Source organism: Delphinapterus leucas, chromosome 19 (genome assembly GCF_059928025.1).
Source record: "Delphinapterus leucas isolate spDelLeu-1000000601 "Yukka" chromosome 19, BTC_Dleu_Yukka2, whole genome shotgun sequence".
In the NCBI taxonomy this organism is placed as follows: Eukaryota; Metazoa; Chordata; class Mammalia; order Artiodactyla; family Monodontidae; genus Delphinapterus; species Delphinapterus leucas.
Window position 1 is genome coordinate 68,473,643 of NC_143147.1, and position 286,445 is coordinate 68,760,087.

The 286,445-nt window shown below is 48.0% G+C and overlaps 5 protein-coding genes, 2 long non-coding RNA genes, 1 other non-coding gene and 2 pseudogenes across 23 annotated transcripts; 5 read left to right on the plus strand and 5 right to left on the minus strand.

Moving 5' to 3' along the window:
- The first annotated feature begins 7,462 nt into the window (after positions 1 to 7,462).
- On the plus strand, positions 7,463 to 8,900 carry LOC111182948 (AMSH-like protease pseudogene; annotated as a pseudogene).
- Positions 8,901 to 17,312: 8,412 nt separating this feature from the next.
- Positions 17,313 to 55,082, plus strand: WIPI1 (WD repeat domain, phosphoinositide interacting 1). 5 transcript variants are annotated; one of them, XM_089901729.1, is made up of 14 exons: positions 17,313 to 17,488; positions 21,858 to 21,940; positions 23,305 to 23,474; positions 26,936 to 27,032; positions 33,360 to 33,457; positions 34,079 to 34,171; positions 34,851 to 34,921; positions 36,047 to 36,154; positions 41,972 to 42,136; positions 42,938 to 43,045; positions 43,633 to 43,751; positions 44,175 to 44,275; positions 45,921 to 46,102; positions 46,979 to 47,090. In XM_089901729.1, the coding sequence occupies exons 1-14, from the start codon at positions 17,409 to 17,411 to the stop codon at positions 46,980 to 46,982; spliced, it is 1,479 nt and encodes a 492-aa protein (XP_089757855.1). In that variant the 5' UTR covers positions 17,313 to 17,408; the 3' UTR covers positions 46,983 to 47,090. The 5 variants fall into 5 exon arrangements, with proteins under 5 accessions (XP_089757855.1, XP_089757853.1, XP_022445516.2 ...); XM_089901727.1 differs by having other exon boundaries at positions 45,921 to 47,069; XM_022589808.3 differs by lacking the exons at positions 45,921 to 46,102; positions 46,979 to 47,090 and adding an exon at positions 54,496 to 55,082 and having other exon boundaries at positions 17,314 to 17,488.
- ARSG (arylsulfatase G) lies at positions 45,063 to 168,433 on the minus strand. Of its 3 annotated transcripts, none has more exons than XM_089901725.1 (12): positions 165,801 to 168,433; positions 117,792 to 118,466; positions 94,715 to 94,902; positions 92,573 to 92,620; positions 91,418 to 91,529; positions 88,409 to 88,546; positions 79,372 to 79,568; positions 77,862 to 77,942; positions 68,724 to 68,832; positions 61,906 to 62,026; positions 56,358 to 56,448; positions 45,063 to 48,468 (listed from the first exon to the last, which is right to left on the minus strand). In XM_089901725.1, exons 2-12 carry the CDS (start codon positions 118,007 to 118,009, stop codon positions 48,194 to 48,196), a joined length of 1,578 nt encoding a protein of 525 aa, XP_089757851.1. In that variant the 5' UTR covers positions 118,010 to 118,466; positions 165,801 to 168,433; the 3' UTR covers positions 45,063 to 48,193. The 3 variants fall into 3 exon arrangements, with proteins under 3 accessions (XP_089757851.1, XP_089757850.1, XP_089757852.1); XM_089901724.1 differs by lacking the exon at positions 165,801 to 168,433 and adding an exon at positions 135,826 to 136,423; XM_089901726.1 differs by lacking the exons at positions 77,862 to 77,942; positions 165,801 to 168,433 and adding an exon at positions 135,826 to 136,423.
- On the minus strand, positions 118,997 to 119,069 carry TRNAQ-CUG (transfer RNA glutamine (anticodon CUG)). The gene has a single exon. It is a non-coding gene; the product is annotated as a tRNA-Gln (tRNA).
- Positions 134,491 to 152,111, plus strand: SLC16A6 (solute carrier family 16 member 6). Of its 8 annotated transcripts, XM_089901721.1 has the most exons (7): positions 135,114 to 135,303; positions 140,762 to 140,829; positions 141,963 to 142,201; positions 144,562 to 144,705; positions 145,538 to 145,666; positions 147,921 to 148,736; positions 149,887 to 152,111. In XM_089901721.1, the coding sequence occupies exons 3-7, from the start codon at positions 141,970 to 141,972 to the stop codon at positions 150,135 to 150,137; spliced, it is 1,572 nt and encodes a 523-aa protein (XP_089757847.1). In that variant the 5' UTR covers positions 135,114 to 135,303; positions 140,762 to 140,829; positions 141,963 to 141,969; the 3' UTR covers positions 150,138 to 152,111. The 8 variants fall into 8 exon arrangements, with proteins under 8 accessions (XP_089757845.1, XP_089757846.1, XP_089757844.1 ...); XM_089901719.1 differs by lacking the exons at positions 135,114 to 135,303; positions 140,762 to 140,829; positions 149,887 to 152,111 and adding exons at positions 134,491 to 134,970; positions 149,597 to 149,728; XM_089901720.1 differs by lacking the exons at positions 135,114 to 135,303; positions 140,762 to 140,829; positions 149,887 to 152,111 and adding exons at positions 134,496 to 134,970; positions 149,738 to 149,838.
- A 116-nt stretch (positions 168,434 to 168,549) lies between the features above and the next one.
- AMZ2 (archaelysin family metallopeptidase 2) lies at positions 168,550 to 176,703 on the minus strand. The gene is made up of 9 exons (XM_022589810.2): positions 176,679 to 176,703; positions 176,138 to 176,226; positions 175,758 to 175,847; positions 174,934 to 175,216; positions 174,446 to 174,619; positions 174,213 to 174,341; positions 171,544 to 171,707; positions 170,050 to 170,226; positions 168,550 to 168,799 (listed from the first exon to the last, which is right to left on the minus strand). Exons 4-9 carry the CDS (start codon positions 175,214 to 175,216, stop codon positions 168,644 to 168,646), a joined length of 1,083 nt encoding a protein of 360 aa, XP_022445518.1. The 5' UTR covers positions 175,758 to 175,847; positions 176,138 to 176,226; positions 176,679 to 176,703; the 3' UTR covers positions 168,550 to 168,643.
- A 19,969-nt stretch (positions 176,704 to 196,672) lies between these two features.
- Positions 196,673 to 237,879, minus strand: GNA13 (G protein subunit alpha 13). Of its 3 annotated transcripts, none has more exons than XM_022589811.3 (4): positions 237,435 to 237,878; positions 234,829 to 235,055; positions 207,318 to 207,368; positions 196,673 to 202,233 (listed from the first exon to the last, which is right to left on the minus strand). In XM_022589811.3, the coding sequence occupies exons 1-4, from the start codon at positions 237,715 to 237,717 to the stop codon at positions 201,661 to 201,663; spliced, it is 1,134 nt and encodes a 377-aa protein (XP_022445519.1). In that variant the 5' UTR covers positions 237,718 to 237,878; the 3' UTR covers positions 196,673 to 201,660. The 3 variants fall into 3 exon arrangements, with proteins under 3 accessions (XP_022445519.1, XP_089757858.1, XP_089757857.1); XM_089901732.1 differs by lacking the exon at positions 237,435 to 237,878 and adding an exon at positions 235,722 to 235,903; XM_089901731.1 differs by lacking the exon at positions 207,318 to 207,368 and having other exon boundaries at positions 237,435 to 237,879.
- Positions 237,880 to 254,322: 16,443 nt separating this feature from the next.
- Positions 254,323 to 259,444, plus strand: LOC111182910 (uncharacterized). Its single transcript, XR_016389079.1, has 3 exons — positions 254,323 to 256,542; positions 256,948 to 257,049; positions 257,948 to 259,444. It is a non-coding gene; the product is annotated as an uncharacterized LOC111182910 (long non-coding RNA).
- A 4,674-nt stretch (positions 259,445 to 264,118) lies between these two features.
- LOC149746805 (uncharacterized) lies at positions 264,119 to 284,461 on the plus strand. The gene is made up of 3 exons (XR_016389080.1): positions 264,119 to 264,303; positions 264,728 to 264,985; positions 281,389 to 284,461. It is a non-coding gene; the product is annotated as an uncharacterized LOC149746805 (long non-coding RNA).
- On the minus strand, positions 283,361 to 283,442 carry LOC115803063 (small nucleolar RNA U3; annotated as a pseudogene).
- Positions 284,462 to 286,445: the final 1,984 nt, after the last annotated feature.

Consider the following 286,445-nt stretch of genomic DNA (forward strand, 5'->3'; position numbering starts at 1 on the left):
GTGTAACTGAGTCACTTTGCTGTACAGCAGAAATTAACACAACATTGTAAATCAACTATACGTTGATAAAAAAATAAAATAAATAAAAATATATAATGTTATATCTCAATTACATCTCAATAAAAAAAAGAGGTATACCTAAAAATAACACTAAAAAGTTGAAAGCCAAAAATGGGAAAAAGACATATTAGGTAAATCTAGTCAAAAAAAACTAATACAGCTCTATTAATATTGGAGAAAAATACAGTAGTTAAGACAAAAAGATAGTATTAGAAATAGAGATATATTACATAATGATAAAAGAGCAAAAAAAAAGAGAAGAGGTAATAATTCTGTACTGGTACATCCTTAACCACATGGCCTGAAAACGTATGAAGCTGCGTGACAAAGACATGAAGGACCTGCAGATCAATTTAACAAGAAGCATGACAGATCCACATGGAGAAAACTAGAAACACCCCTGAAGGACCCCACAGCAGCTTTGAACAAATGGAAAGCATCTTATTGTTCTCCAACATCACAGCAGTGTTGATGACCCCTAAATAAATTTCTAAATTTAACTAATAAGACCCACAAAGTTTTATAGTTTTGTTTTATGTTTTGATTTTGTTTTGCAAAAGTAAACAAACTAATTCTAAGGCTCATTTGGAAAAATTAACAATAGTCTAGCAAATAATGAGGGGAGACTGCCACTCCAGATATTAATTTATTACCAAGCACGGCCCATCGATACCCACACACAAACACACACAAACACACATATCAGGGGCTCAGAATAGAAAAATATCAAAATAGACTCAAACATATAGAAATTTCACTTACAATAAAGACAGCATTTCAAATAGATGAGGGGAAAATGAACTACCCAATAAATGATGTTGAGACAATTGGCCAGTCGTCCAGAAAACCTTAAGATGATATGCTCATATCATAGAAATGCTTTCTCCAGGTACACACAGGAATGACATAGGTGCAAGAATATTCATTAGAAACACTACAAAGAGCCGTTAATGGGAGATAGTTAAATAATACATATAAGGGGCTTCCCTGGTGGTGCAGTGGTTGAGAGTCCGCCTGCTGATGCAGGGGACATGGGTTCGTGCCCCGGTCTGGGAAGATCCCACATGCCGCGGAGCGGCTGGGCCCGTGAGCCATGGCCGCTGAGTCTGCGCGTCCGGAGCCTGTGCTCCGCAACCGGAGAGGCCACAACAGTGAGAGGCCTGCGTACCGCAAAAAAAAAAAAAAAAAAAAAAAGATACAAGACATATAATAACGTATATAATATATAAAAATATATTTTTTTCTCACAATGGAAAAAGCAGCCATTCAAAAGATGAGGCAAATATGGTGAGATTTTTTTCACTGAACATCTCTAAAGGATTAAAAACAAGGTAGAGGGACTTCCCTGGTGGTGCAGTGGTTAAGATTCCACACTCTCAATGCAGGGGGCCCAGGTTCGATCCCTGGTCAGGGAACTAGGTCCCACATACTGCAACTAAGAGTTCGCATGTCACAACTAAGGAGCCTGCGAGCCTCAACTAAGACCCGGTGCAACCAAATAAATAAATAAAATAGAATAAAATTAATATAAAAAAATAAAAATTTTTTAAAGTAATAAAAAATATAAACAAGGTAGAGAAGAGAGAACCATCTATATTGTAAGTGGTAATGACTATGTTAGACATGGAGAAAGGCAGACAGACAGGCAATCTCTGGAAGGATTCACAAGAAATGAGTAAGACTAGATGCCCCCAGGGAGAGAGACTGGGGTTCTACATGTCTTTCTGTACTTTTAAATTCGGAACCATGTGCATATATTATCTATTCTCCCCCCAAAATCTCTCTTATAATCAAGAAGGGAGAAAACAGAGACTTCTACTTTCCCCAATGTGACAGACTAGATGTCCACAAGTCCTTTGGGCGACAGATACCTGGTAATGCTAAATGGAATGTGATGACAATTTATAGCCATAGCAAGTGATTTTTTCACATCCTGTCTCCTAGTATTTGTCGGATCAAGCAACCCAAAATATTAGCAAGAAAATACAAGGTTTGAGCAATTTCAAAGATTGATCTGATGAACATACGGAGAGATCTCTGGACCCAAAAATTAGTGCACTCAGATTATTTTTAAATGCTATAAAACATTTACCAGAATTGACCAGGTCACACACACACACACACACACATACACAGATGCATTAAGCTAGAAGAAAACCAAGCGACTCCCAAATAAACATGACATTATCATATTCTCTGTAAAATTTGAAATCCACTTTAAAGATAGCAACAACAACAAATAAAAACTTGACATGCTTAGAAATTTTTCAGTATTCCTAAAATATATATACATATACATATATAAATACTAAAAAAGTAAAATTTTTAGCATTCCTTTAAATACTTATGTACATATATACACACACACGCATATATATGACCATAATGGAAATTAGAACATGTTTTGACATGAGCAGGATGACAAGAATACGTATCAAAATGGCTGGGCTGAAGCTAAAGCAGAATTTAGAGGAAATGTTTCATGCTATGCCCAGGGCATGCAGGCCTGACTCCTAGGAAATTCTTGCCATGTTTATACCATAAGTATGCTATTTGTTGGAAGTTTTTGGTAGATACTTTCTATTAGGTTAAGGAAATTCCCTTCTATTCCTAGCTAGCTGAGAATTCGTATCCTGAATGAATTGGAAATTATCAATCGAGCAGAAGATCTATCGAGAGGATTATGCTCCCCTACTCTGTCCGTTAATATGTTAAAATTGCATTAAGTGTATTCACTGATCTTTGAATGTGAAACCATCCTTTCATTATAGAAATAAATCCAACCTACAAAAACAAATCCCAATCAATCAACCCATGGCACCAAGAACATACATATCGATAATTACGTTAAATGTAAATGGATTAAATGCTCCAACCAAAAGACACAGATAGACTGGCTGAATGGATACAAAAACAAGACCCGTATATGGCCCACCTCCGATCTAGGGTCACATACAGACTGATAGCGAGGGCAAGGAAAAAGATATTCCATGAAAATGGAAATCCACAGAAATAAATCTGACTTGGATTTTGTAACTTTTTAAAAAAGACACTTTAAATGTTTTATTTATTTATTTAAGCAAATAGGAAAACTCAGGGGTTTTGAGGCAAAGAAAAGTATTCCTCTCCATTAATATTGTTCATTTGTTCTCAAAATGTGCTTCAAGGATCCCTGGGGCCACTCAGGAATCTCTTGAGGCACCTGTGAACTCAAAACTATTTTCAGAATAATACCAAGGAATGACTCACCTTTTTCACTCTTGTTCTCTCATAAGTGCACAGTGGGGTTTGCTGAAGGCTACACGATATGAGATGTCACTACACGCTGAATGCAGAAGCAGCTATGATAATCCAGCTGTCTTCTATTAAGCCAGATATTAAAGAGATTTGTAAAAATGTAGAACAAAGCCCCTCTTCCCCATTTTTTGTTTGTTTTGGAAACAGAAAAAAATATGGTACTAATGTCAATATATGATGGGTTTATTATTTTGTAATGAATGAATTAATAAATATTTTGAACTCTTCTCAGTTTTCATTTCTATTGCACCAAATAATGATAGATATAACCCACACAAACAATAGCCCTCTGGAGCCCTCAGTAATTGTTGAGTGTCAAGGGAATCCAAAAATTTGAGAGCCAATAATATAGTTAATTGGCATTTGGTCATAATACCAATTAAATTTGGACAATATCATTGTTTAAGAGAGACAAGAAAAGATACTGATGATGAGTTAATGGAAAGTTTAACTTTTATAAATTTATAAATTTAATTAATAAGTTTTATATGATTTTAAAATTATTGATTCTGTAAGTCAGTCATTCAACAAATATTTCATGAGCTCCTACTATGTGGTCAAGCATTGCTCTAGATGCTGGGAGAAGACCCTGTTCTCATGGAGCTTACCTTCTAGATGGAGCAGATAGACAGTAAACATGTAAACAAATAAACAAACAAGATAATTTCAGGTTGTGATAACTGCTTTGAAGGAAATACACAGGCTAATGTGATAAGAATCCCTGGGGGGTGTAAGGCATTGGGCTATGTGTTCATGAGAAATTTCAGACCTGGGTCAAGAAGACCTCAGAATCTATACTATGTTCATGGATTGGGAGAATAGGAGAATGGAAATGAACAGCCTACCATGCAAATAGTCCATGCATAAAAGGGTGCAAAGTAAATGACTGCTGTCCTTGGTGTGTGACAAATCTCTTTTTAAAAAACACCTCTCCCACCATTCCCTGGGAGTCGCTGAAGCAGGATTCTTTCAAGAGCTCGGGAGAAAGAGATCCCCCGTCAGGAATGCCATCGTCAGGAATGCCATCGGAGTGCATGTTGACATGCCGTGAAAATCAGAGGCAGGCAGAGCATTCCAGAGAGTGAGGTCAGACCACGGTCAACTGTAGATAGAGGCTGACTTAAACCGCCAAGTGTGGGAGCAGATCCCTGGGGAGAGACCAGAAAGGGAAGAACTGAGGACCTAGGAAATTGCCACTTTTAATATTTTAAGATACATCTTATCCACTTGATGTCTTTCCTTTAGGCTCTTAAATAGCTTCTGGAACCAAACTTCCATAAGAAATTAGAACCCCACCAAAGGATGTTTCTGGTGTCAGAGAAATCATGAAACGTCTAAATCACACCCACTTCAGTTTTTAAAAAAACTCTCAGTCGTGTTTTTGGAAAACACACCAGCTTTTTATTCCCTGCGTCTATTTGCACTCCATAAGGAAAATAGGCGATCCTGTGCGGCACGTAGTTTCAGCCAAGGAGCGCCTGACAGTTCACATTTCCATTTATAACAGAGGTTCTCACTCATCAGCAATGTGTGGCTTAGAGCTGCCCTGACCAGCTCAGCACGCAAGCCAGCCTCCCTCCTGATAGCGTAACCAAAATTAAAGGAATACCCCAAACATCAAACCAGGACATTTCATTCCAGTTCTTCACCAACTGACACATGTTCCATTACACGTTACCTGATCTCATGGCTTCAGCCGCTACCCCTTCACCAATGATCTGGTTCTCTCTCTCTCTCTCCATCCCATATTTCTACCCTATGCCTGGGATACAGGTAGTAGCTACCTCTAAGACGTTCCTTCTTTGATGTCACGCAGCATCTTTACAGTCAAAGGAACCAAAGGCTCTGGTTCCCAAAGCGATTTGTCCCCCTGTATCAGCTGTGATTGGCACTACTTTCCACCCTAACAAGAAACCTACAGAGCAGAGATCCCCGGGCTGAACCAAAGCCGGGGTGCAACCATACCCCAGCTTATCTGAGGAGTGCGTCCCAGCATATCTGGAGAATCAGTGGTGCATCAAGAGGATTTACCTGGAGAATAAAAGATCAGAATGGAAAGAACAGGCCAGAGGTAGCAGCGCAGGATCTGCTTCAGATATTGGTCCCTTGACTTGGCCCCGTGGATTCACATTTGAATTTATGTGTTGAGGCTGAACGACTTTCTGTGTGACACAAAGCTTGGTTGCCCAGAGTGTGACCCAGAATAGATGTGGGAAACTTGAGAATATAGCACAGCTTTGGCTCAGCTGGGGGATCCAGCACTACTTGGACGTCCCAGGTGTTTGCAATTGTGCAGACGTGGCACAAAACTTCAGTGTTTTTCACATCCACGGGGCCTGCTACAGTAATAAAAAAAAACAAAAAACGGAGAATAACAAGTGTTGGCAAGGACGTGGAGAAATTGGAGCCCTCGTACATTGCTATGGACTGTCAAATGGTTCCACATCTGTGGAAAATAGTTTGGCAGTTCCTCAAAATTTTAAACATAGAATTATCATATAACCCAGCAACTCCACTCCTAGGTCTATACCCAAGAGAATTCAAAACAGGTACTCAATTAATTACAGGTACACACATATTCAGAGTAGCACTATTCACAATAGCCAAGAGGTGGAAACCACTCAAGTGTCCATCAGCTGACGAATGGATGAACAAATTATGGTACATACACTCGATGGACTATCATTCAGCCATTAAAAGAAATGAAATACTGTACATGCTCCAACATGGATGAGCCTTGAAAGTATTATGCTCAGTGAAAGAGGTCAGACACAGAAGGTCACATATGGTAGGACCCCCATTTATGTGAAATATTCAGAAATGGTAATTCCATAGAAACAGAAAACAGGCTGGCAATGGCCAGGAGATGGGGGCAGGGAGGATAGGAAGTAACTGCCTAATGGGCCCAGAGTTCTCTTTTGGAGCAGGTGGAATGTTCCAGAACTGGATACAGGGGATGTTGCACAGTAATGTGAATGTACTAAATGCCACTGAAATGTTCACTTTAAAAAGGTTAACTTTGGAGCTTCCAGGTTGGTGAACACGTTGAGGTGCTGGGAGCGTAGCGTGTGGAAAGGGTAGGGGAGCTCTGAGCCCCTTCCCACATCCCTCGCCTGAAGCATCTCTTCCATCTGCCTGTTCCTGAGTTACATCCTTTTCTAATAAATGGGTGACCTAACTCTTATGGCCCACTATATCTCTGATTAGATTGAAGTAATATGATGATGTAATTGAGAAGAAACAGTGAACACCTTCATTTTTTAGACAGGACAACATGGATCAGAAATTTTCTGTGAATTCTGGGGAAAAAGTAGCTGCTATCTATGCCTCACAGTAAGATGTTTCCCTCAGCCCAGAAGAGTGAGTCCATGCTCTGAGCAACCTCGGTTGTAATGTTACCATCAAAGAAAATATCACTCCAGGCCACTACTTTTTTTTGGTAATTATTTTTTTTTATTGGAGTATAGTTGATTTACAATATTGTATTAGTCTCAGGTGTACAGCAAAGTGATTCAGTAATACATACATACATATATATAGATCCTGTTTCAGATTCTTTTCCATTATAGGTTATTACAAAATGTTGAGTATAGTTCCCTGTGCTCTACAGTAGGTCCTTATTAGTTACCTGTTTTATATATGGTGTGTACACGTCAATCCCAATCTCCTAATTTATCCCCTCCCTTCCTTCCCCTTTGGTAACGTTAAGTTTGTTTTCCATGTCTGTTGGGAGGGGGCACTACTTGATATCTGGAATAGAGATGGAGAGGATGGCATTTGTGTATTTGAAGGAAGGAAACTTGGCAAATGCCTTTGTTCTTTATAATCAATTTATTATCTTGTTTGTAGGAAGGTTTCCCAGGTATTAAGATTACCAGCAACTGTGGAGTACCTGAAAAGCAGGATATTATGAAGAAACTGAAGGAGATTGCATTCCCAAGGACAGATGAATTGAAAAGGGACCTTTTAAAGAACTATAACATGCAATATCAAGAATATTTGCAAAGCAAAACAAATAGCTGAAATTTTCAAAAAAGCTGACACCTCTGAGATTGACAGAGACAGAAAGGAAGCAAACTGCTCAGATGCGCCAGCAGGAGCGCGAATGGGAGCAGTTTGTGGTTTTTGAAGATCAACTCAAGAAGCAAGAATTAGCCCAGGGTTACAAGGGGAGCCGGGAACCGCACACCCAAGCCCCCCACCCCCCGACCCCGCTCTCTGAGAGCAGATTCACGAGCAGATTCATGGGACTGCTTTGTCCTGCTTTCGCCCACACCAGAACAACTCCTTGCTGAATGTATCTGCAGATCAGCGCAATAAAAGGGATGCGATCAATTCCACTACTCAGTCTCCTCCCCTAAACAGGGCCTTAAAGTAGCTGCTTGACTGAGTGCTGCACAGCAGCCAGCGTTGAAGGGCTGTGATGTGCAGTTTTATCACGAGATCTTGGCCACACATGCTGCAGCTGGCAGATCTAATGCAGCAAGAGGAACGGAAACCTGTGGAAACGGACACAAGGTGAATTTACTGCTATCCATGTGGTCATGCCGGAGCAGTCTGGGGGACCAGACTATTGCAACATGGAGAAAATGGAAGAATTATTCCATGTTTAGGGTCAACAGGATGGATCCAGACACATTCGACCCAAACTGCAGTCTTGTCCCGCCCTGGTCGCCAGAGGCTATTGACATTTGATTGTTCACCAAAGCATAAAGACAGTGACACCTTCAGGCTCACCAGAGCAGCCAGCTGCTTGGGGTTTCTGCTTGTAAAAAGAACGGCTTTCATTCCCCGGGGACCCCAGGCTGTCCCATCCCTGCAAACATGTTTGGTAAATGACATAAAAATAACTGGGGCCAACGCATATGACATGTTCCAACAATTAGCACTGCCAACACCAGACACCTAGCCGTGAACATGTGGTCGCTGGATGATTCCAGAAAATGGCTGGCATTTTATATGCACACATTTGTAGATCAGAAAGTTTGGTATTTATCGCTGTTGCACATTTTGAACTTTTCTTTTGGGGTTGCTCTGTCTCAAGAGAAGTCACAACGGTGTTAAATCCATGTCTAGTAACATATACCCAAACACTACGACCAGATAATAAATTGTGCTGCAAACAAACAAAAGGGTTAACCGAATGTGACTTTCACCTCAATTAAAAAAAATTAATCAATGTAGTTCACCCCATTAACCTAAGATCAGAGAAAACATAAATGACCATTTTACTAAAAGCAGAAAAAGTATGGGAAAAGAACAACGAAACTTTGGTGCTGTCACAATGGCCACCAGCATCTGGTCTAATAGGCCAGTGAGTCCTGAAACTTCTACACCCCCCCCCCCCACCCTGAGCTGTCACCTGAGTTCAGGTCTCATCACCTCAAGCTGGGATTGATGGACCAGCCTCCAGCCTGATCTCTGCCTCTGCTCCATCCTCGACTTCTGCAATGAGCTTTCTAAGGTGCAAGCCCGATTTTGCGAATCACCTTTGTGTACACTCTCCCTGTGACTCAGGTGTGGACGTGGACATGTTTGCCTAGAACCACTCTGCTCTTTCTCTGGACATCCGAGTGTTGTCTGAAAAAAGCCCCGGGTAGGAGGGGTGGGTATAGAGCCCCCAGTCAAGCCAAGAGGGTCTGTAGCACAAATATTCAGCCAAAAATGTTAGCAGCAGGAGGGACCGGACAGACAAGAGACAACTAATGAAAAGAATACCCACTCACTATTTCTAAAGTATTTGACAAAATTTTAAAATATTTGACAGTCCTCAACCCTTTCATTGACCGCGCACTGTTTTGCAACGAGTACACAGGACATTTCAGGTGGGATGCGACGCTTCAGCTTTAGATTCAAGGAACTTCACTGTAGGAAGTAATCGTTCTGTCCAGCTCTTCTCCAACTTTACTCTACGAAACACTGGGGTCTGCTAACCGTTCGAGGTAAAGACCTCCAGGTTCGCCCAGTCAGTGTTGGTTTTATTCACTTACTGCAGCAAGGGCGGGTGTACACCAGATGGGGTGTCTCAGTAAGAGGCTGCGTGGGAAGGGGCTTCTGTAGGACCTGGGTTTGTGCTGAGTGATTCTAAGGTGGGAAGCGCAGGGGAAACAGGAGTCAGGTCAGGGCTGGAGGTGGTCCTGAAGCGCGTGCTTTAACCATTGGGTATCTCCAAAATCTCTGTCCCGGGGGTGAGAAGAACAAAGCACCTCTGGGGAAGGCGGTGATAAGAACACAGGAGCCACTCACAGGCACTTTGCAGCTGCGCTGTGGCCTCGCACTGGACGTGTTTATGACTATCGGGAACATCTGGGCCGGCTTATTGGGGCTGATTTTTACTTTCTCAAGCCCCACAAGTTAGTGAGTGTTCCTGGAAAACGAGAGATCTAGCTAAGCCTGTGAAACAATGGTAAATAAACACAATACTGGGCTTTCGGGAGCTTTGAACACACTGAGGTGACTTGCGAATCTCCCAAGATACCGGCCATTTATCTCAACACAGCTGCTTGATTCTGTTCAGATGTACGTCAGAGCGTCCAGTGGTTTTTCGCACTTCTCCCACACCCCGAGCACTTCCACTCTGACCTCTTGGCCTACGGATTCTGCCCCCTCCTCTCTCTGTTCCAACCACCCTGGCCTCCACCGTGTTTCGTGAGCACTTCCCTTCCCTCTGCCCGGAATGCTTTTCCCCACGGGCCTGTGGAAACCGTTCCCACCTCTCCTTCAGGCCTTCGTTCAAAGGGAATCTTCCAGGGAGGCCTTCCCTGCTTTCTCTCCGTGAAATCAACCCCCTCCTCAACTCTTCCAGACGCCCTTTCACTGCTTTATTTTTCTTCTCAGCACTCATGCCATCTCAGGTATTCTCCACTTTATTTTTTTCTTTGTGGTCTTTCTGCCTATGTGGGCTGAACTTTTTTAATTTTTAAAAAAAATCTTTAAAATTTTATTATTTTTTAAAATTTAATTTTTATTTTATATTGGAGTAGAGTTGATTGACAATGTTGTGTTAGTTTCAGGTGTGCAGCAAAGTGATTCAGTTACACATATACATATATCCATTCTTTTTCAGATTCTCTTCCCATATAACTTATCACAGAATATTGAGTGGAGTTCCCTGGGCTGTACAGTAGGTCCTTGTTATCTATTTTATATCTAGTAGTGTGTATGTATGTTAATCCCAAACTCCTGATTTATTCCTCCAGCCCACCTTTCCCCTTTGGTGACCATAAGCTTGTTTTCAAAGTCTGTGAGTCTGTTCCTGTTTTGTAAATAAGTTCATTTGTATCATTCTTTTCAGATTCCACCTATAAGTGATGTCATATGGTATTTGTCTTTCTCTGTCTGGCTTACTTCATTTAGTGTGATCATCTCTAGGTCCATCCATGTTGCTGCAAATGGCATTATTTCATCCTTTTTTAATGGCTGAGTAATATGCCATTGTATCAATACATATGTACCACACCTTTATCCATTCCTCTGTTGATGGACATTTAGGTTGCTTCCATGTCTTGGCTATTGTAAATAGTGTTGCAATGAACATTGGGGTGCATGTAACCTTTCAAATTATAGTTTTTCAGGATATATGCCCACGAGTGGGATTGCTGGATCATATGGTAGTTCTATTTTTAGTTTCTTAAGGACCCTCCATACTGTTCTCCATAGTGGCTCTACCACTTTACAGTCCCACCAGCAGTGTGGGAGGGTTCCCTTTTCTCCACACCCGCTCCAGCATCTATTATTTGTAGATGGCCATTCTGACGGGTGTGAGGTGATACCTCATTGTAGTTTTGATTTGCATTTCTCTGATAATTAGTGATGTGGAGCACATTTGCATGTGCTTGTTGGCCATCTGTATGTCTTCTCTGGAGAGATGTCTATTTAGATCTTTGGGCAGGATTTTTTTTTTTTTTTTTTTTTGTGGCACGCGGGCCTCTCACCGCTGTGGCCTCTCCCGTTGCGGAGCACACGCTCCGGACCCGCTGGCTCAGTGGCTCACGGGCCCAGCCGCTCCGCGGCATGTGGGATCTTCCCGGACCGGGGCACGAACCCGCGTCCCCTGCATCGGCAGGCGGACTCTCAACCACTGCGCCACCAGGGAAGCCCTGGGCAGGATTTTTAAGGATCTTGTCCCGTGGTGCGTCCCCAGGGCCTGGAACCGTGGCAAGCCCATAATAGCCACCTGATAAACATTTTTCAAATGAGGGAATATGCAAACGCCTTCCAAACGTCTCCTCCAGCACAGGAAGTGGGGAGTGAGGCCTCTGTGTTTTCGATGTACAGACAGTAAAGAGGCTTTGGAAGAACACATGGGGAGCCTCGGGGACTCTTCTTCCAAAGCTTTAGAATCAAATCCCGAGATCTTTCCCCTGAAGTCAGTCTTTGCTTCAAAATCCACCCACCAGCCTGGAACCGAATACTGTGGACCGCTAGATGGCGCTGTTCACCACGCATCGTTGGATTCTTAGCCGTCGCCCTGCCGTCCTAAGACCTCGCAAATCACATTTTTCCTAGAGACAAGTATTCCAGGGAATGGTTACCACTCCCTACGCCATCTCTCTAGACCAGGAAGAAACCCAGAGTCCTACAGCATCATTTATTAACTAGCCACTCCCACCCAGGAGCACAGGTTAACACTTTGCTTGAGAGCAAAAGATGTTTTTAGTGCAGTCGACCCTGGGTACCCACAGGGATTGGTTCCAGGACCCCTGCCCCATATCAAAATCAAATCCCTTACGTAAAACGGCATAGTATTTGCACATAACCTAGGCACACCCTCCTAAATACTTCAAATCATCTCTACCTTGCTTATAATACCTAATACAAAGTAAGTGCTATGTAAATAGTTACTGACGTGGCAAATTCTAATTTTGCCTTTTGGAACCGGAATTTATTTCCTTATTTATTTAAATTTGGGGGGATATTTTCGATCAAAGTTTGGTTGAATTCACGGGTGCGGAATCCACTGATACAGAGGGCCAACTCTACTTGGAGTAGCACCCTGGCAAACGTTAAGCAAAGCTTTGGACCTTTTTGAAAAGTTGCAGGACTCCATGCCTCCCCTTTGAGCTTGACCAATGGCCTTCTTGGCACAATCCTGCCTTTTCCTCTCTGCCCTGCCTCTCTAGCCAATGAGGTAGAGCTTAAGATTCCAGCTCTGTTTCCAACCTTGAGCTACAGCAATGCGAGAGGCAGCATGAAATGGTGACCCGAGAATCTAGCGGAGGGAACTGAGTGAAGACAGCATCTCCTGGGACCCTGAGAAACTTATCCAACGTCTCTCAAGATGGGTTTACGCGGCTGCATGATGGGGATAAAATGTCCTGGACAGAACAGAGGTAGTGAGCATTAAATGAAGCTGTATGAGGTTTCAAGCCAAGTTTTCCATAAAGCTTTGTTTTCCATTTCCAGATACTCTAACACTTAAGCCAGGGTGATTGGCTGATCTGATGAACCCATGTCTGTAATCTCGGCTGGTCTTCACATGTCCCAGGGAACAGAAACTCGATGGTTGAACCTCCCCACATTGTGTTGAATAATAGACCATTTGCTCAAGGTACGTCTGCAAATGCAGGCATAGGAAGCTACTGTCTTTGTAAATGTCAGTTGACCAGCAACTATCTATGGAGAACTTGTGATTTGCTTTGGTGTTTCAGGAAGATTATTCTGGAAGCCAAAATATGACAGATCGGGGAGGGGGTGAAGACAAAGACACCAGTTCTTCAGTGAAATATCATTGTTTCTTACCCTTGAGAGGAAATACGTAAGTCAAGGAATATTAGAAAGGCTGTTAGTTTTTGCTCCCTGCCCTCCCTTTTTTCAAGCAAAAAACCCAGAAATAACGGTTCCGTTTGGGGAACAAAGGCACATCCCAGGGGCTGTTCACTTACTGCAGCCGTGCTCTCCCACACAGACGGTGCCCACGGTGAGTAACAAGAAAGCCCAGTTGTGCCTTTGCTCAGCCAGGCCCTTGGCTGGGGACTTCCTGATTGCCAATCCCATGGGACCATCTCCTTTCCCAGAAATCACCCTACAGCCCGTTCCCTCCTCTCCTACTTAGAACTGTGGGGCTAACTTCTTGAGCTCCCTTCACATCATAACCCATCGCCGTTCCCTCTCCGCAGCCCCAAAGGCTTACCTATTTTCTATTGCCTCTCCCCCTCTCCTCTGTCCTGCAAGGACCACCATACACCCTTCTCCGTTGTGGTTCTACTCTTCCTCAGCTCACACTCAGAGTGTTGAAACACATCAACAAGAAGAGAAAGGAGATGATTTCCTGTGACTTGATTTTATAAAAATAGAATGGATTTTATAAAAAGAAGCAGCAGCCAGGAGCGGTATTCACTCACCTAGTAGTTACTCTAATTATAGATGGTTGGGTGTCACAGGCAAGCATATTGAGAGACCGGAAGGTTGCATCAGACAGGATTTCTCACTTCGAACTTCCCCTGTGTATGCCCTGTGTATGCCCTGGTCAGCATCTTTAAATTACAACCTGATTGTTACACAAATAGGAAGTCTTCCCATTAGCTGAATTGTGGCCTGCAATTTTATCTTACAAAGGATGTTTGATTCCCAGACCCTGGCTTGATTCTCCCAAGATTTTGCTGACTTACTGTTTCCCTAGAATGGACATTTTGCCTGGGAAAAGATGGACATGTAGGAATTCCAATTGGGAAAAAGAGAAAGAGTCAAAATCCTGTTCCCATTTCAGTAAACTGTGTGTTCTCTGCCCCTCCCCCAATATTCCTTTGCTTCTGATATTCAGCCTTGAAATCTCTGTTCCAAGGATGTGGAAGGATTAAGATGCCATAAGCCTGATATTCAAATCAGGAGTTTCCACTCCTATAGAACCTAGACACGAGCTAGGACTTAAAAAAAGACAAACCAGCCTGGCATTAAATGAATTCAGCACCTCTGAATTTATTTATAACCTTTTCCTTGGCCTTTTATCCAAACGGATTTCTGGGATTTTTTTTTTTTTTTTTTTTTTGAGGGTGGAACCTCTCAAAGTGGCTCCTTCTGCCTCTAACAGAAGTCACACACTGGCCCTCCACAAACCACATCCAGCCAGCTGATGTATTTAGTTTGGCTCACATAGTGTTTTTTTAAAAAGAAGAATTAGTTGTCAGCGTTTAACATTTGTACGTAAAAATATAGGCTTCTATGAAATAAATATTTCTATAAATACACATTTACGTAAAACACAGATTTCTGTATTGTCTTGGGAAAAATAAAACCAGATGAGGCAGCCCTGGGATGTTATTTCCACATGGGTCCTTGGGGGATGTGAACCATTAACCCAGCAGGAAACATACAAGGGAGATCATTCATAGGAAAAAGTGGGGCTGGGAAGGTGACCTGTTTCCCTCCAGATCTACATCTCTAGGTCTGAACCTTAACTCCAATGAGCATTCAGTTCTACCACCTCAATGTGTCTGAAACTAAATGCAGCTTCCTAAATACCTGCCAGACATCTGGTTTCTGAAAGCAGCACAATGCGCCTTCTGACCTTGGAATCGGCTTTCAGTCTTCCGGTCTTCTTCCCTGCCACCCCTCCTTCCCCATCAGCCGCCATGCCCTGAGGCTCGTGCTCTCAGAAATCCACTGGGCAATAAGATAGCTACCAACCACGGGAGCACCTAAAATGTGGCTAGTGCGAATTGAGATATACCGTAAGTGAAAAAGACACACGGGATTTTAAATATTTATGCTAAAAAATAATGATAATCCAAACTGGCTGATGGATAATTTTACGTGGATTACCGACTAAAATGATATTTTTGACGTACTGGGTTATGTTAAATAGTATTTAAATAGTTAAATATTATTAAAATTAACTTGCCCATTTCTCTTTACCCTTTTTAACATGGGGCCTAGAAAATTCTAAATGACACGCCTTGAAAAGTTTTAATCACATTTGGGGTTCACATTATCCTTCTAGTGGACAGCGCCCTTCAAAACATCTCTTCGCATGACATGATGAGGTGCTAATTATCGCTACAATGGCAGTCATGTTACAACACATAAATGTATGAAATCAACACGTTGTGCACCTTAAATTGACACAAAGTTATATGTCAAATACATTTCAAGAAAAAAGAATCTCTCTTGGGTTTGTCCTAACCTTTCTGACCTTGCTGCCAACCTATAGCCTAGTTTCTCACATGCTTTTTGCTCCTAAAATTTCACATTAGTCTAGGCTTTTCTCCCTTCTAATCTGCTCTGCACACCCTGGCCGAGTTTATCTGCCTAAAACACTACTTTTATCACAAAACTCTCCTGCTCAAAAACTAACACCAGCTCCCATCTCTACCCCATAAAGCCCAAATTCTTGGTAATAACAGCTTCCACTTTAAAAACCTATTGTGCACATTATGTAATTCTCCCAACAACCTAACACCTAGAATGTCAGACTTTTTGCTTTCTAAATAGAACAAAAAGGACTGCAGCATTTGCCTGAGCTGGGAGGAGAGAGAGAAAGCACCTCTGAGCTGAGACGTTACAAGGATAACACAGTTAAAGCATCCAGGCGGCGGCTCCTTCCCTTACGATGATTTTTACAACACCTCACAATCAACTAAAGAGCAATCGACATCTGTAGATGTGTTAGCTGAACTATTTTTACATCAGTTGAGAGGAAGAATAATAGCACTGAAAAAAGAAACTGTTATATTTGCATTTCAGAAAACCAAAACCAGGAGTCAACCAGAAAAGCTTAAGAGAAACAGTTCTCTTCACTCACCCACTGTAGGTCCAAGTTTCCTATATACATATATACAGTTTTGTCATAAAATAGAAAATTTGAATTATACCAGTCTGAAATGCAGTGGTACAACAACAACAATAAAATATCATTTCGTCTCAAAATTTGAAAAGCAGGAATTAAAAATTCATCAGTAATTATATACATCCAAAACTAGCAGAGCTACTGATTCATTAGTTGTGTTGATAATTCTACATGGCAACATGTATTCAACTTGGGAAGAGAGACCGTTTGAATTCACCTCGAATTACATGAGGTTTTTACTGTGCTGTCTTCAAGACTTCATCCTTTTCATAAAATACAACATCCTATACCCATTTTCTTTCATTTTTTCAGCTACAGATCAGATAGGTTTTGCCAAAAACTGTCTAGCCGCCGAGTCGTTGGTGCACGGGTTTTGAAATCAGACAAAACCACATTTTACCGTTTATTGTGTTACTTCAGGCAGAATTGTCTAGAAGTTCTGTGCTTCAGTTACGGCTTCTTTAAATTGGGCATAATTACGCTTTCCTCCCAAAGTTTTGTAAGAATTCAACGAGATAATACACATTGTTAACACGGTGCTTGACCTGTGATAAGAGTTCTCAACGGACAATGGATAAGACGACGTCCTACCTATCTGGCCTCAGCATCCTCCTGTTAGAAACAGTCTTCTAAGCAGCTTGAAGACTCTACGAGAGGGTGGAGCTTTGGCGTCCAACGCTCTCTACTAAACTGTACGTTTAGTAGACGGAGTGTTACCCAGAACACGGGGCTGGGTGGGGTCGGAACGAGCGCGCCCGCCTGTCTGCTTTGCCGCGGCCGCGACGCAGACGCCGGACCGGAGCCTGCACGCCGGGCCCAGCTGCCTGGCCCTTCCCTCCTCCCGCTCTGCCCCGCCGCACTGGCAGTGAAAACACCGCCACGTGGCCTGCAGCCTTCGCGTCACGCGCCTTCTCCCAATGGCAAGCCGTGTCTCGGAGTTGGGGGCGGGTCGCCAGCAGGGCGGTACCGCCCACAGCCGTCGCCAATTGGCCAAGGGTGAGCCGGGGCGTGGGCTCACGACCAATGGAGGCCGGCAGTGGGAACCCCACCCTGTCGACGGCGGGGTCCGCGGGACCCGCAGGAGGGGGCGGGGCGGGGCGGAGCTGAGCGAGGAGGGGCGGGGCGACGCGGGGCCCGGGCGGGGCCCGGGCGGGGGCGGGGCCGGGGGCGGAGGGGGCGGGCAACCCGGCCCGCGGGGTCGGCGCCAGCGGGCTGCTGAGGTGGCTGTCGCTCGCTCGGAGCGGCGGTTTCCCGGGTCGAGCCCCCGATGGAGGCCGGGGCCGCGGATGGTCCCTCGGGCGGGGTCGAGGAGGCGCTCAGCTGCTTCTCTTTCAACCAGGACTGCACGTAAGCCGAGGCGCCTGCCCTGCCGGGAGGTGGGGGTGAAAAGTCGCGATCGGGGGTGTCGTCCAGTTGGCAACTTGTGCAGGAGGCGCGGGCCTACGTCCCAGAGGCCTCGGCGGACGGCCGGTGCTGCCCGGACTGGTGAGGGTCCCCGGGCCGCCCCGTCGGCCTCCCCGTCCTCCAGGAGGGGGCTGAGCACCCCCGTCGCCCGCTGCCGGCCGAGAGCCAGGAGGGCCCGGCCGGGAGGAGAAGGACGGAGTTAGCCGGGGGATTGGGGCTGAAGGAGGCCAAGGAACGTGGGGGGTCGGGGGGGCGGGGTAGTGACCAAAGTGGGGGTCTGGGGAAGGAGGGGCAGAGGCCAAAGCAAAGGAGATGGGAGAGGACGGGGAAGTTGCAAGCTGACCCAAGGCGAGGTAGTTGGGGCCCAGGAAGATGGGAGTACAGGAAAAACTTTCCCATTTGTCCTTGAGCATCTCAACGTGGCATCTGGGCAGGGCCAATGACTCAGAGGCAGCCTATCCCTGCGGCCAGGCCAGCCCCGGTCCCAGCCCCAGCGCAGGGCACCTCGCCCGCCGGATCTGGGTGTCAGGAGCCTCTCCATTGCTCTCACTGTGTCTTCCCGTAGCCCACTGGAGAGGCCGAGCCTCCTCCTGGGAGTCCAGGAGCCCTTTCCCCGCCCAGGCTGCCTTCCGGGAGAAGCATGAACTCCACTCTGTTGCCTTTTGACTGGATTTTTAACGTTTCACCTTGATGTTCCCATTGGGACTTTGACCAGAGAGCCGGGAGTTGCTGAACTGCGTTTCAGACAGCTGGAGGGTGTCCCTTAGAAGCAAACTGCTGCTCCCTTACCTCTTCTCATGGGATTGTTAGACACCAGCTCTGGGCACCATATGGAATAATCTCTTTGGAATGTGCACCCAGAGCATTAGGCAGTGATGACCTCTTCCCAGTTCCCCATTTCCTGCTGTACCAATCTCTGTTGTGCTCCTTGTTTGGAGTCGGCTTCAGGTGTGTGTTGGCCGTCTGTGCCTGGGCTGTGCTAATATTGAACATTCAGTGGTGTAATTAAGGCCATCGTGTACCATAAGCAACCCTGGCTTCCATTCCCTTTGTGCTTCTGTTTAAAAACACCCTCTGCCAAACAATATACCTTTGTTCGAAAAAGCTGTATGTGTAATCGTGTAATACAGTAGCTGGACAACTGGGTTAGAAGCGGGACTTTCAAGCTTCCCTTGACCACAGCCCACAATAAGAAATACATGTTACAACATTACCCAGTATCCAGATATAGATGTGTGTCTATACACACACACACACGTATAATATCACTGAAAAGCAATTCACAACATGCTCTTAATGTGTGCAATACCCTCTGGTATTTTGTGTTTCTTTTTTTTTAAAAGCCATTCGTGACTTACTAAATTATTTTCTCATGGGTTGACAGCCACAGTTTACAAAAATGATGGTCTAGATTCACTTCTGATGTTTTGTAAGAAACATTTTGCAAGAGAGGATGGCTGTTGAAATGCCTGGGTGTTTGCCTTCCCAGCTGAGAGCAGGTTAACGAGGGGAACTAGGGCTAGTTTGCTTCTTAGTAGGAAATGTTCTCAATTCTGCTTTGTAGCATTGTTTATTACATTTTTTAAAAGGGATGTTAATTTTTACTCTAGGTAAGTCCCAGCTTTCGATAGCGGTTGGATAAGAATGTTATTTTCAAAACCGTAGGGTGCTCGGGAAGATACTGTCCTTAGTCCCTACTGTCAGTTCTGTCTTCCTGGCTCTGCTGGGCAGCTCTGTCGCACCTATAAATAAAAGTTTTTGTCACAGTCAGTTGCTTTGAGCCTCAGAGGGTATGGCATTGGATTTTAAAATAAGTCAAGCCCCTTGCCGAATACATTTCGGAGTGTCAGCGTGTCTTTTTCTATAAGTATAGGCCAAATTTAGGGTCCAGGCTTCCCTGGTGGCGCAGTGGTTGAGAGTCCGCCTGCCGATGCAGGGGATGCGGGTTCGCGCCCCGGTCCGGGAGGATCCCACATACCGCGGAGCGGCCGGGCCCGTGAGCCATGGCCGCTGAGCCTGCGCGTCCGGAGCCTGTGCTCCGCAACGGGAGAGGCCACAACAGTGAGAAGCCCGCGTACCGGTAAAAAAAAAAAAAATTAGGGTCCAGTTTTTCTGGAGAAGGTTAGTTAGAAGACAACTAACCTTTAGCAGTCTTCACTCATCCTTCATGCTTGGCCCTGTGCCAGACAATTTGGGTGTGTTTTTTTCACTTGATTCGTGGTATGTATTTGTCCCAAATCCCATTTTCATGAGAGGTGATGAGAATTTTTTTTCTTCCTACAGAAAGGCCTTATGAATGAAATAAGGTTTTAGTCTGAATTCCTTGATTCAGAGTTTTTTGTGGTCATTGATCAACCATTTAAAACACAACAATGATCGCACTGCCATTTCCCATAGTTAAAATTCTTGTGGAGAAGGGCATATGTTTGAAAGTTATTTTAAGTTGCCAGATCTTTTGGTTAATATTATAAGACTCTAATTACAACATTTTTTCCCTTACTTGCAAGCTTTACAAACCTTGGTTTGCAACTAACTGCACACATATTTATGTGAAAAAAGTTTATGGGAAGAAGGTTTAGAAACAGTGATCACTATGGAGTATGTATATTTTGAAGTTTTAAGATGCGGCTGGCTGGCCTTTCGAGTTCGTTGTTATCAGAAGCCAAGCCCCAGTTCTGAGCGCACTGTTGCCTGATGCAAACGTCTAATCCCCCAGGTTAGCTGCTCAGCAGGCCGGTTGGGGGCGGGGGCGGGGGGGTGGGGAGTAAAGAAGCAGAAGCAGCCACCTTGCTGATTAAAAGTCAACTGCCATTCCAGGGAAGAACAAATGTTAGGGTAGTAAAAAAACAAAATTCCAGGGAGAATCATCTGACCTTCTCTCTTTTAGGCTAGTGAAACAAGAGCCTTGGCCATCCAGGCTTGTAGCAGTAAGCTGCTTATTTTAGTCTATGTCTCCCTGTGAAGAGCCGAAGCTCACCTTTTCATATGTTTATTTTGAATGAGGGAGTTGGACTAATTGTTAGGCCTACGTAGGACCATTTTAAGGTCCATTTCAGCCCTGACATCCCATTTCCCAGGGGTCAGGGTCTGATGGCTTATTCTGAGGGTGCTCTGGGTAAGATTTTGGTCATCACTGAGGTGTTGAGGGCAAAGCAGGAGAGAGCTGGATAGGAATTCTCAGCTGCCGAACAAAACTGACTCTTTTGCTTTCATCCTGGGGCCAAGGAAACATGGGTGCACACTCTGTATCTATCGGTTGAAGAGTGAAAAATTAAGAAGACAAGATTCTGGACTTCCCTGGCGGTCCAGTGGTTAAAGCTCTGCACTTCCGATGCAGAGGACGTGGGTTTGATCCCTGATCAGGAAACTAAGATCCCACAGGCTGCACTGCGCGGCCAAAAAATTAAAAAAAAAAAAGAAGAAGACAAAATTCTTTTAGCCCCCGTTGTCCCAGATAAGGTTTCGATTTTGCTCTGTTGGTAGGGTGCAGTGCTGGCTTTGTGAAGCAGGGGATAAAGCAGAGTTCTCAACCATGGCTGCCCATGAATGGCTGCCTGTGAAAGTACTTGAACTGAAAAAAACAAAAAAAAGAAAGAAATCCAATTAAATAAAAAGCACAGGGCGGGCGGAGCAGGGTAGACAGTCATCAGTATTCTTAAAGCTTCCCAGGTGAGTTTAATGTGCAGCAGGGATGAGAACAACTGGTATAAAGTATCTGAGATGCTTTCATGGAAAGTGATGGAAGGAAGCATCTATTAAATTTTGCCTGCTAATGACCCACTGTGTCTTCTAAGATCACGTATGTCTTTTTTAAGCAAGAAAGAAAGAAAGAAAGGAGGAAGGAAGGAGGGAGGGAGGGAAGGAAGAAAGTGAAGGAAGGAGAGAAGGAGGGGAGGGAGGGAGGGAGGGAGGAGGGAGGGAGGGGGGAAGGAAGGAAAGAAAAAAAAAATAATTTACCTCTTGGTAGCACTGTGATGAATATTGTCAAACATGCCATTTTTCCCATTTCTGCCCAGCTGGGAAAGCATGGTCTCTGGTGGGTCTGACACTTCATTTGACGATAGAGCCCATTCAGTTTCAGGTCTCTTCGCCATTTCACGTTTGTATGTAGCTGTCTTTGACTTCCTTTCGACTGGACCTGCCCGCCTGACAAGGCATGCTTGCTTCTCCGTCTAGAAAGTGATCAAATGTCTTGGCTCCTGAGGCTGTATGTTTATCTGAGGCTAGAGGGACGGAGGGTGTCTCTCTTCAGACACACCTGTGGTTGGACCCAGTACCTGTTGTCATTCCCAGGCTGTCCTTGCCTTCACAGATCCCTCGCGATTGGAACCAAATCTGGTTATAAGCTGTTTTCTTTGAGCTCCGTGGAGCAGCTGGACCCCGTCCACGGAAGCAGTAAGTGTGTGCGTGTGAGGACCTCAGGGCACCAAATCCTCCCTCTAGACTCGAAGCCGGGGCACTGCTCAACTGTCTGCATTTCCCTCCATTAACCGCAAACTTACAGAGTCAGTGTTTTTTCAGATTTAAATATAAATCATCGTTTCCACTTGCTTTAAAAAAAAACCCCACCATGAAACACTAGTAAGATTTGGCAATAGCTGAAGTAACATTCTCTTTTTACATTAAGAAATCCTTTGAAACTGTATTGTTGACACTTTTTCGTATACTCATATGCACGGTCATCAGTTCTGATAATTGTCAAACTGAAAGTTCACTTACGATTTTTTTTTTTTTTGCCCTTTTATTGGCACTGTAGAATATTGGTAACATTCATTCAGTCATGGAAGTATTTTCCTTGTTTTAATAAAGCAGTAGTCTCCCATTCACAGAATCCATATCGAAGACATTGAAGTACTTCTAGTGAATATTAAAAACAAGTCCAGCTTAGAAATGTGCCTCTCTCATTGTCTCAGGGAAGGTTGTTGCTTATGCCACCATTATATTGACGAAAACACACTCTTCGGATTTCCTGGGAAGAAAGTGGCTTGGCAAATAATATCTTAGGCTCCCAATTCACTTGTAAGATGTTATTTTTATTATAACATTTTTGTGAAGATTCTGCTCTGTATCTGTCCTGCGTTGTTCCCTATGGGACTTGCTGGAGCCCAAGAAAGGCAGACATGTGAAAAGAATGTTCCCAGAAAGACACGGAGGCCTTCTGTCTACAGGCGCTCAAGAGGCCTCCTGATTTACCTTCTTCCTGGGTACAGAAGGACTCCCCTGGTCATAAAACAGATGTCCGGGGTATTATCAACAGGAAAGGGATTCCGGAGAGAGTCAGGGAGCACAGCAAGACGGGCAGGAGGCACAGAATTCACTGTTCCTGCCCCCTCCCCTCCCCCATCATGGTGGCACCTGTACCTTTTAGCAACAGGGACCAGAAGAATTCCGAAAGCAGAGCCTCCCGACAGAGTAGTTACCCCTTTGCAACCTCCCATGGAGGAAGAGTGGATTGATCCAAACCTCCCAGATATGTTCTGCAGAGAGGACAGCGGCCCCGGGGGCGGGGCTGTGATTCCAGCCGCAGAGGGCATCAGGGGATGCTCTGGAAAGCCCGGCTTGAGGTTCTGATCGCCGGGGTCTGCCTGACTGTCCATCGTGGAAAGGGCTTGGGAACTTGGGAAACGGGTAAAAGTTCACTGTCGAGGGAAGGGGCGGGGAATCTCTGCAAGCGGGCGGCAAGGGAGGGAGGACCCCCGAGGAGGCCGGTGGGCTGACGTCTGCCTGCCCTCGGCCGCCTCCCCACCCCCTGCCCGCAGATGACATCCCCGACGTCTGCATCGTGGAGCGCCTCTTCTCCAGCAGCCTGGTGGTGGTGGTGAGCCACACGAAGCCTCGCCAGATGAACGTCTACCACTTCAAGAAGGGCACGGAGATCTGCAGCTACAGCTACTCCAGTAACGTCTTGTCCATCAGGCTGAACCGGCAGGTAAGGGGCTGGCGCATCCCTCCGGGTCACAAGGCTCCCGCCGCTGGGGACCAAGGAAAAAGAGGAGCATCTCTCGGGATGGTCATCTCTCTCCAGCATCCAGCTCTGTCGGGGGTTTTAAAACTCAGGCCGAGGATTATGGGGATATGGTTTGAGTCTACGCCGCACACTTGTCTCGGTGGTGAGACCGCCCGCATCGCCCCCGGGCCCCGGTCCTTCCGCCTGCCGTGATTTCTCAAACATCCGCCACCGGCTAGGCGAACGCTGTCCCCCTGGAGCCAAGCTGGGTGGAACCCTGGCTCAGAATCTGTCCCATGAGCCACCGCAGGGGCACCTTAAACCAGAGGGGCGCCCTTCTGCTTTGGGCCGTAGATGGTGGCATTCCTTGCCGGCTGGTGGTCACGCCTGTCAGAATAAGCTCCTGGAGAGAAAGTGTGGTACTCCTGGGTTAGTGCTGAAGCCAGCCGGTGAAACTGCCCCTCCTCTTGCTGGGACCGAGTCCCAGGCCGCTTTTCTTTCTTCCGGCTAACCCGTGAAGATGTTTCTGGTGATGTTTTCTTTGTTGGAGGAAGGGTTAGTCTTATCTCAAACATGCAATATACATTCTTTTGAAAACTATAAGTTCCTGTTAAATAAGCATTTGGGGGTACTAGCCGAGTTTCCCTTGAATTATTAGATTTAAAATCCTATGAGGGCAGCGACTGTATCCATTTTACTCGCTCCCGTAAGGCCTGGTAGAAAAGACGGTGCCCGGTAGAAAAATGCTCAGTGAATATCTGTTTCCCGGCTGCCTATTAAATACAAAAACAAATAAATCGGTTCTTTCTGTGACCGAGCAGATCTGTGTATTCAATTAAATATTCCCAGGGTGCTGGAGGTCCTTGCCTTCACCGAGGACATCGTTTTCTTTGTACCTAAACTATTAAGTGCTTACTTTTTTTTTAAACAAATGAGACGAAGTGCTGTCTTAAGTTTATGAGAAGGAAGAGATTGTTTCTTTGGGTTGATCCACTATGTTGACTGCCTACCATTCAAGTCTGTATAAAGCAGGGTGGTAGAAAATGGCCTGAGAAATAGAATACGGCATATTCTAGAAGCAAGGAGTAGCAGGGGATAAAGAAGATAAGCCCAGTTCTTGGCAAGAGAGGGAAAGGCAGTTTGAGGGTTTTCAACTTGAAGGCTTTTAAGCACAATTCTTGGCTCCAGTGCTGTCTCTGAAATGTCTTGGTTGCACATTAAATTTCTTTGCAGGACGTTTTATCTTTGCATACGTTGATAGCCAGGGTATAAAAATTAAGACTGTTTAGGCAAATGTCCCGTAAAGGTCAGAACCCTCAAATGGTATCCACGGTATTTATTTGTATAATGTCCCTCGCTTGCTCTCTGATATTTTCATCAGCAAATGGGACTGTTAACCTTTAGGTGCCACCCTCTCCTCAATAAAACACCATATTCACTTCAAAGTTCCCTGGCCGCATTTCCTAAAGAACATCACGGCACCTAGAACTTCTCCGCTGTTCACGGCCAAGCCAGCTGGACCCCAGGCCGAACAGGGCTCTCTTCCTTTAGCATGTCTTCTGCTAAGAAGATGATTTGAAACAGGTCTGGGAAGTCTTCGGGGTTTGCTTCTCTTAAAAACATTCAGATTTGGGACTCTTCACTTTTGGTTTACGGGGCTGCTCGTGTGCCCTCCCTGCCAGGCCAGGGTCCTGCCGCTCCCCACCCCCCCACCCCCCACCCCACCCCACCCCCACCCCACCCCCCCCCACCCCCCGCCCCCGAGGATGTGAGAATAGAGGCTGCTCTATTTCATCAGGTCCTCAGGCTGTGCAGTTCCTTTCTGAAAAACAGGAAAAAAGTCCAAGATTTGTGTGGGGAATTAAGAAGAAAGAAAACCCCTATTATCCTCTGAATCTGTAGAAAGGAAGAATATTCAGTAATTGGGATCTGTTTCATTTTTAGTTGCTGTTAATCCCCTTCTACTAATAGAGGAAAGGTATTCTGTGGAATAAAGACAATAAACCAGATGTATTTGGATTTGTAAATGTCCACAGTTCTTTGACCATCTGTTCCGAGGGGCCCTCGTTACCCAGATGGAGATTGATTGGATGGAAGCCTCCAAGGGCAGACGCTGTAAAGAATTTTCTAGTTGACAAAAGGAGTTTTTACTTCTAGGACCTAGACAAGTAGATGAGAACCAGGGCGACAGGGAATGAGCTGAGCTGGAGGCCAGCCCAGGGTTCCGCTGAGACTGCAGACTGATTAGCAAAGGGAGCCATTGCCAGGGTTGCGCTCATCCCAGGAACGAGCCCTCACGTGAAACACAGACGAAGTGCCTCCTCTTTGCCCCTCACTGCTCTCTCTGTGTTTCCCTTGGGCTGGGGGGGTGACCTGAAATCCGGCCGAGTGGACCACAGAGCAGGTGGCGCTCTAAGAGCTGGTGGGGAAAGATGCGGGTGAGGCCAGAGGAGCTAGGAGTGGAGGCTGCCCCTGCAGGAAGGGGCATGGTGAAGACCCCGTATTCTGGGGTCGCACGCGGGGCTGGGGGTGGGGACACAGGAGCGAACCCGAACCCACAAACGTCAACAAGCATAGAGCGCTCTAGTCCAAACCGTAGTAAGTGCAGGCGAAAGGCAAAGCGGTGCGGTGAATCAGGGACTTGACTTTACGGAGAAGCACTGATACATGCCATCAATTTGGAGGCCCTGTTAGAATCTTTTTTGTCAGCCCTCTGCACCCAGCGCTGTGGCCACAGAGCCTTAAATAAACCTGAGAAAAGTGTTTCAGTGTTATCTTTCCGCTTGGTTCAAGTGACAGTCTCCCGAAAAATTCTGAGCTGGGAAAACAGCATTGCAGGCTTTTCCCAGAAGGGGAACCCACCGCTTCTTAGTGGTATTTTTAGGTTCCTTCCTTTCCAAGAGTTGTTCCCTGGGATGAAAGGATCTGGCCTGGGAGCAGTGGTCCTCACGTCTGGGGTCCGTGTTGAAACCCCCCTGAACGAGGGTCTCCAGGCAGAGCCCAGGCCTTGCCCAGGGATGCCAGGCGCTCATCAGAGTCTGAGAAGCGCCAGCCTGAAGGAAGCCGAGGCGGCGTCTGACGGGAAGGGGAACCGAGAAGTTTACCCGGAAGTGTCTTCACTGGCAAAGGGAGTCTGATCAGGAAGTGTCCAGGACTCCCTGGACTGAGGAGAGGGAAAAGTACAAAAACAAAAACAAGAAGGAAATCTCAATTTCTAAATGGAATTTCCGAAGATCCTGTATTTAGTGCTTCTGTCCAGGTGGATGGTGATGTATACGCGGCTGTGCGCACATAACGTAGGCTTCAAATCGATCATGAAAATTCCTCCCCCTTTTGGCTTAGAATAGACTTAGGATTCCCAGGAAAGAGGCGTGATCTCGGGATGGTCGGGCCCCTTTCCGAGGAATCAGCCCCGATAGGTTGATGGGTCTGTGTGATTTCAGAGGCTGCTCGTTTGCCTGGAGGAGTCCATTTACATTCACAACATTAAAGACATGAAGCTTCTGAAGACCATCCTGGATATTCCTCCAAACCCAACAGGTGAGCCCCAGCCCGGACCAGGTGCCCCCACATCTCGTGTCTGGGTGCTCCTTTTGCACCAGCTGTGTTTCCACCCAAATTGAAAACCCGAAGCAGCGTTTGTCCTTCATTGCTTTATAAATCTTCGTGGTGTTTGCCTTGAAGCTTTGTCTTAACAGCCGCAGATTCAGGTTATCTTAGGCCATGTGTCCTGCAGGAGGGCCGTGTGACCTTCCCTGCAGCCTGGGAGAAACTCCTTTCCCCTGGGACCCATTCTCAGCAACCATGTCAAAGCATTTAGGCAGACACATAGGAGATGTCCTGCATCTGACGTTGCAAGGTGCTCACCCCTAGTTATCTTTGCTGGTTGTTCAGTATAGAGCAGACGTCATAATCAGAAGTGGGTTCTACCTGACTGGGAGACAGACAATCCAAACCGAAAAGAAACGTGTTTTCTTTCGTTGCAGACAATGCTCTCTACGTGGGTGATATGCTAGGAGGTTGGACTGTATTCAATTCTCAGATGTAACACTGTTTAATACATTTTCCTGATTTAAGAATGGGAGCAGCTGGGATTGGTCAGGTTGAAAAGGCAGACGATGACATTCTGTGAATCCCTGGCGGCAGAAGTAAACAAGAAGGAAGTTGTGTGGTGGGACAGGAGCCACCAAACCAGAACAGTGTGCGGATCTAATGATTCAGGGCAGTATTTGTAAATCGCACTCCAGCTTAGTATCGTTAAATGATTGCTTCAGTTCACTGCGGTTTTCTAATTCGTTGACTTTCACCGAATTTCAATATCCCTGTGGCCCGACCTCAGTCACCTAGACTCTTTGAGCCTCAGTTTCCTCACCTGTAAAATGGAATAGTAACCCCCGTCTCACAGGGGTGGCGTCTGTGGCGGTGACCTGCTCACGGCCTGCTGGGCAGTAATTCCTCCTCTGGCCTCATTTCCTTCTCTCCATCTGAGTTATACAGATGGCCCTTGATGTTGACTTCAGTGCTTTAAAATTTCAGCCCTGACAAAACGGTACTGTATTTGAAAAGATCACAGCCATTGAGGCCGTTAGAAAGCTCTGTGGGAGAACGACTTTAAAGCCTGTTTTGCAAGTGGAGGGTGGTAAGTGGGGACAGCGGACGGGGGATTAGTTTCATTTTGTGCTGTGGGGACGGCGGTGGGGGATTAGTTTCGTTTTGTGCTGTTTTTCAGGAATGACAGGTTGAACTAACCTGGAAAAGTGTTTATTGCAGACATGCTACGTGCCCGGGACCATAGTAGGCACTGTAGGTACAGACCACACGCCAGGAACCCCAAACCTTTGGGACATGGCGCACAAGGGCCCTGGCGTCTTTGGAAGGTTTGGGACCCAGGGGGTGACAGCTGAAAGGAAGATGTGCTCTTCTGACAGGGCGAGGGAGGTGAGTGGGGTCTGAGCAGAGCCCACTGGAGCCGTGGGCCTGGGCTGGACCCTGGCGTCTTTGGACAGAGGACATCTCAGGGGGGCAGGGGACATGCCAGGTGAGCAGGGGACATCCCAGGTGGGCAGTGGACATGCCAGGTGGGCAGAAAGTTCACAAGCTGCCTGTGACTCTCCGTTTCTTTGAAAGGCGGGGAGCCGGGCACCGTCAGCGGCCTTTCGAGCAGGCGTCCCACGGGTCAGGGCAGCCGGCAGCCCCCTCACTCCTGCGGCCACACCTCAGCCGTTCAGCCCAGGGGACGGTGCTTCCCGCCTTCAGGGCCAAACCTGTTCCTCCTGGGAAAAGCCCGTCTCCTCTTTGAGCAAATGCAGCCATTTGTCTTAGCTCAGGAAACGCACGGATGGCCTCAGTTTTGCACTTTAAACAGGGAGGAAGGAGGTTTGCAGGTGTAGGGCCATCTGTGCTCCCTGTTAGGATGTGTGCGCCTCACAAAGGGAATGATTTTATCTCAAGACAACTTAGAAATGATGGGAGGAGTCCTCAGGTAAACACTACCAGTGGGCTGGGGGAGAGATTTAGCCTTTCCTTCTGAAAGACCAGGGATGGGTTGAAAGTCCAAAACGTGTGTCTTATTACAGCTTTGACATTCTTTGGAGAGAGAGGCCAAGACAGCCTCAAATGCTGACATTTATAATCATCCTCTCAGCTTCCCCTGAGCTCTTCCTACTTCAGTAAAATGGGGATGAGCCTTTTTACCCCACAGAGTTCTTATGGGGAGGACTCCCCGAGGGCGGGGAGGGGGTGAGAGCGAAGTCCCATCTGCTGGGCACACGAGGCTCGGCCAGGCTCGCCCGCAGGCCGGTTGCATGCATCATGTCCATCTCCAGCCAGGAGGGCAGGCTCGGGACAGGTCAGGGTTTCCCTGCAGTGACATGACCCGCCCCTCGCTCAAGGACCCCCAGCAGACTCTGAACGTCCAAAACCACGTAGATGAGATCCTCAGAGGCCAGGAGTCTCCTTCATTTGTTCCCACCCTCTCATGTATTTTCTGAACAACAAACTGTAAGATGGAAACTCTGGCCCTGATGTGATGCATCTTCATGGGTCACAGGGAGACGGGGCCTCTTGGCCGACAGGCTCAGCCACACAAATTCTGAATGTCTTTTGACTTTGTGAACTACGAACACATGATATACACAGAGTCCTGTCATTGCTTCACGCTCAGTACCGGCCGTGGCTGGAAATTTCCTTCCTTCTGTCTGTTTGTGTCATGCCCGTTCCTGTTGTGTCAAAGACTGCAGGCTGCTTCCTTTAAAGGGTTTGGCCAGACGGGGCTCGAAGTTAATTTCCTGCTAGCACAGCAGTCTGTACCCTGAGCAGCTGAAGGTGGAAATCTCCATGAAAAGATCTGCCAACCGCAGAACTTGGGGATGCTGTCAGTCTTACAGGCTTTCACGGAACATTGGGGGAGCAGTCTACACCACACAGCAATGTGTATAATGGGACAGAGTAGCCGTTTATTCCCCAGCGAGCGCTCTTTCTGAAAATGTAATGCAGGTGGGGTAAATGGTAGCATAGAGCATCTGTAAGTACAGAGACGATTTCTCTCCTTTCTATTTTTAAAATCTGGAAAGCATATTCCATTAATCAACCCAGAGGGAACTGCATTTTATAAATCACTGTTAACTTGCTTTAATTTTGACACATAATACTATAAATACCGAGGTAAGAATGATTTAGAATCACAGGACTTCCTTCTAATTCCAGCCGATGGTGCCATTGGTTCTTGAATGGAAATCAGGCATTTTTCTTCTCCAGCTGCAGAAGGATTACAGCCAAACCATTTCAGTGGAATTATAGCTGACCATGATTTATGAAAATGTGTGTCCAGTCTGAAGTCCAAAAGCCACATCAAAACCTAACTCCTTATATTTTAAAAAAAGAAAAAGGCCAGAAGAAAATATTCTCAAATATTGAGCACAGTGAAAAGCCTCTGGGTTTTAGAATTCTGCGTGCTTTTTTTTTTTCTGTTTCTTTATATTTTCTGGGCTCTACAAATTTTTTATACTATCACTTTTATATTATAAAATAATATCAAAGAAAAGGCTGGGACTTCCCCGGTAGCACAGTGGTTAAGAATCCACCTGCCAATGCAGAGGACACGGGTTCGAGCCCTGGTCCAGGAAGATCCCACATGCCGCGGAGCAACTAAGCCCGTGTGCCACAGCTACTGAGCCTGTGCTCTAGAGCCGGCGTGCCACAACTACTGAAGCCTGCACACCTAGAGCCCGTGCTCCGCAACAAGAGAAGCCACTGCAATGAGAAGCCCGTGCACCGCAACGAAGAGGAGCCCCCGCTCACTGCAACTAGAGAAAGCCCGCACGCAGCAATGAAGACCCAACGCAGCCAAAAATAAATAAATAAATAAATTTATTTATTTATTTAAAAAAAGAAAAGGCTCATTTCCCTTCCTATAAAGGGTTTCAGGGGACACTTGTGACAGAAACAGAAGGCGAGTAGAACGGGAATATCTAAGCCTATAGCAAAGTCTTCCTACTTTCCTTGGGGGCTTCGCAAGAAGTAAAGTGCATTCTTAGAGCTGGGTGGACTTGTCTGAGAATTGGACCGCAGGAAGCTAAAGGAGCTCACGCTCAGCATTTCTGGGGACCGTCATTAAGCTGCAAAGGTTCGTACGCACGGCCCCTTGGCTACATTCAGGTGGGCTGGCCGAGGTGCGAGCCAGAGGCAGAGCTGTCAGGTACGTGGTTACGTGGCAGGGTGTACCTGCCCTCGCCACCATCCTTGGTCCCTTCTTGTCAGACTCTCGTGTCAACTCACTCTCCATTGCGTGTTACAGGAAGTTCCATGTTAGCTGAAGAAGTTTAAGCTTCCTTCCTTTCTGGAAATATTTACATTTTAATATACAACTCTGAAGGTCACCTCACACCTATTAGAATGGCTATTATCAAAAAGACAAGAGACAAGTGTTGGCGAGGGTGTGGAGAAAAGGGAGCCTGCGTACACTGTCGGTGGGGATGTAAATTGGTGCTGCCACTGTGGAGAACAGTGTGGAGGACCCTCAAAGCACTAAAAACTGAGCTACCTTATGATTAAGCAATCCCACTTCTGGGTATTTATCCAAAGAAAATGGAGACACTAACTCAAAAAGATATCTGCAGCCCAATGTTCATTGCAGCAATATTTACAACAGGCAAGACATGGGAACAACCTAAGTGTCCATCGATGGATTAGTGGATAAAGAAGGTGTGGCATATAGATATAATGAAATACTACTCAGCCATAAAAAAGGATGAAATCTTGCCACTGTAATGACGTGGATGGACCTTGAGGGCATCACACTACGTGAATTCAGTCAGGCAGAGAAAGACAAGTACCATATGATCTCACCTATATGTGGAATCTTCAAACAAAACAAGCTCACAGATGCAGAGGATAGACTGGTGGTTACCAGAGGCTGGGGGTCAGGGGGAAGACAGGTGTGAAATGGTTGAATGGGGTCAAAAGGTACAAACTTCCAGTTAAACAATAAGTCATGGGGGGGGCTTCCCTGGTGGCGCAGTGGTTGAGAGTCCGCCTGCCGATGCAGGGGACGCAGGTTCGTGCCCCGGTCCGGGAAGATCCCACGTGCCGCGGAGCGGCTGGGCCCGTGAGGCGTGGCCGCCAAGCCTGCGCGTCCGGAGCCTGTGCTCCGCAACGGGAGAGGCCACGGCAGTGAGAGGCCCGCGTACCACAAAAACAAACAAACAAAGTCATGGGGGTGTAACATTCAGCAGAACTGAGAAGGCGTGAGTGGCCTCTTCTGAGGCTGGGTGAGCCTGTACAGGCGAGAGGGCTGCAGGGAGCCTGCAGGACAGGGCGCTGGGCTGCCACCCTCCTCCCACAGCTGCCTGGCAGGTGATAAGGGCACAGCCTGGTGGGTCCTCGGCAAAGCCCGAGCAGGAGGTCGGACCTTGGTTCCCATCCTCGACGTTTGCTTTTGTTTTAACCTCTGCTCTGCCCCCAGCAGATGAGGGTCAGGTCCATTTTAGCCTGATCTGAAGTTTCTCTTATGCTTTTACAAGAAACCCATTTAACACACTAACTTGTAACAAAGCTACCTTTTCTATTTAAAAAGGGCCTCTCTTGCCTGATCTCCAAGTTCTTATTCTGGTAATGCTTCTGGTTCGGGTAATTCCCTGAATTCACTTCTATCACGTACACCCCTATGAATGGAAGCCATTGTTGTGAAAATCCTTTTCTTAAATGCTATTAGGATCCTCCCCCGCCCCTCCAATCCCCGTGTAAATAAAAATGGCTTTTAGGTTTGGTTCAGTGGTTTGACTTGGTGTTTACTCTTCCAGAATATTGTTGAAGCCTCTTAAATCCAACACGTCCTGTTTCTTTAGTTTGTCCCGACGGCAGACACACCGTCTTCACTGCCCTCAAGTGAATTACCCCTCTGGAGGCGCCCATTTCCCTTATCAAGGCAGGACGTTTGGCTCTGGAACAATTTCTAAATAGGTCCTCCCGTCAAGCCACCCAGCCTCCCCACCCTCCAATTTGAAATGACATTTAATCCCCTGCAGAAAGGCCACCACAAGCTGCCCTTTATTTCAGTTAGGAGCTTGTAGCCCAGAGGGTAACGGAATTGGAAGAGAAGTAGATGTTACTTCAGGGCCCTGGGGCACAGTGCGAAGAAGAACGTTTAAAATAGTCTAACTTCTGACCTCTCAGCTGTGGTCAGTGTCCAATCACTAGGTCGTCCCTGGAATTTACTTGATCAGGGTCCTTGGATTAGAAGAATCAAGAGCCGAGGTCTGCAGGGCCGCTCCTCCCCTCGCCAGCAGGTGGCGCTGTGGTCGTGCCGTGTCCAGATGCCCTTCCCGGGCGTGGACGCCGGCTTTTCACGTGCTGTTTGCTCTCCCCCAGGTCTGTGTGCCCTGTCCATCAACCATTCCAATTCCTACGTGGCCTATCCTGGGAGCCGGACGACAGGCGAGATCGTGCTCTACGACGGACACGCCCTGGTAAGGTGGCGGTGACCCCGCCGGCCCAGGCCCCTGCCTGGCCGCGTGGTCAGTTTCAGGTGAGGGGCGGGCTCGGTGGCCAGGGGGCGAGGTGCAGAGGCGCAAGCAGCTCCGGCCACAGCTGTGGGGTGTGGACGGGAAGGTCATGCCCTTTGCCCTCATCGCCATCCGTCCACGTAGCCACAAGGCAGCCTGCCAGGCCCGGACAGACACCGTGGCAGCTGGGGGCCATCGCGGGGTTGAGTGCGCCCTGCCGGGCCGTGGCGCAGCCTGCGACAGCGTGCAGCCGAGTCCCATGTCCTGCCCTCTGCTCTCCGAGCTTCACAGAGCGGGCAGGGTTGCTGCAGGAAGCCGGGCCCTAGAGCCGCATCACGGAGAACACAGTCACATCACCGCACTGGCCACACGGGTGGTCGCCCATCTCCCCGAGGGCAGGAAAAGGGACAGAAACACAGCAGCCCTTGCAGCAGCGTCTAGATACACCGGGAAGCGACGTGCAGCTTCTATGCATACGGCCTGGTGGAAAGAGGGAAACAGGGAACCCAGCAGAGGAGGGAGAGGAGACGAAACGCGTCCTCCCTCTGCCCCAGCATCAACCTCCGTTTTCCCTTTCTCCAACAGAAGACAGTCTGCACCATTGCTGCCCACGAGGGGGCGCTGGCCGCCATTGCCTTCAACGCCTCGGGCTCCAGACTGGCCAGCGCCTCCGAGAAAGTGAGTTCCTCAGGGGCTCGCCTCCTGCCGGGGTGGTGGTGGGGGGTTCCGGGGGCCGTGGGCCCCAAAGAGCTGGCGGAAGGGGCCCGGTGACCCCAGCGCTCAGACCTCACTCCGAAGGGAGGCCTTCCGGCCCCTGCGTGAGGCGCTGCATTTATTAACTCGGCCGACCAAGGGCCTCTGCTGTGCAGGACACAAGCCGCTTTGCCCAGAACCTTGCGGTCTGATTAAGAAACGTGCGTGCCCATCATCACAGATACAGAGAGATGCCACGTTCCATAAACACAGTAGAAACAAAATGCTTGGCTGTTCAGCAGGAGAGACTGACATCTCCTGTCTGGAATAACCAGGGAAGGTGACCGAGTTGAATTTCAGATGCCACGAGAAACAGGTGTATCTTTGACGGGCAGAGATTGAACGTCTGAGGGGGCCACAGCAGACTGACGAGCGCGCCAGCGCCTTGGGCTGGGGGGGGAGGGGCCGGGAGACGGAGGCTGTTCAACTCACCTTCCAAGAATGGTTTATACAGCACACATAAAGAAAAGCCTCTGTGCACAGCCCTCTGTGCTTCCTCTCCTGAGACAGATGCTCAAAACCAATCAAACAAGCTCGTCTCTAAAGGGACGTGTCTGCATGAAGCTGTTCACGGTACGAAATGCCTACCTGCTTTCTCTTCCAGGGCACTGTCATCCGGGTGTTCTCGGTTCCCGATGGGCAAAAGCTCTATGAGTTTCGGAGAGGCATGAAAAGGTCTGTGCTCATCGTAAAAACACACTGTAGAGTACGCACAGGGGTCCTGCAGTGGACGGCTGGCAGCCGTCCGGGGAGAGGACAGAGGGGCTGTGTGCGCCCCTCGCCCTGCCCGGGAGGAGGGATGATGGTCCTTTCTCAGGTGACTGACTAGAGGCCCCGCTGAGCACTCAGAACACCCGAGAGCTGAGAGGGCTTTGTGACCTGGGCCTCCAGCCTGAGGAGCCCTTTCTTGACGCGCCCAAGGGAGGCCCGTCGCGGAGAAATGAGACAGGCGAGGGAGTCGCGGCCCGAAAGTAACTGCTGACCCTCTCCCGCGGAATAGAAAAGTGTGATGGTCTGGGTCCTATCCGCTGTAGGGCTCACAGACGGAAGACTTCCAGCGTGACGGGAAGGGGCGATGCCTGGTTTCTTCTCACCTGAGAAGCGACCCAGTGTGACTCTTTCCGATGTTAATTTCAAAGTATGAATGATACAGTGTTGAAGGGATTTTAGAAAACACAGGCAGACCTCGGAGATAGTGTGGGTTCCATCCCAGACCACCACAGTAAAGCCAGTATCACAATAAAGTGCGTCACGCACATTTCCTGATTTTCTCGTACCTGTGAAAGTGACGTTTACACTATCCTGCAGTCTGTTAAGTGTGCAATGATGGCATGAGTCTAAAAAAAAATGCCCATGCCTTAATTTAAAAATGCTTCATTGCTAAACAATGCTGACCATCACCCGAGCCTTCAGCGAGTCGTAACTGTTTGCAGTCATCACACCAAAGGTCACTGATCACAGGTCACCACGACAAATAGAATCATCATGAAAAAGCTTGAAAAACGTTGAGGATGATCAAAACGTGACCCAGGGGCGCGAAGCGAGCAAAGGCTCTGGGGAAAACGGCACCAACGGACTTGCTCGAGGCAGGGCTGCCACAAACCTTCAGCTTATAAAAAACATCGCAGTATCCGCGAAGCATCATGAAGCGAAGCCCAATGAAACGAGGTCTGCCTGTGCTCAGACGCCTCGGGGTACATTTAGGTGTTCTTACATATATATGTGAAGCTGGTTTTTGTACTCTCAGGCTGTTACCCTCATTCCCCGGGCTCACCCGTCCCTGTGTGGCTGTGTTTGCAGGTACGTGACGATCAGCTCTCTGGCTTTCAGTATGGACTCGCAACTCCTCTGTGCTTCGAGCAACACGGAGACCGTGCACATCTTCAAGCTGGAGCACCTCGCCAACAGGTAGGACACGAAATGCTCGTTACACTAAAAGAGTCAGATCCTGGTTGTCTGGCCGGCGCACATGACTTCTCTCTGTCAACGCCACGGACTTGGCTTTACTTGTTCTGTCCCCACCAAGTGGGGAGTGAGTGTCAGCAAAGACTAGGTGATGTGAGCTGGGGTCGCCCTCCTGAGTTTGCAGCCCGGCTCTGCCCCGTGTGAGCGGCGAGACCTCGGGCAGGTGATCTAATCTGTCTGAACTTCTGTTTCCTCGTCCGCCAAACCTAAAATATTAATGATCATATATGCATCTTGGGCCTGTGGTGAGTGCCTGGACTGAAAGCACGCAGTGTAGTGCCGGGCACGGGGTAAACCCTCCAGAGCGTTTGCTAGCTCGCTACAGATACCGTGATGCACAGGCCAACCTCGTGTTGTTGCTTCGAGCTTGGTTGTGCTTCGCGGATACTGCGATTTTACAAACTGAAGCTTTGTGGCAGCCCTGCCTCGAGCAAGTCTGTCGGTGCCGTTTTCCCCAGAGCCTTTGCTCGCTTCGCGCCCCTGGGTCACGTTTTGATCATCCTCAACGTTTTTCAAGCTTTTTCATGATGATTCTATTTGTCGTGGTGACCTGTGATCAGTGATCTTTGATGTTACCATTGCAAAAAGATTACGACTCACTGAAGGCTCACATGATGTTCAGAATTAAGGTATGCACGTTTTTTTTAAATCAAATTGAGTTTATTTGAGACGGGACTCAGATATGAATCTCTGTAACCTGGCTCCAAGTACTGTACTTTGTTTTCTGGCCGTGCTGTGAGGCATGCAGGAGCCCATGCCCCCTGCGATGGAAGCACGGAGTCCTAACCACCGGACCACCAGGGAAGTCCCGCACGTTGTTTTTTAGCCATCATGCCACCGCGTGCTTACTAGACTGCAGGGTAGTGTAAACATCGCTTTCATATGCGCGTGCGCGACATGCTTTATCGCTGCGATCTGGAGCTGACCCCGCAGCGTCTCCGGGGTCCGCGTGTATTCGTCACCCCCAGCACTGAGGGCCTGGCAGATCCTTCCAGGGCCGCTGCTGTGCCTGTGAGAGGAGCGGAGCGGGGTCGACAGCGTAAAGCGTGTGCTGGGCTGCAGCCAGGGGTGTGCGCATGTTTCCTGTTGCTGCTGCAATAGATCATCATAAACTTCATGGCGTAAAGCAGCACACGTTCACGGCCCCATGGCGCTGCCAGTCAGGGTGGGCCGCCCCGGGGTGGCAGGGCTCGGTCTGCACTCAGGGTCGCGAGGCTGCACTGCAGGCGTTGCCCGCTGTCTGCCTGAGCTCAGAGCTGTCCCCGTCCTGGTCACTGGCAGGAATGCAGGCCCTCGCGCTGCAGCCGTGAAGCCCCTGCCCCTGCGATGGCCCCCAGATCCCCGTCCCTCCTCACGCGGCCTTCAAACCAGCAAGGTCGCGCCGATTCCTTCTCAAGCTCCTGATTTCTCTGAATCTCCCTCCTGCCTCTGGCTGGGCAAAGCCCCCTGCTCTTAAGGCCCGTGTGATTGGCTAAAGCCGTCTGGATCATACCCCCTTGACAGCCACCTGGGCCGTACGACATGACACAGTCACGGGGCTGTGGTCTCCTCCCTGGCACAGCCTCCGGGGACCAGGCCGTGGCACCCTGGGGCCCCTCCTAGGGACTCCGCCCACTGTCGTGTGGGCACCAGTGCAGGTGCACAGGTGTGCAGCCCCTGTTTCTCCCGGAAAAGCAGTGAAGGGTCTCCTCCACGCAGGCCTCGGCCGTGGCAGTGTCATGTCACCCAGCCTGCCCCTGGGGCCCAGACCCTGCCCCGCGCAGCCCAGGACACGGCTCACACCTTCCTAGGGGGCCTTCAGACACCGCGTGTCTCCTGACACCTCCCCCTGGGGTCGCTATAGGAAATGGAAACATGAAGTGTTAGCGATTAGCTCAGGGACACCCAGAAAGCGGCGGTGGCCTCGGCAGCACGGCCGCTTGTCCGGGTCCCGTGCTTCTCGGTCCGTGGAGCCTCCCGACACTCTCCGGCCCCTGGCTGCCCACGCGCTTCCAGAAGGCCGGCGGGCTGGGAGCCTCACGACTGAGGGAACGGGTTCAGAGGAGTTCAGCGTCTCGCCTGGAGCCGGCCTCCGTCTCCAAAGCCAGGGTCCACGTGAAAGCGCCGCGTCTCACACCCGCCAGGCGGCACCTCCAGCGACAGCTCAAATCCGTGTCCCAAGCGTGGCGTCCTCTGCTGGGCCTTGCCTGGCACCAGGAGGGACAGGCTCCTCCCCCAGAGCGGGGCTTCCACGGGAGACCCCTTTTACCCGCTCAGGGAGGTACAGAACCCGGCCTCCGTTGTGTGTGCCAGTGTGCGTGTCTGTGTGTCTGTGCCTGTGTGTGTCTGTGTGTGCTTGTGTGTCTGTGCCTGTGTGTGTCTGTGTCTGTGTGTGTCTCTGTGTGTGTGTGTGTGTCTGTGTGTGTGTGTCTCTGTGTCTGTCTCTGTGTGTCTGTGTGTCTCTGTGTATGTGTGTCTGTGTGTGTGTCTGTCTCTGTGTGTGTGTGTCTCTCTGTGTGTGTGTCTGTGCCTGTGTGACTCTGTGTCTGTGTGTGTCTTTGTATCTGTGTGTGTGTGTGTGTCTGTGCCTGTGTGTGTGTGTGTCTCTGTGTCTGTGTGTGTGTGTATGTCTCTGTGTGTCTGTGTGTGTGTCTCTGAGTCTGTGTGTGTGTGCCTGTGTGTCTCTGTGTGTCTCTGTGTCTGTGTGTGTGTGTGTCTCTGTGTCTCTGTGTGTGTGTCTCTGTGTGTCTGTGTGTGTGTGTCTCTGTGTATGTGTGTCTGTGTGTGTGTGACACGGTGCCGGCCTCTGTCCCACACCGTCTGGAGCTCCCTCCCTCCTGGGGCACCCAGTGACTGTGGGGCCCTGGCTCCGGCCGCTGGCCAGGGGCTGCTCTCACGCCCTCTGAACCTTGGCCCCGCAGGGCTGTGAAACACTAGACGCTGCCCTTCCACGCTGCTCACATGCCTGGAACCCTTCCAGCACCTGCCCCCGTGTGTGCGTGCCCCAAAGCACGCTGCTTGCCCTCTAAGCTTTTAAATAGATGTCATCTGTCTTCTGGACGTTTCTGTCCCTTCTTGGACAGCCTCTACACCGTAGGACCCGCCCTCTGCCGGAGCTTTAATCCGTCGTCAGTCGTGCTGGGTTCGGGCCCCCGTGGGCAGCAGAACCATCAGGGCACCCTGCCACCCCCAGGTCCCGGGATCCGGGGACCCCACGCCGCTGCCTTGGTGCTTAAGGTGGGAAGTGGCCACTTGGGCTCAGTTCCACCTCCAGGCTCACCTGCTTCTGTCCGTCTCAGGTCACCAGGAACACACCTTCCCGTCACTCTCCACATCCCCCCAGCCCACCCCGTCCGTGAAGCGGTAACTCGTACAGCACGAGATGACTCTGCCTCTGCCTCCGTCCCACCTCTCTGGCCACCGCCCTGAACCGGGCCTCCCTTCCTTGGTCTCACTCCTTGTAGCCTCTTCTGACCATCATACATCTTCTTGCTGGACTAACCCTTGGAACATGCCCCTCCGTCCTCAGACACCTTTATTCCCCTTTGCCCTCAGGAGTAAAGTCCCAGGTCCTCCAGCCTGGCGTTCGAGGCCTTCCTTCCTTCCTTCCTTCCCTCCCTCCCTCCCTTTTCCCAAACAACTAGAGGAATATTCCTTTGTCTTTGGCATTCACAACGTAATGGCTACAGATACAACACACTTAAAGATTTAACCTGCATTATTGTTTTCCCAGTCACTATAGAGATATCAAGTACATGTTGAAGTAAAGTGTTTTTTCGTTTGTTTCTTTGATTTTTGGCTGCATCGGTCTTAGTTGCGGCACGCAGGATCTTTGGTTGCGGTGTGCGGGCTCCAGAACACACGGGCTCTGTAATTTGCGGCACGTGGGCTTCGTTGCCCCGCGGCATGTGGGATCTTAGTTGCCCGACCCGGGATCGAACCCGCGTCCGCTGCACTGGAAGGCAGATTCTTTACCACTGGACCACCGGGGAAGTCCCGAAGTAGAGTTGATTTACCATGCTGTGTTAATGTCTGCTGTACGGCACAGTGATTCAGTTACACACACACACTTTCTCATATTCTTTTCCCTTCTGGTTTATCCCAGGATGTGGAATGCAGTTCCCTGTGCTCTACAGTCGGCCTTGCTGTTTCTCCATCCCGTATACAGAGTTTGCATCTGCTCACCCCCACTCCCACTCCATCCCTCGCCCTCCCCTGCCCTTGGCAACCGCCAGTCTCTTCTCTGTGTCTGTGAGTCTGTTTCTGTGTTGTAGATGAGTTCATCTGTGTCGCAGTTTCGATTCCTACAGATTGTCAGACTAAGCGAAGTGAGTCAGAAAGAGAACGAGTGCCGTACGATGTCGAGGCTTTTCTCGCCGCAACTTGCCTGAGCTGAGGCCTCCCTGCCTCTGCCCCCTGGGCCGGCCCAGCGTGGCCCTGACTCTCAGATGCTTGTCCAGAGCATCTGATGGGCCCCCCTCCTGCCCCCCCACCCCGCTCGGAGACAGACCTGCCTCGGGGCCTAGCCCGGCGACCAAGCCTCTTCAGTCCCGCCAGCCCCGGAGACGCTCTCTTATGAGACAGCACTCGCCGGGCGCCAGCCCCTGCGCCGTGCCGCCGCTTTAGTTCTCACGGGCAGGGGACCGTGATTGTCCCCGTGGCCCCCGGTGAGGACGGTGGGATATGAGGGGTGGAGGAACGCCCTCCGCCCCTCCCTCCTCTGTGGTCTTGGAGTCGCCCCGACCTGGGCCCTGTCCCGGGCACCCTGTCTGGAGCGCTCACGCGTCCTCCCTTTTACATCTGTGCTGCGCCCCACCTCGGATGCAGGACCTAGGTGTGGTTGGTACCTCTCGGTGACGCCCCACCCTTAGTGCAGCGCGCCAGGGCGAGCCGCGCAGGTGTGTCCCACGATGCTCAGGATGTTAGGGGGACGGCGGGAGCCTGGAAGCGCCCGTCGCCTCCAGACGAGAACCTCGAGACCCAGGGAGGTTTGTCCAGGTGGTGACAGGGAGGAATAAACCCCAGGGCTTCGGAGCCGCGGGCCGTGTCCCTCACCAGGATGCATCCCCCGGACGAGCGGCCTCTCGGCCAGGGTGCCTGGGGCGCATGCGGCCACCCTGGTCCTCGCCGGGCTGCTCGGCGCAGAGGCGAGTGTCCACCCTGCCCACCCGCGTCTCACCACACAGCCGCCCCCCCTTGTCTGCCAGAGACCCCAGGATGCGGCGCGGGGACTGCAGGGGGCACACCAGGTCCTTTTGAATTCCCCCGACCTTTGTGCGTTGCCAGCACCCACCCGGGTGGCTCGAGGGCTGTAACCAAACACCTGTCCAAGCATCTTGCCCGGAGGTTTGCTTCCCACGCAGTCTGGCTGGGAGGCCTTGGCGCTGAGATCGGCCTGTTCTTTTCGTCGGTGAGCCCAGAACAGGCCTGGGCTTAGGTTACAGAGCCCAGGGACTGATTCCAACTCACTCCCTGCCCAGCCCCCTTCCAGGAACCTAGAAATCAGGCTGATAGACTCAGCTTGCTTAATGCAGGAGGGCCGTCGCGCTGGGAGCCTCTTAATGGCCGTGCAATGGCTCTTCCGAAGGACACACAAGCCCTTGACGCCCTCAGGGTACGGCCGGAATGGCACGTCCCGAGCGTTCGGGTGGGCGGAACGTCATGCCCGGGCACAGTCCCTTCCCACTGCCGTGAGCACAGCTCCCAGCGTCGGCCGGGGATGTTGGACGGCTGCCAGGGGGCGGCTTGGCCTCACCCTCGCCTGTGCCTTTTGCTCCCCAGCCAGCCAGAGGAGCCCTCGACCTGGACCAGCTACGTGGGAAAGATGCTCATGGCTGCGACCAACTACCTCCCCACCCAGGTGTCCGACATGATGAACCAGGACAGGGCCTTTGCCACCGGGCGCCTGGGCTTCTCTGGGCACAGGAACATCTGCACCCTCTCTACGTACGTGCAGCGCCACCCCTCACCAGGCACAAACCATTACAGATTTGCTTCCCCAAAGCACAGGTTTACTTGCCCCAGACACACACGCACAGGTTTAAAAGAAAGGCAAGAGAAGGGAGCCAAGAAGGGCACGTAGGGTCAGGACCCACGGCACCCCGTGGCCGGCCAGCCGCTTTCCCGTCCGTCCGGCGGGACCCTTTCTCTGGGGGCTGAGAAGCTGAGCTGGAAGCTGGCATGGGAATTTTAACCTTCTCATTCCAGTGACACTGTCTTGAAGACAGTTCCCATTTTTACGGAATTATGTAAAAAGGCTCTAGTCCCAAAGTCTCGGTCCAGATACCTATGGGGTCGACGGGTGTTTTATCTAAGACATTAAAAAGTGTTTATTAAAGCCGAACATTTGAAAAATTTTGTAAAACTAGCCAGCAAAGATGGGGGCCAGTTTTGCACCTGCCTCCTTCCTTCCGCTGTTAAAGGCAGAGACACACATAAGGCAGGTAGGCGGACGCTTTTGTTGGCAGGGGAACCTCACAGAGCAGCAGGGTGTATGCATATCCTTTTGTCTCACCCACACAATATGGTCAAAGACAAGGAGTCATCTTCAAGGTAGATCACTAGGACACATGCAAGGAAATCACCAGAAACCCAGACTCTGGGGTCAGCGGGCTGCGGGTTCATGGATGTCGGGACAAGACGCTGGTGATGTCCCCGGTGGCGGGGGGGGGGGGGCGCTTCGTCCCTGGAAGCGGATCTGCCGCCCACGTACGTTGTCATCCCAGCACACGTCTTCTTGGCCCGTAGGATCCAGAAGCTGCCGAGGCTCCTGGTGGCATCATCCAGTGGACACCTTTACATCTACAACTTGGACCCTCAGGATGGAGGAGACTGCGTCTTAATCAAGACCCACAGGTGAGGAGACCGGTGTTCAGAAAGCCGGCCTTTCAGGAGCCGCCTGTGTCGTGTGCCCCTCAGCCCAGACGGCGACCAGCCTCAGCGCTCTTGCTTCCCTTCCTCCTTCAGGGGCGGGCCCAGGGGCAGAGCCAGAGGGGCCCTGCTTGGCGCTGGGCTCACGTAGGGCTCAATGACATGCAAAATGGCGTCTCCCTGCTGGGCGCTCCTCTTCCCGGGGTCCCTCAGACATAACAGGCGCTCCGAGCCGTGTACCGAACTGAATTGAGACGTTCTCCTGACCTCTGCGGCCAAGGGCAGGGCAACCTCCTGCTGCGGACAGGATGCCCCGAGCTGCCACTGCCCCGTCACCTGGGGCTCCCGGGTGCCCTTGCCTGCGCGTGCCAGGAGGAGCGCAGGACCGATCTCGGTTTACTAAACGCCAGAGATGAGAAATCCAGTGATCGGCAGGTGAAGGTCACGCTGGTCCACGCTGACCTGGCAGGCCTTGAACCCCAGGGGCCCAGCACGGGCTTCCGGTGCTTTGCCTTTTGCAAGTGCCCTGGGCGTGAGGTGACCTTTTTGGCTCTTCCTTCCCCCCACGTTAGCTTGCTTGGCTCAGGAACTGCCGATGAGAATAAAGAAAATGACCTCAGAGCTTCATTACCTCAGTCTTACGCAGCAACTGTGGCCAGACCAAGCCCTTCTGCAGCCTCCACGGTGCCAGGTGAGCGGGCACGGGGGACCTGTGTGACAGCGACCCTCTTCTCCCGTCACCACTGCCTGTGGACAGAGCACTCCTCCGAGCCACGTGTCTCCTCCAGACGCGGCCCTGGGCGTAGCCTTAAACGCGGGTCCCAGAGCAGGGCCGGCGGAGCCCCCAGTGGCCGCCTCCCTAACAAGTAGTGGGAACGCTTTGCCTCCTGGACGGTTTGTAATCAGGTGGAAAGCTGGAGGAGCTGGCGGCGGGCGGGTGGAGGAGACCAGCCGCCCAGGGGCTTCGGGCCGTAAACGCTGAGGATTTGCACTCGTGGGGAGCACAGTCCGTCCCGTGGGTCCCCGGACGCTCGCTTTGCTGAGGCCCGGCCCCGGGGTCGCGGCCTAGGAACAGACCCCATGGCTTCTCTCATGTCTCACTGTTGGTTTCCAGGTTATTCTGAGGATGGCGGGGCGCTCCGAGGAGAGGTCATCCCCGAACACGAGTTTGCGACGGGACCAGTGTGTCTTGATGATGAGAATGAGTTTCCCCCTGTGAGCACTGGGCACCCTTAAGAGCATCCAATCCGTGTGCTTAGACAGAACCCTCACCTGTGCACGAGGCGGAGTCCTTTCCCTGTTGTCTCATCTGTCACAACTAATCCTCCCCTAACACCCGGGAAGCCTCAGACCCCACAGACTAGCCCACCTGACAGTGTCAGGATAACCGCGTACTTGCCCAGGGAGCCGTGGCGGCCTCCCCGCGTTCGGAGGCCCGGGCCCCTTGACTCTGCTTCCTTAGCACCCTCTGTGCTGCTCACAGGGAGAAACTGGTCCGTCTAAGCTCTTATTTTCCTGAGGTTCCTGAGATGCTCTGAGCAGAATGTTGCCGCCCTTGTGATGCTAAAGGTGATGCTCGGACAGGGCTGGGCCCTCGCCCTCCTCCGGCTCTGACAGGACTGACCCCTGTTCGTTAACAGCCACTCGGAGAGCGGAGCGGCGGTGGGAAGCCCCCCGGGCACCTCTAGCCGGGCACCTCCCCAGCATCCTGCTTCAGCTGTCCTGGCAGCAAGGGCCCAGGCTTAGCTGGGCGCTGGGCATGGCTCCTCTCAGCATCCTGGAGTGAAGAGAAGCTTGTCCCCCTGGTTCTGGTTCTTCAAGCTTCCGTTCAGAGCAACATAGAGACCCCCTCTTATGAGCTTCAGTCAGAAAACAGCCCAGACGGTCCACTTGAAGTCGTTTCAAGATGGAAGCGGTGTTTAGGCCAAGGCTTGGAGAGTCAGCTGACTGTCCCTCCTGGAAGCAGAGAGAAGTAGCCATTGGGCATAGATCTTGGGCTGCATTGTTTTCTCTTGGTCATGATTTTGGGTCAGTTGGATTTCATTTGCCAAAGGATGGAGTGCGGGTCTGGCGTCCCTCTTGCAGAGATCCATAGGACAATCTAGTAAGTCTAGTAAAACAAAAACAAGAGCTGCTGTAGGGCCCTTCGTGCAGGACTGCAGGGCCGTGTTCCTGACTTCCCAAAAGGCTCTGTGGGTTGCAGCTTGGGATCGGCCTTTCTGGCTTTTAATAGACAGATTGTCAAATACAGTGCCAACCAGTAAAGTTTACATCTTAGGGGTGGAAAGCAGTCATTCTTAAAAATACTAATTACACGTTTAAAAACGTCTCCCAGTAGACCCCTCCCAAGGGACCAGTTGTTTTGCTCTTGGGTTCTCCTGCCCCTACTCGCTATAGCGGGAGCTTTTCTGTGCCCCCCAAAAGTTGGTGGTCATTTATCTGAAGTCGTATCTTCCGGGAACCAGAGCAGGTCAGATGCAGTGGGCATACATGTGGAATCTAATGGAATCAGCAATTTTGGTAAAAGTCTGTGACTGCTATAAAAGATTAGATTGTTAGATACTTAACTGAAATCAGAGTAGACCTCGAAACCTCTTATATTTACAGAATTTGGATATCGGCATTCAGAAGGTGATCCCTTGCTAAAGAAAACCTGTATCAAATAATACGTACACCATGCAGATCATTTGGAGTTAAAAAAAAAAAAATTGGAGACGCTTAAGAACTATAGCACTGAAATGAAAGGCCTGTTTGCTTATTCGGTGCCAGGAAGCCTGGTACAAGCCATTCGTCTTGTCTCCCTCGTAAGGACCAAACGAGTGGAAGTTGGTTTAAACTGCGCCGATTTTTATTTATGTAGAAGGAGGGCTTCCTGCCCGTGAGCGTGAGAGTGCCGATCACTGAACGAGCTTCCCCAGAACGGTCGCTAGGCCCTAGCAATTTCGGAGCAGCCCCCGTGTGCGGAGCCGGTGGTAGGGGTCTCGGAGACCATCAGACCCCAGCCCTGCCCTCATGCCTGCAGGCAGAGCGATGGGGTAGCAGGTGGGCTTCTGCATCTCAGTGCACAAGGATCGGGGCCTGAGTGCCCCTGGGATGTTCTTGCAAGAGGGACCATATTAGTCATGTCCTCATTGGCAGTGATGGTCCACTGGAGATGCTAAACAGCTTCCTCTCTCTGTCTCTGTTCTGAACGGTCATGCCTGTTGCAAACATCTGTCCAGAATCCTCCTCTCTACCCACATGCCTTAACACCTTCCAGGATCCTGACGGATCTTGGGGTCTCAGCTTCTCCCGGACACGAGCCTAGGTTTGCTCGGATAATCTCCTGAGGGGCTCGCTGGGTCATCGCTGCTGGTCTTCTTTTTTAAATATACTGACACTAACCTGGGTATGAGCCCTCTCATCTCCTTGGGATTGACTTTGCTCCAAGCACAATGAGGGAAAAGAGAATTGATCATTTCTGGTCCCTTAGAAAGATGCTGTATTCAGGAAGAGAGTAGCTTTGGTTTCGGTAACAAGCCAGCCTTGACAAGTTTGCATATATTCTGACATTCGTCTTACTCTTGGGACCAAGGGTGTTTACTGACTTTTTCATGGTGATTTAGCAGTCTGTGTTTACAAGTAAGATGAGCCTTAAAAAAAAAAAAAAAAAAAAGCAACCCATATACATATCAATACACACATATATTTTTACAAAAAGTATTTTCTGAAACTGCCACCTCGTCTACACCTAAAGAAGACGGGTGACTCTTCCGTGACCACACGCGAGGGTCGGCCTGTGGACAGGCAGGCGGGAAAGCTCTGCCGGGCCCAGCCTGCCCCCGCCGACCCCGCGTGCGCACGGGTCTGCTGACCGTGCAGCCGGCCCGTCAGCCCCTTCCCGGAAGGAGTAAGGCCGTTCTGTTTTGATTTCGGTAGATAATCTCGTGCCGCGGCGATCAGAAGGGCAGAACGAAGCAGTCATGGTGAACAGCAGGACCGCCCCTCTGTCAGGCGGTTTTGGAGACGACCAGGAAGGTGGATGCAAGGCATGCGGTAGTGTGAGCAGAATGGGGGGTCAGGAACCCGGGACGCGGTTTGCTGCCCAGCAGGCTCGTCTCAGCCCCGGTGGCCGGTGGGTGCGGGAGCTGCTGCGAAGCCACATCCTGCCGTTGTTGAAAGTGCGTCCCAGCCAGAGCGTCCACATGGACGAACCATCTTGGTCTATATAACGCTAATTTTATATTACAAAGAGCATCCTTTCGAAAGCGTATGCTGCGTAAAAATGTACTTACAGGAGAATCTCTCTGAACTGTATTTCTTGTATATGCGACATAGAGAGAGAGGCTATTTTAGCCAGGCAAAAGGTTTGTGCAGTGATTGGAATAAATCATTTATGACCTTTCAGTCCCATTTAGGACACTGATAATAAAACCATGGCAATGCACTTTTGAGGCTTTAAAGCTTTACTTCTTTGTGGTTTCTGAAAGCAGGAAGCATCCCTAAAATCTTTAAAATACAGCCGTTTGACCTGTCGCACGGGGTGGTGGCAGGTGGGCAGGGCTGTGGGCTTCTGCGGCCTGGAAGCAGCTCTCACCTTGGCAGGTCTGCAGCCCCCTGGGGAGCTTCCCAGACACGGAGCGCCTCAGGCCCCCCCCAGCCCACCTGGTCAGAGTCCGCATGGTCACAAGCTCCCAGGTGATCTGTGCGCCTGTGAAAGACGGAGGTGCTGCTCTAGATGCCAGCCGGGATGAGCCTCTGTTCAAATGACGGGCAAAACTGGGTGCATAAAAAAAAAGGCAACTAGAACATATCGAGTGCCTGCTTGGTGTCACGTCGCGTGCCAGACAGGCACTTGCACGTATCACCTGTTTCCTCCTCAAGATCAGCTTGCGAGTTACGTTAAACAACTGCCCAAGTTCAAAGCTGGGGCTGGGACCTGGTCTGACTCCTGACTCCACAGCCCAGGTGCCTTTTCTTACAGCTCGGGCTCGGCATGCCCTCAAGCCGGCACGTGGAAGGGACAGCGGGGGACGCGGAGTGGTGGCTTCAAAACAAACTTCTGAGCCTTATTTTTAAAGCACACGTCACTGCGAAGTGGGCAAAACCGCAGTCGGGATGTGAACCCGCCCGTCTCGCTTCCCGGTGTTTCCGTCACGCGGCCTGGCAGCGGCAGGCAGTTTGGTGGGGATTACAGCAGGGGGTCACGGAAGGGTCCTGACTGTAATCCGCTCGGGAGGTGTTGTCGCCGGCAATGTCTTCAAGGACCTCCGAGAGAGCCGCTCTGACCTCGGGCAGCACCCTCTGGTACTCGGCACTACCCCGGTCCAGAGGCACAGCTTCTGCGACATCGTCATCCAGGTTGAAGATGAGGGGAGGCTCGTGGTGCCACTCGGGGCCGACGCTGCCATCGCAGGCTCTGGCCCCACCTGGAGCGGGTGACAACAGAGACCCCGTCAAGCCCAGCACCGGATTACAAGTGAGTGCAAACATATCAGGACTCCAATGTTCCAGTGACCGCTCTCCCTGCCACTGAGACACTGACTCAAGTATCTTTCCCCTCCACCCTCTGGGAGTAAATGTGATGTGTCTTTTGAAAATTGATTTCTTGAGTCCACAGGACACTCAATTTGGCAAATTAGGCAGGGAGGCCAGGGAAGTCGTTTCACTTCGGGCTGCAGTTCAGTTTCTTGTCTGAGTCAGAATCTGCCTGAAGACGGGTGACGAAAACGTTTGGAGCGATGGCAGCCTCCTTGGCTGTTAACGATTCAGATGAGTTTTTTTTTTTTGCCCCCTTTTCCGTACAAAAAGTAGTTAGGGCTTCTGACAGGAATGAACACAATATAATTATATCAACAAAAGGAATTCAGGCAGAGGACAGCCCTGGGACACACAGGCAATCCTGAACACTTCCTTTGCCTCTGGTCTCCTTAGCAGGGAAACATGAACAAGGTAGACATTTACCAGCCACTCGGGGAAGCAGAGCCCTGAGGTGTGAGAGAATTTTTTCCACCGGCTCCTCCTACAGGATGGAACACTCGACAGCATCCTTATGAAAAGCACAGCTGTGTGATGAGGCCGGTCCAGCTGACAACTTTCTATCCCACCCTCCGCTACGAGCTGAGAGCCTGAAGCCCAAGTGCAACTCAGTAAAAGCAAATCTCCACGAAGGAGCCACAGTCACACCACGGGAGGACGCAGCTTTCATTCTGGGCCAATCTGAACAGAAACGTAAAACGTGAACCACTGAGAGGGAAGAATGGGTAGATCGCACAGCCTTTAGGAAGCCCCCTGTTGATGCTGCTCCTCCTGGGATGGATTTCAGTTTGTCCAACGAAAAGGAAGAGTCGTTGCCTAGTGTTTGGAGTTGAAGTTGGCTCTTCTTTGCCAATAAACAGAGGTGACGTGAGCTTTGGCAATCAGTCAAGCGAAGGTGGGGACTGACTCCTCTTATAAAAATTAAAGGCTTCCGCTTAAGGGAATAATGGAGTAGCTCACATAAAACTCATCCTCCCATAGATGACAATTTTAAGTTCTAGGCAACATACAGAAAAAAAAACAACCAATTGAAGGCACCAGAAAATCATCCATGCAGGCAGAAAGGAATTTGATTTTTGAGAGCGGGAGGCCGCACGGGGTGGGGTCTGTGTTTAAGTGTTTTCCCCTGGGGACACCCCCCTACCCACCCACTCAGAGCAGCGTGGAGCAGCTAAAGCCCCAGGAGGGGGCTGTGGTCTCTTTGGCTTGAGGTGTCAGGGAACAGAGTTCAGAGCTGCCACCACAGATGCAAACTGGTGGGCAAAGTCCTGGGAAGGAGAGAGCTGGAGAGGGGAAGGCTTAAAGTCTGCAAATAAACTCCCTTCAGAACCTTGGCTGACCCCTGAACTGGGCATGCACAGATTCTAGCAACAGCTACAAGTCTGAAGAGCTCAGCACGCATTTCTGTGCTACCCAGTGCAGGGAAGGTAGAATTTAGAGTGTGAATTCTGTTAAGTTAGAAAGGCTTGATAAACACTTCATATTTTCCATTGAAGTCCCAAAAGGTTCATGCTAGGAGTAAAGGCTGTATCCCGGAATGAAGGCGTTTACCTAAGATTAAGGATAAAATCCAACAGAGCCCAGTTCTGACAAAGCATAAAATCAAGACTCCTCAAGTCTAAGGGGATTAGGCAGTAATTAACTGCCCGTGAGAACTGAAGTCAACACTCCTCAGACTGAAAGTCAGAATCTCTACAGTGCATCACACACAATGTCCAGTTTTTTAAAACTACTCAATAGGAAACTTCTAGTCTCTGGTCCAGCATTTGGAGCTCTGGAAGTCAGCCCTCCATCCTAACAAGTAAAAAGCTGAACAAACTACAAAGTCAATGACTTCTGAGATCCATCAGAGAAGTGAGGTCACAGGGCAAACCTCTGCTCCCCGAACTGGAGACAGACAGGTGAGAATACAGAGAAGCACAACATACCAGAGCAGAAACCCACAAGCGGACACCTCTGGGAACCAGTGCCCTGGTAGGAAAACCCGAACTGTGATGAACAAACGGCGGGAGGCTCAGTGTAGATGAGTTTAAGAGTTAAAAACCCCATGGGGGTGGGAGTCCTCTTTCAGATGAAAATCCTAAGAAAAAAGAAAAAAATAAACGCCAGTGATCAAAAGCACTGTGACAGAAATAAGAATAAGAATGCCTTTGATGGGCTCGTTCGTAGATTCCACGGCTGAGGACAGAATCTCTGAGCTTGAGGATATCTCAAAAGAAGCTTCCAAAGTTGAAAAGCAAAGAGGGAAAAAAATCTGCAAAACGCAGAGCAGAATATCCAAGAACTGTGAGGAAACTACAAAAAGTGTAACGGGAACACTAGAAAGAGAAGAATGAGTGAAAGGAATAGAAGAAATCTATGCAACTATAAGGACTGAGATTTCCTCCAAATTCATGTCAGACACCAAACCGCAGATCAAGCAAGCTCAGAGACCCCGAGAAAGACCCTGTCGAGAGAACAAGAAGTCAAGCCACGACTCGAAGAAAATATTCTCACAAGGCACATCTGATAAAGGGCTGTTATCCGAAATGCACAAAGAACTCTTAAATCTCAACAATCAGGATGATGAGAATGAGAACCTGAACAGACACCTCAGCAAAGAAGATACACAGTTAGCAGACAAGCATACGAAAGGGTGCTCAATGCTGTACGTCATCAGTAGTTGCAAATTAAATAACAAGACCCCACGACACACCTAGCAGAGTGGCCAAAATGGAAAACAGTGGCAACACCGAATGCCGGTGAGGGTGTGCAGCAGGGACTGTCATCACTGCTGGCGGGGACACTGGACAGTGCAGCTACTTTGGAAGACACCTTGGTGTTTTCTTACAAAATTAAATACACTCTAACCGTACGATCCAGCAGTCACACTTCTTGTTATTTATTCAAATGAGTGTATGTCCACAAAAAGACCTCCATGTGGATGTTTATAGCATAACTGTCAAAACATTTACTCCTAATTGTGAAGACTTGGAAGCAAGCAAGATTTTCTTCAGTGGGTGAATGGATAAATAAACTGTGGTACGTCCAGGCAATAGAATATTATTCAGCTTTGAAAACAAATAAGCTCAAGCCATGAAAAGACATGGAGAAGAGCCTTAAAGTGGTATTTTAGTCACAGCCTAGGCTGCCATAGCAAAGTACCATAGACCGGGTGGCTTAAATCATAGAAATTTATCTTCTCACAGCTCTGGAGGCTAGAAGTCCAAGATCCAAGGTTCTTGAAAATGTGGTTTCTGGCGAGGGTTCTCTTCCTTGGCTTGCAGACAATAGAGATACAAAAAACCCTCGATACATACTAGCAAACTGATTTCAGCAGCTTATAAAAAGGATTATACGCCATGTCCAAGTGGAATTTATCCCATGGATGCAAGGGTGGTTCAACATATGAGAATCAGTCAGTGTAAAGCAATGTATATTCATAGAACAAAAGACAAAAAAATGATCATCTCAGTAGATGCAGAAGAAGCATTTGACAAAATCCCACACTCTGTCATGATATAAGCACTCAAGAAACTAGGAATAAAAAGGAACTTCCTCAACCTGATAAAAATTATCTGTGAGAAACCCAGAGCTAACATCACACTTAGTGAGGAAAGACTGAAAGCTTTCCCCCTAAGATTAAGAACAAGACATGAATGTCCACTGTCACCACTTCTATTCAACATTGTACTGGAGGTTCCAGCCACAGAAATTAGGCAAGAACCAGAAACAGGAGGCATCCAGACTGGGGAGGAAAAAGTAAAACCACCTCTATTTGTTGATGAAATGATCTCATGTAGAGAAAAGCAAATAGTCAAAACTCGCCAGTTAAAAAGCAGAGCCTTATCAAACTGGATGAAAAAGCAAGATTCCTTTCTTTCCTGCCTACAGAGACGCATTTTAAATATAAAAGCAGTTGAGTTGAAAGGAACAAAATAGATATATCACACAAACAGTAAAAGCACAGGAGACCGGAGTGGCTATGTAACATTAGACAAAGCACACCTCACGATACGGAGTACCAGGATAACCAGGGATATTTCACAAGGATCCAGAGTCCGATTTTAAGGAAGACAAAACTAAAGGGAAAGATAGACAATCTACATCCTAAATGGAGATTTTTAAGACGCTTCTCTCAATAATTGATAGAACAACTAGACAAAAAGCCGGGAGGGATATAGGTGATCTAGACAGCTATCAACACCTCCACCTGATTGAAATTTATGGAACATTATACACAAGAACTGCAGAATACACATTTGCTTCACTTCCACATGGTGTGTTCACCAAGACAGATCACCTGCAAGGCCATAAAATAAGTCTCAATACGTTTCAAAAGATTGAAAACTTCCAGAGTATGTTTTCCGATCACAATAAAATTAAATTAGAAATGACAGAGATGAGAGAGCTAAAAAAAGGCCCCCAAAATTTGGAAATTAAGCAACAGCTTTCTAAATGACCTATGAGTCAAGGAAGAAATTAGACAAGGTACTAGAAAATATTTCCAACTAGATAATGAAAGTAAAACATAGAATTTGGGAGATACAGATAAAGCAATGCTTAAAGGGAAAACTGTAGCTATAAACGCTTATATTTGAACATGAGAAAGGTTTAAAATTAATTATATAAATGTCCTCTTTAGTAAACTAGAATAAGGAGAGTAAAGTAAGTAAAGAAGGAATGGAAATAAAAGCAGGAATCATGACATAGAAAACGATAAAGGAAATTAACAGAGCTAAAAGTTGCTTCATTAAAGATTAATTAAAAGGATAATGAGGAAATATTATGAACAATTTTAGGCCAGTAAATTTGACAACTCAGATGAAACGGACAAATTATTTTAACAACTTACCAAAGCTGATACAAGAGGAAATAAAAAATCTGAATAGCCCTATACCTATTAAAGAAATTAAATTGATAACCAAGAACTTTTCCATCAAGAAACCTCCAGATCCAAAGAGTTTCACAGATGAATTCAATCGACGTGAAAGAAATAATACCAATCTCCCATAGCCCCTTCCAGAAAACAGAGAAAGGAACACTTTCCGACTCATTTCCCAAGGTTAGCGAAACCCTGATACCTAACCCCGACACAGACATTGCAGGAAAGGAAAATTATAGACGAAATCTTGGCAGATCAAATCCATCAATATATAAAAAGAAGAATACATCACAATTGAGTTTATCCAGGAATGTAAAGTTGACCTAACATTTGAAAACCAACCGATGTAATTCACAGCATTAAGAGGGTCCTTATGCAAGTATATACATTTATAGGAACTCATCAAATCGTGCCGTTTAGGTCTGTGGCTTTCACTGTGTGTAAAGTTTCCCTCAATTACTCTTTTGAAAAAGGAAAAAGCAATAAGATCACTTCATTCTACGCTACACAGCGAAACAGACTCGCTGCCTCTTAAAGCTCCTCCTAGGACACGACCTCAGAAATCACAGCCTCATCATAGAGGGACACACACCTCTTTCTCTAATCTAATGCAGTAGATGTCAGTTCACCTCACTTATCCCAAAGCAGTTTTATGTAATTAGCATGCAGATTTTCAGGGACGGGGGTGGGGAAAAGGAGGAATCAGAGCACATCCAGGCTTCATCCTGTTTCATCCTACTTCATCCCATCTGTTGAGATTTCCATTCTTCCCTTGCTAACTTTCCTGGGAGTTTGGTGATGCCTCAGAAGAACAGACCTCCCCTGGGTGTCATAATTCCTGTCTGACTGTGATCCCTTCAAACAGTCCTATCACTTCATAGTAGCGTTTATGATCCCAGCGTCACGATGACAAGGGCTTTCTGGCTGGGTTATGACTTCTGAAATTAACTCAGCCTGGAGAAACCATACCTCTGAGATAGGGTAATGTAAGGGCTGGCATCTGGACACTTTCCATCTGAAAGAATAACAAACATCTCACTGGTTTGCATTTTAGGTCTTGGAAAGTCGAAGATTCTTGTGGCGTTTTTAATATCTTTCAAGTGATGAACTCAAAGAACTTGTTTTGGTTTTATGCCACATTTTCTTTGGGGGGTCACTTATTCACCCTCAGGTCAAATAAATTTTTGTTCTTTATTATATAATTCTTTGGAAAGCTCTAACTTTAAATAACTGAATCAGGACTTCCCTGGTGGCGCAGTGGTTAAGAATCCGCCTGCCAACGCAGGGGACACAGGTTCGAGCCCTGGTCCGGGAAGACCCCACATGCCGCGGAGCAACCAAGCCCGTGCACCGCAACTACTGAGCCTGAGCTCTAGAGACCGAGAGCCACAACTACTGAAGCCCATGCGATTAGAGCCCCTGCTCCGCAACAAGAGAAGCCACCCCTATGAGAAGCCTGCGCACCGCAACGAAGAGTAACGCCTGCTTGCCGCAACTAGAGAAAGCCCGCGCATAGCAATGAAGACCCAACGCAGCCAAAAATAAATAAATTAAATAAATAAATAAATAAATAAATAAATAAATTCATTTTTAAAAAAAGAAATTGAGTTAAAAAAAAATAACTGAATCAAATTGGAATCCACACCAGATCCCAGATTTGGGTGAGGGTTTTTTTGGGGGGGGGGGCGCGTGGGGGGGAGCTTGTCTTTCATTCATTAAAAAAAAGTTAGGGTTCCTACCAGATGCAAGATTCTGTGCCGACAGGGATATTAGCTCGGTGCTTTGTGACAGCCTGGAGGGGTGGGATAGGGAGAGTGGGAGGGAGGGAGACGCAAGAGGGAAGACATATGGGAACATATGTATATGTATAACTGATTCACTTTGTTATAAAGCAGAAACTAACACACCACTGTAAAGCAATTATACCCCAATAAAGATGTTTAAAAAAAAAAACAAAAAACATTATGCATGATACCGGAGAAGAATAGTTAATTACGTACAAAGTTACTTAGTATATGCAGTTAAGAAAAAAATTGTTATGAAACTATAATATACTATGATAACATTTATATAAAATAAAATGTATATATTTGGATAAAAAAAAAAAAAAAAAAAAGATTCTGTGCCGAGCATGTCAAGACAACAACGATTAAAGAGCTTACAGAGGCTGAGCTTAGAGAGCTTAAAGCTACTAGAAGAAAGAAAAGATGCACTTAAATAACTGGTGTGTATGGCAGAATGTGGTAAGTACCGGAGTTCTCCAGGTCCTACCAGCTGGGAGGACGAGAAGCAGTTCTCAATCCAGGTGGCCTTAAGAGCCGAGAGGGAGTTTAACCTGGAGGCCAAGGAGAAGGACCGTCGCTCTTGGAGAACTAAGACTAGGAAAGTACAGGGACCCAGGGTGGAGGGAGTCCGAATTCACTTGGAAGCAAAAAGCCACTGCAAGACTTTGAGAACCATGCTATCACCCTTCTAAAATATACGTTTAAGATGGTCACAGGGTGAGCCAAGTAGGAGAGGGGCTTGGTTTTGCTAAATAGACCTCTAACATCTATTTTCCGAAACAGTCTCTTGCTTCAAAATATCTCTAAGCTCCCACTGAATGTTCAGCCAGACTGGCATTGAAAGCATAACCGTGGGATGAAATGTTTTTCACGTGAAAAAGTGGACAGTGTGGATGTGCTGGACCAGCTCTGAGCTGGCTGGAGATCTAGGCGAACGGCAGAAAGGCCTTATTAGCGTACCTGTAGGTGCAGAGGGCCTGGGCAGGGCCCTTGCGTGTTGAGCCCTCCTCCTGGGCCCGGGTTCAGGGCGGCACCATCAGAGATGCTGAGAGTACCCTGAAAGGGGGCAGCCCACATCGTCCTGGAAGCTTGAGCGAGAGTCCGGGTGGGACAGGGCCCCTCAGTAACTCACCGGTGACGAAGAAGGCCTTGTACCGCTCCACGCGGACAGTCTGAAGGGCTCCGTCCTCTCCGGCCGCCCCACTGTTGGGGTGAAACAGCACCTGGGAAAGGGGGGCAGGGCTTACAAACAAGAAAACCATGCTAGAGGCTCCCTGGAAAGCATTACTTCCTTTTTTCTTTTTTTTTGGCTGTGCTGTGTGGCATGCGGGATCTTAGTTCCATTGGAAGCGCAGAGTCTTAACCACTGGACCGCCAGGGAAGTCTCAGCATTACTTTCTTTGTCGTGGTCCCTGTTCCCCGTCACCCGCCAAACCCACCCTCTGACACCCAGCCCAGCCCCAAACATAGACACAGGCCTGTGGTCTACACCATCCAACTCCCGGGAGCCTGTGTGAAAGAGCTCTTTTGCTAGTCAATTAATCGGAGTGGGTTACAGCTCTGCTTGGATTCCTAGGCCCAGTACTAGCCATGTCATCTGCAGGGTCCAGTGCAAGATGAGAATGAGAGAAACCTTGTCCAAAAATTAAGAATTTCAACTGTAGAGCACAAGGAATTATAATAAATATCCTGTGATAAACCGGAATGGAAAAGAACATGAAAAAGAACGTATATGTGTGTAACCGAATCACCGTGCTGTGCAGAAGTTAACCCAACATTGTACATCAACTGTCCTTCAGCAAAATAAATTTCCTTTTCTAAAAAAATTTTTCTTCATTTATTTTTGGCTGCATTGGGTCTTCGTTGCTGCACGCGGGCTTTCTCTAGTTGCGGTGAGCGGGGGCTACTCTTCATTGCGGTGTGCGGGCTTCTCATGGCGGTGGCTTCTCTTGTTGTGGAGCACAGGCTCTAGGTGCATGGGTTTCAGTAGTTGTGGCACATGGGCTCAGTAGTCATAGCTCGCGGGCTCAGTAGTTGCGGCTCGCAGCCTCTAGAGCGCAGGCTCAGTAGTTGCAGCGCACGGGCTTGGTTGCTTTGCGGCATGTGAGATCTTCCCGGACCAGGGCTCGAACCCACGTCCCCTGCCTTGGCAGGAGGATTCTTAACCACTGTGCCACTGGGGAAGTCCCAAAATAAATTTCTTAAAAAGCTATTTTCTTTTAATTACTACCCCCCCCCCCCACACACACACAAAAAATTAAGAATTTCAAGGTGGCCACAGCACGTGTGCTTTAAAGCAAGCACAGGGTCGTTCTAAGTGCGGGTCCCTCTGTGACAGCAGGGGTCACCCACCCAGGAGGCTGGCCCCTGCCTGAGCCCCACCCCTCAGGGTCAAGACGGGGCCTGGGATCTGCATGTTTTAGAAATATTCCCAGGGAGCCTGACACAGATCGGTGGTGATCCTTGGATCTCTTAGAAAAACAGCTTCTTCAGCATCCAGTCGACTCTCCAACTCTCACGTGAGGGCGTCTCTGTGTGACTTCTCCAGAACCGTGCACGGCCTTCCCTCCAAACACAGATCACCTTTGACTCCGTCCTACCACACTCAGACCGAGCAAGTCATCAATGAATGGAATCACCCTCCAACTCCGCGCTTCCACTGCAGGGGGCACGAGTTCGATCCCTGGTCGGGGAACTAAGGTCCTGCAAGCCAAGTGGCGTGGCCCCCCCAAAACATAAAAAGAATCACCCTTCAGAATGGAAACACCTAGTTCAGGGTTCCCAAGGACAAGGTTTGATAGAAAATAAATGACCAGCATCCTTGGCAAGTTGGTGGCTTTGGGCTGGAAACGTGAGACCGCCTTGGTATGAATCATGACCGATATATATCACTGGAAAGGCGCTTACGTGATTCAAAGTTTCCATGGAGCTAAAAAAAAAAAAAAAAATGAGAAACATCTGTTGGAGCGGTAAACAGCTGTCCCCCCAAGTTTCCCGGCTCTGTAAAGGATGCCAGCGAGGGTGGGGCTCCTCCCACACCTGCTGCTTCCGTGCTCTCGTGACAGGGCCTGCCAGGTCCCCAGCCGGCGTGATGACAGCAGGCTCCTTCCAAACAGGAAGAGAAGTCGTAACTCAAAACCCTCACTTCTTCCAACCCTGAAGGAAGCCAAGCCTCTCACCACAGGAGGCTGTTTTGTTTCCTTCTGGAGAGGGCAGGAAGTGGGGGACTTGGGAAATCTATTGTCAACAGATCTAGGATGTACTCAGACATCCAGGAGATGGGAGCCCAGGCCCGCGGGTTCGAGCCATTGACATTATGGCTCAGTAACAGAAACAGAAATTCCGTAAGCGGCGGCTGCCGTGTGCAGGACATTCATTTGGTGTCACCAGGCGCCACTTCCAGGATCCAAGAGCAAGCAAAATGGCTCGCTCTCGGGAGGGCGGATGGATCTTGGAGAACTCGTATGTGCCCTGCCTTTCCCCTCTGAGCAGACTGATGGTGGCGTTCTTGTTTATATCAACATAGGAAGGAGGTTGGCAAATTTACACATGAATCACAGCTGAAGACATTTCCTCTCCAGAGGACACCCGGTCCGAATCGCAAAGATAACTTTATCTTCTGCAAACACGTTGCATCTTCTTGGTTGCCTTTCTTACCTGTTTGCTTTGTTTTCTTTTGTTTTGCTTTTTCAACCAGGGAGCGTCTCCTTACCTCTCTGGAGGCTGGTGCCTGGGTAGCCTCCCCAGAAGGAGGGGTCTCCCACCCCTTCAGGTCTGGGTGCACAGACCCAGGTCTCCAAAAGCCGTCAGCCTCGCGCCAGCCGCTCCAGACAGCATCTTTTGCCACTAGGGGGCCTCCCTTATCCCTAAGAGAAGTGATCAGCGGTGCAGAGACCAAGACCCGACTTCCGTTTCTACAATGTATGGTCTCCAGGGATGGACCAAGCATTGTATGACTACTACACAGCCCCAGACTGGTCGTGACAGGACAGATGCAGAGCCATTAAGAAGCCTTCCCTCGGCTGACAGCTTCTGGACTTGGTCATGGCAACCTGGGGCTGAGGTAGGATTTGACCAGCAGTGATGCTGCAACCTCCAAATTCCATCCGGGAAGCAGGCGAGCCTAGAGTGGGATGCCTGCCCCCAGGCTGTGCACCCTCTCCTGCCCGCTCCCCTCTCCCCCTTTGTGGTTGCCCTCGTTGCCTGGACACAGACCCCTCTAGATCAGAAGCAGAAGGGTCTGCAAGTGCAGGAATACACGGCATGGCATCAGCGACCCTAGCTGTCCATGAAGTGGGTGGCGAGACCGCTCACAGCAGGAAGACCTATAGCCCAGCATTTGCCTGTAAATCTCTCAACGCGGGACCTGGGGAGGGTGCCAGGGCTTACGTGGCCCTAGGTTGCTTCAGCTCTTCGACTTTCCGTTACTCGTTTGCAAAATAGGGAAGAACCCAACCGCTGAGACTTTTTGCATATTGTTTTGAGATGACGGTCTAGGAGCTACTTTGAGCTTCTTGAAACTGGAATGGTTTTCTAAACCAACCCCATACTCGAATCTTGTAAGCCCAGCATATACCTAAGGGTGAACACAGCTGCGTTTATTAACATATACATGTGTATGCTGTGGGAACTAATCAATATATTCTAATTTGAGTATTAAGGAATGTTCCAAACAGGTGGCAACGTTTAAATCTAACCTTTAAGGCTGTTATACACAGTTGGATGCCCCAGAATGATACGGTGCCTTGCACGTGATCGTTACTCAATAAATGATTACTGAATACCAAAACCAAAACAAGGGACTTCCCTGGCGGTCCAGTGGTTAAGACTCCACACTTCAACTCTGGGGGCGCCAGGCTTGATCCCTGGTCGGGGAACTAAGATCCTGTACACTGCACCAAAACCCAAAGGCAAAAAGCACGCGAATACGTGCACGTGTGTGTGTACCCACGTGTATATGTGTGCATAGGTATGTATATTTCTACAGTCACTCATACATTTTTCCCTCCTGGACCTCCATCAGCAGACTCGAGACAATGTACTCCGGTCTCCGCAGTGGCTGAATCTGGGGCCAGCGGCGGCCTACGTTGAGCTCTAAGGTGTCTGGACTAACGCTGCAGGAGCCCAGCCCTCTGGGGCGCTGGGCCGGGCCCACAGGTGCCAGCGCCCACGTGCCTCTACCCTGGAAGGTGCCACCAGAGCTCTGGGCGAGCGGCGAGTGGCAGCTGTCCCCTCCCGGGACACGGGGCAGCCCACACACATCACACGTCCCCACGAAAACCCCAGCCGGTGTTGCGGCTCGTATCTGTCTCTCCTGCCTGTCCCTGGGCCCAGCCCCCTGGGGGCCCAGACCAGCAACCGCGAAGCCCTGAAGCGGGGCCTCCGTGGGTGCGCGGAGAGCGGCAGCTTGAGAAAGGCGGCGAGCCCTCCGCCGTCTGGAAAAGGAAGTTCCGCACCCGGGAGCTGGCCTCCCCCTGTGGACGGACAGCGTCAAGGCGCCCCCAGTCCTTGAAGCGCTTCCTGGTGACCCCGATCATTCTGTGCGCGGCCGTGGTCATAAACACGCGGGAGCATCTCTCCGCTGACGTCGTCGATAACCCCCCAGGGTCACATACTGCGAACTCCCAGCCAGAGGCGGAAGCCACCTTCCTGCTTGGCTGTCCTGCGGGAGCAGGGCTCGGCCTGGAAGGGTCTGCAGCTCCAGGGGGTCGGATAGGCCGGGAGCAGCCGTCCTGCTCTAGAGGCCACTCCGAGCATCGTCAAGAAGCCCTGGTGCCCGCTCAGGACCAGTGTGCCGGCCGTGGGGAAGGGCAGCTTCAGGAACTGCCCCAGGACATTTGACTCACTTCCATGTGACCCGCAGTAAAGCCAGAAATAAACCCTTTGATGTGTGGGTCCCTAACTGAGGAGCCGGGCTCATGGGGCCTTCCAGAAAGAGCTCCGGGTTCCGCCGGCCTCCTTCCTCCTCCCCCTTCCTCTTCCTTTTGGCAAAAGTAAAACACACAGAAAGGCAGAGAAAGGCCATCCGGCCTGACATTTCCTGGCTGTCGCTGCCACCGAGTGCTTCAGAGCACCCCGAAGAGGGGACCCTGGGGGCTGGAGAGCCGTGTGTGTGCTGAGCCCTCGAGGACCGGCCCTGCCACCCAGGGCATCTTTCCTTCATTTGTTTATTCATCCAGTCCTCGTTTATTGCACGCTGGCCGGACGCCAGACCCTGTGTTAGGTGTTCTGAGAATTCCATGGTGAGCTCCCTGACCTTGGGAAGCTTCCGTTCTGGCCGGGGAACCCCACGATACACAACTCACAGACACAGGTCATGCACCCCATCCCACAAAAGTGTGCCGCGTGCCTAGGGCATGTCAGAAAATTAAATGATGGTGAGGGGAAAAGTCATTCGGTACAGGGAATAAGCCCCAATGCACGCCCACCCTACACCAAAACTGCTGCACAGAAGTCTGGACTGAGGAACTGGACTGACTCAGGAAGAAGAGGGGGAGAGGAAGGACAGGTTCATCTCAGAGGAATCACCCCTCGGCGGCTGACAGACTGGATCTCCAGGGGCCACTTGCAGGCGCCTTCTGACGATGGTTCTGTTCGTGTAGAGGCAGCCAGGCCCCGATAAGGGGCAGGGGTCCCACCTCTGGAGAAGCCCAGGTGGGACACGTACCACCTCCACTTACCCTGTGCCCAGCCTGCGCCCTGCCGAACAGCACCTCCGAGGCATCCAGACCGTCAAAGTGTCGGCCTTGGGGCAGGCTGGCCCCAGCCAGGGCCACCACGGTGGGGAAGATGTCCAGCACGCTGCAGGAAGATCAAGACAGTGTTGGCCCCAGCTGTCCCCAGGCTCTCTCCCTGGCCGTGCTGGGGTCAAGAGCCGCCCAGCCCAGCCCAGACCGAGCCCCGGCAGCCTCCCATACAGCCCGCCCCCTCTGCCTCCTGTCCTGCCTTCAAGCCCCACCTGGATTTCCTACAGGAGCAGCACCCAGGCTCTGCAGCCAGGTGTTGCCTGGGCTCAAATCTCAGCTCGGCCATCTATCTCTCTAGCCCTCAGTTTTCTGTTCTCTAAAATGGGCATGATAGGGGACTTCCCCGGCGGTCCAGTTGTTAGGACTCCGCACTTCCACTGCAGGGGGCACGGGTTCAATCGCTGGTCGGGGAGCTAAGATCCAGCAAGCCTCGCAGTGTGGCCAAAAAAATAAAATGGGCATGATAATAACAGTACCTGCCTCACTGGGTGGCAGTGTGGATGAAAGACACAGGTCATGCACGTAGAGGGCCTGGCACTCAGAGTGCTCACTGGATGTCTGTTATAGTCACTCACAGGGACACCCCTGCAGACCTACCTAAGAACTAGGGGGCTCTAATAAAAAGGAATGAAATAGTGCCATTTGCAGAGACATGGATGGACCTAGAGACTGTCATACAGAGTGAAGTAAGTCAGAAAGAGAAAAACAAATATCGTATAATATTGCTTACATGTGGAATCTAGAAAAATGGTACAGATGAACTTATCGGCAAAGCAGAAATAAAGTCACAGATGTAGAGAACAAACTTATGGTTACCGAGGGGGGAAAGGGGGGTGGTGGGATGAAATGGGAGAGTGGGACTGACATATACACGCTACTACGTATAAAACAGATGACTAATGAGAACCTGCCGTAGAGCACAGGGGACTCTACTCCATGCTCTGTGGTGACCTGAATGCGAAAAAAATCTAAAAAGGAGTGGATATATGTATATGTATAATTGATTCACTTTGCTGTACACCTGAAACTAACACAACATTGTAAATCAACTCTACTCCAATATAAAATTAATTTAAAAATAAAAGTTAAAAAAAAAGAAGAACCAAGGAGCTCTACCTGTCACCACCTAGGCCACCGCCACCCGCTGAGAGGGAACAGTGTGTTACAGGTGTCTGCAAGAGAACATTTACTTCATTTTTCCCACCCTGGGTCTCCGTGTCGCAAATAGCTAGTCTTTGTCTAGAATGCCGTCATGTGTGACACAGTCCACCCGCTTTCATTTAGCTCTGTTATTCCTGTTACAAAATAGTCAGTGTTCAGGGTGGGCAAATTGGATGACATCCAGAAATACGAAGAAGCAGCACACACACAGCCCCCCGCCCGAAGGCAGCCACTGTGAACACGTTGGTGGATTTTGTGAATTTGATTTTCTTTGAAGTCACGTGGTACCATTTCCCTCTGCTCTAGGGCACATCTCCCTCCAGCCTGCTGTGCTCAGGTCAGACAAAAACTCTTCGGCAAGAACAGAGCTGTTTATCTGAGGGCCAGGCTAACGGAGAGTCGGTGGGACTCGACAGAGCCGGAGGGCCAGGCCCGCACGAGGCTGGACATCTCGGGAAAGAGGGTCCACCTGAGGCTGGGCTCATGGGGAGGCCTCCAGGCCCCACCTGCTGCTTCCCCAGCCCAGAGTCCCGGGAGCGGAGGCTCGCCCCCCAAGATGGGCCGCGGAAGGGAACTGCCACGTGCCCGCCTCCCCTTCTCCTCTGCTCCAGGGCTCTGTCTACAGCCCCAAGCAGGATCTCTCCCTCGACTACGGTACAGAGCGTCTCTGGTCTGCCTCTGGCTTCCACAGTTCACAGAGCCAGTGGCTTATCTCTCGCAATGCACGCTCCAGGAGCTGGCACCCCACGCGCATGCAAGTGCAAGAAGTGCACAGTAAGCCCTTGTGGAGTACAGAACGGTCCAGAAACCTGTCCAGAGTCCAAGGTCCCTGCCAGAAATCAGGCAGCCCGGAGGACCGCAGTGCAGGCTGAAGAGGCCGGGGTGGCCGGCACTGCTGTTTGGAGTTTTCTCTCCGTTGCACCCGTAAGAGAGGCGTGCCTCCCAGAGGAGTCAGGTCAGTGGCAGAAGAACAGGCTCTGCCTTAGATTTGGGGGTGTGCGGTACATTTTCTTTTCCCGTCTTATTCCCCCCTCCGTCATCGTGAGGCTTAGCATCCTCATTATACAGCACAGAGTCTAATGTTCATGGAGTCCTAGTGTCTCAGAATCGGGCAGGAACCTCCAGAGCACAGAGGAAAGCTCGGGTCCGCAACAAAAGCTTCTGCATCTCCAGGACTTGCCAGTCCAAGCTCAGGCTACCAAAGAGTCCTTCCTTACGTAAAGGAGGAAAACAAGCCCCCGAGGGGAGCCCTGGAGGAGGGAGATCCTCCTGGGACACAGAGCCCCAGACCCTGGGCCCCTGCGTGAACTTGGAGAAAGCATCAGTCCTGCAAAGGCTACCAAAGGGACCCCGCTACTCCAATGCCTCCCTAAGGAATTGGTCCCGGGAGTCTTGGAAACCTTGGGGAAAGAGACCAAAAAACCCCAAACCTAATTTTCAAATTTCCACAGTTCATTCTAATACCTGGGAAGGCGCATTCCGACTTTCATGGAACCTCAGTCCGTTTGCCTTTGTGGTTCCTTATTCCATTATAAAATACTCAAAATTATATTTTACAATTCTGTTGACATAAAGATTATATAAATAGATAAAGAGGAGATATTAAGCCATTTTTCTTCAACCTAAAAGTTTTTGTTTTTTCTTCTGGTTTCAAAGAAAATGCAAAGGTCGTGTGCCCCCAGCACTGCGCCTCCAGCCCCGATGGGCAAATCGGCCTTGGGCTCTGGAGCCCTTGGTTACGAGACGGGCTGTCGAGAGCCTGCTCGCGGACGGACAGGCACGGCAACCCAGAAGAGAGCCACCTGAGTGGGTCGGCTCCAGGGGGCACACACTGCAGGTTCTGTTGCCCATGTGAGAAGATTTTCTTCATGCGGCTTCAGCCAGCCCAAGGCGCTGAAGACTGTTCAGAGAAAGTGTGCATATTTGTGTTTTTATCCGAGGAATTGCCAACAGAACCTGCGTGTGACAGGGACTGGGCAATTGCGAGGAGGATACGGGGAGCTGCAGGGCTGCGGGGGGCTGGCCTGGATCTCAGGGCACGTGTCGATGGCACTGGGGCGCTTGCTGGGCTGCCGGGGGCGGAAGGGAGGCTGTTTCCTAGAAGCGTGGACATTACATCTGGGAAGTGGCCGGTGTGATCTGAAGACGGGAAGTGAGAAGGGCCAGGGCTGCTGGAGTGTAGGCTGGGGTGCGTGGGCCTGGACTCCGGGCCTAGAGTGAGCGAGAGGAGAGCAGAACCCCTCCAGACCGTGGAAGAGTGGGAACGCTCCTGGATGTGGCGAGCGAGCTCTCTGGCCTCTGGCTGTAAGTTCCTTCCTGCGGGAAACTCGGGAAACTCGCTCGCATTACCTCTGGGGAAAGCTAGGTGCCCACCCCTTCCTGGCCTAAGTCCCTCGGTGGAGACTGCAGAGGCTGCAGGTCCCCTTGGAGACCAGCAGGGGCCGGCAGCAACTCTGCAGGGAGCATGGGGGGCCCACAGCACCAGAAGACCCGACACCGCAGCGCGCACGTCCGTTACACAGCAGAGCGCCGCAGCAGTGCGGGTGAGGGAGGGTCCGCTGCCCATCCCCCCCCCATAACCCACTGCCAGATACGGGAAAGCAGTGGGGGGCGGGCCTTGAAAGGAGACGTGTGGCTGGGCCTTGCCCGGGGGGCGGTGACACCCAACCCACAGGACACCGACGTGAGCATCACCTCTTTGCAGATCCTACTTCCGGGACTCAGTTCTGTGCCTCAAGACAGTCCAGAACCAGCCGAATCCCCCTGCACATAACTGCCTGCCTTTGGGATATGGGAAGACAGCCTCGGGGTCCCCCAGCGGGTCATCCGCTCTCCGGGCGAAACAGACCTTTAGCTGTTTTTCAGATGAGATTATTTCAAGTCCTCCCCTCCCCTTCTAGTCGCTGTAGGCTTGCCCCAAGAATCTCCAAGAGAGCGTTCCTCCGTTCTGAACAGAGATGGGGGCCTCCCAGCTCAGATGCAGAGCAGACCCCCCTCCCCCCCGCCCCCCGCTTTTTGTACATGACCAAGAGAAATCACTTGAGAGCTGTGATTCTCAACCAACATGCGTCTGTCCTCCCCAGGGGACACTTGGAGCCGCCCGGGGACATTCTGGTTGTCACAACTGGGGCTGGGGAAGCCATGGGCATCCAGTGGGTGGAGGCCAGGGGTGCTAGCAAACATCCTTAAACGCCCAGGACACCCTCCACCCCAAACAACGGTCCAGCCCCAAATGTCAGCAGTGCCAAGGTTGAGATACCCCGCTTTAGGGTTTTAGGATCAAATCACCAGGCCCTTTTCAGACGTGCTGCCCTCCCGAAGGGAGGTCAGCTCCTCAACCACAGAAGCCTTCTGTCTGATGTGCCCGTTCTTACAGTCCCTGGAGCCATGCTTGACCCATAACTGGACCCAACAACTCATCTCCGCTGAATAAATGAATTTTCCCCATTCTGCAGTTGGGTCACTGGGCTTTGGGGCCAGGGCATCGGTAAGACTTTTCCTTTGATCTTATCACGTCACCCCGGCGCACACCTGATGATTAACATACCAGGTACGTCTAAAGGCAACCAAGAGGCTTAGCGTGGACCCTTCTCCCTGAGCCCCAACACACCTTTTTCTACTTTTTCCGTATTCACGTGAGTGTATCAACTTGTCTACTCTCTGGTGTCCGTAATTCCTTAGGCACTGGGCCTTGGTTTAAGGGATCCTGGCCTCAGCTCAGAGTGGCTGAAGGGAGTTATCTCTGATCTGGAAGGAGATGTATATCCTCTGGGGAAGAAAGTAGGAGACTAAGTGATAGGAGAGGTGATTAAGTACCTAATACGTGGGAGTGTCTGGCTGGGCTTCCAAGAACATGAAGCATAAGAGCCTCAGTTTCTTGAATACGTGTCGTACCACCCTTCTCCTCAGTTTCTTGAATACGCGTCGTACCACCCTTCTCCCGAGGGCCAACCCGGAGGGAGTCCTGGCAGTCAGGGCGCTCCACCCAAGTTTGCTCTCCACGGATTCACGTGAGAAAATGGCAAGAGGATGAACCGTATGGAGACAGACTGTCCTGCTGCAATCAGGACTAATTTAACACCAAAAACATCCTAAGAGGGGCTGACCTGGTGCATCGGTAGAGCGTCCTGGTAAAATTCCCAGCAAATGTTACCTCGTACCAAGGCTGGCTTCCTTTGGACACTCACCAAAATAGCCCCTAAGTCAGCTGTCACCTCTGAAGCCAGGAATTATCAACAAAATGATGCAATTTTATCGCGGAGCCGTAGTTGAGTGAAGGCGAGAATGCCATTCTCAACTGAGAAGCACGAGCTTGGTTTCCGGTGATGTCACTTGAGAGACGGCACGTCCAGCCCAGCCCGTGAACCCTTGGCCTGACTGCAGCAAGTCGGGCCCATAAAAAGCAGCCCGCCTGGCCCTCTTCCCGGCCAGCCTGACATCACAGGCTCCAGCCGGAGCTGTTGTTGTCACGCCTGCCGGCAGCACCCCGCCCCCATCCCCACCCCCGATTGTACGGGGCTGACCGGGAGTTCCCGGGGGCCCAGAGGCTGCCAGGGACAGTGCCTACTCACCCCCGACTTCGGCTGTCACCGCTGTTCACCCTTCCTTTCCCCCCGGGGTTCAGTCTCCCCGCCTCCTCTCCATCACCTCCCCTCTGGGATGCTAGAGGAAACCAGTGAAGCCTGCTTTCCTCTACTGGGCTGTGTTCTCTAGGCCAGAACCCACTTGGTTAACGGTGAAGGACCTTTGGAAACAGGAAGTTAGTCTTTAACCAGAATAAGACCTCTGAGCCTGTGAGCAAGCACCTGTGTCTACGGAGGGGCCCCCTCGTCCATGGATTCAGGGCAGAACCATGCAGAGGACGGGCCCTCCGGGTGAGTGAGACGCCCTCGTTATAAGTCACGGCTGCAGAGCTGCGTGGTGTTGCTTTCGGGATGGCACACCACAGCCAAGTTCTGTGCCAAGGAGATGGCCTCCTGGGCCTGCCTTCATAAGGAGATCAGAGTGATCGTGAGATGTGCTCACGTTTACAATCGTCCTTCCTTGTAGAAGCTTCTTTGCCAGAGGTAGGAAGAAGACTCTCACCCAAGGATTCATCCTTTCCTTCCCAGCCCGGTGGGTCCAGCTTCCTTCTCCCTCCCCTCGGGGGCACGTCAACATCTAGACCCCTTTCTTGCGCCATCTGATGACCAGTGACGTGCTTGACGGAGCCATCCTCAGGACACCTGCCCTACCCCCAGAGAAGGGATCCTTCGGGCCCAATAGACCCGCTCCCGCACCCCCATCAGCTTGGCCCAGGCCACAAGTGGTGAGGACGCCCCTGGCCTTTTTGCAGCCACTGTCTCCTCAGTGCACAGCAGCACGACCCAGCACTGACGGCCACCCAGTGCCCTCTTCCCAGAGACAGCCCCCCAGAGGACGGCTTGAAAAGTGTCCCACTGCACTGTTGCTCCAGGCAGCTCCACGCTGCTACAATCTGAGTTCGGGAAGTATCTGGGGACACCTGGCCAGGGCAGGTGATGTGTGAGGTCTCTAGCCACGCAAGCATCCATGACTTTTTCCTACATCTCAAGGTAATTTGGGTCTCGTACCTTAGCAAAGCAGTGCTGGTGACGTTGACGGGGACCCTGCTGGGCCAGTAAGCCAGAGCTGGGACACGGTGTCCTCCTTCCCAGGTGGTCTGCTTGGCTGGACTTCCCCCTGTGAGAAGAGGGGAGACAGTTGGTTCTCTGGGAAAACAGTCCTTCTCCACGGGGACTCTCTAAGAGCTTCTGATAATTCCAACAGAGGAATGACTTCCTTTAGCAACGAGCTATTCTGATTCATGTAGCGAATCTCTTTCAATACGTTCTTTTATTTTACCGGATTCAACACGCGTCACTAGCTGTGTCCGTCCCTCTCTAGGGAATCACGTCACTTAATTTCTTCATGCCACTTTGGCCACTTCAGACCGTCCGGCTTGTTTACGGACTGGCATCAGTCCTGTGCACCCGAGACATAGTAGGCACTCAACAACTACCTGTTGAATAAATGAGTGAATGTGTCTCCTGCAGATCGCGTTTAGGATGGAAACATAAAACTAATTGAAATGAGATAAAGGCGGAAATTCCCACAGTTATTTGATCTGCCCAACAACCGATCACTCCGCTTTCCTTTTTTTTTTTTTTTTTTGAATGAATGAGCTCTTCCGATGTTGTGGTAGCTCCGACCTCTTGCCTCTCAGGGGGCAGTAAGAACAATCTACGAATTTCCACTGGGTAATTAAAGGAATTATTTTTGTAACCACCAAGTCAGAAGTGACCACCAGTGTAACGATGACCAGCAGGCTGGAAGGGATGAGGTCATGCTTTATGGAAACATCCTGAGTACGTGTTGCGTTGAATTAACCATGACCGTGCCCATCCCTCCCACACACACCCCGACCTCATCCCAGCTGAGCCAGGAATTCCGCATGGTTAGCGTGTAGAGAGCCTTTCCAAGGCAAACGCTGTGTGTGTCTCACACATACCATGGTCATGCAACATCCTTATGTTTGGCTGGCGGAAACAACGATGGGGAGGGAGGGGGTGAGAAGACCGAGGCTGCCGTCACTTTGCACTCACCCCGCAGCAAACGGAAACTTTGATGTCCCTGGCCCAGCACGTGACACCAGAAATGCTCGGCATTCTTGGAATTTTCTCATAACCAGCTTTGGAGTCCCCCCAAGGGTTGAAGTCAGAAACGATACACAAAACAACTCGTGTCTATGGACCGTTTATGTTTAGGGGTGGGGCTCTCGGAACCAAGTGGAGTTGTGTGGGGGGCCGAACGGGAAACTCTCTGACTTGGCCCAAGATGTCTCACATACCTTCTTCCGGTCCAGAGCCACGCCGGCCATAAATACCTAGAGCCCACTCCCAATTATTCACGCATATGGAACAGAGACTCCAGAGCTACAGCGAGCATAAATCGCACTCCCCCGTGGCCTTGGAATGCATGACTTACGCTTCAGCTGAAAGCGGGGAGGGAACATCTAACACTGCATGTGCGGGAGCTCTGCAGATAATCCCCACCACCACCCACGAGGGGCGTTTCTATGGAAGCTTGGGGAATAGGCGGGTGAAAATATGGAGTCCATTTATTTGCAAGTCCACGGAGCACAAAATTCAGACGAACTTGCTTAGCCTTTGAGGCCAGATGCTAAGGAAAAGCGAAGGGTTCAATTCGAAGAAACAAGCCAATGGTTCTGAGGGTCGACCAGAAGGCCCAAGCTGGGGGCTTGCACTGTGTCAGGGCTACAGGTGCCAGAGTACAGAGTCGGCACCAGGATTGCGTTTCCGCCTCCAGGGTGTTTCCAGTAAGGGTACACTGGCCCCTAATTAATAAATCTGCTAATTGGTCTTCACCACTAGGGGTTCTGCTCATTTGCCATAATCTTTTTGTACCGTTCTTTTTCAGACGATTAACTTTCCTAATTCGTTTTCAGAGAAAAATATGTCAGTGCGTTTGCCTTATTTCAGCAGAGAGTTGAAAGCTGGAGAGGTTAGACGGAATTCGGCCAGTTATAAAACATGTATACGTCAGCAGAGTGGACAGTGCCCTGCAGAGAATCAGGAACTGGGACAAAGAGAGGAAAATGCTGGCTGAGAGAAGCGGCTCGGTGTGGACACTTGGGGTGCGGAGAGCAACCCCTCCTCTGTGTTGCCAACACTGGTCAGCTGGCACCTGGCTGTACCTTGGGCTCTGGCTTTACCAGAAAGACACAATTATATATTCCAGCCATGCCCACAAGGCTTGTACTCAAAAGAGTCCAGAGTGTGGGTAAGCAATTATAAAAAATACATCCCCCAGAGCGTGGACACCTTCTCACTCCAAATTCCAGTATCTCATTGGCACTGCTAGGGGTGGGCCAGCTTTAGAAGGTCCGACCAGCGTTCTCTGTGGGTCCCCAGGGTCGATGCCTGATAACCAAGCATCTGATTGTCAGAAACATCTAACAGCGTTTGCTGTGGCTCATCTGCACCAGCAAACACTGAAACCCACAGCAGCTGGCCCTGGTCCCCTGATGTTCTCCAGTGATACCTGCTCCTACTGACGGAAACTCATCCTCCGTTAACCACAATAGTAACAGTAACAATAATCTCTCCTACTGATTGAGCCCTTCCTAAGCACCAAGCTAAGTGCACCTACCTATAATGCTAAGTGCTTCCCGGCATCATCTCCCTTAATCCTCAGGACAACTTTGTGAGCTAAGCCCTGTAATCCTCATTCTTCAGGTGAGGAGGTTGAAGCTCAGAGAGGTTAAGTGATTTGCCCAAGGTCACACAGCAAAGAAACACTAGAGTCAGGATTTGAATCCAAGTCTAACCACACAGCCAGTACCCTCAGCCATTAAACCTCCTAGGACTTTTTAGGACAGTGGTTCCCATCCCCGAATGCATATTCGAATCACTAGCTTTTAAGAAATACCCACTGCCAAGGTCCCTTTCCCAGAGAATTGTGATTTAAATTGGCCGGGGCTGGGGCCTGGATACCAGTATCTTGTAAAGTTCTTCTGGTGAGTTAATGTAGAGCGCGCCCGTTCCAGGCCGAGGGTGAAGAGAGCAAGGAACAGAGTCAGAAAGTGGACACGATGCATTTTGAAACTAATTGTAGCTTCTGTGCTTTTGAATGACAGGCTTTATGCGGCCCACAGCTTTGTAACTTTACACCACCGGAGCGTGAATGTGACCCTACGTGTTATAGTGAGCGAGAACAATAGCTAAGCCCACAAAGTCAGACAGGCACTTTTTAATTTCAAAAGCTATTCGTTAGTTGAGAGCAACCTTCATACTTTGATCAGAGGCCCTGGCACATCAAAAGGGTCCATTGCGTTTGGCTTTCTGTTGAGAAACGCAAGTCTGATGGTCATGAAAACGCATTTCAGCGCACTTGCGGTTAGTTATGACTCTAATTAAGGCAGAACCTCTTACTTAAAGCAATAAATATTTAGCCTCAGCAACCAAAATATAAACAGAACGATGATTCATGGAACTGCTTTTGCTCGTTCTCCCCTGGCTACGGAAGAAAACGCCACTGCACGATGCAGGGAGAAAAGGGCAGCCGAGGAAGGCTCACCACGACCTATGCTTGGAACAGGGTCCTTCCCAGAAAGGACCCAAATGCGATGCCTGCCTGAGTCAGAAAGGCAGTGTGGCTAATACAGAGGTTGGCAAACTTCTCAGTACATGGAGCCGCCAGAAGGACACCCAGAGATGCTGATTTAGGAAGTCTGGGGTGGGGTCTGATTCCAAGTCATCCTGACACCAGTCTCTGAGGACCAGAAGTTGAGAAGTGTTAGTAAGGTAAATGGGAGGACGCCTTCCCAATTCTCAATGTCACTGCACGTCCACCTCCTCAGCCGTGAAGGGGGAAATGACTGTACTGATCTCATGGGATGGTGGAAAAGTTACGCAAGATAATGTATATAAAGTTCCAAGCCAGGTCCTCTGGCGTAGTGCCTGCCACGGAAGCGCCCACTAAATGCCACCCAAAGAAACCCCTAGCAAAACAGAAACAAAACAAAATCACCTACAGATAGAAGAGAGCAGAAGCTGCAACCTGGCAAAGCACACACTGAATTCAGCCCCCTGACAGTTTGGTTTGGCACAAATCGTATTTCTTTTTAAACTAAATTTGAATGTCGTTAGTCAGAGCCCTCGATCTGATTTACCGAGTCCCTAATGCTGGCCACAATGGACACAAACAAACAGTTGTTCGTTTATACTACCTGCCTGGCCCCTCAAGGCATTTATATTTGTGACTCGGATGGAACACGCGTGTTCTGAGGAGCACACGTTCTATAACCTTCTAAAGAAGCAGGCTTCATTTCTAAATATAAATACATGCCCCTGCCAAGGCTCCCGGAACGCACACACTAGTTTTCTAGAAACACAGGGCAGCCAGGCCTCTGTTGGGGCGAAGGACCCTGGCTGCCCTGGGGCGGCCGTGAGTGTGGGCATGGGGACTTCCAAGCCCGGCAGGGGACATCATTTGACTTCCACTGGGTCCCCGGTAGCTGGCCCTGCCCCCAGCCGGGGCCAAGAGCCCCTCCCTTGCCCCTCACTCCCTCCCCTAGTCCCCCCCAACCCCGACCCCTCTCCGTCCCACCCCCTGCCCCAAATGGACAGAAGGCCCAGGATGTAGAGCACGCTTCCCAGTGGGAAAGGTTATGTAACCACCTGATAGCATCAAGTTACAACCAAGGTCTCCTAGAAGCCAAGGATGCCAAATTCAACAGCATGTTTCCTCATCACCGGCGGGGGGGTGGGAGGAAGGAACAGTTCTGCTCTTCAAATAAAACAAGAAAAGATTTTCCAGACAGAGGAGCCGTCAGTTAGGGCACAAACAAGGTGTTGGTTCTGTCCCGGAGAGGAAATAGGTCTGGAGCAGGGAAGGGAGGCCGGCGGCTGGGAACCAGGGGGGCCGCGGGCTAGGGGTCGGCAGCGGCCCTGCTGTGCCCCTTGGCCCCTGGTTCGGTCTCTCCTCACCCCTACAGGACGCAGGCCAAGCCCGGTGGAGCACCCTCACTCCAGCACGGGATGAAGGGATGACTGCAGGAGACGCTGCCTCATCCCATCAGCTGAGCAGAGCGGCTCAGCCAGGAGGGGGGGCGGGGGGCGGCCCGGGGGCCCTGGGAACAGGGGAGGCAGCGTGTGGCCTGATGCGCTGGGCCGGCTGCGGGGAGAAAGCAGCAGGGCTCTGGGCACTGTTTGTCCTGCTCCATCGCGAAAACACTGACTGTCTTCTCTCTTTCACCAGCTCCCGAGACTGGCCCCGTTTACAGCAGGATACACAGGCCTCCCGCTGACAAGGAACCTGCTCGAAGAAGAGCAGGCGGTCCAGAGGGACCCCCAGCCCCTCCCCCGTGACCCGGGTCCCCTGGCCATGGCCCTTCCACCCAGGGCTCTGCCCGCCTTCCCAGAGCCCCCCACAGTGGCCTGGGCAGTGAGGAGAGGTTGACGGGAAGCCAGTTTGGAGACTGAGGAAGGGGAAGTGTTTACCCCCCGCAAAGTGCGTCTTCAGGATCTCCTGGGAAAAGAACAAGGTAACCAGGTCCAGTCCCACCACGGATTCAGGTGCTGTGTCCCACAGATATCACATCCAGACCAACGTTTGTGCAAGGCCCTGCCCCCCACAGAGGGTGTTGTCTCGACATGAAGGAAGTCCAGCCTCAGAGCAGTTTTCCAAGCCACAGGCCCAGAACTCCTGGGAAGTGCTCCTCATGTCGCTTAAGGTGCCTGTGTGCTTCAGCAGGAAAATCCTTCTCGGGTTATTTCTTCCAATTATTCTCTTTGTGGGAACCCTCCCCCCACCCCGAGTTTGTTTCGGCTGGGAGTGAAGAGATGGAGTTGTATGGGGGTAGTAAAGGCCAGGCACCTCCCGGCCAGCGTCCCAGTTGGCCCTGCACCGTCCCGCGAGGCGGGTCTCCACTGCCCTTACTGAGGAGGACGCAGGGCTGGAAGGGGCCGCCGGGCACCAGGTCCTGAGCTGAGTCGAGAATCACGCCTCCAAAGCCCTCTCTCCATCTCTCCACTCTGCCTCCCATAGATTTAGAAAGACTCAGACTGTCACAGGGGCTAATGAGGTTCTCTCTGACAACCATGGAGGGGGCAGAGAAGTAAGACAGGATGTTGCAGACAGCTGGGCAGTCAGTCGGGTATAACAGGGCGTGAGGATAGTGAAAACGTGGGTTGAGGAATGAGCCGGGTGGTGGTCAGAGCGTGTGGCCCCTCAGTCGATGGCTGGCCCCAGGGAAGCCCTCTGCCCCGCTCAGCCTCAGATCCCTCTTTGGCCAACAAGGTAGTTGGAGTAGAGCTCGCTGAGGCCTCCCTGGCACTGTTTGAATGCGGGGAGATTCCTGTCACTCGCTCCCCTTTATTTATCGTCTTTGACTCAATAGAAATGTCTATATATACATGTACCACGTGTTCTTTATCCATTCATCTATAGATGGACACTTAGGTCACTTCCATATTTTGGCTGTTGTGAATAATGCTGCAATGAACATAGGGGTGCATATATCTTTTGGAATTCCTATTTTCATTTTCTTCAGATAAACAGTGGGATTGCTGGATCGCGTGGTAGCGCTACTTTTAATTTTTGGAGGACCGTGCATACCGTTTCCCACAGTGGCTGCACCAACTTGCACTCCTTTTTGTCCACACCTTCCCCAACTTTGCTTTGGATTCAGTAGGTCTGGGGTGAGGCCCTAGAATCTGCATTGCTAACAAGTTCTCAGGTGGTACTGATGCCGCTGGTCCTGGGACCTCACCTGATAACCCACTGGTCTAGATCTGACAGTTCTAGACTCGAAGGGCGCTAGATGTGGATATCCCAAATTGCTGGCTCTCAGAGTGGTCCCTGGACCAGCTGCAACAGCATCACCTAGGAGCTGGTTAGAAATGCAACATCTCCATCACCAACCCAGACCGACTGGGTGCAGGATCCCCAGGGGACCATCTACACGTTAAAGTCTGAGAAACACTGCTCTAGACCGTCATTCTTTAAAGCCGGGGCTTTGTTGATCTTTGTGTCCCCAGCACTGAGCACAGCTCCTGGCACATAGTAGGTGCTCAACAAGTAGAAGGAAAGGAGGATACGCCCTGCTGATACATGTGTTTCTCATAAAGTTCTTCCCTCAAAGAATGGGCTACAGTCCACACCCGTAAACTGGTTCACTATTTTAAAACTGCCTCCTAAGGGGGAGAAGAGAAAAGATAAGGCAGGTCCTCAGATAGGAGATCAGAGGTCGTCTTCTTAGGAAACAGAAAGATCCCCACAGAGGGGCCACTTACGGACAGATTTTTATCCCCTCAACCTTGGTCTCTGTGCCTTTAGGGCTTTTACCCTTGAGAGTAAAAATGATTCCAGGCTCTTCTAACTGAGCATTGAAGACGGCAGCCTGGCCCAAGGGTACCCCAGGTACAGAGAGGAGGAATTACCATCAGCGAATGCAGAAAAACCACCCCCAGTTGGCACCATATTTCTCTAGGCTGTGGCTGCAGCTACCGGACACATTTCCACCACTTTTGGTCCTAGCATCTTTTCCTGGTCCAGCTCTCCAGGAACCAGAACTAAATCACAGTGCTCTTGAACGAACTGGATGGGCCAAAGAGATCCATGCACAGAGAAACGCCACCACCCAGAGGGATGAAGTGGTCTCGTCACTGGGCAGCACCCAGTTTCCCTGACTTCCACCACATATGTCCACACACGAGATGCGGTCACAGCTCAGCAGCCACTCACCTGTAAAGTTCTCAAGGGATCTGATCCAAGGGACGCCAGGGTAAAGCACTTCCTTCTCACAGCTAGCCGTGGGACACACGAAAATTCTAGCTTCTAGGTAACTACGACTATCCTGCCAGACTCATCTGAAAGGGAATTCGTGTCTCTCCGACTTGGACACAGCTGGGGCCGCAGGTCAGAAGCCAGCCCCAGGGCGTAATCTTGCCAAGTCCACCTCTGCACCCCTCGGATACAAGCACCTTCTGAAATTTTTATTTTAATTTTTTCATTAAAAAAATTAATTAAAAAAAATTTTTTAATTGGTTAAAAAAAAAAAAAAGTGAGAATAACTACACTTAAACCCTTCCTCCCCTACCCAGGGGTAATCACTGCTAATCTTTTGTTATCAATACCTTTTGTTGCCTCTCTCAAGATTTTTCCGAGAATACATGCACTTAGTTTTATACAATAAAATCGTACTTTACATATGGTTTTGTGACCTGCTTTACTCACTGAAAAGTATTTAATGTAACTGTTTCCAGGTCAGTCATATGCGCCATTTTCAGTGGTTCCTTAGTGTTTCTTTAAATGCATGTATCATAATTTCTTTGCGCACTCCTCTCTTGCCGGACACCTGGGTTACGTCTAACTATTTTTCTCAAGAAAAACCTACTGCAACGAGCATTCTTTTACACACAACATTGTGCACTTGGCTTATTATTTCCTGAAGACAGATTCTTTAAAAGAGGAATTAATGCATCGCCCAGCATGCACATTTTTCAAGACTTTGGTCCATACTGCCGAATTGTCCCCAGCAGGACTGCTCTTTCAGAGAGTGAGGTCCTTTTGGGGAAACCTTCCCAGCAGATGGGCGCTGAGCTGGGGGCTGAAGGGTGTTTACATAAAGAGAGGCAGTACGGTGTAGTGGGAAGATCCCCAGCTTTAACTTGGTAGCACGCCTGGCCCCGTCCTCCCAAACTGTGTGACTCTAGGCAAGTTACTTAGCCTCTCTCATTCTTCAGCTGTAAGTGGAGTGATTACTACCTGCCTTTCACTAAGGTTTAGAGCTAATGCATATAGAAACCTTGCATAGTTGTGCACGAAATATTTCTTGAATGAACGAAATGAATTAGTGTTTGGATGGATGGAGGGATGACTTTTAAAAAAGGAAAGAAAAGAAAGCAAGGAGGAAGATTGAGGACATGAGGGTGAGGGTAGAGGCAAAGCATACTTGCTGGGCTGCCTGTCAGCGGGCCGACGCCCTGGGAGGGAAGGAAAGGGAACCCCCCGGGGTGAACACGCACTTTCTCCACTCCAAATTGTTTCTCTTCTGGGAGCTAGTGGCTGTGAGTAATCTGTCCCTATTTCACAATGATGTCCCAAGACCCAGCTATAAACTGGTCCTCCCAGAGGCCGGATCTCATGCCCCAGCCCGGACTCAGCACCCGCGGGGAGATGCCCCAACCCCAGCTGTGAGCCTCTACCTTGACGAGTTTGCCACGATCCAGTGAAGGGCCCCACGCTCCCTGCCAGCTCACACTTCTGAGCCCACGGGCCATTGTCTCCTAGAAACCAAAAAAAAGCAACACGCAGCAGTCAACAGGCTGGAGGATGCTTCTGCCCGGTTCTCTCTCTCTTGGGTCCCACATCCCTGTGCACAGCAGGGGACTGGAAAGAAAAAGGACCTGTGAAAACAAATGCAACCCTACCCTTGAAGGACCTTTTAGAGGGGGCTGCCTCCGATGGGCTTTCCGGAGAGGCGGGCTGTCCTGCCCCGAGCACGCCCCACGCTGAGGCTTCTGCCTTTGGATCTGGGCTCAGCAATTCCATTGCCACTATCTTTGGCCCAGCAACTCTTTCTTTTCTTTCCTTTTGTTTTTTGTGGGTTTCTTTTGGCCGCACGGCATGTGGAATCTTAGTTCCCCAACAGGCATAGAACCCGTGCCCCCTGCAGTGGAAGCACGGAGGCCTAACCTCTGAACCCCCAGGGAAGTGCCCAGCAACTCTTTCCTGAGCCCCTATGATGCACACATACGTTATCTCCTGATCCCCCAATGGGCTATGGAATAGATTTCACTGTTAGCTTGACTCCGCCGATGAGGAAGGAGAGGCTTACAGAGGTTAAAGTAACTTTCCCGGCACTCCCCAGGTGGCGCAGTGGTTAAGAATCCGCCTGCCAATGCAGGGGACACGGGTTCGAGTCTTGATCCGGGAAGATCCCACATGCCGCGGAGCAACTAGGCCCGTGCGCCACAACTCCTGAGCCTGCGCTCTAAAGCCCGCGAGCCACAACTACTGAAGCCCGCGTGCCTAGAGCCCGTGCTCTGCAACAAAAGAAGCCACCGCGATGAGAAGCCCATGCAACGAAGAGTAGCCCCCGCTCGCCGCAACTAGAGAAAGTCTGCGGGTAGCAACGAAGACCCAACGCAGCCAAAAAAAAATAAATAAATTTATAAAAAATAAAAAATAAATAAAGTAACTTTCCCAAGAGTAGAGATTCAAACCCAAGTGTCCACCACTCTCGCTCCAGACAGGGACCCGAGACCAGTGACGCCTGTGTGGGCCCTTTAAACAGCCCACTAGTCCAGCACCGCTCAGCCAGAAGATGTGACCTGCTGACCGGTGGCAACCTTTGGGATGGGGGAAGACAGTAAAGAAGCACTCTTGGAATTGCCCGAGGATTACAGAGGTCCACAATGTCAAAGTCACTCATTAACGATTAACAGCAATACCCAGATGGCCCTGATCAACACCCAAGGGGCCGGCAGGGTACCCGCTCTCTCTGTGCAAAGCCTTTCCAGGGGCACAGTCCTGGAGGTCCCAATGGACAGGTGCTCGGCACGCAGGCCGACGGACGCGAGCAGGGCCCCCAGTTCAAGGCGAGCCCCCTGCCCAGCTGAAGAGGGTCACTCGCCCAGACTCTGCTCTTGTGTGGGACGTGTGCGGGGTTATCCATTAGATCCCAGTGAGGCTGGCTGGGTTTTACTACTTCACCTGTAAACCAAAGGAATGTGTTGTTTTTAGTCGTGAGGTCAACTTTGTCCTTGATCTGGCCCACGAGGCTGTCCATCTCCCGGAGAGCCGCGCTGTACGGCCTTCGACCCCCGGGTTCTGCTGACAGCAGGGTCCTGGACAGGGGCACGTGCATGTGGGCCAGGCCCACGTAGAGCAGGAAGGGTCTTCCGCTGGCACTGAAACGAGAGAGCCTGGGGTGATGCTCCAGAAGGGTCCCGTGGCCTCAGAGAAGGGCCCAGAACCCCTTCCAGCCGGTGTGCTCAGGAAGTATACATCCGTCTACAGCCTGCAAAGGCAATGGGGGGATAAAGCTAGTTAAAGACTGAGAGTAGCTGTAATACTCGCTTCTGCCCTTTTAACATTTACCGGGAGCTTATTGAACGTGACTCACGTTGCCTGAATTCAGCCTCATAAAACCCCCCAAGTTCCCTTTTCCGGATGAAGCGTCAGAGGCTCAGGGAAACTGAGACTTACCCAAGGTTAGGAAGCGACCAAGTCTGGGTTTAAACTAAGGTCTGGCTGAGAGCAGAGCCCTGGCTCTTAGCAGCTTCATTCTAACGTCCAGTGCAAACGTATTTTTAAGTTCCAGCTGCTCTCTCGCAGCATCCAGGCCATCGTTTCCATTCCCAGCCTTGGCTCTTTCTAGGAGATGAACGGATGACTGAAACGGACCACGGGGAATTCCAAGGCCATAGCTGGGAACGTCTAGATCAAGGTCCTGGTAGAGGCCAGGCTCCCGGCTGCCCCTCCTCTGATCCTGCAGGTTCCCCTGGGAGGCCTCTGCTTCCTGCATGCCCCCCACCTGCATCCCCAGGCCAGGGGCAGGGTCAAGGGCAGCGGCAGGGACCCTCGGGGAGACCCTTCCCACAGCCCACCCCTGTGGGGGGTCTTTCAGAGGACACAGGGAGGGCAAGGGGGGAACTTCAGGCGAGTCCATAGGCTGGCGACAGAAGTGCGGCTCTTTCACACCAGGCCACCTGGACACTCGACTTTCAAACCGGCCTGAGCGTTCTTGGCTGCCCCCGATTCACACCACCCCACATCAAGCTCTCTGAGTCCCCCAGCCTCAGCTCTGCACCAAACCTCGCCCTGGAGACGCCCCTGCATCCCAACTCCCAAAGTCCCCTGATTGGGACTCTACTGCACTCAGCTCTCTTTGAAGGACAGAAGATGCACGTCCCAGACGGGGGCCTCTCCTTCCCCATTCTAGTCCACAACTTCTCTGCAACATTTCACGAGCTGTATCGCCCATGTCCACAAGTCATGAGTGGCTATTCTGATTTCAATTCACGAACATGAAATAAAGCTAAGAATTCAGCGTCTCACATGCTATACCATGGATGAGGCTTGAAGACACGATGCTCAGTGAAATAAGCCAGTCACCAAAGGACAAATATGGCACGATTCCCCTTATAGGACGTACTTGGAGTGTCTGCTTCATACAGACAGAAAGCAGCGCTGTGGAGGCCCGGGGCTGCAGGGAAGGGAAAACGGGGAACTGGTGTTTAACAGGTACAGAGCTTCATTTGGGAAGATGAAAAAGTTCTAGAGATGGATAGTGGGGATGGTTGCAGAACAGTATGAATGTACTTAAAACCACAGAACTGTACACTTACAAAGGTAAATTAAAAAAATAGGGAGGGTGGGAAGGGAGGGAGACGCAAGAGGGAAGAGATACGGGGACATAGGTACGTGTATAACTGAGTCACTTTGTTATACAGCAGAAACTAACACACCATTGTAAAGCAATTATACTCCAGTAAAGATGTTAGAAAAAAGTTTTTTTTAAATTGAAGTAGAGTTGATTTACAAAGCTGTGTTAGTTTCAGGTGTACAGGAAAATGATTCAGTTATACATATATATATTGAAAAGGAAAATTTTATGCTATGTATAGTTTACATCTATCTATCATCTATCTATTCTCTATCTGTCTATCTATCTATCTCTCTATGTCTATCTCTTTCTCTATCCGTCCATCTGGTGTCTCAGTTGCCTGAGCCACATTTCCAATGCTCAGGCCAGTGGCTACCATCCCGGACAGCACAGAGAGAACATGTTCTTCCTTGCAGAGAACGCTATTGCATGGTGCTGATGTAGGGCGTCTGTTGCCTGATCTCACAAAGATGATCATGTACAGTTGCGTAGGTTGTGCACAATTCCGGCATGCGGACATCCTGCTGAGAGAGCGAATGGGAGTTTAATGCCAGCCCACAATCCACTGGCCGAGCTGGGCGCTCTGGCACCGGTCAGCATACACTCAGCGGGGACGCCTTGTCGTAATCTGCAGGTGGATACCACGTGGCAGCAGCATGCTGGATGGAGCTGGCTCAGATTTCAGGAATTTTGCAAGCCAGTTGTTAAACATGGCTGCCATTAAAAATTGAATGAAATCAACTTACCATTAAATAAATGATATTAAAAACAAAGGTGGGGGGGATAAATTGGGAGACCGGGGCTGACATATACACACTACTATAAATAAAATAGATAACTAATAAGGACCTACTGTACAGCACAGGGAACTCTGCCCAATACTCTGTAAAAGAATCTATATGGGAAAAGGATCTAAAAAAGAGTGGATATATGTATGTGTATAACTGATTCACTTTACTGTACAACAGAAACTAACACAACATTGTAAATCAACTGAAAAAAAAAACCAAAGGTAAGAAACTTGCACGATTTATCACATCCTAATTATTCTACCACAGTTTACTAGTACCTGTGCCCTGCACTTCGTTTCGCGGCCGCTGAATCTGTGCGGTGGGAACACCGTATGATGAGGTGCTACGCTGCGCATCTCTCCAACCCTACGGTCAGCGACATCTCATTGGTATCTTGAATTCAGCCACAGTGAGAGTATTTACGCCACAGAAATGGGCAAATCAGAGCTTTTTTTCTTATTTACACCACAGAAATGGGCAAATCAGAGCTCTTTCTCTGAGTGCTGGTTGTTAAACATTTATCAGCTCATAGCTACCTATGGGCTGGGGGCGTGGTCCCATCACCCACCCTCATCCCACCCCCATCATTATCTTGCAAACTCCCACCCATTATCAAAATCCTGTTAGCACCCTGGGCTGTGAAGATGAGGGAAGATGGGCATTGGAGACCCGCATCCGAATCCCTGGAATTTTATTTCATGGTCGTGTGACCCTGGGCAATTCACTTAACCTCTGTCGTGTCCACAATGGGGACAGCTATGCCTCCCTGATAAAGCTGTGAGTATTTAATGCCATAGTAAGGTTTTCATAAGTGGTACCCTTTTATTAGTAAGTATGAATAATACGAGCCTGCAGTAGTAAGCATCCATGGTACCCAGGGGAGCACCTCTCTCCCTGCATCCTGACACCATGCTAGAACTCGTAAAGATGGCATGTTGCAGGAACCGCACAAACTAGCTCCCTGGGGGCATCTATCCCCTGAACCACCCCTGTGCTGAATGGCAAATACAGAGTGGAGGATGGGCAGTTCTCTGGTGGCCTGGTGGTTAGGGTTCTGGGCTTTCACTTCCGTGGCCCGGGTTCAATCCCTGGTTGGGGAACTGAGATCCCACAAGCCACGCGGCCCAGCCAGAAAAAAAAAAAAAAAAAAAAAAGTGGAGGAGACTTGGTGCTTTAAAAAAAAAAAGGCTTCCCTGGTGGCACAGTGGTTGAGAGTCCGCCTGCCGGGTTCGTGCCCCGGTCCGGGAAGATCCCACGTGCTGCAGAGCGGCTGGGCCCGTGAGCCATGGCCGCTGAGCCTGCACGTCCGGAGCCTGTGCTCCGCAACGGGAGAGGCCACAGCAGTGAGAGGCCCGCGAACCCTAAAAAAAAAAAAAAGGCCAGTTATAAGGCAGTATGATTTCATCTTTATTTAAATATAGATACATGCATGTGTGTGTGTGTGTGTGTGTGTGTGTGTTTATTCACCAGCACAGGCTAGAAGAACATGTTCAGATTTAACAAAAGGGGTTAAGATATCAAAGGAATTAAGACGCTGGAGGGGACATTCCAGCAGAGGGAGGGTGGGGCGTGGTGTGGAGATGCACAAAGATTGAGACATGGGGAAGCCAAGTCTGGAGAAAATCTCCTGATCTGAAATAGAAAATGGCAAGTGAGGGATGCCCATCTCTCAGGAAATGTCCCCAGTGGGCTCCTGGCAGGAGAGCCAGGCCTGAAGGTGGCGGCAGGGCTGCCCTCGAGCCGGGCTCCCTCGGCTGCCCCTGCAGCGGCCCCCGGGGCTGACCGGTCCAGGAGGCATAGCTGCAATAGCCACTCGCCCCCGCCCCGTCCCAAATCTCACAGTCACCCTCTGGGCCTCAGCGTTACAGAGAACCTTCTGGAATCCAGACTGGACCTGACAGTTGTCAGTTCAGAAGCCCACCGGGGCTCCATGAGCCTGCGGGCAGTGCAAAGGCCTAGCCCGGCATCCGCGGCCTTCCCAGCCTTGCCGTCCTTCCGACGCCGGGGCCACCTCACGTCCTCCTGCGCCTGTTCACTCCTCTCCCGGCAGGACCCTGCCTGGTACCTTGCCTGCAAACACTTAATCCATTAATCCATTAAGATCCCACTCCAAAGCCATCAAGATCCCTCTCTGCTCCCAACTCATAGGTGGCTTCCTCTTCCCTGGCCCCTTTTGCCCCTCCCTTAGAGACCTGATCAGTATTGACAATGCACCCTATGCGAAAGCCAGCTTTTGAACACTATCTGTTTCCCCACTAGCCTGGGAGACGCTCGAAAGCCGAAACAGATCTAATCCGCGTGTGTATTCCCAGCACAACACTGGCACACGTTTGGGGCCAGATCAAGCAACTCACTCTTTATTCACTCATTCAATGAATACTTATTAAGGGCTAACCAAGCCCCAGGCACTGCAGAGACAGCTACAAACACAGAAGCAGGACTTCCACCTTCTTGGAGCTTCACATCCAATTGGAAACAGCAGAGGGAAAGATGCAACTAAGAAATGAATCAGGGCTTCCCTGGTGGCACAGTGGTTGGGAGTCCGCCTGCCGATGCAGGGGACACGGGTTCGTGCCCCGGTCCGGGAAGATCCCACGTGCCGCAGAGCGGCTGGGCCCGTGAGCCATAGCCGCTGAGCCTGCGCGTCCGGCGCCTGTGCTCCGCAACGGGAGAGGCCACAGCAGTGAGAGGCCCGCGTACCGCAAAAAAAGAAAAAAGAAATGAATCAGATCATTATTACAAATATATAGTAGTAGGGATGATGGAGGAGAAATACAGGGTGCTGTGGAAGAGCATAACAGGGGACCCAAGCTGGGCGGGGGGGAGGGGGAGAGGGGAGACATCTCTGAGACAGTGCGGCCCGAAGGACGGGGGGGGGGGCTCCAGGGAGACAGTGCATGGTCGCCCTTCAAGGCAGACAGAACAGCAGAGGGAGAGGCTGCAGGAGGAGGACGGCCGTCCCACTGCCCAGCGGTGCGTGCAATCACTCATGTCCTCACCCGTTATTCATCAGAACACCCAAACAGGAGAAAGAAGAGAGGAGGGGTCAGGAGGACAGAATGATCTTCAGGCTGAACCCGGAGCCCTGATGTGGGTGGCAGGTGGTGCGCTTTAGGTGGGAGACGGGTGAGGACGGAGATGAGAAGGGGAAGGAGGCTTAGACCAGCAGGGGGAGAACGATGCAGGCGGAGGGGTTGAGTCAAGGAGAAGAAGGAATCAAGCCCTTGATGTGGGTCCCAGGCTCCAGCTCAGGAAGGCTGGGGCTTCTTTGTCCTCTGTGCCTCTCTAGGACCTAGTTCTAAGTGCGCAATTCCCTGGAATATGGACCATACACTCTGATTTCAAACATCCTCACACCTACCCCAATACGCTCAGCCCATCAAGCCCTGTATTCCCAACTCAGGTTCAATGCGCCGTCCTAGACCCTGTAGGGAGCAGAGGACCAGCCAGCTCCATGACCTAGAAGCCCAGATGCCCAGGCCATCCGCTACCTCCTTTCTTTTTCTTTTTTTTTTTTTGCCAATTCGGAGCTTTGCCTGCTGTTTAAAAAACTCGAATCAGGAACTAGCTTTCAGGAGAAAGACAAATAACACATGATACCACTTGTATATGGAATCTAAAATATGGCACAAGTGAACCTGTCTATGAAACAGAAACAGACTCACAGACATAGAGAACAGACTTGTGGTTGCCAAGGGGGAGGGGAGGTGGGGGAGGGATGGAGGGGGAGTTTGGGATTAGCAGATGCAAACTAGTATATACAGGATGGAGAAACAGCAAGGTCCTACTGTAGAGCACAGGGAACTATATTCAATATCCTGGGATAAGCCATAATGGAAAAGAACATGAAAAAGAATGTAGATATATGTATAACTGAGTCACTTTGCTGTACAGCAGAAATTAAGACAACATTGTAAATCAACTCTACTTCAATTAAAAGAAATTTTTTTTTAGGAATTAGCCTTCAGCATCACTGCTAGGTTAGGGGTCTAAAATCAAGTGAAGCCCCAAGGAAAAACGTTCAAAGAAGACCCTCTTGCCGAGCAGGGCAGGAAACCACACTCCAGGGGCCCCCGGTAGTTTTGACAAACAAGTCAAGGTGGCGTAAGGGCTCATGACGGAGAAAACAGCACAGATCTGGGGGCTTTTCTGCTGACACTTCAAAAATCATGGATGAATTGGCAAGTCCAATCCTAAAGAAATCAGCATGCCTGAGGATTATTTTCTGTCAAGCAAAAAGCCAACAGGATTCATGTGACTTTTCACTTAATAACTAATTAATAAATTAGCAAACTCTTCCCCTCTTAACTATGATAAAGAGTTTGTTCACTGATTTGTTAGTCTTTCAACTGGTTAATTAAGTGGTAGATGAACAGCACCATGTCCTCTTCAGAGTTAATCAGTGCCCAGCCGGCTGCCACCCGCTACCGTCCCCTGAGAACACTGTGCTCTCATTGCAAAAGCAGGGGTAGACCTTCCTCACCAGCCACAGACCGTCCACCTGTCGTAGGGCACCGGGGCCCGAAGCCATCCAGGGAGCATATACGTGCTCAAACCCCCAGGTGGGAGAAGGGGCTTTGTGCTTTTCATATCAACCATCTGAAAAAACAAAAATGAACAAACCAACCCAACAGTGTTTCTCAGAAAGCCCTGAGAAACTGGTCAGATGCAGTCCCTAAGCCCTAAGGGGCTGCTCTCAGGGTGTGGGCCTTTAGCAGGCCATGTGATCAAGCAGAAATGGATCTGCTACATGGCTATACCTCCACCCTCCCAGCTGCCCGTCTGTCTAGAAAAGTCCAGCATGGCGGAGCGAGGGGCTGGGGGAGTTCTTGCACATTCAGGGAAATGATGAGATCAGCTATCCCAAGGTGGAGTCTATTTTTAATTCTGTGCAAGCAGACAGGTGTGCCGTACACGTTTTCCTGCCCACTTAGGCAAAGGCTGTGGAAAATACCAAAGGACCTGTTGGAAATTGTTCCCCGGCCCTTGAAGAGTTTGCAGTCTTGGGACTTCCCTGGCAGTCCAGTGGTTAAGACTCCACGCTCCCAACACACGGGTTCAATCCCTGGTTGGGGAACTAAGATCCCCGCATGCCGCATGGCACGGCCTAAAAATAAGAGAGAGAGAGAGAGAGAGAGAGTTTGCAATCTTAGGAGAAAGGTGCACCAGTGCACATGAGAGAGGCAGTGGGTGGGGTGACCGTGTGTGTGCACATGTGTGTGTCTGAGCTTGCACCCCGCTACCTACGTACATGCACCCCAAGGTCAGTAGTAGTAGCTGACTGTGGTCTCGCACAATCTACTCCCTGTGCTGATCTCTGATCTGACAGAGGCTGGAAGCAAGCAGCTCTCACACAGAGACAGCTTGCTAGAGACCCACTGTGGTATGGCTCTGGGGTTTCTGCTTTTTGTTATTTTCAATTAGTGGTTGCTAACAGTTAGAGATCAGGAGATCCACCAAGGGCCAGGTGGCCTGTCTTTCTTGAGAAATGGAAAGGCCTGACAAGCCAGGCCCCCGTTCCCACAAAGCAGCAGCAGGCGGCCTTAGATGGGACAGGTGCTCGAAATTCACCGCAGGCCCCACCACTCCCTACTGCCTCACAGTCAGCCTGCTTCCCGCTTCAGGTTACCTGGACCCTGTAGATGCTGGACCCCTGTGTGTTATACTGAATACTGGCCCCCAAGGATACTCAGGGTCTAATCCCTGGAATCTCTGAGTGTCCCCAAAGCGGACGTTGTAGATGCAATTAAGTTGAGGATCTTGAGATGGGGGATTATCTTGGATCGTTCCCAGTAGACCCTAAACGTAATCACAAATGTCCTTATAAGAAGGAGGCAGGGGGAGATGTGACTACAGAAGAGGACAAGGCAAGTGAACCACAGAAGTGGAGATTCAAACGATGTGGCCAGGAGTTCCCTGGCGGTCCAGTGGTTGGGACTCCATGCTTCCACTGCCCAGAGTCTGCGTTCCATCCCTGGTCAGGGAACTAAGATCCCGCAAGCCCAGTGGTGCCGCCAAAAAAAAAAAAAAAAGGAATGATGTAGCCATAGCCAAGGAATTCCAACAGCCACCAGAAGCTGGAAGAGGCAAGAAACAATCCTCCCTGGAGCCTCGAGAAGGAAACAGCCCTCCTGATAACCTTGATTTTCGCCCCATAAGACGCATTTCAGACGTCCAGCCTCCAGATCTGTAGGAGAATAAATTGCTATTGTTTTAGCCAATAAGTTGGTGGTCAGTTTGTAACAGCAGCAATAAGAAACGAACATAGCCTGTCAACTAATGAACTCGACAAACACCTTGAATGCCCAGAAGACAGTGGATGGACCCTGCCCTCAGGGAGGTGATACGCTAGCAGGAGAGGACACCTGACAATGACGGGAGAGTGTGGTCTGAGCAGGGACCCTGGGAATGTACCCGAGGCACTTGTAACCCAGGCCTGGAGACCCCAGGACAGACAGTTTTCTAGCTTTATTTCCAGGAGACATGCACGCGCGCATCTTTGTCAAGCAATGGAGCTCCGCTGCGGTCTGAGCCGTGCTGGGGCCAGGGGACACGGGGGCGGGGGGCTCACCTCGCCCGCTGGATGAACTGGGTGGCCTTCTCGGCATACTTCTGTGTGAGGCCGCTCAAGTTCACGGGCTGCTCCACGATGCTGAGGTTCTCATAGAGAGGAAGGGCCACGTCAGAGTGACAGTCCTTCTCAGGGTTCCTGGGTGGAAATCACAGACGGTGGAGCGTTCATTCCCACGACCTAAGTAGTCACGGAGTCAAACAAAACGCTTTGATGCAGTGATGCCCATAAATACAGAACACTTAATAGCCTGGCCTCAAGTGATTTTTCCAGTCTGCCATTTCCTCCAAGTGCAAGACCAATATAACACCTTCTTCTGTGCCCTTTGAATAGACGTGTATGCTCCTTGGACAAGCCTGGCCATTCTGTAAAGCTCACGACTTTTTTGAGCTACGGATATGATTATACCCATTTTGCTGGCAGAGAAACTGAGGTTAAACAAAGTACATTACACAGCAGAGTCCCAGAGGCAATCAGTAGCCCTGGTTTTTTCCACCGGTCCCCTTAAGTCATGACTTCCGTCCATGGGGTACAACGCTTGGTATTTTCCCAAGTCAACAATCAGGACTTTGTGTGACAAGACGTCTGACAAGAGGACAGATGGCTAGGAACAACTTTGGAATTTCAAACCATGTTTGGAGAATTTGGGGAAGCTTTAGCAATTGGAAAAAGTGGGGGGTCAAACCTATTGTATCTCCTGGAAAAAAACAAACTCAGCCCTTGGTCTTACAGATGGAAATGAATCTGACATACGAATGACCCAGCAGAGCAGCTGAACCCTGACTCCGGCTGTGATCTCGGGTGAGTTACCTAAGCTCTCAGAGCTTGACTTTCCTTATGGGAAGTGCGGGGTTGCCCGGGCCCCTTACAGGGATAAGGAACGGTTAGCATTCACACTGCTTGGCACACTAGGAATGCAATAAAAACTCAAGCCCTCTGTCCTGGGGGACACAGAGAACTGGAAGAGGAGCTGAGGACAATGGAGAGAAAAGGGTGGTCACGGGGGGCCTCTTGGGTAGGGAAACTGTCCTCCTGCTGCAAGGAAGAATTTGGGAAGAAAGGAGACCCCCCGTCACACATCTATGTGCACACAGACTTGTGCTGGAGGCTTCAGAGACAAGGTCAGACTGAGGTAATCACCAAGGACCACAATGTTTTAAAAAGAGAAAAAGAGCGCTGTCCCGGGTGTCACAACGCTAACCTCATCATTCGTGTCCAATCTTCCAGCTTTGGATGATCTTGTGGCTGCTCTATCATCCCTAACCTTCTCCCCCTTTTCCTCCTTCAGCCAACACTTTTCTTCTATTTGATTTAACACAGACGGAAAAGGGACCAGGCTGTGGTCATCGCACGAGATGGCAGGGGTGCCACAGGTGTGAGCCCCAGGGGCCCGGCGGTGATGAGAGAGCAGTGGCAGGTTCTCACGTGGTGACTTCACTCCTCCCACTGCCAACAGGCTCTTGCATCTCCTGGGCATCTCGTGAAAAGGCAGACCTCTGGGAGGGGTCTGAACACCTGCATTTCTAGCAAGCGTCCAGATGATGCCTGTGCTGCTGGCCCAGCGACCACCCTCTGAGTAGTCAGGAGAGACGGGACCTGGGCTCTAGACTCAGAGACCCAGACGGGACTCTCCATCCTTCCCTCTCATGACTCCACTGTGACCTGGGCCACCAGGTAAGCTTCCTTCCCAGGACAGTCAGGAGAAACGCTTGCCTCACTCAGAGGTCCGGTGGGTCACGGATAAGCATGCAGAGCGCTTAGGATGTAACAATTTCTCAACAAATGGCCATTATGATACTATTATTAATAAGCCCCCTGAGACACGCTTTCCCCGGGCGGCTCAGACACCTGCAACGTTATAAACAATCCCAGTACACCGTCTGAACAGCAGAGCACCTGGTCTGGGCTGCTTTATTACCTGAATAAGGTTTATTACCTTTTTCTGATAATAAACGTACTGCATGCTCATTACAGAATATTTGGAAAATACGAGAGAGGAAAAAACTGAAAACTCCTCAATGCCACAACCAGAGTGAATGAACCATGGTTACCATTTTGGCGTATTTCCTTTAGGGCTATTAGAGGCATAAATACAGAGGTAGTTCAGGTCACAGTGTTGATGATTTGTTTCCTGCTCTTTTCACTTACTATTCTATTGTGAGCATTTTCCCATTTCACTGAATACGTTTTTAAAACATCCTGCTGAGTGCCTGCGCGGCATTCCAATGTCGAAACGCTGGCTTATTTCAGGGCGGGGGTAGGGCTTATAGGGAGCCCGGTGGACTTTTTCTCAGTCTAGCTCCCTCCTTATGTCCAGTGTCAGGGCCAGGTGAGTGGTCCAGGAGCAAAGCCAGCAGGCAGAGGAGGGAGGCCACCTGCGTGAGACCCTGGGTCGCACCAGCCTCTCCCCAGCTGAGCTAAACAGTCCAAGGAACCTGGAAAATGCCAATTAAAAAAATGTTGTTCACCTCATCTTCATGAAAAGTGTTCTTGCACTCCATGCAAATAACGCACTTAAATTTTTTGCACTAAAGGTACTCGATCTTTTTTTTTTTGGCTGCATTTGGGTCTTCGTTGCTGCGCACGGGCTTTCTCTAGTTGCGGCGAGCGGGGGCTAGTCTTTGCTGTGGTGCGTGGGCTTCTCATTGCGGTGGCTTCTCTTGTTGTGGAGCACGGGCTCTAGGTGCGCAGGCTTCAGTAGTTGGGGCATGCGGGCTCAGTAGATGCGACACGAGGGCCCTAGAGCACAGGGGTTTCAGTAGTTGTGGCCCATGGGCTTAGTTGCTCCGCGGCATGTGGGATCTTCCCGGACCAGGGCTCGAACCCGTGTCCCCTGCATTGGCAGGCGGATTCTTAACCACTGCGCCGCCAGAGAAGTCCCCGGTACTTGATCCCTTTTTGCTATTGTAACTGTTCCCCGTGGGCCTCTCTCATTTCCTTCTGATGGACCACACCCCCAGGACTTCACCTGGCCCTGGAGCCCAGAGCCGATGCCTTGGCTAGGATTACCTTGACGGTCTACCGCCCCGTGGACATGCCGGGCAAGGGGGGTGGTTGTAGCCGGGGGTATCAGTGCAGCCCATGTCATGGCTGTACGGGATTCCAAAGTAGTAATCAAACCCTGGAAGAGAAGGAACGGGTTAGGCTGTGAGCCTGCATTCTTACACCCAGGACAGAAATTTAATTTTCCATGATTTAATTCTGCAGTGTTATGGCGTATGTAATTAAAAGAGGATTTGATTAATAGCCCTTTGTAGTGTGCAAGGAAAACACTTTGCTGGGTTCTGGCTGTAAGACTAGATTTGCAAAACATCTTGTGATTAGCATTAACCCTGCGTGGAAGGAAGTGGGGAGAATGTCTTGAACACCTCCTGTTCCCAGTGCGATGATGGACACCGCTGGGGAATATCTGGTGAAAATCTACTACCTGCGTGACACTCTGGGGGATAAAAGAATATACTCTGCCCTCAAGAGGGGGAGGATAAGAAGTAGAGATTTAGCTCTAAGCCCACAAGAGGGATCAGAGGATGAAGTTACCCCTGGATGCTGGGGGTGGGATGTGGTTGAGACAGGAATCTCAAAATGCTTCTCAGAAGAGTTGGCATTTCAGCTGGACGCAGAGGGCTGGCAGGATGGGACTTGAGAGGGTGGAGGGGTATTGGAGGGAGGATGTGAGGGTCAAAGTGAGACCTGAAAACCCTGTGTTGACTTTTTTCTGAGACCCTCCCATATCCCATCTCTTCTCCAGCACAAGCTTCCGTGTGAAGTTTCCCACAGAATTCCCTACTCCCCGCCGAGCCCCTGCTTCAGTGAACCCATCAAACGATTTTTACTTCTTGCCACGCGGGGCCTCACGGGGGCCAAGTGTTCCCAGACACGTGAAGGGCTGGGTCAAGGAGAACACTGATGGCCTCACGACGGGGGAGCCCGAAGGGTAGACAGGCACCGAAGAGGGGGGCCGGGAAAGGTGCCGGGCAAGAGGGAGTGCCAACAGAGGCAACCCTGGCACCTCAAACCCACCCAAGTGAGCCTGTGAACGAAGGTGCCCTGACTCAGGAGAGAGGTCCCTCAGGGGCAGGATGGCTTAAACATTTATAGAGTCCTTTTACACAGAGACCTTTATTTTCTGTTTCCCAGGTAACCAATCCTCCAAAGAATTCTTACCACGGAAGTTGGGGTGATAAGAGCCATGGTGTCCAAGATGCCACTTGCCTGGAGGAAAACGAGAGAGAGAGAGAGACTTTGAGAGGAATCCCCATGGGGGCTCCCAGCCCCTTGGTGGAGCTGATCACACACTCAGGTCTCCACCAGCTTTGCCCTTTCCTGAGCACAAGCAAAGAGAGGCTCACGTGCTGTGTGACAGCCAAGCCTCGTTCTCTGGGGCCGAGAGGGAGTCCCCAGGGAGATAGAAAGCAAGCAAGGATGACTCATGACCCAGGCAGGAAAGCTTGCGGGGGGTAGAGGGGGGGAAGGCGAGCCATTACCGGGAGCCCAGAGAAGTTAGCAGGCTGAGCTCCTGCCCCCCCCAAAGAGGGTGCAGCGCCCACGGCAACGCCCCCGCCAGGGCTCACCACACCTTCCGCTCGGCCCTCCTGCCTGGGGCCCTGCAAAGGACCCAAGGAGCAAGTGCACGGCCCAGACAGTCCCAGAGATGCCGCTCCCGCCTGCTTTCATCACGGTGCTCTGCAGAAGCTGAGCGGGGCGCCGCCTCCCTGCGCCGCCCGAGCCAGGCCCGCAACGAGGAAGCTCTGCCGCAGGGCTGCTCCTGGCGCTGTAAACGCGTTCACTGCGGGGCACGAGGCGAGGCTGGGACCCTCTGACCTGCTCATTCTCTGCTCTCCGGGTAAAGATCCCACAGGGAAGTCACCCACGAGGCAAGGGGAAGAATCAAAAACGCGGGGCAAAGACCAGTACGGCGGCAGCGTGAAACGACGCCAAGGACGGAAAGAAACAGGCAACCACAGGAGTCTGACTCAGTAAGTTATCTCACGTGGCCTCAGTACAATACTTCCAAACCATCTTTTCAAGACACGCGCCTGTGGCCGAAACGAGCAACGGTGAATCGAGGTGAAGGGTATATGGGGGTCTAGGAGTCCCTTCCTGCAACTGGTCTGTAGGTTTGAAACCCAATGTCATAAAAAGTTGAGGGAATTGGATTAAGCTAAGTGGAATGCTTAGATTCAGCATGACGTGGAAATATAAAATTATAGTACACTTTTAAAATTGCTTCTAAAATTATAATACGCGTGTAAAATGATATCACCAGGACATAGAAAATAATAGGAGGGGGAGAAAAGTAGGGCCGAGTGACAACACGTGCAGCTGGGGACAAACACGTTAACACAGAGCAAGATGAGGAGCAAACAATGAGTGGTGTCAGTGGACTCGGTGTCCCCTCAGCAGGCTTCTCATTTGCCCTGTAAGCGCGCTGCTAGGAAGTGCGCGATCTCAACAAGGAGCTACGCTTCAGTACCCTCTCCCAGAAAAGCAAGAGGTGTCACGAGAGGTGAACAGTCGACTTGTAGTCAGTTGCCTGCTTGGGAGTTAAAGGCCTGAAGAAGGAGGGGCAAGCGAGGTCGAACCCAGCTCGAGAAGAATCCAGTGCCCCTGATGCCGCATGAAGCGTTAGGGTCAGAGAGCCCAGGGACCAAAGCCCTCCCGCCCCCCGGGCTGGGAGTCTTACACGGATGCAGGGACAGGGCGGGTGAGGATGCTCAGCCCACAGTGAGAGCCTCAGAATAGTTCGTACCTCCGAGTATGGAGAGAAAGGGGTGAAAAGGAGAGCCGGTTGGGACCTTAATGGTCTCGTCCTCCCAGGACAATGAAGGCCACACTGCAGGGTCTGATCTTCTGCAAAGTTATGTCAGGCTCCTTGACCCAGAGGAGGAGCCAGGCCGACACACCAGAAATGCCAGCTTCCTGCAGGTTAACGGGGAGCCCGGGGCCCCGAGGACAGCCCCACAGGGACCCTCGTTGCCACTTCACGTGGTGGAGGGAGGAGGGAACCCCGCCGGACCCAGCTCTTGGAGAGCCAGGACCCTAAGCACAGGCAGCCTGAGGATGCCGTCGGGATGCTGGGTTGTCTTGGCCTCTGTAGGGGGCACCAGGGGAAACTAGTTCCATACATAGTTTAGTCCCCTGGCAGGTCGTTTCAGTTGCTTAGAGCTGAAAGCATTCCCAACTTTTACAGCAAGAAATGAGCAGAAAAGCGGACACGAGCAGGAGAGGCAGTAGCTCTGCAGACACAAAGCAGCCAGCGCAGAAATTGCAGGGGGACGGGGGTCTGGGCGGTGGAGGCCACGTTACCAATCAACCCGGTGACGTAGCCAGCCCGCTGCAGCACTTCGGCCAAGGTGGTCTCGTTGAGTGGAAGGCCCCCCACAGAGGTGACCGCAAAGTTGTGAGGGACTCCATTGCGGAGGCCAAGCCGGCCGGTGAGCAGGGCGGCCCGGGAGGGCGAGCAGGTGGACGCAGCCGCGTGGAAGTCCACAAACCTGCGCGGAGAGGAGAGCGATGGGGGTCGGCCTGACCACAGAAAGCCGAGCCAAGAGAGATTCAATTCCTGGGGTTCCAGCGCTGGGGAAAAGCTCCAGGATCAGCCAGTCGTGGGACAGGTAAAGAAAATGAAGCCCAGAGACGCGTTATGTGACTAACCCAAGGTCACACAGCTGATTCGAAGGGATTTAATCCAACATATTGAACGGATCCCCTTTATTTGCAGATTCCACATTTTATATTCACCTACTCACTTAATGCATCTGTAACCCCAGAAATCAACACTCGTGGCTCTGAAGGGATAGTTCACGGATATACGCAGACCTGTGAAAATTTGCACGTTTCCAGCTGAGGTTGGACAAGGTGACCTTCTTGTTTGGGCTCTCACAGATTCAGTGTTCACAGGGACGTTATAGAACATCACCACTGCTGACACAAGAGCTGACTATCTATTACTCCTTACGGTAAGCCCAGCCCTTTTTCAGACACTATGGAGAAACAGAGAAGTCTAGCCATTTTCTTACCCTCAAGGAACGTGAGTAAATTGAATGTCACTGATGAAGGGGCAACCTGACTTCATGTGTCTCCTGATGGGATGCGATATGAATTCATAACACCAAGGATTCTTACCGAAAACGTTTAACCTGGATCTAGTCAGACCTAATTTCCACATTACAGGGGAAAAAAAGCTAATGCAAGACCAAATTAAATGACCCCACAAGAAAAGACTTTACCAAACCATTCTCTAGACGTTCGATAAGACAACCAGTCCCATCTCTTCAAACAGTCGACATCTGAGGGAACAATGGGATGGACGGGGCGATATTGTGCATAAGGGAAGACTAAAGAGATAGAACAAAGTGCAATACATGAATCTTACTGGATTCCAGTTCAAAAGAGCTGGCAACACATCTGAGGGCTAATTAGGGAGGGAAATTTAACATGAACTGGATATAAAATGATATTAGGGGATTATCGCTCATTTTCAGGATTATGGCCATGCGGGAGAATGTTTCTATTCTTTTCCTTCTGGTTTTAGTGAGATATAATTGACACATAACCTTGTACTAGTTTCAGGGGTACAACATCATAATTTGATATAAGTACATATTATGAAATGATCACCACAGTAAAGTTTAGTTAACATCTGTCACCTCCCACAGTCACAAACTTTTTTCCCGTGATGAGAACTTTTAAGATCTCCTCTCTTAGCGACTTTCAAATACACAAGACAGCATTGTCGACGCTCGTCCCCATGCTGTGCATTGCATCTCATGACTTACACCCAGAGGTCGTCACCACCTTCACCCATTCTTCCCCACCTCCGAAACCATCCTCCATACTGATGCAAATGTCCTTCCACAGTGGGAGTCGGATCACACCAGTCTCTTACTGGAAAACACAATCTCTCTCTGCCTGCTTCCCGGAGCTCAGCCGCTGCCCCCCTCCTGCCCTGAGCTGCTTCCTCACATCCTCCCAAGCCCCCACTTACTCCTGTCCGCTGTGCCTTTGCCCATGCTCCTCCCCCACTCCCCAAACCCTTCCCCTAGTGTCCCACCTTATCTTGACTGACCAGTCCCAGTCGTCTTCAAGACGCCCGCCGCTCAAAGACTCAGATGTTACCCCCCCAGGTCGCCCTCCCTGCCTCTCCCTGCCTCTCCCCCAACCCCCCAATCTGCACCTCCCCCCCGCCACGTGGAATCAAGGCCCCCTCTTCTCTACGTGATTATATAGCCTTTGGCATCTCCTTTACAACACTGAACTCTAATTCTTTGTTTTCCTGTTTGGGGCAGCTTCCAGATGGCCACGAATCCGTGGATAGGCCTCCCAGTGACAGGCAGGGCCTGAGGTCTCCCCGCCCTTGACGCTGTGAGTGCTTTGAGCCCCAGAGGATGTGAAGGTGACACTGCACCAGTTTCTGGGCTCAGCCCTCACGAGACTGGTAGCTTCCACCTCCTCCCTGAAAACACTCTGTGAGCCGCTGGGTGAGAAATCGACTCCCCCAACACGGCCCAGCTGGACAGGCCATCTGTAGGTGCTCCGGCCAATGACCCCAGCTGAGGCCACTGCGTCTAAACGTCACACGTGTGCGTGAGGCCACCCTGGACCTCCCAGCGCAGCCATCTGCCTGCTGAATTTCACCAGAGCCGCCTTGGTCAACACAACAAGGTAAAGAATCACCCAACCGAGAGATGCCTGAATTCCTGACCCTCGGCATCATGAGACGTGATAAAATGGTGGTTGTTTTGAGCTGCTGACTTTGGGGATGGTTTGTCACTCAGCAGTTCACCACCAGAGCAGCATCTGTCTCCCACTGGACCATCCTCTCCTGACCATTCAGTCCTCAGCCCAGCACGAGGTGGGCAGCACCCAGCGCATGTGGAGGTACGCCACCGTACTCTTTGCTTTTGTACAACATGGTGAGTCTCTGCTAAAGAGACCTGGGCCTCAGTCCCAGAGGATGGGTGAATTCACAGAGCGGTGACACGCACCGAGAGGTCCCAGCGATGCCCGTCTGAAAGCGCTGGCCCAGCCCTGAAGCTGTGCTCTTCGAGCAGACGTGCGATGCCTCCATCTGACAGAATGAGGGCAGGGGAGCGAGGTGCTCCAACGCTCATGCTGGGTCTGCAGGTGCTGGGCGAGGCCTCCCTCCAGCCTCGGGGAGCTCCAGGGCCCCCGACTCTGGCTTCACACCCCTGCCAGCACTTCCTTCCTGTCCCTCCGTCCCCTGGGGCTGGAAGTAGCACGTGCAGCCTCCCTTCTGTCCATCGGTTGCTGGTCCCCTGGGTAATTTCCCAGGCACCGGCTTCTCTCACAGCATCCCCAGCTGCCCACATACTGGGGCCTCAGGGAGTTCAATTCCTGGGGCAAAATCCAGGATTCTGGATGTTGCATGTAGCTGGCAACCGCTACCCTTGGAATCCCAAACTGAGCTCCACTTCAATGTTCATACTTTTCTCCCAAGAAAACGTTCATTTGTACCCAGCCTCTTCTGTTCTTTTCCTCCCAAGATTAAAGCACAAACATCCTCCTAGATCACACTCCTAAATGTTCCTTATAATAATGACTACTGGGACTTCCCTGGTGGCGCAGTGGTTAAGAATCCGCCTGCTAATGCAGGGGACACAGGTTCGAGCCCTAGTCCGGGAAGATCCTACATGCCACGGAGCAACTAAGCCCGTGCGCCACAACTACTGAAGCCCACGTGCCATAGAGCCCGTGCTCCACAGCAATAGAAGCCACCTCAATGAGAAGGCTGTGCACTGCAATGAAGAGTGGTCCCCGCTCGCCGCAACGAGAGAAGGCCAGCGTGCAGCAACAAAGACCCAACGCAGCCAAAAATAAATTAAGATAATAACAATGACTACTACTATGACTAGATTACTACTACGTTACTACACACCCGGCAACTTTTATTACTCTCACAGCTAACGCTCAAGCTCCTAGAATCCAGGCACTTCTCTAAGTCATGAGCACCCACTGTCCCTGGACTCACTCTGGCTTGCAGGTGTAGTTCTGTGGGGGTTTATCCACAACAGTGGGAGCAGCTGCACAGTTTGCAGGCCCGGAGGAAAATGCAAATGCAAAGGCCCTGATTCAGAACCTACCAAGCATTTCAGGATGGCGACAGCAGAGCGTTAACCCACCATCCACACCGCGGTGCGGGGCTGAGCAGCGCTCAACCCGCCCAGCTGCACGCGGCAGCCCTGCTCCCCATTTACATTTGCTGCCCCCAGTTCCTCCTCTCCCAGTTTTCCATGGGGCGGCCAAAGTCATCTTGAAAACTGTTTACCAGCTAACATTATTCCTGGCTGGAAACCCACAAATAAGTCCTCATTGCAATTTAGGTAAACCCAAAGTCACGGTCGTGGTCTACAGGCTCTCCAGCAGAGCTTCTCAAGCAGGGAGCTGGATGGAGCACACAGATACAGCCAAATATTGATAGCCAGTAGGTTTTCTGAGATCCAGCTCCTCCCAGCCCCAGGGGCAGCCAGGCGGGACCCCGGGAAACTGGAGGTTCCTGGGCATCCGTGCCCTGCACAGTCCCAGGGAAGTAATCCCATTAGAGCAGAGAACGGAGAGAGCCCTGCAGGTGCGGCGCCAGGCATCCTTGTTAGAGTCCCACGCTGGCCACCTCCAACCACCAGCAGCCTGGGTGGAGCTCCTTGGAACGGGGTGCAAGGATCCTGACAGTGTGCGGAAAGGTGGGAACTCCACGCCCAGGGGATCTGGACCCAGGCATCATCATCCCTATTCCCACCCCGGTTCCCCCCAGCAGCCACACCACCCAGAGCGGCTCTACCTAGGTCACCCCGAGCTTGTCCCTGCCTCAGGCCCTTTTCATGTCCCCTCCGTCTGGAAGGCTGTGTTCTGGTCTCCGCATGACGGGCCCCTTCTTTTCATCCGGGTCTCAGCTCTCATTTCACCTACTCAGGGAGGGCTTTCCTGACCTGACCACTCCCCACTGCATCACTGCTCTATCCTGTCTTGAGCCTTTCTCCACTCGGACCTCACCTTGCTCATGGACTGGTCTCCTTGCTCGCTGCCCGGCTGCCCCTCTAGAGCGGAGTCCCCGAGAGCCTGGGTGTGTCTGCCCGCTCCCACCGCCGCCCCCGCCCCGGGGGGCTGGTTCCCGACCTCAGGAAGGCGGGTTCTCTGATTTGGGCAGCTGGAGTCCTGCACTCCACCAGTGAGATGGCTCTTCCCATCTTGGGGCTTCCTCGGCCGGGTTCCCTGCGGGAACCAGACTTTGAGACGCTCCCAGTGGACATTCATTCCTGCCCTCACCCGTCTGTGCCTCTCGACAGATACACACGCGCGTCACCGCTCAGCCCAAACCCTTCACTCTGAGCTGCTGGTCTTAGTTCCACCAGCCATACCTGGCGGAAGGACGGCAGGGAGGGGACCACAGCCCTCTCCATCAGAGGCTTACACTTCAGCAGAGGGTCAAGACCTATGTGGGTAACCAGACAAAATAAGATGAGCCCGGCCAGAGAGACACAGTGAGTGAGGTATGGGTGGTGGAGCGGCAGGAGGGATAGAAGTGCGGGCAAACCGGCGTGGGTTCATCTCCGGCCCCGGCTCCCTCCAGTGTGAGACAAGACGGTAACTCCAGCCAGGTCTCAGTACCCTCATCTGCAAAGTGGGCACAACCGCGGCCTCACCGGGTCGTCGGAGGGACCTGACGGCGCGATATGCATCAAGCCCTTTAGCGGCGCGCCGGGGTCAGAGGAGATTTTTTAATTCCTCGTAGTCTGCGTGATTGTTATCATAGCTAAATGGGGAGAAAGAGCGCATTTCAGGTGTGAGAGGGGAGCAGTGTGCAAGGCATAAACGGATGGGATCCTAGGGGTGGTGGCACTTGGCTCCTGTCGGGACCACTCGGGCATCCTATTTGCTCCGCAAATCCGTACACCACAGGTCACTCCGGCCCCAACGTGCATCCTCCCTGCGAGAGCCCGCGTCCACCCGCTCCAGTCAACCTGGCATCACCTCTGAGTCCCTCTGCTGTCCCCGCACCTGACTCACTTCAGCGACCTTCCAAGAAGCCAGGTACACTCTCTCCAGCCCGGGTTTGCCCGCGGGTGGGTCATGCCGGCCCCCGGCTCCCGGTCTTCAGTGACTTCCGGTCTTCAGTGATTCCTTCTGCTTGGCCACGGTAACTCACCACGCACAGGTCCAACCTCCCTCTCCAGCCCCTGAGCCACTGCTGCCTGCCTGCCTGCCTGCTATGGGTTGAACTGTGTCCTCCCCAAAAGATAAGCTCAAATCCTAACCCCCGTACCTCAGAAGGCGACCTGTTTAGAAACAGGGTCATTGCTGATGTAATTAGCTAAGATAAGGTTATACTGGAGTGGGGTGAGTCCTTAACCCAATGTAACTGGTGTCCTTAAAACAAGAGGAGAGAAACAAGGTCCTACTGTAGAGCACAGGGAACTATATTCAATATCCTGCGACAAACCGTAATGGAGGGCACTTCCCTGGTGGCGCAGCGGTTAAGAATCCGCCTGCCAATGCAGGGGACACAGGTTCGATCCCTGGTCCAGGAAGATCTCACATGCCGCGGAGCAACTAAGCCCGTGCACCACAACTACTGAGCCTGCGTTCTAGAGCCCGCAAGCCACAACTACTGAGCCCACGAGCCACAGCTGCTGAGCCCGCATGCCTAGAGCCCCTGCTCCGCAACAAGAGAAGCCACTGCAATGAGAAGCCCACGCACAGCAATGAAGAGTAGCCCCCGCTCGCCGCAACTAGAGAAAGCCCGCGCGCAGCAACGAAGACCCAACACGGCCAAAAATAAATTTAAAAAATAAATAAATAAAATAATTTTAAAAAGCATAATGGAAAAGAATATGAAAAAGAATATTATATATATATATGTATAACTGAATCACTATATTATACTTCAATAAAATTTAAAAAAAAAAGAAAAGAAAAGAGGAGAGAGACACAGCCAGGAGACCTGCAGGTCTCTCGGAGGGCAGATGGCCAAGTGACTGAGGAGACAAAGACTAGCATTGGATCCACACGCGACGGAATGCCTGGGGCTACCAGGCGGTGGAGAGGGAAGGAGCTTCTTCTAGAGCCTCAGAGGGAGCGTGACTCAGCCAGCACCTTGACCTTTAACTGCCAGCCTCCAGAACCGTGTGACAGAACACATTTCTGTTGTTTTAAGCCCCTCCGTTTGTGGTGCTCGGTCACGGCAGCTCCTGGAAACGAACACACCAGCCTACAAATCCCCGAAGTTCAGCCCGACAGGACTCTTCTTCCTGGAACGCTTCCCATCCCCTCCCTGCCGTCCCGCACCCCACGTGCAGCTCGCCAGCCCGATGTCCCGACTTGGCTGTATCTCAGCCTGCAGGCCCGGCCTCTCTTCCCGCCCCTCCCAATCCCTACCTAACCTTCAAAGCCTCCCATTGTCACAAAGTCTTCCCTTATTCCCCAGAAGGATGGCTCTTGACTCTGACCTCTGGAGCTCCTGAACCCTCCTGGCAGCCTGAATGTAGACACTCATCTGACAGTATCCGGGCGCCGACTAAAGGGGTTTCCGTGGGGCTGCTGACGCAGCCCCTGCCCTCACATCCACACACCCCGACGTGGGCCCATCACAAAAGCACAGCCCTCTCCTCAATGATCGGGCCCACGACCTGAGCAGGGCTATTCAGAATAATCCAAAACTGGCATTTTCTGAACCAGGCAGAGAGGAATAGCTTTTTCTCCCCCGCCTCAAATCTCAAGCTAAAATGATATAATCCCAGAAGGGCAAGGGCCTCACCTCTCACCCTAACCAGGAGCCTGAAAGAATGGGTCAACGGGCTCAGAAGGCCAGACAGAAGACCGAGTCTCTCCAGAGTTTAGTCCATGAGCCAAAGCTGTGCCCCTTTTGCGCTTAGGCTGGTAGAGCTGCGCTTCTGTTGTTTACAACCAGCCTCCTGGCTATATCTCACTGTAGCTGAAACAGGATAGGGGCCTGGAACGCAACAGGTAACAGAACAAGGTCAGTCTCTGCCCTCAAGCTGCACATGGTTCAGAGTCAGAGGTGGGTGACCCCAGAATGTGAGAGGCCTCTGGGAATAACGTGCTCCTCAAACAAGTCACGTGTAAGCTGAGACCTATAGATATATACGAAGTATAAATATCCAGTCTGTTCTCTACGTCTGTGAGTCTGTTTCTGTTTTGTAGATAGGTTCATTTATGCCCTATTTTAGATTCCACGTATAAGTGATTGTAACTCATCTATACTTCAATTAAAAAATAAATAAATACAGTATAAATATCCCTTAACTTTATGTGTGTTTGTCTTAGGATACTAAAAATAGCTACCACTTATCACGTGGCTACCACCCTAATCATATTACAGATGTCATTTCAAGTCATCAGAATTCCGTTTTACAGATCAGGAGGGTAAAGCAGAGGATGTAAGAAGCTTTCCCGAGACCACGCAGCCGGCATGAACACGCATCTCACTCTGTCCGATCCCTGTTCAGTGTCAAAGACCGTGGACCCCTACACGTAGGAAATGACAGCGCCAGAACTTGAACCCAGGCCAGCCCGCCCCACGTACCATGTTCTTCCCAGGTCCCTTTCCATCTGGGAGAAGGCTGGCTGCAGCCGGGCTGGTCCACAGAAGGAACTACCTTAAAACTAGTCACTGGTCTTGGGCTGGGACAGTTCTGAGACTCATTCTTGCTGGTGCCAGCCCTGACAGCCTGACTCACATCTACGCAAGCCACGTGAGCTCGTGCGGGACACCGGAATGCCTGCTTCCCAGATGACGTCCAAGGGCAGACAGAGGAACCAGAGCATCAGCAAGGTCAGTGTGTCTTCTTCCTGCACACGAAATCAGAATCCAAAGTCTGCCTTGGGGAGTGTGGCGTTAATGAACACAAAGGGAGTTCAAATGGGTCATAGGAAAAGGTTTTGTTTGCTAAGCTTAGGGGACTTCTGTTCACTGCGGATTGGCCTTTGCCAGTGGGTCTGGGATGCTCAAAGGCTGTGACCACGGCTTCTTCTTGCCTGGTGCTACTGACCGAACGCTTGTGTCCTCCAAAAAATACATATGTGGAAGCCCTTCTGCCCAGTATCACGGTATCTGGAGGTGGGGCCTTGGGGAGGTGATTCCCTTTATATGAAGTCCTGAGGGTTGGAGCCCCCATGATGAGATTAGTATCCTTATAAGAAAAGGAAGAGAGACCAGAGCTTTCTATCTGCCACGTGAGGATGGAGGGAGAAGATGGCCCTCTGCCAGCCAGCAAGAGGGCCTTCAGCAGAACCTGATCCAGCTGGCACCCTGATCTTGGACTTCCCAGCTTCCGGAACTGTGAGAAATAAATGTCTGTTGTTTAAGTCACCCAGACTGCTGTATTTGTTACAGCAGCCCGAGCTGACTGATACACCTGGGCAGTGCCAAAAATACCTTTCTTGGGTACCGTCATGCTTGCCTGTTTTTACCGCCTGTGCTAAGCATGGTCTCTCCTTGAACATGTTAATGCCATCCTTTTGGAACAGCTATAGAATATTTCTATGGCAAGATGTAACTCTGAGTTCCTCCCTAGACTGTAGGTTCTACGAGGATGGGGCTTCGAGGGGCAACTCAGGCCGCAAACAGAATGCTTTGGTGGGACAGGGCCGCCCCAGCAAAATCTGGTGAATGAACCAACAAAACGTGAAGAGAGAGGCCCCTGTCATTTGGTTGGAAAAAACACATTAGTCCACTTTCCACATAATCGCTTAAGCTGATGCTTTTAGGGCTCAGTTCCTTCCCCACTGTGTGTTAAAGTTTAGAGCTTAACTCTCAGGGACAATCTTATGTCCTTTGTTTCCAAGTCTTTAGAGAGCCCTGGCTGTACCTCCTTCTCCAAAATACCGACCGACACCCCACACAGCTCGATGCACTGACCTCCGTGTCACCCTCCCCCCTTCCCAGCCCCTCCCTGCATTGGGCAGGGACTAATTAATAAGCAATAAAATGGTCTTGCTCTTTGGAAAGCTTCCTTTGTTTTTACCCAAATCTATCTGGGTAGGCTCAGACCAGTTCACCAACAGGGGTCCTAATTAAAGTCTGAAACGACATTGTAAAGCGAAGCTAGAAATACAGAGCCAGACATTACAGCAGCCCATGAACAGGAAAATCAACGCAAATTAAGACACAGCCAGACAGAAACCAAAGCAACTCGCCATTGCATCCATTACGCATATTAGAATCCGGGAACGTAAGCGCAGGAAACGCCGCCCCGAAAGCCCCAGAGAGATACAACGTCGCGGATTGAAGCGTGTCCAGCCTTCATTTATAAGGAATTTAAAACAAAGGATGAGGCCTGCTGTGGCCACTCTCTAAATTGCTATGTGACTGGAATAAAAGCTGTCTGTGCTCCATTCATAATTTAAAGGCTTGGAGGTGGAAATGGGTTTTAAAATGATCTGCTGAGGCCTTTGCATGCAGAGCGACACAGGTGGGTAGTGAGACCTGGAAAAGGCTGGAGTAGGACTTAGACGGACCAGCTCAGCTCAGCCTCCACGTTGCCTTCTGCTAAATGGGAAGGATGTTAAGTGAGACCATTGAGACAACCAATAGGAAGGCCCTTTGAAACTGCAAGCAGGGACCTCCCTGGTGGTCCAGTGGTTGGAACTCCACGCTTCCACTGCAGGGGGCCCGGGTTCGATTCCTGGTTGGGGAACTAGGATCCCACAAGCTGCACGGCCAAAAAGAACGAAAAAAAAAAAAAAACACAAACAGGCTTCCCTGGTGGCACAGTGGTTGAGAGTCCGCCTGCCGATGCAGGGGACACAGGTTCGTGCCCCAGTCCGGGAAGATCCCACATGCCACGGAGTGGCTGGGCCCGTGAGCCATGGCCGCCGAGCCTGCGCGTCCAGAGCCTGTGCTCCGCTACGGGAGAGGCCACAACAGTGAGAGGCCCGCATACCGCAAAAAAAAAAACACACACACACACACAAACAAAAAAAACTGAAAGAAAATGTGGCAGCAAATAGCCAACTTGGTGTGATTTGCTGACTCATTCACTCATTCATCCATCCATTCATCCATCCATCCATCCACTCCTACTCTTGTTCTTTTCAATAAAAGTGTTCCTGCCAGCCGAGCTTGGTATAAACCTTGGCAAGTCTCCCCTTTCCTTTCCACACTCTTGCAGTGGACATGTGTGCATTCACTCTCAAGGAAGGACACCAACAAGATATGTGACAACGAGATGGACACACAGGCATCTCGGGGCCTCCTAGATGGGACACTTCTGCCCACTGCCACAACCCTGAGCTGAGCCCTTCCAGCCACCAGCATGGGCCTCACCTAGCGAGTGGCGCAGTCCATCCCAAATGCAGTCGATGAATTCAGCGCTCAGGGCCCCCGAATGTCTGAGGACACACAGGATGCCCTTCGCCAGCTGCTCAGTGCACGGGTCCAGCCTTAAAATGCCCTATCCCAGCCGTCCTCTCCCACTGGAATGCCAGCCAGACCCCGCAGAGCGAGGGTTGTTTATTGTTTGGATGCATCCACAGCACCTAGGACAGTGCCTGCGGGGTGGAGTCCCTCTAGGAATATTTGTGGAGTGAATGGGCACCTTTCAATGCTGGGTCTTTGCCCCTTCTTTTCCCTCTGCCTACAAGACTCTCTCGTCCCCCTTCTGGCTAATTCCTACTCATCCTTAAGGGCTCAGCGTTCAGGTCCTAACCAATAAGCTTTATGAAGTCCCTCCCGGCTTCCCTCTGGAGAAGCGGCCTTTCTTTCCTATGGTCCCACAGCACCATCTTTCACATGCTTCTTGCTGCGAGCTTTATCGCCCAAAAGGTGAGAAGCCCAGCACGGACCTTTCTCGTTTGCGCCTGTGACCGATGTGTTCGTAATGTGCTAATTCTGTCCCCCTGAATGTCAATTCAATTACGTCCAACTCAGCTTATAAAAGCCCCAGGGGTGGGAGAGACGTCAGGAGTTCCTGCTCTGCCTTCCAAAGGATGGCTTTCCTGTCTTTTTATCTGCCACCAGGGTGTAACCCTCTTAAGGGCAGAGCTGGCTGAGGTCTCCCAGTGTGACTCATGACCTGCCCTTAGTAGAGATCTGTTGTTGAATGACTGTAGTTAGGAGGCTTAAAGACAGAACAAATGGCAGCCACTGGACAGGCCATTCTGCACCGACACTTGCGAAGCAGGCTGGCGCCAAGGTCTCACTGGCGAATATCTCAGCTCCTCTTCTCTGAGATCGGCTGTGACCTAGATCATCACATTCCTGCACGTCCCCGTCTGCTACACGAAGATAAAGCCCACGGTCTTCACCTTGCCCCAGTGGATAGGTGGGCATCACGTGACTTTTATGTCTATTTGACCTACTCACCCAAGAACCAAGAGGCAAAACTGCCCGTCCCGTGATGCTGAGCGTTTACAAGGGGAAGACAGGACAGGACGTCCCAGAGCAAACAGCTCAGAGGTGAGGATCACAGACAAGAGGATTTCTCCCCGGTGAGGGTCCTGCACCCCAAACCTGAATTACTGTACGGGGTCGGGGGTGGGGCGGACAAAGCTGTAAGGGGATGACATGGTGGGGGGAGGGTCTTTCAGAAAGTTCTTTCTGCCCTCGCCCTCGGGGCGTCTACCAGACCTCACTCCCCTGCAGTTTCCAGCGCCAGCCCGGCTCCTGCAAAATCCCAAAGGCGGCAGAACGGCTGATAAAGTCCTGAGAGGTAACATAGTACGTGAATTTCTGCAAAAAGTCAATTCTGAAAAAAGAAGTCACACCCGGCTTTTGAGTGCACTGACAGCCCGCTTCCTTCCTCACCGGGGTCCTTTACAGAAACCGCCTCGAGCGCCTGGAGCCTCTGACCTACCGGGGTGGACACCGATCTCTGATTCCAAGCTCAGCCACTGCCTAGAACTCTCAGTGCTGCAGGGACTTGACTCAAAATTAAAATGAGGGCAGAGAAGGCGTGAAGCAGGGAGGAAGAGAAATCCAGGTACACAGTTAACAGATCACACATCAATTTACAGAAGGAAACGTATGTACAATATACTGTCACCTTCACCCCACGTTCATTGCAGCACTATTTACAATAGCCAAGGTATGGAAGCAATCTGAGTGTCCATCGACAGATGAATGGATAAAGAAGATGTGGTATATACACACCGTGGAATATTACTCAGCCGTAAAAAAGAATGAAATAACGCCATTTGCAGCAACATGGATGGACCTAGACAATATTATACTCAGTGAAGTCAGTTAGACAGAAAAAGACAATCACTGTGTGATTTTACTTATATGTGGAATGTAAAAAGGAAAACAAATGAACAAGCATAACAAAATGGAAATGGAGTCATAGATACAGAGAACAAACAGGTTGTTGCCCAAGGGGAGAGGGGATGAGTGAAATGGGTGAGGAAAATGAAGAGGGACAAACTTCCAGTTACAAAATAAATGAGTCACAGGTATGAAAGTACAGGGTGAGGAATAATCACTAGCTATGTGACACCTTTGTGTGCTGACAGATGACAAATAGACTCTATCGTGATGATCATTCTGATACGTATAGAAAGAGCAAATCGCTGTGCTGTGCACCAGGAAATAACGTAGCCTTGTAGGTGAATTACGAAAACAAGCAGGAACCTGTGGGGCACTCCTGGGCACAAAAGCCTTTCCGTGTCCCCCATATCTTGTTTGTAGGAAATAGGCTTCATCCAGCCTCCTTGACCTTCCCTGAGTTCCAAAGGTCAGATTCAAATAGCTGTTAATCAGGGAAGGGAGGGGATGCAGAAGCAAGGGAGGGGCAGTCAAGAAACTGTAGTGCAGCCTTGGGGCAGGTCCTGGTTCCCCCTCAAAGGATACACATAACAATATATCTTTGAGCTCTTCTGTAGGAACTCCCCCACCCAGCCAACTTCAGGCTGAGCACCAGATCCCTGGAGCCCTGCCCTGTTACCTCAACACCAACCAATCAGAAGAAAGCCACACACCCTGCAGCCCTCATCCCGAATTTTGCCTATGAAAACTTCTCCCCCAGAACCATCAGGGAATTTGGGTTTTTTGAGCACGAGCCACCCGTTCTCCTTGCTTGGCCCTGCAACAAACCTTTTTCTGCTCCAAACTCTGACTTTTCCGTTGGTTTGGCCTCTCTGTGTTTCAGGCGTATGAACTTTTTGGTTGGTTTGGCCTCACTGGGCATCGGGCACACAAACTTGCATTCGGTAACAATTGTACTTCGAAAACAAACTCAGAGAAAAGAGATCAGATTTGTGGTTACAGGGTGGAGGGAGTGTGTGCCAAAGATTGAATGAGGGGGTCAAAAGGCACAAAATTCCAGCTACAAGATAAATAAGTGCCAGGAATATAACGTACAACGTGATCAATATAATTAACACTGCTGTGCGTCATATACGTTATGTATTTTGAGAGAGTAAAATCCTGAGTTCTCGTCACAAAGAAACAAATGTTTTTCTATTTTTTTAATGTTGTATCTCTGTGAGATGCTGGATGTTCACTAAACTTACTGTGGTCATTTCATGATGTGTGTAAGTCAAATCATTGCGCTGTATGCCTTAAACGTATACAGTGCTGTATCTCAATAATACTGGAAGGAAAAAGAAAAATAAAATTAAAAAAGAAACGATACACTGCCAACTTCATTTCTGAGCCAGGCTGGCAGACAATTTAAGTGAGTGGACAGTATCTGGGCTTAGCTGGTGGGGTCACTGCTGTCTCACTGTCACTGGTCATCCTCTTCCCTCCAAGACACCTATGGCTCATAACCCCTCAGGTCCTCAAACCCCGGTCCGGGCAGCCTAAGTCATTGCTTGAATCCAGTCACCCAGCCAGGAGACTTATTCAAGTTACTTCTCAACCCAAGAATTTTCAAGAAATATGTTGCTTGCTCATCACAGGTGAAACTGAAACCAGGCAGCTTACATTGGGGCTTGGACCCACGTTCTTTTAACTGAGATCACACACCTGGTCTCAGGACTTAATGAAGCTCAGGCTCTGGATGTCTCATCGCAGAACGAATTCAGTGAGAGACAAGGTAAGAAGTAAGAAGTGGGTTTATTTAGGGAGAAACACACTCCAAAGACAGAGTGTGGGCCATCTCAGAAGGCAAGAGTGGCCCCAGGGTATGGGGTTGTCAGGTTTTATAGGGCTGGGTAATTTCATAGGCTAATGAGAGGGAGGAGAATTCCAGCTATTTTGGGGAAGGGGTGGGGATTTCCAGGAATTGGGCCACTGCCCACTTTTTGACCTTTATGGTCAGCCTTGGAACTGTCATGGCACCTGCGGGGGGGGGGTGTCATTTAGCGTGCTGATGTGTTACAGTGAGTGTATACTGAGGCTCAAGGTCTAGTGGAAGTCGACTTGTCTGCCATCTTGGACCCATTTGGTTCTAATCAGTTTATGTCCTGTCCTCGGACTATGTCATTCTTTCAAAGGTTTTGCCCTACCCACTTCCCTCCTATTTCAAAACTAGCACCAGCCTTTCCCTGGATGCTCTGTGGGCAAGACCCAAACTAGTGCTGTATTATCAAGCTCATCCACTGGGTTCTCGCAGAGATTTAAACATTGTTCAGACCACTTGAAATGCTGGCTGAGATGCCCGTGAAAGGTATTTGTCCTTTTCTCTTTTTAAAAGTATGAGCAATTCACTCCTCTAACCCCTATTGTGATGCAAGTTTTCTAAGTGCTTGAAAAGTTTAGGTTTTAGTGGATTACGAAGTCCCTGGCATTTTCACTGAAATTCCAACATTTCGATTTTCTTCTGGTTATCATATCATTTTTAAACTTGCAAATGTTCAACAGCACTGCCCAGCTCAGATCTGCACGGGACCCTGGCAAAACGGGAGCCCACAGTGTCAAAGGCAAGACATGCTGGCTGTTGAACCTACTGACAAGGGCAGGAGGCCTTGCTGCCCCGCAGTGCACATGTGGGCCATCTCTGGACATAGGGAGCCCCAAACAGCGATGCCTCCTGAGAAAGAGATGCGGCAGCTTCCATGTTTTTCACAAATAAATTGTTTACCGTTCTCTTGGTGGGAATGTAAGTTGGTGCAGCCACTATGGAAAACAGTATGAAGGTTCCTCAGAAAACTAAAAATAGAACTACCATATGATCCAGCAATCCCACTCCTGGGCATATATCCAGAGAAAACCATAATTCAAAAAGACACGTGTACCCCAGTGCTCACTGCAGCTCTATTGACAATACAAGACATGGAAACAACCTAAATGTCCATCGACAGACGAATGGATAAAGAAGATGTGGTACACGTATACAATGGAGTACCGCTCAGCCAAAAAACAGAACGACATAATGCCATTTGCAGCAACATGGATGCAACTAGAGATTATCATACTAAGTGAAGTCAGAAAGAGAAAGACAAACACCATATGATGTCACTTATACATGGAACCTAAAATATGACGCAAATGAACATATCTATGAAACAGAAACAGAATCAGGGACATAGAGAATAGGCTGGTGGTTGCCAAGGCGGGGGGCTGGGGGGTGATGGGGGAGGGATGGATTGGGAGTTTGGGATTAGCTGGTGCAAACTATTATATACAGGATGGAGAAACAACAAGGTCCTACTGTAGAGCACAGGGAACTATATTCAGTATGCTGTGATAAGCCATAATGGAAAAGAGCATGAAAAAGGATGTCTGTATATGTATAAGTGAATCACTTTGCTGTACAGCAGAAATTAGCACGACATTGTAAATCAACTATACTTCAATAAAAAATAAATTAAAAAGAAAAAAAAAAAACCTCACCAAAATGTACTTCTAAAATGGGGCCATTTGGGACTTCCCCAGTGGTCCGGTAGTTAAGAATCCGCCTTGCAATGCAGGGGACGCGGGTTCGATCCCTGGTCGGGGAACTAAGATCCCACATGCTGCGGGGCAATGAAGCCCGTGCCACAACTACCGAGCCCACCCGCTTCGACTACAGAGAAGCCCGAACGCCGCAGTGAAGAGCCCGAGCACCACAATGAAAGATCCCGCATGTCGCAACAAAGATCCCACGTGCCACAACTAAGACCCAACGCAGCCAAAAATAAAAAGATTTATTTCTAAAAGAAAATAAAGTGGGGGCATTTGATCATATGTAAACTAGACCTCAATAAAGTGGATCCCGAAAAATGCTGGTCAAGAAAAAAGTTGTTTATCATCAACATAAACTGCAAGCTGGATAACCCGCACCGCGTGTCAGAGAGCTGTGACTGTAATAGTAAAAACACTGCATGTCTCTCTGGGCCCCAGCTTCCCCCACGTGATATGTGATGTGGACGCTCTTTGATCTGAGCTGCTGGAAATGAGTTCAAGGCCATGGGGTCTTAGGCCGCAATCCCTATTTTATCTCCATGGAACTGGAGTTTAGGAAGTCTGAAAAGGGACACCAAAATCAAGGCTCTGAAAATGTTGCTGCTTCTTTTTCCCCCGGCCGCACCATGCACCTTGTGGGATCTTAGTTCCCGGATCAGGGATTGAACCCGGGGCCCCAGCAGTGAGAGCTCAGAGTCCTAACCACAGGACCGCCCAGGAAGTCCCAAATTTTGCTTTTCTTTCCCCAAGGATTCCTTTTTCTTGCAACCATGATGACATCGTAATTATGTTGTGAATGGTGCCTCTTCTGACCACAAAATTGGCAAATTGCATCGACCATAGTCAGATGGAAAAAAACACGAATGGGGACTTCCCTGGTGGTCCAGTGGTTAGGACTCGGCGCTCTCACTGCTGGGACCCCGGGTTCAATCCCTGGTCCGGGAACTAAGATCCCACATGCCACGTGGCAGGAAGGAAGGAAGGGAAGAAGGGAGGAAGGAAGAAAAGTGACTTGGGGACTTGGTGGAGGAATGAGCAGAATCGAGCAAATTCCGAGAGGACAGCTGAGTCTCACTGAGGCCCAGCTTGGGGAAGGATGAGGGTCCAGCACAGACAGAGGGAGGAGCTTCTGGAACAAAAGCTGAGCCAACATGCTTGACCCTCCAGCCAAGGGAGGGGGATGGGAGGAGAGCAGGGCAGCAGAGCCAGAGGTTCAGGGGAAACACAAGAGCTCACGCCTACCAGGGACCTGCTGCTGTCTTACATGACTTAACCCATTTCCTCCTCAAAATGACCCACGATGATGCCACTACTGTCCCATCTTAGAGATGGTCAGACTGAGGCCCGGCAAAGTTTACTCATGAGCCTGGTGTCCCAGAGTTAGTAAGTGACAGAGTCAGGCAGCCTGGTTCCAAGTCCCGCTGCGGTTAACTTGCCTCTGCCTGTCCAGAAGTCCGAACCCAGGCACACAGATTTTGTTGAGCAGCTACCATGCTCCAGGCATTGTTTTAAGCACTGGAGCCATGAACAAGATAGATTAGACAGCTCCTCCAGGGAGCTGACATTCCAGGATGAGAGACAGGCAATAAAGAAGTAAACAAAGATCATGTTGGCGGTGATACGGGTCATGGAAACAAATCAGGAGAAAAAGTGAGAGACACGCTTGGTGAAGGGTTAGGGAGGTCAGAGAGGCCTCCTCTAGGATGTGACATTGGAGCCGAGACTGACCGGCCACTCAGAGCCTGAGGGGAGAGCTTGCCAGGAAGAGGGAAGGAACAGCCAGTGCAAAGGCCATGAGGCAGACGGAACGTGGGGAGGGGCTTGGAGATGCAGCCAGAGCCAGCACGGGGGAGATCGCAGGCGTCTGCAGCCTTGGCAACCACACATTCTCGGCCGGTGGAGCCTCCTGTCCAACAGCTGCATCGATGACTGACACCTCAACCACATCTCTCGGTTGCCTCTTCCACCTTCACGGCACAGAGGTCCTCTGTCAGCTCCAGAGGGACGAGAACTATCGAGACTCTAATCTGCGCCTCCTTCCCTCTTCGTGGCAAAGCCAGCCCAGGCCTTGAAGGACACTCTTGGCAAATTCACCTCTACTTCCCAGCCCTTAACGATAAGGCTCTAGAGTGAGAGCACGTTGATTCAGCCACTCGCTAACTCTGGGCGAGTCACACCTTGATTTCCTCATCTGTGAAAGAAGAGAAGCATCAGGTGGTAGCACGAATTGAACGGGGCGATGCCCGGAGCCTGGTGCCTTGCAAGCACTGGTAAGGCTTAGTTACTGTCACAGCTGTTGGGTTGGTTCAAATACAGCTGTTGGCCAGGCGTGCACGGGCCACGTAGAGGTTTACTGGGGTTTGTCCCTGGACCCCGTTCCTCCTTCCATGAGTTATATCACTTAGACCCTTCCGTAGGCAGAGTAGCAAATTCACACTGACAATTCAGATGGATATTGCTTTCTCATAACAATAACAAAAATAACCATAGCTAACATTTATCTGCGTCTATGGTGTGCCAGGCTCTGTGCTAATGCTTACATGGCTAATTCTTCATTTAACCCTCACAACATCCTATGAGGTGGGTGCTGCCATTGCCCCCCTGGAGAAGATGAAAGCAAACCTCCGAGGAATGAGGTGGCCCGTCCCGGGCCATACAGGTGGAAATAGTAGAGCCCAAGCCATGCGGCACCAGAGCCTGCCCTCTTAGGCAGGATGCTTAATCTTCAAGGCAACAAGCATCCATGAGTAGGTGCTGCGTTTCAGACTACGTTAGGAGCAGAGGCACAGATATGTGTAGTAGAATGGCTAATTATAGTATTATGGGTGTAGTACAAATTATATGTGTAGCAGTAATGTCTCTGGGTTGAGTCGTGTCCCCCCAGATTTCATGTCATTCCAGAACCTGTGAACGTGACTTTATTTGGAAATAGGGTCTTTTCAGACGTAATCAAGTTGAGATGAGGTCATACTGGATTAAGATGGGCCTTAACGCCAATGACTGGTGTCCTTACAAGAAGAGGGAGGTTTAGACACACACGCAGGGAGGTACGTGAACTGTGGAGGTGGACGGTGCAGGGCTGAGGCTGCAAACCAAGGGCTGCTGGCAGAGTCACCAGAAACAGGAGAGACGCCTGGAACGACTCCCCTCCGGAGCCTCCAGCAGGACCAGCCCCGCCCGTGCCTCGATTTAGCACTTCCCGCCTCTCAACTCTGAGAGGATAAATATGACTAGTGGCCTATTTGAGGCCACTAATTTTTCTTATAAGTCTAGTTGATTGACTATGTTGTGCTAGTTTCAGGTGTACAGCAAAATGATTCAGTTATACATATATATATTCTTTTTCATATTCTTTTCCATCATGGTTTATCCCAGGAATACAGTTCCCTGTGCTCTACAGTAGGACCTTGCTGTCTATCCATCCTATATATAATAGTTTGCATCTGCTCATCCCAACTCCAAATCCATCCCTCCCCCACCTCCCCTCCCCCTGGGCAACCACAAGTCTGTTCTCTACGTCTGTGAGTCTGTTCATAAGTTCATTTGTGTCATATTTTAGATTCCACATATAAGCGATATCGTATGGTGTTTGTCTTTCTCTGTCTGACTCACTTCACTTAGTATGATCATCTCTAGGTCCATCCATGTTGCTGCAAATGGCACTATTTCATTCTTTTTTTTTTTTCCCACACGTGGGAACTAAGATCCCACATGTGCAGCATGTGGGATCTTAGTTCCCCGACAAGGGATCGAACCCGCACCCCCTGCAGTGGGAGCGCGGAATCTTAACCACTGGACCGCTAGGGAAGTCCCAATATTTCATTCTTTTTCACACAGGCCACCTAATCTGTAGTAATTTGCTGCGGCAGCCGAGCACACTAATAAAAGGGAGACAATAGAAAAGGTAGTTTCTCAAGTCACCCTTAGCCCCTGTTTGGCAATAAGCATTCTTTCTGAAAGTCATGGTTCCCCACTGGTGGTGAGTAGGCAGCGAAAAGCCCGTGATGAATCAATCCCTGGCCTCACAGGAAGCTTGCTTTCCTGTCAACAAAGCACAGAGTGAAAAGCCGTCAACCTTGGGCCAGAGGGCTGTCTGCCTGGCCACTGTCACAAGGCTCCGATGGAGAGAATATTTTCATCCAAGGGAGGAAAAAGTAGCAGAGCCCACCCAACTGTATTTGCCTCTGGTCCCCGAGATGCCCCTTCCACTCAGGCTGACAGCGTGCTGGTGGGGACAGCTCACAAGAAGAACCCCGAGGCTCACAAATCTCGGTTTAAATAATGGGCCAGATATTTCCCCACAAACCCTCGACACGAAAAGCAGAAGTTCTTAAGCACTTGGCAACCCAGTTCCCTTTGAGGATCTGTTAAATGCTCTGCATTAACTCTCAACCCGAGGGAGAAAAAAAAAAATCTGACATGCAAAATTTGGGGTGACATTTCAAAGCACCCTGAACTCCTGCAGCCCATTTACTGATGAACAAATACTTCTGAATGGCCCACGAGGTGCCGGGCACCGTGTTAGGAATACAAGCGTGGAAGAAGAGACAAGGCATTTTTCTTCCTGAAGCCCAGAGCTAGAAGGGCAGTGTATAATTTCCTGTGGCTGCCATAACAAACTACCAGAAGCTGGTGGCTTACAATGATAGAAATGTATTCTCTCACAATTCAGGAGGCGAGAAGTCTGAAACCAAGATGGCAGCAGGGTTGGTTCCTTCCGGAGGCTCAGAGGAAGAGTCCGTTCCAGGCCTCCCTCCAGCTCCTGGTGGTGTCTTTGGCTTGCAGGCACATCACCCCATCCTCTGCCCCCATCTTCACGTCACCTTCTCTGCTGCATGTCCCTCTATGTCCCCTCCTCTTTTTACAAGGACACCGGTCATTGGATTTAGGACCACTCTAAATCAAGTGGATATCACAGAGGTCTTTAACTAATGACATTTGCAAGGACCCTGTTTCCAAATAAGGTCATGTTCTGAGGCTCTGCGTAGACATGAATCTGGGGGTGACGCTATTGAACCCAGCACGGGTGGTTAAGCAGTCACCATGGAGAGCAGCAAAGGTAGACCTGAGGCATCCAAGAAAGGGTTCCTGAGGTCCTCATGTGGAATTAGGAACCGGATGGTGAGTAGAAACTAAAACAGGAGTAGTGGAAAGTGCATCAGGAAGAACTAATCACTATACGTGTCAACGCGACAGATAACCAACAAGGACCTACTGTACAGCACAGGGAACTCTGCTCAACATTCTGTAAGAACCTGTGCAGGAAAAGAATCTGAAAAAGAATGGGTATACGTATAACTGAATCACTTTGCTGCACACCTGAAATTAACACCACATTGTAAATCAACTATACTCTAATATAAAATAAAAATTAAACTTAAAAAAGAAGAAGAAGAAGAACTAATCACATAGGTGAGGCCCAAACAGAGGGAGGCAACCGCCGAAGAAGCGTTCAGACAGGAGGGGCCGTGCAGAGGACCGGTGCAGAGGATGGGCCGGGCTTGAACACTGCTCTTCGGAGTTTGGATTTTGTTCTTAGGGTCACCAAATGCCTTTGAAGGATTGGAAGCAGAGAAATGCTTCTAGAAAGTTCACCTTGGCTGAGGTGAGGAGGATGGATTGGAGAGGGTGAGACCGGACGCAGGGACACCAAGGGTCCCTATCTCAGGGGAAAGCTCCCGGCTTAAGGATGCAAGTGGCTGAAACTCCAGAGATACCCCATGTGTTGTCCTAACAGCCGGTTGGGATGATTCCCACGGAGCCAACAGGAGGGGTTTAACCCAGGCAGGTGGGATCTGAGCGGGCCAGTCAGATCAACGTCAGCCCAAGAAGAAAACCGATCTAAAATATTCATAAAATTTCGGCCAGTTCAGATATACACCTCCTCCCCTTTTGTGGTCCCTTAGCGTTAAGTGCGCCTTAAACGGACCAGTAAGTCCTGTCCGCTCACAGATAAGTAAGTCCTTTGGCCTTCATGTGCCCCACTGACTTTCAGTCACTCTTCAAGGGCACCTTCTCCCTTAAACCCCCAGGCTGGGGTCCACACCCTCCCCACAGACTCCAAAAATTCCTGATGCAGCCTCTCGGACTCGATTGTAATCTGTACTTTCCTTTCAACCTGTCTCCACTACGAGAGCTTGAGGGCAAGGATTGTTATTTGTTCACCTTTGTGTTCCCAGCTCCTAATACACACACATACACACACACACACACACACACACACACAGAGACACTCACACAATAAGCATTATCAGAATTCCCTGGCAGTCCAGCAGTTAGGACTCAGCGCTCTCACTGCCGGGGCCCCAGGTTCGATCCCTGACCAGGGAACTAAGATCCCAACAAGCCGTGCAGCATGGCCAAAAAAAGAACAGTTATCGTATGGACAGATGGATGGATGGATGCATGGATGGATGGACTCCTGCACGATGCTGTACTGGCTTCAAACCAAATTCATCAACCAATTAATTAAATCAACATGGACCCATCAATTGCTCTTTAAGTGCTCTATGTGGCCCCCTCCCCCCAAAAGAGTCAGGATGAAATATCCAAAGAGATGCCGGCTTGACGTCTCAGACTCACCTCATTCCTTCTGCAGCCATCTTATCAAGGTTGGCAGTGTCCTTCGTTTCTGCCCAGTTTGCTCCCAGGTCACCCCACCCCATGTCATCTGCCAAAATGATCACGAAATTCGGTTTCTGTTCTCTTGTTTCCCCACTGAAGCTAAAATCCACGAGAGGATAAAGACATCCCAGGAAACTCACCCCCACCAACAAAACCTTTAGGAAAGGGCAGGCCATGGCGATCAGGGGAGGTTTCCAACTGTGTGCAGTGATGCAGTGGTGGAGTTTCCAAGAAGATGCTGGTGGTGATGGTGGTGGTGGTGGTGATGCCTACAGGGATGGTGGGCGCTACAGAAATGAGGCCCGCGTCTGGAATCCTAATTCACGAGAGTCGGGAAACTCACAACCCTGAACTTGACTTTCTCCAGCGCAGCCCCGTAAGGTGACGGGTCGTGTGCAGCAATCAGACCTCAGTGTCAACAACTGCTCCCTGGCCACTTAGGAGATGACCCCTCTGTGCTCAGAGATGTGAGAGCCGGAGCTCGAGCCTTGCATCTATTCGGGGCTCCAGCTGACGAGTGCGGGATAAGTTTTCACATCTGCAGAACACCTGGACGGTCTAGAAGCCACAGTCAGTCCCAGTCGAGTTTCTGAGTTCCAGATGGTTGAAGGCTTCATGTGTCTGTAAGGTTTCCTGAAAGAACAGAAATTGACGAGAAAACAGAGTTGAAACTGCCGGTGCAGCTGCGTTTTACTCAGTAGCTTAGGAAATAATCACTTTTCCATGCCGACAGATGTCCTCCTTCTTATTCGACTACTGAACGGGCTCATCGCTTTCTCCACCGGAGAAAGAGTGATGCTAATATTTGCAATAGACCTACAATTACAGGGTTGGAAGCAACAGTAGAGATGATCTCTCATAACCCGCTCACCGTATAGAGGAGCATATACCGAGGCCCCGTGTTCCGGGTGGAGGGGCAAAGGGACCAGCGCCGCAGCACTCTGTGAAATCCCAGCGCACCCCACCTCCTACCTCACGGTGCTTCTCTGATTCACAAGAAATTCCCAAACTAAGCGCGACCTTGTCAAAACCCACAGGGATTCTAGAAGAAAGGGTGAGACCCTTATTACCTTACTACCAAGACATGATTCTTTCTAACAGTCATGCTGTAAACTAGCATTTCTATATAAAATTCTTTTTCTTTCTTTTTGGCCGCACCTTAGTTCCCTGGCCAGGGATTGAACCTGGGCCCTCGGCAGTCAGAGTGCTGAGTCCTAACCACTGGACCGCCAGGGAATTCGTCAATAAAGGAGCAGTCTGTTTTTGTTTTTGCTTTTTTGCCACACCGTGTGGCATGAGGGATCTTAGTACCTGTACCAGGATTTGAACACAGGCCCCTTGCAGTGGGAGCTCGGAGTCTTAAACACTGGACCACCAGGGAAGTCCCTCTATATAAAATTCTTGATAGAAATTAATTGGGAAGAAAAGGAAAGAAAAAAAATCAGTTAATGGTAGAATCTAGGTGGACAGTCTAGGGAGCTCACTGTAGAACTCTTTCCATTTTGCTGTATGTTTGAAATGTTTCATAATAAAATGTTAGGAAAAAATGTCCAAAAAATGTTTAACGGAAATGTGTCCCTTTACATCTTGACAATGTAATTTTTAATAAGAAAATCTTAAGACATGCTCAACCGGTGCTTTTCACATTTAGATGTACATACAAATCAGCTGGAGATTTTATTAAAATGTAGATTCAGTAGGTGAGGCTGGGACCTGGGGTCTGTATTTCTAACGTAGCCGTTAGATCACATTTTGAGTAGCAAGATGCTTCGTTAAAAATATCCGGATTCTGGTCCGAGAAGAAAACTAACGTAACTGGAGGTGATTAACCTGACTGATACTTAACCTAACTAGAGGCCTAACTAGAGATGATTCAGCTTCAGTGGAAAAACACAAAACAATAAATCAGGTTGAGTTCTGAAAGACAGAAATGGAAGGTTATGCTTTCAACTGCAGGTTGCAAATGGAAACACAGAATAACTAAAACCGTATTTTACCCCCAGTTCACCTAAAAGCCCTAAACTGACTAGGCTAGTAAGGAGACAGAGACTTGAAATTCTGGATCAGATTTTAAAAAAGCTCCGTGGAACACCCAACCCATTAAAGGAGAACCAAGTTATTATAATATACAAAGATGCGGGACTTCCCTGGTGGTGCAGTGGTTAAGACTCCGCACTCCCAATGCAGGGGGCCCAGGTTCAATCCCCAGTCAGGGATCTAGATCCCACATGCATGCTGCAACTAAGAGCTCGCATGCCACAACTCAGGAGCCCGCCAGCCGCAACTAAGGAGCCCGCCTGCCACAACTAAGACGCAGCACAACCAAATAAATAAATAAATGAACAGTCACATTCTTCAAAAAATAACAGTAATACTAATATATAAAGGTGCTAGTAGGGCTGGGGTTATGACAGATGCCATTTCCAGTTGTGTATCCCTGCCCTTGAGGAAGGAATGCACAGCCGACCAAGCCGGCCAGCCAACCCAGATGGATGGGAGTGGTTGGAGGTATGTAAGTTCTGGAAGATCCAGATAAACTCAGAAGGATAGGCAGCTATGCACTTAATCAAAATAAAAGGAATTCCGAGTCAACAGTCATGGTCATCTGGAGGGCAATGAATCAATTGTTCAGCAACGCGAATTCTTCTGTTTTCCAAAAGGAAAGTTATTATTTCAAACTCAATTAGATTCAACTGGTATTTGTTGATCTTGAAGCCCCAAAGACTTCTCCCTTTCTAGAAGAAAGAGGCTTTGCACAAGCAGGGTGCCTAACAAACACTTGTTGACCTGCCTTATTCTACTGGCTTCTGACCATGAGCAACAGTTGCAGGAAGCTTTTCTTCCTAAAGCTACTTAGCTTGGAACACTAGAGCAGCCTCATTCTTCACCCATAATCCACTTCAGAATGACCCAACACAAAACGCCCCAGGGGGGGAGAAAAAAACCACTTAAGAAGGACGTTAAAATTAAGGTGGGAACATAAGTAAACAGATTGTTTTTCTTAAGAATTCTGTGGATAAAACATTCCTCTGAGGTTTTCAAAGAGAATCATTAATACTTAAAATTTTTATGGCATGGGAATAAGCTAATTTAGCCAGTACACCATTGCCCTAGCCTTCACGCCCACACCTCCAGGGAGACATTTAATCCTTTCCCCACTTATTGTTTTTAACTAAAGGGAAAAAGCAAGTCAGACATTCAAAGAATGGACTTCAAGCCACGGACCTTGATTAAGATCCAAGCTGACATTATGGAAAACAGTACGGAGGTTCCTCAAATTAAAACTAGACCAAACATATGATCCAGCAATCCCACTTCTGGGTATATATCCAAAGGAAATGAAATTAATATCTTGAAGAGCTACTGGCACCCCCATGTTTATTGTAGCATTATTCACAATAGCCCAAGTACCCAGTAATGGGTGAATAGGTAAAGAAAATGTGCTGTGTGCATTGTACACACATAATGGAATTATTGGGCCTTTAAAAAGAAGGAAATTCTTCTCCATTTGTAACAACCTGGATGAACCTGGCGGATACTGTGTGAGGTGAAACAAGCCAGGCACAGAAAGACAAATACCACATGATCTCACTCACACGTGGAATCTAAAAAAGTAGAGCTCACAAGAGCAGAGAGGAGAACGATGGTTGCCAGGGGCTGGGGGGTGGGGGAGATGGAAGGGAGTTTGTCAACGTACAAACAACCAGTTACGTAGAATCAATCCCTTCTGGGACTTCCCTGGCGGTCCAGTGGCTCAGACGCCGCTTCCAATGCAAGGGGCCCAGGTTCGATCGCTGGTCAGGGAACTAGATCCCACATGCCTGCCACAACTAAAGATCCCACGTGCCGCAACTAAGACCCGGCACAGCCAAATAAGTAAATAAATATTAAAAAAAAAAAAAAAGAGGATCTAATGTATAGCACGGTGACAGGATCTAATGTATAGCATGGTGACTAGAATTCGTAAAACTGTATTACATAGTTGAAATTTTGCAAAGAAAGCAGATCTTCAATGTTTCCACCACCAAAAAAATTTATAAGGTAACTATGTACAGTGACGGGTGTGTTAAATTAGCTTGATTGTGGTCATTTTATAATGTGTATGTATATCAAAACATCACGTTGTATATAATTTTTATTTGTCGATCCTACTTCAATAAGGCTGGGTCGTTGTGCTTTTTTTTTTTTTTTTTTTTAAAAGATCCAAGATCTTTTTTAAAGACTACCGGCTCAGTGTCTTATCTGAGTTTACTCTCCCAAACTTTCTTTACACGTCACACTCCCCATCTCAGAAGGGAGAGTGGGGACTTCCCTGGGGGTCCAGTGGTTAAGAATCTGCCTTCCAATGCAGGGGACACGTGTTCGATCCCTGGTCCGGGAACTAAGATCCCACAAGCCGCGGGGCGACTAGGCCCATGTGCCACAACTAGAGAGCCCGCGCGCTGCAACTAAGACCCGACACGGCCAAATAAATAAAAGAAGGGAGAGTGGACACAGGCGAGGAGCACTCCTGGGGGCTGAGGAAGAAGCGGGAGCATTTGACAAATAAAGCCTTCGCCCCTCCTTCCACTGGGCTGGAAGGTAATCAACCACCTTACTCAACAAACACGCCCAAGGAAGGGCCGCCTGAGCTGACGGGGGTAGATTTTGCTGAGCACAGCACCAACCCCGCCCGTGTCCTCAGGAGCTCCGGCTGCCAATCAGCTCTGCGATGCTCTGTGCTCTTTTCCACGACCCCGCCGTCAAGCAAGGCCGCTGGGCCTGCTAACGTCTGGCCTCCCTTTGGGTTCCGGGCTTGCTGATGGGGAAGGGTACTCATCACGGAAACGACTCACAGGCGGGCTGTGGGCCTTGGAAAGGAGGAGCTGCCCTGAAGATGTGCTCTGCAGGCTGCACACCCGGGCCGGCTGCCCATCACCTGACCCTGGCTCCCCGTGGGCCCCCCGTGGCCAAGCAGCCCGCAAGAGCGCCTTGCAAACAGCTGAAGCAACAAGACAGTCGAGCAGACCTTTCTGGCAGAGGGCTCTGTTGGTTTTCCAAAGACGAAGCTTCGGATGAGCTAAGGCCAAGAAAGACAAAGGCGCAGAGGGAGTGTGATCTCTGGTTGCAGAGTTCTGTGGTTTCACCCGCCCAGTCGGACCACGGTCACTGGGGGCGCTGGCTGCAGCCAGGAGTCACGCGGGGGTCCCAGGGCACCAGCTGCCCACGTCTGTCGGAAATGATTCCCCCACCCCCACCCCCGCAAACCCCGTGCCTTCAGTGATCCATCCGGCGAATGGGGACCGAGGCACAGGTCTCGATCTGGGCGCTGTGCGTTCAGCAGTGAATGACACACAGAGCCCACTGCCCTCCTGCCACTTACCTGCTGGGGGGAGGAGGGGAAGACGTGGACCCAGGAAACGCATCAGGGAGAAAATCACCACAGGAAGGGGACTGGGGAGAGCGAGCCAGTGAGCAGGGGCGAGTTAAAGGAGAAGGGCGGGGACCACCTCACTGACAAGGTGATCTTTCTAGGTGGATCCAGGAGAGAAGGGGAGGAAGCTCTGCGGCTCTGGGAGGTTCAGTCGGGAAGGGATGCCGCGGGCAGAGAACCCAGCAGGGCGCAGGGCTGGGGCACGTGAGGGCAGCCGAGAAGCCGCAGGAGAAGCCTCGGAGTGAGGAAGGGCGAGGATTAGTTGGAATCGGGAGGAAGACAGCCTCTCCTGAGCCAGAGGATTCAGGCAAGAGCACCAAGCTCTGACTTTCAACGTAACAGAATCCCTCTGGCTGCTCTACTGAGAGATTAAGAGTCCATTGTCACAGTCCAGGTGAGTCCAGGTGAGCCCAGGTGAGTCCAGGTGAGAGACAGTGCTGGAGTGAGGCAAGCCAAGCGCCCAGGGCGCAAAACTTAAGGAGGTGGCGCTGCAGCTCAGGTGCCCTGACCGCAAGCGCAGCCCTGCCGGTGAGCACCTCCTTAAATTTTGCCTCGCCCTCATCCAAGCCCAAGGGCAGAGGAAAATCCAGTTACCTTGGTGGCCAATATCAGATGGTCATTTAACATCTATGTGTAATAAACATCCTCAAGGCCCCTTCCCTTTGCCTCTAGACTCCAACATGTCAGTTTGGGGCTGGCCCCACTCAGAAAGATTTCTTAGAGCATATGTGCGGGGTCGCAGTCTTAGCTCAACAGAGGATGCACAGGAAATCTTTTTTCTGTCATCTTTTTTTCTTTTCATTTTATTGAGATATCTTTTTTTTTTTTTTAATTTTTTTTTTTTAAGGGAATTCCTTTATTTTTATTATTTATTTATTTTTGGCTGTGTTGGGTCTTCGTTTCTGTGCAAGGGCTTTCTCTAGTTGCAGCAAGCGGGGGCCACTCTTCATCGCGGTGCGCGGGCCTCTCACTATCGCGGCCTCTCCTGTTGCGGAGCAACAGGCTCCGGACGCGCAGGCTCAGCGGCCATGGCTCACGGGCCCAGCCGCTCCGCGGCATGTGGGATCTTCCGGACCGGGGCACGAACCCGTGTCCCCTGCATCGGCAGGCGGACTCTCAACCACTGCGCCACCAGGGAAGCCCTATTGAGATATCTTTGACGTACAGCACCTGTGTAAGTCTAACGCACGCAGCGTAATGACTTGACACACTTATGTTGTGAAACGATGACCACAGTAAATTTAGTTACCAGCCATCATCTCATAGAGACGCAAGAAAATGAGAGACCCAGAGAGAGACAGAGAAGAAAAACAAATGCTTTTTTCCTGTAGTGAGAACTTTGAGAATCTACTCCCCTAACAACTTGCAAATATTCCTCACGGCAGGTTCACTATAGTCATCCTGTTGTACGTTACATCCCCCGACTCATTTATCTTCTAACTGGAGCAAAAGAAATCTTTGAATACCTCCATCCAAACTGGGAGAGCAATTCCACTTAGATAATTTTTTTTAAAATGTTAAGCTTGAAGACCTATAGCCACACCCTGTTGGGAATATCAACCTCTGTGACCCCAGGGATGCCAGGAAACTCATCCACAGGAACAGATGACATCCTGCCTGGCTTTAGGCTGGAACCACTTGTTGGGACTGTCCCAGAAGGAAGCCATGTGGCAAGAGCCAACTTGGGAAATCAGAGGTGACATCACACCACACATCTAAAACTCAGTAGCCCTGCAGAAATTACATCTGGGTCCTTGAACACGGGTCAGAAAAACAGAGAGAGCAGGTGGGTCTCTGAATAACATCCTTCCTATAAAACTCCATCCTCCACTTGAGAAGAAAAATCATGAGGGGTGGGATCCAATGAAAAGGGCTTACAGTCAATTACCTGAAATCCACTCCCTTAAAGCCTGTTTGCCAAATGTCTAAGGACTTTTAACAAAGCGGTGTTTATTATTAAATTATTAAACTTTTTGTTATGAAAGTTGTCAAAATAACAGAAGTTGAGAAACTCACACATACCTACCCAACATCTAGATTCAACAATTGTCAACACAGGGCCAGTCTGGTTTTACCCGTCTCCCCTCCTACTTGTCTTTCCCTCATCCTCCACTTATACTGGATTACTTGGAAACAAATCTCAGATATCATGCAACTTCATCAACAAACATTTCTATGTAGCTCTCTAAATTATAAGAATTATTTTAAAATATAATCACAGGGACTTCCCTGGCGGTCCAGTGGGTAAGACTTTGCCTTCCAATGCAGGGGGTGCAGGTTCGATCCCTGGTCAGGGAGCTAAGATCCCATATGCCTCGCGACCAAAAAACCAAGACATAAAGCAGAAGCAATATTGTAACAAATTCAATAAAGGCTTTAAAAAAATTCAAAAATTAAAAAATAAAATAAAGTATAATTGCAATTCTAGTAAAGCCCCCTTTTTTTAAATAAACAATCATTTGTTAGTATCATCAAAAATCTGATTGGGGCTTCTCTGGTGGTACAGTGGTTTAAGAATCTGCCTGTCAGTGCAGGGGACACGGGTTCGAGCCCTGGTCCGGGAAGATTCCACATGCCGCGGAGCAACTAAGCCCGTGCGCCACAACTACTGAAGCCCGTGTGCCTAGAGCCTGTGCTCCACAACAAGAGAAGCCACCACAAGGAGAAGCCCGTGCACCACAATGAAGAGTAGCCCCTGCTCACCGCGACTAGAGAAAGCCCACGCACAGCAACAAAGACCCAACGCAGCCAAAAATAAATAAATAAATAAATTTGTGAAGAAAGAAAAAGAAGACTGATCGGGGTTCATGTGTCAAAGCTTCATTTTTTCCTGTCTCATTTTTGCATGAGAAGAGGGAAAACTTTCTCTTAAACGCTACCTACTGTCTCTTCTGTTTTTGCAGATTTATCCTTTCCCCAGATCTGTTGCACCTCTACAATGAAATATGTTAGATTCCATTATGGACTGAATGCTGGTGTCCTTTCCAAATTCCTATGTTGGAGCCTTACCCCTCAATAGGATAGTATTTGGAGATGGGCCTTTGGAAGACAATCAGGGTTAGAGGAGGTCATTGAGGGGGCAGCCCTCACGATGGGATTAGTGCCCTTATTTGAAGAGACAGGGGAGAGCTTTTTCTCTCTCTCTCTCTCTCTCTCTCTCCTCCCCAAGAACCAAATCAGCCGGCATCTTGATCTTAGACTTCCCAGCCTCCAGAACTGTGAGAAACAGAGTTCTGTGTGTAAGCCCCCAGTCTGTGGTATTTTGCTATGGCAGCCCAAGCCTGCTAAGAGAGATTCGAGCTAAGTTTGTTTTTTTTTAAATAAATTTATTTATTTGTTTGTTTATGTTTGGCTGCGTTGGGTCTTTGTTGCTGCGCGCGGGCTTTCTCTAGTTGCGGCGAGAGGGGGCTATTCTTCGTTGTGGTGCGCGGGCTTCTCATTGTGGTGGCTTCTCTTGCTGCGGAGCACAGGCCCTAGGTGTGCGGGCTTCAGTAGTTGTGGCACACGGGCTCAGCAGTTGTGGCGCACGGGCTTATTTGCTCCGCTGCATGTGGGATCTTCCCGGACCAGGGCTCGAACCTGTGTCCCTTGCACTGGTGGGTGGACTCTTAACCACTGCGCCACCAGGGAAGTCCTCGAGCTAAGTTTTATCTGAGAACCTCTGCGGCTGAAGCAGGGGCAGAAGTAAGGATAAGACCAAAACTTGGGGGAAAAAAAACGCTTAATTCAGGGAATTCCCTGGCAGTCCAGTGGTCCGGTGGTTAGGACTCTGTGCTCTCACTGCCATGGGCCGGGGTTCGATTCCCCAGTTGGGGAACTAAGATCCCGCAAGCCATGCGGTCGGGCCAAAAAAAAAAAAAAAAAAAAAAAAGCTCAATTCAGTGAAGTAGTTACTTGGCAAATCTGCTTTTTGGAGAATTGACTTTGGGGATGTGATGGCCTGTCTGCAGAAGAATATGTGTCCAGGATTCAGAAGAGTCATTTCCTAGCTGTGTGACTTTGGATAGGTTATGGAATTTCTCTGGGCCTCAGTTTCCCCACTTACCTGAAAAACAGAGCCATAGAAAAGTTCCTCCAACCCAAACCCAACATGAGGATGAAATAACCCAACACGAGTGCCTGCTCCCAATAAGTGCTCAGAGATGTGGACTCTTATCCTCCCCTCTCTCAACTGGCTTGAGGATAAGGAGATAACAAACATGAGAATGCTCTGAAAAAGTACCATATGCAAAGTCAAAGCGTTACTACAATTAATATTAAGCAAAACTGTTCCGGGTTAGACGGTGAGACCAGACGCCCTCCAGCTATTGGCTGACTCTTGGTCGTAACTGTCTGTCAGCATTCTTGGCTGTTGGATTCTGAACCCAGAAAAGGTAAAAGACACAAACACTATGGTTACAACAAGGCCGAAGGGAAAGTGAAGAGTCATCCTGATTTGCATTTTCAAAGCTCCAAACTATAATTCCCGGTCACACAATCCCATGGTTGTCCCTGCTGTTTTGGGAAAACCTGAGCTGGGTCCTTCCGTCCCGGGCAGACTCTGGTGACACCTAGCATGGTCCCTGGAGTACACTGCCTACCAGCAAACCTGGCTTTGGACAGCGTAGCAGTCCGAGGTCAAGATGTAGAGGGGCTGTGAGGGAAAACCGTCCTTTGCTGATGGTGCCAACTGAAAGTGGGAATTACGTAATGCCATTTGCAGCCACATGGATGGACCTAGAGATTGTCATCCTGTGTGAAGTAAGCCAGACAGAGAAAGACAAATACCACATGATATCGCTTATATGCGAAATCTAAAAAAAAAAAGGGGTACAAATGAACTTACCCATAACACAGAAATAGAGTCACATGTGTAGAAAACAAACTTATGGTTACCAGGGTAACAGGGGAAGGGATAAATGGGGAGATTGGGATTGACATATACACACTACTATATATAAAACAGATAACTAATAAGGACCTGCTGCACAGCACCGGGAACTCTACTCAGTACTCTGCAACGGCCTATATGGGAAAAGAGTCCGAAAAAGCACAGATATATGTATATGTATAACAGATTCACTTTGCTGTACCTCTGAAACTAACACAACATTGTAAATCAACTATACTCCCATAAAAATTTTTTTAAAAAGAAAGTGGGAATTACATTTTAATATCAGAAACACCCAAAAGGATTACCTGTCCACGACACTGAGCTAACTGCTCCGACAAGAAAACACCACAACTCTAAGGTGTGAATTCCACGAGGGAAGGGATGTCTATCTGCTTCACACTGTATAATCCGGTTACCCAACCCAGGAAGCGCTCAGCCCATATTTGCCAAATGAGCGCCTCTGACCTGAACCACTACGGCCGAGCCTCCATTCCACCCTGAAAACTCAGCTTCATCTCATCACTTCCCTAAATTCAGATGACCTTTCTCAGTTCCCCTGCCTCTGAGATTCTCACTTGCAAAAGCGCCCTTGCTGACGTGCTGCTTTAGGTGACAATCACATATGTGTCCTCTCTCCTAAACTAGAGTAAACACTTTGAGAGTACGGACCACATCCTCCGAGGTGTGGTTTTGTGGCCTGGGAAACTACTGCATTCGCCAGTGCGCATGAGCGGGCTGTATGAGCAGAGGCTGTCCGGACAGAGGAGCAATGGACGTGGGATGGAAGGATGGACGGATGTTGCCTGTACCCAGCCCCGCCCCAGATCCCTACTAAGCATCTGAGCTCAACACAGAGGCCAGAGCCCTCCACCGACCACAGCAGGGCAGTGTCCCTCCTTGCCTCAAACGCCTAACACAGTCCTGGAGCATCCTTCTAGCTTCTGTGCCTCATCCCGCTAGCCACCTGGAAATGCATGGATGCACTGCTCTGACAGGGTTAAAATAGAAGCTTGACAGTGTGTATTGTTCCAGGGAGCAGCCGGACAGGCTGTGCGTGTTTAGACAAGATGGGGAAAGCTAGCATCTCCCTTTAGGCAAGAAACATAGCAGGAGAGCAGGTTTTCATTCCTTGGACTTTGAGGAACATGATGGGTGGGACGTCAACAATTATCCAAAGGAAGTCTGGTTTGGTGGGGACAAAACCCAGTGGTCCCACACCCAGCACGTTCCAAAACTTCCATGACTCACGACCGTGCCATGAGTCTAATATGACATGTATTTGTTCCTGAAAGCAATGTGATTAAAATTACTTGGTTCCGAGAGTTTTAATTTTTGTTTTGTTCTGTTTTTAGGACTCTTGCAACAGGCTTGAGATCATTTATAGAGGCCTCCTCAAGGCCATTGTTCTCTCATTTTTTTTCTTTATAAGCAGTGAGAAGATGACAAAACTACAGGAGCAGTAAACAATGGAGACAAAAAAGGACAAATGTCAGTGTTAACATCCAAGTAAAAGTTACTCCAGAGTGAACGCAATGCACACAGTGATACATCAACACTGCCCAGAATGGTAACCAGGCGTGAGAGAATTCAGATCACCAGAGGCCCCTGGTACCCTGGGTGGGGAGGTGACCTCCCTGTCCCCGAATCCAGCATACTCTCCCCCCCCCACCACCTTCCTCTCATTCTCTTCATCCTTCACCCCTCCGCCTTGCCAGTGCTTGCAAGAACTTTCCTACCCATTCTAGGCCCACCGAGCTCCATCTTCCTCAATGCCCCCAGCCTCTCACACAGGTTAATTCAGTCAACCTAGCAACACAGCACTAAGCTCCCCACACGACTACCCTCTGAGGGAGGTATTATTATTATTATTATCATCCCCCTTTTGTGGATGAGCAGACTGAGGTGGAGAGAGGTTAATTCGCCCAAGGTGACACAGCTACCAGGGCGGACCTGGGATTCCAAGTCGGGCCTTGGAGTCCATGTTCACATGCATCTTAACATTTATAGCATCTTCCACCAAACCTCTCAATTACACAGCCCCCTCCCTTGCCTTTCACAGTCCAGTGTGGTGACTCTTGGGTTTGTTTTCTCTCTCCAGGGAGAACAGGGAACCACATCTTTCTTGTCCTCATACTAATATGGATCCTCCTCATTGGCCTGCAAATGTTTCTGCTTGGGCTATCCACTAAAAGAATCTGGAAAAACAAAACACCCCTTCTGTATTAACTCAAGCTGCCATAGCAAAATACCACAGACTGGGTGGCTTAAAAAATAGGAATGTATTTTCTCCTGGTTCTGGTGGCCAGAAGTCTGAGATCAGGGTGCCAGCAAGGTCAGGTGCTAGTGAGAGCTCCCTTCCTGGCTTGTAGATGGCTGTCTTCTCACCGCACCCTCACATGGCCTTTCCTCAGTGGGTGCTCACAGAGAGAGACACGGAGAGACAGAGGGATTTCTCTCTCTTCCTCTTCTTATAAGGGCACGAATTCCATCATATGGGCCCCACCCTCATGACCTATCTAACCCTAATTCCTCCCAAAGGCCCCATCTCCAGATACTGTCACATTGCAGGGGGGAGGGGGGAGGGGGAGGGGGAAGGGCTTCAACATCTGAATGGTGAGGGGCACAAACATTCAGCCCCTAAAACCCTCACACAGGGTTAAGTTACCTTCATTGCTTCACCACAATTCTAAATAGCTGCAAAAGTTGTCACTTCAATCGTATCCATAAATGTTGACTTTTACAACAAAACGATTAAACCACGCTTTTCAATGTATCCCATGTCATATAAACACCAGAGCAACTGCAGGATCTTAGTTCCCTGACCAGGGACTGAATCCAGGCCCCAGCAGTGAAAGCGCCGAGTCCTAACCACTGGACCGTCAGGGAATTCCCACCATCATTCATTCAAAAATTACTTGAGAAGAGTTCTCATTAGGTTGGAAATTTTCTATTATCTCTCTCTCTTTTTTTTCAAAACTGTATTTCCATTCTATCTCAATATACTAGACCTTTATGTTCAGAAGTAGTGAATTACCTTATCCTACTTTTCCGGAACACAGACTTTGTGTAGAAATTGAAATTTAATTGCTTATGCTTTGCTCCAAGTGTAAAAAAAAAAAAAAAAATCCCTTCTGGGTCGAGCCACTATCCCTACTACTGTAAGTAATTGTTCAGAATCAAACAACATATATTATCAATTTTGACAAATTATTATTAAGCACAAGGTAACTTTCTTGGAAATGCATCTTTAACAAGATGCACTTGGGAGATGGGACATATTGACTTGAAGAAAGGAGCTTTCCCTGACATAATATTTTGACCTTCCCCCCAGAGGTGTTTACAGCTAGAGCAGGGCACCCTAGTGAGATCTTGGCTCTGACTAAGCAAGAGAAGGCCCACCAGGCAGGAATAAAGGAACAACGGGCCTGCCCCATGCTGGATTCTCAGACAAATCAGCTTCAGGAAAGAGCTGATGTTCTGAAAAGTGATTCCCCCCAAACTGTGCCTCAGAACAGATCTTCCCATTGGGAAATCTTCAAATTCTCCCCAAAACATGCATTTCTGTTTCCCTCAAACCATCAGATGTCAGGGTTGGGGGAAATCCTGTAAACCTCAAGATAAACCCAGCACCTCCACCTCGAGAGTCAGGATTCCTAGAGGGAAGAGTCTGTGAAGTTCCGTGCTGTCCGGAGAAACAGATATTAACGTTTTAAAGCGAGAGTTTGGGTTCATCGAATACTCATGGTAAGACAGGCACGAGGTGCCGAGACAGGGAAGGAGGAGAGCGGGCGGTGGGCAGGCTGTCCAGGCCTCCCTACGAGCCCCTCCAGGGCTCCCCCTCTTCCTTGGCTGCTCTCAAGACCCAGCCCTTAGAAGCGGGCTTATACTTCCCTGAGCTCCAGACAAGATTCCTTTCAGTCTACTTAGCCCAAGTTGAAGTTCTCACGGGCTGGTAAATGCAGGGAGCTTATTTGCAAGCCAGGGTCATATCTGCCTAGCAACCCAACATGCAGACTAGAAGGACTCGGAATGTCGACAGAGACCCAGCAGGCCAAGTCTGCACAAAGGAATCTGTTCTCATGCAAATGAGCCAAAACAGGAGGGCTAGAAAAGAGACAGCAGTGGGGACAGCTCTCGGGAGCCAATGCATTTCCAGAGATGTTGTGGGACTTTCTAAAGGCATCATTATAGCCTTGCCCCCTGTAAACGAAGGGCCCTAGGGGCTCTGCCGCCACTTGGGTTGCAACAGACACAACAGAAGAGGCTAAGAGGGGCGCTGAACCCTGAACTTAATTTCCTGATTTTTCTGGTTCTGTACTCCAGGTTCTAAAGGTCCTTTTGTTCATATTTAGAACTAAACAGAGTTAGTTTTGTTTTTCTTTTTTTTTTGGGGGGGGGTAATTGATTAGCATGGTAATGCAGTGCTTTCCCTCCTTTGCTTTCCCTGGAAGAGAGAGAAAAACAGGGGTTTTCACACTTGGTCTCACTAGGATTCAGGGAACAAGGTGAAGCCAGCCTCTAATCATGGTGGGCAAATGTCACCAGTTTGTGGCTGGCAAGACTGGACAGGGGTTGGGTTTCCGGACACCTTTTGCTGTTATCCGAGCACAGGTGGCAAATGTTATACTTGGAAGCGCTCTCAGTTGCAAAAAGAGCCAGTGTGTCTAAACCTTGGGGAAAATCCCTTCCGTGCTCTGTGCCTCAACTTTTCTCATCTGTAAAATGGAGATGAGTGTCAACTGTAGAAGGTTGCTGATGGGCTTAAAATTAGATCACATGAACCACACCTAATACAGGGAACAAAGCAAAAGTGAAAAAAAAATACTAATAGGTATAATTAATATTAACAAAATAGCATTACATTATTATTGTTATCATCATTACAGTCATATGCTCCTCCAACAGCTAGCCATCTCACCTGGTCATACACTCAGATGTGACCTTCCCAAACGTTCATTCACCCCTAGGGCTTTCTGCATTATTTGCCTAATTTTTAAAACCAAGAAGCTGAAGCACCAAGATCTTTGGTGACTTGCTTGGAGTCACTCAGCTATAGTTAATGGGCTGCACCCCTAGGTTCCTAAGCAGGTCTCAACACAGTATGTGCTGTGTCATGTTAAATATGACATTTCCACACTCAGCAGGGACAGGTCCCAAGGCACCGTAAGGTCCTAAACTATATTTACAGGCATTCCTATTTTAGCATCAAGTGCTTTCATGCCGGTGGTTAAAGTCACATTCTAAATTTCATAACGTGTGGAGTCCTGGAAGAACAGCTCGAAAAAGGACCGCGTGCAGGATGTGTGCTGCAGTCAGCTGTTGGACTTGGAAAGCCACAAACAGCAGTAACAGTAAGAGCTACTGGCTAGTGAGGGCGTACCATACATAACGCCAGTCGCTGTGATCCGTCCTTCACCGGCATCATCAATTAGATCCTTTGATTCTGGGAATATCATGATTGTCCCCAGGAAGCTAGGTCACTCGGGCAAAGTTGCGAAGCTCATCAGTGGCCCCCGGCTGTACCGTCCCGGTCGTAAGCAGGCACTCTGCGCCAACACACCTGCTCCCCGAACCCACGCCAGAGCTTGTTAACAGCACAAAATGGCACTTAACCCAGTAGACCCGATGCCAAAATCACGGGAGAAATCAGGCAGCGACCGCAAAGGGCTTTTTATTACGATTCAGACCGCCGACTCCTCCCGGTGGCGACCCTAGGTACACGCACCCCCAAAGTAGGCTCTCCCGAGTTTCTCACATCAGAAGCACATTCTGCGAACCCAATGCAGGGAGCGGCTGGTGCCAGAGTCGGCAGGGGGACGCGGAGAATAAGGCATTCTGCTTCCGAGCAGTTCTCAAAGAGGCTCTGGGGACGTGAGGTGGACACCAGGCGGCCGAGTCTGTGCCCCCGCGGGCTCCGAAACGCCTGGGACCCAACACACGGCTTTGTCCCCGTGACGAGCTCCTTACTGAGGTTCCCGAGCATCATCTGCTGAGCCCCCTGTGACCCTGGGGTCCGGGACTCAGGGATGAGGGGCACGCAACCCCTCGACGTCCGGGTCCCTCGCCCACCGGAGCTCCCCGCGAGTTCTGCGGCCTGGCACCTGTGTGGACGTCGCCTCCCGCTTGGCGGGGAGGATGCGCGCGCGCCCCGGGCCGGGGATGCTGACTCAGCCCGGCTGCTCGCCCACATCCCTCGCGCGCAACGCGATGCTGTCGCTTCTGCAGCAAAGGGGGGAAAGCAAAGCGCCCGTGACGGCCGGCCGCGAGCTTCCGGGGGCCCGCACACCGCCCCCCCAGGGGAACCGCTGGGGTGCGCGAGTTGACGAAATCGGGGGAAGCGGGCATGAGAGGACGAACTCGGGGTCCGCGGCGCCGCGCGCGCAGCTCACACCCGAACTGGAAGGAACCTGTTCTGCCCGGGGCGGGCGCGGAGCCGCCGCAGCCGGGAGCCCAAGCCCTCCGGGCGCGGGCGGGGCCGGCGGGAAGGGAGGCGGCCCGGGGACCCCGCACGTCCGGCCGAACGTGTCCGCAGAGTGGGTGCCGGCGCGCCCCGCTTACAGTGCGGCCGAGCGCCGGGGTCCGGTCGGGCCAGGCGCGCCAGGATGCGCGGGGCCGGGGCGGGTGGGGGGCGGCCCCGCGGGACCCCACGGCCGGTCTGGGGTCTGGCACGGCGACGCCGTTACCTTCCGTGACCCACGGCCCCGGCCCTGGGCGGGCGCGGGCCCGGCACGGCCTCGTCCACGTGGGCCGGCGCGCGCACGCCGGGCCGGCCCCCTCCTTGGCGGCGCTCCGCGCTCGCAGCACATGGTCGGCGGCGCGCCCCCGAGGCCGGCGGAGACCGGCTGCAGCCGGTATAGGATAAGCGATAGGCAGCGACGCGGGGCCGGGGCGCGGGCGGCGGCACGCACGGCTCGGCGCGGCGCGGCGCGGCGCGGGCGGCGGGGAGGGGGGCGGGGGGCGCGGCGCGGGGGCCCGAGGCGCGGGAGCGGGCGGGGGGCCGGAGCCGGGCGCGGCGGGGCGGGCGCCCGGGGCTCGCCCGCCGGAGCCAACTTGCCCTAGGCTCGGGCCCACGCCCTAAGGGGTTAATCCTCTCTCGTGTTCCCGAGCGGCTTATAAGGAGGGGGCGGCCTGGCCTCCGCCTTATTGGGAGCCTTTTGGGGTTTATTCTCTTCCCTTCTAACTTGGTGAGTTGGTTTTATCATTTTACATGTTTAAAAGTTTGATGGTGGGGTGTGGGTGGGTTTTTTCTTAAGCTATGTTGGGAGCTTTTGGGGGCTGGTGGTGGGGGAGGCTGGAGGGAGGAAGAGGAAACCACTTAACTGCTTAACATTTTGGAGAGGTTATTCCCCCAAATCTTCTCTGACAGTTGGGAATGCCCGGGGCCACCGGGATGGCGCGCTCTCACCGTTTCGGGCAGCCGAGAGTTGCCTGTCGGTGGCCCGGGTACAGTCGGTGTCCGGAAAACACCTAAAGGCAGGTTTGGCCTTTGGGTGTCCCCCGGCCCAGGTGAGGGCCCCCAGGCTGTAGGGCGAGGGGGGCGCCGCGCTGAGCTCCCTGCACGGATTTTCCGCATGAAGTTGCCCGCGCGTCACAGGAGCGAAATGTCAGAGGTACCGTCCCCAGGCTCGCGCGCGCGCGCAGGGCGGCCCCGCAGACAGCGCCAGGGAAAGCGGGGTTCCCGGCCTCCCCCCGCCTGACACACGCACCCGGGGCGGCCGACGGGGAGGCAGGCATGTCCCCGCCGAGAGCAGCTCGTCCACCTTGACCGTCAGGGCTGTCAGCTGGTCCCGCTCAACTTCCAAGGTTCCCAGGGCTGCCAACCACGGGAAAGCGCCCGGGTAGCTGAGCGGCGCTGTAGCCAGGGAGGATGGTTTTGCAGAGGAAATGGGTTATTTCCTTCTGCTTCTTTTTTTTTCTTGTTTAAACCAGACCGCCACACTCTACCACAGACAGATGATAGAAGTTTGTTAGGTGGCATGTAACATGTCACCAAACACGGGGGGCGTCAGTCTTAGAGAAAAGCTCCCCGGAGCCAACCGGGGAAGAGCAAGCAATGACACCTTGTCATCCTGGAAGCTGGTTTTGTTTGCAGTTATAGACACACCGTGCCAGCTCTTTCTCAAAGGAGACGGTTTCTACCTTGGGAATGGGATTTCTCGGTAATCTTACTATTTTGCAAAGCATACTAAGTGGATTGGGTGGAGGGTCTTGTTTGCAAAAACAGTCCCAAGTGCTATGCAGAGATCTCTAAGTGATGCATCTCCCCATGTCCAAGCACCAGTCCCTGTCATGGGGGGGGGGGCGATCAATAATACCTCCTGCCTGCCTGGTGGATACAGAAATACCTCTTCTCCTCATTAAGAGTGTCCAAGATAGTTCCAGTATGTAAATAAACAGTGCAGCCAAGTGGAAAAGCTCCTTCTCTATGAGAACCACCAACCCTGAGTTTTCCTTCTGTGGTTTCCCAAAAAGGACTTTCCTCGGTGGAACTCCTGAGGACGACACTTAAATTAGGGGATAGTATTCTACATCACGATCTTGTAAAAGGGGGTGAATCGGTGCTCTCCAGGGATTCAGAGCAGCTGAGGCTGCCGTCCAGGTTAGGTTTGGGGGTTTTGTTGTTTTTTTTTAAAATAGAGAATTGAAGTGAGCCTCACCTAAATACAGACTGGTTTTGACAACTAGGGCTGGAAACAACTTGTCAAAAGCTGTTCTCCAGGCTACGCCTTTAAGAAGAATGGAGATTGGCAGTGGCTCGCTGAGGCTTTGTTCACACCAGCCACACCAGCAGCTGCCACCGCTGCCCATCCAGAGCCTGCATTTTGAACTTTGCTCTGATCTGACCCTGGACTGGCACCCTGATGGTCTATCATAGTCCAATATTTTGCATTCTTCATGCCTCCAGGGGACAGCTTTTCTCAAGAAGTCAAATCGCAGTTGAGAGTCCCAGCTATAGCAGATTTCCAAGCCTTGGCAGAATTCTCATTTATTTAAGATTAGACAACCAAATGCTCACAGGAAATTACTCCAAACCACCCAGTGCATTTTGTCCGTTCTGCTTCCTTTGGGAGAACATTTGGAGGAAGGCGACATGGCTGCCAGGAACCCCCGTTCAGAATCGTAGCATTTTACCCTCCAGACCTCTGTGTCTCACCCCTGCTTTTAGAGGATGAAACTTAGGAACAAAGTCATTTCCCCATGAGCATGCGGCCAGTTAATGGTAAATAGAAATTCAACAAATAACGCACGAGGGCCTCACAGAGACAGACCTGTGGACCTTGCGTCAAAGGACTCAAAAATTAATTGAGAAAGATGAAAGGGTAACTTGGAGCAAGTGGGGGTCAAAGGCCATCAGAGAAATGTAGATTTTTAGGGCAGGAAGAGATCTGAGATCGCCTCCGTCTAGTTCAACTCCCTTGTTCACCTCTTGACACTGAAAATCAAGGAGCAAGGTGATTCTCCCAAGGCCGTGGGGTCGCTCCTCGCTCGGCTCTATCCCCCACACAGTAAGCGAATATCCCATCCCATCCCATCAGAGAAATTCACATGCCCGTAAAACCAAAACATTATTTCCATGTTCTGGAATCCTTAGAGCCTTTGAAGCCACAGGCCTTTCTTTCTCTCTTTCGTTTGTAGAGGCCAACCCGTTTGTTAAGCCAGTCGTCCTGCTGAGGGGATGGTAGAAAGGAAAGAGTCCAGGGGAAGGATTGATTATGCAAGCAGAGACTTCCTCACTTGATGACTGGGCTTTAGGAGGCTAGAGCCGTGCATTGCTTCAGGAGTGCCCCAAGACGCATGCTTTGTTTAGTGAACTTTTATTGAGCACATACTATGTGCCAGGCACACGGCCAGGCACTGGGTCTGGAAAGAGCTGCCGACTGCCCTGTGTGCAAGGCGTCCTCAACCGTATGTTACAGAAACCAGGTTATTCTATTATCATTCTGCACTGTGATCTTCAAAGCTCAATATACCAGGGCATAGGATGCTTTAGGATGATGAAGGCGTAAACTTGGGAGTATCAGTGGGTTCTGGGGTGTCATCTTTCTTTTACGATGATCCCAGGAAAACAATAAAAAAGCTGTCCTCCCCAAACCTAAGAATGCAGGTGAGAGTTATATTTGGATCTAGCTTCAGGGGAGTAGCCCAGATGTAAAGTTTAAAGAAACAAAGGAATTGAACACCCAGAAGGAGCTCAGAGAGTAAACAGAAGGAAAGCAGTCGGACAGCCGCCGTCTTCGAGCCGACTGTCCTAGATCAGATGTAGCCAACGTCCGGCTCCTTTACACCCACGTCTGTAAGAACCATCTGGCACTTGCACTTTCCTCCCGGCTCCCAGGTCGCCTTGGGCCACTAGGTTTCACCTGAGCAATCAGGTGGTTGAGAACTCAGTGCTGAATAACAGAAGTGTCAGCTGCCAAAGCTGGGGGAGCTTTAAGGGTTCCCAAAGCCAACCTCTTATTTGACGAGTGAGGCACTCTGGCCCAGAGAGGTGCAGTGACTTTCTCCAGGTCACACAGTGACGCGGTGAAAGAGTCCTCACAACCTCTACAGGAAACGCCCCCTCCCTGGCCTTCAGAATGCTGTTCTGCATCCTGATACAGCGGGGCCCCGGGGAGACAGGAGATCAGATGCTGGACCATTTCGGTCCAGTCCCTTCCCCTCTCTGGGGGTCGGCTTCCCCATTTTGCAAAATGAGTGGGATTTTACAAAGAGGAGATGGACCCAGATGGGCTCCAAATCCCATTTTGGTTGTAACATTCTGTAATTCTAACTCCACCCACCCCGGGGCCTCCAGCCCCACCCATCTTGCACATTCAAACCACCAACGGCAACAGGCAAAGAAAGAGAGAGATGGGCACCCATCACCAGAACTGAAGCGCTGGCCTCGCCCAGAGCCTTCCCATAGTAGGTAACCTCGTCTTTCTACAAAAACTGCAGTCTAGTCTTGACCCTCTGAAATGCAACCCAACCAAAAGGTTCTGCACCTTGGTCCTGCAGTGCTTTTAGGCTAGAGAGGGCTTCTGTTTGTCTCTCTGGGGCCTTTATCCATTTTAGCCCAATGTGTTTTTATTCAAGTTGGCCCCGAGCCCTCTCTTAAAATGCTAAGATCTTATGGGCACCCTTCGTGCCAACGTGGCCTTGGACTTAGTCGCCACTGCTTGTCAGAAATGTCCTGAGCTCCGGGAGGACGTGGCTGAATGGTTTTAAGGTGTGATGGGATTTCAGTCTTAAGGTCCCTTATCATTATCACCAACAAACAATCTCATCCGTGGAGGCAGAGGCCATCTCTGTATTGTCACTGTCGCCCCTAGCATAGGCCCTGGCACCCAGCAGTTACTTTGTTGGAAAGAATTAATTAAAGCTGTGTGCAAGGTACCTGGGCGGGGGAAGGGATGCAAAGAGAAATAGGCCCCAGATTTGTTTTCCGTGAGCTTACAATTTAACTGAGCAAATAAGGTAAATGCATACAAGTAGACAGTAGCCCATTATTAAAGGGCGCCTGTCAGGTGAAGAGAGCTCCTTAGGTCGAGTGGATCAGAGGAAGCCTTATGCGGCAGGAGGATGTGATGAAGCGGGCCCTTGCGGCGCCAGCTGTAGGGGGGCCTCCAGCCTGGGGAAGGGGCGCGCCACAGGCAAGGTGGCTGGGGAGTCAAGCAACAGAACAGGAAGAACTAAGGCTGCTGAGATCCGTGGGGGGCAGGGGCTTCCAATTAGGAAGGACTTAAAGTCAAGCTGATCTCCTGGATTTTGTCCTTCAGAAAGAGGAAAGCCACTGAAAAAGTCCGAGCAGAAAAATGTCATGACGATGAGGCATTTCAGAAAGATTAATCATACCAGACAGTTGAAAGACCAGTAAAGGAGTCTCGGGCTTCCAAGGCGAAGCTCAAAGGAGTGGCCCAGTAGGGGGGGCGAGACGGGAGGGGGACCTGAGCTGTGGACTCCCCCCCGCACTGCCCCTCCTTCCCTCCTACCCCGCTCCCTAGGGCTGAACACGGTTCCAAAGCCAACACTGGCATGTACTTTTTTTTTTTTTTCCTTCTCAATCTTAAGCCCACTACCGTTGTCAGCTCCTCTGCCCCAGGTGCCTCATCTTGGGAGCAGACTTTGAAAGTCTTAACGGAGGAGGGGGACTTGGGAAAACCTCAGCTGCTGGAGGGCTCGGGGTTCCCATGTTAAATCAGCTGCTTTCCATGTTGGGAACATGAATGACAAACTGGTCTGTAATTGTTAACCCTACACCCAGAGCCGCTTAAGTGCTCTTCCCACCTTTGCCCTCAGCTCTCAGGCATGCCACATTGACACACATCAAAATGCAGAGGCCTTTGCTGCAGGGAGCACAGCGTCTTAAAGCATCTTATGCCCTATTTATGCAACCAAATAGCCAACAGTAAGAGAGTAATAAGTGGGTATATAGTCCTTTCAGAGTACTAGGCTACCATGCTATCAATAGGCTGAACAATATGAAATTAGGTCAGATTTGCTGCTTTGTAAGAGTCTCAGAGCAAATTCCGAATACTGGATTCCCGTAGCAGAAACTGGGAAGTCTACTGTCTAGATGAGGTTTTGTCCTGTTATTTCTCAATTGCTCTCCATTTTCAATAAAACCTGCCTTCGTATGTGAACGTGACAACTCGCGGCTAGGCCATGCACGCATCCTGAAAATTCACCTGGCTACAACTGCATAGTTACAGAGAATTCTTAAACTCAAGGTGCGTTGCCATTAAGAGCGCACAGACCACAGACTCATTTGTTATTTATAGGTATTAATTTTTAGTTGGGTTAAAAACACACATGACTGTTTCAAAGTGTATGTAATTGCAGAGGTTTTGAAAATGTCTGCGTTTTATGTGCTCGAGCCTGCCGCGGAAGACTTAAACGACCCTGCCTCCAGTGTTAAATATAGTTTCCCCTTAGTGGTGATACGGCACAGGGATCTGATGTTCTGATGTTTGTTGCAACCTGAATGGAAAAGCATAGCAAGGTCAGGAGTAATTTGGTTTAAGTTCCCTGGCTGTCCAGACCCCACAAATTGGTAGTGCCGTATTTGGTCACTATATCCTAGAGTACTGGTCCTGCGTGGAAAAATTCCATTTCTCATACACCACGTGGCGACCGACTTTGAGGACCTCATTCATGCTAAACCAACACCAAGAAGACAGAATCCCCAAATTTTAATTTGCAGTCACATTCCGTTCACATAGGTACAGCCATATGGGACCCCAGACCATAATCAGAATGTTGCTGAGTAGGAGGTAGGATGGTCTGAATGACCAGGGGCACCAAGCAGAGATGCAGGATTTCTCCAGCACTTAGCTGCCCCTGCAAAGTGGCCTCTGAGCCTCTCTTTGCCGAGGCTTCATTTCTGATCCACATTCCTTACAGTCAATTCAGTCTTCCTTTACCTAACTTGTCTTCAGGTTCAAGGTCTCCACTGATCCTTGGTCTGGTGGCCATTCTTTGTCCTCCAAAGTGCCTCTAAATATTCTGCCCAGGCTCTTTATGTTTTTTTTGGTTAGTTTTTCCATTTAACTGCCATAGCTTGGAAGTCTGCCTTCCCAAAATCTTTCGCGGCTCCATATAGTTCATTAGATAGATAAGACGGATAGATGATAGATGACAGAGACAGATAACGATAGATATAAATGTGATGAGAGATAAAAGATGACATAGATGTATAGATAGATAGATACTATTCTTCAGAGACTTCATACTAACCTCACATGATTTAAATATTCATCAACCTAAGAAATGTAGTGAGTAGTTCTTATCTGTTGAGTGTTAGAATCGTCCACCCTCATGCCATTGCTGGTCTAATTTTTTTTTTTTTAACTTTTTCTTTTAGATTAAGAATGACCCAAAAGAAATCACAGCTTTGTTCCAGAGCCAATGTTTATACTCAAGTGCCTGATGGAGGATGGGGCTGGGTGGTAGCTGTTTCTTTTTTCTTCGTTGAAGTCTTCACCTATGGCATCATCAAGTCATTTGGTGTCTTCTTCAATGACTTAATGGACAGTTTTGATGAATCCAATAGCAGGATCTCATGGATAATATCCATTTGTGTGTTTGTCTTAACATTTACAGGTTAGTACATCTTCCAGCTTAAGCGCTACATAAGCATATGCCTCTTTCAGTCTGCCTAATTATGTAAGAGGCGCTGAAGGAAAAAGTCTACTTGCCAGACTTGACTGCCTTCATTTAATGCACACGTATTAAACGCCTACTGTATGCACTCTCTTAGGATACTGCAGATTATTTTGAGGACAATAGCAAACCCCGGTTCAATGGGAATGTGGTCATTTCCTAAAGAAGCATTAAAAGTTCTTGGCATCCTGGGTCCTGGTCTCGTAAAAACATGCTGAGGAAACAGGTTGGGAACATGAAAATGTGACTACATGAAGGAGAAAGAAGGAAGGTGTAAAAGGGTATATGGGAAAACTACCCATATTGCCCAGAGAGGATATTCTGAATTCCAAACACCTGTTTCCCTAAAGGACTTCACTGGCTAATCGGTCTGCCCAGCTCCCAGATCCAACAGCATCAGATGAATGGGACTGTAGTATAATTCCTTACATACTCATTTTCACTTGGTCCCATTCAGACCTAATTCAGCACATCTCTGAGGTCTCATGACTGTTCATCCATCTGTCAGGGGCCGCGCCAGGGTCGTCTGAGAAAGCAAGGCCGTTGAACTTACCGCGGACAGTTAACGGGGCTGAACTTCAGCTTCCCTAACTTTACCCTAATATCCTGTCACGGAACCATTGCCTCTGAAGTTTTCTAAGCCTGTCTTTAAAGGTACTTAGTTTTCAGCCCTATACTGTCTCACAAAGGTAGCTCCATTGTTCTTTGCTACCGAGTAAAGTCAGAATTTCTCCCGTTAGCCCTGATACCCTCTCCTACACGGTTCATGGAAGTACTTCTAGTTCCGGTTTGAGTATTAAGATACTTAATTTCTTAATTGGCAGGATGTTTACTTTCTTGGAAAGATAACTTACATGAATTAGAACCAAAATTTTACATTTGGTAACCAAAATAAAACGAAAATCCCAAAGCTGAACTTTTAGCCGTTTTCTAACCAAAGATAATATAGTCAACAAGAAGTTTCCAGCTAATACTATTATACCAGAAGATAATTGTTCTTCATGCTGTTATTCCAGTCATTAATGCCTTGAGTCTACACACTGCCTAAAAATGATCCTAGTGATTCCATTATTTGCTATATTAATATATTAGTTTACATTCAACTCACATAATAGGTATGCACCAACCCCAACAAAATTTACTCCTTTTTTAGCTCTTTCTATCCAGCATGTACGATGTTGTTCTTCCTCCCCCCAACTCTGGAGGGTTCCCTTATCTCATTGTACTCAAGGCGGTATCAGTGGGAGCCTAAGTAGCATCTAACTAGGAAGCTCATCTTCCAGATTTAAATGTCCCAGAGGATTCAGAGCACAGAAGCTACGCCAACTGTAATTCATCAGCCACTTTGAACTATCTGTCCCATAGCTAGCCTCCTTTTGGTATGCATAACAGAATTCACCATACTTTCATACCATTTGCAAAAAAGTCAAATGGAACTTAGCTGGAATTTGACCCTAACCGGAGCCTTTTAAAAAAGAATCCAAAGCAGTGAGTATAGAAAAAAAAAAAAAAAAGTGCCTCGTACAATCATAGGAAAAGCCCATTTTTATTACAGAATAACAAATTTAATGCATATCCAATTTTATAGGGGCTCCTGGTGAGTCAAAATCTTTCATCGGAGACAAAAGATATGTTTTATACTATGACTCTTGATTTCTCTTCAAGAAGCCCCCAAAATATATTGTCCAGCTTGTGCAAATAGTAAAATAAGTCCTGAACTGACTTAAGGAACCATTGCACAAAATGTATACTGTATCTTACATCATCACCTCCATGTTAAAGGCTTAAAAGATGGAATCTTACCACAGACTCACGTACACAGAGAACAAATGTGTGGTTCCCGAGGGGGAGGGGGAGGGAGAGGGATGGGGTGGGTGGATGGGGTGAGCAGGTGCCAGTGAGTGTATACCGGATGGAGAAACACCAAGGCCCCACTGTGTAGCACAGGGAACTGCATTCTACATCCTGGGATAAACCGTACGGGAAAAGAATAGTTTTAAAACACGAGTGTATATACATGTACGTATCACTGAATCACTCGGCCGTACGCCTGAAACTAACACAACGTGGTAAACCAACTACACTTCACTAAACGTTAGAAAACGTAAAATTAAACAAGACGGAATCTTAGGGTATATGTAGAGCTGATTCACTCTGTTATACAGCAGAAACTAACACACCATTGTAAAGCAATTAAACTCCAATAAAGATGCTAAAAAAATTTTTAAAAGAAGGAGTCCTAGGGAGGCTAAGGCTTTTTCGCCTCTGGGAGCTGAGACCCTGTTTTGCTCTTGCTGCAGCTCCTGTGTCCACCGTCCTGAGCATTGGGTTTGGACACCGTCTGGTGGTGATGGTCGGGGGGCTGCTGGTCAGCGTGGGCATGGTGATCGCCTCCTTCTCACAGAAGGTCTACCACATGTACATTGCCATCGGCATCATCTCTGGTAAGTGCTTCTCCTGGGCTCGCTCATTCTCCAGAGACTTAGCTTCTAGAACAATGCCGGGGGGAGGGGGGGCGGGTAGGGAATCAAATCCAAAGTGTGTTTCTTTCTCCCTTTCTCTCTTTTCTTTAAAATTAATAATGTCCCAGATCAGTGGTTTTGAACTGGTCTGTATGGGCTCCAGGGTGTTCCCCTGGGAACCTCTCCTCAATCAATGCCCAAGACTTTTTGTCTGATTTTTTTTTTTTTTTAATATTTACCAATGAGAAAGAGAACTTCTCTTTTGTGATAGTTTGCAGCCCAAAGACATCATTTTCACAACGTTTGCGTTTCTTTAGCTGAGATTTCCCAAGTCAGGCTGTGAGGACCCTGAGCTGTAGGGGAGGGTCTGTGCCGGACTTATTCTTCGGGGTCTGAGAAAAATTTTTCCCTTTCAAAACACTTTAAATCTTTTCATATGTTTCTACACATACCAAAACTCATTTATTTCCAAATAGAAGTCTTAAATAAAAACTATATTCGATAAGAGTTCTGTCCACTGTGGATTATATAAATTGGGGGGAAAAACATTGCAGAAAAGTACGGAAAAAAACCAGAGAACAGGTTTTTTTTTTTAACTCCTAGCTTTCCAAAACAGCTCTTGCAGTTTCTCCAGACCTCTGACGAAACCTGTTTTGTTTTTTTTTTGCTACAGCACTATTTTCCAGAATGAATTTCTGGGCTCCCAGAACTTATCATTTTAAATATGAACACAAAACCCCCAGATCTTTGAATGCATTCTTCTGGCATCAATGAGGATGTGGTCCTTTCTATCGTTTTTGACTTTCCATCACAGGTCTGGGATACTGCTTTAGCTTTCTCCCAACTGTCACCATTCTGTCACAGTACTTTGACAGAAGACGCTCTGTGGTCACGGCTGTTGCTTCTACAGGAGAATGTTTCGCTATGTTTGCTTTTGCACCAGGTAAGTGGACAACTACAGTCTACGTGTTCACGTGAACTAGCTCTTCTTGCTACACTGACTCTTGCCAACCGTCAGTTAATAGACTGACAGCTTCGACTGCGTGCAGAAGGAGAGGTTAATTGTCTTCTCTTCTCCAGCACAGTTTCAGGATCTGTCTTCCCTAACCCCGATTTTAGGAATTCAAACATTTTCATACTGGTCCAAGTTTACATAAATAGGAATATACAATGGCACATATTCAGTGGTAAGGCTTGAAACAGCCATTCCAAAATACATGATTTAATGATTTCGGATTGTTCCTATTATTCTATTTCTCTCCTTGGTCAAAAGAGCCATATTCAATGCGGATTTAAACTGTGCTAGTAAAGTCCCTTTCGTGAATGGTGTGTGGATAATCTCACAGGGAGTTTTTTTTTTTTTTTTTGCGGTACGCGGGCCTCTCACTGTTGTGGCCCTCTCCCGTTGCGGAGCACAGGCTCAGTGGCCATGGCTCACAGGCCCAGCCGCCCCGTGGCACGTGGGATCTTCCTGGACCGGGGCACGAACCCGCGTCCCCTGCATGGGCAGGTGGACCCCCAACCATTGCGCCACCAGGGAAGCCCTCACAGGGAGATTTTTATCCCTGGTTTATTTCCCTGTCTTAACGAGAACCTGTGAATTTCAGTAGCCAGTGGTAGACAAATCACCTTAGAGACTTAGATTAACCTCTTACTCTGCCATTTCTTGGTGAATGTGTCAGTGGATCATGGCGGATTTGTTCAAAGGAGATACATGTAGTAGTATTTAGGGGTGACGTGTCTTATCTGAAGCTTTTCAGATAGTTCAGAAAAATTAATGTATGCTTGCCTATAAATAGGCAGACAGAGAAAAATGTTAGCTGTTGAAATTTGCTGAAGTGTGGGCAGGCAGATAGGTATCATTCTTCGCACTTTTCTGTCCGTTTGAAATTTTTCAGAACAAAACACTGAGGGGAGAATCAGTGGCCTGTGAACGCCCTGAAGGTAGAAACTGCATCTTGGTTGGCTTTGTTCCCTAGCCCATCCCTGGCACCTGGTAGGCAGGCACTCGAGGAATGCTGAGTTGGAGCAAAGAAGAGCAGACCGATCATTGCCAGAGGAGGGTCAAGCACTTTGAAATACCCAAGCCTGAAAGATTTTGCAATTCTGAGTTTCCCATATTAACAGGGGGAGAAGAGGTGTGAGCAAAGCATGCTACGACAGTAAATGGAGACCCCGTGCCCTGGAATTCGGGGCTGTCTTGCTAAGCTGATCTTCTTTCTCGGGAACCAACTTACCATGTCTCTTATACCTGACCGTCAGCTCTCAGAGAATGAGAATCTAGTGAAATGAAATTCTAATGAACATCATTTCACCTCTGTGGGATGATGACGGAAATTCCTGAAGGTCTCGTGGGGCCTGCATTATCCTCTTGTAACTATGGGTCCTGAAGCCCCCTTTGGCCTGACACCACCCAACCCCCAGAGGACCCCAGCCAGGGCCCAGTCCCCCCCTCCAGGCTGCCTCTGGGCTGGCAGGAAGGTAGTTAGAACGTTCCACAAAGCAAGCGGAGAACTGTAGCAATACTGCACAGGACCGTACTGTATCCACACAGTAACTGTCTTAATTCCAGGATAATCCTATGAGCTTTTAGATACTTCGTTTATCCTCTCCTTCATCTGTTACTACTAAGGGTTGAAGGAGTGGATGGAGAACGATCTAGCTCAGAGGGTGGAAATTCTGTCTTGAAGAGGCCAGAGGGGAAATATTTCAGGCGTCACGGGCCAAGTCCTTGTGGGATCCACTCCTCTCTGTGGTGACAGCACAGAAGCAGCCGTAGACGACATTAAAGAATGATCTCGGCTGTGTTCTAGTCAAGGTTTATCATCCAGTAACAGGCAGCGGGTTGGATTTGGCCCGCAGACGGCTGTCTGCCGAACCTCGATGTGGGTCACGGACTTGGTTCATCTCGAGTCTCTGCCTGGCGGAAGGCACCCACCAGAGGTCTCTCAGAGGCCTGGGCTGAAAATGTGTATCTCTGCTCATCCTTATGCACCTTCCTCCTTCTCGAGTCCTAAAAGCCCCCAAAACCTAGAAGAAAAGGGTAGTGCCTGTCGACCGCATTCGCACGGCCAAGTAACTTTTGTTTACCTGTTTCCTGGTCTGCGTTTCTTCTCGCTCCCCCCCACCCCCGCCCCCAGTCTTGAGTTGGTTTCTGACCTTGGCTTTTCTTTCTCCTTCGCTCCTGCCCACCCAAGCCATCACGGCCCTGAAGGAGACCATCGGCTGGAGGTACAGCCTCCTCTTCGTGGGTCTCCTGCAGCTCAACCTCGTGGTCTGCGGGGCGCTGCTCAGACCTATCATCATCAGAGGACCCGGGACCCCCAAAACCACCGCCCACGAAAGTCGGAAAGAAGTGCAATACATGCTTGAGAACGAGAAAACCCGCACCTCGATAGATTCCATTGACTCAGGAGTAGAACTAACTACCTCACCTAAAAACGTGCCTGGTCACACGACAGTAGAGCTCGAGCCCAAGGCCGACCTGCAGCAGATCCTGGGCCAGCCCGGCTCCAAGCCCGGCTGCCAGAAGGCCCCGCTGCTGGACTTCTCCGTTTTGAAAGAGAAAAGTTTTATCTGCTACGCGTTTTTTGGTCTCTTCGTCACCCTGGGGTTCTTCGCCCCGTCCTTGTACATCATTCCCTTGGGCCTCAGTCTGGGCCTGGACCGGGACCGCGCTGCTTTCTTATTATCAGCGATGGCGATCGCAGAAGTGTTCGGGAGGATCGGGGCTGGGCTGGTCCTGAACAGAGAGCCCATCCGCAAGATCTACATCGAGCTCATCTGTGTCGTCTTACTGACCGTGTCCCTGTTTGCCTTTACTTTTGCCACTGAATTCTGGGGTCTCATGTCCTGTAGTGTATTTTCCGGGATTATGGTTGGGACGGTGGCGGGGACCCACATCCCGCTGCTCGCTGAGGACGACGTCGTGGGAATCGAGAAGATGTCTTCAGCGGCTGGCGTCTATGTCTTCTTCCAGAGCATCGCAGGACTGGCTGGACCGCCACTTGCAGGTAAGTTAAATACACAAAGTAAAACCCTTGTCTGCTATCCTTTTACAATATTTTACTTTTCCACGATGGTCTATCCCAGGATATTGAATATAGTTCCCTGTGCTCTACAGTAGCAGCTTGTTGTTTATTCACCCTGTATCTAATAGTTTGCACCTGCTAACCCCAAACTCCCACTCCATCCCTCCGTCATCCCCCTCCCCCTTGGCAACCACAAGTCTGTGAGTCTGTTTCTGTTTCGTAGATGAGTTCATCTGTGTCACAGTTTAGGTTCCACCTGTAGTATACTGTCCTTTTATTAATAGTGCCAGCTTCCTATTCAAGTCGAATGGAAAATAAAACTGTTGATTTTTATACTTGCAGAGAATTTTAGAGGTGTCGGGATAGAGGTTACCCGAGCCACCTCTCTTGACTTAAATATGAGGAAAGTGAAAGCCAGAGAATGTCAGCGTACAGCCCAATGGTAAATCAGTGACCAAGTCAGGATTAGAACCTGGGTCTGCAGCCCAAGCTGCACGGGCTTTTTCTACCAGTTGGCCTTGAAAAATGCTCGCAGCGGGGGCGGGGAACGCTTGGATTTCTGACCTCATTACCCTCTGACTTTTGGGATAACAGAACTAAGGGTCTTCTGTAAGCCAGCTTCCCGTCTAGGGAGGGGTTTTAGGGAACTGAACCTAGAACAGCACTCTGCAGAGCACTTCACTAATCACTACAGAGTATTTCCCTGTCGGAAGGACATGGCTTTGTTTTACATGTTAGCCCTGAAATAAGTCCTTGAGGTTATTGTGATTAGAAATCTTACCCCATGTGAAAAGATACCTGAAGTGAACTCGAGTGAAAATAAAAGAGCTCTTTCCTCTTAGGAGAGGATGTCAGCTTTCCAAAGGAGTGGGCATCTCACCATTCCCAAGTTTCAGATCAGCCCACAAAGAACATCTGAGTGACAGAATTTTCTCAGGTGCTAAGTAGGTTGTACGTTTGTCTACATCTTCTCTCCCGTCTAGAAAAGACTCCTACCTTCCACGTGCTTTTTTCTTAAAAACAAACAAACAAAAAACAGACAAAACAAGGAAGGCAAAGAGCCTGAGAAGTGGCTGAGTTTGGGGGAGCCTGGGGGGGGGTCTTTGTGGCTAATGTGCTGACGCTCCCGCAGGGCTTCTGGTGGACCAGAGCAAGATCTACAGCAGAGCCTTCTACTCCTGCGCGGCTGGGATGCTTGTGGCCGCTGTGTGCCTCGCCCTCGTGAGACCCTGTAAAAGGGGGCTGTGCCGCCGTCCCCAAGCCGGGGAAGGGAAGGCCGAGAGTCACCGTGGGAAAGCTTTACAAGACATCCCAGAAGACTTTCTTGAAATGGACCTGGGGAAGACTGAGCACAGAGCTCCTATGAAAACGGAGCCCGTGTGACACGCTTGTCATTCACACCAGCCTCCCTGGGGGCTGGAGAGGGTGGGGGACAGGGGACCCAGGGCAGCAGAGATGTGGACCACCCACCCACTTTCCAGACTACACTCTAAAGGGAATGTATGCGTGAACACCACTACCAACATCCTTTTTTTTCTTGTAAGTTTTCCTTTTCGCTTGTTTTTTAAGCCAAAACAAAAACCACCGAACACCCTTTCCGTACATCACCCTGGCTGTATTCAGTAGCAATACGAAGATACACAGGACTCTCGGGTTCGCATTCCGGTTTTAAAAGAGTGACATGAATTGGCAAAGTGGTTTTAAGAGCTCTCACATGTGATAAACTACTATCTTGGAAAAGGACATCTGGCCGAGGCCACTGCAATGAAATTGGCCATTACAAAAAAAAAAAAAAAAAAAACTTACATCATTTAAAACATTTCTCATTTTCAGAAATATGAACAAATTGTTTAAAACCCTTTGAAAAATACTGAGGTCTCCATTAACAAATTAGGGCCTCTGAATTTTCCACATAGTTCATGGAAATGAAGTACAGTTTGAGACCAAACATTTGGCTAGTAAACGGAAATTTTTAAAATATATGTAACTTGAACTTCATAAATGTGAAGATGACCACTTTTTTATGGCCAGTCACTACCAGAAGCATTTCGATACAGAACACACAGCACAGCATTCAAAAATGTGTTTCCTATTGCTTTTAATTATTCAGAAATATGTGATTGTAGTGTCTTTAATTTAAACCGCTATTTATTATTAAGTTATTCTAGAATGAATAAAGAAATCAAAAGAAAGAAAATCTGAGACATAAGCAGAATTTCTGCCCCCTTTCTGCAATCCTTTACATGCCTCAAAGAATACTTCTTAACTCGTAAAGTGACTCTCGTAAAAGGCCAAGTTTAAGGATTCTTCAGTTTGATTAACGACAACGTGCGTCATTTCAAGGGGGGGACGACGATGAGTAGCAAATCGCCTTAGCTTTTTTAAATGATTTGTTTTATCACCTAAGAATACTTGAGGATCTTCTTTGATCAGAATTATATTTCATTGAATTGTTGAAGCATTTCTGATTTTTTTTTTTAATCTCACCGTTGAAGCATTTCTGTATTTCACGTGGGACAGCAGAGACATTTATTTTACCATCATGAGTTATATCATATAAACCCTGATTGCTCTACGTTACCAGAGTTATCGGGTTAACTGGTCACTGGGTTTTTTTTGGAGTTACATTACATGTATAGTATTTCTCATGTGCACATTTTTCTGTAAAAGGGCAAGTATGAGGGTAACAGGTTGGCTACGTACTCATAATGTCCTGAATCTCACTCTACAGGTGATGGTCAGTACCGCTGCTCCATCTTTATTCATTTACTGTTAATTTATGACAACTCAGGGGGAAAAAAAATATAACAAGCCTAGTTTGGTTACAGGTACACACAAGCTTGAATATTTCTCTGCACTGAAATGAAAGTGGCATAGTTCATCACCACCTGCTACGTTTCTGTACAGTGTTTGATCAGCCATAGAAATAGGACAATCTGTAAAACTTTGGGGAGGGGCTGGGGAGGAAATGACAACGTGTCTGTCAAAAACAGACGCACCTAGAACAAGCTGGATGTAGCAAATCTCTGTCACTACCAGAGAAGGACTTGGAGCTTGTGGCACTTTTGCAGACTTCATGACTTCAGCACTTTACAGTCTTTTTTACTATGAATGTTCAATACAACTTAATATTTATATCTGGTTTCAGAGCGATCTGCTTAAGACGTCCATTCTGTTAATTGCATGGAAAATAAAATGTATGCCGGTTTCAGTATGTCAGTAATCAAGGTTTTAAATATTTGGCAGAAAATGAAAACAGGATTGCTGATTTGTTCTGTATTCTGTGACATTCTGGTACTTCTAGATTTGCAATAAATGTATGGCTTTTTTATTTAAAGAAAGTGACTCGGTTTTTTATTGACTCCTTGGCGTTCATTGTTGGATCCAGTTAAAGTTATAAAAACTCAAGGAAGATTCATGTCAAATAACGTTTTTAAAAGCTTTTGTGCAAAATCTTTTAACTGCACTAGAGACACATAAACGTTTCCAAGACGTGTTAGTTGAACATCATTATTTCATAAATGAAAAATAAATGAATGGGGACTTCCCTGGTGGTCCAATGGTTAAGACTCCACACTCCCAATGCAGTGGGGCACGGGTTCGATCTCTGGTTGGGGAACTAAGATCCCACATGCCACACAGCATGGCAAAACATTAAAAAATAAATGAATGAAATGATATCCTGGTGGCCACAGAGAGATAGCTCAGCCTATCAAAAGTAATAAGTGAAAATAGTTAAGACTAACCATACGTAGTTACAGAACAGGCCTAAGAACTGCTCTAACCTGTAAGTAAACAGCACGGACTTTCCATGCCAGGGGTCTGCAAAATCTTTTTCTGTAAAGGTCCAGATAGTAACTATTTAAGGCTTTGCATGCCACACAGGCTTGGTCACAACTATTCAGCTCTGCCTCTGTAGGGCACAAACAGCCATAGACAAAATGTAAATGAATGAGCATGGCTGTCTCAATAAAAGTTTATTTTTGGATACTGAAATTTGAATTCCATAAAATTTTCACACACTATGAAATATTGTTGATTTTTTTCAGCCACACAAAAATGTAAAAATCATTATTAGTTTGCAGGCGGTCAAGAAAAGTCGGCAGTGAACTGGATTTGGCCTGTGGGCCCCACTGATCAGACAGGTACCACCAGTAGCAAAACTGTAAACTAGCTGTCCTGACTGATGGGAAAGGATCATCGTGGCCAAAGTGACCCTTAGATCACAGGTGCCAAAGATAGGAAAGATCAAACAGCTGCTAGCACATTATCAGGTTTCATTGCCTGTGATTAAAGAGATTTGGCTTCCGCGTTACTGACGAAATAATTTCACTACAAATGTAGACCACTTCCCTTCCCAAAATAAAATCATTCCAGTTGTAAAAATGAGACAAGATCATGTGTTCTTTTAAGACAAATGCATCCTTAACAGATAGAATGTTTCCAAGCTTTTGAACCAGGTTATCAATTTTCGACTCCAATAACGTGTAGGGTAGCTTTTGTACATTTATTTGCCTTTCCTTTCACTCAATACCTGGTGATAAAATATAGATTCTAACTCAGAGTTCCGTGGCCGAGTCATCCATTCAAGTCACTTGAGGTATTTATTACATTTAGATTTCTTTACTTCTCAAATATTATAAATCAGAAACGATCATGAATCCCTTCCTTTTTTTTTCTCTTCTTGGCCGCAACGCACTGCGCGGCTTGCGGGATCCAGTTCCCCGACCAGGATTGAGCCCAGCCCACGGCAGTGATAGCACCGCATCCTAACCACTAGGCCACCAAAGAAGTCCCATGAATCCTTATTTTTAAAAGCTCCCAGATATGGGGTTCACTAATACGCCTAGAATTTAGAAGCCACTGCCCTTAAAATTTTAAATGGTTATGAGCATTCATTAAAACGACCAATTTAAAGACAATTCAGACATGGTACACGCTAAAAGATCACTCCTATAAGTATACATCGCACTGCAAAACGAGAAGCTGTCCTGGGTTTCAGGTTTATGGTTAATACAGGGGAGGCCTACAGTCTCCAACAGGTGGGCCAGACGCTGTTGCATAAGTAAGGAAACTAGCTCCCCCTGGTGTTCAGTGTCTGTCATGACCGCCTGAGGGTGCTGAACAAGAAAAGTGCCAAGGTCAGGAACTTGCAAAATTTCGTTTTTCACGTACGAAAAACTCTCACGGCCAAATCACAATGACCACAGTGACTATAGATCTCCTAGAGGGGAAATGGGACAGCAAAACTGATACCCCAGAACACTTTATCTATAAAGGCTTTTAAAATATGGTTCACCCAAGGTTATGGGAAAAAAATACAAATTGTTGTGGCCATGAATTTATATTATGTATCTACCTTTCCGGCAACTCAAGAAGAGAACAAGCACGCTAACCATCCTAGCAACTTACTCCCCTAGAATTCGACCCAAACTCTACCTTCTCTACACTGGGGACTCTCTTGCTAAGTCCCCACTTCACTGCGGGTCTCCCGACTGTGTGAGGGCAGCAGGGCCATCCTAACCTGTCCTCAGCAGAAGCCTGATCCTCTCCCCACATCCTACCGGCTCTGCTTGCTAAATATATCCAGAACCTGACTGCCTTTGCCAACTCCGCCAGCAGCCCTGGTCCGAGTCAATGTCATCTTCGCTCCATCACTGCAATCGTCTTACAGCAGGTTTGCCCACTTCCGCTCTCGCCACACATGTACCCCAGCCCACCCTGGCCTTCGTTTTCCAGACAGAAGCCTTATAACAATCCTTTTAAAGCATGAGTTGTACACGACCACATGCCCAAGTCTAGTACTTTCTGCCCGGCTCTTACTGCACCTGCTTTATTATTGTTCCTTGAAATCACACGCCTCAGGCCTTGGCATCTGTGGTTCCCTTTGCCTGGTCCCGCTTCCCTGAGATGTGCACATGACATGAGCCTTCAATTTGGTCCCCCCCGCAAAAGTCACCCCCCTGAGGAGGCATGCGTGAATATCCTATCCAAAACAGCACTTGTTTCTACCCCTTTACTCTGAGGTTATAAAAGTATTGTTTACTCACTTATTATCATTAAGGCATAGCAGTTTTTTGCTCACCGCTATATCCCCAAAGCTTTGAGCAGGGCCTGGCACATTGTAGGTGATGCTCCAAAAAAAATGGATGAGTTAATGAGTGCCTCATTTTTCATTAACATTTTCCAGAGGAAAAAAAAAAAGGTACCTATTTACGATTACACTCAAGAGTCTGGTGCTTCTGCGAATCAGCTCGACGGCCTGAAAGCACGGTGCTCAAAACCTGCTGGTCCCAGGCTCGTCCCGCATTCTGTACCCCTCCCTCTCCCCTGCTTGAGTGAGTCAGAGCCCCTTAATCAGCGGCTCCTTTAACCCCGTCCTGTCTGAGCGAAGAACAGACGCCCTCAGGCGACCTACACGCACAGGAGAGGCCAAATCCAAAGCTGAGCCCTAGGAGCTGTACGAACAAAGAAGAGAAAGGGAAATCTCTCCCAGCAGCCTCGGGAGCAGTGGATTAAATCTCCACAGTCAACCCGATGTACCTGCATCTGGGGAATACCTGAATGGACAACGAATCAACCCAACATTGAGGCGGTAGACCTTGGGAGCAGCGGTAGACTTGGGGTTTGCCTTCTGCATATGATTTGTTTCTGGTTTTATGTTTATCTTAGTTTAGTATTTAGAGTTTATTATCATTGGTAGATTTATTGATTTGGTTACACTCTTTCTTTTTTTTAATATTTATATATATTTTTTCTTTTCCTCTTTTTGTGAGTGTGTATATGTAACGCTTCTTTGTATGATTTTGTCTGTATAGCTTTGCTTTTACCATTTGTCCTAGGGGTTGTTCTTAGTATAGTTTTTGGTGCTTGTTATCATTGGTGGTTTTGTTTTTAGGTTTGGTTGCTCTCTTCCTTCTTTCTTTTATTACTTTTTAATTTTAATTTTTCAGTTTTTTTATTTTAATAACTTTATTTTTTTCTTTCTTTCTTTCTCCCTTTTCTTCTGAGCCATGTGGCTGACAGGGTCTTAGTGCTCCGGCCCGGTGGCAGCCTGTACCTCTGAGGCAGGAGAGCAGAGTTCAGGACATTGGTCCACCAGAGACGTCCTGGCGCCATGTAATATCAAACAGCGAAAGCTCTCCCAGAGATCTCCATCTCAACGCTAAGACCCAGCTCCACTCAACGACCAGCAAGCTACAGGGCTGGACGCCCCATGCCAAACAACTAGCAAGACAGGAACACAACCCCACCCATCAGCAGAGAGGCTGCCTAAAATCATAATAAGGTCACAGACACCCCAAAACACACCACCAGATGTGGTCCTGCCCACCAGAAAGACAAGATCCAGCCTCATCCACCAGAACACAGGCACCAGTCCCCTCCACCAGGAAGCCTACACAACCCACTGAACCAACCTTACCCACTGGGGACAGACACCAAAAACAACGGGAACTACGAACCTGCAGCTTGCAAAAAGGAGACCCCAAACACAGTAAGATAAGAAAAATGAGAAGACAGAGAAACACACAGCAGATGAAGGAGCAAGATAAAACCCACCAGACCTAACAAATGAAGAGGAAATAGGCAGTCTACCTGAAAAAGAATTCAGAGTAGTGACAGTAAAGATGATCCAAAATCTTGGAAATAGAATGGAGAAAATACAAGAAATGTTTGACAAGGACCTAGAAGAACTAAGGAGCAAACAAACAATGATGAACAACACAATAAGTGAAATTAAAATTCTCTACAAGGAATCAACAGCAGAATAACTGAGGCAGAAGAACAGATAAGTGACGTGGAAGATAAAATAGTGGAAATAGCTACCGCAGAGCAGAATAAAGAAAAAAGAATGAAAAGAATTGAGGACAATCTGAGACACCTCTGGGACAACATTAAACGCACCAACATTTGAATTATAGGGGTCCCAGAAGAAGAAGAGAAAAAGAAAGGGACTGAGAAGATATTTGAAGATATTATAGTTGAAAGCTTCCCTAATATGGGAAAGGAAATAGTCAATCAAGTCCAGGAAGCACAGAGAGTCCCATACAGGATAAATCCAAGGAGAAACACGCCAAGACACATTTTAATCAAACAATCAAAAATTAAATACAAAGGCAAAATATTAAAAGCAGCAAGGGAAAAACAACAAATAACATACAAGGGAATCTCCATAAGGTTAACAGCTGATCTTTCAGCAGAAACTCTGCAAGCCAGAAGGGAGTGGCAGGTCATATTTAAAGTGATGAAAGGGAAAAACCTACAACCAGGATTACTCTACCCAGCAAGGATCTCCTTCAGATTCCACAGAGAAATTAAAACCTTTACAGACAAGCAAAAGCTAAGAGAATTCAGGGCCACCAAACCAGCTTTACAACAAATGCTAAAGGAACTTCTCTAGGCAGGAAACACAAGAGAAGGAGAAGACGTACAATAACAAACCCAAAACAATTAAGAAAATGGTAATAGGAACATACATTATCAATAACTACCTTAAATCCAAATGGATTAAATGCTCCAGCCAAAAGACATAGACTGGCTGAGTGGATACAAAAACAAGACCTGGAGATTGGTTCAAGATGGCGGAGTAGAAGGACGTGCTCTCACTCCCTCATTCGAGAACACCAGAATCACAACTAACTGCTGAACAGTCATCGACAGGAAGACACTGGAACTCACCAAAAAAGATACCCCGCATCCAAAGACGAAGGAGAAGCCACAATGAGACGGTAGAAGGGGTGCTATCACAATATAACCAAATCCCATAACTGCTGGGTGGGTGACTCACAAACTGGAGAACACTTATACCACAGAAGTCCACCCACTGGAGTGCAGGTTCTGAGCCCCACGTCAGGCTTCCCAACCTGGGGGTCTGGCAACGGGAGGAGGAATTCCTAGAGAATCAGACTTTGAAGACTAGTGGGATTTGATTTCAGGACTTCAACAGGACTGGGGGAAACAGAGACTCCACTCTCGGAGGGCACACACAAAGCAGTGTGCGCATCGGGACCCGGGGAAGGAGCAGTGACCCCAGGGGAGACTGAACCAGACCTACCTGCTAGTGTTGGAGGGTCTCCTGCAGAGGCGGGGGGTGGCTATGGCTCACCAAGGGACAAGGATACTGGCAGCAGAAGTTCTGGGAAGTACTCCTTGCCGTGAGCCCTCTGAGAGTTTGCCATTAGCCCCACCAAAGAGCCTGGGTAGGCTCCAGTGTTGGGTCGTCTCAGGCCAAACAACCAACGGGGAGGGAACCCAGCCCCACCCAGCCCCACCCATCAGCAGACAAGTGGATTAAAGTTTTACTGAGCTCTGCCCACCAGAGCAACAGGCAGCTCTACCCACCACCAGTCCCTCCCATCAGGAAACTTCCACAAGCCTCTTAGATAGCCTCATCCACCAGAGCACAGACAGCAGAAGCAAGAAGAACTACAATCTTGCAGCCTGTGGAACAAAAACCACATTCACAGAAAGATACACAAGATGAAAAGGCAAAGGGTTATGTACCAGATAAAGGAACAAGATAAAACCCCAGAAAAACAACTAAATGAATTGGAGATAGGCAACCTTCCAGAAAAAGAATTCAGCAGAATGATAGTGAAGATGATCCAGGACCTTGGAAAAATGATGGAGGCAAAGATCGAGAAGATGCAAGAAATGTTTAACAAAGATCTAGAAGAATTACAGAACAAACAGACAGAGATGAACAATACAATAACTGAAATGAAAAATACACTAGAAGGAATCAATAGCAGAATAACTGAGGCAGAAGAACAGATAAGTGACCTGGAAGACAGAATGGTGGAATTCACTGCTGCAGAACAGAATAAAGAAAGAAGAATGAAAAGAAATGAAGACAGCCGAAGAGAACTCTGGGACAACATTAAACGCAACAACATTCGCATTATAGGGGTCCCAGAAGGAGAAGAGAGAGAGAGAGGACCAGAGAAAATATTTGCAGAGATTATAGTCATAAACTTCCATAACATGGGAAAGGAAATAGCCACCCAAGTCCAGGAAGTGCAGGGAGTCCCATACAGGATAAACCCAAGGAGAAACACGCCAAGACACATAGTAATCAAATTGGCAAAAATTAAAGACAAAGAAAAATTATTGAAAGCAGCAAGGGAAAAACAACAAATAACATAAAAGGGAACTCCCATGAGGTTAACAGCTGATTTCTCAGCAGAAACTCTACAAGCCAGAAGGGCGTGGCATGATATACTTAAAATGATGAAAGGGAAGAACCTACAACCAAGATTACTCTACCGGGCAAGGATCTCATTCAGATTCGATGGAGAAATCAAAAGCTTTACAAACAAACAAAAGCTAAGAGAATTCAGCACCACCAAACCAGCTCTACAAGAAATGCGAAAGGAACTTCTCTAAGTGGGAAACACAAGAGAAGAAAAGTACCTACAAAAACAAACCCAAAATAATTAAGAAAATGGTAATAGGAACATACATATCAATAATTACCTTAAATGTGAATGGATTAAATGTTCCAACCAAAAGACACAGGCTTGCTGAATGGATACAAAAACAAGACCCATATATAGGCTGTCTACAAGAGACCCACTTCAGACCTAGGGACACAAACAGACTGAAAGTGAGGGGATGGAAAAAGATATTCCATGCAAACAGAAATCAAAAGAAAGCTGGAGTAGCAATACTCATATCAAATAGATTTTAAAATAAAGAATGTTACAAGAGACAAGGAAGGACACTACATAATGATCAAGGGATCAATCCAAGAAAAAGGTATAACAATTATAAATATATATGCACCCAACATAGGAGCACCTCAATAGATAAGGCAACTGCTAACAGCTCTAAAAGAGGAAATCGACAGTTATACAATAGTAGTGGGGGACATTAACACCTCACTTACACCAATGGACAGATAATCCAAACAGAAAATTAATAAGGAAAGACAAGCTTTAAATGGTACAACAGACCAGATAGATTTAATTGATATTTATATGACATTCCATCCAAAAACAACAGACTACATTTTCTTCTCAAGTGTGCACAGAACATTCTCCAGGATAGATCACATCTTGGGTCACAAGTCAAGCCTCAGTAAATGTAAGAAAATTGAAATCATATCAAGCGTCTTTTCTGACCACAACGCTATGAGATTAGAAATGAATTACAGGGGAAAAAACATAAAAAAACACAAACACATGGAGGCTAAACAATACGTTACTAAATAACCAAGAGATCACTAAAGAAATCAAAGAGGAAATCAAACAATACCTACAGACAAATGACAATGAAAACACGACGATCCAAAGCCTACGGGATGCAGCAAAAGCAGTTCTAAGAGGGAAGTTTATAGCTATACAAGCCTACCTCAAGAAACAAGAAAAATCTCAAATAAACAATCTAACCTTACACCTAAAGGAACTAGAGAAAGAAGAACAAACAAAACCCAAAGTTAGCAGAAGGAAAGAAATCATAAAGATCAGAGCAGAAATAAATGAAATAGAAACAAAAGCAAAGATCAATAAAACTAAAAGCTGGTTCTTTGAGAAGATAAACAAAATTGATAAACCATTAGCTAGATTCATCAAGAAAAAGAAAGAGGACTCAAATCAGTAAAATTAGAAATGAAAAAGGAGAAGTTACAACAGACACCGCAGAAATACAAAGCATCCTAAGAGAATACTACAAGCAACTCTATGCCAATAAAATGGACAACCTGGAAGAAATGGACAAATCCTTAGAAAGGTATAACCTTCCAAGACTGAACCAGGAAGAAATAGAAAATATGAACAGACCAATCACAAGTAACGAAATTGAAACTGTGATTAAATATCTTCCAACAAACAAAAGTCCAGGCCCAGATGGCTTCACAGGTGAATTCTATCAAACATTTAGAGAAGAGCTAACACCCAACCTCCTCAAACTCTTCCAAAAAATTGCAGAGGAAGGAAAACTCCCAAACTCATTCTATGAGGCCACCATCACCCTGATACCAAAACCAGACAAAGATACTACAAAAAAAGAAAATTACAGACCAATTATCACTGGTGAACACAGATGCAAAAATCCTCAACAAAACACTACCAAAACAGAATCCAACAACACATTAAAAGGATCATACACCATGATCAAGTGGGATTTATCCCAGAGATGCAAGGATTCTTCAATATAGGCAAATCAATCAATGTGATACATCATATTAACAAATTGAAGAATAAAAACCACATGATCATCTCAAGAGATGCAGAAAAAGTTTCTGGGGCTTCCCTGGTGGCGCAGTGGTTGAGAGTCCGCCTGCCGATGCAGGGGACATGGGTTCATGCCCCGGTCCGGGAAGATCCCACATGCCGCGGAGCAGCTGGGCCCGTGAGCCATGGCCACTGAGCCTGCACGTCCAGAGCCTGTGAGAGGCCAAAACAGTGAGAGGCCTGCGTACCGCAAAAAAAAAAAAAAAAAAGCTTCTGACAAAATTCAACACCCATTTATGCTAAAAACTCTCCAGAAAGTGGGCATAGAGGGAACCTACTTCAACATGATAAAGGCCATATATGACAAGCCCAGAGCAAACATCATTCTCAATGGTGAAAAACTGAAAGCATTTCCTCTAAGATCAGAAACAAGACAAGGATGTCCACTCTCACCACTATTATTCAACATAGTTTTGGAAGTCCTAGCCACGGCAATCAGAGAAAAAAAAGAAATAAAAGGAATCCAAATTGGAAAAGAAGAAGTAAAACTGTCCCTGTTTGCAGATGACATGATACTATACATAGAGAATCCTAAAGATGCCACCAGAAAACTACTAGAGCTAATCAATGAATTTGCTAAAGTTGCAGGATACAAAATTAATGCACAGAAATCTCTTGCATTCCTATACACTAATGATGAAAAATCTGAAAGAAAAATTAAGGAAACACTCCCACTTACCATTGCAACAAAAAGAATAAAATACCTAGGAATAAACCTACCTAGGGAGACAAAACACCTGTATGCAGAAAACTATAAGACACTGATGAAGGAAAGTAAAGATGATACAAACAGATGGAGAGATATATCATGTTCTTGGATTGGAAGAATCAATACTGTGAAAATGACTCTACTACACAAAGCAATCTACAGATTCAATGCAATCCCTATCAAATTACCAATGGCATTTTTTACAGAACTAGAACAAAATATCTTGAAATTTGTATGGAGACACAAAAGACCCCGAATAGCCAAAGCAGTCTTGAGGGAAAAAAACGGAGCTGGAGGAATCAGACTCCCTGACTTCAGACTATACTGCAAAGCTACAGTAATCAAGACAATATGGTACTGGCACAAAAACAGAAATATAGATCAATGCAGCAGGATAGAAAGCCCAGAGATAAACCCACACACCTATGCTCAACTAATCTATGACAAAGGAGGCAAGGATACACAATGGAGAAAAGACAAGTTTCTTCAATAAGTGATGATGGGAAAACTGGACAGCTACATGTAAAAGAATGAAATTAGAACACTCCCTAACACCATACACAAATATAAACTCAAAATGGATTAGAGACCTAAATATAAGACTGGACACTATAAAACTCTTAGAGGAAAACATAGGAAGAACACTCTCTGACATAAATCACAGCAAGATCTTTTTTGATCCACCTCCTAGAGTAATGGAAATAAAAACAAAAATAAACAAATGGGACCTAATGAAACTTAAAAGCTTTTGCACATCAAAGGAAACCACAAACAAGACGGAAAGACAACCCTCAGAATGGGAGAAAATATTTGCAAATGAATCATGGGACAAAGGATTAATCTCCAAAATATATAAACAGCTCATGCAGCTCAATATTAAAAAAACAAACAGCCCAATGCAAAAATGGGCAGAAGACCTAAATAGACATTTCTCCAAAGAAGACATACAGATTGCCAACAAACACATGAAGAGCTGCTCAACATCACTAATTATTAGAGAAATGCAAATCAAAACTACAATAAGGTATCACCTCACACCAGTTAGAATGGGCATCATCAGAAAATCTACAAACAACAAATGCTGGAGAGGGTGTGGAGAAAAGGAACCCTCTTGCACTGTTGGTGGGAATGTAAATTGATACAGCCACTATGGAGACCAGTATGGAGGTTCCTTTAAAAACTAAAAATAGAACTACCATAGGACCCAGCAATCCCACTACTGGGCGTATACCCTGAGAAAACCATAATTCAAAAAGACACATGCACCCCAGTGTTCACTGCAGCCCTATTAACAATAGCACTATTGTCATGGAAGCAACCTAAGTGTCCACCGACAGATGAATGGATAAAGAAGATGTGGCAATGGAATATTACTCAGCCATAAAAAGAAATGAAATTGAGTTATTTGTAGCAAGGTGGATAGACCTAGAGTCTGTCATACAGAGTGAAGTAAGTCAGAAAGAGAAAAACAAATACCATATGCTAACACATATATATGGAGTCTAAAAAAAAAAAAAAAAGGTTATGAAGAACCTAGGGGCAGGACAGGAATAATGACGCAGATGTAGAGAATGGACTTGAGGACACAGGGAGGGGGAAGGGTAAGCTGGGACGAAGTGAGAGAGTGGCACGGACATATATACACTACCAAATGTAAAACAGATAGCTAGTGGGAAGCAGCCGCACAGCACAGGGAGATCAGCTCGGTGCTTTGTGACCACCTAGAGGGGTGGGATAGGGAGGGTGGGAGGGAGACACAACAGGGAGGAGATACGGGGATATATGTATACGTATAGCTGATTCATTTTGTTATATAGCAGACACACACCACTGTAAAGCAATTATACTCCAATAAAAATGTTAAAAAAAAAAAAAAAAAAAAAAGCCCTGCTGGTCCAGGGACTTCCCTGGTGGCGCAGTGGTTAAGGATCCGCCTGCCAATGCAGGGGACACAGGTTCGAGCCCTGGTCCGGGAAGATCCCACATGCCACAGAGCAACTAAGCCCGTGTGCCACAACTACTGAGCCCACATGCCACAGCTACTGAAGCCCACGCACCTAGAGCCCGTGCTCCATAACAAGAGAAGCCACCGCAATGAGAAGCTGGCGCACCACAACAAAGAGTAGCCCCCTCTCACCACAAGTGGAGAAAGCCCCGCACAGCAATGAAGACCCAACGCAGCCAAAAATAAATTAAATAAATAAATTTGTTCAAAAAAAAAACCCTGCTGGTCCAACATCTGAGATGGGTGTCGAAGGGCAGTAAGGTCCTATATGGGCAGGTCAGCTCTGAGGAAGAAAACATAAATCCATCGGAGACTAAACAAACAGTGGGAAGAAATCACCACTAGGGTAGGTATGTCAGTCTTCAGTATCTGCTGGTTCCACATCTGAGGAGCCACCCAACTGAGGATTGAAAACATTTGGGAAAAAAAGCTTCCAGAAAGTTCCAAAAATCAAAACTTGAATTTCCCACATGCCTGGCAACTATTTAAATAGCATTTACATTGTATTTACAACTCTTTATATCGTATCAGGTATTATAAGTGATCTAGGGATGATTTAAGGTATACTGGAGGATGTGCATAGGTAATATACAAATACTCCACCATTTTGTATCAGGGACTTGAGCATCCACAGATTTTGGTACTGGGGGCCGGGGGCAGGTCCTGGAACCAATCCTCCTGCAGATACAGGGAGCCTGAATGCGAACGGAATGCTGTGAGTTTGAACATACACTGCTGGTGTAGAATTTGTTTTAACTTAACCTATTTTCCAGCAGACTTTTTTTTCATGATGCCTCCCCCCTCACCCGCAACGGACCGCACACAGCTTGTGGGATCTTAGTTCCCTGACCCCAGGCCCTTGGCGGCAAAAGCACAGTCCTAACCACTGGACCGCCAGGGAATTCCCTCACAATGCTTTTTTTTTTTTTTCCCCCAGTGGCTCAACTGGTAGCAAGTGCTTTTCTATATATTGAGCCTCTTTTTTTTTTGGTGCTCAAGCAAAGCACTGTGATTTCTCTGACTTTGAGCAACCCCAGATGGCCCAACTTGAATAGAAAAGAGGTTGAAAGAAAGTTTAATCTTATAAGCTCTTCTCTAAACAATGTGAAAAAAACTGGTTAGGTGCCTGGCTTGTGGTATTTTACTTCTTATGAGGTCATACAGCACAGTGACAACAAAGCAGAACCTGAAATTGGGGAGATCTGGTCCCATTTTTGCCATTGGTGTAACTAACTACACAAGAGTTTACTTCGCTACTGCGGGCTTGTTTGCACATTAACACTTCCCAACTCTGCTTTCCAAAAGTGGAAAGGACGCACCAGGCCCTTCGCAATGGGAGGAGACAGTAAAAAATCCATCCGCCACAGGGAAAAACCGCAAGACCCCAAGGCAAATCTACAGGGAATCCAGAGGCCCTTACAGTGCTCCCCACCTTTCAGCCTGAATGTGAACCCTCTCTGTACACACTGTCCGAAGACCCCGTGAGCTTTTCCTTTCAAAGCCTCACTCCCTTGTTACTTCAGCTTCACAGGGACATCTTTGCATGCGGACTAGAAATCGGTCCGAACTGAGCTCCGCCCCGTCCAATACAGCAGCCAGGACCCGTGGGACCTGCTGACCACTTGAAATGCGGCCAATGGGTACTGAGAGGCGCTGCCCCAGTAAAATACACGCGGAATTTGAAGACTTAGTAGGTGAAAATAATGTGAAGTGAGGTAAGTCAGAGAAAGACTGATGCTGTATGCCATCACATACACATGGGCTTTACCAGAGCAAAACTGATACAAACAGGGAAGAGAATGGTAGTTATCAGGGGTTGGGGGAGGGCGAACAGGAGCGAAGGTTTAAGGATCCAAATTCTCAACCAGTAGATAAATAAATCCTGGAGATGAGTGCACAGTACCGGGATGACACAGACAACAATACCGTATTATAAACATCAAACCTGCCAGGAGACCAGGTCTTAGTTATTCCCAGACACACACACACACATACACACACGCAAGGAATGTAAAATATGTAAGTCTTATACCCATCACCCGTTGGTAATATTCTGGACGTACTGGAGCACGCAGACTACACGATTACATTAATTTCACCTGCTTCTCTCTGCACGCGCTCACGGGGCTCCTAGAAACATGCCCTGCCACAGTGGCTCGTGTTACACCGGCCGGAGCCGCTCTGATCACCCATCTGAGCCGAAGCAAGGAATGAGGTTAAGGCTCCACAGGCCTCGGCACCGCTGGGTCCGCACGGATGCACTCACGGCTCTGCGCCCGCGTCCCTCGCCCGCTGGCCTCCAGCCCCGCCTGCGGCCCACGTGGCTGCACTGCGCTCGGTCGTCCGGTCCCGCGGAAGGGAGGCCCGCTGCGCCCCGCGGTCCGGTCGGTCCGGACGGGGGAGCCCCGGGCGGAAGCTGCCGGGCGCTTCCTGCGGGGGAGAGGGAGGAGGAAGGAGAGGGGGAGGAGGGAGGTCGGGGGACCAGGATGGGAGCGCGCTCGTTCGCGGCGCGGGCATCTCTGCTGCGGGGCCGGGGCCGCGCTCGGCCTCCCGCTTTAGTCTCTGCGGCCTGAACTGAAAACGTAACCCTTCCCTTGCCCCGAGAGACACTGCTGAGTCCCTGGGCGCCACCGTGAACGCTCCAGATTCACTGTTTTCTAGACTGGTGCTCACCCGTGGAAAACTACTCTCTTTACTCCCAAATACCTTGTTCCTTCAGCACTTGCAGAGCAAAAGCTGCATAGGTTTCTGTTTGTCACTAAGTGAAAATCATTCTTAAAAACTACAAAGATTTACCTACAGTGTATAAATTTAGTTGCAGGAAACAAATTATCTAACTTAACCCTAAGAAATGTTCCAAAAGTAAATGCAATGCAATAACACACTTCAGTGATGATTTCTGAGTAAGTGTCCATGACCTAAAACTTCTGCTCATCCAGCTTGTGACAAGAGTGAATGATTTGTTTCAATAGACCTTTTTCCTGGTCTCACAGTGCTGCGGTGCAAACAGGCTTCTATCTTGACCAAATAACTGTAACCCCCACTGACACACACAGCCAAATCTGAGTTCCTTTAGGCTTGTAACTAACGCTGACCTACACGACTAAAGCTGTGCTTACCCTGTAGGAAAAGGAAAGAAAACTGGACGGAATGGAGAAGGGTTAAAAGCGCATGACTCCAGGAAGATACACAACCCGTAATACAATCCACGAAAGTCCACGCTGCACTGGGTTCTCTCTGCAGTATTAGAATGACCAAGCGTCTGCCCTCCAGTTAGTTTTAACGGCAAACCACCATTTTCTAAATGACCCAGGGAGGTTTGATCGAGTAGGAGAGTGAATGGAAGAGAAACCGTTGGTTCGGTTCTAAAATGTGCTTTAAATCATACTGCAATAAATAATAACTGAAAGGATTTAGGCATCAAAGTTAAAAAATTACCTTTAGTTTCACCCTCAAGATTAAAGGAGAAGTGGGAATCTGCTGGGCATGCAGTCATGTGATTTGCTCTAATTTCTAGATTTCCGGGAGACTCGGATCCAGCTGAGGCAGGCTCTCCGGCTCTCAGGTCTGAGGTCTTCGCCCTGTTCCCCACGGTGGGAATCCAGCCCACGTTCCCAGCCGGACAGGCCGTCATGGGCATTCCTAGTACACCCACGGGGAACCCCACCCGGCGATCTCACTCAAAGAAACAATGCAACAGAAAAAGTGCAACACTCACAACCGTAAGGACCAGTATGTAAGAGGGAAGAGCCAGCCTGACTCCATGCTGGATCTGTGTCTTTCACTTTAACCTTCCTGTTCTGCCACTTTTGCTACAATTTAAGAATGTTGCCTAGAGCCTGAAATATACAGAAGGCTCTGACCTTGAAGGGTGTAACACTTTTCCATTCATATACAGAGGAAAAGCTGCAGAAGAGAGTAACATTTATCTTGCTGGAGGTTCACAGAACATGGTGACCTGACCTAAGGGGACAGCTGCAAGAACAAAGGATTCTGACCCCAAGAAGTCTGCAACAACCAACCACGGCCCCGCCCCTTTTAGTATAAAAGCCTGAATTCTACCAACCACATCCCCGCCCCTTTTAGTTTAAAAGCCTGAATTCTAACTCCTTTGGGACACCAGTCTACCATCTTCTCGGTCTGCTGGCTTTCTGAATAAGGTCACTATTCCTTGCCCCCAAAACTTGACTTACTGGCCTGCCCTGCTGGCCAGGGGGACAAGCTTGGACTCCGTAACAACTACAACAAATCACCTGCAAGACCCCTCACGAAGGGCTCTCTCTGAAAGCTGAGAACTGCAGTCCCCACAAGCATATGGCGCAGTGCAAGTGCCACTGGCACTACCACTGGAAAATATTCTTGAGAAGAGGACATGTTTTAAGCTGCTAAAAACTGAAGTGAGCTGTTGCTTCTTTCAGGGATGAGCTAACAATCAGCAAAGGAAAAAAAGAGGTAAGGCCGCCCCCAAGGGTGGAAAAGTCTGCAGAAAAGCAGAAGGGGTGTGAATGGAGAAAGTGACTTGGCCCGGTCAGCAGACGGGGAGCACCTCTTTCTAAAAACTGAACCAGAAATCACCCTCTGGAAATTATGTTCCTTGGAAACCCTTTCTTAGGACGGGGAGAGCTATTTTTACAGGACTCGTTAGTTACTAGTTAGGGCTGGCCCTGGCTCTCTCAGGAGACATAAACGTATCCGAATGGAAATGTCGTGCTTGCTGCCACACACCAGGCTACTAAGACAGAAGAGAAAGCATTTCGAATTGTTATCATTGTAAATGAGCCCCAGTTCGAAGTTCCAAGTTCCAGTGCTTTGAAAAAAATCCCACTGTTACTCTGACACAGTGCAGAATCAGTGTAACCGTTTATTCCAATGCAGTACAGCTCCACCCAAACGAAAGCATGATGTGCAAGTGTTTATTTTAATTACTCCTATCTGAAGGCTCTTACTTCTGGAGAACAGCAAGGCATTTTGTTATCCACTCTTTCCATTCTTTAAAGGCTTCCACAGGTTTTGGCAAACTCAGAGGATCCGCACGACTATGCTCTGGAGTAGCTGTAGGTGTGTCAATGGACTCAGCACCAACCCACCTCACCAGCGCCTTGAAAACAGATTCATCTTTTAACAAATCCCAGCAAAACAGACTTAGGCAAGAGAAAAACATTAGCTTCCAAATCAAGTTATCTACATCGGTGACTTATGCTACCCCACGGAGATGTTCCATTTGATAAAGATGGTCACGAAAGTGAGACCATGCTTGTCAAAGGGCATGCACCAGAAACACGCCAGCTGCGAGCACACAGGACAGTCATGAGGATGCACAGAAGAGAAGAATTACACTGAGTCCTCACAGTTTTTTGAAGGTGGGAGGATAATTATTTTCTTTTCTCAACTTGCTAAGTGTTCCACAAGGCATTATTATACCGTGGTTGCAATCTGACGGGGATACGTATACACCTGTTAAGTGTACACACAGGCATGCCAGATATACATATGTGAAGACACACGTGTAGACAGGGATTGCAGTCGCTATGTTTGCAGACACACATTCACTTGCACATCGAGATTAGATACTTTCCCTCCTTCTTAAAATCATGCCTTCCTCCTAATGAATATCATACCCTTGTCCCATATGTGGAAAGATAAATCGCTTCCACATATTCATAGTTTTGGGGGGTTTTTAATGTAAATTTATTATTATTTATTTATTTATTTATCTTTGGCTGTGTTGGGTCTTCATTGCTGTGCGCAGGCTTTCTCTAGTTGCTGCGAGCGGGGGCTACTCTTCATTGTGGTGCATGGGCTTCTCATCGCGGTGGCTTCCCTTGTTGCGGAGCATGGGCTCTAGGTGCGCGGGCTTCAGTAGTTGTGGCACGTGGGCTCAGCAGTTGTGGCTCGCGGGCTCTAGAGCACAGGCTCAGTAGTTGTGGCACACGGGCTTAGTTGCTCCGCGGCATGTGGGATCTTCCCGGGCCAGGGCTGGAACCCATGTCCCCTGCACCGGCAGGCGGATTCTTAACCACTGCACTACCAGGCAAGTCCCTTCATAGTTTTTAAACATGAACTTTCCCTCACTTATCAATATTTATTCTGCTCTGCAAAGTCAAGCTCTCTGGCCCTAAATGAACGGGAGACACAGAAACCTCTTCCACCATTTCTCATTGAATTCTAAGTGTGAGGCAAGTCAAAGTTTTTAAGGAAGATATTTCTTTGCACTTTTTTTAAACCCACAGCTTCCTGCTTACCTTTGCACTAATTTCCTCTGAAATCACCTCCAGAGAAGGGCCTAATAGAAAATGGTAGTTTGCTACTTAAATAACCACTTCCCCCTTTATGGCTTCCCCCACTTACTTTGTATCTGTCTTTAAGGTGGAAGCCGACAGCACTCTGCAACTTGCGTAAACAGATGGGGCAAAGGTCGAGGGGACGCTGGTCAGCTTCTTCCAAGTGGTTGGAGCCTTGCATCAGGCATGCGAGCCACTGGCAGTGCCGAAGTCCAAAGATATGTCCAATCTCATGGGTTAAAGTCTGCAAGACATTCACATGGAGGCTTACAGCGCCACGGTCATCAGCAACAAGGTACACCCCCTTCTTTGCATGCTCTTCCAAGAAACCAATTCACAGGAATGAGCTCCCTTACCATCACCACCAAAACCTCAATCTGCCCCAAGACTTAGTCCCTCATTTCCCTGAATGTCTTACTGCCTTCCTCTCTGGGCTTCAGTACTCCCCCGCCCAGGGTTTCTCCACCCCGACACCACTCACATGTTGGACAGGATCATTCCTTGACGGGGTCGGGGTGGGGTGTCTTGTGCGCTGTAGGGTGTTGAGCAGCCCTGGCCTCCACCCACTAGATGCCAGTAGCATCTCCTCCCCCGCTGTGACAACCAGAAATGTCTCCAGACACGGCCAAATATTCCCTGGGTGGCAAAATCACCCCTGGTTGAGACCACTGCTCTGCACCAGTGGGATGCTGGCTAGCATGCAGATTCCGAGGCCCTTCCCCCAGAGATGCCGAGCTGGTGGGCAGCAGGGGAGCAGCTTGACCTGCATGTTAACAAGCAGATCAATGCAGGGCACGTAGAGCTGACCCTTGAACAAGGGGGGGTGGGGCACCGACCCCCGTGCAGTCAAGAACCTGCTCTGGCTTTACAGTCAGCCCTCTGCATCCGCAGTTCCGCGGGCCCTTGCGGTAGGGCAGTACCTATGGCACCAGTGAGGAACACTGCACATAAGTGGACCCATGCAGTTTAAAGCCATGTCGCTTAAGGGTCGGCTGTACTCTGAACCCGTCATTCCATCAGGTGTCATTCTCTACCCCCGACACACAGCAGTGGTGAAAGCAGAAAAGCCTGTCTGGCTATGAAGAAAGGGGGAGACGAGGAGACAGGCTTCCCACAGAGCAGGGCAGGGGGAGACACGAGGAACCAGCAGCAGAACCAGCAGCTGCAGCAGGCAGCCCGGAGCCCAAGGGGAAGGCCCGTTCCCTGCCAGGAGCTAGAGCACAGGGGTCCCGCAGGCCCCCGGGAGTTAGCCCGACTTGACGAGCACGGTGTCCCTACCTGCCCAGAATTCTGGAATTAAGCTAATGGTCAGGAGACGGGTACAGCCAAGGCCGCGTGTCACTAACAGGACAAAAAACCGTCACAGATACTGTACATTTCAGTACGAAGGTACCATTTACATTCCGGTTTTACTGATAACTTCAGTCAAGCAGTATCCACCAAAAGTATACAAATGAGACAAAGTTATTTATAAAACTACCTTAAGGACTGTGGATATATAAATGCAGGGGATCAAGATCTCTTAAAGAAACACTCCTGGTAGATTGTCTGAACAGCTCACCTTACAGGACCGAAGCAGCAAAACACTAGTCACTTCAGGAACGTAATAATTATCAAAAACCGAGTAGTCACTTGAAGACTTCTTCTGCAGCTTCTTCAGTTTGCCTTCGTAGTGGGAGCTGTAAAAATCACTGCCGTACCTGGCAAAGCTGAATATCCCCACACCTAGGAAAAGAAGACAAGCAATGACGGAATAAGAGGAAGATTCCTGAAGACTGAAAAAGAGCCCGCCTGGGCACCTGGCTGGGGAGTGCCCGTCTGTCCTAGTGAGTGCCCGCAGCCCCAGTAAGCTTGGCTAAGGTTCACCCGGACAAAGGAGACTTCTGCCCCAGATTTCCCGATCAGAATCTTCTGCTAACCAACCTGCTCTGCTCTGTAAAACTTAATGATCTTGACGTCAAATTCTTGAGAAATTTTAAGTTCCACGAAGTTTTTTTCCCCACAAAAGAAGTCATTTTGGGGGGAATTCCCTGGCGGTACAGTGGTTAGGACTCTGTGCTTTCACTGCCGTGGGCCCGGGTTCAATTCCTAGTTGGGGAACTAACATCCCACAAGCCAAGTGGCAAAATAAGAATAAAAAAAGAAGTCATTTTCTTAAATAGCCCAAATAAAGTACTCCAAAAGGAGCGACAGAGTGAATGAACCGCAGGCTCATGACCTCACTCTGGAAGATCACAGTAAACAGGTCTCGGTGCCGTGCATGTCACTGAGGGTCCCGTCCTGCCCTCGTGCCCTGCTATACAGGAAGACATCCGGCCACTGCCCCACTGCCTTGGTGACCATGTTTGGACCCTGCCTTCAGAGAGAAGAACCTCTCCTGTCCTCCCCGCTGTAAACTCAGCACAACTCTCTCTGCAGCTGTGCCGGTGACCAGAACAAACCCCTGTAACTGACTTCCTGTGACATCTAGGCTAGTTTCAACCATCTCTGCACAGAGGACAGACTGACGCACCACTCGTTCTAAAGGGGACCGACTGCTTTATGATTCCACTTGTTTACACTGTTGCTTTCACGTATGCCTCCTTCAGTTGCTCTTCGAAAGTAGTAAGGAACATTTGTGTTAAGGAAGTGAATTCGTAGTAAGTTTGTCCAACCTAATTTGATTCAAAAAGAATGCACCTCACTCCACCTTGGTATTTGAGATTTAGGGGAAGAGGGCATTCTGGAAGTTAAGAAAAAACTAAACCTACTCACATCACAAGTGACCTCCTCTGACCAAACAAGTGTGGGTATATTTCACTATAATACCTTCAGCAAGAACATTTTTTTCTTCTAATAATCCTACCAACAGATTATTTCCTTTGGTAATTAAATATTTCTCAATTTTAAAATACCAATCTTTATAAACTTGGAGAGAATGAAGTCACTTGTAGTAGGATACCGTCTCACTGCACAGCAGATCAACCCTGCTCTCCTACTACATCTTCTCTTACATCACACAATTTGATTTAAGAAACTTACTGAGAAAAAAAAAAGAAATAGAAACATTTGGGGGGAGTGCTTCCTGACCTCCTCAAATGCATAAGATAGATTAGTTAACAATATCTAGATAAATACATTGTTTAAATTTTTTTAATGGTTCTATCTCTATCAGGTTAATAATAAAAGGGAAAATAAAGACTTAGCTCATACAAATTCATTTCTGATAGAAAGCTCGTACAAAAGCTCAGGGGGACAGCAGTGACGCAGGTCTCTGAGAGAGTGGGTTAGTTAGTAAGGTCATGGGGGCAGGGGGAGCTGGCGCTGCAAGAATGTAAATGGAGAGTGAGGATGAAGGGCTGGGAGGGAAGAAGAGGCTCCACAGCACCCTAGGCCCCCACCTCTAATGAACTGGGAGGAGAGGTGTGTCTCTAATAGGAAGAAACGTTTGTTAGCGAGAGCTCCCACCCCAACAAACCCTGGGGCTGATGGAACAGCCAGTCTATATCCTCTGTACTCGTACGGGCCCTGGTACTTGCTCCCCATACCTAGAACTAGTGCTAATGCACCATCATGCCCCTCAGTTTACTGGACTTTTCCCCTTGAAATCTGTTTTAGATCCTGGGGGAAAAGGGGAGAAAAATAAGAGCAAAAACGGAGGGGTGGGGAGAAGGCAAAAAGAAAACCAAAATAGGCCAAAGTATGATCTGTTTCTGGGTCCTTCCCCACCCCCAGTGCTATCAAGCAGGGCTCGCAATGAGTCAAAGGTTATTTTACTTCAAGTCAAAGACTGAAACTGACCATAAATAAAATAACAAAATGTCCTGAGACACTGGATATGAAGCACACTTGTAAATCAGTCTACAGCTGCCTCATCTGTGCAAGAAGACTACTAAAAGAGCTGAAAAACGATCAGCAAGACTTTCACTTACATAATGACAATTCAAATATCCTTATTTAATTCACCTTGCCACTGAATTACCTACATTCACCACCTGTTGTGCTGAATGCCTATATATGTGCCAGGCATATGTACACACTTTTTACAGATCAGCACTCTTATGTAAATAATCTCAAAATGACACTGTGAAATAGGTATTATTAGCTTCCAGGTCACACAGGCGCTGAATGGCCAACCTGTGGAGAAACCCAGATCAAAGGGGTCTATCAGCAGCACCCTTCCCTTTACGGCAGGTGCCGCACCAGAGATACTGTACAGTCTTCGGTAGCAACAATGTCAAAAAGGAATACCATCTGTCAAAGAGGCCTGTCCAAAGACAAAATTCCAGGAGTCTCTTGGGTAAAGATCGATCATTGTTATTCCCACAACACAAAAAGCATCTTCAGGTTTCTTCTTTTTTAAGAACTTCAGGATCTGCCCTATTTAAAAAGAAACACACGTGTGATATATATATACAACACACACACACACACACACACGTATATATATAGCTCAATTCAAAGTGTAAAGCTGTTTAATTCACCTGCATGAATCTGTAGGTTCTGCGTGTTATCATTGATTCTAAAGGAGCACCTCGTTGCAGAGACAGGAACTGGTTCTAGGAGTTTTACTGTCAAGCCATAGAAAAATGCTTCACAGTAGCCCTTGAGCCATTTCACATATTCTTCACTGATACTTCTGGTGTTTCCTAGCAATCCTATAGCATGGAAGAAAATTTAAAGACAGACTATGAGATGATTAAAATAGCCTTTACCTCAGTCTACAATTAGAAATTTGGAATTAGACACAAACCAACTGTAAATTTTCAATACACCTTTATCGTTCACTGAGGTGAATACGAATTAGAAAGAAACAAAACATCCTCTTTTAAGGCAGTTTGGCTACAAAACTTCCACCTTGGGAATGAATGTCAAAAATGATTATAAAAACTGCTCGCTTAAATGAGATCGACACCCCAAACTACCCCTGGCCACAGCACCATTGCAAAACCAAACCAAATCCAATATATACCAATGCACTGTACATAAATACTGTGCTTCTGTGGAGAAGGTATCTTTCTGTAAGGATCACTGAAAAACTCTTCAAAGTCTTGGGGAGCCTCAGGATGGGAGGTTATCCAGTCTGACTGCGAATGCAAAGTAATGGGTCCAAAGAGATCACTGTCTGGCCGGAAGGCTTCGTCCATCAGACGCTTTTCCCCAGCATCTAACTTCTCGTACTGTGACACAAGCGCTGGGTTCTTTGAGATGAGAGCTGTCTTTAGTGTGTGCTCAGAGTGCCGTACTGTTTGCATCTACCAGAAAGACACAAGTAGTCACATATAAAATGCATATCCATACTGCTGACTCTAATCTATGTACATCCTCCACAGACATCTTTTATTTCTCCCTGGCACGGAATGACTGATTGATTGCTAATGCCTTGGAGTGATCACTCCAAATTACTGTTTGCTTTGCCCATTTCTAATCAATTTCTTGGGGAGGGTCTCTGAAAGAGTGAAAAGACAACCATGATATTCATTTCTCCATCTCTTAGGGAACCTGCTCCTATTATAAAAACTAGTGGTAACCCTAAGACGTGACCGGATTTCCCATTTTCTTCTAACATTTGGGTAATAATATTGTGAACTGACTCATTAGGGCCACATGAAAAATACTCATCCTTTCCAGTGTGACCCAAAGATGTTCACGACCGAATGGAAAGAGAACTAATGTAAATCTTGCCGTTTCTGTAACTTAACTGCAGGCTAATAATATATCTCAGCCACTGAAGTTCATCGTCTCCGGGTCGTGTCACCCTGAGGAAGACACCAGGTGACTAAAAGCCAGACTCACAGTGACAGGCCTCTTCCATTCACATCGCGTGCCTGCGCAGAGATTTCATCCTTCCCTTTGAACGGGTCAGACAGCTGTTCCACCGCGAGGCTTTGTGAGGGAGGAAAGGAAAAAACTGGACGTCACTGTCTGGAACTACCATATTTTCTAATTATCTACATTTCCTCCAGTTTAATGATAGGCAATTGATGGGCAAGTTTAAGCGAATGGCTGTCCTGGCTGGACATCTGAACTCCGGCGTTCCAGCGTGTGGAAGAAATCCCCCAAACGAAGCTCTGTCTTCTCAAAGCTCTCCTATGAGCAGAGGCTCGTCCTCACTGCTCCACAATGGGCCGAAATGCGACTTCTCCCCCAGGACAACGTCCTGTCGTTCTACCCACCTTCAGGGAGAGGACGGCTCCCTCTCAAGTTTCTGCCTCACAAGGACCGGCATGTCTGGGCCTGGGCGGGAGCGCGTGGTGCCTTCACCCTAACGGTAAAAAGGCGGTGTCAAAGGTCAGGAGGCCTCCCAGGTGGGGGTCACTTCGGGGGAGGATGGGGGTCACTTCGGGGGATGGGGGCCCGAGAGCTGCCGGCGCGCTGGGACCGGAAGCGGACGGCCACCCTGGCCGGGTGTCCATAGCAACTCGCTCCTTGGGCTCGTCCCCGCGCCAGCGCGAGCCGGCCCGGTAGGGGGCGGCCTGGGGGATCCCCGGGGACTGTCGCTTCGTCTTTTCCACCCAAGGAAGCCTGGCCTGGCTCTCCCGAGATACTCCCGCCCCCGCCGTCCTCCCCGCTTCCGCCACGGCTGCTCCTCCCACATCTTCCTCCCTGCCCACCGACCGCGACCGTCCTTATCCTCTACCAGCCGGCCGCCCGGCCAGGAGGCCCCAGCCCGGAGGCTCCAGCCCGGCCCCGCCACCCTCACCCCATCACCCTCACCCCATCACCGTCATCCCGCCGGGCGTCGACGCCGCCCGCCCCGTGCCCTGCGCCGTGCCCTGTGCCGGACGCCGTGCCCCGCCCCCTCGCGCCACGCCACGCCCCACCGTAGCACGCACGCACCGTTGTGCCCCGCCCCTGACGCCCTGTCACGGCCCCGCGCACCATGCCCCGCCCCCGCTGCGCTCCACGCTCCGCCGTCGCGCTCCACGTCTGGCCGTCGCGCTCCACGCCCCGCCCACGCACCCCGCCCACGCCCCTTGACGCCCTGTCACGGCCCCGCCCACGCCGCGCTCTACGCCCCGCCCACGCGCCCCACGCTGCGCCCCACGCTGCGCTCCGCGCTCCACGCCCCGCCCGGCTGCGCGAGGCAGTCTCGAGGGCTCGGGGCCCGAGTCCTAGTGGCTGCCGTGGCCCCAGGTTCTCGGGCGAAGCGCGGTCACGAGGGGGCCACGAGGCGCTGAGATCAGCCCCGCGCTCGGCCTTTCCGCCCTGGCCTCCCGGGGCGCCGCTCTCCGGGGCGCCGCTCCCCGGCCGCGCCCGCGCCGCAGGGTTAGCTGCTCGTGCACGTGCTCGGCTGGCCGTGGGTGTGAGTAGAGCCCTCGGCGTGACAAAGTCCACCGGCGCGGAAGCGAGTCCGCGGCGGCCGCAGGTGGACTCACGGCCCGGCGCGGGTATGCGCCCACTGGCGGCCTCCGAACAAGCCCCCGCCTCCCACTCGCTCCTTTCTGTCCAGCTCCTGTCATTCTTCCCCAAGTTCGCACCGCGCTCACCAGCCCCTCTGTCCTGACGGCTTCCTAGGAAGGAACCTGGGGAACACCTACCTGGCCCTTTGTAATCCTGTTTCCTCAAACCCTTATTCACGACCTCACCTAAAGGGACGCCCAGCTCCCCCTGAGCCAGCCCCAGACATGACTCCTGCCCTCCCAGCCTTAACTCAAAGATACTCCTAAGTCCTGTTTTTCATTCTAAGCCCCTGTCCTACTGCTGCAAAGCAACCTCTGGAAGAGGTTCTCATGTTTAGAATCATCCAAGTTGTCCAAAAAGAAAATTTGTGGGCTTCCCTGGTGGCGCAGTGGTTGAGAATCTGCTCTGCCAATGCAAGGGACACGGGTTCAAGCCCTGGTCTGGGAAGATCCCACATGCCGCGGAGCAACTAGGCCCATGAGCCACAACTACTGAGCCGGCGCGTCTGGAGCCTATGCTCCGCAACGAGAGAGGCCGCGATAGTGAGACGCCCGCGCACCGTGATGAAGAGTGGCCCCCACTTGCCGCAACTAGAGAAAGCCCTCGCACAGACACGAAGACCCAACACAGCCAAAAATAAATAAATAAATTAAAAAATAATAATAATAAATAATAAAAAGAAAATTAAAAAGAAAATTTGTAACAAGATTAGAAGACTGCAGAACGGGGTAAAGAAATGCAAAGTATATGGCAGATGAAGGATTTTTAAATGACTTTAAGGAGATGGACATCATGACATGAAAACGAGCAAAGAACAGGTACTTTGAATGATCCATCAACATAAAAGGGCTCAACTTTACTCAAAATAAAAGGAAAACCATTCCAATACTTTTTTCTTATCGATCAAGTGACAAAACTGTTTACAGTTGACCCTTGAACAACAGGGGTTTGAACTGCAGAGATCCACCTCTGCACAGATTTTTTTCACTAAATACATAACGGCAGTGCTACAAGATCCTCGGTTGGTTGAATCCATGGATGTGAAGCTGAGGATACAGAGGGTTGACTGAAAAGTTACAAGCAGATTTTCTGACTGCAAGGGGTCGGTGCTACTAATGGCCCATGTTGTTCAAGGGTCAACTGTATTTTGAAAGAATTGCAAGCTTGGGACTTCCCTGGTGGCACAGTGGTTAAGAATTCACCTTCCAATGTAGGGGACACGGGTTCGAGCCCTGGTCCGGGAAGATCCCACATGCCGGAGAGCAACAGCCTGTGTGCCACAAGTACTGAGTCTGCGCTCTAGAGCCCGTGTGCCACAACTACTGAGCCCACGTGCTACAACTACTGAAGCCCACACGCCTAGAGCCCATGCTCCACAACAAGAGAAGCCACCGCAATGAGAAGCGCACGCATCCCAATGAAGAGTAGACCCTGCTCACCGCAACTAGAGAAAGCCCGTGCGCAGCAACGAAGACCCAACACAACCAAAAGTAAATAAAATCGATTCTTTAAAATAAAAGAATTGTGGGTTTCCCTGGTGGCGCAGCGGTTGAGAGTCCGCCTGCCGATGCAGGGGACACGGGTTCGTGCCCCGGTGCGGGAAGATCCCACATGCTGCAGAGCGGCTGGGCCCGTGAGCCATGGCCACTGAGCCTGTGCGTCCGGAGCCTGTGCTCCGCAACGGGAGAGGCCACAGCAGTGAGAGGCCCGCGTACCGCAAAAAAAAAAAAAAAATTCTCGGTCTGTGATGCCGTTTTTGTCACCAGAAGGTGACACCTGAGCTCAAGGTCCCCTGAGAGAGGAGTCCTGTCGATACTGGCGGGTGGGGGGGAGGAGGGTGCCGTTCGTGAAGTTCAGCCTTATATGAATGGGACCCATGAGCACAGTACACGCGCACCCCGATCTTGCGATCAGCTGCGCACACAGGTATAAACCCGTACTACATCAGTGACCAATGACCTATAGAGTTCAGCTCTATTTTTACTATGGGCAAGCACAAAATAGGTATTTTTTCAAGTTAGCATTGTGTTCAGGCATATACTAAACATTCCTCCACGGGTGAAGGGTTTAACATTCATTTTTCGAACATTTTTAATGCAGACAAGAGTGTATAGAAAAAACGGGGTCCCAGGTTGCCCCATCTCATTTTGGCCCCTAGAGCGTGAAAAAAGAGGAACACAGTGTGGTCTCTGCCTGAAGCTGGTTCCGTTAAGGGCCCTCCTGGGACCTGTCTCAGTAGAGAGGACGCCCTTGCAAATCTGACTTGCCCAGGTGGGTTCGCTAGGGTGACAGGCAGCAACATTAATTCAGGAAGGCATTTTATAAGACTATCCCCTCCAAGGGGGAGGAGGGTGGAGGAGGGACGGACTGGGAGTTTGGGATTACTGGATGCAAACTATTATCTAGAGGATGGATAAACAACAAGGTCTGACTGTGGAGCCCAGGGAACTATATTCAATATCCTGTGATAAACCACCATGGAAAAAAATATGAAAAAATATATAACATATATGTATAACTGAATCACTTTGCTGTACAGCAGAAATTAACACAACATTGTAAATCAACTAAACGTCAATAAAATAAATTTTAAAAAAAGAGTATCACCTCAAAAAGGAATTAAAGATGTAGCCATCTGGGAATTGTCTGGCAGTCTGGTGGTTAGGACTCCGAGCTTTCACCGCTGAGGGCCTGGGTTCAATCCCTGGTCAGGGAACTCCCGCAAGCTACGTGGCATGGCCAAAAAAAGAAAAAAGACGTACACATCTGAATGCAAACATGCAAAACAAAAACTGGGGTGAATACTGCTAATTGTGTCAGTTTGCCTCTGTTTTGTGCCCTGTGAGCTACCCGGGAGGCTCGATCCACCCAGAAGAATGGAGAGTCGCTGAGGCTGCCTTAGGGGTGGGAAGTGAGGGTATGCACGCCTCTTCCGGGCAAGTTTCCGGTTGCAGTGTAGCTCTGGAGATTGGTTGCTCTGTCTCGTCTGTCTGTCTGTCTGTCTCTCGTTAATCCTCTCCACATTCTCCAATTCACTCCAGGGAGCTGCTCTGGTTAATCCAATTGCTCGCCCAGTAGGAGGGCACCCTGATGGGCCATCAGTCAGCCAGTGGATGGGCCCATTTTTGGCAGGCGCCCCCCACCCCGTGCAATGAGTCATCCGGGAAGTGCCCAGTCCCACTTCCCTTGCACCTTCTGGGGGGCGGCAAGCATCACACCTCACGTGCCCAGAACACGTGTGTCAGGAGAGTGTGTTTGACTTCAGATCTTTGTTCTGGAGCATGGTCTTTGGTCTGCCTTAGATAGCGAGGGTCGTGTAACCAAGCCGGCATTTCTTTTCACATTTCAGCTGCTTAATTTGCTCCTAAAATATAGGGTGGGAACATTCTGAATTAGCTTCTGACTCTGGCTCTAACTTCAGGGACCAGCTTTAAGGCGGTGAACAAGCCACCGCCTCTTAGGGTCCCAGGTTGTTGCCCTGTGACATGTCTCAGGACATAGATGCTCAAAGCCCCATTACGGGACTAACAAGCTCTACGTGCAGTTGTGATACGTAGTAGCTTTATAACTTAGGGCACTGAAAGAAGAAGGTACCACTTCCATCACCAGGACCTGCAAGCTTGTGTGGGTGTCATGTTTAGGAGCATGTGTTCAGCTGGGACAGAGGCCGGCGCAGTGGTTAAGAGGGTCACCCCTGGAGTTACCCACCTCTGTATAGCTCTGTCACTCGCCAGCTCTGCGACCTCTGAAGGGTTGTCCGACCTCTGTGCCTCATCTTCCTCCTTTGGGAAGTGGGGATTCTAACAGTCCCTGCCTCACAGGCTCTTCAGAGGGGTGAGAGATAACATACCCAGAGCACTTAACCTGGGGCCCAGGTGAGGGACCTGGCGGTGAGTTAAGAGTCCGTGATTGAGGGGACGCCCAGTGTATTCATTTCCTGTGGCTGCTGGTAGAAATTACCGCAAAGTCTTGGTGGCTTAAAGCAACAGAAGTCTTTCGTCTCAGAGTCCTGGAGGCTGGGTGTCTGAAAACACTGTCTCTCGGCTACACCCCCTCTGGCAGCTGCAGGGGTGAATCTGCTCTTTGCCTCTTCCAGCTCCTGGGGGCGGCCGTCGTTCCTCGGCTTGTGGCCGGCATCCCTCAATCTTCAAGGCCAGCATCTTCAAATCTCTCTCTGCTCTGTCTTCACATCACCTTCTCCTCTGGGTGTCAAATCTCCCTCCGCCTCCCTGTTATAAGAACACACATGGGGCTTCCCTGATGGTGCAGTGGTTAAGAATCCGCCTGCCAATGCAGGGGACACGGGTTCGAGCCCTGGTCCGGGAAGATCCCACATGCCGCGGAGCAACTAAGCCCGTGTGCCACAACTACTGAGCCCACGAGCCACAACTACTGAAGCCCACGCACCTAGTGCCCGTGCTCCACAACAAGAGAAGCCACGGCAATGAGAAGCCCGCACACCGCAACGAAGAGTAGCCCCTGCTGGCCGCAAAGACCCAGCACAGCCAAAAAAAAAAAAAAAAGAGAGAACACACATGAGGGCATTCAGGACCTACCCGATAATCCAGCATATCTCCCATCTCAAGACCTTTACTTAATCACATCTGCAAGGACCTTTCTTCCACGTTAGGTAACCTTCACAGTTTGGGGGGATTAGGACTTGGCTGTCTTTTTTTTGTTGGGTTTTTTTTTGTTGTTTTTTTTGTTGTTGTTGTTTTGCGGTACGCGGGCCTCTCACTGTTGTGGCCTCTCCCGTTGCAGAGCACAGGCTCCGGACGCGCAGGCTCAGCGGCCATGGCTCACGGGCCCAGCCGCTCCGCGGCATGTGGGATCTTCCCGGACCGGGGCACGAACCCGTGTCCCCTGCATCGGCAGGCGGACTCTCAACCACTGCGCCACCAGGGAAGCCCTTGGCTGTCTTTTGGGGGGCCATGGAGAGAATGTTCTAGTTGGCTGTGATTTTTTTGCCTCCACTGCCCATTTGAAGATGTGCCCTTGTCCCCTTTAAACTTCCCTAACGGTAAACATGTCATCTTTCCCCCCCAGCCCAGCTCTCCCTTCTGACTTCCGGTTTCTGCTGACAGCTGCCTTATTTTCTCCATGCCCCTCCTCAGGACTGTCTTTGATCCTCCCATCTCCTTCCCTTCCTGACACCACCCTATCCACACTCGACATTAGTCACCAGATCTCAGAGACACCAAGTCCCTGAGCACAGGGGAGACTTCTCCCCTAACACCTTTGATTCACGGACACAGAGCTGAGCCCTGCAGAGAGGCGGCAACTTGCCCATGTCACCTGGCGATGTGATGCCCAGGCTGGACCAGACCCCGTGGCCCGGGAGACGCCCTCCTACCACAGCTGCTCATCCTGGTCAGGTTCTTCCCGAGGACAATCCCCCATCCTTTCTCTGTGCCTCTATTCAGCAAACATCTATTGAGCATCTCTTGCGTGCTAGCTGCTGGACAGTCAGTGATGGGCCAGACCCAGGCCCAGCCTTCCATCGCAGTCTGGTCCCTATGCCACCTTGGCCTGGCCTGCTTGTTTTTCACCTGTTCTCCTGTCCCAGGCAGCATGCTCCTGTTTCTGCACCTTCGGGGGCGTCCCTGGGTGCAGAGCACCCTGCCCCTTCCTGACCCCGTGGAAGTGTAAGCTGCTTTCAGAGCCCCAGGCTTGCCCCTGCCCGGGAAGCCCTGGCCCCCAGTCCAGACCCTGAATGTAGGCCCCATCCGGGTGGGTCCCCTCCTGCCACTCTCCGTCCTGCTTCCTGTCCTGGGGTGACTGAAGGAGCCCCCAGAGCTGCCTCTGCTGTTGAATAGGGTGGTTCCCCCCCTCCCCCTCCCCCTCCCCGCCTCCTATCTCTTTTCATTCTTGCTGCTTCCCAGGAGGTGAGGGCCCCCCGACTTGGTCCCCACCAAACCTCCCCAGAACACAGCTCCCCGTGTCCTTGCCTCTCTGGGGGAGCACAGCGAGGGCTGAACAAAGCCGGGGCGGGTCCCTCAGCCCAGGGCTGCTGAGCGAGAGCTGAGAACCACCCCCCCCGGGGGCTGTCACCCATTCCCAGCCCAGAGCCCAGGAACCTGCGGTCCTCAGGGAACTCCTGTTTGGTCCCCAATAGGAAGTGCCCCTGCCTGTGGTTTAAACTGTACACATCCTTTCTTTTGACCCTGAGAAACCCAACCAGCTGGACAGCACAGATTCCTGACATATTTTTTTGGGGGGATGGTGTACCTTTCCCGTGAGTGTGGGATTTCATGACCCAGTGCTGTACCCAAAACATCAGAGCTGAAAATAGCGGCGATGCTATTTGCTCACAAATCTGTGGGTCGAGAATTTAAACAAGGCCACTGGGTGGCTGGTCTCTGTCTGGGTGGAACGTCTGACGTGTTGTCTCCGCTCCCGTGTCAGGTGACCCAGAAGTGGAGGTGGGTGGGGACATGGGAGGGGTGGCAGTGTGGCCTGTAACAGGGACAAACGTCCAGCTGGGTCCTCGGCTCTCCACGGAGCCCAGGGCCTCTCCCTCTCCACGTGGCCTCTCCAACAGGATACAGGGTGCAGGCTATGTGGTAGCTCAGGCCTCCCAAGAGAGCAAAAGCAGAATCCCCCGAGCTTCCTTAAGATGTTGGCCTAGAGCCAGTACAGTCACCCCTGTCCCGTTCTATTGCTTGAAGCAGCCCAGGTTCAAGGATGGGTACCTTGCACATCAAGAGGCCATGAATACCGGGAGGTGTGCCCCACTGCAGGCCTGTATGTTCACTGTCACAAGCATTCTACGTGCCTTATCTTTCCAGGTGCCTCCTAACTCCTCTGCGATGGAGGGCTGTTCTCCCCCTCAGTACACTTCCTGTGGGCTGGCTTGCTCCTAGGACTTGCTTCATCTACATTGTCTTATCAAGAAGGGACTAAGGGAACTGCAGGTGCCCTGGGGCCCTCTGAGCGGGACTGTTATCCTGCCAACCCCTCCCTCACCAAGGGCTTTCTTTTGGGTCAATTGGAGGAAAACGTAGTGATCTGGGCCACACTCCCATTTTACAGATGAGAAAACTGAGTCTCACCAGGGTTTTTAGCTCACACACTTGCTAAATTAAAGGTGACATAAGAAATGAGCAAATTAGGTTTGAGAGCCCAGGACGCTCATTTTTTAATTGAAAAATTGGGAAATAAATTTACTTTTCAGAAATTCATTTCCTGGACAGCTTCTCTGGACTGTATCTAATCTGTCAAGCAAGCGATATCCATGTGGTCTTCCACGGCCACCTTTGCTTAGACGTCACTTGGCCAGACCTGATTCTCTCTCATACCTTTCGCTGGACCCCAGGAATGAGTTCACCCACAGAAGCAACCTTTTGTGAAAGGAACTCACTCTCAATGGGATGAAACCTTCTCCTCGAAGGACTAGGTAAGCCCCCACCTCCTCCTCTCCCAAGAGAACATTTGGGAATACTTCCTTATTTGAAGAGTATACGCACAAAAAGTTGGGGTGACTCTGGGTTCTTTGTTGGCTTCTTTTCTGTGGTTCTTGAACCTCACCTCCTCTTTCCAGACTTACTTCCCCTTCTTTGTCTCTTGATGTCATCTACATTCTGCCCAAAGAAGCCACCAAGTATGCATGAAGTTCTCCCTCGACTTTGCATGCATTTAAGTCACTCCCTCCACTCAGTGACATCGAGGAGCATCTAAATGCCACCCCAACAAGGAGCCTTTCTCCATATGGCCCCATCAAGCCAATGCCATGTTCTCTCCCCTGAACTGGGAAGGCGTGGAGACCTCCGCAGGGCTCTTGTGATCTGCTCTGGTTTTTGCGGTTAATTGCACTATGGTCTGCTCTGCGAGCTCCCTGACGGCAAAGACTGTGATCTACCAGCCTCTTCTTTCCTGGAGCCACCCAGCAAAGCCGTGCCTTGCATGGGGAGATACTTGCTGTTTGTGTGGAAATGTGTCTTTGCGCATAAAGAATGACCATGCTTACCTTTCCAGGACTGTGTATATGTTATAGAAGCACCTCCGAGGTCACCCCCTCCAAGAATTTGGAAACAGGGAAATAAGATTTTTATTTGTTTGTTTTATTTTTAATTTTTATTTTATATTGGGGTATAGTTGATTGACAATGTTGTGCTAGTTTCACGTGTACAGCAAAGTGAATCAGTTATAAATATACATGTATCCATTCTTTTTCAGATTCTTTTTCCATACAGGTTATTACAAAATATTGAGCAGAGTTCTCTGTGCTATACAGTAGGTCCTTGTTGATTATCTATTTTATATATAGATAATAACAATCTATTATTATCTGCGTATCTGTTAATCCCAAGCTTCTGATTTATCCCCCCACTTCCCCTTCCATAACCATGTGTTTGTTTTCTGTGTCTGTGAGTCTGCTTCTGTTTTGTAAATAAGTTCTTTTATATCTTTGTTTTAGAGTCCACATATAAGTGATATCACGTGATGTTTGTCTTTCTCTGTCTGACTTACTTCACTTAGTATGACAATCTCTAGGTCCACCCATGTTGCCGCAAATGCCATTATTTCATTCTTTTTCATGGCTGCATAGTATTCCGTTGTATGTATTACCACATCTTCTTTATTTTTCATGTGTCGATGGACATTAGGTTGCTTCCATGTCGTGGCTATGGTAAATAGGGCTACATTGAACACTGGGGTGCATGCATCTTCTTGAATTATGGTTTTCTCCAGGCATATGCCCACAGCATATGCTGTAGGATTGCCTACAGCCATACCACCCTGAATATGCCCAGCCCAAGCTCTTCTGATCTCAGAAGCTAAGCAGGGTCGGGCCTGGCTAGTACTTGGGTGGAAGGAAATAAGATCTCCCATGGACAGGGAGTTGCCAGATATATACAGCAAAGAAAAAGACAGGATGCCCAGCTCATTAGAATTTCAGAGCAGCAACAAATAATCTTTTAGTCTGAGTACGTCCCATCCAATATTTGGGACATACTCATACATGAAAAATTATTCGTTGTTGATCTGAAATTCAAATGTAACTGGGAACCCTGTCTCGTATCTGGCAACCCTACCTGGAGAGTTAACGTATGAAACTAACACGTGCAGATTCGAGCAAAGTCATCACCTTAAGAAGTCAGCGTTGGGTCCTTCAGCAAGACGATGTAACTGGAGAATACAAGAGAAGCATACTGACAAAACCACTTTAAACCTTCTCTTGTAACATAGCTTAGGAATGGGCCAGTCAGAAAGTGGAGGGTCAAAGAGACAAGCTTTGGTCACTGTCTCCAAGTTTGTCCAGGAGAATCAACTTTGAGGTCCGGGGCGGCTCTGATCCCTCATGTCTCTGGGTGGCAGGGGCCACTGGGGTTGTCCAATGGATTCCCCGGGTTTCCCAGGAAGAATTGTTAGAATTTGGCTTCTTGTGCCTCGTGGGGAGTGAACATGCTGACCTGGGAACTATGACCTCTGAGGGAGGCAGCTAAATGACATTGGTTTTTTTTCCGCCCCATTCTCTCTGTGAACTTGACTCTGATCCATTCTCCACGCGCCGGGTCACCCCCATGGGACATCCAATGTCAGTAAGTCGTGTTTTACTTCAACTAGTGCCCTCTGTTTTCTGGGTCTCTGCTACAGCCGAGGGCAGCATCCGTTTCTTCAAGGTCCAAGGGCAGCATTGACGGAGTGCCTCCTTTATGCCCCCTAATCGTCACACTAACTCTCTATCCAGCTTCAGAGACAAAGAAATAGAGAGGTTTCGTAACCCCTCACAAGGGGTACAGCTGGGACTTAAACCCGTGGCTGCTTCCCATGGTTATTAACCATTATTAACATTCTGGCCAACATGTTTTTAGGACAATTTTCAAAATTTTTTATACAATTTTGAAAGGTCTTTCCATTTACAGTTATTACAAAATATTGGCTATACTCCCCGTGTTGTGCATACATCCTTGAGCCTGTCTTACACCCAATAGGCTGCATCTCTCACTCCCCCACCCTTATATTGCCCCTCCTCCCAGAGCCCACTGGAAACCACTAGTTTGTTCTCTAGACCTGTGAGTCTGCTTCTTTTTTGGCAAACAACTTCTTGAAACACAGGTACACCCACGTTTTTACATAAGTAAGCTCAAGTTATATATATGTGTGTGTGTATATATATATATATATATATATATATATATATATATATACACACACACTGTTTGAAACTTTAAAAGAAAATTCAGCCAGATCTTGGGGAATCTTCTACGTCTGTGCTTCTAACAGCCAGGCTACAGAATCCTGCAGAGAAGAGCCTTCAGTGTGATCCAACATCATGACAATTCGGAAAACAAGCTCAAGAAGCTTCCAGAGAGGAAATGCAAACATTTAGGAAGGAGAAATTTTCGCCCTTGAGAGAAAGTGACGTTCTCACGCCCTTTCCCACCTAGGCCCATCGACCGAAGCCTATTCCTTTCTGAGGTCCCTTCGTGGAGTCCCCTACTTTAAGTAGACTCTTCTCCCATTTGTGCTTTACAAGTGGACTGAACTTATTCGAACTGCCATTTGAAGTAATTTACCCAGGTTACCAGGCCGGATCCTGAATCAACAGAGGTGTGTACGTAAAAGAAAGGACTCCAAACGGAAGCAAATACGAGAGAAGGAAATTCAGGAAAGTCAGAGGACGGAGACCCTGGGACTTTATATTCACCACCTGGTGTTTCAGAAGGCTGTTACTTTCTGGACTGTAAATTCATCCTCCTGGATGAAAATGATTACAAACCACTGCTGTCTTTTCCCGAGAATGTACATGTCTGCAACCCATTCTTAGGAGAGACCTTGGCCTTGAGACTTAAACCACCCGGTGACTCATGTCAACAGGCTGTTTTGTCAGAGAGTTTCCATAATTAGAACCTGTGACTGACACGTCTGACCACGAGAATGTATCACAAGGACTTTTCGTGAGCGTGGGTTTTTTAGTAAAACCTGACCTGTTGAAATGTCAGGGCTTGGCGTTTTGGCCTTTGGGGTTTTTTCAGGCTGTCTGTCCTTCCTGGAATCAGCTTCTTTGGATACTACCTTCTCAGCAACCCTATGGGGTAAGGTTCTTATTGTCCCATTTTATGGATAATGACACTGAGGTTCAGAGAGGTAGTGTATTTCATCTGAGACAGGCCATGGCGGGGAGGCAGGGATGTCTCACCTTGAGCCCAAGTCCACTGACCCAGATTCTAGGTTCTCTCTCCCGTGGTGCCCAGGCCTGAGCCTCCAGGATATTATGAATGAGGTCGGTTGAATCCTTGTGCTCTCTACAGAGTCTCCGCCCGACACAACCAAGGCCACTGTCCAGTGCCTCATTCCCTCAGGGCCCCAAGTGCCTGTATGGTTGACTGGAGCCACTGCAGCCCAGAGAAGACAGTGACCCAGAAAAGCCAGGAGGAAATTTCAGAAGGAGGGAGCGCTCTGTGGTTTCAGATGCCAGGGGCGATAGGCTGACAAATGCACCCGCTTTGTTGTGACTTTGTGCCTTCCTTGGGGACGTGCTGTTCCCTCACTCCGGACTGTCCTGCACTGGCCAGTCCTCCTCCAAGACTCAGCCTGAAATGCTGCCCACCCTCACAACGGAAATATCGTTATTGTTTAAGATATAACACAGTGTCATGATTTTATAAAAAAGCACCCACCATAACAAGTTTTTAAACTTGCTTTTAGGAATTTCCCTGGTGGCACAGGGGTTAAGAATCCACCTGCCAATGCAGGGGACACGGGTTAGGGCCCTGGTCTGGGAAGATCCCACATGCCACGGAACAACTAAGCCTGTGCGCCACAACTACCGAGCCTGCGCTCTAGAGCCCGCGAGCCACAGCTAATGAGACCGTGCGCCTAGAACCTGTGCTCCGCAAGGAGAAGCCACCGCAATGAGAAGCCTGCGCACTGCAACGAAGACCCAATGCAGCCAAAAATAAATAAATTTATTTAAAAAAAACCAACAACTTGCTTTTATATACGTGTAAAGTGGATATGTAAATTTCATACTTAACCTTTGTAATGTATATATTTTTGTACTCGCAGATTATATATATAAAATATGCCAATTTGTGTATAGAAATGTTAAATACCAAAATGGTACCGTATTGTGTATAGGTTTTCTATCTCCTTTCACTCACTTTTATTTATTTATTTATTTATTTATTTATTTATTTATTTATTGGCTGTGCCGCATGGCTTGTGGGATCTCTGTTCCCTGACCAGGGATTGAACCTAGGCCCATGGCAGTGAGAGCCCCGAGTCCTAACCACTAGACCACCAGGGAATTCCCTCACTCACTTTATAGTGGATATATTTGATATCAGTAAGTATAGATTTACCTAATTTTTTTTCTCAAAATGAATAGTTTTAAAAAACATAAAACTAGTAAATGTTCCTTGCAAAAAATATGTGAATGGTCCAAGAAATATATAAAGTAAACAGCCAGACAGCCCTCCTTCTGGAGAGAACCATTATTAAAATTTTGGCAAACATCCTTACACACACAGACACCCACGTTTTTATATGAATGGGCTCAAGTGATATATACCGTTTTGAAAACTTTTTAAAAAATTCAGCCAGATCTTCGCAACATCCTTCTATGTGAATCCCAGCATGAGATCAATCTTTTTAATGACTGCATTCTATTTTACTGGGAGATTATAACTGCTTGACTGAAACACTAACGATGAACATTGGCTTTTCAGGTTTTCCGGATTATAAACAATGCTGTGATACACATCCTCAGAGGCAGAGAGTTCTTTCTGGGAAAAGAAAGAAATGGATTGAAAAGCCAGTCTGTACCAGTTTGGAGGTCCCGGATGATTGCAATTATGTTGAAAAATGCACAGCACGAAAACGTCTGAAGCTTCAGCCAATGTTCACCCAGGTTATTTCTGGGCAGAACCAGGAGTGATTTTCTTCCTTTGTGTACTCTCCTGTCCTTTCGAATGTTTCTATTCTAAGCACGTCTCACCACTGTCTTTCGTTACGTGGACTCCAGTAGAAATGTATTTTTACATGGCGTAAGAAATGTGTGCTTTCTCACCACTCAAGCATCACCCTGGCGATGCCCTCTTTCCTGTTTCCTCTGCACCAGCCTTTGCCCTCCATCTTCACATCTGTCCTCTCCCTCAGAGGCTGTCAGTCCTCCTCTGTCCCTAAGGTAGCACCAGCTGCCCTCATGGCGGGGGGGCAGCTGTCTGACTTGGAGAGCGAGCTGGACTCATGGTCCCCCTCGGATGGCACCTCCATGGGCACAGCCTGGTTTCCCCACGTCGGGAGCTCAGTGGATTGCAGCTCGTAGGGAAGAATCCTTGAGGGTCACACGGGGGCCAGGAGGCCTCCCCGCCTCGGGCACATCCGGCCCCAATGCCCCACGCACCCTCCCCCAGAGTTTCTTCTACCTCCAGGCAGGTGACCCCGATGACCTGGCCAGGAGGAAGCTGGTTGCTTCTGGGCAGCAGCTGCCCTCGCTCCCAGAAGGTCTAAGAGGACACAGAGGATGTCCTCAGTATTTCCACCGAGGTCACTGGTCGAGTGGGGTGTTGGATGTCTCCTTAGTGCTGAGACACTTCCTCTTTCGTTTGTGTCTCATTCATCCCCTCCCCCCCCCCCACCTTCTTGGAGACTGAAAAAGGGGAACGTGAAAGAAAAACTGTAAATTTCAGATGCAGCTCCAGCACGGAGACTGTGTGACCGTCTTCAGCAGAGGCCGGGGCAGTGGGTGGGGTGGCCAGGGTGGGAGTGGGATCACGGCATCCTCCAGGGGTCCTGAGGTCACTGGACCCGGCCTTTCTTCCTCCCCTCCTGTTCACTTTCTTAGCTCCCACCCACGGAGTCCTCAATGCCACCCACAGGAGATCCTTGGGACCCCAATTCCTATTTTTCAGGGAGTGACGTTCTTAAAGTAAAAATCAAAGTCTGCGTTTGCTCATTTCACTGAGTTTACTATGTTCATTTGCAAGATAGATAGATATAGACACACATTTGTGTGTATATATATGCGTGCATGCGCACGCACACACACATACACACAGATTGTGGCAGCTTTTTGGAAACTATCTGAGGCTCAGAAAATAACTTGCCTGACAAGACATCAAAGAACTACAGAAAGAGGCCACAGCACCAAAGGCCGTGGTGACGGACTGCTTCGCAATTTGCAGTGTGATTGATGATAAGCATCTATTCGCTCCAGCAAGTTGAAGTAGAACTGTAACATTTTGTTTGTTCCGGGAAACAGTAACTGAAGTCACAAATCATAAATAATAAAAGTTAGAAAAATCCCCTTTTAACCTAATGGACTAAAAGATTTTAGTTTGCTTCTCATTTCTGCTAATGGCCTCTCTCCCTTGGCACTGCCGGAGCTGGCCCATTACAGGCAAATCAAGCCTTGGTTTGCAAGTAGGACAGGATCCAGAAGATCATTTATAAGCTGGGTGTTTGGGATGCAGGATGTGTTTCCCCTAGAAACTGTCTTCCCAGAGTGCCTGGGTTCTCAGCTTCACTACACAGCCCAACCCCCGCTGTACCTGGGCTGTGAGTTTTTGAGGGCAGGTTGTCTGCAGTGCAGGAGAGAGAAAACAAGTCAGCTCCTGCTCTCCCCATAGAGCCCTGGCTCTGAGCACAGTTTAAACACAGGTTTTCTTTTCCATCTTCCTAACTCCTTTGAGGCATCCAGGTCCCAGTGTCCTAATCTCCTGGATCACAGCATCCTCCCCAATCTGCCTTATCTGTTCTGGGCTGCTCTCCTGCTGGGGGGCTCTGAGACCTCAAACTCCCCACCTTTCCCCACCAATGCAGGGGACACGGGTTCGAGCCCTGGTCCGGGAAGATCCCACGTGTCACGGAGCAACTAAGCCCGTGCACCACAACTGCTGAAGCCTGCGTGCCACAACTACTGAAGCCTGCGCGCCTAGAGCCCACGCTCCACAACAAGAGAAGCCACCGCGATGAGAAGCCCGCGCACCGCAACGAAGAGTAGCCCCCGCTCACCGCAACTATAGAAAGCCCACGCCAGCAACAAAGACCCAACGCAGCCAAAAATAAATAAATAAATAAAATTTTTTAAAAATAAAAAATAAAACAGTTATCATTGAGACTTAAGATAATGACATGTTAATGAATCATATATAGGGAAAACTGACTAGACAGAACCATTAAAATTATTTACAGTGGCTGTGATAGCCTAGTAAGATTGGGGAGATTATTTTTCTTTTTACCAAGTTTTTGGTATTATATGGAGAAAGTTTATACCAAAAAAAGGTGTTAGACAGAAGATACTCAGGAGCTGCTGGATTCTTATCCCTGCACTGATCACTGAAAACAAACAAAAAACAGGTCCTTCTTAGAGGGAAAAAAAGGCAGAAACCAAGCTGGATTGAAAGCAATCCTGATGATGACTGTTATGGACTGAATATTTACATCCCCTCCAAGTTCATTTGTCAGAGCCCTAATCCCCATGTGATGGTATTTGGAGGTGAGACCTTCGGGAGGTGATTAGGTCATGAGGGTGGAGCCCTGATGAATGGATTAGTGCCCTTGGAAGAGGCCAGCTAAGTGAGGATAAGTCTGCAAACCAGAGGAGGGCTCTCCCTGGAATCTGATTCTGCTCAAACCCTGGTCTCTGACCCCCAGCCTCCCAAGCTCTAAGAAATGTATTTCTGTGGTTTGTAAGCCACTCAGTCTATGGTACTTTTTATAGCAGGCTGAACTAAGATAATGACCATAAAATGAATGAATCTGACCTTCACATATCTGAACGCTCCAGTGAGTTTTGGAGGCTATCAGATCCAGACTTTCAACACCTCAGAAAGACTAACAGCACACTCTTGAATATCTATGGCCTGTTACAAGGACATTCCCCATGAGGAAAAGAGTGCAGGAAAAAAATAACAACACACTGGGGGGGGTCACTTTCCCAAAAACCTACTGAGTTCCCCTTAGGGTCCTCAAAGACATGTACTTAAAATTTTTCCCATAAAGTCCCTCTCTTTACTTTTTTTTTTCAGGAAAATTTGAAGACCTTATCATAGGAATTTTGTATTATCATTATTATTTTTGGCCTCGCCGAGCGGTTTGCGGGATCTTAGTTCCCCGACCGGGGATTGAACCTGCGCCCTCGACAGTGAAAGCCCCGAGTCCTAACCACTGGGTCACCAGGGAATTCCCAGAATTTTGTATTATAGACTATAATACTATATTACGCTATTAACAATTTTTGTTGCAAGTGGGAATATTCTAGAAGGCTTTCAAGAATCTGAAAGTAGTAAAGAATGTGGAAACCATTGAGCTCAAGCTCCTTATTTCCCAGATAACTGGTCTAATCTTAAACTCCTTAAGTTAGTGACCGTGCACTCAAGGGTCACTTGTCCACACAGTAGGGACACGTTCTCTCCACCCCTCCTCGGGCTGGTTCCACTCAGGCTCCCGTCACAACTGGACTGTGAGTTTCCTAAGGAGGAGACCCTGTGTTGGTGCCTCTTGGGAACAGTCAGACGTGTCAGCCGGGCACACGGGGAGCTTAGCACAAGCATCTGTGTAACAATGTCGGATTCGTGTCACCGTCGAGCAGAAGCATTAAGACGTGAACGTAAATCACTCTACAGTAAGTGCCCTGGGAGAGGGGTAGGATGGGAGGTGCACACAGAGGAAGAAACTGCTCCAGCCTCGGGGTGGTAGTCATCCCGCCATCCTCCTCAGAGCGAGGCCTTAAAGGGTGAGCAGGACTTGGCCCATGGCCAAGAGAACCAGAGAGGCGAGACGTGGGGAAAACAGCTACCTAGTTCAGCTGGTGCGAAGGAAACTGGAAGGGCAGGCTGGCTGGAGAGGGAGGTTGACGCCTTGAATGTTGGACAGGGGTTTGAACATGATTCTGTTTCATGCGCTTTGGAGAGGGCTATGCTGTCCGGTGCACCTGTGTTACGCTGACGCTCATTATTGCCACAAAGTTGGGCATCCACCCTTGGTCTGGAACGTCATCCGCCTTTACACTGATTTATAGCATCTTCCCCCAAACTGTCACCGCTGCAGAAATGCGAGGGCAGCCTGGACAACGCCAGCTCGAATGTGGAATTTCATCAGTACCGCTGAGCCCTGGGTGCTGTGACGCTCTTCCTTTCGGGATAAAGTCTCGATATGCTCATTCTGGCCTTAAATGAAACCAGTGATTTGAATCTCCAAGTCGACAAGCACTGGGATTTTCCATGGAGAATAATAGAAAAAGAAAACAACTCTACTTTTCCTCTCCCGAGGTCAGTGGTGTTTGACCTCGTGGCATCTTATGAGTTAAGTCTCTCTTCTTCCACGTTTGACAGGGGAGGAAAATCAAGCCCCAAGTCTAAAGCAGCCGTGGACTTAATTACAAAAGAATGATCGACTTTTAAAAAGACTTTGTTTTTTGTTTTCCTATCATGTACCTTCATGGGGAAAAGATAAATCAACACACTCCTCCACTCAGTATAAATGTTCACTCTGGACATAACTTCCCTCTGTATCCTTGGGGCCAGCACAGAAGCTTAACCCTCTGCCCTGAAGAGTTACTTTGTATGGAACCCTTGTCTGAGCCCTTTGTCATCTTGGTGGACTCGGAAAATGGATGCTCGGGAAGTGTAGGTGACAGTGTTCGACAGATACCCCTTCCTCTAGCTGCGATGCTGTATTCCAGGGGCCCCACTCACTTCTGAGGGAAAGTTACAATATGTCTTTTAAAACAATGCCCAAGTCATTCCTTTTCTGAGGATTTGCCAAATTTCCCGTCACCAAACAAACCTCTGGTTTAACCTATGAACTGCGGGTTTCCTGCATTCTCAAGAGACCAAAGGCTCTTTTCTCTTTTAACAACCCACATTGTGGGCAACGGAACAGGTCATTTTGAGAGCATCTCATGCCAAGGGTCTGTGATGGTGCCCAGCACTTTAGCGGACAATAGTTTTTTAGCTGTTTCCGCCGACACATGGATATTCTCTTGTTCTAACAATAGCCTAAGAAAAGTTTTTTTTTTTTGGTAAAGACTTCTTGGTTTCCTTTGGGGGATTCAAATGCTCAAGTGAGCTTAGTTTCCATTTTAAAAGATCTTAAGTCTAACGAAGGCTAATTTAATGACCTGTTTCCAATCTAGAAATTTGTAGGTATTTGTAGATTTGTAAATACCTCTAAGCCCCAATTTTTCTATCTCAGTTTTTCTTGGGACCAATAGTGAAATCTCACTGTAAAGGTCAGGACTTGGACACAATTTTAATTTTGCCAGAAAGGCCTGGAAGCAACCAGTCCTGGATTACAGCCATCACCACTGAACATTTATTCACACCTGCTTTGCAATTCTGATTGTGGGAAAAGGCCCTTCATTCTGCTTTGGGGAAGAAAAGTACGTGCTCAGCTTCCCATAAACGCCACTTAAGGAAAAGGTATAAACAGACCAAAAGTTATTTAACAACTTCTAATTCGGCTGAAGTTGCAAAGGGAAAAGATGAGCAACGTGATTTCACGAGAGTGGTAATTTTACCCCTGTGGTCCCCACACAGAGAATCCAGTCTGATCACAAGGAAAATACCAGGCTGATCCCAACGCACGGACAACCTACAAAATACCTGACCAGCATTCCTCCTCCTCAAAACAGCCGAGGTCATCAAAAACAAGGAAAGCCTGAGCAACTCTAATAGCTGAGAGGAGCTCAGACAGACAGGACAAATCAATGTAAGACGGTGTCCTGGAGGGATTCTGGAACAGAAAGGGGCAACAGGGAAAAACTAAGGAAATCTGAATACAGTATGGGCTTAAGGATAAATTATCAATATTGGCTCATTAATTTTGAACCAATACGGTGAATTAGTATAATGCAAGATGTTAATTAGTACGATGCAAGATGGTAAATGGGGAAACTATTGCCAACAGTGTGGAGTACAGGGAAACTACTATCTTTGCAATTTTTCTGTAAATCATCATCTTAAAGCTTCTTGAAACAAGGAGTGTAACATGTTGGTTTGTTTTTAAAACGCTATTTTGATGACAAAAGACATAGCAGCATTACTCCTGCAGGTGGACAAACCGTGAGCCCAGAGACACCCTAGGGCAATTTCAGCGATTTTAAGAGGAGCAGAGAGAAAAGTGGGGTGTTCCCCATTCCCACATCAAAACAAGTGTTTGGGAACGTTCTTGAAGCCCACATCTCCGTCTTCAGTGAGGAAACGTTTACAGACTAGTATTAAGTCAAAGTATCGCTGGAGATCTGACAAAAGAGCGATTTCTGTGCTTTCAGTCACTGGGTGAAACCTCTGCTTTCAAATATTAAGTGCCTGCTTTACACGTGACATTTAATCAGATTTAAATAACGTCATAGTATGGAATAGTTCATAAATGTTTATTAAACGTCCGTAATTTTTACAAAGCAAATATTAATAGCAAGAGGCAAAATTTTTGCAAAATATGTACAAAAGTAAAAAGCCTGGATGACTAGCAACTCATTTTATCAAATCAAACCATTCTTTCCACTTTCAGACCTCCAGTAGAAATAATTTATTGCCAATCCTGAACTAAAGCACTGACAGAAAAAAAATTTACAACAGTATCAGATAATGTGCTCAGTTCTGGGAAAGTTATAAAAAGATATATGTATAAAAAATCCTAAGCCACAAATACTTTCATACAGAGCCAATACAAATCATGTTTTGTTAGGTACAGTATCTATGAGGTTGTTACGAAATAGACTTTTTGATAAGGCTTCCGTGGTAAATGAGCTCCACCTTTAGACTAGTAAAGCCATTTAAACATTTTGCGATTCTGCTTTCAAGTAAGAGGTAAAGAAAGGGTAAATGGTATCGTCTGTTGCACTGTTACATATACTTTCCAAGAATTAACCCCTACCTGCCCCCTCTGTTTTTTTCCTAGAGCCATCAAATAGGCATGATTTGAGAACAAATGCAGCCCTTTTACTATGGCAAGAAATATTATAAACAAGCTTTCCAAAGACAAACCCAAATCAGAGAACAAGTAAGTAGCATACTTCTATCATGACCTTCACTGATTGATAATGTATGCATACTGGGTCCCTACTTCCATCCATCTGGACATTTTCATCATTATCAAAGGTCATGTGGTTTTGGAAAGGTCGCAGAATCTCTTATCAACCCAGAAATTACTGCCCTATCATTAACACTTTTTTGTTCCATACGAGCTCTGGCATTTGAAATCAGATGGTTAGACCTCGATGTCACAAGAATGAACAGAGTTATTTAAATGCTAACTATACATTCAAGTACAGACATAAGAATGCTAGTGGTACAAACACTGGTACTTCAGATTATGTTAATAATCACTTATCAGCCTAAGGCTAGTATCAACTCGATGGTACTTGAAAAGGCCATAAAGTTCAACTTGTTTAAAATGTTCTGGCTTAGACTTATACTTTAATCTCTCTATAAATTTATTAAGCCCTAACCTCGTACCATAAACTAATGGGTATGTGCTATCACTAGCTTTATTTGGAACAGGGGGACATGTACACACCACGCACGTACAAGTCCCTCCCTTCCTCATGTTTACTACACTGAAAAGCCAACCTGTGTCCTATCACTAAAAAAAAGAAAAAAAAACACAGTACTTTTTGTCCAGCAGCACAAACACATGGACAGATCATCTGTAATTAATGTAACTTTATGTACTGAAATGATGGGAAAGAGAGATAAAGTCAGATTTCCAACTGAAAAAAGACATGCAAAATTTATTCTCGATCCCTCAGTTAAAACTAAAAGAAATGAAAAGGTAACAGAGTGACTGTCTCTAGATTTATTAGGGAGTTTATTACAAATGTTTGACTGAGCTTTACAGGCACGATTTCATGGATTCAAACAAGAAATTAAGAGTTAACACTGGTATTTAGCCTTCTCATTACATATACAGAAATAACATTGCTACAAATTGCAATGAAGAGAATCTTGTTTCAAATGGCTTGGTTTGGGGTTTTGTCTAAATGTATCATTATATAATGAAAGCACCAATTTGAGGGTTTCTCAAATAGTGATTTGAGTTTCAGAACATAACAGAACATAACTTGGTAACTTTATTCTTCACATAAATAAGGCATAACACCGGATATGTGTACTAATGCTGAAAATACATTTTACCAAAAGCATAAATACAAGTATTGGGGTATACATTGGAAGTTCAGATTTACTCATTTCCCGCTTACAAACAATTCTGGGGCATATGATCTTTGTGAGTCTGAACCAACACTTCTAATCACTTCTGGTATTAAGGGAATCTTCCTTTCTTCTGCTTTATACTGACCACTGCCAACAAATGAACAAGGACCTCCCTCAACAACCTCCCTTGGGAGTTTAACCAGAGGACTTTCACCATGTAAAATACGCCAGTGCAGCTTCAAACCAAACCAAACCAAACCAAACCAAGCCAAGCCAAATCATGTTCACTCCACGATGCCTTCTTTGGTTGCTGCTGTGATCTAGCTGTCAAGTGCCCTTTCCAGACAATACAATTGAAAAGAAGATTTCAATGCAGTAAAATATTTGGCAGCAAGCAATGATACGGGTTATTAAAAATATCTGACAGAGGCATTAAATTATTTGGATCTTCAGAAAAACGTTTGACAAAACCTCTTCCCTATAAAATAATCAAGGCAAAAATCTGTGCTGTTCTTTGATTTATAAGGCAACTCTGTATACTATAAATTTCTTCAAGATCAATGAAGACACTTGTGTGACATTTCTTAAGAATTAATAAGCAAGAAGACATTCAGACTTAAGAGGAGAGTGTAATAGAGAATTGGGCACATTTTATTCCAAATCATAACCATGAAGACTTAGAAAATCAAACACACTGAAGAGCTTTAAATCCAAATTACATTTTTAGAGACTGGGGGGACACCGGCATAGGGAAAGACTATGAGGTCCCTTTCAGCTTTGTCACTGAATCTCATCTTCCTCTTCACACAGTGGTGTTTCAAAAGGGTCTGGTTTTCATGCTGTAGGTATAGGACTCCTTCGAACGGTTTAGAAGTACAGTATATAAAACATGTGGACTGAAGCCTTCAGATTGGAACTTCCACTGAGTGTCTAAACCAGCCTGCCATTAAATGTAAGTAATTTACTGCCTCAAAATATAGGCTAGGTTTTATTTTAAAAGAAAGCTGACTTTGAGACTTCACACACGTCAGGAAAGGAAATCTCAAATGCCCAAAGTAACATCCTATCTATTTGGTGTTTTAACATTTCTTTGTGGTAGTCAAAATGGTGCTTTGTCAGGCAGTATTTATGGTTCATATCATATATTTCAGATCTGAAATATAAGTTAACTGAGAGTAACCTTCCTCTTTATACATACACTGGAGTGAAATGATGCTTTGGCCATTCGATAGGACCATTTGCTAAATTTACACACAGACTTTCCACCCAAAGTCTCCACGTTACTGTGCACATACTCAGATACTCCTCGGCCCTGAAATGGTTCTAACTCTGTGGATTAAACAATGCACTCTTTTTGGTAAGAAGCACTATAGACATAGAACTATTCCGACGTGCGTGAACTCTGCTGTACTATGGACGCCTGCATCAGGATGTAGGGCTACATGTCAATAGCTCAGGTGTTACCAAGACACGAAAACACTGGCGGTTATGGGTGTAATGATGGTGGAGTTTCAAATGCAAGAAAAGTCAGGTACATTGAGAACAATCCCTGGTCAGTTCACTGCAAAGCCCTATTCTTACTAGACAGCAAGACAGACCCAGAGCCACTGTCTTAGAAAGGCTGGGTGATCCAGAATGTTGACCAATCTTTCAAGGACTTTCTAGCCAGTAAAATACCTGAGAACACAGTCAGCTATACAGTAAAGTGAAAGATATCACAGTCTTAATCACAATTTTCAGGAAAGGAAGCAAAGCCATCAGACTTTCCAAACTGTCACCAGTCTTGTGCATCTGTCTCTCTAATCCAGTTCTGGCACTACGCATAGCCTACAGGGCAGCATTTTTAGTACTGCAAACCAGCCCCTCTTGATGAGCTCACTATGAATGTATCTGTAATTGCAAAGCTACTTCATGGGTACATTTTAATTTGGTAAGTGGTGGAGGAGGTCAAATGTAATCACCTTTCAGTATGAACTAAAAAAATTACTACTTATTCTTGAACGTATCCTTGAAACCTTCAAAATGTACCTCAAGAAAGCTGGAATTTCGTAAACAATAATGTTGCAAACACATACATACTCTTTCAGAGACACACCAAGAATGAATAAGGATCTCAAATAAAAGTGAATAGTGTGACAGGAAAATACTGCCCTTGGCAAGCTCCAAAAAACAAAAAAAATCCCATAAATGCCACCGTCTGGAGTTGATGGGAACAGACAGGAGAGCGAAAGAACAATGTTTGTGGTGGTGCAGCAGTGATCCCACCGTAAGGACCCACATCAGCTGAGACAGGATTTCAAAGTCTGAGAGTAAAACACATAATATTCTTGGGAAAGGGTGTATTTATTTAGAAAGTTCTGTTATCAGGTTCTTGCACTTTTTTAGTTGCTGCTATGGCCAGAAGGTTTCCCGTATGGCACAATGATTACATGATATTTAAATATGAAAAGGGCAAATGACATTTCACTCATGACTTTTAATCAAAACACTACGGATGGCATGTGCCTGCCTTGTGCTCCCCTGGACCATTTGTGAGCGTTCATTACCATCAGACCAGAGATCCTCATGTAAACTTTAAACACACCAGAATATTGCCTTCAGAAACCAGAGAAATTTAAGAAACAAAACAACTGTTGTGTATATAAGCAATCAGAAAACAGTGAAGGCTAAATCTGGGTGAAGTTACAGAACGCTATTCCTTAGATCACACATTTTTCCAGTGGCCCTTTCAAAACAGGTCACCATAAAGCTGGGCACAAGTGTGGCTGCTACCTGTAGGGCGAACAAACGGTATCTTACTCGTTCTAGAACTGAACATTCTCAACCTCAGACCTACAAATATTAAGGACACCTTCTATACTTGGCACTACAGGAGAATTCAGTTTGAAAAGTGGAAGAATTTAAAGCCTGAGGGATGCCTTGTCTGAGGTCTGGCAGGAAATGACTCCACTCCAATGGAAGCCGGAGTGAAAGAGATCAAAGCCAAGCCTCAGCAGATACTGGCCCCGTGTTACTCAGCGGCTCTCAGCCACAACCAAAGGCCGCAGAAGAAAGACTAAGATTTCCAAGAAGTTAAACACAGAATCAAGATTTTTCTAATTCCTGTTGTAAACTTCTATTTTAAAAAAACAAAACAAACCGAAAACAATCAAAAAGACAAAAAGGTACGCAGACAGCAAGTCTTCTGTGCGTCACTGGAGCATGAGCTGCTTGAGGTTGTCGTGAAGGATGGTGTCCTTCACGTCACGGAAGACGAGGCGGATGTTCTCCGTGTTGATGGCTGTGGTGAAGTGGTGGTACAGGGGCTTCTGCTGCTGGTCCCGCCGCTTGTTCCGGAAACACTCCACCAGGAATTTTTGGACGTCTCTTAAGCAGTGGGGATCCCCTTCGAATTCTAAGAAATAGTCTTTGATGCTCACAATTTGCACTTTCTCCTCAAGCAAATCTGTCTTGTTCAAGAAGAGAATTATGGAGACGTTGCTGAAAACCCGGTTATTGACGATGGTTTCAAAAATGTTCAGAGACTCTGTCAGGCGATTGGTCAGACGATCTTCCATAAGCACCTGGTCAAACTCACTTGAGGAAACAAGGAAAAGTATTGATGTCACGCTGTCGAAGCATTCAAACCAACGTTTTCTTTCTGATCTCTGACCACCTACATCAACCATTTTGAAAGGAACATTTTTAATTTCAAAGTCGTACTCGTGAATGCCTTTGGTGGGTCTTCTGGCTAGCAGTATGTCTTGCTGTGATGGAATGTAATCCTGGAAAAGAAAAAAAATCGTTTCCTGCTCAGTAATCCAGGAGTAATGGGAATATTTAATGTACTACTAACTGGGCTAGTGAATGGATACGTAAACAAAAGTACCTTTTAAATGACAATCCCCTGGTAACGTTAAAGCATCAATGCTATTCTGATTCTCATCATAAAACAGCAAGATACGCTGCAATGTTAGCGTCAGCACTGGTTCGAAATTCGCTGCAAATGAAGGCGCCTATGATTTTGTCAGCCTGCCGGACGACCCGAGTGTCCGTCCACGCGCGACGCCCGCCGTGCCAGCAGCCACCCGCCGCTGCGTGGCCACGGCCACGGTCACGGCTCCTCGCCCCTCCGTCAACAGCGGCGGGGCCCCAAGTCAAGGTTCTCCGCCCCCCCCGCGGCCCCTGCTCCGCGCCCCCGCCTGCAGGACCGACAGCTCTACCCGGGTCGCCTATGTTCTCACTGCTGCAACGCGGCCTCTGCTCTGCCCCCTTGACGGAGCTCACTCCGCGGGGCTTCCCAGCTGTTGGCGGGGGGCCGTCTCCGTGGCAGGGCCCCAGCTTTTCTCCTCTGCCGGCACCCGTGCCCGGACACAGCGGTGCCTCGGAGGGAGGGTCTACACCAAGACCCTGGACAGATGGATGGATGGACGGACGGACGGAAGCTGCTGGCCTCCCGAGCCCCTGGCTGTGGCCGACAGTGAGTGCCCCTGGGCAGTGAAACTGGTTCTTTCTTCTCAGCTTAGTATTTTTCCAGAACTTTGATGGAGCTTTTTGACAATACTGAACAGGAAGGCTTTAAATGCTCATCACCAAGGTCACAATTTTTTTAAATCAAGGCAAGGTTTTAAAACAATGCCAACTGTTACTCACAGTGCTACATTTTATACCTTTCCAAATACTATGATTTTGAAATTTCATTACAGTGTGAATACTTATCTCCTTAAAATAGTGTAGCTAAGAATCAAAGAAAAAAAAAAAAAAACAGAAAAAACCCAGCAGTTCTCAGTTGTCTGCAACCCACAGCGATGTATAAAGCGCCCACAGGGCTCTAATGAAACACGCTGGGGTGCGCACGTGTCCCCCCAGCTCCCGCAGACGCACACGCACCTGCCTCACCTGTAATCAGCACCACCCCGATTCTCTGCCCGGCCCCGGCGTCTGGCTGAACATTTAATCATGAACTGTTTCACATGCTGATACGGTTGTATTTCATTTTAAAAGAGCATAACATACATCAAACGGATCAATGTGCTATCATTTACATAAATATTCCCCTACTAGTGGTCATTTAGGTTGGTTCCAATTTTTTGCTTAATATAAATGCTGCAATTAAAATTCTCATGCACATCCTTCTTTTCCCCCCTTTTGGGCTATTTCCTGAAACCGAATAACCAGGAATAAGATGGTGATGCAGTCAAGGCTTGTGAAGATTTTCACGACTGGGACTTAATGTCCACCTGCTCTCCAGAAAGGTGGGGCTGGTTCACGGCACTCGTGCGTGCCAGCCGCCTCAGAAACAGGCCAGCCCCGAGGGGCAATTTTTAATTTTCTAATTTCATAAAAATAAAAAGTTCTTTATTATTGCCTTAGTTAGGAGCTCAGGGCTAATTCACATAAAGCACAAACACAGGACGAGGTAATCAAGTTCTCAAGGGTCTGGCAGAGTCACGGGGATTAGGACTGTGGATTCTAGAGCCAGCTGCCCACAGACCACCTGAGTGACCTGGGACAAGTCATCACTTAACCTCTCTGCGTCTCAGTTTTCTCACCTGTGAAAAACACAGACAACAGCACCCACGGGGTGCTGTGAGGACTAAACACGGCAAGTGGGTGAAGCGCTTAGGAACCGGGTTCGGCACACAGCCCGTGTGTTACTGTCTAGTGGTTCCCACTGTCACCACTTCTGCCAAGAGAGGGAAACCAAGGCAGCGACGGCCCCCCTACTCGTGCGCACCTGACAGCCCTCCACGGATGCAGCCTCTTCAGTCCCAACACTCACCGTCTTCGTCCCCAGCCCCGTCCACCAGGACGCTCTCCTGCCCACGTCCTGCCCCGCCCGCACCCCAAGCCTGCCCCTCACGGTGGACCTTCTCCATCACCTCCCACTTTATATCAAATCCCGCTGCTCCTTCTTTGAACCTTCCTCACCTTTTCTTTCCCCTCTTTATTTTCACCGCCCCCGTTTTTTAACGTCTCAGCCTGGATTACCATCTTGCCCCTTGGTCCTCCGCACCTCCTGGGTCCACCTCTAAGCCCCCAGAGACCACCCCTCCTGCACCATGCCCTCAGAGCTGGCGGTGAGGCCCCTCCCTGCAGCAGACCAGACCTCGCTGACCCGGCTTCCATGACCCTCCTTATTCCTTGTTTTCCGGAACCGGCAGACTCTGCCCCACCTCGTCAGGCTCCCCAGAGCCCAGCGTTGAGAGCTGCACGAGCCTCACATCCTGAGACCGCCGCATGTCCAGTCAGCGTGATGCGTGACTGTGCAACGAACGGCGCATCCAGACCCTGGTGACTGCCTTCCTGAAATCTGTTCTTGTACGTTAGAGCCAAGCACTTCTGTCAGACAGATGTGCCTCCTGACCCCAGGCACGGCCCACTGTGCGCGTCCCCTCGTTCCCCCAGCCGCCCAGGCTCACGTCCTCTCAAGGACTAGCTCCAGCTTCTCCATCCATGAACTAACACCATCTTCACCATCAGTCTCATTTACTCGTCCCCTGCTTGTTTTATGTATGTTAGTTTTGTCTCTGACTAGAACGAGTTCCTTAAACATGGAGGTCAAAGAACCAAACAGCTAACGACGAGCAGATATTACAATTGCAAGGCACCAATCTGAACACCTCACTGGGTGCCATGGATTGAACTGCGTCCCGGCACCGTCCCCGCACACCCCGCCTGCATTCGTGTGCTGAAGCCCTAATCCTCAGTGTGATTGTCTTTGGGGACAGGGCTTTTAGGAGGCGACCGAGGTTAAATGAAGTCATATGGGTGGCGTCCTAATCAGGTAAGTGTTGGTGGCCTTGAAAAGAGGAGGCCATACACTTCTTGCACGTGTGTGTGCTGAGCAAAGGCCACGTCAAGGCACAGCGAGAAGGCCACAGCCTACAAGCCAGGAAGAGTCCTCACGAGAAACCGACCATGCTAGCAACTTGACCTTGGACTTCTAGCTTCAAAAACTGCAAGAAATAAAGGTCTGTTATTTAAGCCACCCAGTATGTGGTATTTCGTTATGGCAGCCTGAGCAGACTTCTGAGACATGGGGTTTATTTCACGTAATCGCCCCTGAGCCCGACGGGGATGGTTCTCTTACTATGCCCATGACGTGGATGAAGAAACTAACGTCTAGAGATGCCTAAGGTCACACAGCCAGTCTGCGATGGAACTGGGATTGGAACTCTGGTGGTCTGGCTGCAGAGCCCTGTCCTTGACCCCTGTGGTTCCATCTCCCAGAGGGTCATGGGGCTTGGCACACGGCGGGGATTCAACGGTCCTAGAACTTCAGTCAGAGATGGCGAAGCAAATGCAATCCCGTGAGCTGTCTGATGTGTACAGAGTGGGCGGCCAGTCTGCAGCACACCCACATTTATTCTCCTCGCCTTGACAACTACCTACTGATCACAAAAACACTTTTTCGTTTTTATTCCAGACGCGGCCTCAAAACTGTTCTCAACGTAAGGCTCTAAGCAGCCACAGTGCAAACTGACTGGGGCTGGCTCCGAGGCACTCGTTCCGACGCTGTTTGTTGAGTGCCTACGAGGCACCAGGCACTGTCACCGGGCAGCACAACCAAGACCCGAGGTCCTTGCCCTCAGGGAAAGAGGCGGGGGAAAGACCAGCAAAACCTGTAAGTGAAGAGGCCAACTGTAAGGAGAATGGAGCCTGAGAAGCGCCAGTGCCGATGCTGGAGACAGCGGAGGGGGCCCGCCTCGAATGGCTGCTCAGGGAAGGCCTGTCCGAAAAGGCAGACTGAGAAGAACGGGGCGAATGCGCACTCCTGGGATCAGAAAACGTGAAATAACTCTCAAAGAATTAGTTTACCTACTAAAGCTTCTCTCCATTTGGCTTATACGGAACTTTTTTTTAAGGCTTATTGCAATCTGACCACACGGAAAAGTGACAATGAAATAAGTCTTAATACAAAGTCTCACTGATGTGGACTGAGTGAACAAAAACAGACAAATACAGAGACCCTAACTTCTAGAGCACCCGTGTCTATGAAACAGGTGGGAGAAGCACATAGTGACTGAACGGCAGACAAGTGCAATTTAGCAAAATACAAAAAAAATAAGGGAAAATGCAAAACTTAGCGTTCTAGACACACATATGCTACTTTCCTACTTGCAATAGGTTTCATTTTGTACTTTCCTTCTGTTTTATTTTTAAAGTTAAACATCTCAAAGAACCCATAAAACTACATTAAACTTTACAACAGAAATCTGGTTTAAGAGGCGGCATACGAAGCTATACTCAATTGAATGGGTCACCACTGACGCTAGGGCAATGGTTTTCGAGCATTTTCTAAGCAGCACAAAGCTTCCTTCCAGTGAAGTCTCTGCACAAGTCCAACACGGAGAGCGGCCAGCACCAGCCCTCACCAGTCGGCCACGGCCTCAAGGGATGCACTACAGGACAGTCTGATGGTCCAGCTCCTTTGCAAGGGCGACTCCTCCCACATCACGGCCTTGAGAATCCAGCCTCCTACGCTCCAACCCAACACACGGGGGTCCTGAACTGGAAAATACCGTTTGCTGAAAAGTTCTGAAATCAATCAGCCCACCGCGTTCTTTCGGTTTCCACTTACAGAAAAGCAAAAGACACTGACGTAGGCTAGTTAATGTGCCATCTCATTTTCAAGCATAAACTTCTTTCCATAAAGAGTTTTACTTTCACAAAATAGTGGACAGGGCATTCCTCAAGGAACTGGCAGAGGTCAGGACAGGAGAGGGAGAAAACATGAAGCAGGAACAGTCGGCATACTGCCACTAGGAAAAAGGATACAGCTTAATACATCATTTTTCTAAGTTTCCTTATCCTACGTACTGCTTTCAAATGGCAATAAACACAAACATTCAGTCTGAAAACTTACTGGTTCTCCAAGTTTATCCAAGTTATCCAGGAAATATTTTACAGATTCACCCTGAAAACAAGAAGAAGATAAATAGTTATTAGGGCTTAGAAATGGAAGACTTTGTTACAACAGTTTATATTAAACTGTCTGGTTGTACACTTAATCCAAATCCAAACATACTACGTTTAGTCACCAATTTCAGACTGAGCAGCTAACCCCACTAAAGACGCATAAAATGTCTGCCTCTGTCAAAGTGCTACAGCCTGGTGAGGTTCACAGAGTCTTTACAGAAGCGATACCCCAAGCACTCATCCATTCGGACAGGATCACATGTACGTGTTCCGATATATCTGTGTATCCAAAGGGAAGATGTAATTAAAAGGTGAAAACTGCTTTTGCGATACACATGCAACTACAATTCAGGTGGGATTATTTCTGTCTACATTTTTCAATCACGTTTATATCAAAAGCGAAGCAGGGATGAGGTGAGAATACCTAACAGGCAAGTGCCTAGACAGACACGCCTTTTTGCTCCTGAACCCTGAATAATGCTGCAGGCTTCACCTCTCCAATCCAGGCTTCACCTCTCTTCCCTACCTGAGTGATCAGTCTACTCTCTCTGAGCCCAGACTTCTATCAGACCTCAGACAATTTCCAACATCTAAAGTGCGTGAGAATACATTCCTAAGAGGAAATACTCGAACAAAGGACAGGCAGGGCTGTGTCTTGGAGTCTCCCAGGGTCCTCCCTGTCCTGCTGGGTTTCCACCAGCGCAGCACTTGTCCTGCCCGAGCTCCAGAAGGCAGTGCTTCTTTCACACAGAAGAGAATCCCCTGAAGACCTTGTCTGACTGCAGGTTCTGAGGGGGCATCTGAGGGGGCAGGGGCGGGCACGTAATTCCTGCAATTCAGGTGATTTCTGGGACCACAGTTTGCGTCACGAGGCCTTAAAGCAGCAGTTCTCAAAATTTTAGTCTCTGGATCCCTTCATACATCTTAAAATTCTTCAGGATCCCGAAAAGACGTTGTTTAAGTGGGTTATAGCTACCAATACTTACCACATTAGAAAGTAAAACTGAGACATTGTAACAAATATTTATTAATTCATTAAAAAATATCAATAATAAACCCATTCACGTTAACATATTTTAGTGTAGCTTCATAAAAGCCAGTGAGACACTTCTGCTTCTGCATCTGAACTGCTGCTACAGGTCGTTTCCGCTGTAGCATATGAAGATCTGGCCTCACAGAGAATGCTGATTGGAAGAGGGAGCATTTTGATAACCTTTGTAACTGTAGATATTTTTGTTTCTACACCAGAATTTGACAAATGGTAGTTTCTTAAAAGTGATGTCCCTGTGGAATGGAAAGCCTACCGATGAACTTTTTGCACTTTTGTTACAGACACTAAAATTCACTGGTCTATCTTGTACTTTGAATGGGTCTTTCACCCACCCACAATTTTGTAACACCAAGCGCTGATCACATGGAACATGGTGGGCAATTAAGTATACAGATCTTCCAAATGTTGGCATGTTTCATGACATAATATTAAGAAATCATATTCATTAATATCATAATGATCTCATAAGAAGCCTTAAGGCTTGGGAAGTTGACAACCTCACAGTGGTGGGCAGATACAAGTTTTCCTAAATTCTGATTTTCACTTGAAAGCTCAAATTTCATCATTGGCAACAAATACTGTTACTTTCCTTGAACTGGCAGGCTAAACTTCATTCATTTTCTAAAAAAATGCCTGTCAAATGCCCAAGTCTGAGTAAGTTGACTGTTTCTTTCAAGTAGAAATGATGTTCCACGAAAAATACAGTTAGTTCAGCTCACGTCACAACCAGTCACAGAAGTACTTTCCCTGGAGACCAGGGTCCTGCTGCAGGAGCGTTTTCAGGGTGCCGCCCAAGCCATCATACAGCCTAGTACAGAGCTGCTGAAACTGAGACCTGAAACAATCTTTACTGCTTAATCAAGGGTCTCTTCGGTGAACCTGGTGCGCGTGTCTTAAACTGCAGATGCAGAGCGGCGATGAATACACCAACTAGTGGTGTGTTTGGGGCCGATACCCCATCTGCGCTCGGGCACTGGCTGGCAGCTGCAGCCCTGCTGTTCTGTTCTCTCGCTGCGAGTGTCAGCTTAATGAAGGGAAAGAACATCTTAAGTGACACTCTCAGGAGTGCTGAACATGAAGGCTCCTTTTAAGGGTTTCTGGGATCCCCAGTGGTCCACGGACCGCACTTGAGAACTGCTGCCTTAAAGCACATGGTGGCGAGCGCGTACACGGCTGTGCGCCGGGGTGGGCGCGCTGGGGTGGGAGGCCTGGCTGCGATCTCCTTGTGGCTGCAAAGGAGCAGCGGCAGAGGAGTCTGCTTTCTTCTGGACCTGGAATATTCGTACAGTGTCTACAGCACCTAAAGATGATTTTTAAGAGAAGGGAAAAGAAAAAGCTTCCAAAAAATTCATTCTGGGGTAATGTTTGGTCAAGCCTGTACAGGTACTTTGCATTATTTCATCCATTTTAATGAAAAACGTAATATTTTTGTTTTTATGATGGACAACATATATAGGCCAAAGGGAATTTGGGCTTAATCTTTAAATAACATCAATATTTACTTATTGAGCTGTCTGTACAACCCAAATGAGACTATATATTTAAAGTACTTTAAAAAGTAAAATTCAAACGAATATTACCAATCCTGTTACACTGAAGTACACGGTAGAGTCTCTTGGACAAATGTGATAAAAAGTAGTCACTCTGTTTCTGTATGAGTAAGACTTACAGAACTGTTACCCTTTCAGTAATGTGCATATTGAATACTTACATAATGTTAAATACCTTAAATGAAATTTAAAACATTTCAAAAAGGTGTTTTTTTGTTTTGGTTTTGGGTTTTTTTTTGCGGTACGCGGGCCTCTCACTGCTGTGGCCTCTCCCGTTGCGGAGCACAGGCTCCGGACGCACAGGCTCAGCGGCCATGGCTCACGGGCCCAGCTGCTCCGCAGCATGCAGGATCCTCCCGGACCGGGGCACGAACCCGTGTCCCCTGCATCGGCAGGCGGACTCCCAACCACCGCGCCACCAGGGAAGCCCCAAAAAGGTGTTTTTTGACTGGTGTTATATGTTGCATTAATTGACTTTCCTTGATTTTAGAGTTAGTAAAATTCACTGTGGAAAACTTGAAAATTAGAAAAAGGAACAAAGAAGGAAAGAGGCAATAATCATTAATTCCATCGCTCAGAAACAACTACAGTTAACGCTTGAAGAGATTGCCTTCCAATCACTTTTTGTGTATTTAACACTGTTGAAATAATATAGACAAATCTGCATCCTTATTTTTCACTTACGTAACTGTAAGGACATTTTAATGGTCAAAATAATTCCCAGTATTTATATGCTAAAAAGTTAACTAAAACCGCTAATCTAATGTTGGATATTTGAGTTATTTCCACCTTTTAAATAAGGTTTTAATATTTTAAAAATAATGTTGTGTAAACAGCTTTATGCGCTCTTGAATTACATTCTTAGTGATCTCAGAAGAATTACTAAGGCAAAGAGATCCAACATTTTTAATACGCCTACTACTCACTGACACACAGGTCCTATTGATTCTCTCCTACACAACAGTTACAACACTGAGTATATGAATAGTGAAACTATGAGGACGAAAAATAAGCCAAGATCACAGGAGAGTGTTCTACAGATGCTTCTGTAATAAGCTAGAATGCAGACTCTCAGCGGCCCCACACTGCTGGCTGATGCTCATCACTTTAGGGACCCCAGAGCAAAGGAGCTCTGTGTAAAAGAGAAAATAACACGTTCCATATCCAAACTGACAATAAAGGTTCAACTACACAAAAATTTACTTCAATTAATATTGCTGTTTAACTAATGGTCAAATAAACGAAGGTTAAAGTAACCCTAAGATGAACGTATTATCGAAAGCAGCAAGCCTCTTTCCCCCCCTTAAGAACTAAATGCTTACACCGAACCCATCATTTCTGAGGGTATCGGGAAATTGGTATACTCATTCTAGCGACCTTGCAAATTCACACAAACTTTCTAGAGAGTTACGAGTAGTACACTTCATAAAGCTTTTAATGAACTTTTGCACATTCTAAGGAATTTACTGAACATAAAACGACACAAACAAAACGATATTTTACTTGATGCTACCTATAATAGCAAGATTTGGAAGTTTATTTTTCCACTTATTACGGGAATGAGTTAATAAATTTTGGCACGCTAACATAACAACATAGTATAAGTCATCAGGTAACAATTATTTCGATATAATCGCTACATATGAAATATGTATGCCATTAAGAGCTAAATTAAAGCAGGGGCTGACAAAGCTAAGCTCCGCAACCCCTTACCCGACCCACACGCTGCTTGTATGCTCACCCCTACACTCACTTGGCAGCAAAACCTGACCTCAAGTGGCTGAGGCTCTTTATATAGTCTTTATTTCTCCCACTTAGTGAAACTGTTCAAATGTTTTGCTGCAAAAGAAGTGTGGAGGGACTTCCCTGCTGGTCCAGTGGTAAAGAATCCGCCTTGCAATGAATGCAGGGGAGGCGGGGAACTAAGATCCCACATGCCGCGGGGCAACTAAGCCCGCGTGCCAGAACTACTGAGCTCGCGTGCCTCAACTAGAGCCTGTGTGCCGGAAACTACAGGGCCCACGCACCCTGGAACCCACGCACCACAGATACAGAGCCCAGGCGCCATGGAGCCTGTGCAGCACAGCTAGAGAGAAGCCCGCGCACCACAACGAAGAGCCCGCGCACCGCAATGAAAGATCCCACGTGCCGCAACTAAGACCCGATGCAGCCAAAAAATTATAATAAAAAGTAATAATAAGTAAATAAATAGAAAAACAAAAGAAGTGTGGAGATTACGTAATAAACAGTACACGCATTATATTATCTATCTGTAATCCAAAAAATTCTTAATGCCATTAATAAATGTGGACTCGGGGATTTATGATAAGAATAGTTCTGCATTACATATGCTTTGATTTTCGCTATTTAAAATATGGACAAGGTAACTTTGCACTTCTGTGAGTGACTATATTCTCTTTTCAAAAAAGTAAAAAAGGAAAAATCATCCCTATTTGTTCTTCTCTTGGTATTACAATACAAATATAAAAAAGTATTTAGAAAGTTCTTTTCACTGAAGCTTCCTGATTTAACTGCATTCCCTAAGAGGGAATCTTAGATCTTTGGGGTTCAAATTATTACATACCTTTGTTTATTAGGAATTCATCATCTCACCAAAATCAAATAATATAACACAAATATGCACGTGCTCCTGTTACTAAGTTTCAGCTTCTACTGAAGAAAGTTTCATCAGTGTAATTTACAAAGTCCTTTGTGCACTTGAGACTGTACAAAATCTAAATAAAAACATTTTAATACATTTCACACATTTAAATGCGTGGATTATCCCTAATATTTTAAGTCCTAAATAAAGTCCCCTTTGCCTTCTCCCCCATCACCCGGCCAGGACTCAAGGATTATAAATGCTTTAAAATATTATTCCTAAGAAAAACACATTTTGGTTTAAAATAACTCCTCAAAATAAAGCTATTTACATCATAGGTGATACTACTAATCCTTGCATTAGTGAGAAAACTGAAAGTGGGGGACATAAGAATAATCTTAATCATCTTTTAATGCACGTGGTGGTAACTCTTACTGTTGAGAGATGAAGTTTAGCCAAATGAACCTATTCTGAAACAAAACAGTTTTAAACACACACATGCAAACGCACACGTGCATATGCGAACACACACATGCTATAAAAGGATGAATACTTTTCTGAATTAGGTAATTTAAGGGAAATTTCTTTTTTTTTTTTGCTGTACGCGGGCCTCTCACTGTCGTGGCCTCTCCCGTTGCGGAGCACAGGCTCCGGACGCACAGGCTCAGCGGCCATGGCTCACGGGCCCAGCCGCTCCGCGGCATGTGGGATCTTCCCGGACCGGGGCACAAACCCGTGTCCCCTGCATCGGCAGGCGGACTCTCAACCACTGTGCCACCAGGGAAGCCCTAAGGGAAATTTCTTACAGTAGCTTTAAAGACCTTTTACTGGAAAAAAAAAAAAAAAGAGAGAGAGAGAGAGAGAAATCTTTCACAACCTCAAAAAACAAAAACCCCCCACCAAACTAAAAAATATAAAATGTGTGTTATTTGCAACTGAACCATGAAGGACATAGAAAGTGAATAACGGCATCTCTGTTCTCAGTAACCGAGAGCTTCGGCCCTGGCCTTTTGTCTGAGCGTTAGGCCCTCATGCAAATCGGATACCTCGCTCAGTGCCTGGCACCTGGCGGCCTGGCTCCCTCCTCCCCAAGTGTCTGGTGAATGAAGTGTGAATAACCAGGGGGTGATTCCCCTCAAATCCTTTTCCCTAACCGGTTCAGAGGTGATCGAAAGTCTTCTGGTTGTCTAATATTAACACTAAATCTAGTCCTTTCCCTAACACTGAGCCATCTGCAAGTCTCTAGACTTGTCTGGGCCTCAATTTAACCGTCAGTAAAACGAGGAAGTCGCGTGGTTCAACGCATAGTCAGCAGAGCTCTGTCTGCCCTAGGCAACAATTTCAGTTTGTACAATTGATTTAAGTTTAAGTTCTTCTTTCCTTTATCTACATGCCTGTTACCCTTAAAGTCACTTTTGTTGTGACTCATTATTCAGGTTGTGTTGCTTAGTCTCCTGGCTAACACAGAAGTAAACAATTTCATGTATCAGGCAAGAAAGACCACGGGTTTAAGACTCACTCTTTGTTGGTTATGACTTGAGAGCTATTGTAACTCTCCACAGTATGCTTTATGTTACGGAAGGGAATTTTTAATAAAATTCCAAAGAAGAGCCGTTTCGCACTTACGGCTTTTTAAGTTTAAGATGTTTTAGGTCCTCCCTTAGTTCTTTTTCTCTGTTTGAAATACTGAGATAACTTTCTAGGTTACCGAAGCAAGGCCGAAGAGTCCACAGTGGCGCGGCACTCCTAAAGTGTCCACATTTCCTTAACCTGTGGTTATTTGGGTTCTGCCTAAACAAGGGCAGAGCAGCCAGTGGGCCTGGGTTCTACGCGCAAGACAGGCTCTGCTATTGACAAAGCCAGGGAACCCTGGTGAAGTTAACTCAAGGATAAAATAAAATGACAGATGAAATTAATTTGTGTCAGCTTTACAGAGCTGAGCCTAAACTAGGAATGGCTTCAATGTTGTCCCCATTTACAAGAGTCATGTGTTAGAAAGACTGTCTTTGCTTGCAGAGACAAAACGGGTCAGGGGCCCTGAGTTTGAAGGTAACAGAAGAGCTGAGAACACGAATTAGAAAATAACTTCTATTAAACAAATGTGTAATTATAGGGATACCTGGCAGTTTATTGGCCCAGTTATCAAACAAGTGACAGATTTATTCAACACCCTCTTCTGCACGGCTAAAATATATACAGGACAGGATTTAGAATGTACTACTTTAAAAGGATGTGGGGGGGCTGCCCTGGTGGCGCAGTGGTTAAGAATCCGCCTGCCAGTGCAGGGGACACGGGTTCGAGCCCTGGACTGGGAAGATCCCACATGCTGCGGAGCAACTAATCCCGTGCACCACAACTACTGAGCCTGTGCTCTAAAGCCCGCAAGCCACAACTACTGAGCCTGCGTGCCACACCTACTGAAGCCCTTGCGCCTAGAGCCCGTGCTCCGCAACAGGAGAAGCCACCGCAGTGAGAAGCCCACGCACCACAACGAAGGGTAGCCCCCGCTCGCCGCAACTAGAGAAAGCCCGTGCGCAGCAACAAAGGCCCAAAGCAGCCAAAAATAAATTAATTAATTAAAAAAAAAAAGGATGTGGAATTTCAGCTAGATAGCCAAAGAATACACAAGAAGAAATTATCTGCTTTTTAAGAAGAATATACTCATTCACTGGCAGCTTTATAGCAACAGGAAGGGGACAACTCTACCTATACAATATAGGTACAATCTAGAGGAGATTTTAACTTCAAAGTCTTATTTAAATTTCTAAAGTCTATAGAGATAAGGATCAACTTCAGATATTTTAAAAGCAAGGCATACATATTCTAGAAAGCAGTTTGGTAATCTGTAACAGGGGCTTTAGAAACGGCCCAGGCCCCAGAGCTGCAGGAATAGCACAGGAGCGGAGCGGATGCCACTGTGGCAGAGGGGGAGCCACTGGGGCGCTCCCTTCTTGTGTTTCATATATTCTAGACCAGGGTCCTCCAACCATGACCTGTAGGCCAGACCCAGCCCACTGTCTGTGTTTGTGTGGCCCATCTAAGGAGTTTGGAAAAAAAAAAAATTAAAAGACTACTTCATGACATCTGAAAATGATACGAAATTCAAATTTCAGTGTCCATAAATAACACCGCATTGGAGCACAGCCGTGCTCATCGGTTTATGTCCTTACTGTCTACAGCTGCTTCCTGGCCGCCGCCAGGAGAGCAGTCGTGACAGGCCACGCGTGGTGCTCTTCACTCTGCACCACGAACTGCACGGACACAGTTATAAGGTGAAAATGTTTCAAGTGTCATCGGTAGTGCAATACCACGACTTTTTGTTTTTTATTATTACTAGTGCACGTCCACCAAAACACGCAGAAAAGAAGAGGACTTTCTGTGTCGCGCTTTCGAGGCACAATGGAATGTGGATCATTTTGATATCAAATGAGATGGCAAAGCCCTGTGTTTATTATGCAATGACCCTACAACTGCGCTAAAAGTACACACGGACATCAATACTACCAGACAAGCACTCTACAAAATAATCCCAACTCCTACAGAAAAGCAATAGTCAGAAAAATTACAAAATGTTAAATGGAACAGCTCACCACAGAATTTCTTCACAAGAGGAGGAAACTGAAAGTGAGACTGCAGCTGAGAGCTGACACGTTTCCAAGGAGTTCGCATTTGTTAGCCAGGCAAGGACTGCCACGGACTGCTCAGCGGTTGTGTACTCAAGGGATCAATGCCAAGGGTGAAGTGACTGAAAAATACGCCTGTATGAATAGGCTGTGTGGAAGAACTACAGATGAGGGTATTTTCAAGGAAGCTGAGCAAACACTAAATCAGCACAACCTGAATTGGGATGTGTACTACAACTGACGGTGGTAAAAATGTGTGGAGAAGAAAAAGGACAAATTTACAAAGACTGTGAAGATGGTTACATCATGTATTCTTCACCAGCAGGGACTCTGTAGGAAATACATTAAATCTATAGTTACTGAACCAGTATTGTTAACGACGAATTTAATTCACTCTCATGGACTTGACCATCACCAGTTCCGTGAATTTCTGTCAGAAACAGAAGCTAAATATGCTGATTTGCCCTATTACACCAGTTCGATGTCTTGGCAGAGGTAAGTTTTTACTGAGATTTTTTGAACTAATGGATGAAATCGAATTTTTTCCGAACGAGAACCACCTTCAACCACTAATGCAGAACACTGAATGGCTTTTCAAAATCAGCTTTAGGGAAGACTTGATTACATTTCGTAATGAATTCAATCCAAAACTAACAGGCAAAACAGTTTTTTGCAAACTTTATACTGTGGTAAAATCATGTTGACAATTAGTGTTACTGGAATCATAAGCAAGGTCCAACTGCTTTATACCCTTTCTTTGCTGTCAAGTTAAAACAGTAGGCCTCCATTCTCATGCAAATGTGCAGCAGATATACATTTCTAAAGTCAAACTATAGTTCCAGCAACATCTTTCAGACCGCAATACAAGTGTAAAAAAAAATCCATACTTCAAAATCCATTTAACTGTGCAACGACTGGAAATGGTAAACCTGCAATGTAAATGACATGCCCAGAGGCAAACACCAGGAACAAGCTAACAGAATTCTCTAAATGTCTTCCAAGCGAAGTCTATGCTCAATTAAAACCAAATGCTTGGGTTTCCCTGGTGGCGTAGTGGCTAAGAATCCACCTGCCAATGTAGGGGACACGGGTTTGAGCCCTGGTCCGGGAAGATCCCATATGCCACGGAGCAACGAAGCCCCGTGCGCCACAACTACTGAGCCTGCACTCTAGAGCCCTCGAGCCACAACTACTGGGCCCACGTGCCACAACTACTGAAGCCTGCACGCCTAGAGCCTGTGCTCCGCAACAGGAGAAGCCACTGCAATGAGAAGCCCGCGCACTGCAACGAAGAGTAGCCCCCGCTTGCCGCAACTAGAGAAAGCCCGCACACAGCAACAAAGACCCAACACAGCCAAAAATAAATAAATTAAAAAAATAAAAATTAAAAACAAAACAAAAAACTCCCCCAAATGCTCACTTGGCAGTACCCATCTGTGTGCAAAGACACTTCCAAGGGTGGAACGTGTAAAATCGTTAATGGATGAACATTTGCACCTGATTGTGATAATAGGGAACACCAAAACCCTGAACCCTACTTAAGCAAAATGTTATCCCCTTCCAAAAGAATCCAATTCTTCTCATTAGTAAACCTATACTACAAAAAACCGTAGACAACTTTATTATGCTCTGAATTGCGTCAATAAAAAAATCTGTGCAAACTTGAATTCTCTCCTGTTACACTGATTTTGTCTCTTGGCATGTGACGTCTAAAATATCATACCACCTAGCCCTTTACAGAAAGTTTTCTGACTCCTGTGCTAGCCAAGCGGTTCTTAATCTTGGCAGTGCATCAGAACCACCTAACGTGCTCCTTAAAGACAAAGATCCCCAGGCCCACCACAATTCCACCAAACCAAACTTTTCCGAAGGCCCACGAGACATGGTTCTGAGGGGCCGGCTCTAGCATCAGCTCAGATCTGCACAGACAGCAGATTTTATTCAAAACTGGATTTTATATTAATTTTACCTTTTGATACTGATTATATCAAATCAGCTAGGGTTTTTTTTTTAAAAGCTTTGTAAAAATGCCAAGAATATTAAGAATCCAGATCAGAAACTTATTTAGCTTCATCTTATTACAAAAGTAGGTTTCAAGCAATATTTACTTGAGTTCAACTAGGTCTCACATGAAAAGCATCAGGCCTCCATTTGACATATTTGAATTGTGACATAAACAGCAGAATTAAGTCTAGAAGTAGCTTTCTTTCTCTCTCTCTCTCTCTCTTTTTTTTTTTTTTGTGGTACACGGGCCTCTCACCGTTGTGGCCTCTCCCGTTGCGGAGCAGAGGCCCCGGATGTGCAGGCTCAGCGGCCATGGCTCACGGGCCCAGCCGCTCCGCGGCATGTGGGATCTTCCCGGACCGGGGCACTAACCCACGTCCCCTGCATCGGCAGGCGTACTCTCAACCACTGCGCCACCAGGGAAGCCCTCTTTCTCTTTTTTAAAAACTGATTTGGTGATTCAGACACACTTTATTTCCTGTGTTACTACAGTTCTAGCAGCCTTCCTCTCCATATTCCTAGAGCCCATTTTCAAATGTCCAACAGCCTTCAAAGCTTAACTCCCAGAGATTTTTGTGGTTAAAAATTAATGCACCTGGTACTCTAGCTGCAACAGTGTTAAGCAGCTAACAAAAGCATACATGAGAACAAGTATTAGAACTGCTACTTACATTTTAGCAATAGGACCCTAATGAACTTAAAACCTCAATCAAACTTAGAAAATTATTTTGCTTCTGCAACAGACACTGAAACTTTGCATGACAGGTAAACAAAGCAATGCAGTGCTTAATAAGGAGCACATAAGGAGCACTATCTTTTTACCTGGTAAACAGGTGAAAATTACACTGTGGAATGAAAAAAGAGGTAACAGAATTCAATCAAATGCAAACTATAAGTAATGCAGTGGATTTCAGTTTGCTACTAAAATGAACTACTGTTGCTTAATCTTGTAAAATGTCTGGAATTTAATTGCAGGCTTATTAGGTATGTCTATAAATGGCAGAAAATCCACTGTGAAGAAATAAGTCAATTAGAAAGAAATAAGTGAATTAAAAAGCATCCCGGGCTTCCCTGGTGGCACAGTGGTTAAGAATCCACCTGCCAATGCAGGGGACACGGGTTCGAGCCCTGGTCCGGGAAGATCCCATGTGCCGCGGAGCAACTAAGCCCGTGCGCCACAACTACTGAGCCTGTGCTCTAGAGCCCGCTAGTCACAACTACAGAAGCCTACACACCTAGAGCCCGTGCTCTGCAACAAGAGAAGCCACCGCAATGAGAAACCTGCGCAGCACAACGAAGAGTAGACCCCACTCGCCGCAACTAGAGAAAGCCCGCGCGCATCAACGAAGACCCAATGCAGCCAAAAAAAGAAAAAAAAGCATCCCATTTTTATGTGTGGAGGCCCTTTTAGTTATGAGATTAGCATTACCTAAAATAGTTTTTTAAGAGTAAACATATTTCTTTGAGAGTACAAGAAATATAAAAATTCAAAGAAAATCTATATTACCAAGACAATTAAGCAGTGAGAAATTTTCTTTTGAAATCTAAGTATACATGTGATTCTGAAAATGATGGCATAACTCGAAGTTAATATCCAGTTTCTCTTTATATAGAGAAGCAACCACTAGCCAAGTACTACAAACAACAAACACTTCCTGAAGTACTAGTAAACTACAGAACAGAGGTCTGTGTTCTAAAATAGCCAAATGCAACGGTTTAAAGTGGTTCACACCCTTGCCATGCACTTTAAGTCCTTCCATTTGCAAGTTTGGAATATTCAAAGAGGAAAAGGAATCAAGACATAAAATTACAAATCTGTTTACTCTTTAAACTGGTTACAACTGTGAACTCAACTGCCGTACGGTGCTGCCTTGATCGCCGCAGCAAGGTTTCTGTATGCCTGTAACATGCCTTTAATTTTCATCAGTCTTATAATCCCAAAACTAAGCCAGGGAGAAATGTTCTCTGAACATTCATTAGGCAGGCTTCACTATGCACCTATCTGGAGAACATCTATTCCACAGGAAACTAATTAACTTGCCTTTAAAAGTGACCTAGAAGTACGGTGGTTGTTTTTTTTTAATCAATAATTCATATTTTGTATACACTTGTAATTTCAGCCCTGCAAATATCCTGGTGAAGCCACATCTAAATAGGGAGGCTTTAAATATTCTATGAATAGACTCTGTGTAATATAAGCCTTTCCATCTAGCATTTTATATATAAGGTTTACAGCAAAAATTAAATGCCAAATAAGTAAGGTACAAAATGGAAATATTTGAGGTCAAAGCTGGTTAATGAATCAAGACTCCTCATTTCAATAAGGACGTGGTTAGTAATAAAGACAGAAGGTAATACTTCTTACTGGATGGGTTCTGGGTCTTTTTTCCTCCTTAGTTTTTATTTCAAAATAAACTACAATGGAACGGCTGGCGAGTCCACACACAGGGTAGGCATGAGACTCTCCTGGTGCTCAGGCCCTCGCCACGAACAGCCTCACTTCTGCGTTCATCCGCCTGCCCTTCCAACATTCTTGTTTTGCCTGGTCTTCACAAAGGACCCATTTTACTATTTCTTATCTTTGAGATGACCTACCTTTTTTTTTTTTTTTTTAAATGACTCTCTCTATTCATTTTTCTCTGGACAAAAACATTGTGAGGTATTGAAGTGACACACAGCACATGTTTAATAAGGGGATACTGTCATCTTTATCACTGAAGCATAAAGTACTACCACTCATGCCTGTTCTTTGGTTCACAAGGAGAAAGACAGTATTTACTTATATTCAAAGAAATACAAGCTATTTTCTTTTGCTCTGTAGATAGGTCAAAATTAAGTAGACTCCAACTGAATGCACTTCCAAATTTCTTGCTGGCATTTTCTATGTACATCACTCAAAACTCCCAAAAGAGCCAAAATTAGTCAGTTACGTTAAAAACCATCCAAACATTTGAAAATATTTTTCAAATTAAATACCTCTCCAAACTAAGATAGTTTATAATAGCCTAAACAGAATTTCAGAAAGAATACCTCTGAACAGTTAGTTTCCGATTTTTCTTGCACATAAGCTGTAAAAACAAACTAGTGCACAACATTAGTAATAAGAAATTTTTGGAAAGAAGTCAGCACTTTATTTTGTAAATTGCCGTTTTCTTGCCACTGCTCACAAATTAATAAATTCTTTTTTATATCAAGTTTTCTAATTAGACTTATCACCAAAATGATTTAAAGCTAATGATCTTAGTTTTCTAAGAGTACTCCTGTAGTCCCACCAAATTCCAGTTGACATACAACACAAAAGGTAAATGCAGTTTAATAATTCTACTACAGATGTCACAAAAAAGAAGGCCTTTAGTTTATTAAAATGCTTCATCCTGAAGAGACAGAAAAAAGAGTTTGGCCATATGTCTAATGAGCATTTATAGGTGTTTATGTCTTACACTTATATGCTGTTCAACTTTGTTATCTTAAAGTATCAATTATTTTCAAAACCCTATGTAAGAATTACAGCCGCTTCTTTAAAATACAGGTTTCAGAGTGGCAGTCAGCATTTCTTTATAAAATCTTATTCCCTGAAAAATCAGACACACATTTTAAGTGTGAGGAAGGAGCTGAACACCGCAGAGGCGGGCTAGCTCTGGCATGGTGTACGGTACTGCTCACTACGGCAGCAACGTGGCATGATTTACCGAATTATTTATTCCATGTTACTATTTACCACCCTACTATTCATAAATACGTATATATGAAAGAATTTTCCATACAAGTCAAAAACGCACATCCATTTCTAGAAGAATGCCTTATCAGTCCTCTGAGAAAAATCACCTCCTCCAAGAAATGCTAATGGCACAACATTAAATGAACAGGATAGAAAATTGTACAGAAACTACAGAAAAGTTTAACTCAACAGCCAATATTGTATTCAAATACTGGAAGAAAATACACCCAACTGTCAACACAGATGTCTTGGTGTGGAGGTATGGTGGCTAACTAGATGATATTCTACAATGGGCATACACACGTTTTAAAATCTAAATTAAAAAAAAAAAAAAAAGCTAATTTAGATTCTGGAGCCCATTTCAAATCAAAAAACAAAAACAACTTCCCTGTTTTTCAGTTTTCACATAATGATAACACTAAAAAGCTTAGAGTTTTGAACCCTTAAAAATTCCTCAAAGTTAAAATACTTTTTTGAAAAGGGTCAATCATACACAATCCCAACAGCATATAAAGAAATGTCTCGAATTCTAAAAGAAATGACCTCAATTGTTAAAAAAAAAAAAAAGAATGTGCAGTTTCCCAACATAAGATATAACTTCCCAAATATAGTTTCAATTCCCCTGCTATCTAAATAGAGGGGCTCATACAAGCACTTTTTAACACCCAGAAGTCCTTGTGAACGGACACCAGATGGAAAGCTCTGCTCTGGGCTGATGTGCTGCAATGCATCTTGAAATCCCCACAACTCAAACATTACGCAATAATCCACGTTAATTAACAAAGTAATTCTATGCCTAAGATCACACAGCAGGTGACAGGAAAACCCAGACTTCGATGGATTTCACATTCAAGCCATCACCCCAAACTCTGGGCGGCAGAGAAGCTCCGCACGCCACCCCTCACCTCCGATCAATCAGGTCAGACAGCAAAGACACATGCAGCCTGTGAATGTTTTACATGTTGATGAATGTGGGTAACAGCTCGTAACGTGTGCTGGAGTATCAATTCCTGTTTCTAAGTCACTACGGGGCTAAGTGTTATTAAGGGACACAGGGAAGCACAGCAGTAATTATGACTGTCACACCCAAACTAGCTACGACCTTAACCTTGATGGACTTGGGTTTTATGTACAAAGCGAAGCGAACTGGCCTACCTGCCCTCCTAGGCCTCTTCTCAGTCAGTGAACACTTGCTGATTCTGCAAACTCTCGGAAGAGAGGTTACCAATGCAGCACTCTACACCGTTTATTGTATCATTTGCAGCCACCGCTGGGTGACTTATGCGCTCCTCACTGGATCGAGAGCCTCCGTGAAGGCAGGCCAGCCAGGCAGCTCCTGAGTCCCAGGGCCTGCTCATCCCAGAACATGGTGTGGGCAGATGCTCAGCACACGCTTGCTGAAGGAGGGAAGGAGCATCGCTGCTAAGTTACCGCCCTCACTGCATAAGCAATGGTCTCAAGTAAACATTATTTGTGTTTGCCTGGCCCAACAGATTAACACTATCATTAACTGATATTAACTCTTCTTCTGAGAGTGAGATTCAAAGAAATTGGTTAATATAAATACAATATACTCTTAGACTTTAAAAAGGCTTGAAAAAACCCAACCTAGTACGTCAGGTGGGCTGAACGCGCTGCAAAAGGGCAATGAGAAGAGTAAGCTGGACTTCAAGAGAACTTCTCCACTTCCTCGCATCACCTGCCAGCCAGCAGTAACCTTCCTGCTGTCCGGCATCAATGGACACGTCCGTCTTCACCTCACGAGACCTCTCAGGGGCACGTGGCGCTCCTGACCATTTATTCTTCTTTAAAACCCTCTCCCGGCCCCCATGGCATTACACGTTCCTGAACGTCTTCTACCTTTCTGGCCATCTCCGCTAGCATCTCCTCCTCTGAACAGTCTCAAACAGTCTGAAGGTTCCTTAAGACTCTTTCCTGAGCCCTAATTGATTTTACGCCCTTTCCCTGAGTAACTGTACGCGTTCTAAAGACTTTAAACGTCATCTGAACACAAACAGCTCTGAAATTTCTCCCTCTAGCACGAAGCTCTGTTCTAGATTCCAGACATATATACCCAACTGTCTACCTGATTCCTCCTGTACGTCTCAGAGAGCTCAAAACCCAATAAACCCAAACTAAAGCCGTACTCTTCCCCCTCAAATTTCCTTCTCACAGGGTCTTTTCAGTTCAGCAAAAAGCATCACTGCCCACCTGGTTGTCGAACCAGAAATCCAAGTCCCTCTTTACTCATGCTTTTCTCCCTCCCCTCAGTCAATCCATCGGCAGACCCGTGACTCCCCTACCAAGTGTCCCTGATGCATCTCCATGGCGACCACCTGACAAGGAGGGCTCCTTCTGCAGAAGCCTCCCAGCTCTGGGGCTGCTCAGCCCCCAGGACAGCCCAAAGGCTCTCCTCCCTTCCCTCGGATTCCCGCACTCAGGCGAGCCCTGGCCCGCTGCAGGCCCTGCACACGTGGTGCTCCTTCTGCCTGTCCAACTCTCCCCTCTCCTGGCCTGGCCGACCCTTTCCCACCCCTGGGGTCTCAACTTCAGTGTCACCTCCTCTGACTGCCCTCTCGTTGCTTCCTCTTCTTCTCCTCCAGAGCATTTATCACAGGTGGGATTATTTACTTGTTTGCATCCAAGATCAACGGGAACAAAGATTACTCTCATGTGGTTCGCCAGCAAGTACCCAGCCTGCAGAAAAGCACCTGACTCATTTAACAGGTGGCAGGTAACATGTCCCTGAACAGCTGCTGAAAGCTGCCAGGTACCATGATTTCACTAAGGCTTAACTCTTGTTAAAGAGGAATACGTCTCCTGAAATGTGCTACCCAAGGCCTTCTTGTTCTTTTACACTTGCTCTTCAGTTTTCACATTTGAGAAGAAAAGAATTCAGATTATCATGATGAAAAACGGATACTTCTGAAGTAATGCCCTAAACCTTAATATGTGCACATAGTATAAAATACAGTTACATATAAAAATATCAAATGGATATGTACATATATTCCTATCAAAAGAATAAAGTTCTACAGAATCATTTTTTTTTTAAATAAAGCACCTTTTTCAAAAGAAAGCTATCTTACATTAAGGCCAAATGTGCAAAATACAAGAGATGGGAACCTTGGTTTCTTACTAGATTGTAACGCCATCTTAAAATTGATTGTAGCATTTGATCATAACAGTTTAAAAAGTCAAGAAAAAGGTTAAGTATAATTCTCCTTACCCTAGCCTAGAGTTGAAGTGTATATAATCTATATGACGATTCAATGTCCCCATCATTTTTGAAGCTGTAGCTAATAAAGGCAGTTTTACTGCAAATGTGGCAAGTCAGTATCAGTTAAAAATGGGAAATCATTTGTACTGCAATATTTAACTCAGCAGGCTAAATCACATCACTCTTTTAAAAATATTTCAACTAGGATATATGGTATTTGCAGCTTTGTGAATATGAAGCATTTAATTATTTAGGTTTTTAAAAAAAATCACTAAAAATGAATTTAAGAGACCATCGGACATTTGAACAGCAGACAAGTTTACCTGTCTGAAGCACAGGTGTGTGCATCCTCTCATCTGTGAGGCCTCGCGGAGCCAAGCTGGCCAGGAAACCACACTACACAGCGTGAAGCCTAAATGCAAGTCACATGATATAAGAGGACAGACTCTCTAAACAATTTCTATTGAGGAAGTTCATTCTATCTAACAGGAAAATAATTTTTAAAAGATTACCCAGGGATCAAAAAATGGTAACCAGGATATTGAAAAGGAAAGCGAAAGTCTCTCACCTCCATGACAGTACTCATTATCCCAGCACTTCTTGTTTAACCTCTCTAGAAGGGAGAAGAGAAATGTCCTATTAACAGGCTAAATGTAGCTGCACTGGTTGGAAGAACCCAAAGACACTGGGTTATTTTGGGGGACGGGGGTGACAATACAAGAGTTTTGTTTGCTGGCTAACATTGTTTTTAAATGGCAAAATTAAAATTTCGGGGCTTTCCTGGTGGCGCAGTGGTTGAGGGTCCGCCTGCCAATGCAGGGGACACGGGTTCGTGCCCCGGTCCGGGAAGATCCCACATGCCGCGGAGCGGCTGGGCCTGTGAGCCACGGCCGCTGAGCCTGCGCGTCCGGAGCCTGTGCTCCGCGACGGGAGAGGCCACAGCAGTGAGAGGCCCACGTACCGCAAAAAAAAAAAAAAAAAAAAAAAATTAAAATTTCATTTTCTTTAGGGGAGCAAAATTGAAATTTGTTTATTTTGCTCCACTATCCTTTTAGGCTAATGAAAGTTGGTTGTTTTTTTTTTTTAACAAAGTGGTCAGTAGTTCTAAAATCTCACAAAAAGTAACATGAAATCTTAAAAAAAAAGATTCAGTATTTTATGAATATAAGGAATTTTTTAGGTTGGAAAAGAAGCCCAAATACCCTCCTCAACGTGAGTCCTCACAACACCTCTGCCAGGCCACAGGCACAGGAAACGGCAAAAAGGGAAAGAGGATACATGTGTGCAGGGGGAAGGGCGCCGGAAACAACCGAGCAGGGAGAGGGAAAGACAGAAAGCGGCACATTTGGCGAGAGTCACAGAGCACCTGCGCCCATGCTGCGGTGACCTCACGATGCCGCTGGCAGGAAGACAACTTTGGCTAATTCAGACCACACATCTGAAGCGTCTCAGGAGCACGTTCTCCAAATTAAATACTTCTGGCTAGAAATCTCACGGTGCAAATGGGAAAGATCAGTACTGGTGAGTTTTACCATACATCTATACACTGCCTTATTTTCAAAGCATTTTAATTATCATTATTACATTTGATTCCTTAGAATTGTGTTTTAAAAATCATTTACAAATATATACAAGGACTAACCATAAAGATATAGACCTGTCATTTATAAAATGTTTTTTGTTTAAAATAAATACATAAGCAAAGGGCTTTCCGAACTGACACTGCTATAGCTGTCAGGAAGACAGATTAAGCAACATTTTTTAAAAGTTTGCATATTTGTCAAGGAAATGGAAACTATACAGTCAATACAGTGAAAGGTAAGGTAAAATTAGCTAATCTGGGTCAGTATGGTAATTTATGTACGAGAAAAACAGTCAAAATAAAATAAGTAGAGAGAAGACTTTCAAACGGACGTCGCGTTGGGTGGGATGCTTGGGGTTAATGTTTCTAATGTTAAAAGTTGAGAACATATCATCCCCATTTTCATAAAATGTTAAAAAGGTACTATGAAGAAATGAAGAGCCACATCATGAATTTTCGATCTGGAAACAAAGCACAGTGACGTTGGAAAGGAAACAAGAACTGACGTAGCAATGAAAACCTCAAACCTCTCCCTGGTGCTGCCTTCATTAGAGATACCAAATGGTCTAATGAGACTGTAAGTCATATTCTGCACTGTTTACAATTCAGGATTTTTATATGGGAAATCAAGTTCACAGAGTTAATCAAATCAAAGTTTACAGCACTCTTATCTCGTAGGAAACTACTTATGGCTTGTGGATATGGCATATACTAGGGCTGTTAATGGCTAACGATAATAAAATGATTAATGTGTGTCAGGCACTGTGTCAAAGGCTTTACATGAATTACCTCATGTAATCCCTACGACGACTAACAAAGGTAGTTGAATCATCCCCATTTCACAGTCGCAGAAAGAGAAAGAGAGCCTGGGGGACTCGCTCAATCTCACACAGTGAGAGGCAGAACCGACATGAGTTCCGTCTGGCCACCTAGTTCCACTTTATCGCACAGCACAGCAGAAAACCACATCACATTTTAAGGTCCCCACGTTAAAACCATTTGTAATAATATTTTACAATATGGAAAATAAATGAATAGATTTGAACATGGTTATTTTCTAATTTGTTTGGAAGATACAAAGTAAAGTTCCATGTAGCAAAACCAAGTATACAAGTCTTATGACTTAGACCAAAAACCAAAATAAATCAGAGAAGGGTAATTCTACTAAAGTATTCTGCTTCTATTGTAGACTAGTTGTGTATGAAAAAGTTCACCCACTGCAGTGATTTAAAAATCTTTTTTATTCGTTTTGCCAAAAGAAGAGAGATTAAATTTGTAAGATTAAGACAAACAACTACCATGGCTGAAAGAGACTGGTAAATGTAGCCAAGGCCACTAAAGTCCAGTTTTCAAAACAAAACTATTTCCTTGATCCGTATCAGCTCATTCTAATAATGCTCTGCTAATGTGGATGTAACAAAATCTTAAAAAAAGGCATCTCGTAAAAAAAAAAAAAAGTTCACAACAAAGACTGAAGTGAATTGTATCATACAGCTAGAAAAAAACCAAAATACTTTCAAAAAAGGAAATAAAAATCACTGCTAATTTCCAGAAATAGGTACTTTCTAACTGGAACAAAAACTTGCAACAAACTACAATCTGGAATGCTCAGAAGCAGAATGAAATATGTGACAACTACATGAGAAACACTGCAAAGGAATTCATAAAAATAACTAAGACTGCTCTGATTATCTCCTCCAAACCAAGAACAAATCTGGGCAACTGTATACCAGATACGTGCCCATTTCAAAACGTCACTTTCCTACAAAAAATATATGGCTGCTTTTCGGATAACTGGCTGCCATTAAACTTCTATGCTTCAGGGTACGTGAAAAACCATGTTGACTGATGAAACATCAGTTGAGGGTCACTAGTAGTTAGTTTTCAAGGAGGTGAACATTCAAACAGCCTTCACCCTAATGCATGGTGGTTAGGATAAACTGTACCTCTCTAACTTAGTAAATTTACCATTACATTTAAGATTATTACCATTACCATTGTAACTATAATCTAAGTTCATAAAGTAAAAAAGGAATGGCACAAGGAAACTATGGAAAGTTCGGAATATTAAAAACAACTGTGTGCGTACCGGTGCAGTGCTACGTATCTGTAAGAAAACCTTACATATATTTAAAATAACATGCTAGAACTTAACTAGGGGAGTGTTAACTATCAGTGCAGGGTGTTGCTCAGAAGAGGAAAGAGCCCTGGAGGGCTTGCAAAATGGGGCTCTGTGCATAGGCAGTCAGCAGGCTGAGGCTCCAGGGTCTATCCTGTCATCGTTGACTACCTCTGTGAGCTGAAGGAACCTCTCTGTCTCTGAATTTTTTAATCTGTGAAATGAGGACAACAGCCCACATTCCCTTTGTTTTCTTTTACTTAAGGATTAAATGATAGTGTATGTGGTAGAAATAATTAATGTACTCTGAAAAGTACAAAGCAATTTTTGTAAAACATAAGGTATTAAAAGGTGATGTAATTAATTATCAGCACTTGAAGTAATTTTCTGGAGAAAGAAGCTGGCACCTGTTTGGGGTTAATATGACAAGATACGGCAGATTGGATGGGCTGCTGCTTATCTGTGACAGATGAACAGGGACTGTGCAACGCACGAAGTCCTTGGGCCGTTATGCTTTTCTTAAAAGCAAGCTCACAAGTCTCTCTCCTGAGTCAGGTCCACACTCTAGTAAAGAAGAGCAATAAAAGGTAATATAAAAAGCAGCACAAGGACTTCCCTGGTGGCGCAGTGGTTAGGAGTCCCCCTGCCAATGCAGGGGACACAGGTTCGAGCCCTGGTCTGGGAAGATCCCACATGCCACAGAGCAGCTAAGCCTGTGCGCCACAACTACTGAGCCTGCGCTCTACAGTCCACGAGCCCACGTGCCTAGAGCCTGTGCTCCGCAACAAGAGAAGCCACCGTAGTCGGAAGCCTGGGCACAGCAATGAAGAGGAGCCCCCGCTCACCGCAACTAGAGAAAGCCCGTGCGCAGCAACGAAGAAGACCTGATGCAGCCATAAATAAATTAATTAATTAATTTTAAAAAAAAAGCAGCACAGTATTTTAGAATCCCTCTTCAGCACCCAGGGTTCGGACATCCCACAGCTAGTCAAGTTTCTACCAAAAATAAAATCATGTAAACATGAACACATCAACTCGATATAACAAATCAAGAGATCTACTTAGGTGTGCATGTATATGTGTTACACACGTGCACACACACACAAAATCTCACCAAGTTATATTAAAACTATAAGCACATGCCAAAACAACCTCTTTGTTTTCAATGTAAACAGCAGTACAGCTCTGGGTTTCCAAGGCTTGGATAACACATAACCATTGTGACATTGGATCAAGTTTACCAAAACCAAATTCTATAGACCTAAATTTAAAAAACTCTACAATTCCTAATGTAACATATAATCCTTGTTATATAGGCTGAATATTTCATCCTAAGCCTAGAATCAGGAGGTTTTTAGCAACTTGAAGTCAAAGTCCTTCTTTGATTTTATTCATAAAGAAAATGGACAAAACCCTTCTCCAACAGAAAACTGAAAATAGTTTACAGCTGAAAGTAGTAATTCACCCTTTAAAGCAAATCCTATCTAGCGTTAAAGAACAAACAAATGCCTCTAACTCTATAGTATTTCAAATCCATACTGCAGTGCAAACAAAGAAGCGAATCCCTCAGCCCAAAGGGAAGTTCCTATTCTACTGAGCACTCAGCTCCTTTTTGCAGGCCGCTGCGTGAGGCTAAATAGGTACTTTGTTACGCAGACTGAGGGAAGAGCTGCTTGATGAAAATACTAGCTCATCAGCTTGGAGAAGTGTAACTACCCTCAAGCACAAACTGTACTACTTGAGTAAGAAAAAGTAAGTCTAACCCAAGGTACCTCGATAACAAAGAAAATGGTTTCAGTGGCAGGAATTGCAAAGAAAAGCCCGGTCATCACAGGAAGCTGTATTAACGCTGACACCGTTACAGTATGTACAGATGCAGCAGTGCTCCTCCCAGAGTCACACACCTTCTTGTCCTGTGTAACCAGGTCTATGCGTTCTGCTTACATTCCTGAATAAGTAACTGTGTTACACAGTCCAGAACAATCTAACTGGCAGTGACTCCTGCTACATGTCCCCAGTTGCATCGCTTCCCAGCCATCTCTTTAGTCCTCTAAGTTAGCAAATTCCCTAGTTACAGTCACGTGAGTTTTTCTAAAGAGAGGGTATCTCCTCAGTACAGGGGCAGGCTATGGTGAATGTACAGCCAAGGCAGAGCATTACAGACATTTAATTGAGACCTAGAAGAGACCACTTCTTAGGATATACTCTCCTCAGTGTGCTAGCTTATACGAACGAGAAAGGCACCATAAGCTGTAACAACAACTTGAGTCTTTAGACTTTTCTTTTTCCACAGTAAGCTATTTAGCTTACCCACAATGAGACTAACCAGAAAAGGAAATGTTTGCCTTTGGGAACTAGGGAAAGAAAACATTCATGTTTGCACCCAAAGTTATTACTAACAAACGAACGGCCTGCTAAAAACTAAAAACCAAAGCTGTGATATCACTACCCTACCCTCGTCCCAAAAACTGATTAAAGGGCGGTCGTTCATCTTAAGCAAAAAAGCCGTAGGGAGGCTTAAAAACTGCCCCCATTTTTTTGCATTTAAATTTGCATTAATAAATTTAATAATCAAGGGTTAGTTGAAACCAAAAAGGCTAATTTTTCTTATTTTATCTGCTAACTCCTCTCATTTCCCCCATGACTACTTTTTCTATCCAAGATTCAAGAATATACTACATTGTTAAACATAACAAAAAAGAAAAATTGATTCTGTAATACAAGAACTTCCCATCTCCTGGAAAATTAACAAACTAGCATACAGAAACACTCATGTTTCCCAGGAAAAAAATGAGGACTGTTTCTTTTTTTCTAGAAGAATATTGTAATTCAGATCGTCTAAAAAAAAATGAGGAAATAAAATGTGTCAGGCCCTATGTTAATGAGAGAAAAAGACCAAAAAAAGGCAGACCAAAGGAGATTCTGCTTTAGAGGGAGATGAAAACACAAACCAAAGAGCTGGAACACCAGGTGAGGCACCAGATGGGGGTCGGCATGCAGGCAGGCAGGCTAAGGAAAGGCATCCCCGTCCAGCGCGAGGCCCAGGGAAGGCTCCCCGCAAGAGAGGTCGGGCACGGTGGCCCTGGAGCAAACCCACCCCACGGCCTACGGCCTGCCACAGATACAGACCACGGGGCTCCTCCCAGGCTCCCCAGGCAAGGAAGGGAGTTGAGGAAACTGTTCTGTTCTGGTTAAGCAATGATTCCAGCTGAATCTGCTGCAAGGGGCCCATGGACCACATGCAGTCACATTAAAATCTGGTTGGCGCTGTTCTAGGTGAAGGGGGAGACCTAATAACCAGCTACGGGCCTGAAGAACTCTGGCAGAGGGACTCTGTGAAGACGGCCACGGATGCAGAAGCCCAGGGCATGTGGGATTTGAGAGGTCATAGGGTATGTGATGTGGTCTAATGACAGTGGAATCCTACTAGGCAAGCCAGTTAGAGTCCGGACTCACACCGAGAGGTTGCACTCTGTTCCAGAAGCTGTGGAGAACAAGCAGAGCTTTCTGAGCAGACCTGGCCGTGTCTGGACAAGATCACCTGGGAGTCCAAGCAGGAGGTACCAGGACATGGAAAGGTGGAAAGGAGGGACTGATGCAAGAGACTTTTGGGGGCAGAAAAGACAGGACTCGGGGCTTTGTGTGTGTGGGCGGGAGAAGGAACCAAAGAGGACCCTGAGGAAAAGCTGAAGTAGGCAAAGTGCCTCCCCAGGGTCAACAGCACGCCAAGCACCACGGAGCATCCTGAAGCCTGAGAGCCACTGATCCAGCGCACTCACTGAGCACCTACTACCTGTGTCAGGTATACCATTAACAATGCCGAGGAGACACACGGGGAAAAAAATCCCTGTCCTCCAGGAGTTGAAACTAGATCTCTCCCTGCTCCTCTTTCCCTGTGTCTCTACCTTTCATCAGAAAAGAAGTATTTCTGGAACTCGTCTCTCCTTGTCTGTGAGGCCTTCTCTGCTCTGAAAGCATCAGCTGGCTCAAGTCAAGAACCTGCAGGTCCTCAGCCTGAGTGGTTTTACCCATTCGTTCTTAATGGCGAATAAATCCTCAGGAATGCCTTCTCCACAACGATGGCCATGAGACTGTAAGATGTGAACATTCAAATTCAGTAAGTGTCACTGAGGTCCAACTTCAATTAAATGGACTTATGGAACTTTCCCACAGAGAACTTTACAGTACAGCCATTTGTTTATTCACTGAATCAATATGTAGTGTGTGCTATTACAGATGGATGCTTTTTCCCTGACCTGGAAGGACGAATAACATCCTGAGAAAATTCATAGTGAAAAGTGTGGTTTGTTGAGAAAATGAATTTAGAAGAGAATAAGCAGCACTTAAAAACAGGACGGAGGGGCTTCCCTGGTGGCACAGTGGTTGAGAGTCCACCTGCTGATGCAGGGGGCACGGGTTCGTGCCCCGGTCCGGGAGGATCCCACATGCCGCGGAGCAGCTGGGCCCGTGAGCCATGGCCGCTGAGCCTGCGCGTCCGGAGCCTGTGCTCCGCAACGGGAGAGGCCACAGCAGTGAGAGGCCCGCGTACCGCAAAAAAAAACCCCCAAAAAAACAGGAGGGAGGGTAAAGGGAGATGAGAAGGGGTGTGTGGAAGACAAAAATTAACCCCAAGTCTGAGAATTGGATGGAGGTCACTTGTCAAGTTAATTCATAATTTTCAACATATAATGCTGCCAGCTACTCAATTTTAACAATTATGTGAGATTGCTCTTGTCTCTCATTAATGGATAAATTAACAGACAACATACACACACTAAAGAAGAGAACTATACCAGACAACACATAATCAAGTGCTAGGCTGTATGTTACACACCAGGGCCATAATTCAGAGAAAGTAAAGATTCAGGTCTCAGTTTTATCAAGAGCCAACGTGAACACTTTTCTAGAACTTTTCATTTGCCAAGGCTGCTGCTGAGTACAAACTGTAACAGCAAGGACTGCTGGCTGCACATCATTTTGCAGCCACACCCAGAAATGAGAATTGCTTTAATGCCAGTGACATCATCAAACAACGTTCTAAGCAGTTTTACTTTTAACTGTCACTTTATTTTGATCACATTACAGTAAAACACTTCAGATCTGAACTCCCTCCAAATTGCATACAGTCTAGATGGCTATCATTCCTGGGACCTTTCCGGTCTTTGGCAAATAAAACCCCGAATACAATCAAAGCATTCACAATTAAATTACAAAACACTTGATTAAAAAAATCTATTTCAATCATTATTTTTGTATCTTTAACCTAGATCAGATCCTTTTCCACTTTCTCTTCAATGTTGTATAATAGCTACAAAGTCTTACGGGAGTCTCCTTTAAGATAAAGTAGATATGATAAATATAAAATAAATTCTAGGTGCTTCCCATGTGAAACAGAGGTATAAAAAACAACAGATTATTTTTGTTTTTTAAGAAGGAACATTTTGTAAAACGTGCTTAGAAGCCTTAAAAAAACACAGCATGCAAATATACAAAAAGCATGACTGTTAAACATTATTAAGGACTTTAACCTCTTTACAGATTAAATTAATCTGAATCATGAAATAAATACCTCTAAAGACTAAAGATAAAGAGCACATCTGAACAATCAGGTTACTGAACTCTTAATCCAAGAGTAAAAGGTCAGTTTTTAGAAAGATCAATATTGTTGCTGGAATTGAGAGATTACTTCTAAAAGGAGAAAAAAATTAATAATTTGAAAGTGCCTGAGAAAATCATTATGATCTTACTTTCAAAAAGGAAAAATGACCAACTAATTATAACAACTTCACCAAACCTATGGGGTTTACCTTACTTTTATCTTGCTCAGTTTAAAAAGTTCATCTATAGAGCAATCCAAGTTTCTGAGGCTAGAATTCTGGATAGATACATTATATTGTGGAAGTCAGTGAAAAAGGTGTGTTAGAATCAGATGTTAATAAATGCCGTTAAAATAAAATCACAACATTAAAAAAAAAACCAAATCTCTTACCAATTGAAATTCTCGACGCCGGTCATAGGCATTCTGTATACCACTGTCTGCCCATAATGCTCTTATAGCAGGAAGATACTGTAAAAAAACTCGAGTTTCCACGATTCCCTGGGCCGTCAAGGGGGTCCGTGTATCAAACGCCATCAGCTTGTCTCCATTGAGGTGGTTTGAGGTATCCCCCCAAGGAATGTGAAGCTTCTCTCGAGCATCTACCAGCACCCTCATACCTTTGTTTAAAAAAAAAAAAAAAAGTGTGATGGGAGTCATTAGATATTCTCAGAGATTTGATTCTAGTATTATTTCCTTAAACTTCTTAAGTACTCCAGGCCTGGTGCCTCCAAAACTGGAGACCAACATCAAGACAAACAGGAGTAACTTCTCAGAGTGTAAAAAAAAACTAACAGTTGTTCACAATCATAAAATTAGAGCCTTGAAAAGCAAATACAATGAACACAAGTGCTCCTCCTAAAGGATTTTAACACGTTCTAATTTATAAAATCACTCCTGGGTAGAACGCAGTCACAAGAGAACCAAAACTAGCAAAGGAAAAAGAAATTATGCTGCATAGCCTGATGTCCAGGCTCTGAAGAAAGATCTGCAAGCAAGATTTTATGAGTCTCTCAAAGAGACGTTTATTTATGAGACGTCAAGAACCAAACTTATCACCCCGTGATCTGCTTGGTCCCTGAGCACCCTGCTTAACCCTGAGTCTTCCAGGATCACATTCAAAGCTCAGAAACTCCTCCCATCTCAAGCTTCAAATCAGTGTAACGCAGAGAATGGAGTCAGACCTCCCTAGAAGGAGGAAGACCAACTGCAAAAAAGACGTAGAAGCTGAGATTTCAACTCACAGAGATTAAATCAAACCCATTATTTCTAACACTAGATGTTACCTTTAGTCCCTCTTAACAATCACAGGACTATTAGGTCATCTGTTTGGTTAACTGAAAAACCGTTTTGCTGTCAATTTTCTGATCACACCAACTCAAAAAATGCAGATGGCTAGTGACTGCATCTCATCATCAAAGCTCGAAGTAGGTCACACGTAGGAGCCCATGCACATGAAGAACCAGGTGTTTACCTGGCTGACTATCAGTTAACATGCTGGCTCTATTCATTGACAGAATCCCTTCCGTTCAGCTGCATCGTTCAGCTGCATGGGGATACAAAGGTACCTTCGGTTAAGGACTGGCTAGGCAGTCTTCGGCCTTGAAAGAGACTTTAATTAGTTTGGTTCTAAACTTGAAGACAGGATAAATACAACCACTTTTTACAGCTTAACTTCAGAGGTACTAGGGCTGGCTGTGGTCTGTGAGCTCCTGGCCTAATGCCCTTCCCCCATCCTTACCCCCCCACCTCCAAGCAGTTTTCCTCTACTCAATCCCGGGAGAAAAAAAGTGTCACCAAAGAGTGACTTAGGTACTTCCTGAACAACAACAACAAAAAACCCTTAAAAAAAACGATGCTTGGAAAGGCCTGAAATCTATAACCAGCTCCTATATAACTGCTACCCAGATGCAATAGAGAACCCTCATGCACCTGAAGTACCAGGCTCTGTATCTCAACTCTGCCAAAATGTCTTTTATATAAAGTACAAAATAGGTGCTAGTAAGAAAAATGAGTGCTAATTATCGCTCCAATGACAAAAATAAAATCCCCTCTTATGTAATTCTTTGAAAGCCCAGAACTAAAATTCTTGTGTGTTTTTCACCTGAGAACAAAGCTTACTCTCAATTTTAAAAATACCCACAAACAGCAGCAGAGCCTATGGTCTAAGCCAACACTAATTCATTGACTCAACCTGTACAGGCTCCGCATCACATTTAGGCTGAAGATTCTTTGTATCAACACACGATTTCATTTAAGTAGTAGAAACAAGTGTGGTACCCCCTCCCTCCCGCCCCCAATTATTAAGCAAAAGAAGAGTGGAACGTGCTGCATGGTGATTACAGGCAAACATCCTGCCCGACCGTGACACTGGGGCGAAAAACCACCGCTAACTTTTTTAGGCTGACTGTATGGTGTACTCTTTCCTGATAGCAGCACAGTAAATAGGACACCCTCAAGTTTCATATCCTTGCCCCAAAGAGCCCAAGAGCTGTCACACTTCGCCCTTGACCAGGGTCTCGGGCACAAGTTTCCTGACTGCGGCGGTTCCAGAACTCCCCGGCTCAGGAGTTGGGAGCAGCCCCGACCCCATGTGACTCGGGTCACCCACCAACCGGGGCGGCGAGGCTGGGCGGGCAGCGCCCCGGCGTGGGGCGAGGATGGACGGTCTGGGTTTGGCTCGTCCGGAGGGAGGACAGAAGAGATCACCCCACGCTCCGGAGCACCCGGCTCGCCTCACTTCCCTCTCGCAGGGGGCGAGGCCAGCGGCGGGGTTGGGGGTGGGGGACCCGCCGCGCCCCGTGGCCGGGCGGCAAGGGGGGGAACGGGTCGCCCCCGGGCATCCTCTCCCCCGGGCCGCGCCCCCTTCCCGCCCGCCGGGCCCGGTCCTTCGCCAGGGACGGAGCGAACGAGGGCGGTGCCCGGCCCCGCGCCGCGGCCCGAGGCCAGGCCCAGCGACCCACCGGCCCCCGGCCCCCCGGGCCCGGGATCCCCGGCACCTTTGATCACGTTGCTGTAGATGGTGGGGCGGAACTCCTCGCGCGCGCGCTGGTCGAAGTCCTGCCCGTGGATGATGCGCATCTGCTTGAGGAAGGTGGACTTGCCGCTCTCGCCCGCGCCCAGCAGCAGGATCTTCACGAGCCGCTTCACGTAGGTCTTCTCCCGCGACAAGCATTTGTCGATCTCCTTGGACTTGCGCTGCTGCTCGGCCTCGCCGCTCGTCAGCACGCAGCCCGGGAAGCACACGGACAGCACGGACCGCGACGGCAGGAAGTCCGCCATCTTGCCGCCGCCGCCGCCTCGGCGGGCCCCTCCGGCTCCTCCGCCTCCTCCGCGGGCGGCGGGCGGCTCCGGCTCGGCGGCTCGAGGGCGCGGAGCGCTGCGGCGGCCCGAGCGCGCTGGGGGAGGGAGGGAGCCAGCGGACTGACTCGCAGGGCGGGCCGGGCAGGGCGGGCCAGGCTGGCCGGGGAGGGAGGGAAGGAGGGCGGGCCCGGGAGGGGCGGTGGCCCCGGGGCGTGCGCGCGCCCGCAGCCTCCCGGGGGCGCGCGCGCACGCCGCGGCCGCTCCCCCGACTCGCGCCCCGGGACGGAGACTCACGTTCTCTCGCGAGCCCGCGACCGCCGCCGGGCGCGCGCGGGGAGGTGTCGGTTGGGCGGAGTCTTGTGGTCACGTGACCTCCATCGGGGCCGGGCTCCTCCGCCCGGGGCAGGCACCTGGGGAGCTGGACTTTCGGTTGCCCTTGAATTCGCTTCACCCACTTAGGTGCAGAAGGGCTACTTCCGATGGCCCGGGCGGCCGGAGACCAGGTCGCGGGCGCTGCCCTTTGGGCTCCCCAGCCGTTCCCGCCGTTCTTACTCCTGGTTACTCCCCGCCGCCGGCTGTCACCTAATTTCGAAGTCTTTGGTTCGAAGTTATACAAACAGCGAGCGCGAGCTTGGAAAGTTTTTGGTGCATTTTCTTAAAGTGGGTTCCTTGACATCCTGCTTTCCCAAGCCCAGAACTGTGACCAGATGTCATCCATCCTCCTCCAGCCCCACCCGCAGCTCCCTTTGTCATTCTCAGACCTTGCCGTTCCTCTGAGATGTGCCAGGAGCGATTGTTGATGTTTCGTTGATGTGGGTTTCCACCCGAGTTGCCGCGCTGAAATCTGGACAGTAGCTGCCGGAGGGTGAGGTCATGGTGAAAATCCCCCTTCACCGGACACTGTGATGCAGGCTCTTCCCTAGAAGGAAGCAGATAAGCAAACAGACCGAGGACAAGAGCCGGCAAATTTTAGGTTTCCTGCCAGATTGCAGAGGATATGACCAGCCGAGGGACTTTTTTTCTATCTTAGTAGCGGATTCAGGCCAGGACACCTGAAGGGCTGCCAGGAGACAAGCGACAAGTGACAGCTGGCTTGGCAGAGAGACTGCATCGCAAGGACCCCGGAAGCCGACTTCTTCTCTCTTAGTATTCTAGTTTCAAGTGGAAAAAGGCATTTGGGTCGGTTTCTGTTTATGGCAGTGCAGCCCTAATGCTCCTTGATTGGGGCTTCTGGGGCTCAGAAACTTCTGTGTCAGGCACTGAGGTGAGAAGGAGGTCAGCAGTCTGAGAGGCTCATGAACACGTTTAAATTTAAAAATCAGTGCTAATCAGTTTACTGGCCGGGTTGGGTTAATGGCTGAGGAGCCTCATGACTCGGTAAATTGGCTGCAGTAAACAATACCTACAGTAGGATTATCTCCTGTTGTCCTGGCCGAGCCCACAGGGGTGGATAAGCTACAGTATACAAAGTAGGGTCAGTTCAACTCCAGTATCTGTGGATTGATAGGGTCAGAATCACTAGGTCATGCCTTCAGGCAAAATCGATGGTAAAAGTCCACCCGGGATGCAAGATCTCTCTGTAGCCTCAGCTAGTGTTTGGGAAGTTCTGTTCTCCGACCATGATAGGACAGACCTCTGCCCAGGACAGGGATATAGCATTGGCCCCCAAACACCCATTTCTACGTGGACTTCAGATGCTAATTTGAATTCTACAAAAGCAGGAAGAGAGAAGCCTATCAGTTAGTTAGTTAACATCTTTTTTTCTTTTTCCAGTAGTGTGCGCAACATAATTGGAGAACCAAGGATCCCTAGGAGGCAGGAAGGTATTCCCGCCCTGCCAGTTCATGTTGTGACATGTAGACCAGCAGTGAAAGCTGTTCCAAGCCCTGCCTGTAACCTTCTGTTGGAACAAGCTTGGCTCAGATCAAGCCCAGCTGCTCTAATCAGTGTTTCTGAAAAAAAGAGACCTCTTTGGGCCCAGCCTGGAGTCTGGCTGCAGTTGTCCAACTGCTTCTAACTGTCTGGTCATCAAGCCACCTTGAAAACATGAGCATTAAAATGAGCTAGAGGTTTGGTGACTCCTCGGAAAGTTAAACATAACAATTGCCCTATGACCCAGCAATTCCACTCCCAGGTATATACCCAAAAGAAATGAAAACAGGCGTTCAAAGAAAAAAATGTACACCTGTGTTCATGGCAGCACTATTCAGAAGAGCCCAAAGGGGTGAACAACTCATAGATCCATCGATGGATGGATGGATAAACAAAATGTAGTGTACCCATGCAACACAATTATTCAGCCATAAAAGCAAATGAAGTACTAACACGTGCTACAATGTGGATGAACCCTGAAAACATTATGCTACATGAAAAAGCCAGTCACAAAAGGCCACACAGGTAAGGCTCCATTGATATGAAATGCCCAGAATAGACAAATCCGTAGAAACAGCAGGTTAGTAGTTGCCAGGGGCAGGGGGAGGGGGGAACAGGGAGTGACTGCTTAATGGGTATATGGGCTTTCCTTTTGGGGTGATGAAGATGTTTAGGCACTAGATAGCGGTGATGGTTCATTCACAGAACATTGGGAATGTACTAAATGCCCCCAAATTGTACACTTTAAAATGGTCAAATGATGAATTTAATGTTATGTAAATTTCACCACAATAAAAAAAATGAAGTAGGGAAAACAATAGTTTCCATAAAAGTCTTTGGATTCATTTAACATTGTGTAATATTCAATGAATAGAAGTGTGATTATGGTTTTTGGGGTTTTTTTTTTTTTTTTTTTGGCCGTGCAGCTTGTGGAATCTTAGTTCCCTGACCAGGGATTGAACCTGGGCCCTCGGCAGTGAAAGCACAGAGTCCTGACCACTGGACGGCCAGTGAATTCCCTGATGATGATTATTTTAAAGTAGTGCTAACAGTTTAAATTATTTGTACCAGAAGCAAATCCACTCTAGCTGTTGCTTCAGGTTACGTTGTAATGATATTAGTGATATTCTAATTTTCAGATACTTTCATAACCAAAAATAAATTCTGAACTTTTTAAGGGAATATAGAGTTTGTTGGTTGGAATTGGATTGGCTGGCTACTCCATTTTCAATAGACCCAGATGTGAATTCATTGGAAACATCTGTATTAGCCAGTTAATCCATATGCAAATGAGGGGTTCAGATGCCCAGAGGAGCTGTGATAAAATGATTAAACAGTTAATTAGTTGCAGTGCTCTTTTCTTTCTGGAAACTCTAAGTCTAGTGGCAAACAGTCTTGCTAGATAAATAATGAAGGTGTGACTAAAATTGTAGAAATGCATTTCCAGATGGCTTTTCTACTCTAATGTGGGCACCTTATGAAGGATCCTTTCTAGCAATACTGTCGATTCCTGAAATCTACTATTTGTTTTTTTTTTTTTTTTTTGGCTGTGCTGCTTGGCTTGCAGATCTCAGCTCCCCAACCAGGGGTTGAGCCGTGCCCCCTAGAGTGGAAGCACGGAGTCCTAACCACTGGACCACCAGGGAACTCCAACCATTTGTAACTTGCTGTGGGAACTGAAAGAAAGTTTTCCTATCTTATAGTCACAGTTTTTAAAAAAGTGGCATTACTTAGCCCGTTTACCAAACTCCATGCCAAATAACTTCGGGCTGTTTACAAAAATCAGTATTTTCCACAAAGGACAAAAATTTGTCACCCTCAGACATGTTGGAAAGAATGTGCCAGAGGCTCTAGGAACAATTCCAAAAGAAGAGTTAAAAACAAAAATTTTTTTTTTGGAATGATGGGACATATAATTTAAATAAGTGTTTCACCTGCCAAGGTGACTACTCATTACTCAGGACAGGACCCCACCCATTTAAATATGTTTATTTAAAAATCAATCACATTACTGGATGGTGAAACCATGTGTTAATTTTCTAATAAGCATGACGACACATCCATGGTTCTCGTTACTGTACTGTCTTCTGTCTCATCATCAGTGTTACAAATAGGTGGGTTCTAATTCTTTCTTACAGGTAAAACAGGCACGGGTTTTTCATATCTTCCTTTCTGTCCCAGGAAAGGAAGGGAATTCCCTAGTCCTCCCATAATACAAATCCCTTACAGGGGTGTGTGTGTGTGTGTGTGTGTGTGTGTGTGTGTGTGTAATGTTTTAACTGCCGCAAAGCACTTTGACCTACTTGATCTCATTCTCTGCTCACAATAGCCTGACAGGAACACCCAGCATTAAGGTCACTCCCAGAGCAGGAGGAAACTGAGGGAAGAAAGGTCTGAGTGATGTGCTACTCACAGCCTCCCTCAGCCTGGCTACTTGCGGAGCCAGAACTAAGAAATCCCCCCTTTTGATTCTGAACTCAGGGCTCTTTCTGATATGCCGAAAAGCCGTAGTTCCCCGAGTGCCCAAGTGTATGAAGATCAAATTTAAGGAACAAACAGTTAAGTTTGTTTGTTTATTTGTTGGGTGGTTACTTGGTCTGTTTTTCCAGCCCCTTTCGGGCTAACTGCCACCTCAAAGTTTACCAGCTTTTAGGCTGATTCTACTAAGATGTTCTCTGATGAAGTTCAGGCTCTGGTTTGTAAAATGTTCCAGGTGGTTGATGTAGAAATAAGAGGAGCCACGCTTCTGGCAATATTTACATGGTGGCGGAAGCCCCAGATGTTCCCTTAACGTGCGTTCCATATGAAAAGGCAACTTTTTTTGTTATGAAATGCAATGGTGCCCCTACCAGAATAAGCCTCTCATGGGGAAAGTTTTGTATGAAACGCGGCATGTGGAATTGCATTGTCAGTGGGTTTTGTTGCTGTTGTTATTAAAGGAGAACATGATTTTAATTACTGGTTGTATTTTTCTCAGCCTCCGAGAAAGATCCGTGAGCTGGTGTTGACAAGCTGTGACCTCACTCAGCTTCTCCAAAGTCAAAAGCCTGTGTCTGAAAGACACACACCAGCTCTCGTAGAAACGCTTACACCTTGCTTACTGCATCGGACGCATTTATGGGCAGTCTATTTATATAACACTCAACACAAGGCTTTGGTTGGAAATCTGAAGCTCTTTCTGGGAAACTCAAAACATCCTAGCTCAATCTCTCACCTTTCTTTTCCCTTACAGCTTTTCAAGGTGAGGATGACTTTTTATGTTTTATTGCCTGTAAATGGGCTGCCCCTTGCCAGTAACAGGTAAAGGTCCTCTAACATAAGCTCTGTTTCTCCAAAGAAGTTTAAGTGTGCAAAATCTCAGCTGATTCCTCTAAATTAACATCCTCTGCCCCCAGTCCAGCTGCTGCATCGTTTTTTTTTTCCCCTCGGAACATGGAGTAGCAGGAACCACGATCCTGGCTAGCTGGCTAGCCGGGCATCATCACACGTCATGGCCTATAGACCTAGCATTTGCCTCAGTATAAATGCCAGGACGTGTTGACCATCGTGCAGTAAGGGCCCACCCAGGGGCACTGAGAAACAGTCCACGTTGCCTTTGTCAGACTATGACAGCCTGGCTCTCCCTGGAGCAAATAATGTCATCGACGTATCTGTCTCCAAACTCCTGTGTCAGCTGCTAAGGAAAAGGAGGGCTAGCTCAGGGCAAGACTCAGGGAAAGGAACCCACTGCTGAATCAGAATCACAGTCGGAGGTCTGGAAAATGAGCGCCGGCCCCAGAGGTCCTTCTCTCGCTTCAGCTGCTGCCTGTACCCTGGCCATGGGAGGGTTATGCCAGACCCACACACGAGAAGATGGAGAGGAGATAAAAGCAAGAGGGAGCATCTCTTTGTGTGGCAAGCAGCTTTGCCCTTTTTCTGCTAATACACAGAATGGTAATAGGAAAAAGTCCCTCAAGCAGCAAGTTGAGGTCATCTGCTTTTCCGGTTAAACCATACGAAGCACATCAGATTGTTTGCTAGTCGTTTCGTTTCCCAGAGAGGGTGCAGAGTACGGGAACTTGGGGAGAACTCAGTTAACGTATCCGAGCCTTGCCTCTCCTATCTGTAAAATGGGAGTATTGATACCTAAAGATATGTCCTGAGGATTAAAGCATAGAACAAATGCACTCCATCTCAGCCCATACATGAGAGATTCAGTTTTAGATTATTTGAGGACGAAGCTACCAAACTTCTTTAAAAACCTTCTGAAGGTTTAGCAATATTGTGCTGGTCAGAACGTCGTCCCAGGTATTTCCTGAGCTCTCCCTTCTATGGTTGAAACATCTCTCTTCTAGAGAACCATATTCAATATCCTATGATAAATCATAATGGAAAAGAATATATGTAAAAAAGAATGTATATATATGTATAACTGAATCACTTTGCTGTAGAGCAGTAACTAACACAACATTGTAAATCAACTGCACTTCAATAAAAGGAAAAAAGAAAGAAAGAAAGAAGAAAACAAAAAAAAAGTCTCTTCTCTTTCCTGTGCTCAGATTCATTCACAGACGCTGATGTCTCTCTTCCCCAACAGGGTCTGTTGATAACAACAGTGAGAAAAATACATGCATATTGGATGTTGTCCCCCAAATCTGAACTCTGAAGTAGGGCTGGGTTTATTCGTTTTCAACAGCACCAGGAGTGTCAGGTAAGGAATCACCTCAACCAGAGGGCAGAGGTTCAAGTGGAGATGTCAGCACAGTGCATTCAGAGCATGGGCTCTGTCTTCTAATCTGTAAAGTGGGTGCAGTAATCTCAGAGTATTTGGGGGGAGTTATATAAAATGACAGAGCAGGCTTTTAGCCTGTGTCACCATGTTTCCTTCAGTGAAAAGTATTTGCTTGTCCAACTGATAAAGCAACAGCTGCGTCATCAAGGTCATGGGGATGAGGGGATGCCTCAGCCCACACACCATGCTCTGTGCACACCCCTCCCTACAGCCTCCATTGGACACCCCTTGCCCTAGCGGTGGGTGCATTTGGTGTGGGGGGAGCACAGGCTATGGGTGGGTCCCTTGGCCTCACCCTGTGAGTAGGGACTGCAGCAGAAGAGCGTCAGAGCAGGACCTTCTAAAGCACAGGTCGGGGGCAAGGGGGCTTCTCTTGCCTGGAGCTAGGGCAGTACTGGCTGGGAGAGTATGATGAGATACCATCTAAATTGCCCCATTTTACAGACATGGGGCCTAAACTAGACCTCAAAAACCTCCAACTCCCCAGGCCCTTGAACTGGGTCCCCACGGGGAAACTTATGAATGCTCGGCCGAAACACTGCGTAGAAGTCATCCCTTAGCCAGTCCCTGGCCGGGGACTTCTGCTCCTCTGGCAGAAGCTGCCAAGGTTCTGGGGCATCGCCGTCCTTCCCAAGGCCACCCTGGGCAAGAGATCAAAGAGTGCTCCGTAGAACAGCAGACACACCGCGCGCTTTGGCCCAAACCTCAGTTATTCCCTTACCCTGGATTTCTGCTCAGGGCCTGAGGGGAAGCAAAGGAAGTGACCCCAAGTTAAACCCAGCTCCAAGGGGACATGGGGTTCCGTGGGACCACCTCAGGCAGGATGTGAGGCCCTTCAAGCAAAACTCATCCTCCGTAATTTAGGAGCTCTGTGTGTGCTTTTTGGAGGGCAGAAAGGGCGAAGTGCTCAGATATTAAAAGACTGACACCTCTTGCCCTAGATGCTTTTCTCAGTAAGAATCCTGCAGATCACAGAGGCATTCGGATAATTTGTTATAATCCCAATTAAGGAATTGGGATTGGGGAGCTATCTAACTCCCCAGGGAAAGCACAGTGAGTTCTGATGTACATCCATTTACGTCTTGGGTTCCCAAAAGATTTGGCCCTCCCTGGCCCTATTCTTAACTATTTAATCTTCTCCGTAAACCAGGGAACAAATAGTAGCGGGCACTTTATCAATAGCCAGGAACTAAGGGGTGTTTCTGAAAAGCCTTCCTGCCGTCTCCCAGCATAATCCTCTCATGGAATAATGGCATTTTCTTAGGGAGATGTTTCTTCTGACAAATTGCTCTCTGGGTGAATTTCATGCCCATCCCAAACCAGTGCCAGCCATTTTTCTCGATTGGCCGGCAGTGGGAGAAAACACCCAAAGTTCTCCCTGTTTTGCTTCGCAGCCTGTCTTCCTCTATCTCAGCTCTTTTCCTTCCCCTGCTCCCTCTTTTTCCCTGTCCTCCGTCCCAGGCCCATTATTTCCTTCCTCTCTCCCTCCCTCTCTCCCTCTCGCCCTCCCTCCTTTCCTCCCTCCCTCCTTTCCTCCCTCCCTTCCTCCCTCCCTCCCTTCCTTCCTTCCTTCCTCCCTCCCTTAACCCTCCCTTGCCCCCCCCCTTCCTTCCCCTCTCAGTCTCTCCGGGCTGATCAAGGTACCTGGCCTCTGAGGTCCTACAGCAACCTCACCCACCATCCCCCATCCCAGCCTTGGTCCCAGTGAACTGTAACTGTCCCCTCCCTCACCCACTGCACCAGAATGTGGCCCCGAGACAAGGGACACAGCCAACTTCCCTGGTACCTTAGCATCTAGCATGTGGTATGGTGAAGGCTCCCTAGAAGTAGGTGATTTAAGTCAGTAGAGGCACCACCTGCTGCTCCCAGATTGTTTTCCCGCATTTCTGAGGGCTGCCAGCTGGACTTGCAGCCCTCCAGGACTGGAGGGTCGTGTGCGGTGACTAGAGGGACTCATGGCTCAGCCCCGCTTGTCAGAAGCAGGGTCCCAGATCGCGCTACATGCTCTAACTTGGCACTGCCAGACACTACCACATTATGAGTTGTTAAGTGACTTGAACTAGCTGAACGGTGTGCATGGCGTGGGGTGATTGGGACACACCGTCACGCTCTGCACTTCGATCAAGTGGCCTGCTCACAGCCGGCAAGCAGGATGGCGGGTTTGCCTGTGTGGGCCGGGAGAAACTAGAACTTGAGCCCTCACCCTTCTCAGCAGCAGATCCTTCGTGGCTGCCCACTCCTATCAGTCATGAGCTGGGGCCGCAAAGAGCAGCGGCGAGAGGCAGGCAGGGGTGGGATCAAATCCCAGCTTTGCTGCTTCACGCATCTGCCATGAGAATCCTGGCAAAACTCACCTAAACTCTCGGAGCTTCATTTTTGTTATCTGAAAAATGGAGCTAATTATGCCCACACCTCACGGAGTTGCTGAGAGGGCTCAGTATGATGGTAACATGTAAAGTGCCTGACGGAGTGCCTTGCCCACATAGGTGTCAGATAATGTAGCGTTGGCTGCTAGGTGTTGGGGATTGAAGGTGGTCAATGATTTTGTTATATAAATATGGAGATTTAAAAAAATACAAAGTTGTGTATGCTAAGTTTTAAATGTACTCTACTGATCACTGCTTCAGAAATCTAGAGTTTTGAACGTGGCCGTTTAATAAAAATATAATGCAAGCCACAGACATAATTTTAAACTTTCTAGTAGCCACATTAGAAAAAGAAAGTGAAATTGATTTTCACGATAGTTTATTGAACCCACTATATCCAAAATATTTCAACACGTAATCGACATAAGGATTATTACAGACATATCTTACATTCTTATTTATTGGACTGAGTCTTCAAAATCCAGTGTATGTTTTTACATTTGCAGCGATCTCAACTCAGATGCTAATTTTTCATTGAGGACATCTGGCCTGTATTTAGACTTCATACAATTTACAGTTGAAAAAATAGAGTCACAAAACCAAATTGTTCCCAACAGACTGAAACATTTCCCAGTACCTGAGTCGAATTTTTTTTCAGTCTTTACATTTAAATTAATTAAAATTTAAATAAAATTTAAAATTAAGTTCCTCGGTGTCACGAGCCACATTTGAAGTGCTCAAAAGCTACTTGGAGCTAGTGGCTGTTTCCTGGGCCAAACCATGGGAAGTGCACGGAAGCCTGGAATGATTGTTTGCAGAGAAAGGAAGGGCATTGCAGGCAGGTGCCCGGCATGTGCCCAGGACACCGTGGGAGCCGTCGGTTTGATCAGAATCAGCCAGGTTAGGTTGACGAGGCATGGTGGTGTCAGGTCACAATGCTGAGATTTTATTCCGTCGCTGAGTAGAAAGCACAGTAACACTCTTGAGCGGGGGCGGGCGCCACGTGTAGTTTTAGTCTGATGCACCTGGCGCTGGTGCCCGTGAGGGGACGAGAGAGAGGGGGCCCAAGCCAGGAAGAGCAGCTTGGAGGTGGCTGCAGTAATTCAGGTGCGTAGCGACAGTACCTGGCTGGCGTGAGAGCGAACAGAACCGTCCGGAGTCTCCTCAGAGGCAGCCTCCACAGGACTTGGAAAGCCACGAGCCTCTTTAGTGTGGGCAAGGACAGAGGCAGAGATGCTAGGAGGCTTGGGGACCGCGTGCCTGCTTGGGAGACTGGCTTGACCCTGAGAGGTTTAAGGAACCAGGGTGTTTCTGCCCGTCAGAAAGCAACTGCCCAAGACAGATGCCTGAGCCCAGGCCCAGGAGACTGTTGTTCTTTTTTTTTTTATGGTTTTTTTTTTTTAAGCAAATATATAATTTATAGCATCCACTCCACCCTCTGAATCACACGGTGACCCTGGACTTTGCCCAGAGTCTCTGAGATTGTGAAAGACACTCCTTAATTCTAGGGAACTCCTTGAGGTGCTGGGTCCAGGCTGGAGCTGAATTAAAGACTTCAGAAGTTGGAGGAAAAGTCGAGGCTGCAACGGCTCCCTGGCTAGTTTTTCACCCCCCTCACACCCTCCCTGGGAAAGCATGACTTGTTTTTTTGGGTTTTTTTACATCTTTATTGGAGTATAATTGCTTTACAATGGTATGTTAGTTTCTGCTTTATAACAAAGTGAATCAGTTATACATATACATATGTTCCCATATCTCTTCCCTCTTGCGTCTCCCTCCCTCCCACCCTCCCTATCCCACCCATCCATGCAGTCACAGAGCACCAAGCTGATCTCCCTGTGCTATGCGGCTGCTTCCCACTAGCTATCTATTTCACGTTTGGTAGTGTATATATGTCCATTCCATTCTCTCGTTTTGTCACAGCTTACCCTTCCCCCTCCCCATATCCTCAAGTCCATTCTCTAGTAGGTCTGTGTCTTTATTCCTGTCTTACCCCTAGGTTCTTCATGATATTTTTTTTTCTTAAATTCCATATATATATGTGTTAGCATACGGTATTTGTCTTTCTCTTTCTGACTTACTTCACTCTGTATGACAGACTCTAGGCCCATCCACCTCATTACAAATAGCTCAATTTCGTTTCTTTTTACGGCTGAGTAATATTCCATTGTATATATGTGCCACATCTTCTTTATCCATTCATCCGATGATGGACACTTAGGTTGTCTCCATCTCTGAGCTATTGTAAATAGAGCTGCAATGGACATTGTGGTACATGACTCTTTTTGAATTATGGTTTTCTCAGGGTATATGCCCAGTAGTGGGATTGCTGGGTCATATGGTAGTTCTATTTGTAGTTTTTTGTTTGTTTGTTTTTGTTTTTGTTTTTGCGGTACATGGGCCTCTCACTGTTGTGCCTCTCCCGTTGCGGAGCACAGACTCCGGACGCGCAGGCTCAGCAGCCATGGCTCACGGGCCCAGCCGCTCCGCGGCATGTGGGATCTTCCCGGACCGGGGCATGAACCCGTGTCCCCTGCATCGGCAGGCGGACTCTCAACCACTGCGCCACCAAGGAAGCCCTATTTGTAGTTTTTTCAGGAACCTCCATACTGTTCTCCATAGTGGCTGTACCAATTCCCATTCCCACCAGCAGTGCAAGAGTGTTCCCTTTTCTCCACACTCTCTCCAGCATTTATTGTTTCTAGATTTTTTGATGATGGCCATTCTGACTGGTGTGAGATGATATCTCATTGTAGTTTTGATTTGCATTTCTCTAATGATTAATGATGTTGAGCATTCTTTCATGTGTTTGTTGGCAGTCTGTATATCTTCTTTGGAGAAATGTCTATTTAGGTCTTCTGCCCATTTTTGGATTGGGTTGTTTGGTTTTTGTTACTGAGCTGCATGAGCTGCTTATAAATTTTGGAGATTAACCCTTTGTCAGTTGCTTCGTTTGCAAATATTTTCTCCCATTCTGAGGGTTGTCTTTTGGTCTTGTTTATGATTTCCTTTGCTGTGCCAAAGCTTTGAAGTTTCATTAGGTCCCATTTGTTTATTTTTGTTTTTATTTCCATTTCTCTAGGAGGTGGGTCAAAAAGGATCTTGCTGTGATTTATGTCATAGAGTGTTCTGCCTGTGTTTTCCTCTAAGAGTTTGATTGTTTCTGGCCTTACATTTAGGTCTTTAATCCATTTTGAGCTTATTTTTGTGTATGGTGTTAGTATGCAGAAAATTATAAGACACTGATGAAAGAAATTAAAGATGATACAAATAGATGGAGAGATATACCATGTTCTTGGATTGGAAGAATCAACATTGTGAAAATGACTCTACTACCCAAAGCAATCTACAGATTCAATGCAACCCCTATCAAACTACCACTGGCGTTTTTCACAGAACTAGAACAAAAAATTTCACAATTTGTATGGAAACGCAAAAGACCCCGAATAGCCAAAGCAATCTTGAGAACGAAAAATGGAGCTGGAGGAATCAGGCTCCCTGACTTCAACTATACTACAAAGCTACAGTAATCAAGACAGTATGGTACTGGCACAAAAACAGAAAGATAGGTCAGTGGAACAGGATAGAAAGCCCAGAGATAAACCCACGCACATATGGTCACCTTATCTTTGAAAGCATGACTTCTAACGTGACTTTAGGCTTTGCTATGTTGTAAGGGAAAGGACAGTTCCCCGACCTAACCACGCCCCCTCCACGCCCCCTCCAAGCCCTCCTCCACGCTCCGCCCCCCCCACCTCCACACCCCCCGGGCTCATCTAATCCTCCTGTGGCCTGAGTCACCGTGATGTCCAGTCTCCTCCTGCGATGGTCCAGGTCAAAAGCAAGCCTGTGGCTGCTGGCACACAGGGAGGGACTGACCTATAGAGGGTGAAGCCAGCCCAGCACTGCCTGGTCTGGACACGTGGGGAGCGTCTGCATGGGCCAGGCACTGTGCCGCGTGTTGTGGGGTACGAAGGGGAGGGCGTTTACGGGAAGGTTGCAATGGGCGAGGCCAAGTGGCCAACTAGCCATCACAGTGCTAAGTGGGGAACAGGGACAGCTGATGTGTTAGAGCACATCTACCAGCCTGGGAGCTCGGCTGGGGCCTCGGAAAGCAGGTGAATGGGATCTGAATTGTTTTGAAAGAAGGGAAAGGGAAGAGGGAGAACGGGAAGGTGGGCGTTCTGAGCTTTTCTTATTGTCCTGATGAATGAACCTAACTGGAGGGGTTGCAGGTAGTTCTGTGCGGGACACAAAGGGGACACGTACGTGACCGTCATGGCCCCAGTGTGTGCAGAGCGGTCCTCTTCCCCAGGCGCGTCCAAGCAGCTTTGCACTCACGGGCTGGTTGGGGCTGGGCAGGCAGTTCCTCCAGGCACTGGCTGGGCACCAGATGTGGGTTCTTCTAGGTCAGGCGGCTCGAGGATGCAGTTTGTGTAAACTGCAGGCATGGCCCGAGCACTGTGTAAACATAGACTATCTCCCACTCCAACGTTTCCTTTGGGGAGGCTCCCTCTCCAGCTGGGATGCTTGATTCCAACTTTCTTATCAACTTGCGCTTCCTACCCTGATATAAGGAAGCTATTAAAGTCTGGTTCCTGGTATTGCCTTGACCCCCCAGGCCATGCTTGCATTGAAGTGAATGCCCCCTTAGAGGAGAACATTCTTCACCTTTGAAAATTCTTTAGCCTCAAATGTCCCACATCAAACAAGCCTGCAAGCATTTTGAAAATGTTTCTCCAAAGCCTTATGCCCTTAACGTTTACTTTCTACTCCAGCTAGTTTATGCCTATTTACTTGGCTTTTGCGACTCTCCTTGGCAAAAGGCAGCCCAGGCTGCCTCTCTCACCCTATTTCTGGAGTTTTTTCCTTCCCAATGTTAGTCTCCTTTTTACTATCCCTTAAATAAATCCCGTTCACCTCTTTTAAAATTTTCCTCCTACTTCCCCTGTCTCCCCTTTGCCCTTCTGATTATCAAAGTCCTACCCTCCTCTCTGTCCAAGTGCCACAGAAACAAGGAATTTGAGGAAAAAGAAGTGGCGACGGACACCCCTCAAGATCTAGCTGTAAAAACTCCACGCATTGCCTAAGCCCTCTTACCTTCATTTTTCTCCCTCTCATCTGAACTCCTATGGAAGTTATAGTCTCTGCCACACAATTTAGGACGTGGTGGTGGTCAGCCTCCAATGCGTCTCTACTCCAGGTGTTCACACCCTTGTGTAGCCCCTCCCAAAATGAACAGGGTCAACCCCCATAGCTAGTAGGTTATTGTGGCTCAGTAAAAAACAATAAGAGACTTCTGCCTCTCTTGGATTATTTTGCAGGCAAGGATCCAGCTGCCATATTGTGAGGACTCTCAAGCAGCCCCATGCAGGGGTCCACGTGGGAAAGAACTGAGGCCACTGCCAAAGGCCAGCACCAACTTGCCAGCCTCGTGAGTGAGCCATCCGGGAAGCAGATCCTAGTCAAGCCCCAGGTAATGGCTTGTCTGCAGCCTCTTGAGAGATCCTGAGTTAGGACCAGGCACCTGTAAGTGGCTGCCGAATTCCTGACCCACAGAGACTAATAATAAGTGAGATAATAAATGTTTCTTGTTGTATTAAGCTGCTAAGTTCTGGAGTGATTTGTTATACAGACATAGAAAACTAATTCAGAACGTAAAAATAAAAATGATAGTAATCATAATAGTAATAGCAATTAATATTACTGAGTGTTTAATAAATGCCAGGCACTGCTTAGCACTTTATACATAATATCTCACTTAACAGTATAGTCAGTCATAATCATCACCACCACAGTTAACACTGGTGAAGTGCTGCACGCATATTCTATTCAATGAAGTGGGTACGGTGATTAGTATCATTCCCATCTTACTTTTAAAGAACTTGAGACACAGAGAGGTTGAGTCATGTGTCCAGGGCGCACACAGCTTGGATGTGGCAGAGCTGGGACTGGAACCCAGTCTGGCTCTAAAGCCTGCGCCCCCAACCCCTCTTCCCTACACCGTTTGTGCTGGTCTGTGTGAGTCTTGTTTCTCTGATACAAGCTGACTCTTTTTTTAGTGACTGTGCCTTTTGCCTTTGATTCCCCACCACAGTGTGCAGATAATAAGGGCTCAATAAATGCTTAAGGATTTATGGGATCCCCACTCAGCCCTCAGTCATTCAACCACTCGGTGGTGGCACTTACCACTTGTAAATACGGCAACGAACTTATCACATGTAAATACGGTAACGTTCTTATCACATGTAAATACGGTAAAGCTTTTTCCAGGCGGGAGCACAACTGCTGTCACACCGAGAGACCAAGACAAGGGCTCTGTATGGCCCGTGTGGGGATGTGACCTGAGGCCACTCACGTTCCTCGAGCCTCCACGCTTCTGTCCCACCCATTGGGGTACTTTGCCCCGACTGTGGCCCTGGGAACATGGAAAGCATCTTGCATTTACCTGTCAGACGCTGGCTTGGAGAAGCTCTGACAGCCAACAGGTCACATGAAAGCGCAGTTGCTCATGTCCCACATCAACCTCCGCCCCCTCCGGCCCCGCCTTGGGTCTGGGAGTCCGGGAGGTGAGAGCTTGGGAGAAAAGAGGCTGTGGGCCTCCTGCAAAACTGTGGGACCCTTTGTTATCACACGGCTACTGCCAGGGGCTGCTGGCAGGAGCCTGATAGAACAGGTGGCTGGAAACCCTCCCCAGAGTAAAGGTCCTTTGTGTCCTGTCGCTCCAACGTGGACCTGACGGATGACTCAACAACTGCTTTACAAATTCATCTTACCAAACACCTGGGGAGCTCCTCCTAGGAGCAGAGCCCCAGACCAGAAAGATGAATACGACAGGGTCCCTGCTTCCCAAGTGCTAACAGCCAGTGATGAATACTGACTGAATATATAATTCAGACCTCTTTCAAGGCCTGGGGGCAGGGGCGATGGGGAGATGGTGGGGAGGTAGGGGGATGGGAAATTGGGGTTGGGAGGAGGCCAGTTGCCAGGCCCCAGTTTTCACATGAGAGCATCATGCTCAGGCCTGCTTAAATGTTAACCTGCTGGCCTGCCCAGCCTCTTGCCTCTGGAAGCAAGATGCCAGGCTGGATGGAAAGAGCTGTTTCTACATCTGTTCCAAGGGCTTCCTGGAAACACAGAAGAAAGGAAAAGAAAGCCCAGGCCCTTGAGTCCCAGCCTGCTTCTCTCCAGGGAGCTGTGAGTCACCCTTGGGAAATAGTGTGAAGAGCCCACCAGGGCATCCCGAACCTTTACCTGATGGTCTTGACCGTGTCATGGCCTCCCCAGCTGTCTGACCTTCCCAGGGCTGCTGCTGTAACAAAGTACCAACACTGGGTGACTTCAAACAATGGAAACGCACTGTCTCCATTCTGGGGGCTACACGTCCTAATTCAAGTGTGGCCAGGGCCACGCTCTCTCTGGCAGCTCTAGGGGAGGATCCTTCTTTGCTTCATCCAGCATCTGGTGTTTGCCAGCACTCTGGGCACCCCTTGCTTGTACACGCATCACTCCGCTCCCATGGCCATCGTCTTCCTTCCGTCCAAATTTCCCCTTTTTATAAAGACGCCAGTCATATTGGGTTAGGGTCCATCTGACCTCATTTTAATTTGATTTTCTCTGTACAGACCGTGTTTCCTAATAAGGTCACATTCTCAAGTAGTGGGTGTCAGGACTTGGGCATATCTTTTTTTTTTTTTAATATGCTCAATGTGATTCTTTTTTAAAAAATTAATTAATTTTATTTATTTTCGGCTGTGTTAGGTGTTCGTTGCTGTGCACGAGCTTTTTTTTTTTTCTCTAGTTGCGGCGAGCAGGGGCTACTCTTCGTTGCAGTGCACAGGCTTCTCACTGCAGTGGCTTCTCTCGTTGGGAGCATGGGCTCTAGGCGCGCAGGCTTCAGTAGTTGTGGCACACGGGCTCAGTAGTTGCGGCGCACGGGCTTAGTTGCTCCGCGGCATGTGGGATCTTCTTGGACCAGCGCTTGAACCCGTGTCCCCTGCGTTGGCAGGCGGATTCTTAACCACTGTGCCACCAGCGAAGCCCTTGGGCATAACTTCTTTGGGGACACAATTGGAATCATATCACTGGTCTCACCAGGCTATTCTTGGCAAGCCCAGTAGCCAAGGGAGAAGGGGACAGGGAGACAGGGACAGAGACAGACAGGATGGAGCAGACAAGAAGGAGATAGCAGGAAACAGACTCAAGTGCACACACATGACCTATATGGGAATAGAATCTAAAAGAGAGTGGGTATATATGTACAGGCATAGCTGATTCACTGTGCTGTAGAGCAGAAATTGACGCAACATTGTAAATCAACTCTACTCCAATAAAAATTAATTTAAAAGAAAAAGAGCACACACAGCTGAAGGTGGTGGCCTTGAACAGGAGAAATGACCCCTTACCCTCTGGCAGAATCCTCCAGCCTCGTTGCCTACAGAAACGGGTGGAGGTCTGGTCGGACACTGCGGAAGAGCGCTAGCGGGGGGAAGGGTGGCAGAGGGATCCGCCAAGTTCAAGGGGGGACATGTAGTTTGAGGACTCAAGTGAGCTGGCAGCCTCGGTGACAAGGCTGACAGGTGTCACAGCCGGGCTTTCCTCAGGTTCCCTTATGCTGTTGCATGTAGGTTTCCGCTCGCCTGGGGGATGTGCAGGCACGTCTGTGGGGGGGCTCTGAGAAGTCAGTTCACCTGCTGACCTGGGGTCCCGTGAAGGAGGTGGGAAGCGTGGCCGCCGGACCCGAAGGGCTGGGCGGGGCGTGCCCTGGCCTTTCCGGGCCTGGAGAGGGGAGCAAAGAAGGGAGAGCCGGAGGGCCCGGAAGACGGCTCGCAGGGCCAGAAGCTGGAATCCAGGATTTGGAGGCAGCACATTTCTGGGTGAGGACAAGGTCCAGGGTGTGGCTTGGGGGTGGGGGTGGCCGGAACGAAGGGGCAGCAGGGGTCCTTGGGGGTCTGTGAGGTGGAGAAGTGCGATGGGTCACCCAGGGGCCTGAGCACAAGAGGCTGGACACAGGGAAGACACCTGGCGGCCATGCCTGGTACCTGCGTGGCTGGAAAGAGGCGGAGCTGGGTGGCGCGCGCCCCCGAGGAGAGGGGCCTGTACGTCTGAGCGCGGGCGTGTCCGGCGAAGCTAGGAGGGGCCGCTGGGACGGGCTGGGCCGGGCAGGTGGGGAGCCCCTAGGGAGTGGCCCCTCGAGGGCTGCTGCCTTTCAGGGTGGAGTTCTGGGGGGCGGAGGTCAGTTTGTTTAGGAAGGGGGTCCCATGCGGGCGCGGGTGGAGAGTGTGCGATGCCGGGGCACGATGAGGGGTCTCGGGAAGCTGTCCCAGAGGGGCCAGGGTGCCCCGGGAAGCTGTGTGTCACATGCAGGCACGAGCCAACCCCAGCGAAGAGGAAGGAAGCGTGGCTCCGACCGGGGCGCAGGGGGCTTCGGGGCCGCAGCAGCGGTCAAAGATGTGGACGTGCGGGCGGGGATTCAGGCCGAGGAGGAGGAAACCAGTTCAGCCAGGTAACTGGTTCGACGAGTGCCCAGGACAAAGCCGGCCGCCTGCAATGACCAAAGAACAGTGTGTTCGGGAGGGTGAGGGAGCACCAATGGCTGGAAAACTAGCGCAGATCCCGGGATGGCCACGAGGGGGCGCCGGCTTCCTCCCGGAGGCACGGGATGCTAGCAGTCCCCGCGGAAGATAACTTCTGAGTTTGCATCGAAAAAGAGAAAAAAGTTTTCGTGTCTGCAGGGCAGCCTTGGCGTTGATCCTGGAAAAGCTGCCTACCCAAGAAGAGAAAGGAGACCAAAGGGTAGGACTACTGCTTCCAAGGTCAAGGTGCCCACTACTGTCACTGGGGAAAGAGAGAGAAGGGGTGGAGAGGCGGGGAGAAGAGGGCAGGAACGGGAGGGAGGGAGAGAAGCGGTGCTGAGATCCACACGGGGAGCAAAGAGAAGTAAGGGCGAGGGAGGCGGGGGCTGAAACTCCGCGTCTAAAGAAAGAAAGTAAAACTGGTGGAGGTTGAACGGAATCCTCGCAGGTGCCTCTGCTTTCATTTCCTTCGCTCTCCTGCATCAGTCAGCTTCCTGAGCCCTTCCAGAGGGGCTCTTCCCTGGAAAGTCAGAGCCCGAAGGCAGCCGGGTGGGAACTGGAAAATCCCTGACTTGGGAAAGTCACAGTTGGAAGGACGTGGAAATAACACTTTTCTTTCTGATAGGGGCTAAGTTGGAGACCTGAGCTTCGTCTGAGAGTCAAACGCGCCCGCGGAAGCCACAGCGAGACAGGATCTCCCACCTGGTCCAGGGCAGGGCTCCTCAGGGTGGGCAACGCAAAAGAGATAACGCCTGGATGGGAAGGCGCGGGGCGGGGGGCGGGGCCGGGGAGCAGCAGCCCGGAGGGGAGAGGAGCCTTCTCCGTTCAGCTACGCCTTGCCTCCTGCATCTTTATTCCACAGACATTTACGCCACACTTCACGGGGCGGGGGGTGGGGGGGGTGGTGGGGTGCCAGGCCTCACGGGGCCTCTAGGTTCTCCCCTGAATGGTGGTCAGGGTATCCAGTTGACATGAAGATTGTCTTTAAAAAACACACCAGTGCCGGGCTCACGATAGCTTGGCCCTATGAGTTTTGTTGTCATTATCATTATTATCATCTGGAAGGTTTCCAGGGGGGGTTCCGGCACTCCAGGAACAGAAAGGGCCTTGTGCCACCTTATGTAAAGTGATTGCAATGACATGTCCGTGCATCCAAGGACAGGCAGCAAAATCAGTGGACAGCGGGGCCTGTGAGAGCTGAAGAGACAGAAACTGAGACTCCTGGGCCCCGGGGTCCCTCATTTCTGTTCTCTGTGAGTCTTTCTGAATCTCCTTCTTCTCTCACATATTGACTAAAAGCCTCCTCTACCCCAAGTGCTGGAAATAGCATAAGAGAATCAGGTCCCTGCCCTCATGGGGCTGAGGGTCCGGTTAGGAAGACAGACGGTACCGAGAGACTCACATAATGATCAACCATGTTGGAGCACTTGCCAGATTTTCTTCCTTTTGAAGGCTGAATAATATTCCATTATATGCATGTATTACATTTTATTGACCCATTCATCCATTGATGGACGTTTGGGTTGTTTCCACCTTTGGGCTACTGTGACTGACACTACTATGAAAGTTGGGTGTGGGGGCCTTGCCTGGTGGCGCAGCGGTTGAGAGTCTGCCTGCCAATGCAGGGGACACGGGTTCGAGCCCTGGTCTGGGAGGATCCCACATGCCACGGAGTAACTGGGCCCGTGAGCCACAACTACTGAGCCTGCGCGTCTGGAGGCTGTGCTCCGCAACAAGAGAGGCCGCGATAGTGAGAGGCCCGCGCACCACGATGAAGAGTGGCCCCCGCTCGCCGCAACTAGAGAAAGCCCTCGCACAGAAACGAAGACCCAACACAGCCATAAATAAATAATAAAAATAAAGACATTCCCTTAAAAAAAGAAAAAAAGTTGGGTGTGCAAATCCAACCTTTTCCTTTTACAAGTGAAAAGAATTATAGTTGTGGAAAGTTGACCAAGAAGAGGCAGAGTTGAAGGACCTAACCCAGTCTGGGGAGGGAGTCAGGGAAGGTTTTCGGCTGAGGAAGTGACATTTTGGCCGGAACCCCAAACACGAGAAGTTAGCCAGGTGAGAAAGTAAATGAAGAAGAGTTTTGGCCACACGTGACAGCCCTGGGACAGAAGGAGGCTTGGGTTGTTCTAGGAATGGAAAGGGGGCCGGTGTGGCAGGGGCATAGTGAAGAAGGGGGCGATGGGCGGGGTGCACCTGAGGGGTCTTGCAGCACTCATTACAGACGGGCTTTTTCCTAAGAGCCTGGTGGACAACAGAAGCCCTCGAAGCAGAAGAGTAAAATGTCCAGATATGGAGTTAAAACAAAAAATGGCTCCTGTTGCAGTGGGAGGAGTGAATTGGAGTTTGGCCAGGTAAGGGGTCAGGAGAGAGCACCACCCCCTTAGACAGCGTCATAGTTGCCCAGGCAAGCAGCGCTGGTGGCCCCAGTCCGCCCTTTTCCGTCCTACCTCCCCAGTCACTCACACTTCTTTTCCCAGATTAGCTATTATCAAAATTTTAAAAATTCACTTCTCTCTATTCCCAGATTTTCAGTAGTGAGCATATATTTATAGTGGGAGAAAGAGACTTGTAAAAGCAAAGGCGTCAATATTATGAAGCAGAATCCACCTGACTCCTGTATAAGGGAGGTAGAATGTGATTTCTTGTGGGGGACAGAGGCTGGGACAGTATGGCCCTATTTGTTAGCATCTAGCAAGTGTTTCCGGGAAATTTCCGCCCTGGACTCACTGCAGGGACTCTACTCCTTAGGATGGCGAGGATGGAGGGAAACATTCCTTATTGGGGGGGGATGAACTGGGGGTGAATAGGAGGTCTCACTTAGCTCAGATGATTCTGTGTGAAATTCCTGCAGTCCTGGCAGCCAGCCACCTCCCTCCATTCCTCCCTGCTTCCTCCTTCCCTCACTTGCTCACGCATCTCACCTGGAAGTTATGTGGATGCAGGGGGGAGAGAGGAGATCTCAAGTTGCAGGAATGAGACATCCTTTTACTTCCCAGCCGAGCTGATCAATTTATATGGACAGGCGTGATCTAATCAATTGTCTTGTAAGGAAAGCAAGGTGTTCATCAAATTCGAATACATTTTCACCACACTGTTCTCCCTCTCACACGTTATCTTGGGCTCAAATTAAACAGTGTAGATTGGACAAATATTTGGATAGTCACTTATCTTGAAGACCCTTGAGATTGCACACTTCTTTCCTTTGTCCCCCACCTTGTCTCTCCCACTCATTACTCAGATATAATTTATGTAATTAATTTATATCCCAAGTCATTCCAAAAAGGAGTTGTTGTGGCTTACCAAATGACAAAACCCAGATAATAAAACCAATGATATATGAACTCAAATAGGAAAACAGATTGGAGAAAAACATTAAAAACCAAAAGTTCATTCCAGTTACTCCAAGGGACCCTAATGCCAGATTTGAAGTGTTTTGCTGATCAGGGTGAAAAAGGAAACTGGATACACATCTCTCTTGATCAGAGAAAAGGATACATTGTGATTTTCTTTTTCAGGGAAGACTTAGCTTTTCTTGGTGCTAAACTTGGAAAGAAATTTCTCCTACGGTACCTGGTAGAGAGACAGAATGAACACTATCTTGACAACCGTTTGGGGTCAAGTCAGAATTTTTTTCTGAAAGAAATTCATATGACTTATTCCAATAACGACTTTTGGTAAATAGTCAAAAACCCTAACGCTGCAGATTTACCCAGAGACGCTGATTCAGTGCGGGCATTTAAAAGCACACTGGAGGAAGCTCAGACTGCCAAGAATTTTTGGAGGCAAAGGCTATTTTCTAATGTATTAGCCATTCTTTTATTTTGCATCTTTGAACATGTAAACATTATGTCACCAGTGTTGTCATCCAAATCATTATGATTTTTAATAGGATGCAATTTTGGGTAAATCCTGTGACACGCAACTATAGACCTATCTCCATGATTAAGGAAGAACTGGGGATTTGATCATTCAGACGCGAGTCCACTTAAGCTAATTCCCATCTGAGCGATGTATTCATTTATACCATGTCTCTTCTCACAGTTGGGCCAATGGGGCATACAGGAGGTGCATAATATAAAATGGTCAGCTATAAATTAAAAATCAAGGCAAGGGAAACATTAACTATGGAGTCAAGACCAGGGTGGGTATAGGGTGAGGTTGGACAGGGTGCAGATATGATGGCATTACAATCCTACTGTTGCTACAGATTGGTTGCAAATTTGTTTTGGGCTTCGGGGGTCGGGCAGTGATAAAGTTCACATTTCCCCTGTGGACCACAAACGTCTTGCTGAAACACAACTATACTGTATCTCCATCATTCTCCTGATCTGTAACCCATTACCTCCATGAAAAACTAACTAGAGACAGTGCAATTTGCTCTTTGCCAACAAGGGCCCCCGGGGCCTTCACTTACGTTTGTGAGAGCTCTTGGGGTCTCTCTGTCTTGCTCTGTGCTGCTGTTCCATTCTCACTTCTACCCCAGGCTTCCTTCCACTGCTCAGACTTTGTGCCCCCCCGCCCCCAACTTTAGCTCATCTATGGCTTTGCCCCACCATGGGCCTGATTCCACCTCAGGGCTTCTTTTCAGATCTGGCCGCCTCTACTACTGGCTCACGTGGTTCCTCCAAGAGTGATAATCTGGTTGGTCCAGTTCATCATTTGACACTTGGCCATGTTACAGGTTGTTGGCCTTTCTATGGACAGGTGGCCAGGGTCAGGTGCTCCAGTGCCCCCAGTCCAGTTAGCCATGGGTCAAGTCACATGGTCGAGAATATGAGCCAGGGAGTGGGGGGAAGGGATGTGGAGGGACCTGTAGGTGAAAGCATTTTCCTCGCAACGACGTTCAAGTCCTGCAGGCAATCAAAGACCCGCCAGGTGGGCTGGCTCTGAACTCGGATTCACCACTCACTCTTCCATCTCCAGCCAGTTGTGGAACCTTTTCCCCACCTTATCAATGAGGATACTGCACCCTCCTTGTGCTTCTTCTTTGGCGGGGGCGGGGGGGGGTTGGTTTTGGTTTTAAGATTACTGAGCTACTACATATGATCTCACTTATAGGTGGAATCTAAAAAAGTGACACAAATGAACTTATTTAGAGGACAGAAACAGACTCACAGACACAGAAAACAAACTTGTGGTTACCAAAGGGGAAAGGGGTGGGGATAAATTAGGAGTTTGGGATTAACAGATACACAAGACTATATATAAAATAGACAATCAACCAGGACCTACTGGATAGCACAGGGAACTCTACTTGATATTCTGTAATAACCTATATGGGAAAAGAATCTGAAAAAGAATGGCTATATGTATACGTATAACTGAATCACTTTGCTGTACACCTGAAACTAACACAACATTGTAAATCAACTATACTCCAACATAAAATAAAAAAATTTTAAAAAGCACTGAGAACCATGACTGACAAGTGTCCTAGATGAGGGAGACATTGTAGGGTGGGGGACACGAATATGACTGGGACTCGGGACACCTGGATTCTGATCCCAAATCCATTGCTGATCCACTGGGGGACGTCAGGCTAGGCACAGGTGACACAAAGTGATACAGGTGGCCACTCTAGATATCTAAAGTTCTTTTCTAGTTTACAGAGCCCTCTCACATCTGTTAAGTAACTTACACAGCATAAATATCCAATGACTAGATGATCTTAAAGTTCTAGCTTTTCAATAAAATCCGATTCTCCAGTAAACACACACACACACATACACACACAATCTCATTATAGACAAATCACCATTTAACCTAATTGAGAAAAAAGAGAGAAAGCCCAAATCAACAAGATAAGAGAATGGGGAAACAATTACAGACACACATCAATTTAAAATGATTCTGAAATTACTTTGCCCGTCCTGATGAATTTGGGAACCTGGATGAAATGGGCGGTTTCTCGCCCTCTGTCACGCACCATCGCGGCGGCCTCGCCAGGGAGGGCGCTGCATCTTATTGCTTTCTGGCAAGTCATTTCCCTGTGAATCAACCAGACCTCAGAGTCTGGTTTCTGAAACGCTTATACTAGCACTTTAACCCAGAGCTAAGATGTCAGAGTGGCGTGGCAGGAACTCGGCTCTTCCGCTGGGATGGGAACCTGATTATCAGAAGACTTGTTTGCTGACTGCCCCTCTGACGGCAACTGCCCACCCACCCTCTTCTGACGTCAGCGTTATCTGCCACGCTCGGGCGCCCAGCTCTACAAGGAAAAACAGTCAAGTCCCTGGTCCTGAGAATCCTGCCTGTTAGACCTGGGAGGTCTCACCCTGTCGGAGACTGGTTAGCTCTAGTCCCTCCTTTATAGATGAATAAAGTGAGGACAAGGGGAATGATGCAGTTGTCAAGTTGAGACTATTTTCATTCATTTTGTGCTCTTTCTATTACATTATCTTTAATGATACTAATATTAATAATAGTAACAACTGATATCTATTGATTTGTGTACTCCTTTATCTCCCCTTAACAACCCTGTTATGTAGGCGGTCATTGTGCCATTCCCATTTTACAGAAACTGAAGCACACAGGGATTAAGTAACTTGCCCAAAGTCACACAGTTTGTTCATTAGTAAATAGCAGAGTTGAGATTTGATCCCACGTAATCTGACTCCAGAGTCTGTACTCTTACCTCCATTGAGTACTCCAAGACTTCTTGTATTATTCTGAGATAATATAGGTCTCGGACTATGGGTATAAAGAAGACACTAGGAATGGTAATTTTTAAGAATCCCAAGAGACATAAGAGAAACTATGGTTTATTTGACATTCACCGTGTGTCAGTCACAGTTCTGTTTTTTTTTAATTTAATTTTTATTTTATATCGGAGTATAGTTGATTTACAACGTTGTGTTAGTTTCAGGTGTACAACAAAGTGATTCCGTTATACAGATACATATATCCATTCTTTTTCAGGTTCTTTTCCCATATAGGTTATTACAGAATATTGAGTAGAGTTCCCTGTGCTATCCAGTAGGTCCTTGTTGATCATCTCTTTTGTTAATATGTATAGCAGTGTGTATATGTTAATCCCAACCTCCTAATTTGTCCCCACCCCTTTCCCTTTGGTAACCGTAAGTTTGTGTTCTGTGTCTGTGAGTCTGTTCCTGTTTTGTAAATAAGTTCATTTGTGTCATTTTTTTTAGATTCCACCTATAAGTGAGATCATATGATATTGTCTAAGCGCTTTTTACATGTATTAGCTCAGTAATGTTAAACCCAAATCAACCCCCCCACACACATAAAGAAAAAGCACAGGGAGTGTGCACCATCCTCATTGACAAGATGGGGGAAAGGTTCCGTAACTGGCTTGAAACCGCACAGCCAGTGGAAATTCCGGGTTCGGAGCCAGCCCATCTGAGGAGCCGGGGCAGCATTCCTCCCCGCCAACCACACTCCACTGCCGGTTGGCCCGGTTACTCATTCCGTCCTCATAGTACCTGACACACAGGTGTCCCTTCCAAACCACTCACTTGCTTTTCTCCCGTGAGAAGAGGAGACCGATGCTCTTACGCAGTTTGCTAAGGCCCATGCAGGGAGCTGGTGGCAGCCCAGCCAGGGGGCCAAGGCCCGTGATGCACCGTTTTCGCTCCCCGGGCTTTGGTGCTGCGGTCCAAGCTCAGCCCCTGCCGCAGAGCCTCCCACGCGGGTCCCGGGTGCGCGGGGCTCACCTGCGGTTCCGCGGGCCCCGGCGGAGCCTGACACCGCCCCCTGGCGGCGGGTGGGCGCCGGCGCAGAGCACTCCCGGCCCGCGGCGCGGCGCGCTGATTGGCCGGCGCGGATTCGGGCAGCTTCCCGGGGGCGCCGCAGGCCGCACCACCCAGCCCTCGCACGGGGACGCCGGCGCGCTCTCCGGGGGCTTCCTCTTCCCTCCGGTGGTGTCCAGGTTCTGCGTCCGCCAGGGTCCAGGATGACAATCCGACACCAAGGTCAGCAGTACAGGCCGAGGATGGCATTTCTGCGGAAGGTGAGCGCGGCCCCATCACCTGGGCCCGGGAGGGGCGCGGGGACCAACTCCGGGAAGTGCCGGCGGCGATGTGGGCAGGGGCGGGGGGCAGCCCTTGTGGTCTTAATAACCACAGGATCTCAGTTTCCAGGCTGCCTCTTGGTCCATGTAGGGCGGTGAGGAGCCCGTTACCAGAAGCTTCCTCCCCACTGGGGCCGCACTGTCCTGGGGGTGTTCTGCCCTCCATGCTCTTGTTCCCAGAGGCTGCCTGTAACCCCAGTGACCTACGGAGGGAGGGGGAGCCTGCACACCTGCACAGGAATGCACGGGGTATTGCCCTTCTTTCTTTCCCCGGCTCCCTTTCCAACCCCTACGGCCACTTCCGGGTGTCAGTCCTCCCACTGACACTACAGCGGTAGGTTTGACAGTTATCCCCATTTTACAGGTAAGGAAACTGAGGCGAGTAAGGACCAGCGCTGGAAGAACGGTCGGTGTGATACAGTGAAGCTGGTCTCGCTACGATGCTAGGAACATAAAGTACAGAGTCTAGTGGGCAGGGGCTTCGGATTCTACTCCAGGAGCCGGGGAGGCCCAGCAGACCCTTGAATCTAAGACTGAAAGATGCTGCATCGGGGCTTCTGCTGGGCCCAGAAGAGGCGGAAGGAAGACCCAGGCGGCGGGAGCAGCGTGCATCAGAGCAGAGGTGTGTGCGAGTCTGGTGTGTTTAACGCAAGTTGTTCCTTGTTGCTGAGATTTTTATACACGGGGAGTGTGAGGTCAGGCAGGCAGGCAAAGATACATGGTAAAAATCTCCTGTGCCTTTCAAAGGTGTCTGATTTTTCCCAAAAGAAGCCGCGGAGGAATTTGGAGCAGGCAAGCAATGTCAGATTCAAGTTCAAAAGACCACTCGGCTGTGAGCCAGAGGAATGGATGGGGTCACTTTTCCCTGAGCTTAGAGAGTTTGCTCAGGGTCCTCCGGTGTCCACTCCAAGTCCAGCTGCTTAGGAAATGACAGGCTTGTGACAGGGCTGGGGGGAACGGTGCTGGTCAGAAGGGCCCTTCTTTCTCCTGTGGCTCCCAGGCTGCCCTCTCGGGCCCAGTGCCACCCCTACGTGGTCGTGACCACCAGCCCCATGTCTGATTTCTTTTTGCACAGCGTGGTGATGGGCGCCCAGCACGGAGGGTCCTGGGCTTGTTTAAGATCTGGCAGAAAGAGGCGGGGCATCCAAAGCCAGGAGCTTTACCTGGTGGAGTAGCTGATGACACACAGTGTCCGAAGAATGTGGCCTCCGGCACCTCCAGGGCTCTGTTCCTGGCCCAGGCTGTCATTTCCTGTGTCCCGGCAGCCCTGACCATCTAGGGGGAGGTGGGAAAAAACTTGCTGCAGCCCTCCGAAAAGCTTTCCTCTTGATTTAGGGAAACAGGTGGTCCTCGGCGAGGACTGCAAGGAATAGGGGTCATAATGAGGCTTTTGGGCTGATTTATTTATTTACTTATTGAAGTGCAGGTGATTTCTAATGTTGTGTTAGTTTCAGGTGTACAGAACAGTGATACATACATAAAATATATATGTGTATATATATACACATGTGGCCTTTCTCCGAGCCCCCCATCATCTCTGTGTTCTGTGTGCATCCCTCCTGCGGGTCTCCTTTCATCAGACACAGGAAAGACCCCCTGGCCCTTTCCCAACACACACACAGACACACACACACACACACACCGAATTGACCCTGCTTTTTCAGATTCTTTTCCCTTACTCTATAAAATACTGAGTAGAGTTTCCTATGCTGTGCAGTAGGTCCTTGTTGGTTAGCTCTTTTATATACAGTAGTGTGTATATGTTAATCCTAGACTCCTAATTTATCCTTCCCCCCCTTTCCCCTTTGGTGACCACAGATTTTTTTTTCTATGTCTGTGGGTCTATTTCTGTTTTGTAAATAAGTTCATTTGTATCTTTTTCTTTATTTAAGATTCCGTGTATAAGCGATACCATATGATACTTGTCTTCCTCTGTCTGGCTTACTTCACTTAGTGTGATCACCTCCGGGTCCATCCATGTTGCTGCAAATGGCATGATTTCATTCGTTTTTATGGCTGAGTAATAGTCCATAGTATATACATACACATATGTATGCGTGTGCCACATCTTCTTAATCCGCTCCTATGTCGATGAGCATTTGGGTTGCGTCCATGTCTCGGCTGTTGTGAATAGTGCTGCTATGCACGTTGGTGTGCGTGTATCTTTTCAAATTATAGTATAGGGTTGGGCTGATTTAGAATTGCTGGTATCATTTATACAATGCTCCCACAACAAGCATTTATTAAGCACCTACTATGTGTCAGACATCGTTAGATGCTGGATAACAAAGACAGTGGGGCCGTGGTCCCTGTCCTCAAGTGGCTTCTAGTCTAGTAGTGGGAGGCGGTCACGTACACCAACCCTGTGGCACATCACAGGTGCAATGGCAAATGCCTGGAGGGTAGAGGAAGCGCCCTTGCAGGCATTCACCTTATCCTGGGTGGAGTGTCACAGAAGGGTTCTGGAAGATTTGGTGGTGGCTTAGCTGGAGCTTGGAGGATGTTCTTGAGGCCGGAAGAGGACCAGGACACAGGAGGAGGGACGTGCATAGCGCCGTGGATCTGTGGCCTGTGTGTTATTGACTGGGGCCCAATGGCGATGGCCAACAGGCAGTTCTGTTTCTAGAGGGAGGCTCTGGAAGACTTGACAGTGGTTCTCAGTGGTTATTGGGGATGTAACAAAAGTTATATCGAGGCTGGATGCAGCTAAGAGGCCACATGGTGGGGGGCTTGGGCATTTGGGCTGTGGACGGCAGCGCTATAGTTGGGACACGAGCCCTTATGAGGAAAGAAAGATCACTGCTTACAGCTTTGCACAGCAAAGGGCGTGATGAGTCTTGTCGGCAGGGAGCCCTCTCTGGTTTATGGGAGCTCCGCTCGCTGAGATCTCGTGGAGAGTGACAGCCACGTAATGTGAGGAGAAACCATGACTGTGGGCAGACGGATGTTGAAGCCATGGCTTCTGATACTTTTAGTGACTGGGTTCCTTGAAATGCTTGATGTCATACCTCAGTGAGCTGGAATCTGAGAGTGGAGACGCTAGGCCTACTGTGGGGTCTGACAGGCCAACGATGACCTCTTGTTACAGCCGGGAAGCTGAGGCTGTGGTCTGGTCAACTGTGTGTGTGTGTGTGTGTGTGTGTGTGTGTCTGTGTGTTGGGAAAGGGCCAGGGGGTCTTCCCTGTGTCTGATGAAAGGAGACCCGCAGGAGGGATGCACACAGAACACAGAGATGATGGGGGGCTCGGAGAAAGGCCACAGCATCATCCTTTCTGAAGAGCTTTAAAATCAAGGCAGGTTTTCTGTTGTTGGTGGACAGAGTTTCTGCTTAAGAAAAGGAGGTGGCTGAGGTTGCCTCTCTGAGAGCCTAGGGGTCAGTCATATTTTTGTTTTGCACTTTACATTTATTATAACTTTTTAAAAGGGAACCACTTAAGTGAATTTACCAAGGAAAATTATTCTGTGCCCTAATGGGAAGACTCCTGTCTGAGTCCATTGGGGCTGCTGTAACAAAATACCACAGCCTGGGTAGCTTCCAAACAACAGAAATTTATTTCTCCCTCTTCTGGAGGCTGGAGGTCTGAGATCAGGGTGCCAGCAAGCAGGGTTGGGCTCTGGTGAGGACCCTCTTCCTGGTCGCAGACTTCTGGCTGTGTTCTCACGTGGTAGAAGGGGCGAGGGAGCTTCCGGGTCTCCTTTATACGGGCACTAATCCCACACATGAGGATTCCACCCTCGTCACCCCACCTACTGTGGGAGATGATTGCTTTGGGGGTTAGGTTGAATCTGGGGGGGACACAAACGTTCAGACCATGGTAACTCCCTAAGAACATACATGGTGCACACATGTTCCCCTCTTCCTGGCAAACCCTTTGTGCAAAGTGGGCCCTCCCTGCTGGAAAGAAATTTGTCTCTGTTGGGTTTTTGAAAATAGCTCTTGTTAATCCCCTTTGAAGGGTTTCAAATTCTTTGTAGATTGGTTTTTTTTAACACAAAGGGAAAGGAATGAGCCTGCTGTTTTTTTGTTTTTTTTTTTTCATCAGAGGCGTTTACATTTCTAACTGGCAAAGCAGGTAAAACACCTAACTAGCTCCCCCTGATTCTCTGCTCAGAAGCTGGTGGCTTCACCCAACGAAGTACAGTATTTTCAGGAAGAGTTGTGTATAACTTGCAAAGCTGTGAGGGAGAGGATGGAGCTCTAAGCCCTGTCATCAGAAATGAGCGTAACAGGTGTGTGTGCGTGTGTGTGTATGCGTGTGTGCGTGTGCGTGTGCGTGTGTGTGTTGGGGAAGGAGTGACCCCTGCCGCCCCTCGGTCCCCGCCCGCGTCCGGGGGAAGCAGCCGCCCTCCGGCCACCTCCTGGGGTGTCCCGCGCCCCCTTCTCCGCTGGGAGCCGCTCGGTGCCCCCGCGGCCCGAGACGCCCCCAGGCCCCGACCTCGCAGGAGGCCAAGCACTGCAGCTCCGAGTGGAGCGGAAACGCGTCATTTCTGTTCCAGAAGGATCCCGCGAGCCGAGAGCGCGTCTGTGCGGACGGGCTCGCGCTGGGTCTTGCACGAGGAGCCCCGGGCGGCCCTGGGCCCCGGCCGGTCCCGCGGGCAGCTGAGGGGCCGGCGCTGGGCCCGGAGCGGCCGTGACCTTTGCCCCTGATCTCAGCCGCTTCTCGGGATTGTGGTTCTGCTGCCGGTGCTGGTTTAGCAGCAGGTGGAAATAGGACAGCCCAGCCCTCGGCGCTGACCTAGGACGTCGTGTGTCCCCCCTCCTCCCGCCCTGGGGACGTGGGGGGCCTGCCAGCCTCCGGGGTGGCGGGTGGAGTGTCTCCAGTTCAGGGCTCCCCGCCTGACCTTTCACCTCCAGCGCAGCCAGGTCAGTGTGCACCCACCCCGGCCTGGCCACATCGTGGGCTCCCTTCCAAGTCCACTCCCTCCAGGAAGCACCCGTTGACCATCCAGAAGATCTCCGCTCCCTCTGAGCTCCTGTGCAGCACCCGTACGCCCAGCTGCGGCACGCTTTATCCTGTGCTGTGTGTTCATCTCTGCCTGTCTCCGTATCTTGCTGCCCCGGCTCCCAGAGGACAGAGATTGTGTAGTTTATTGGTAGCGATCACACATTTGGCTCCAGAGGAAGCATCAGTTCAGTCGCTCTCTGTGGATTCGGTTGTCTGGCTGAGCTTTTCTCATGTAACCTTACTGGCTGACCCCTAAAGGGCATCATGTGACAATAACTTCTGTCACTGCCACTCCCACCCCGGATGTCACTGTTCCTGGATTGCCTTAGAGATGGTAAAGCTGTTTCACATTCGGTATTTTCATTCGATCTTCACAACTGCTTGTTTAAGTAGGTGAAGCGGGTATTGCATATTTCTGCAGTGGATGAAAACCCTGAGGTTCAGAGAAGTTAGATGACTGGCCCAGGGTCACAGAGCTGACATAGAAAGCGTCCGAGAGGCTGGGAAGACCACTGCCCCGTTCAGACCACGGGTACCTTCATGCCTGTAAAAGGGCCTTGTGAACTGAGGGTTTATACAAGGTTACATGGAATTGGATGAACTGCAGGAAAATCGCTAGAGTAATACAGTGAGATAAGGAGGGAGCAATCGGTCTGGACGGCTTTGGACTAGGTGGGCAGGAGTCAGGGCGTTGGTCGCATTTGGGGGGCCCCCGGTGGACGTGTAGCAGCAGGAGGTGGTGGTGTGAGGGGGGGCGGGAAGGGAGACCCGAGTTCCGAGGGCAGTTGTCTGCACACACGCTGACACCTGCAGCCCCGTCCCTCTGCTTCTGCTCTGCCCTCCCGCTGGCTGCCCGTCCGCCCTCCTCCCCCAGAGCTGGGGGCGCTGTTTCCAGTCGTCCTCTAGACATTGTGATGCCGATCCAGCAGCACGGCGCAAACTGAAATCTTCCTCTTCCAAGACAGGCCGCTTCTTTTGTGCTTCCTGCGCTGGAGCCTGGACACCTTGCAGTCATGTTCTCCTCCCCTCCGCAAGGCGAATCCAGTCTCCAGGGACCAGCATGCCCCCAGTCTCCATCCTCCCAGTCCTTGGGCTGCCACCTGAACTGTTGCGCTAACCTGCTTTCCGGGCTCCCACCTCTGCGTGCCCCCCTTTTTGTTGCCTTCTGTTATCTTGTGAATCAAGGCAAACTATGACGTTCCTTCCCGACAGATTCCACGTGCCCTTTGTCATGGGCTGAATTGTGTCCCTCAGCTTCATGTGTCGAAGCCCTAACGCCCAGCTTCTCAGACTGTGACTGTGTTCGGAGACTGTCTTAGTCCATTCAGGATAGCTGCGTGCTGGGCAGCTTAAACGACAGAAATCTATTTTCTTGCCGTTCTGGAACTTCAAGATCAAGGGGCTGGCAAGGTGGGTCTCATTCTGAGGCATCTCTCTTTGGCTTGTAGGCAGCTGCCACCTCTCTGTGAGTTCCCAGAGAGAGAGAGGGAGAGAGCAAGCTCTCTGGTCTCTCTCCTCCTGAGCTCTAATCCTATCAGATCCAGGCCCCACCCTTATGACCTCATTTCACGTTAATAACTTCCGAGAGGCACCACCTCCAAATACAGTCACATCGGGTGTTAGGGCTTCGATATATGAATTTGGGGAAGATGCCAACATTCAATCTGTAACAGAGGTAAAGCCTTTAAAGAGGTGATTAAGGTCAAATGATGCCATTCATTTGGGCCCTAATCCAATTTGTCTGGCGTCCTAATGAGAGGAGATTAAGACACACGGAGAGACACCAGGGGCACGTGGGCAGAGGGATGTCCGTCTGCAAGCCAAGGAGAGAGGCCTCAGGAGAAAACAACATTGCTGGTATCCCGACCTCAGACTTTCCGGCCTCCAGAACTGTGAGAACATACATTTCCGAAGTTTAAGCCCCACGGTCTGTGGTATTTTGTTACGGCAGCCCGAGCAAACTAATACACCTATGAAATGATCGTCCAGGCCTATTGGGTCCTAGGTCTCTTCGCTCTTACGTTGCATACCATGCATTTTTATCCTCTCACGCCTTTGCACATGTTTGCTCCTCAGTCTGGAACGCCCCTTTTCTCAGTGGCAGAGGCAAAAAATTCTCACCCAATATCCCATGTGCTGTCTTAGAGCCAACAGGCTACAAGCAGTAGTGATATGTGTGGTTTAAAGGCAGGTGCAAATTCTCCACTTTTGGTGTCTTCCCTGCACCGCGCTCGTGAAGGCGTGTGGACCATGGATGGTAGCAGCCTGCGTCCCTGAGTCATGGCATTGAGGGAGTGCCCTGGACGTTGCCGGGACAATGAATTAGCGTTTGCGTAAGAGAAACAAATCTTTGTTGTGTTAAACCTTTGCTACTGCAGCATAACCCAGTCCGTCCTGACTAACACACCTTCATTCACTGCTGGTTAAAATTGTCGTCTTCTAAGTTCCAGTTTAAATGCTGCTTCTTTCTTTAAAGCATGTGTAACTTATGTCAATTTGACACTTAAAGCTTAGTATTATGCTTAGTGATCCACACATAGCGTTAGTGACACAGAATGGATAAGACTATGAATTCGGGAGCCAGACTGACTGCGTTCATATCTCAGCCCTGCCATGTATCAGCAGCGGGACTTTTGATGAGTTACTTAATCTTCCAGGACCTTGATTGACATTTGTTTTTCTAGGACCTGCCAGAGCACCTGGTACAATAATTAATTGTTCAATAGTACCAGCTTGCTAGCCTCCTTCTGTTTTGTCTTGCAGACTGAAGCATCAGTAAAAGACATGCAGAACCAGAGATGGGGCTCAAAATGCAAAGCCAGAGGGTCCTGTAATCAGGGGTCCTTGTGACTTAACAGGTGATACAGCCTGTAGCTCAGGCCAGGCCAGGCCTGGAACAGACTGCAGTTTTCTCCTAAAAATTAACTCAGACTGGAGGGGTAGGACTCAGAGGGAGGAAGGAAAGATGCATCTGATCTTACTTCTTGAAACCACTTTCCCTGAGGTCACCATTTTTAGGTGTGCACCAACATGGTTTATGATTGTTTTTTCTACTAATGTGATGACTTACCTTGACTGACTTTAGTATATCGCATCACTTGCATTCCTGAAATAAACCCTAGCTGGATGCTTGATTTTATTTGCTAGTAATTTATTTAGGATTTTGCATCTAATATTCACAAGTGAGGTTTTTTTCCCCCTCCTGACACCAACCAGTTCTCTAATTCTCTGACACCAACTGGGTGTCTAACAATTCAACTCAATTTTGACACTGTCGACTGAAAGGAAAAAACGCACAACCTAAAAGTTGTGAGTTATGTTTTATTCTGGGACCTTACTGAGGACTATGGCCTGGGAGACAGCCTCTCACATAGCTCTGGAGAACATTCCAAAGAGGCAAGGAAGGAGTCAGGATATAGAGGAGTTTTTGCTGAAAAAAAAATTGTGTAGTCGAATGTCAAAAGATTACTGCTAATCACAAAAAAACAGACGCGTCAAGTAAATGATTTTAGTCCTTTTCTATGTATGGGAAGATGCAAGGGTCTGGGCTCATTGAAATTCCTTAGATCTGCATCTTAACCCTCTGGGGCCAGTAGCCTGTTTTTCTGCATCCGGTGTTCCCCTCAGGGCAAACCACCAGGGTGGCCGCAGTGCGGCAGTGGCTGACGACTTGGCTGCGGGCACCATTCTTTGCTTGCTGAAATGGCTGGCCACTTTTTTTTGTCTGAAATACTAATTACCTGGAGTTAGGTGTAGGGGGCTCAGTCCCACAAGACCACCCCCACTTCAGACACCAGTCCCAGGCTCAGGTCGCCAGTACTTCTGACCAACTGGCCGTAAACTGGGGGCTTCCACATACCCGCCCCCCACCCCACCCACCAAGTTTAGATATTTCGTCAAACGACTCAGGAACTCAGGGAAGTGCTTTACTTACTGCTACCGGTTTATTGTAAATGATAGGGTTCTGTAATAGGCAAATGGAAGAGAGGCATAGAGCAAGATATGGGGGTGAGGTAATGCTTGGAGCCTCCATGCTGTCTCCGGGCAAGTCACCCTGCTGGTACCTTGATGTGCTCACCAACCCAGAAGCACTCTGAACCCTGTCGTGTAGGAGTTTTTATGGAGGTCTCATGATGAAGACACGATCGATTGAATCTTTGGCTGTCGGTGATTAGCTCAATCTCCATCCCTCTTCCCTCCCTACAGTTTAGGGGGCTGGGCTGGAAGTTTCGATCCTCATCAGGCCTCTTTCTTTCTGGTGACCAGCCCGAAGGGCCTCCAGGCACCAGCCACCCCATCAGCATACAAGAGACACTCGTGTTACCCTGAGATTCCAAGGGGTTCAGAGCTGTGTGCCAGGAACCTGGACAAAGGCCAAATATTTATTTTTATTATATCACAACGTGAGTGACTGGCCAGTGATTTTTCCTTCTTGTAAGATTCTAGTCCAATTTTCTATCAAGGTTATGTTGGCCACATAAAGAGTTGGGAAGTATACTCTGTTTTTCTGTTCTCGGGAAGAGTTTGTGCAAGATTCGTGTTATTTAAATATTTGCGAGAACTAACTGGTGAAGCCATGTATGCTTGGAGTTTTCTTTGTGGGAAGTTCTTGAACAACTTCAATCTATTTATTAGATATTAGATATTAAAATGTTCATTTTCTTCAGTGGGCTTTGGAAAGCTGCATTTTTCAAGAAAATTTTCCTTTTTGTCTGAAATTTCAAAATTTTAGTGTGAAGTTTAAAAAATAATATGTTTATTAATCCTTTTGATGTCTGTAGGCTCTGTAGTGACATTCTTTTTCATTTCTAATATTGGGAATTTGTTTTGTTTTTGTAGGACGGTATTGTTAGTTTACCATTTAACGATATTTTCAAAGAGCCAACTTTTGATTTTGTTGATTTTCTCCGTTGTATATTTGTGTTCTACTTCACTGTTTATCATCTTTCTCATTTACTTCCTTCTATTTTCCTTATATTTAATTTGCTGTTCTTTTAATACATTCTTGAAATAGAAGAATAAATCACTGATTTCCAGCCTACCATTTTTCTAACGTGTACATTTTTTTTTGATGTCTTTCTTCCAATGAATTCTTTTTTTTTTTTTTTTTTTAGTATTTATTTGGTGGCACCAGGTCTTAGTTGCGGCTCTTGGGCTCCTTAGTCGTGGCATGTGAACTCTTAGTTGCGGCATGCATGTGAGATCTAGTTTCCTGACCAGGGATGGAACCTGGGCCCCCTACATTGGGAGTGTGGAGTCTTATCCACTGCGCCACCAGGGAAGTCCCTCTAATGTGTACATTTTTAAGGTTATAAGTTTCTCTTTGTGCCCTGCATTAGCTGAATCCTGTGAGTTTTTATATAAGTTATGTCTTTATTATCATTCAATTAAAAATATTTTCTAATATCTGGGGGTTTTCTTTAGTTTATGAATTATTTAGGAATATATTTTAAAATTTCCAGACAATGCATATTATCTTTTTATTACTGATTTCTAAGCTTAATTCCACTGTGGTCAAATAACATTCTCTGAATGATTTCAATGTTTTGAAATTGGTTGAGGCTTTCTTTATAATCCACTATACGGTCAATTCTGGTATATGTTTCACTTACACTTAAAAATGTAAATTCTGTCATTGTTGAGTACAGAATTCTACATATAGCCACCAGATCAAGTTTGTTAATTGTGTGTTTTATCTTCTATATCCTGATTGGTCTTTTATCTGCTGGTTGTATAAGCTATTGAGGAAAGTGTGTTAGTTTTTCGCTATGATTGTGGATTTGTTTCTTCTTTGTTTAATTTTTGCTGTATGTATTTTGAAGTTATGTCATTGAATATGTACAGATTTGTGACTTGTTATCTTCTTGTTGGATTGACCCATTATGATATTTCTTTAGTTCTAGTAATGCTTCTTGCCTTAAAGTCTTATTTGATACTGGTATAGATACACTTGATTTCTTTTTGCTAGGGTTTGTGTAATCTGTCTTTTCCCGTCCTTCTACTTTAATCATTCTGTCTCTGTATATTTAAAGTGTTTCTCTTAGAAGTTACATGTTTTCTTTTTCTTTATCCCATCTGACAATCTTAGTCTCTTTCTTGTATTATTTAGTCCATTTACATATAAAGTAACTGCTGATATAGTTGGATTTATTCCTACTTTTCTATTTTTTTTTCTATTTTTTTTTCTTGTATTATTTAGTCCATTTACATATAAAGTAACTGCTGATATAGTTGGATTTATTCCTACTTTCTATTTTTTTTTCTATTTGGCTAATCTGTTTTATGTTCCATTTTTCTTGCCTTCTTGTGGATTAATACAATATTATCTCTTACTCTGTTCCCCACCCCAAACTTGTAGGTTATATGTTCTGTTATTATACATTATTTTCTTTTAGTTGTTATCCTAGAGATTAGACAATATGTAATCTTGTCTTATTTCTGTCTAATACAATTTATTACTTTTACCAGTTTCCCAGTACTGCTAGAACCTTAGACAACTTTAGCTTTCCTAAAAGTTTCTCCCTTTCCTCTTTTTGTGTTGTTTCATACATTTTTAGTTCTACACATAAATTTAACTCCACAAGACATGATAATTGTTGGGTTGACATTTAATATTTGTTACTAATTCCCCATATTTTTATCCTTTCTGGTATTTTTCATTCCTTCCTGCATTTCCATGTTTCTGACTAGGATGATTCTTTTTTTTTTTTTTTTTTAATGATTTAATTTATTTTTGGCTGTGTTGGGTCTTCGTTTGCTACGCACGGGCTTTCTCTAGTTGCAGTGAACGGGGGCTACTCTTCGTTGCGGTGCACAGGCTTCTCATTGTGGTGGCTTATCTTGTTGCGGAGCAGGGGCTCTAGGCGCGCAGGCTCAGTAGTTGCAGCACGCAGGCTCAATAGTTGTGGCGCATGGCTTTAGTTGCTCCACAGCATGTGGGATCTTCCCGGACCAGGGATCGAACCTGTGTCCTCTGCGTCGGTAGGCGGATTCTTAACCACTGCGCCAGCAGGGAAGTCCCAAGGATGATTCATTTTCATTCTGCAGACCTATTGACAATGAATTCTCTCTTGCCTGTTGTGACCAGGAAATTATTTTTAAAATCTTTGCTGGTTGTTCTATGAAATTAATTAGCAGAAAAATTATATTTGGCCTTTCTCTTATGCCCCTTCCCTATTCAGACCGTTCTCAATCATAAAATTGGGGAACACTGTAATGCCTCTTATGGGGTGAAGGTCAAGGGCCTGAAAAACATCAATTGAGAATATATCAACAGATTGAAGGTGAGGGAGATCTCAGTAAAACGCATTTTGATTAGCATGTTATATGTACGTATATTTTAATCGAAATATAATATTCACTTAGAAAAGACAACATATACAGATCTTTCGAACATGTTTTCACAACCATGATTTTCACGGACAGAATGTGGTGCATATACTTTAAATCATTAAATTCTGTTTAAAGAAGCAGAATTTTGCATCGCAGGCACACGTTACTCACTGTTCAAGCAGATGGCTTCCTGAAGAAACCTGTGTGACTTTGCACTATGTGGCCCTCTCCATCAGACCTCCCTGACTGCCCCAGCTGTGATCTTGCTTCTTGTCAAGGTGCCCTCCACAATCCAGTTCACCTGTGCTTCAGGCAGACAGAGACAGGGTCTCCCAAGCAACCTTCTGGCTTCCTCTGCCCCCAGGGAGGAAAGTCTCTGTGTGACCACTCAGTAGCCTATCTTTCTGCCCCAGGTGCAACTTCACGGAGGTCCAGCTGGATGGCAGCTGTAAACAGAAAAGATTGAACCAAGTCAGTTGCATTGTACTCCAGCTCGAGAAAGAATATGGGGCGAGCATCTCTGAAAGAGATGTTCAAAGAGATAAAATGGTTTATCTTGTCTCTAGCACCATGGATGAGAGTGCTTTTACCCAGGAAAATGAAGATCTAGCTAACCTGACAGGTACATCTGTAGGGTGAAGACACCCAATGCCATTAAACTTGGGTATCATTCTTGTTCTGATTCCATGCCATGTGTCTCCTATGTGATATACCCATAGTATATGAATCTGGACTCCCATGTAGATCTTCTTTCAAGAAGGAACACACTGTTGGTGAATAAAGTTTGCCAGCTGCCTGATAGTTACATTTTTCACTAGAAAGGAATTACCTTACACGCCGGGTTTATACATTGGTCCCTTTTGAGTTTGGTTACCATTAGTGTGTCCTCTGGAGCCTGGTTATCTCTGTGCGAACGGTGTAGGTTTCTGGCCCAACAGGACGGAGGACCAGACACTGGAACAAGGACACTGTAATGTCTTGTTACTGTCATGCTTAGGCAGGTCCTGCTTGAAACTGCAGGTTTAGTAACATACTAGTAAGTCACTTCAAAGCTCCCCTTGATAGAGGTTTGCACCAAACCCATGAAATTGCCTTAAGAGCTTCTGTTGTTACTTCAGCAGCTCAGTCATCGTGAACAAAGCTGAAGACAGTCCCTGTACTCAATTTTATTCTATAATGTTAGGGCAAGTTTCGCGTGAACGTCACTTCATATATACATACAACATACTTAAGCGTTTCTTAGCTACATTCTGTTTATAGCAGGAAATGTTAATCATGTTTTACTAAAGTAGGTCCTTCAACAAATGTCCAAGGTTTGTCATTCAGAAGCCCTGAATTGTAGAATTTCCACTTGGAACGATCTGTGTTTTTCAAAGTAATTATTCCTATTGCTTTATGAATAATATGCTGACAATACGCTGATAATACTGGCGCAGTGATGTTAAGATGTTATTTACTGTCCATGATGTACGGAGGAGGAAGGGTGAGGAAGGTTCACTTCCTTTTCCAAATGTTAACAGCTGGTAGTACTTCACTATTTATGGACCAATTTCTCCAATGTCTGTAAAACTGAAACTATCCTTACTGAAGTCCAGTCAGGTGATTTTCAAAAAGTTCTGAAATGTCTTTTGAGAAGTGTGAGTGACTCTTGCACAGGCCTGTGCTCACGTGAATGATTTATGTCAGCGTCTCCCAAAAATGTGTTCTGGTCAAAACCGAGTTGGGGAGATATTAATAGGGTGTTACTCAAGTTTCTGTGGTCAAATGCTTGAGAAACGCCCGCCTAAACAAAGTTAGGTGAGTTCCATTACTGCAAAGCTTCAGAACAATTTAATATTCTATCAGTAACTGTGGCAAGAGACCGCAGTTCAAATCCCAGACTTGTCCATCTTTTATTTTCCCCTCAGGAACACACTGCGGTGAAAGTTTCTTTCTATGAAACATTCCCCCAACACAATCTTATAGTGTCAGAGAAGGTAAATCCGGTTCCCTAAAGAACATATGCCACAGTAGTCACACACAGTAGGACAGGATCACACAGTAGGATGGGATCCCACCCAGTAGGACAGGATCACACACAGTAGCATAAGATGATACATAGTAGGACAGGATCCCCCCCCTGCAGGACAGGATCCCACAGTAGAACAGGATGGCCGATACCATCCTCACTTTAAAATCGAGGGCACTGAAGTCAAAAAGTCTAGGCAGTCAGCACCTGTAGCGAGCGCGGTCCCGAAGAGGAAGAACCGCGGCCAGTGCTCCGCAGGGATCTAATCGCAGGCCCACTTCCGGGCGAGAGCTCGGTTCTGAGCCTCACCCACCCCGCCCCCCGCCCGGGGGAGGCCGTGCCGACCTTCCGGGCCGCCTTGTCCCCCGGCGCCCCGCTCCTTCCAGGGCGCAGGGCCAAGTCAGGCGCCCCAAGTCCTCCCCCCGCATCTGCCCACGACGAAACACGAAGACACACTTGTTTGTTTTAGCTACTTGACTGTTTTTCACACAGGCAGCCGGTCGTTCTCTCAGATACACCAAGACAAGCCTAAGTCACGTATTTTTAGGGCGGGTTTCACCACGGCTCAAGGAATTATAACGAGGAAACAAGTCCACAGCGCTGGGGGTTCGAGGGGCCGACCCCGATCCCCCACTTCGGGGAAGGGGCCCCAAGCTTCCGGGGTCCGCGCCCCCCACCAGCTCCCCGCAGGAAACCCACACCCAGCTGGCACCCGGGCCCGGAGGGGCGGGGCTGGGAATGGCCGCCGGCGGAAGTCCGCCTCCGGGAGCCTGCGCTTCCTCCCTAGGACTTTGGAGGTATCCGCGCCTCTATGGTCTGGGCCGGGCCCGGCCCCTCTGCGGGAAGGGAGGGGGCGCTGGGGACCGCGGAACCCTTGCCTGCCCTTTCGTGTCTGTGCGCACCTGGAAGCACTGCTAGCAGAGCGGCGGAAATTCCCCTTATCACGATGTTTAAAAATGGAGATGCGGGAACACAGTAGGGTACCCCCAAACTCCCCATCAGTTTTCTAGCCGGTTTTTTTTTTACCAGTGCAGGCGCACATCCGTTTTTTAATGACGTGAAGTCTAGCTTTTATGCAATCACACAGCTGAAATGACGCTAAATAATTTTTTTTAAAAAAGGTTTTACACTGAAGTGCCTTTTGAACGTGAACCCCAGCTTGGGTGCTGGACCTGCGGCTCTTGTTTTCTTCTCCCAAACGCAGCCCTCTTCACCCCTAAAACGGCAGGGATGAACGGGCACACCTGTCCTTCCCTCCCACCGGGGCCCCCTCTGGCTCACCTGTGGATTCAGAGGGTCACCTTAACAACTTTGAGTACCCTCTTATTTGGATGTTCTGGTCTAAAAAGGGAAAACTATGCACGTACAAATACAGAATCTAGGACAAATTAGAATTGTCTAGGTATAAGATATGTAATAGCACCCAACACAAACAAGGGCGTGATGAAATTAGTTCATTCTGGGCAAACGGAATGTAAATATGTAATCCTGCTGAAAAACTGCTTGGCGCTTTGTGTCAGAAGCCATTGAAGAAGTAAGTTCAGACTCTGACACATGAGATAACCATCTGTGGAAAACTCATCCCAGGCCAACAATCCGAGAGAGAGGAAAAGCTGCATTTCTGAAGTGACTCTACCATGGACAGCTGTTGATTTTGCTTGCCCAGCACCCAGTTTTCTCTGTTTCTGGTTTTAACACCATGACTTTTCTGTGGGAAACCAGCTAGCTCTCAGTGCACGACTGAGGCGGGCACAGGACGCAGTTCCTGGCCGATCCGAGGACCCTGGCATCGCATGGAGGTGAGGTGTGAAGTCAGAGGCCAGGCTGCCTGGGTCCCAGTCCTGGCTCTGCTCTTAATAGGGGCAAAAACTTCAGCTTGTTATTTTTTCTCTTTACTCATTTAAAAAAATTTTTTTAAATTTTATATTGGAGTAGAGTTGACTTACAAGTGAGTCATACGTGTACCTCTATTCTTTTTCAGGTTCTTTTCCCATATAGGTTATTACAGAGTATTGAGTAGAGCTCCCTGTGCTCTACAGTAGGTCCTCGTTGCTTATCTATTTTATATACAGTAGTGTGTGCATGTTAATCCCAACCTCTTAATCTATCTCCCTCCCCGCCTTTCCCCTCTCTTTACTCATTTGTTGCCTGGGGGTCTTAATAATAGACAGCTACTCCTAGGTTGTTGCGAGCCCTCAGTGAATGGGCAGGTACACTAAGGCCTGTTATGCGAAACCATTATGATTTCATCTGAGCGGGCTCTTACCACCTTTCTGTTCTTTCCTTTTCTTTTTTGCCTTCCACATACTCCCACACCATCCACTGCACTATCCCAGAATTATATTTTATGTCTTTCTTTTCTACTGGAGACATCTTCAAGGCAGGACCGTGTCTTATTCACCGTTATACCACGGGTGCTTGACATGGTTCCCAGCCCAGAAACGGTGCTCGGTCAAGGTTTGTTGAACAAAACTGAATACTCCCTGACACAGAGCAGAGAATGCTGGGACAATGAGTGAAAATGTCATGAATCCTAGAGGAGAAACAAAAGGGAAATGGCAAAAACCACATGAAACTGGAACAGTTTTCTTAACAAAAGAGGTGTGATCCCTGGAGGTTGCAGACTCCATTTCTTCCTGGCCCTGGACTTGCTCTCTTATGGTGGGCAGGTGAGTTCCAGCAATACACTGGTACCCAAGACTGACTTTCTGAATTCCTGCTTCTTTTTTTCTGCCTTAGAACCTATTTCTTCCCTTGGCGACTGGCAGGCGAAATAACCACCGCCTTCAAGGAAATCAAATCTACCCGCAAGATATCAGATACCACCCTGCAAGCCCAACGTTCATGCGCAAAACTTCACACATACGATGCAGAGTGAAGAGTGTGCTTAAAAGGGCAGGCTTCCTTAGGTGCATGGAAGAGGTGGATCGGGGCAGCCAGAAAACCCTTTCTAAGGGGTGATTGCCCAGCCTCTGAAGGTGATATTGGTTGAGTGATACCAGCCATACAAGACTCCCTTGGAACCACACCCATCTGAGACTCAATAATTCTCAGAGTCGGAAGAGATGCAACCATTGAGTGTAGTGTAGGTCTTGTCTACAACATCCTAGATCATGGCCTCTTAAGCTGCAAATATTCCAATGACTCCCCGTTCCCTGGTCCATGAGATTACCTCTGAAGTTTCTGGAACAGTTTTAGTTGCTATAAAGTTTTTTTGTTGTTGGTGGTGGTTTTTTTTGTTTGTTTGTTGTTTTTGCGGTACGCGGGCCTCTCACTGTTGTGGCCTCTCCCGTTGCAGAGCACAGGTTCCGGACGCACAGGCTCAGTGGCCATGGCTCATGGGCCCAGCCAGTCCGCGGCATGTGGGGTGTTCCCGGACCAAGGCACGAACCCGTGTCCCCTGCATCGGCAGGCAGACTCTTAACCACTGCGCCACCAGGGAAGCCCCTAGTTGCTATAAAGTTTTCTGCTCAGTCTTTATGTAACGATGCTCCAGTTCAGGTTTTGCTAATCCTTAGCAGTTTTTGGTGCTGCAAAATGAATCCAACAGATACAGAAGGATCTTCACCTCCCGTCCAGTGATTCTGTGGTCACTGATGTCACATTAACGGGAGTATTTACACCTCAGAAATTGGCAGTGCCACAGTCAGATCTACCCCCGCCAGAACCAAAACCCAAACCCAGAGACCGCTGCTCACAAGCTGCTGGCTGAAACTCATCGATTAGCAGGGGACGTAAGATGTTCACCAATGATGTCCCACCCAAATTTGTGCGTGAAAAAATGCCACGGGGATGGCACCAACTCAGTGGTGAAGGAATGGGGAGGAGGGAGGTGTCAGCAGAACACCTGGTGGGAAAGACCTGGAGGGAGAAAATCCACCGCAGGCTGGTGAAAAAGCAGACTTCAAGGCTGGCAAGAGAAAGAAACTCCATGTTGAGGGGCAGTGACACTGCAGGTGACAGTTCAGATCGGGCCAGACTGGGAGAGAATTAATTTTATTAGGGAGGCGATAGGGAGCCGCTGAAGATTTTTGAGAAAGAGAGGGGGCCTCATAATAGCAAAACCTGGGGAAAATTATTTCTCTGAGCTTGCGCTTTAAAAAATTGAGGTATAATTCCCATACCATTCCAGTTCACCGTTTTCAAGTGTACAGTTCAGTCCTTTTAGTCTATTCACAAGGTCGTGCAACCATCACCACTGTCTAATTCCAGAACATTTTGATTATCCCCAAGAAGCAACTCCATACTCATTAGCAGTCACTCCTTCCTCCCCTAAAGGTTTGCACTTTTTACAAAACACCAAATTTGGTTGTCTGTAAAGTGACTTGAGTTTGACCCCAGGAGGGCTGTGTACCAAACATAAAGAGGGAAAGGGAAAGAGCAGGACTGGCTTTTCTAAGGTTCAGGTGATGTAACCAGACATTATCTATCTATCTATCTATCTATCTATCTATCTATCTATCTATCTATCTATCTATCTACCTACCTACCTAGAAAGAGAAGAGAGAGAGAAGAGAGAGCAGTATTAGACCCACACATGGGAGCCAAGAGCATGGGTGAAGTTGATCTTCAAATGCAGCATCTGGGTGATGTGGAAGCAATGGATGTCAGAAGAAAATTCTTTTTTTTTTTTTTAACATCTTTATTGGAGTATAATTGCTTTACAATGGTGTGTTAGTTTCTGCTTTATAACAAAGTGAAATCAGTTATACATATACATATGTTCCCATATCTCTTTCAGAGAAACTTCTGTAGTAACGAAATATAGAAATGATCCCTGAAAGTATAGTCTTAGAAGAAAATTCTTGCATGGGCTAATATTTTTATTTCCTTGGCATCTCCTGTAGCATTCATCTTCCTGTACCCTTCCAGACGTTGCTGTTCTGGGGAAACCAAGGGAAAGAGCAGAATGTGCAGGAACTTTGGAAAATCCCTTGCTTTGGAAAGCGCTAAGAAAGGCACTTGCTCTCCGTGGACAGAGGTGGCTGCTGGGGGCAGGACGAGGGACTGGGAACCCAGGGTTTTGGAGGCTGAGCCACCCCACCGGCAGGGGGAGCACCTGAGCATCAGTAGAGGACCCTGGCTGGCACGCTTTGGGTTTAAAAATCCTTCACAGGATGGGCATGTTTGACAGAAGAGGAGGATTTCAGTACGATTGATACAGATGGGGTGCACCAAGTAATACATTTTCTTGGGGTCTCTTCTCCTAAGGTGGGTCCCTCTTGCCCCTCTCCCCCAACCCTCCCCTATCACGTGTGGCAGGAATGGTTGGGGGCACGTCCATGGTGGCACCCAGCTCTTCGGCTCTTTTGAATGTCTGCCACGTGGAATCCCGTTTTGGGGTGGCTGGTCTAAGTCCAGAGAGGCCTCGCTTTGTAGGGAGCGCTAACTCCCACCCTGCTAGGGCTTCTCTGGTGGCGCAGTGGTTGTGAGTCTGCTTGACGATGCGGGGGGACACGGGTTCGTGCCCCGGTCCGGGAGGATCCCGCTGGGCCCATGAGCCATGGCCGCGGAGCCTGCGCGTCCGGAGCCTGTGCTTCGCAACGGGAGAGGCCACAACAGTGAGAGGCCCGCGTACTGCAAAAAACAAACAAACAAACAAAAATCCCACCTTGCCAGCCTTCAGGCTGATTGAGCTGTGTATTTATTTACGTTCACTTATTAAAGTCATGTGACTTTCAAATTGGAGGGGAATTTTGAATTCATCAAGTCAGGCTCTTTCTTATTACTGCTGAGAAAGTAGAGACTTGGAGAGATTAGGTAACTTGATCAGATTCACCCCTCCCACTAATTCAGGGCGACAGAAAGCAGGTCGGGGGTTGCCTGGGGACAGCGGGGGGGGGGGGGGGAGGGATCACAAAGGACATAAGGAAACTTCAGGGGGTAACAGATGTGCTCCCCGTCTTGACCGTGGGTGTAGTTTCACGGGGGTATACATGTATCGAAACTCATCAAAGTGTGCACTTCAGATACATGCAGTTTAGTGTATGTCAGTTATCCCTCAACAAACAAAGCTGTTATACAAAGTCTCACATCCGGTGAGAGGCTGAGCAGGGACCAGAGCACAGCCTGGAGGCCTTCACACTTCCCCTGAAGCCCTCGGCTTCTTAAAACGAAAGCCTATTGCAAGTTGTGAAAACGCCTTTTCCCATAATGCCATTTTTCCTTTTTTGAATTAAAAATTTTTTTAAAATATTGAAGTATAGTTGCTGTACAATATTATGTAAGTTACAGGTGTACAATGTAGTGATTCACAATTTTTAAAGGTTATACATCATTCATTGGTAGTTATTATAACATTTTGGCTATTATAAAGTATTCCCCATATTGTACAATATATCCTTATAGTTTGTTTGATACCTAATAGTTTGTACCTCTTAATCCCCTACCCATATTGCCCCTCCCCTCATACCCCTCCCCACTAGTAATCACTAGTTTGTTCTCTGTATCTGTGCGTCTGCTTCTTTTTTGTTACATTTACTAGTTTGTTGTAGTTTTCAGATTCCACATATAAGTGATATCACACAGTATTTTTCTTTCTTTGTCTGACTTATTTCACTAAGCATAATGCCCTCCATGCCCATCCATGTCGCTGCCAATGGCAAAATTTCATTTGTTTTTAATGGCTGAGTAATATTCCATTGTACATATGTACCACATCTTCTCTATCCATTCCTCTGTCGATGGACATTTAGGTTGCTTCCATATCTTGGCTATTGTAAATAGAGCTGCTCTGAACATAGCGGTGCTTGTATCTTTTCGAATTAGTGTTTTTTTTTCTTTTGGATAAATACCCAGGAGTGGAATTGTTGGGTCATATGGTAGTTCTGTTTTTAGTTTTTCTTTAATTGAAGCAGAGTTGATTTACAAAGTTGCAGCAATCTCTGCGGTACAGTAAAGTGACTCAGTTACGCACATATCTGCATTCGTTTTTTAAATGTTCTTTCCCATTATGGTTTATCCCAGGAGATTGGATGTAGTTCCCTGTGTTATATAGTAGGACCTTGTTCTCCATTCTAAATGTAATAGTTTGCATCTACCAACCCCAAACTCCCAGTCCATCCCTCTCCCTCCCCCCTCCCCCTTGGCAACCACAAGTCTGTTCTCTCTGTCTGTGAGTTTGTTTCTGTTTTGTAGATAGGTGCATCTGTGTCATATTTTCGATTCCACATGTAAGTGATATCATATGGTATTTGTCTTTTTCTTTCTGCCTTAGTATGATAATCTTTAGGTCCATCCATGTTGCTACAAATGGCATTTCATTCTTTTTTATGGCTGGGTAGTATTCCATTGAATATATAAACCACATCTTCTTTGTCCATTCATCTGTCTTGGTTATTGTAAATAGTGCTGCTATGAACATAGGGTGCATGTATCTTTTAGAATTAGGGTGTTTTTTTTTGTTTTTCTTTTTTGGATAAATACCCAGGAGTAGAATTGCTGGGTCCTATTGTAGTTCTGTTTTTAGTTTCCTGAGAAACCTCTATACTATTTTCCATGGTAGCTGTACCAATTTACATAATTGTCATTTTTAAAAGATCCATAGCTCCAAATTTTCTCTAATGAAAAACAGTACTGCCCTGAACAAAAAAAGTTACAGATGCCATTTACTAGTTCCAGCCTGACCTGCTCCACAGGTAGACAGAAGTGCACCCCACGGAGTTGGGAAGAGGGTGGGGCCAGAGGGAGGCGTGATCTTGTTCTGTTTTCCTGTGTTTATCTCTAGCCATGCTTGTGAAAAGTATCACCTCTGGGTGCATCCAATTCATCTAATTTAGGAGAAAAAAGATAAGGAT

Bases quoted from the DNA above. Each gene is read 5' to 3' on its own strand.
- WIPI1 (XM_089901727.1), top strand. From the start codon at position 17,409: ATGGAGGCCGGGGCCGCGGATGGTCCCTCGGGCGGGGTCGAGGAGGCG. The intron at 21,941-23,304 runs GTAAGTGTGTGC...CCCTGCCCGCAG, and splicing joins GGACCCCGTCCACGGAAGCA to ATGACATCCCCGACGTCTGC. The intron at 44,276-45,920 runs GTGAGCACTGGG...TTATTTATGTAG, and splicing joins ATGAGAATGAGTTTCCCCCT to AAGGAGGGCTTCCTGCCCGT.
- ARSG (XM_089901725.1), bottom strand. From the start codon at position 118,009: ATGGCCTGCCCTTTCCTAAAGGTTTTGTTGGTGGGGGTGAGTTTCCTG. The intron at 91,530-92,572 runs GTAAGAATTCTT...CTTCTCTTCCAG, and splicing joins TTATCACCCCAACTTCCGTG to GGTTTGATTACTACTTTGGA. The intron at 88,547-91,417 runs GTAATCCTAGCC...ATTTCCACCCAG, and splicing joins CGGGGCGGTAGACCGTCAAG to GAACCCTGAGAAGGACTGTC.
- SLC16A6 (XM_022589796.3), top strand. From the start codon at position 136,103: ATGTCACCAAACACGGGGGGCGTCAGTCTTAGAGAAAAGCTCCCCGGA. The intron at 142,202-144,561 runs GTTAGTACATCT...CTCTTGCTGCAG, and splicing joins GTTTGTCTTAACATTTACAG to CTCCTGTGTCCACCGTCCTG. The intron at 148,737-149,886 runs GTAAGTTAAATA...ACGCTCCCGCAG, and splicing joins GGCTGGACCGCCACTTGCAG to GGCTTCTGGTGGACCAGAGC.
- AMZ2 (XM_022589810.2), bottom strand. From the start codon at position 175,216: ATGCAAACAGTACGGCACTCTGAGCACACACTAAAGACAGCTCTCATC. The intron at 171,708-174,212 runs GTATTCCTTTTT...TTCTTTTCCTAG, and splicing joins ACAGGCCTCTTTGACAGATG to GTGTGGGGATATTCAGCTTT. The intron at 168,800-170,049 runs GTAAGTGGGGGA...TCTGTTTTCAAG, and splicing joins ACCTTAAAGACAGATACAAA to GCGCTGGTGAGGTGGGTTGG.
- GNA13 (XM_022589811.3), bottom strand. From the start codon at position 237,717: ATGGCGGACTTCCTGCCGTCGCGGTCCGTGCTGTCCGTGTGCTTCCCG. The intron at 207,369-234,828 runs GTAAGAGATTTG...TCTTGTTTTCAG, and splicing joins GGCGTCGAGAATTTCAATTG to GGTGAATCTGTAAAATATTT. The intron at 202,234-207,317 runs GTAAGTTTTCAG...TTTCTTTTCCAG, and splicing joins TGGATAAACTTGGAGAACCA to GATTACATTCCATCACAGCA.